Genomic DNA, 280,523 nt, shown 5'->3' on the forward strand with positions numbered 1-280,523 from the left:
ATTGGGCAAACAAGCTCTTTCTCATACTACGATCGTTAGTTAAACTAGCTTTTCTCTATACCCTCTTCTATTTTCTTTCCGTCCTCTATTCCCCCTTTTTTCATACGGAGATAACATTCAACTCGTGTTTCTTTCTCTGTATCTGATATTATACAAGGGCAAAGCTTCTCCACCTTTGTTAAACAAAACTATTTCCTTTGGTGGGTTGGCCACCTGGAACATACAAAGGAAAGCTGTTAGCAGGAACTAATGTTGTTTCTGGCAGGACAGTCAACAGCATCCGCATTGGCACATCCTTTAGATGGATGGTGGTGCTCAACTAAAAGGCAGGGTGAGAAGCATTCTTGAGTAACTAGAGCACTGTCATGTGGATCACAGGCTTGGATCCAGAGTACAGAAACTGGAATGTGTAAACAGTGAGTTTGGGGGAAAAAAAAAAAAAGGTGGAAATCAAAATTAAACTTTAAGTCTTTTAAATAAAGCTTTCTGAAAGGGTGTCTCAGTGCAAGATTGGCTTTACTGAACCTTTCTTTGCCACTCTTTTACCCAGTGACTTAACCATATATTTAATAAAAGACTTTATGTATCCTAATGGTAGCAACCTAATATTTGTGAGCCTTAATGTGTTCTCAGTAACTACATCACAGCTAGTCTTAGCAATGCTACCACAATTACTCAACAGGACTAGACTGCAGGGTGTCATGCCCTTCTTGTGCCAGCTACTACTGCCCAGCTAGACACCGTAATGGACGCTGTTTACACTCAGTAGGAGCGGACCCCAGCGCCAAGGGCAGCTTCCAGCTTTGTGCCTGATCACACCCGACTGAGAAGGGGCTCATGTACCACTCCTAGTATATATGTCTCTGCACTTCTGAAGTTTATTCATGATCACAATTGTTGCAAAAGGAAAAAAGAGGCTTTTGCTCTGGTTCCATATAAAACTAAACAGGAAAATTAAATGACAGACAAACCAAAAGTTGGGATTTTTCTTCAGCCATAATGCAAAGAAATCTGGATTTCTACATGATAAATCACATCATGGTAGCCTCAGCAGTATAGCTATAAATATCTCAAAGCAGCAGAAGCAGGGGCAGCGCAAGATTTTTGTTTGTTGTAGAAAAGGGCAACGTGCTTGAAATGAATGTCTGAAATCAGAAAAAGATATTAATACTGGACCAGCATTTTTTTAGAAAACAGTAAAGTTTTAACTGAGAATTAGAATTACAGAAGAAACATGAGTCCAAACCCAGAAGAGACATACAAAGAAGCAGATGGCTTTCAATGACGGGTATCTGGGGGGCTTAGCAGGACCTGAACAAACAACTTTTCTGCACTCGGACTAAAAGGCTTACCGAAAAGTTGCTGTATTTTTCACAAAGGTGTCAAAGTAGAAAGGTGAACCCTCAGCCTTAACTAAATGTCATGCTGCAGTGGGTAAGGATAGAACAAACACAGACTTACAAATGCAGAGTTTGTTCTTTGTATCATGAAAGCCTGGCAGAACTCCAGCACTGGAGTGATGCCAAACCAGTGCACCAGTGCCTTTGAACTTCTAAAGCTCGTTTTTTTCTTTACTGTTTAACAACTAATTTAAACTCGGTGTACAAATGGATTTCAGAAATAAACGTAAGTAGCCAAAGTTTCAACATTTCATAACCCCTTAGGTCATGGACAACTGCCGCTGGCAAAGCACGGAAAGCTGCGGACACTGGGCTAAGGTGACATTTCCAATCCCCCGGTGGCTGTGTGCCTGCTCGCACGTGGCCCAACAGCCGCGTTCCCCGTGTAGAGGATTTCGAGGTTTTCCACCTCAAAACTGACTTGTCTGGGCCAGGTACCCGTGTCCGGCACCAACACACTGTGCTGCTACTGTCAAGGCAGGGGCTGGACTCAGAGCGCGGCCCCCGAGGGATCTCCGCAGGCTCTCTTGCAGCTTCCAGCGGTCAACCACCAACCTCCTCTCTGCCTTTTTGTTCCGCTTAGCTCATGCTTCACCTCATTCTCATGGCATCTGTCATCGCTCCGTCCCGGCACTCGTGTTCCCACCAGAGCCGTCCCTTTCCCTCGCGTTCTGCTCTGGGGCAGATCCCCCCGGGGACGCGCCCGCGGCTCCGCCTCAGCCGCCTCTGAGCGCGCCCGGCCCCGCCCCGCCCGGCCCCGCCCTGCGAGGCCCCGCCCCGCGGCAGCTCGGCGAGGCCCGGCCGGGCGGGGCGGGGCCCAGCGCGCGCCCCCTCTCAGGGGCCCCGCGCGCCGCCGTGACCCCGCCCCGCGCGCTCGTCTGATGCAATTCCCTTCACCCCCCGGCTCCCGCCGCGGCCAATCACGGGCCGCCCCTGGCTCATCGTCACGGCGCCCCGGCCAATGAGGAAGAGCCACGGCGGTAGAAATGCGGGCGGGGCGGCGCGGGGCACAGACCGCCGCGAGCCGTGGCGCTGGGCAGCGCCTCCCGGCCCGTCCCCGCCCGCCATGGCAGCGCTGCCCGGAGCCGCGGCCCCGCGGCTGCTCCTCATCCCCGGCCGAGCGGCCGACCCCCGCGGCCCCGGCGCCGCCCAGCAGCAGCTCTCCGTCGTCCTGCCGGGCGGAGCCGCCCCGGGCCCGGAGGCCCCGCAGCAGGCCCGCAAGCGGCAGCGGCTCACCCATCTGAGCCCGGAGGAGAAGGCGCTGCGCAGGTGAGGGGGGCCCTGGCCGGCCGCCGGAGGGAGGGCGGGAGGGAGCCGCTGCGCTGACGGCCGCGCTGCCCCGCAGGAAGCTGAAGAACCGCGTGGCGGCCCAGAGCGCCCGGGACAGGAAAAAGGCGCGGATGACGGAGCTGGAGACGCAGGTGGTGGAGCTGGAGGAGGAGGTAAGGGGCTGGGTGGGCCCGCGGCGGGGCGGCCGTGGCCGGCGCTGTGGCCCCCCCCGCCTCACAGCTCTCTGCAGAACCAGAAGCTGCTGCTGGAGAACCGGCTCCTGCGGGAGAGGACGTGTAACCTGGCTCTGGAGAACCAGGAGCTTCGCTGCCGCCTGGGTTTAGATGCGGTGAAGACGGAGGAGGAGGAGGAGCAGGAGGAGGAGAAGCCCCAGGTGAGCTCCGCCACGTTGGCGGCGCGTCTCCCTCTTCCCGGGCAGAACCGGCCGGGCTCCCGGAGGTAACTGCGTGGCAGTGGGCGGGGAGGAGGAACCCTGGCGCCGGGAGCTTTCGGGCGGAAACTGCCCTGCTGCGAGCAGGGAGAGAGACTTCATGTGCCAGAAACATTCGTGCCTTCCCCATGGAGGCTCCACCACCGGGTCTGACCTGGGTGCCCTGGTCGTGTGGAGGATTGCGAGCCGACTACTTCCAACTTGTTCTAAGACTTTCATCTGTTCTTCTACATTGTGACCTAGAGCAAAGTATTAACTGTTAGAGTGTAACGTATGCCCATCTCAAAAGAACCGGGGGTATAGTGGGGGGGACATTTAAGTAGCAAACAAAATAAATGGGCAGATGTATGGAAGTTTGAGCCAGCCTTGGAAGTGGTTTTACCTTCATGTTCCTGCAGCACAAGCAAGTGGAGAATCTAATGTTAGAAGCCTCTGCAGGAAGAGCATGATCCCCAGGATTACGTACTGTCTGACAGAACATTTGTGGTGACACTGTGTTTTTTCCCTTGGTGCAGGTTGTGAAGGAATCGCAGGTGGAGGAGATGAGATTGGTGACCGGGTCCGCTGAGTCCGCAGCACTCAGACTACGTGTTCCTCTGCAGCAGGTGCAGGCCCAGCAGTCACCATTTCTGATAACTTCCACATGGATTCTGATGGCAGTGACTCTTCAGATGCAGAGGTGAGCATCTGCTCCGATCCCCAATACTGGAAACTTACAACCACTGTGGATTTCACACACTAGTGTGGTAACTTCTTGATGTAAAGTCACTTGATGACTTTCCATAGTTGCCTGGATTTCCAAGTCTTGGAAAGCTGTACCTTGTGGCTCAAAACAGCTGTGTTGAGCTGTATCCAGTGAGTACAGGAGTTCATGGAACTTGAACAAGTCCAGTTTCCATAAAATCTTGAGAGTATTGCTTGAAACAAGTCTCTTAGCTCTTAACAACAAAAGTGTACAGATCTAAAAGCAGACTGTGCTTTTACTGTTGAAAACAAACTTGATCGTTTTGCTGATGTGCTGGCACTTAGCAAAGCTCTTTGAACTTAAAGCCCTTACGGCTTAAAGTCTCTTACGGCTTCCTCAAAGGTAAGGGACGGGCATCTTTCACCTCTAAAAACCCCAAAACAAAATCCCTGACTTTGGTCATGGGCAGGCCTGCTAAGCCAGGTGGAGTCTGCAGGTAGGGTGGGCTCTGTACCTAAGGGGTCCAAGATCTTGAGTTTTGAATAGAGACTGTGAATATCAAATGTGTGTAGAGTTGTATGGGGATTGCCAGTACTCTTACAAAAAAGTTACTTACCTTTTGGAAATTTGTCTGTTAATTTCTCTAACTGTTCTGATGTTCTTGGTAAAACTCCCAGTTCTGTGAGCATACTTTAACTCAGAGGTGAGGGTTAATAGATGCCACAACTGATGTCTTGCTCTAACAGCCGTAGGCTGTCTTTCTAAAACAGTATTTTGTTCTGCAGTCTGATCTACTGTTGGGCTTTCTGGACAGTCTGGACCCAGACATGTTTCTCAAATACACTGATTCAGCGTCAGTGTGCCTGGAAAAGCTGGAGGAAGAGATGTGTGGAGAAACAAGTTCCATACCAACCTCCCCCTCTCCCTCTTTGGGGTCCCCATCAGCAAAGCTGGAGGCCATTAATGAACTGATAAGGTTTGATCATGTGTACACAAAGCCCCTAATACTGGAGATTCCTGTTAAAGTGGGCAACCAAACCAATATGCTAGTGAAAGTTGAGGAAGTATCTCTCCCTCCATCTGAAGACAAAGCTACCCCTGAGGTCTCAGTATCTGTGAAAGAGGAACGTGTAGACAGCTTCATGCCCGAGCTGGGCATCTCTGACCTGCTTCCCTCTCACTGTAGCCTTGCTGCCTCAAGCTATCTGTTGGATGCCTGTAGTGACTCTGGGTATGAAGGATCCCCGTCACCCTTCAGTGACCTGCCCTCTCCGCTTGACACTGGCCATGCTTGGGAGGATAACTTTGCCAATGAACTCTTTCCCCAACTGATCAGTGTCTAACTCGGTAGCGTTGACCCTCTTGGGTGATGATCCTGGCAGGGTAACAGGATAAGCCCCTTTGGGGGGTGGGGGGAAATGAAGTGTACTCAGTGTTGCTCACTCCTGCCCCCGCTAGTAGACAGAGCCATGGCCAGTGCGTCTCTCCTGGTGTGAAAAAGCCTAGGGTGTGCTGTCCTGCCCCCCTCCGTCAGCACTGGCTGATGAGGACGGAAAGTCTTTCTCAGTAACTTGCCAGTTCTATGTCAACCTGAAAATGTTCATTTTGTTTTCCATTTAAGGTAATCTTAACACCAAGAACTGCAGTGGGATAGTCATGTATAGACAGCTGGGTTAAAACTAAATAGTCTGTAGAACTACAGATTTACTATGTAAATGCTTGTTTTCCATTTGCTATGTAGAGTTGCTTTCTCCATTTAATATTTAACTGTATTGGTGCAATTAAAGTGCAGTGCAGCTCACAAACCCTTTTTTGCCTTGGATCTCAATGGGGAGGGGAGTCTGGGCCTTGCAGAACTTGAAACAGCTTTTCAGAGATGGGGTGTCTGTCTCATCTCTGTACCACCCAGCAGCCCCTCTTGTGTGTGAGCTGCTCCTTCAGCAGTGTCTTTCTGGAAGCACTTGGTGCTGCAAGCTCTGTTCAAGGTAGGTGGGTTTGTACGAGGGCCAGAGCTGCCAGACCAAAATCTGCACCTGGGTAGAGAATGTGGTTGGTGGTAGCTTGGTGTCTGAATGGAATTACTGCAGTATCTTCCTGTTGGCAGCATGTTTGTGAAGCAGTGAGACACACATGGGGTGAAAAAGGGGCGGATTCTGTGTTACCACAGGAATCCCTGAAGCAAAATTTGTAGGAGCTAATTTCAAACACCACAGTAGGACTCCGTTATCCTCATCCATTTGTTTCCACATCACGCTATTAAAGACACTTGAACTGGGGTGATGGAGATGAAACTGAAATTTTACACTGAAAGCATGAGAGCTGTTCCAGGTATTGGACAGACTGTTCTTGGTTTCGGTGCTATTTCAGGTCTTGCATTCAGTTTTGACAAAAATAACTTGAGGTGGGGGAAGGAAGGAAATGGGGCATGGGACAGGAAAGTATTGGTCACTGCCACTCAAGGGGACAGGACTGCTCTGGATTACAAGCAGCTTGGTTATTCAGGCTTGTAATAAAGCATTTCTGTCTGAATATTGGATAGCAGTAACAACTACAGCTGTGCAATATAGTAGACACTTAGATTAAAAATTTAAGCTTTTAAGTAGTCTGAGAGTAAGTTGCTTTACTTTGAAGCTGGAAAACAGGGATGACTGCAAGAGGACCCTTTAGTACCTAATTACATTGTCCTGCATCCAAAAAGCAAATGAACAAATGTGAATTTGATCCACAGTTCTGCATTACTTCTCAGTGAAACTGCATATTAAATTTAAAAAATGAATATAAGTACAAGAGAAATAATGTAAGGAGGAAGTTTCATTTCTTCATGACTCAGCTCTGCATTTTGTAGCCTAGAAGTCAAAGACACAGTTTACAGGCATATTGTGGTAGTTGAAAGTAGCACCTGTAAGAGGAGTGATATGTCATGTACTCCCCTCAGGGCTGGGGGAGGCTCAGCCCAGCACACCAAAGGTGGTGGGACTGCTCCTCCTGTTCACACAGCAGCACCTGCCCTCTACAAGGTCGCTCAACAGACTGAACAGGAATTGATGGTGCTGCAGGATTTTGAGTGAGTCGCGGCAGACCTAACCTGTGCCTCTAAGAGGCTTTTCCTATTTTTGCCTCCTCCGGAGCTGATCCCAATTGTAGAGGAAGTGGAATTTTTGGTGATGTTATCTCCCTTAAGATATATCAGGTTATCAAAGATGTTTCTCAGCCCAGTTTCATGGGGGACTCCAGAAAAGGGGGGAGGGACTCTTGATTGGGGGGTAGGGATAGGATTGAGGGGTGATGGTCTTAAACTGACAGAGGGGAGATTTAGATGAGATCTGAGGCAGAAATTCTCCCCTGTGAGGGGGGTGAGGCCCTGGCACAGGCTGCCCAGAGAAGCTGTGGCTGCCCCCTCCCTGGAAGGGTTCAAGGCCAGGTTGGACGGGGCTTTGGGCAACCTGCGTTGGTGGAAGGTGGCCCTGCCCGGGGCAGGGGGTAGGAATGGATGGGCTTTGTGGTTCATTCCAATCCAAACCATTCTGTGATAACCACCAGAAAATCCAACATTGCAAAGAGCTGCTTCAGCCAACATTCAGAATAAAAAAATTTCTACCTCTCCTGCATAGGAGTTTGTTGTTCGTAAGCCAAACCAACTACACTTCTCAGCTGCTAGGCAAGCTTCTGCTCCAGTAGTTGTCCTGAGCCAGTGCTATGAGATCCATGCTTGCAACTTTGAGATTTTAAACTGCTTTGATTAAGGTAGGTAGTGGTGGTTTGAACCAGCATCCTGAGTAAAGAACAGTTGGACAGCTGCACATGTAGGCTTTCTGCATTCTGCTCACGCGCCTGCCCCAGAGCAGCCACGTGCTGTGAAGCAGAGGCTCTGCCCCAGCAGGAAGGAAGCAGTGGTGGGTACATTCCCCTTCCTCTGCTGCAGCAGCTGCCAACTGTCCCTGGAGCAGCACTGCAGCCCTCATCAGCTGGGCACTACCTCAGAGAGAGCAAGGGAAGAGGGTGCACGGTGAGGGTGAGCAGCAGAACGCCACCGTGGCTGGCGCATGAGGAGCTCTGCTGCCCTGGGCTCATCCCGAACCTGATAGCCCTCACTGTGGGGGCTGCAGTGCCCACCGTGCTGCCTCTGTCCTCTCCTGCAGAGGCTGCTCTGGAAGCTCCCAAGAGCTGTCCTGCTGCCCCTCGCCTTCCTCCCCAGCTGCCTGTGTGGCACCTCGTAGCGGGGCCGTGGCCACCCCCAGCCCCGTCCATCTCGGGGGCTCAGGCTGGTGCTGTTCAGCTGCCGCAGCACCACCTGTGAACGTGCTTCGGACGAGCTCTGAAGGTGATGCCAAAGGAAGCAAACTAGATAATCCTCAACGCTGCCTACGGAAAGTCGGTGCCGCACCCCCACTGCTGGGGGAGCGCTGCCACCCCTCACCCCGCGGGGCTGCAGGGCCGCTGGCACGCACGGCTCTGCCCGCTGCCGTCGTGCATCCCTTCGCTTCCTCACAGCTGAACACGCTGTGCCCGCGTCAGCAACCAATTCTTAAGGTCTAAAAAGCTCAAGCACAATTCTGTTCTGGTCACATTTCCATCGTATTTGGAAATGGACTCTGTTCAGTAGGCTCACACCCAAACCTTCTTAAGCACAGTAGACAAAAATGTTGAATGAAGTAGCATTTACACTGTTTTGCTTCCCTTTTTCAACTTTACAGCTACAGAGTTCCTGGCAATACTTTGTCCTAACTGGCAGCATTATGTTCCAAGAAAAGCTGCTAAGAGTTACTGAGATCTCTTCCACAAAAAGCACACCGCTAGTTCTCGTTGGGCATCTGGAAGCCTAGTAGTATCCATAATTTCTATTACCACTAGTATTTTTTACTAGAATCAAGTCCACTTAAGTGCTACCAAGGCAGGATGAGGGGTTTGGGTTGTTTAAAATATATATATTTATCTAGTACATCAACATCCACAGATTAAAGTGTGAGAATTTGATCTGTCAAGAGAGGATCTTTATCGGAGATTTTCCTGCGGATGAGAAAAGCCAAGTTAAACTAAACCCAGGCAAAGCTGGGGCAGCAGGGGGAGGAGTCCCGGAGGCACAGAGCGGCTGATCTCAGGCTGATCCCACCGCTGCCCTGCGCTCCCTGACTGCTCTGGCCTCTGCTCGGGAGTCCTGCTCGCCTCACCAGCACAGACCCAGACCCAGTGCTCACGGGTGTGTTGCATCTGCACTTGATTAACTAAATCATCTGCGTTGGCAGCCAGGCAGCTGCTCTAGCTCAGTGATAGACGACACAGGCTCTGGAACAATGACAAGTCCAGGTCTGAGCCCGTGCCGAAATAAACTCTGTCCCTCTCCCCAGGGCTGCCTCAGTACCGAGATCCTCCTCCCATCTCCGCAGCCTCCCAGCCAGCCCCCAGAGCCTGACACAATCCTAAATGGGTTGGGCTTTGCACGGTTCTTTTCCTCTCTCCAGCTCTGCACTGGAAGAGTATTTAAATATTGCCTAAATCCACACTACAATTTAGGCGAGTCAGTGTTTGACTCAGCCTAAAAACCTCAGGGCGTTTTATTATTATTTGTGAATATAAATCTGAAGTGCAATTTTTCCCTCATTTTGAAAGCAGAGGTAATACTGGTCTAGCACACCCATCTTTATCCTTCAGCTGCTTGAAAAACTCTTGAACAGAAGATGGTAAACAAGAGCAATTCCAAACTCTTCTCAAATATTTCTTGATTTTACACAGAACTAAGCGAGCTAGGCATTCTTAATTTTAGTCTGAAGTAAAAGGAAAGATCTGAAAACACAAGCTACAGCAACACCTTCTGGTGCCCCTTTGCTCTGTTAGAGGCCTTTGGGTCATGACAGATGTACAGCAACGCTTCCTTTCTCCCAGATTCAGGTTTATTCTACCCTGCTGTTGTCCCTGCCCTATCCTGTTGAACACCCTGGAGGAAAGAAGTGACATGCCCTTGGGACTACATAGTTAAATTAAAAATCTTCCTAGGCCAGAAGAATATTCTACCCTCCAGCTAAAGGGCTGGACATAAGCTCTCAAGGTTTTCACTTTTATTAGGAATGAAACACAGCCATCTAAAAAATATTTTATAAAATTTATTGAAAACTGACATACAAAGGGTGATTTGGTCCCAAGAGAAGACAGACCAGAATCAGATCTTCCATATTTCAAAATAAAGTTTTTCCTAATACTGCATCACATGTGCCATCCCGCTGGTAAACAGCATTAATAGGGAGTCTTTCAAGGAAGCCAACAACAAACAAAACTGTTACAAATACAGAAGTTTGAAAACACCCAGTAGCTTTGTTCTCTCTTACCCTCTCCAAATGACTGCTATAGCAAGAATCCCGCACAGCCCTCCTAGATACTAGATTCCTGCTCTCCCCACTCCTCCCTCATCAATCCAAGCAATTCAACCCTGTTCTCTCCCATCACAAGGGCAGAAATTAATTATGAAAAAATTATAGTAAATATTTTCTACCAAAGCAAATTTCTTGGACGCAGTCTTTTCCCATCTTGTGGTCTTTGTCAACAGTCCACCACTATATTCTTGTTTCAGATGGCAGGATAACAGAGATCAGTAATGCCATATTAGCATCGAATGTAAGGGGAAAGTCAACCTTTGGTACAGACACAGCAGGAAAACCACGTGCTTAAAAGCCATCTACAAAAATTTCTTCCTCTGCAAATTTGATATGCAATTTGTCATTTTTAGGAGGAAAAAAAATCTGCATCTATTTAGGCTTCCCAGTTTTCTTCATGCTCTGCTGCAAATTTAGTGTTGCTGAGATGGTTTCAGCAATTATTTTTTTTTTTATCCTTTTTTTTTTCAGTTTATTTAGGATTCAGAGCTATCAGCTAAAACAGTTCCAACCTTGAACTTTCACTATAATCCTGCAAGCTTAAAGCCAGGTAATTATTTGGAGGCACCACATTTTCTACTCGCAGTGACTACAGCCTTCTCCAATCCACACTGCTTTACTTTATTCTCAAGCAATGTAGCATGTCAAAGGCTGCAGATTTTAAGCAGGCTCAAGAACTTAATAATACATGAGAAATTTTACACAGTACATACAAGAGATTTATAGCAGACCCTGAAATGAAATTAGACATGATAGCAAGATAAAGCTGCACACGTTCTCCAATTTAATAAAAGTTCCAGAATGGTAAAGTTATACACTGGTTTCCAGAGTAATACCTATTCAAATGTTGGAATGTTTTTAGGGAAGCTCTGAAATGTTTTAGCAAGAGGCAGCAAATTTCACACAACCTTCGACAAGAGCAGCAAGATAGACAGGATTTAACAAATAGGGCTATCTTTTGAACTAAGCTTCTGCTGTCAGCCAAAAGAAAAAGAAAGGATGACTGCAAAAAGAGAAGCTTGATTTTAAACTATTGACTATGGGTTACTCAACAGGGAAAAATATCATCACAAGGTTTATCAATTAGCTGTGCAAAGGAAGAGTAAATTTTTCTTAAGCAAACAGCTGCATTACTGTGTACTTGCTCCTTTATGTTAGCAAGATGTCAAAAACAGGCTGGGATGCTAAGAGTAGAACAGAACCTATTACGTAGAAAGGAATTTCTTACAAAAAGCCTCAATACAGCTATCTCTGAGAAAGCTCAAGACTCAAGAACAGAAGATTCTCTGCCTTAAGGGTTTTAAGCATAATGGAACTGCTGTGCACTGAGGAAAGGTACAAGCAGTAACTCACTGAGGATTCCTCTCTTTAACACACTAAGCAGGGGAGAAACTTCTTTTGGCATATGTCTGTATCAACTACGTGACGTTATGTTAATGGCACATGGTCTGGCTTAAATTTTAAGCCTAGATTTCCTCAGTAAGATGGCAAGCATCTTTACCTCACCACCAATGCCAGCAGTCCCAAAGTTTGGGACTTGTTTCAGGCGATAATCAGCATTTGACCCTCTTTACGCAAGAAAATCATCTCCCTGTTATCTGATTTACTTACCATGTTTTCAAAACTAAAAGGATGCGATTTATTTAATCAAAAATTACACTGTCTTCAACTGACTTTCCAACTCGATGCACACAAAGAATCACAGCACAATTTAAAATGTGAATCAACTGGCTGAGAACCACTTTCCTTCAGGCTTCATGTCCTTTGGGGAGAGGGGCATCAAACCCCACAAACACCATTTAGGAGCCAATGAACCAAAGGTGACCAAAGTTAGTAGGTATCTTGCAAGTCAGTAGCCGGTTTCACTTTCTACAAAGCAAGAGGCTTATGCTCAGCTATCACATTCCTTCCCTACCACGCTGCAGAAGGTGTAATTTCTACAGTTGAGTTTACATCAAGTACAAACCAGCCACAGATGAAATAGTGTGAAAAGCTGTACTTCCCTAGGGATTGCTTTTCTATCTGTGACTAGACCCAAAAGTATTTCTTCCTTTCCATACCTTTTTGTAATTCGAGTTAAACTGACTACACATAGTATGTGCACTGAAGTCTTAATGGCTCAGTAAGTGAAAGATGTGGCTTAAGCCACAGTTACATTCAGTATTTGTATTTTATACTTCACCAAGGACAATTAAGAGGCTATTTCACCATTAAGCAAGATGGAAAGCTACTTCCTTGTTCCAAAGGCTTCTGGATTACCCTCTCAGTAAGAACAAGAATATTTAACAGACCGGAGTACGGAAATCTTGAGGTTTTTTTCAGTTCCCTTAAGTTGTATCTGGCCAATCCACATTGTTATGATTGTTAGTAGGAAAAACAAAAACAAATAATAAAACTTCAGATTCACACATCAAACCAGAAAGAAAGAGGGAATCAAAAAACAGCAACAAAAAACATCAGAAGCTCACCACTTCCAGACTCAAATCTGGCATCTACAACTCCATTTCTTCTTCGGCACACCCAGAGATTCCCAGACTAGCGTAGGGGTCTGGAGACATGGCAGTCTGTTGTGATTCAAGGAATGTGTCAGTCTGTGGGTCAAAAGCAGCTCTTGATGTTGACTGCTTAGCCTGACACCCTTCCGTACTCTGCTGCTTGAAGTTCTTAACAGAAACAGACTTCAGTTTATCTGTGAGAAATTCAGGAAGAGGTTTCCAAAGCACCAGCTCCATAGAAGGACGGCTCCTAGAAGGGATGGAGTCCCAGTTAAATTTAAGTTCTCTGACCACAACTATTAAATGCAGAAGACCAGTGAGCATCTTCTGTGCTAGCCTGGAACTACATTCCAGAATTCACAGACTGGGGTTTTTTTTTTTGGTGGTGGTGGTTTGTTTTGGGTTTTTTTCCTCCCCTCTATTTCCTCTCCCTTAACTAGTTCCATTACTTCTAGTTCTAACCCTGTATTTTCTTCCTTTTCTTTTGCACCAAACTTGATGACCACTGTCGGTCACACTTTAGGACCTCCTTCTTTTGAAACTCACATACATAAAAATCAAGATATAATGGTTTATTCAACAAATCTCACTCTGTATAAATGAGAAGTACAAAACAGACAGCTTGATGACCACTACATTTACACTTCTCTTTTACACCAGGATAATTTTTCCTATTTTTGACCAAATAGATGGTCTGTTACACAACATTGGCTGGGTCATGCAGTAATTAAGGACATCTCCACAAATACGAGACTGGGTCTCTCTTTTCATTTGCATGTGTTAGCTACATAGCATCATGATTTCCTCCAGAACTTACATAGATTCTATTATTTTCTTTGTCAGGACTTCACCAAAATCCCTCTTCATCCCTTTTTTAAGGGTATCTGACAGGATAAGAGTGGGCAGATTGCTAACATTTCCATCAGCATGAACTTCCTCATCTTCATCAATTATCCTAGGAACGGAGGGGGAAGAGGGAGATAAACACTATTGAGCATAGTTAACAGGCACATCCACTGCAGACTACAGTCAATCCACGTGCAGGCATCTGACCGAGGCCGGGTACCAGAAGCAGCGGGGCCACGTTAACACGAGTCCCTGGGGCCAGCACACCCTAGGAATGACTGTTGCCACAGAAGCCGCTCGAGCAGCCGTGCCACTTCTGGTACCTGCGCTCCCTGTCACCCCGCACCGCCCAGCGGTGCGCAGCGAGACACACGCTGAGAGGAAGAGACAAGTTCACTTGCAGGGACACCATGATTGGGTCACAAGAGCGAGTCTCAGTTGTGCGGCAGCTTCGCCCGCTCAACTCCCTGCATCTTAACTTTGAGAATTGTTGAAAAGCTACTGAATACAGTTCTTAACCTTTAACGACACTGCACCAACTTCTCAGAGGTTAAAACGGCACAAAAAGTTGAAGTGTTTAGAAGAAACTGGAGGTCTCTCCTTTGTTTTTGTAAACCTCTTAAAGAAAATTTAGCAGGGTAGCTGAGAAGGGCGGGGAGCAATCCTCTGAGAGGTCCAAAGCAGACTTTGTAACACAGATATAGCTAGATAATAAAGATGTATCACTACTCTGATTTACCCATGAAAAAATAAAATAATCTAACAGTACCTTCCTTCCCTTCATGCATCATCTATGGAGTAATCATCTAAAAAATAATCTGGTTTTATAATTTATATAACTTTTGGCTTTTCTAATAACTGTCTGCAGTGGTCATTTTAGATATTTTGGAATACTATCTCAACTGCAATCGACTGATAAATACACGTGACATTCCCAGAAATCTTTCAAAGGCAAGAAGGCACAGCACATTTATTAAACGATGGCAACAGACTGCCCATAGCCACCCCGTTACCCCAGTATCAACCTGGTACTTAACAGTATCTGGTATTTAACATCAAGATGAACCTCAGTCTTACTGCATATGTGCAGAGAGCTTGCTCCGGTTCGTGCCATTCTCTGCACTGGCAAATTCACATCTATCTTGAGCATTTAGAAGTATCAATCACAGAACAAGCTGCAGTTGGTTGAAAAACACCGAGCTCATCTGACAGATACCGTCAGTTAAAATCTGAGCTCTGGATACTCACAAAGGAGCATAAAACCCCATTAGGGTATACTGATGCTGCATAACGATCGTGAAAAGTTGGTTATTTATTCAGCATCTCTTGCTCTAGCACCCTCAATTTCAGATCATCGTATCAGCCCTGAGACTCACAGGACCACAGGCAGCCTAAAAACAAATCACTTGAACAGAAGGTTCATCTCAGGCTTACAGCAGCGTTATCACGCTGCTAAGTGCTAGATTTACCCCTTAATGCCCACCAAAAAGGGAAAGCTCAGCAAAGCCAGTCTACTCGATCCCTGCATTTACCTGTCCTCAATTTCCTGAAGCTTCCTGCGAGCAACCTCGCATTGCTGTTCCCCCATTGTCTGATCCATTTCTTCACAGGGAATTTCTAACATGGCAGTTTCAGGACCGCTGCCACCATACTGACTTGCTACCTCCCCAGCTGCCTGCTGACCTGCACAGAGAATCCATTCTTCAGGGCTGGGGTTCAAAGGACAATTTTTGGCTCCTGTCAGTCTCTTCTTCCGCACAGGACAACTAGGAAACAAAATAAGTTTACAATTGTCAAGAGAGTAGTGTGCCACTCTACAGGAAAAAAACGTTATAAAGTCACGTGCATTTCAACAGATTTGACATACTATGGAAACATAACCTTCACAAAGAAAATAAATCCACACTGATCTTATTAAAATGTGGGTACCACGCAAGAATATCAGTGCTACACAATTAATGAGGTAGCTGAAATGGATTTGAGCTCATGTGCACTTCGGGGGAGGAGTTCCAAATGGAAACCATGATAGAAGTGCCCTCCCTGTGTATGTTGTAGGCGAGATGTGCTCGAATCTTTACAGAAAACAAAAAGAACATTAAGATTTTTCAGGCTATAAAATTAATTACAAATTAATTTACCCTTCTGCCTCTTCTTCTAGCTTATGCTTCTTTCCACAGCGAACAGAGACACTGCAGAAAAAACCAAAATGGTTATTTAGCGTCTTTCAGTGAAGTTGAGATTTTTCAGACAGTATTTTCCTCCCTTTTAAAATTTCACTTGCAGCTAAGAGCAACAGTTGTAGTATGTCACCAGCTGTGAAGGGCGTGGGAAGTTTGGACAATAATGACCAGTTTGTTCCAATGAAAGTCAAAGGCGGCTGTAATTACCCGGTTCTCCAAGCAGAATTCCACACCAATTTCTCCTCCTTTATGTTTTGCCTTTCTTCCACAAGAGGCAAGACCAATTTTTGCTAAAATTCAAGTGCTTTAAAAAGCAACACATGATCCAGCTTCAGAGCCTTAACACACTGTCTCACAGTGACATACTCTACATATGACCAAACACAACATCTTATGGAATAACTTAAAGTTTTTGTGCTCACATGTGAGAAAGGGCAAGTTCAAAAAAGAAAAAAAAAAAAGTTTAGAAAGGCAGATGCGCTTCAAAGCATGCCGAGATGTCGGTAAACTTATTCCCCTTCTTCCCCGTGAGGCTCTTCCGTCCCCCCAGCGAACTCCGGGCCGCAGGGCGAGCGCGGGGCAGTCCCGATGTGGAACGGGCGAGGCGCGGCGGAGAGGCCGAGCTCCCGCCGCCCGGGACAGACAAGGGACGCGGCCGCGCCGGGCAAGGCGCCGCCCGCCCCGCTCCGCTCCGCTCCCGTCCGCCCCGCTCCGCACTTACTGGCCGTGGTGGAGGCCTCTCGGCCGCGCTCCGCGCGTGGCGGGGCCCCCCGGGCGCTCGCCGAACCCCCCGGGCGCAGCCGGGGAGGCCGCGCCGAAGCCGCTCCGCAGGTACAGCCCGGCGGGGCCGCCGCCGTCGCTTCCGTTCCCCGCCGTCACCGTCAGGGGCGGCTGGAGGCGGCCGTGCCCGACGGCCCCGGGCTGCGGGTCCTCCCGCGCGGCTGCCGGCGGGCCGCGGCGGTCCGGGGCCGGGGGGAACTCGCCGGCAGGGCCCGCGGGGATGCCCGGGCAGGATCTGCCCAGCGCGGCCATTTCCTGCTGCCGGGGAGAAAGAGGACATCAACGCCGCCCGCGCCGCCGAGCGGGGCGGCCCGGGGCCGGCGCTGGCTCCCGCCGGGCGCGACGGCACGCCGCCGGCCCGAGGCCGCCCGCACGCCGCCGGCCCGCTCCCGCCGGAGCCCCGCGCTGCGCGGCTGAGGGCGGGAGGCGCCGCCGCGGCGCGGCAGCAGCCAGCCGCCCGCCCGCCCGCGCCGCGGAGCGCTCACCGCCGGGCCGGGCCCGAAGCTGCCGGCAGAGCCCGGGGCCCTTCCAGGCCTTCCGCCGCGCCGGGCGGGGGCGCGCGCGGGCGCTGTGGGTGCTGTAGTCCGGCGGAGGGAGCCGCGGGGCGCGGCGGGAGCTGTAGTCCCGGCCCGCGGGGCGCGGCGGGCGCGGCAGTGCGGCCCGCGCAGGGATCTGTAGTCCCGGGCGGCGGCGGGGCCGTGCGGGCATGGCGGGCCGCGGCAGGCCTGCGCCGGCGCGTGGGGCAGCGCCGGGACAGAGCCGCTTTTGTCCGCGGCTTGGCCTGGTTCCCGCGGCCGGCAGCCAGCGCCGTCGGGCCGGGGGGCGGCAGCCAAATCCTGGTCAGATGGGGAGCTCGGCCCTTCCCCCGGCCCCCGGGCGGCGGCAGGGGCCGGCGGCGGGCGGGCGCTGCGGCCGGAGCGATGTCACCGGAGCGGAAGGTAACGGCGCGGGCGGGCGGGGGGCGCTGCGCGCTGGCGGGGGGCGGCGGGGCCCTCGCGGCCCTCTGGGGCCTCACGGACGTTGGACGTTTCTGTCCTAAAAAAAAGGCAACCGTTGGGAAGAATCCCCGTGGCTGGAAATGGAAGAGCCTGTGTTTTAATACAAATTAACTTCATTTCTTTGGCGCCTTTTATTCCTGTAGTGTAGTTTACTAAATTTTTGCCAAGGAAAGCAAAGCCAGCCCGTACTCGGGATGGAGCACCGGCCCCTGCTCGGAGGCTCTGGCGCGCACGCCAAGGTAAGCGGAGCTGTCTCGGCCTCTGCGGGCCGTGTGGAGCCCGGCGGAGTTCGTAGCTTTAAGTGATGCACAGATGTGGAAGTTTCCAATTGTTTCCTGCTTACTTCAAAAAGACAGACGATCAGGCTTGTGAAGTTCTGTGTTTTCCTTAGACGCCCAGCCGTGTTCTAAAATGGTGACTGTAAACACACATTTTCTGATTCTTGTGTTTCACATTCAATATAAACTGAATCTGGTTTGTGGCATGGTTCTAAAATGAGGTGAAAGTGCTTATAAGCTGCCAGGAGTTAAGTAACTCACAGAACAGATAAGGCTGTTGTCCACACTCTAAGAAAACTGGGCCCAAACTCCACTGTAACACGTTACTGTAATGAGCTGACTGATTTGGGCAGGAGGAACAGAGCTGTCGTAACAAAACATAAATTATGTGATGTATGTTAATGATTCTGGGAGTTTTTGTTTCTCTTCTGTCTGTTCTAGATTCCAGGTTGTAGCCATTCGACACACAAAACACACTGACTGACAGTATTTGGTTAATAGAAAGGTCAGAGTGTGCAGCGTCTTTATTTACCACCTCTAGTTTTTTTCTACCATACTCACTGCAGCACTTATTTATTACTCTTCAGAGAAATTCGTTCAGAGAAACAGTTTATTCTCAGGAAACCATAAGAAAATATTAAATGCGTTTTACTGTAATAAGATCAATTTTGACTTCTGAATGGGGAAGCTTTGAGGAAGTATCTCCACAAAAGACACAGCTCTTTCAGGGTACAGTGGAGCATCTGGAATAACTCACCATTTCTGGGAACTGGACCAAGAATGAGAACGATGAACTAGTCTGCATACCTTACAATGAGAAATTTAGGGAGTACAAGGTTATAAAAAAAAAAAAATTATGTACAGTCTTCATCTGTGAAGGAAGATGGAATGCGATCACAGAAATGCCTTTAATATAGGAGACATTATTGGGTGCAGCTGAAGTTAGGCAAAAAAGATGCTATGTGATGAAACTAGGACTTGATTTTTACTGAGAGGGTTGTGAAACATTTGAACTGGCTGCTATTTTTAGTACTGTCATATTCAATAAACAGTAGAGCCGGGAAGCATCCCATCAGAAAGCCAGACACTGTATAAACCTCTAGAGATTTTCTCTGGCCCAGAGGCCTCATCCTGAGTGTAATGTTTTATGACCAGTTAGACTCTCTTGAGATTGAATGTATCATAATAGTGGTTTCTGTTGACCGTAAAACGTCTGAGTTGGAGTCTATTAATTTTAGTTCCTAAATACCGATTTAGGGACGTAACTGGTTAATCAGTATTGGAAAATTGAAAAATACATGCTAATAAAGTTTAGATTGAATACTGTTATTATTTCTCACATCTTAGATGAAATGTGAGCCAGAAACTGGGATTTGGTTAATTCTTACACTGAGCCACTGGACCTTTAAAATCAAACATAACCACTCATAACGTTCTTTCATAGAAAATAGACGCCGTGAGCAGCGTGGTTCACACAAAAAGCATTGACAGGTCAGTGAGTTGCTGTCGGCAGTGCTGTGGTTGTGTCGCCTGCGCTTAGTCTGGATGCTTGTCATTGTTGCATCTCTCACAGACCTTAGTGATTGTGGCCAAAGTCAGTGTGAAATGTTTCTCCTGCTGCAGGTGTTGGAGAGTTTATGTAGTTTTCTCAACAAATACTTTCAGTGTTCAAAGCTAAAATCATGATATATTTCACTGTGATTTTCTCCTAGATAATATATGCACGTGGGTTCAAGGCCCTCTCTCTCTCTTCAAGCCTGTTCTCTCTTCTGTTCTCTAGTTCCCCAGCTGGACCTTGTTTCTGGCTGTTTGTGCTGTTGGAATTGGAGGGACCTTCCAGTATGGGTATAATGTTTCCATTATCAATGCACCCACCCAGGTAAAATACTGTCTCTTGTTTGCAGGTTGTTTTGGGGTGGTGTAGGTATCCTGGCTGGCTGGCCGGCCGAGGGGCCAGAGGCACTTGTATTGCGATTGCAGTGGAACCAAAGCAGGATTGCTCTCCTGTGGTTGATTTTCAAAATGGTTTAATGTGGATTTGTTTGTGAGTACCTCCCATTAGAGGTATTCTATGTCAGATATGCAACATAAATACCTGGTAAAGTGGTTTAGAAGGATTAAATGAATGAATGGATAAGTAATCTCTTCCAGTTACACCTTTGACTACCATAGCCCAGAACATTAAGACCGGAACAGAACATTTTCAGTTGGAAGGGGCCTACAGCGATCATCTAGTCTGGCTGCCCCACCACGTCAGGGCTGGCCACAAGTCAGAGCAAATTATTAAGGGCATTGTCCAAATGCCTCTTATGAACGCAGACAGGCTGGGGGCATTGGCCACTTATCTAGGAAGCCTGTTGAGGGTTTGATCACCGTCTCTGTAAGGTGTCACCACTGTTTCTCCTAATGTCAGTTTTAAACCTCCCTGACGCAGCCTTGAACCATTCCCTTGCGTCCTCTTGCTGGGTAACGGGGAGAAAGGAGGGTTACAGTTGTCCATCACAAGGCAGCTTACTGAGGAAGACCTTAGAGAGTCAGAAAGTTGCATCTGTAGTGTCTGAGTGTCTTGTAGGTATCTTCACCTACTTGTTACTTTTTTTATCCATTGCCATGGCCTTGAGGATTCTGCATATTTTGTGGATGACTCGAGGATCTAAGCAGATGGTCTTGTGAAAGTGGTGGGTATAATTTTCTGCTGTCAGCTGATTTATTTTCTTGTGAAACTGTGAAGGCTGAATTTGCTACAACATTGTATGATTTTTACAACGTTTAAAATGAGCTGTTTGTGAAAGAACATGTAATATGCTAGAAGTAGAGGGAGAGTCCAGCAAGTTTGTTCTTCTGTTAAGTCTTTGTTTGCTGGCTGAGAATGGGAGCCTCTCATTACAGCTACATGTCAGTTCAAGGGTTTCGCAAGACAAATGTTAGGAAACAAAGCATCTGAAATGACAGTTTAAAAGTTTTGACGCATTTATACGGTAAGAAAGGCAGAGGAATATTAGAGTTGCAGAAAGCGATTTTACTATGGGTTGTTGGATGGCACTAAGTCAGGAAGATTTAAATCGAGCACCAGAATGAGTCTTCTGACAGTAAAATTTTTTTAGGTTATGTGAGACCTCTGTGCTCTGAGATGTTCCTAAAAAAACAGTAGGACCTACCCATCCACCTTGTCCCCCCCTTCATTTAGAAGGACCTCAGTGCTCTTCTGGAGCAGTGTGGGCAGGTTGTGTTTCCCCTCTAGTGGAACACAGCCTCTCCAGGGGTAGGATATGAAAGCAAAGCTGCTCGGCGGTCTGAGATGTATGGGGCGTAGGAAATGGTAATACAAAACCAAAACACCAGCTAAAATGGTATTGTGTTAGCTCCCAGTATTGGTTTTCAGGTTGAGGTGAAAGTTATTTATAGTGCTACGCTGTCGGGCCATGTGTAATGCTACACATTCATCATTTTCTACTGCAGCATATACACAGGTTCTTAAATGAAACCTGGACCAGTCGTTATCACAAGGAACTAAGTCCAGACTTGCTGACTTTTCTTTGGTCTGTCATTGCTTCTGTATTTTCACTTGGAGGCCTGTGTGGAGCCTTTATTGGAGGCAGCATGGCGATTCGGCTAGGCAGGTGAGTTATAGCAGCATGTTTTCTTTTCCTACTTTCTCACTGGAATATAAAGTAAATAAGGGGAAAAAGAGCAGAAGAAAATGTACCTTTGGTGAATATAGATGTTTTTCACTTCAAAGCAGAATTCTGGTAGAATTTTACAGTTTGTTCCAATGTGACTTTAAAAGATGAACCCTGAATTACAGCCTTCCAGTCTGTCCATTACATTTGTTGAAATCTAAGCAGGCATGTGCAGATGCTGTATGGTGGGAAACACAGGTCCCCCATACACGTTTGCAGCCTTCTTGCCAGTGAGGATGTGCTGCATAATCTGTAACAGTTCGTGCACATTCTGTGTAGATAAAGCATAAAGGAACGAAACCCCACTCCTGCCTTGTCAGGCACTTCTGTCGTATTTATGCGTTATCCTTATGTTTAGACCTTTTTAAAATATAAGGAATAGCTGTATCCAATATCTGGATTTCCAGTGAATAGCATGTTTCTTCAGCAGAAAGCATGTCTTTTTTCCATATTACCAGAAAGGAAAACTTAAAAAAACGTGTTACTGCAGATTTTCTTAATGATGTTGGTGTTTGTTTTTCCCCCTCCTCTTTAGGAAAGGAGCTCTTTTGATGAATAATATTGTAGCAATACTGGCCTCCATTTTAATGGGGATCAGTTTTCCTACAGGATTGTTTGAGTTACTGATTGTTGGAAGATTTTTGATTGGCATAAATTCAGGTGAATGATTTCCTATTCCTACTTTCAGTAAACTGTGGTGACTGATAAATTACTGTTACTGCTGATTCTTTAGGTGGTCTGATATGTGTTTGCTGCTTTGTAGATATGATGACAAAAATGTTCTGTAATCTAACTTGGAATCTGAAGGCAGCTAAATTAATAAGAAGTTAACTAAGTCTGATTTCCTACATGTTTTGGTTCAGTAACTCTTTTCAAAGCAAAATCTATTAATAGGAAAATGTTTTTCTACTTACTTGTAGGTATTGGGATCTGTGTGCAGCCTCTGTATATTGGTGAGGTAGCCCCAAAACATCTTAGAGGTGGCATGGCCATGGGGACTTCCATCTTTCTGACCGGAGGGATTCTGACAGGACAAATAATTGGTTTGAGGTTAGAAATGCATTTTTTTTTTCCTGCCTTACATTACTTGCATGTAAAGAATTCCAGTTCCCTTCCGCTCCCTGCAAAACTTTGAGGCCATTGTAGCATTAGTGAATCAGCTTCACACAGGTCTACCTGTAAGAAGAAAACCCTGCTTTTGTCACCTTATTCCTACACCTACGTCTGTGCTGTCTCCCCAGAGAAGTGCTTAGATGGGGCAGCCAGAACACCATCAGTAAAATGGGCACATTTATGCTGAGTTCCTATTTCCTGCCGGTTTCTTGCTGGAGACAGTGGACATTCGTAAGACAGGATTTGAGAGCAAAGGACTCATAAATTCTGTATTGTAGCACTACTGCTGGTTTTGTCCCTTGTGAGATCAGATGAAGTTGCTAGGGACTTTATCCAGTTGGATCTTAAAGAGGTCCAGGAACAGAGACTGCACAACCTCAGGATGAAAAGCTTCTCTCATTGAAGTCTGCTAGAAGCTTTCCACTGCCGTAAGAGCAACTGCTCGTACCCCAAGTAACAGCACATTATCTATTTTTCCCCTGTCCCTATACTAAAAGCACTTAGACTTCTCTTTTCTTTTTCCATGTTACTAGCTTCTGAATTAACTGATTTTGCTAGGTAATTCAGGTGTGAAGTGCTACAAAATAAAATATAAACTTCGGACTTCATAATTAGGGTCATTTAAAGTGCAATACACTATTGTGACAGGTTTGCACACAACATCTCATCGTGCGGGTTCTAACTGTACCAGTTTTAATGATTCCTTTCTATGTAATAGAATTACATAAATGCTGTTAGATCAGCTTTGAATGGGAGGTGGAATCATGACTTCCCGAGTTCTTTTCTAGCCTAAATTACCGAATGATTCTCAAAAGCAAATGCTGCTGCCAGCCTTAAGGTGAAGTCCATGTGCTTTTCCTTTCCTGCACTGGTAGAAAATGCAGCTTTGGCAAACCTGGCAATAGTGCTTGGGACCAACACAGCGATAAGCTGCAGTACCGTGGTGTTGCTTGTCTCTTCCTGAATGGAACCCGATTTCAGAGTGGCTGGAAAATACTTTCCCAGCCTCTTTCTGCTGATGTGCACAGGACGTGGGTAACTGTTCACAAGGGAACTTTCCTCAAAGGACAAACATCTTTCTCCCAAAAGTCTTCCGAATAGTTAACAATAGCTAATTACTACTTTTTTTTTTTTCCCACACCTTTCCCAGGGAATTCTTAGGTGGAGAAACCTACTGGCCTCTGTTGCTATCTAGCAGCTGTTTCCCAGCATTTGCCCAACTTTTATTCCTCCCGTGGTTTCCTGAAAGTCCCAGATATCTTCTTATTGACAGAGGAGATGAGCTGAGCTGTGCCAAAGGTAATTTACAGTATTTATACTTTGAGTCTTCAGGAGGGTACAGTGAGTATATCAGGTTCCAGATTCTCCTTTTATCTTTACCAGCACAGCACAGGTATATCACCTGGTGCTTTTCAGCCCTTGTTTTTCCTTCAGTGAGCTTATATGGCAAAAGGGATTGTGGAACTTGGGAGTCTGTAATGGATTGTGAACAAAACTGTCTTAGGTCATTTCAAATATACTCATGTTTTGTTACTCTTTCATAGTTTTTCTCTTGGATGAAGTAACATACCTGAACTATTTCACCTGTTCATTTCTCAGGTCATGTCACAGATTAAGTATAAGTTATATCAAATATTTTCTTTCATTCAGTGTTAACTGTTGTACTTTTCCTGTAAGAAATAATAAAAATAATGTATTAAAAAGGAGACAGCATAAGTAGCTGAAAACTTAGAGAACTTTTTATTGAAAGAGAAGTGATGTTAGAGATTCATTGCCTATTTGAGCAGAAAACTCATCTTCCATTTTCAAAATATATAGTTATCTTTTGAATATTATTTTTTCTCCCTGTTGTATCATGTGGGAGAACTATGACAGCTTAAACTTTTCACTTTATTTTATCTTTGAGATCTAGGATTGTTCTCCTGTTATTCAAAGCCTACTCAAGGAATAACTGTAATGTTATAGCTGTGCATAGCTGTGCCTAGATGAGCAAGTGAAGCCCACACACTACAAGAAGAACTTGAAAGATAAAATTTCAAATTAGTTGTGATTTCCTTTATCCTGAAACCACACAGTTCTCTTTATACTGCAAGAAGAACCCAAATATCACAAGTGTTTTTCTCACAATGGCATGCCAAAGGAAGACACAGAGGTAGCTCTTTGTATCCTCATACACCGTGGATAGTATTTTACTTCCCAGAGAGACCCAGTGGAATAATACTCCAAAGAGTAAAGTATTAGTCCGTATAAGTAAGCAGGTCTGATTAATTTGATTTGAAAGTCTGTTAAAAGTGAAAAGACCCTCTCTAAAATAATAACTAATTAGTGAAATTGAAAGGACAGAAAATAATGGGAACCTGGTGTACAAATCTGGCCAATAAAATAGTCATGTCTTTTTCAGAAACGTGCTACCTGGTGTGATAATTCTGATACAGTTCACAGTGACATAAAATGACACTTGTGATCCCTGGATCCTCCATCTAAAATGCTGAATAAATGAGAGAAATGAACAAAGGAAATTTACTTTGTTAACATTTGGTAGGGCTGTATTTAATTCAATTTTCATTGTATCCATAAATAAAGGAAAAACACTTCTTCATTTGCTTTTCTTCTATTACTTCTTTTGAAGTGCTGTTGATGAGCATATGAATCTTTACCTGTCTAGAAAAGGTATTTGTAGGTAGAACAGCGTATCTTAGAAAGATCTTCAACAGAGGAAGTTAAAGAGGCTTAATTCATGGAAGCATTTAGGTCAAGGTAAAATTTGTTAGGAGTTGTGAAAGAGATTGGGTTTACGGGAAGAGGTGAGATCTTGCAATATACTGGGTAATTAAAAAACAACCAAGCAAAAAAGTTATGTTTTTAGATAAAGCCATCTGCCTGTAGGCCTGTCTCCTTCCTTCCCCCCCTCTGCAAGTTTGTCAGCTGATGTAATAAAAATATCTCGCTCTCTCTGCTTGCCTTGGCCAAAGACTCTCGTAGGCCATCACAAGTGCAAAAGCACAGTAACTACAGATGACCTGTTAGGGTTAATTCTGTCTAATTTGGAAGCCATGGACAAGATGACCATAATGTCCCTTTTAGATGATGATCTAGTTTGGGCTTCATTAAATATGATTTTTTTTTTTTTTTTTTCTAATGTAAGTGAAACTTGCAATCTCTGTATCATATTCAAGTCTTTCTCCCTCAGATTTGTTTGGGTTTTTTAAACAACATAGTCATGGAATTTTTTTTTCCCAAGAATTGCGATTGCTCCTGGACTGACACTGAAGAGTGACTAGAGCTTCAAGCTGCCTCTGCTGGTGGTGATAACAGTAGCGTTGGAAAGCTTGCTTTCAGGATCATCAAAAGTTCTGTTGTGGCCCTCAACAAGAAAATTGTCACTTACGATAGATTTAATCGTGAAGATTTTAGAGGCACTGATGTTACATACTTTTCGGACCATTAGTAAAGATTTTAGTCTTGCATCCAAATCCCTTCTGATAATACTTGCCTTAGAATTACTTACCATCTTTACTCCAGCTCACTAAATGCGTTCCACTGGCAAAATTAAAGACAGGGACATAACAAAAGACTTCACACCTGCCTAGAATTTAAGCAAAAGACTTCAAACTGGTTAGTGTCCTTTAACAAAAAGACTATTTGGAAGTCTGTGGTTCAGATACAAACCACTTTGAAATACTCACCAAGAAAAAATATTTCCAAGTCAGATATTCATCTAAAAAAAAAAAAAGCAAAGTAATGCCACTGAAATCTCCAAATACACCATAGCAAAAAATGTTGGAAAACAAGCAAGCAAAAAACAAGTCAGAAAGCAAATTACTTAATTCCCAGCTTTCTAGAGCAGAAATTTTTAATATTCTACCAAAAGCCGTGTCATTATGGAAGGAGATTATTTTCCAGGAGTTGTGGTCAATGGGTAAACAAAAGAGAGTTTATTTTCTTCTTTTTTAGCTTTGAAGCGATTTCATGGTTCTTCAGAGTATGGAAAGGAGATGGAAGACATCCAGCGGGAGCGTTCTGCCTTAGATGGGGAGGAACCCAAGAAGCCCTGGCAGTTGTTCTCTGACCGTGGTGTGCGATGGCAGCTCATTACTGTGATTGTGATGACTATGGGCCAACAGCTCAGTGGGATAAACGCTGTAAGATTTCATGTGTACAAACAGCTGAAATAATTAATTAATTTCCATCTGTTTTTCAGCCTTTTATTAACACAAAAACTCCACACGACTCGGAGAAATGGGATAAGTGGGAAAGGATATCTTTGTATTACTTCTGTTTCTTTTTTTCAGTTTTTTGTTGTTTTTGTGTTTCTGGCATGTAAATTTATTTTTAAAATGACCTAATACTTACATTTACATTCTTCTGAAAAAGTAAATAACGGTGGATTAGCTTATCCTATTGTGTGTGGTTTAGGAATGTGAAGTGGTATTTTCAGTAAGTTGAATAATTATATTTGCTTTTATGATAGTGGTATATTTACCTAGACATGTATTTAATGGATTTTTCTTGCTGTTCATGTCAAATTAATAACTCCCAATACAAAGTACATTGAGCTGTGTGTTTAGTATGAACTTGACCTGGTTTCCAGCCGACGATTTAACTGCAAGGAATGCTCCGTTATTTTTCTTTTTTTCTGTTGCAGATTTACTTCTATGCGACTTACATTTTTGAACAAGCTGGGATCTCAGCTGAAAAAATCCCGTATGTGACACTTGGCACTGGAGCTTGTGAGTGCCTCACAGCCCTCACCTGTGTAAGTAAGAGTTTATTCTACCTCCTGGTATAGAGTAATGCTGCTTCTTGAAGAGCACGGGTAAATACAAGATCAGTATAGTGACATTATGTCTTGTCCACAGGGTTTACTGATAGACTACGTGGGACGAAGATACCTCATCATTGGGGGTTATCTCCTTATGACCCTTTGGAGCATTGTTTTAACCTTCTCTCTGACTTACCAGGTGTACAGAAGGACTCATTTGTATTACATGATATGACTATAGGGAGTGAAAATGTGTGACACTCAAAAGAAGCTGGAAGATAAGAACTGCATAAACAGCAGCATAAAAAATGACGGAAATTGGAAGATGTGATCAGTTCTGCAGCTGGATTTCCCTAAAATAAGAGAATGCCCTCAGCTAAGATTTGATCGTGTATTTGTCTTAAAGCTGCAGCTGCATTTAATTCTGACAGAACTTAAGTAATGACAAAACACCATTTATTCTAGCTTTTAAAGTAATTTTAGGATGAAATACTACATAGCAGTGATATTAAGCATCAGAGTCCACTTAAAGGCAAACAGTCAAACAAGAAGTACAGTAAAGATGCTGAAATTCGAAAGACGCTTAAATCCATTAAGTGTAAATTGACAAAAACTGTTGGAAACTCACTAGAAATACTGACAGTGCTGTAAATTTATCATGTGAAGACAACATCCTGCCTCGCTTTTTGATGTAGTACAGAGAGATGGATTGTAAATGGTTCTGTGTACCACATCAGCTCAAACGGGGCAGCCCCACGGACCTCAGATCTGTCTCTGGGTTTGCAGGCTGCACCACGCTAAGTATTTATCATCACCTCTGGGTAATCCGAGCAAGAGGATGTAGGTGTAGCTCCAGCAGCAAGCAGCTCGACTTAAGTCAGTGTCTGGGTGCCCACAGACCCTTCGTGGCGCAGGTGGGGTCCCAGGTCCCGCGGCAGGGCTGGAGGGCAGAGCTGGCGCTGGCTTGGCGGGAGCGTCTGGCCGGAGCAGAGCGAGCTGCTGGGCCGGGCGAGGAGTTGAGTGAGCCAGCTGTTAGGTGGAGGCCTAGGTTTAATTATTTTATTACAACTTCTGTAAATGTCTTGGTTTGCTTTTAAATAATGGGATTTCAAGCTTAGGCTTGGTCTTACTATGCACCTAGTTCCACATGGGTCTAGCAGTCCTGATGTTTCTTCGATGCACTACTGCAATTTATGCACACATAAATACTGTGATGAGAAGTCTGTTCATGCTGTGAAAGTCCTTAATGACAGCTAACTCATGGGCTCAGTGTAAAAACTCCAAAATCAGCTCAGGCAAACTAGTAAAACCACATAATTATGTTCAATATTGGTGTAGATTTTTAGCCTCGGAGGACTAATTATAAATCTTGACAGAAGTACTAGACCCCATTTAGTATAAATTATTAAATGAGAATATCTAATTTCTCTGAAGCAGTACTGTAAATAAATCAGCAGTAAACAAACAGCCGCAAATGACTATTGGTCTTAGTTGCAATAAAATAGCAAAAGGAGATGTAGCTGTTAAACCAGACTTGTAAAACTGGATTATCAAAATCTGAACCAAATCTCCTTGTTCTCTTCTGTTCCAGGATCTGTACTCGTGGGTGCCTTACGTGAGCATGGCATCTATATTTGCCTTCATCTTGAGCTTTGGGCTGGGACCAGGTAGTGCACAGCAGGGAGGTTGTGGGCGCCGTGATGTCCCTGGGTGGCCGCTGCGCTGCCTGAGGAGGCCCTGAGCCCGTCCATGGAACGGGGGCTCACCTGCCCCTTCCCCGGGGCCAGCGACGCGAGAGGGGGCTCGGTTCTGGCCTTGGGGCTGGTCCAGTGATACAAGAAGCAAGAAAAATCCCGTCCGGCCTTTAAAGGCGCCCTTGCTCCTGGGCAGCGCTGCTGAAATAGGGCTGCTTGGCAGAAGGACACTTACTAGTGGGCAGCAGATTCAAAACTGTGCCAGTGTTCGTTGGGGTTTTTTTATAGCATCAGATCAGCTAGTGGCCTATTCAAAAGCAACTCTTTTTTTTCTGGAAATAGTGCAAATGGACACTGAGCACAATAATCTACTCTGTTTCTGACCTTCCCCAGGTGGCATAACAAACACCCTGACAGCTGAGTTATTTGTACAGTCTTCACGGCCTGCTGCCTACATGATAGGAGGGACTATTAGTTGGATTAGTTTCTTCACAATTGGAATGCTCTTTCCCTTTATAGTGGTAAGTACATGTAACACTTTGCCGATTGCCTCACCTCCCATTTAATATTCTACTCGGGTTCCATCAGATCGTTTTTTCTTGCGCAGTAACACTTAAACATAGGAGGCACGCTACCCCTCAGCCCAGTGTAACAAGATTCAGTCCCTCTTAAAATACTTTCTAAACACCAACAAAAAATAATAAAACATGGTAAGTGAAAATTGTAAGGAATGCTTGGGGGTAACTTTCATGTTCAGATGAAAGAAAATGGAGAGGGTATCAAAACTAGAAAAACTTAGGTCAGCTATTGAGATTGAACTAGCAAATTTCTTAACAGTGCCTTGTGCTTTTATGTCAAAGTAAAGTAGTAGTAGTACCTGGGGGTAGTGGTTCACGCCCCTGAGCTCGCTGACCTTACCTACAGGGGTTCTGTGATCAGGAAATTATTAGAAAAAGCAGGGCTTTCATTTCTAGCTTCGTATTTTCAGTTTTAGCACTTTGAGAGCAAAACAGACAGTGACAGCCCTTTCTTGTTGAACTCCGCTTCTCAACAAGATAGTTGGGTTTTTTCAATGTATAGCATTGAAAAATATTAACAAACATTCAGAAAAAGATAAATCGTATCTTAAGATATGCAACAGTTAAGTAGCAAATGCTGACTTGCCATTACATTGTGAATTGTTTAGTGTGTTTAAAGGTTTGGGTGTTTTGTGGTTTTGGTGGGTTTTTTAGTAAAAGGCTCCCAAGTGTATAACATGGCACTTGATAGCCTTTTATCTAAAAGAAAAAAATTAGAAAAGAGTTACATGTAAAATAAGGATAGGTTGAATGTCTTTTTATTAAAAACATCTGAGCAGCAGTGTTAGGTGTGAATGGAGAGAAAAAGCTCTTTATCTTCCAAAACCCACTGTTATACCTGAAATATGTTGCAATCAAATAAACTTTGTTTTCAGAATGGACTGAAGCATTATTGTTTCCTGGTGTTCTTACTGGAGTGCTCCTTAGTTGCTGCCTTTGTCTTCCTTGTAATTCCTGAGACCAAAAACAAATCTTTTCTGGAAATCAAAAAGGAATTTCACAAGCTTAATTTTGGAAGAAACACCAAAAAAAATGAAACAGATCTTTCTGAAAGAAGACAACTGTATGATGAACTTAAAAACAAAAATCTGTGTAATTTCACAGCTGTAACAAAACTTCAATGAGAATGATGAGCAGCATCTCCTAAATCAGCAGTGTAATACCATGAGCAAGTAGCTTATTAAATCTTCCTGTGTATTTAGTGGAGGTTTCATTAAAGGCAAGTTAATCTTTCTGAAATGCTGTTAAAACATATATTGCTGAAATGCAGTTAACAACATATTATACCTAGAAGGTTTGATGTTTAGATACGCTTGATGTAGAGACGCAGAAATGCCAGGAGAGGGTGTTCAAGGAATTCCTCCCCCTGGCAGCTTTGTAATTCAGTAGCTCTTCTTCAGATATGAGTAATCAAGCAAATGTTAAAGCTTTACTGAATAAAATACTCTGGGGCGTTAAAAGCCAAACAAGAACCGGCCTACTGAGAAACCGATTTTATACTTTATGTTTTTATACGTATTGGGGTATTGAGTTGCCATTTTTCACTTAAATAACCTTTCAAAGGTTTAAGGATATTCCTCATCTACTCCTACCACTGTGACTGTACACAGACAGTACAGCACCTCTCTGAATTACTGTTATTTGTAGTAAACTTTATTATAAAGACTTGTTTCCCAAAAGGGTACTAATAAAGCAGTTTCTGGGGTTTGAGTTTTGTTTTTTTTTTTGTCCTAACCTGTCATCTTAACATTTCAAACTGTGCAACAGGGTAAAACTACTTCTCGTTCTGAAGGGCACTTCCCCGCAGACAGATCACAAAAAGCACCAAGCAGCAGAGAAGATGGACGATGGGAATGAAATACTTTTCACCTTTACAGGCTTTTCTAGCTGGTCTGACAGGTCCTTCAGGCTCTCTGCAGTCTCCTTGGGCATGGTCTACTGAAGGAGCTTTCTGCTTCGTCCCCAGCATTTTGGCCAGGACTCTCAACTGAAAATAAGTTCTTCATAGCTTAGTAGTCAAAAAGTAAGAAATATTAATTACACACGGTGCTTGTGTGCCCCTCTGGTAGTGGTTTCCGTACCCGCAGCTCCCAGAGCAGCTGTCCTGCCTCACTACGCCTCTGTTCCTCTTGCCGGCATTTCCCAGTTCCATCTGTCACACAGTAAGTGCCACGGTGAGCACTGGTTTATCTTCCTTCTCTCAGAATTAAAGCTTTTAATGAAAAGGTGGGAAGCAAACACCATTTTTTGGTAACTAAATCAGCTGTTTAATTGAAAATAACATTAACTCTTAGCGGTAAAGGAAGCAGTATCAGGAAGGGATCTTCTTGTGCTTCACTTTATCCTCTAAGTTTGCAAAATACTTCATTTTGGCTAGAAACTTCTTAGCTTCCTGAAGATCACCTGAAATGAAATAAACCAGTAGTAGTTTATGGAGGGAATGCTGAATTTCATTTTCAAAACGAATCTCAAGATTTCAATGACATCACCCATTTCTCTACCAAGAACTGCAAGTTTTGAGGACCCATACGCTACTAAAACCATCTTGCCTGTGTTCATCTCAGATGGTTTTGGAACACCTCATTGAGTGCACATGTAAAAATGAACAATTTAGGAATAAATGTGACACGAATGCCCTGTAACGACTTTTCTGTGAAGTGGCTATAGTATTGATGTAACCACGGGGGATTTTTGAGTATCTAGACAAGAAATTTTTTTTTTTCTTTAACTTATGTAATTAGACCAACTGCCACCACTGAAAAATGCAAAAGGTTTGTAGGACTCTGGTCCAGACAGTGTCAGTTCCTAAAGCCTGAGGCCGTGGGGGGCACGGGGCCCTTCCTGCTGTGCAGCCCCGGGGCAGAGCAGAACTGCTGCTGTATTGACTTCTGCTCTGCTGACAGCTTCAAGTCTCAGCACAGGTGGCAAGTTTGATTAAGCGGCAGTCTGGGAAACAAACAAAAAATTTCTTAGCATCTGCATTCCCACTGGAAGCGATCATTTTGATGCAAACTGAATTAACTGGAACTTTCATACTGGATTTTTTTAATGTGAGGTCCTGAATTGCCTGAATCAGCAGAAAGGGCAGCTTAGAAGTATTTGTTGTAAGTACCAAACAAAGAACACTTGTTCATGCAGTATTTCTGTCCTGAAGATCAGGAAACATTTGTCAATAAAAGAATGTGGGGTTTTGAAGCATTTGTAACTGCTGTGTGTGGCAGCTAAGCATTGAATTGAAACAGCTACCTCTTTCAAAGGCTGCAGTCACCTCTCTGGTCAGTTCTTCCTGTTTAACTGTAAAACAAATAATTTAATTCACTTTTTGTTACATACTTAGTGTAGTCAGTACCACTGCATTCTGACTGTCTGTGGTGAGAAACTCAAGTACATCTCGATCTTCTGGGAGCTGAGAGAACTTTCCATAGTAATGTTGTCAATTTTTTAAATTACAGTTTCAAACGGAGAGATTTCTTCATTTAGACAGGTTTACAGACAGCAATTCCAATGCAAATGAGTGGTCACTAACTTCCCAGAAATCTAACTTAATTTTAGTGTTCACCCTGCTGCAGGTAATTTCCTTCTGTTCTACTTAGTTTTTATTCCAGTTATTCTAATTGCTTTTGGCACACCGCTGTTATTGCAAATAATTAAATATACCAGTAAACTAAATGTAAACTCAGTAAACCAACAATACAAACAAGAAAGCTGCTTGTATAGGGATAGTAATCACTTAATGGTTGCTAAGCTGAAGAAGGTGCAAGGAATAGTGTCTGTATAAATGAAATTATTTAACATGGTCAGTTATTCAACTTTGAGTGGCTCTTTCTTTGAGAACAGTCTACTTGCCCTGATCTGCTGAAGGGTCAGTAAGTTCCTTTTTACAGTCAATATAAATACCTTATTTTTGCCTTCAGAACAGCAACTGTTTTATACAGAGTTTCTCAAGCCAGATTTGATGTTTAGGTGGCATAAATTGGTAAAGACAGCATTTGGGCAGGGGCAAGCTCTTGCAGTGAGTCAGTTCAAGAGTAATGCAAGTTAGAGATACTACAAGAAATACACTGAAAAAATTAAAGAGTCTTCAGAAAGACTCATATTACATGAGATACAGTAACTTATTTCTGTCCAAAACCCTGAAGTCATAACCTACCTTTAATTAAAGTTTCAATTTCTTCAAGGGTACCCTCATTTTTAGGGTCTGCTAATTTCTCATTAATTTCCATGATTTCTGTGAGAAACACTGGGTCTGCATCACAGTCTGTCTCTTGTGCCGGCTCTACTCCGTTCAGCTCCAGCTGGTGAAGAGAACGGGAATTTGGAAATACACATTCTTATATCTTTTAAAATGTGAATAGTTTTCTTGACTATCTGATAAATCTTCCAGTTTACTTCCATGAAATGTGCATAAACAGAGTAACATCTTAAAGTGAGCTCCACAGGTAGATCATAAAGATGAGAAGTTAACCAAAGCAGAAAAGTGTCACAAAGACTGCCAGGGGACAGACAGGGTGTGTGCTGCAGGAAACAAATCAGTGTAACCTGAGCAGCAAAGGAGATGGCAATAATCAGTAAAGTGTTTAGTGGAAAAGCTGATTAATTTTCAGCCAAGCTTGGTTTTGCTCTCCCTGCAGTGCCCGGGAATCCTCTTCTGCAGAGGAACATGAGCGTGTCGGTGATGGAGTCAAAGGCCTGACAGCCCCAGCCCTGTCACAGAGCCCTGACCAAAGGGGTGACAGACGCCTTACGAGATAGAGGCCTCGGCTCAGGGGGTTCAGCAGGGTCTGGTAGGCCTTGTTGATGAGGGATGAGTGTTGCTCGGAGTAGCACTGTTCTTTCTGGGAATGGATGATAAATAAAAGTAAGTGGCAGAATCGTTACGCTTTATTACCTGTGGAGAAACAGTGTTGAATATTTTTAGCTGGCAGGAAGAGCAGGGAGTGGGCTCGCTGGGCTGGGAAACTCTTATCTGGGGCAACTAAGGCTTCAGGGACCACAGCAGCTGCTCACACCGTCCCCGCCGTGGATCTGCCAGCAGCGCTCTGAGCACCAGGACCCCAAACGCGGCCGGTGCCCGTAACCCCACGCGGGCGGGCGGCAGCGGCTCCAGTCACCGCGGAGCCCTGCGGGACGCGACGGGGGAGGCGGCCAAGCCCGTGTCCGTGTTCCCTCCGTGCCCCCCCCCCCCCCCGGACACCGCACCGGGGACCAGACCGAGCGCGCCCAGCCCCGCCCGGCGCGGCGCTCACCGGCGGCCTCTGCCCGAAGCGGTCGGGGTGAACGGCGCGCTGCAGGCTCCGGAACCGCCGCCGCAGCTGCTGCGCATCGACGCGGAAGGAGCGGTCACTGCGGGCGACAGAAGGCGGCGTGAGCCCGCGGCCGGCCCGGCCCCCGCCGCCCCGCCGGCACTCACCAGCCCATCAGGCGGAAGAGGTCGGGCCGCCGCCCCGGCGGCTGCAGCGCCCGGCAGCCGGCGCAGAAGCGGGGCGGCCCCTCGACGCCGGGGACGGGGCGGCCGCAGCTCCAGCACCGCGGGGCCGGGGCAGGGCCCGTCCCGCCGCAGCTCCGGCACCGCGGCGCCGCCCGGCCGAGGCGCAGCGCCGCCCGCATCGCGCGGGCCCGGCTCCCGGCAGCCCCCGCGCGGCCGCCCGCGCCCCGATTGGCTCCGCTGCGGCGCGAGGCGCGTGCGGGCTGCGCGGTGAGCGGCGCGCGCTCCCTCCGTGAGTTCGGGTCCCCCCGCGCCCCCCCCCGGTCTCTGCTCCCGCCCCGCCCCGCCGGTGCCGTCCGCCGCGGCCCCTCCCGGGGGCTGTGCTGCGCGGGGTGCGTCGGCTCAGCTCCGCCGGCCGGCAGGGGCGCTGCGCGGGGGGGCGGGGCGCGGGGTCCCTCCCGCCTGCCCCGGGCCCGCTCGGTGGCCGCTCCCGGTGCCGGTGGGGCGGGCGCTGGCGGGAGGGGCCGCCCGGGGCTCCGCGGCTCGGGACTTCCCGGCGCTCCCCGCGGGTGCGGAGCGGCCGCCGCCGCCTGAGCGCCCCGGGGCCGCCGCGCCCGCGTACCGGCCGCTCCGCGGAGCACGTGGCGCCGCCGCGTCCGTGCGGGGGATGGTGGGAGGCGGCGGGGCCGCCCGGCCGGGCCTGTGAGTCCTGAGAAAACCCAGGGCAGCGGGCGGGGGGGGCCCGGGGCGCGGCTGCTGGAGGGGACGAGCGGGCCGGGGGGTCCCGAGCGGGCGGCGGGGCCGGTGCCGCGGAGGGTTCCCGCCCCGCGGGGCACGGCGGGGCCCTTTGTCGCCGCCTCCCACAGCGGCTGCCGCGGGCGTGAGGCGCGTCTCCGAGTCCGGCAGTTTTGCACGTTAGCTGCTGCGGGCGCGGCGCCGCTGGGGTCGAACGGCAGGATTGCCCCCGCGCGGCAGAGGGACGGGGGTTCGCGGGTTGTAACCGCTGCTCAGGGAACGTTCGGCCGACACACGGAATTGTTTTGCTGCGCGATAAATCTGCGGGGCTTCAGCATCAAGAAAACGTACTTCATTTTATCGTTCTTATTTTTCCGTTTTCGGTTTCTCCCTTCGTGTTCAGGAAGCCGCAGTGGTCGCTGCGCTGTCGGGGGACGCTGCTCCCGTCTCTGTGAAATGACGTGTGAGCCCTGAGGAACTGGAGTGAAAATCCGGGAATAAGGTTTCGCGGTGGTGTCAGAACCAGCAGTGGGAGCACCACATTCTTTGTTTAAAACACAAAACATCACGGTTTGCAAAATTCCTGGGGATTTACATGTAATACACACACACTGAGTTTTACTTTGTTGAAGGCTGAGAACAGACTTGGACATTAACGGTGCGGCCTGTGAATGTTTGCCAGTTTTACTTTCCTGTAGTAATTATTTTTTTAAATGTTCTCTTTGAGGCCACCATGTCTCGAGAGACTGGAAGCGAAGCGCAGCAGTCTCAAGGTGCCCGGCAGTCCCAGAGTGGGGCCGGTTCCTCTTCCAGTGGGTCTCAGAGCACCAGCCAGTCTTCCTCCAGTTCTGGGACCGTCAGTTCCTTGGACACAGTTCCCACGCAGGAGCTTCCGTCGATCCCTGAGGACCAGGAGTCTGAAGAGCTTGTTCCTCAGCCTTGGGGTCGTCTTTTTGCACTTGGAAAAGGTTTCAGCAATTATGGTATGTGCCTCTTGGTTCGATTGTGGCACCTCTGAAAAGTTCTGAGGGCCTTGGTGGAGAGCAGTGTCTTTTCATGTTCAAATTCAGTACAAGCCGATCTCAGCTCAGGCTTGCAACTTCTGCAGTAATGTTTTATTCCGTGCTACACCCCAGTGTTTGTACTGGGTGCCCTGGTGTGCAGCTTCCATAGGCTTAGAGGAATTGTGGGGTATTCACATTCCTTACCACTTGCTTCATTTTTCCATTTCATAATTTATTTTGTTGATATATCATCTAAGTCTCTCTGTATTGCTGAAGTCGAAGTGAAAACTGTGTTACTAAAGAGGTTAAAATTATTAAAATTTTGTGTAGGGTGTTGATAATTCAAAGCACCATGCACTAAGACAAATAAACTTGATCTTATAGGAAGATTCTTGTCTTTGTTATCCCACTCACTGCCACTTGGCATCATTCTGCAGTGCCGCAGTTAGTAACTCCCTGCAATTCTGTGTTCTCTCTCTGCTTTACTTCCCCCCGCTCTACAGACTGTGTGAATGATGAATACTGGTTTGGAAGAGACAAAAGCTGTGACTATAGTTTTTCTAAGCTAGGATTGTCTGAGACTGGCTTCTACCAAAACTACAGCAAGAAGCATTTCCGAATTTTCAGGGTAGGTGATAAAAAGGTTAACTTTCTTTTTATATCTTGTCATAATCGAAGAAGATTGACTTTGGCGGGGGCGGATCCTCAAGAAATCTCAGTTTTCATTAGCTTCAGTGTTGACTCCCTTAACGAGACTCTTGGCAATGCTCCATTAAGCTGGTTTATGGAATAACCTCAGTAGTATGATTTTCTGAGCCAACAATAGTAAATTGCTATAGACTGTCATGTCTTTACAGTAAAGTTTCTTTTTCCCCACCGTTATCTTTCCCCTTTTGTTTTTCTCTTTGAGGAAACGGGTCCAAAAAATTCCTATGTTGCCTACATTGAAGACCACAGTGCAAATGGAACTTTTGTTAATAGAGAGCTCGTTGGAAGAGGGAAGAGGCTTCCCCTGACTCACAACTCTGAAATTGCACTGTCTGTACAGACTAATAAGGGTAAAACATACCGTAACATAAGTAGGTTCTTCATGTGCTGGCCAAGAGGTCCTTTCCACACTGATCTGAATGGTTTTTGCAAGTTGTGCTACTTCACGAGGGCTGTTAAAATACAGCTGTGATTTGATGTTTTAGTACTCACATAAAAATTACCTGTATCCACCTCAACCCTAGGAAAAAAACTGAAAAAAGAAAACTTATAAGAAGCTGCATCAGGAACCAACTTACTAGACTATAAACTTTTACAGTTGTTTCCCTATTTTTAAAACACTTTTGTGCTTCAGTAGCCGTGTATGTGGTGGTGGGAACAGAAGAAACAGACTATTCAAGGGAGGTTGAAAAACCCCAGGAACTTACCAGGTGCTGCATAATAATTAAAAAAACCCTCTTAAATATTAGCAGGTTGGAGGCTTCTTTCTTTGCTTTTGTTTTTCCAGTAAGATGCTGCCTTCCCAGCTGTCACTTCTTCTCTGCTGTGACACTGAAATTCTTGCTGATTTTGTCCCTAACTAGTGTTAATTGATGAAGCCTTGTTGTAAAATTAATAGTGATGATGTCACTTTTAAGTAATGAGATCACCTTGCTAACCCATAGCTGATGTCATTTATAGCATCAACTAACTTTTTAATATAATGATCTTTCTTCTAGCAGGCAGCCTTGTCTTACTTACGCTGTTGACTATAAAAGCTCAAGAAGCATAGTTAGTTGTTGTAACAAAATTTTAAAGTTAATAACAGGAAAATAATCTCCACTTATTTTCCTAGTGTTTGTATTTTCTGATCTTACGGTGGATGATCAGTTAGTGTTTCCTAGAGAACTCAGAGAGAAATATATCATGTCGAAGACTTTGGGAAGGTAAGCATCCTTCTTTCTGTTGTATTAAGCATTGGTTTTTGTTACCATTTTCAGTATCTTGTGCTGGAATGACTACCAGTGTTACCTGAGCTGCTGTTTTTTTTTTTAAAAAAAGAAAGAAAGAAAGAATGGCAACACCTGAGTAAACTTCTTCTTTACAACAGGAGTTTTGGCTTTATTCCTCTAGTTGGCTTGGGTTTTGTAACCCACCATTAACTGTGAAACTGGGGTTTAGAGAAAAAAGTCTGCAGGTTCTTAATAAGTTTTAAAATTTTGTATATTGGTTTACTCAGTTATTGGAAGTAGAAGGAAGAGCTTTATGTCAGAATATGGCTTTCTACAACATTGCTGTTGAGGCCTTCAGACAGAAAGGGAAAGAACTGCTTTCAGGAAAAAGGAGAGAGGCTATTTTTTTATCTTTTGGAAAAAGATGGTCAGTGAAGAATTTGGAGAATGGTTAAGTGGAAACAAATCCGACGCAAAATACAAGGATTTGTTCCTGTAATGTAATTGCTACTTCGTAAAAATAAAAGTATTGTCATATCTGGCTTCAGATTTGTGCAGCGTGGTGTTGAGAGAACTCTTCACTAGGTTCTCTTCTCTTAAATGCATTTGTGTGATGGAAATGCTGACAGAGCTTGTTCTTGATGCTCATGGGCACCCACCGTACAGACCAATTAGTTGCTTTACACATTTACTCTGCATTTTTGAATGGGTGGCTCTTGACATCTCTTGGTGTTTGAATAGATTTCCCAAGGATTGAATGCTTTCTGAAAAGGTTTTGACAACATGCCATGTTCAGGAAGTTAGAAAGCAGCAGCCTCAGATTGTGTGTAACCCAATGCTTTCGTTTCAGTTGTCTGTACTTGTTTCGCAGATTTTTGAGAAGTGTTTGTAAGGGTTAACATAGCTGTGCTTTCCTGCTAGTGGTGCCTGTGGAGAAGTCAAACTGGCCTTTGAGAAGAGCACTTGTAACAAGGTTGCGGTGAAGATAATCAATAAACGGAAGTTCATGGCAAGTGGAATTAGAGAGGCAGTAAGTATTTTTGTTTGCCTGTCTTCTGGTCATCTCCCAGTGGTCCTGGAATAGTTGGTCACCTCTCTGACTTCCCAGCTCACTTCAGCTAAAGAGGATTTTCTCACTTAGTGTCCTCTGTATGTGATTTCAAAATGCCTTTTGATCTTACAGAATCTGTCGAATTCTGTAGAAAATGCTTGCTTTTATTGTTTGACCACATGTTGTTATGTTTGTCATTTAGGACCTTTTGCTAATGTGGTACATACAGAGGGTGGTGGGGAGTCTTGGGGGGTTTATCCCCTAAAATGCATCAGATGGGCACATCATAACCAGCAGAGTCTGACCAAAAATTTACAAACTCTGCTAATTTTGTTGTATTCTCCATCATAATACTTTTTAACAAATTCATATGTAGCCTTTTGGGAAGGGATTTCCGTGTGTCCAGTCTTGTAGCAGAAGCTGAATTGGCAGGAGATCAAGGCAAGTGGCTTTACTCCAACACGAGAAAGAGATCCAAGCAACTTCCTATCTATTACTCTAATCTTATAGAAGGGTATAGGATAAACTTGGAAGAAAAGTACAGTTAGAGGCAAAAGTGCACGGAAGGAGTTCTGTAAATTGTGCTGCTGTGGATTTACTGAAGTTAAGTTGGATTAACCGTATTAATTTATTTAATGAGAAAATGGACTTGAGAGCACAGATCCAGACTTACAGAATCTGTTCAAACTGACAAAATATTTCATCAGTGCATCAGTATGGGAAACTACTGCCTGTGTTGGAAAATATTTTTGTAAAGGCAAAAATGTTAAGGTGGAGAGGTAGCTGGCTGAGGAAGGGATGACAGGAGGCTTCAGTGGGAGCCAAATTAATTACTGGTGGAATTTCTGATAATTTGTCTTCTGTACTATTACATTTAGAGATCATGGCACAAAAAGCAGGAATACACTAGTTCAGCTCTCTGGCACTGACCCAAATCTCTGTTGATGGAAAGGAAGATTGCAGTATCATGTATGAAGACCTTTGAATGCTGGAGAAACAGAAGTGAGATAATGTTTAATAGTGCAGGATTGTATACCTCAAGATCAGTGACAATTTCTGCTATAATCTACACCTTTCCTAGGTCAGAGGAGGGGGTAGGTACAGTTTTTTGCAGATGAATATGTGACATCAGTGCAATGGAAAATTGCAAAATGCAGTTTTGGAACATGTCTAATAAAGATCAAGAAATGCTGTTAGGAATTATGATTGTGAAGAAATGCCCCTCTACAAAACAGAGGCAGGACTGCACCTGGCACGTTGTGTACAGATTTGACAGTGTGTGTTCAGGGGCGACTGACTTCGATGGGAAGGAGAGCAAAAACCACTGCTGGGCTGGTTTCAGGAGTTGAGCCTAAGCCACAGATTAAAAGCATCTGTTTATGTTATCTTGCAAAATAAAAGCTAGGAGAGAGTAGCATTTAATTTTAGAGTTAGCCCATACGGAAAGGATCTTTGAGGGAGGGAAGCTGTTTAAAGGACAGCAGCGATACATACTTGACAAGATTTTTTTTTTTTTTTTTTTTTTGGTAGATTGGAAATTTAGGGGAGATTTCTAACCTGCAGTGACGTGTCTGGAGCAATATCTTGCTACAGATAGTTGAGAGCAGACTGTTCATTTAGTTCACTGAAGGCACCTGATTGGTTATGGAAAAAGACTGCATGTTATGGTCACTTCAAGTACCAAGGGGCATGAAACAATGTTTTTTCTGGTATTGTCTGTTATTTCTGATGTGTCTTATTCCAGAACAGCACTCTTATCCAATATGATATTTTATTCTCTTAATAGAACCCAGCTTTTAATATCAATACAGAAATTGAAATTTTGAAGAAAATAGATCATGTGAGTGTTACTGTACATTTTTATTCATTTTTGCTGCCTACTATACTTCTGTAGTTCACTGACCTTAATGTAAGAAAGACCAGTTTTCCTGTTTAGAAAATATGTTAAAGGGTGTATATAATCTTTCTTGTAAATAAGTCTATTGAACACTTTTTAAAAAAATTTTTTAAAGTATACTCTGTCTTTACAAATTTGAGGTTTTAAAGTCTTAAATAACTGAGATGTAAATCTGAGGAGAAACTTCACAGGAGAAGTTTCAATCTGAATTGCTGTTGTAGAAATCTTTCCTTGATGCATGTTTTTGTAAATACTGCCAGATAACAAAATATAAAGATTAGATTCCACTGGCAATCTTTAGAATTTGTATCCTATTTCCTCTGCATCCCCTCCTCCTTGCCCCCCTGCCCTGCAAAAGGCATTTCTTTGACTTTTGTTCAGTAGAAGGTTTGCCTAGCTCCATGAACATTCCCTTGTTTCCCAGTGTGCTGTTGCATATGAAGCAAATACCCAGGGTATGGTAACTCACAGCTGGAAAAAATAAGGATACTTGTTGAGCTGTAGTCACCACAAGGGCTGAACGTTTGTGTGTGTGTAGGTTTGGGGGAGAAGACAACAGACTAGAATATTAAGTGTTTGCCAAAGCCTGGGGCACGGGTCAGCTGTGTTGTTAGTTTAACTGGCATGGTTGAAATCATACTGAAACAGGAACTTCAGGATGATAAACTTTGATAATGTTCGTTTCTACAAATGATTCTACTTTTCTGTCTGTGTCCTTTTGTGTTCCTCCTTTTATTAGCCTTGCTTAATCAAGATCAAAAACTTCTTTGAAGCAGAGGATTACTACATTGTTTTGGAACTGTAAGTAACTTGATGGAAAGTAAATGCATAAAATGAAATGTTTTTCATAGCCACAAAGAACATGTATAATTCTGAACTCTGGGGGTTTGGTTGGTTGGTTTTGTTTTGTTTTGTTTTTCTTTTGCTGGCCCCCACTGTTCTCTGAAACCTCATAAAATTAGGAACTAGGATAACCAGGAGAGTAATCTTTCTATGCTTTGAAGGCACTTAGTGCCTGGAGAGTTGCCCACTATGCTGCTGTTGTGGATTGCAGCTACTTTTTTGATTTTTTTTGAGCTTGTAAGAGGAGGCTGATCAAAAATACTGTGACAAGTCTCGTCAAGACTCAGGAGATTAGGGCCTAATTCAGCAGTGTGTGTGCTGCGTTTAGGACGTTACTCACTCATTTTCAGAAATACATTCCTTCTTTGTAGCCAAAATTGCCAGAAGTTTTGGTCTCAGTCTTGCCTAATGAGATGACTCTTTGGGGAGCAATATATTAACTTCTTACCTGCATTTGTTCTAGGATGGAGGGCGGAGAATTGTATGACAGAGTGTCAAGGCCAGTCAAGATGAAAGAAGCTACCTGCAAGTTGTATTTTTATCAGATGCTGCTGGCTGTAAAGGTACGTAATCATGAATTCTACCAAGGAAAATATGATTATGCATATGGATATCAGTCAGATGAATTTTTCTGTCATTTGTCACTTCTGAAACCCGTGCAAGCGATCAGCGCAGTGCTCTTAACAAGTTGATTTAACAAGATCCTTTATCTGACTGCAGCCAAAGAACACTCAAACTCTTGCTTGTTAAAAGCAGGGACTAAAGCCATAATACAGGCTGTGCTCATTGGTGGCAGGATTATCATGGGAGACTCAGTACTGTGTGGACAGCGTCATCAGTGTAGTAGCCTTCAAAAAAAAAATTAGTGATCGGATGCATTACTGTGCACTCCTGAAGAAGCATTTCAGTTCAGCAGACAATGGATTAAGAGTACTTTAACAGATCTCAGATACCGAATAATGAGTCCTTAGAGAAATTCCTTATAACTGCATGAATGCTAAGCGTATTTCATTCGTAATTTCTGCAAGACTATTTTCTACCTCGGACTTAATTGTCTGGACCTGCTTTCAGATCGATTATTTTCCTTTTTTCTTTTGACTCAATTTTAATACCTCACAACTGCCAAAACCAGAAACTTAATAGTTGTTCTGTAGTAGGTATTAATAAATAATAAACCTAGAATTATTTTCGTCATTAGTGAATAAACTATTGTATTTCCCCCCAGTTCTCATTTTTGGGACAGCTGCCCATATAATGAAAGTGGTGTTATTACCTTCTACTTTGTAATGGTACTATGTCTTCAGATATAATAAAGACAAACTATTACTTCTACTTCATAGTGATACTGTGTCTTCAGATACCATAAATAAAAGCTTCCCTTCAGTGTAAATGTGGAGACAACTCTAGTTGGTATTTTGTACTACTAGTTAGACTCAGTGTAACACAGACTTCATTGTATCTTAATATATCAGTCATTTATGACTGAATTGTGATTCTTGCTTGCTGTCCGATGTTCTTCTAATGACACTAGACATCTGTTCTCCAGTTTGGAGCCAGTAGAAAACTGGATGGTAGACTTGCACATAGACTTCAGAACTACAGATAAGGGAACAATTCTATGCTTGCCTCAAGTAACTTTTTCCAGAATCTTTTGTGTATTTAACCTGATCTTGATCTTCTGTCTGCTTCTTACTCAGTTTCCCTAAGTATATCACCAGGTTTTTGAACGGTGTTTCAGCCTCCAGCTCTTTGACCGAGGTGTTTTTTAAACGTGTCTGCTGTCACTCACCGGTGTGAGGACTGTTGTGGCATGGCGAATGTAACTGTCTTTGCAAACCGAAACATGGACTTGTATTTAAGAGGGTACGCTCATACAACAATAATGACTAAAAGGAGAGAGAGAGATGGAAAACCAGAATTCCTGCAAAGGCAACGCAGAACTCTCTCTCCCTTGGTTCTGATACTTTGAGATGCAGGAAGGAGTACAGCTTTCCAGTGGAGGGGAGGACAGAACACCTTGCCAGGCCTATGTGCTGTGCTTGCGCTGAGATCTGACATTTGAACCATAATCGTTTCTAAGGTTGTTTTTTGTTTCTGTTTTGTTTTTTTTAAGAAGAGTCAAGCATAATATATAAATGTGTGCATGTCTCTTAAACAGTCATTTCAGTTATCCTGCCATTGCTATATGAAAAATTGGGAAGCTTACATTTTAAAAAAAAGTTGTTAGTCTGTTTTTCTTTGATTTTATATCTGTATATATCCAGTATCTTCATGACAATGGAATTATACACCGAGATCTGAAGCCAGAGAATGTGTTACTTTCATCTTCTGAAGAAATATGTCTTATAAAGGTAAGGAAGCTTATATTTCTTCTTGATCATTTAGAAATTTGGGAGTATTCCTTCCCATTCTTCTCTATTTATTTAAACACAGAAAGAAAAATATGGAATTAGTCATACAAACTATGAAGTAACTTAAAGCATTGAGGGGTTTTTTGTAATTTTAATTTTACTTTTGTGGATATTTCAACCCGTACACTTACCTAAGAACAACTGAGAAATGTGCTTGTTTAGCACTTAACTGAGGACACAACTTCAAATGTTGCTACTTTTTTTTTCAATAAAATCTAAATTCTTGAATTACAGAGAGATTTTCACAAATAGCCAGGCTGTATGATGACAGGGAGTTTTTTGTTGTTTTGGGTTTTTTTGGGGGGGGTTAGGGTTGGGGATTTTTGGTGGGTGTTTGTGTTTTGTTTTGTTTTTTCCCCCAGATAAAGCATTGAATAGATTTGCATGCTAAACTGCTTATTTTTCAAGTAATCTCTTCTAATAAAATACAGTCCTTTTATTCTGTGGTTGTCCATTTACATCCAAATCTGGGAGCACTTTTTGCTAGTGTAAAGTGTGATCCTCTGTCCTATTTCTCCCTCTCCCTTTCTCAGTTGTTGTTTATTGCATACTTAATACTGATTGGGGTAGATTTTGTTCATAGTTGTACTGGAACTGACTTGGAAGGAAGAAGCTTAATGTTACCTCCTGATGTATGTTGACGATATGATATGTTCTAGTACAGTCAATCCTAATATGTAATGTGGTGTTACCGTTTTTAAACACAAGATTACAGATTTTGGACAATCCAAGATTCTTGGAGAAACTTCTCTTATGAAAACTTTATGTGGTACTCCCACGTATCTTGCTCCTGAGGTTCTAAATTCACTTGGGACTGCTGGATACAGCCGAGCTGTGGACTGCTGGAGTTTAGGAGTTATTCTTTTTGTATGGTAAGATATTGTGTAGATGCTGCCTTCACTGGGCAGTCGTTGACATACATGGCTCGAGACTTGGCAACTTCAGTATCTTTATTAGGAAGTGAAAGTGTGTTTAAAACTATACACATGTAAAAGATGCTAATGACAGCAGATGCTTTAAAATGTGTGATTTTTAGTGTTTCATTCGCTACAACAAAATCTGTGTTGTTTAACTTGCTTTGTTCCTTTATATAGCTTGTGTGGATATCCACCATTTAATGAGCAAAATACTCAACTACCTCTGAAAGATCAAATCACTCGTGGAGAATACACGTTCATTTCAAAAGAATGGAAGCACGTATCAGACATGGGTATGACTCCATTACAGTGGGCAGCAGAGTATCTGGCTCCTTGCTTGTAGTTTTTGTTTAACTTTCTGCCAGCTGTATGGCACATTGCATGGTGAAATATTTAGTTTTTAAAGTAGTCTCTTAAAATTTTTTGTTTTTTTTTTTTAAGTTCAAAGTTGAAGCATTAGAAAGAGGACATGTTTTCATTTAAAAGATTTCTGAGTAACATTTACCTTTATTATAGCTACAGAAGTATAGAATTCGTTGGCACATATGTTTGTTTTTCCTCTTTTCACTCCTTCTGACTTTATCAAGCTGGTCTACAAACTTTGCCTTGAAATGCCAGGAATTTGAGGGATATAAGTTAGAATTCTGTGAGAGAAATGTTAAGAATAATTTTATGGTGAAAGTCTTTGAGCTTAAAGTATCAGCCACGTTTCTGGAATCAGCTATTAAATTTGGCCCACTCTAAGCTAAGTAGTATGCAAAACTATTTTAGTTTTTGCATAGCAAACTAAAATGACAGTTACTGTTTGCATGCTTTTCCTCTTCAGGACATTTTATATGCACAAAATAACGGTAGTATTTGCGTTGGATACTCCTTTGAATGTGCAGAGGAAGTTCTAATAAATGATGTGATCATTCTTTTTCTAATAAACCGGCCAAATGTAACTCCTTCCTGAATTATTTCAAACTTATTCAGTAATAAGCCATATATGAGAATGAAAATGATGTTAAGGTCATGCATAGTCATAATGGTATGTATAACAGAATAATCAGATACAATGAAAAGTGAATCTTGCCAAAATTCCTTTATGGGAGACTTGGAGTCATAAAATGTGACATAAATGCCATATTTTTTACAGTGTCTATGAAGCAGTTTTCTAAGAACAAAATTTATGTGATTGTGTTGAGCATACATGTCTCTTCCTTCTCATCTTCCCAGATGGATAATCTGCTTTCCAAGACACTGTAAACCAGGAAACTGATTTAAGCTGTCTTTGCTTGTCCACAGTAATAATGAAGCTTTCGGGAAAGTCTGAACTTTCTGTGCATGTTCAGAATGTAAATTGTGGACATGCTCAGTCTATCTGCTGGTAACTTTGGTATACTTTTGGCATACTGCAAAGTGTTGCATGTGAAGGAAAAATGGTTACAGCCTACAGCCCTCCCTGTGCATAGAAGAAAGAAAAGTGATCTGCCCAGGCAGTATTTTGGGACATTGTTCTCAAGTGTTACAAGACACATGGTTGCATGTAGCTTTGGTGTGTGCAGATTGCAGAACTTATTTTCAGGTACTGAATTTACTGATCATATGCCAACCAACTCTCGTTATTACCTCAGCTCTGGATCTTGTGAAGAAGCTGTTAGTGGTGGATCCAAGCAAACGTCTTACAACAGAAGCAGCCTTGGAGCATCCTTGGCTCCAGGTAGGAATTGAGCTTTAACTGAAGTACAGCAAAGCTGGGTGGTTCTGGGGATAACTTCTCGAGTAAACGCGAAGGCCGTTCAGTAGCGTGGGTGTCACGAGGTTTTGTTGGTGCAGTATGATCTGCTTCTGCAGGGAGGCAGGGGAACACTGCTCTGGGCACCAGAGGTGTAATGTGTGCCGGACCCTGCTTCTCTGGAGAACACCGTGAGAGGGATGCAGGGGTGGGCGAGGAGAGCTTCGGTTCTTTAGCCTGACAGGAGTAACAGCTGTTGCCTGAAGTCAGAGCTTAACTCTGCGGGTCTGTAGGCTGTCTCTGACAGTGCCAGCAGAAGAACAGCTGCCATCTGGTGCCTCTCATGGGCCTGCCAGCTGCCCTTTACAGTTCCTGCTGGCTGCTGCAGGACCAGAGAGAGCCTGCTGCCTACTTACAGAGAGAGAGAGAAAGATATATGTTTAGGAGTTGTTTGTTTTACTGGCATTTTCAATGACATGGAGGAGGAGGAGCCATCAGGTCCCAACCTGTAGGATATTATCCCTTAGCCTGGATACTGTAGTCACCGTGTTGGTGCTGGACAACTCTAAACCAGAGTGAGCATCTTGAACAGACTGCTTCCGTGACTTTCTGCTGGAAGCAAGATGGTCTTGCAGCACCTTGTTGTGTCTCAAAGCCTTTGGGGGATGGAGCCTTCTCTGTCTTGCAGCATACAGAACAGACCTGCTCCTTTGCTCTCCCAACAAGCAAATGCTGTCTCCGCAGCACACAGATTTTCTTCTTTTCCTTTTCTCCTTGTCTTTTCCTCTTGCAGTAGCTGCCATTGCATTTTTCAATGTGTTTATTTTCTTGGCCCCTGTCCTTGGCAAAGCTTTCTTTAGCTCTTCCCCCTTCCTACTGCTGCTTTTACAGCAGGGTCTGCTTTCTTGGTTCTTCAGTTCCGTGGTCCTTTTCAACTGCTGTTACTGCTATTTGTAGTCTTGTAGCCTTGCCTGATGTGGTTCAGTGCCTTTTCCCAGCCTAAATACTACTTTGCTTGATTTCCTTTTCAATTTGACTTCTCCTTGTCACGAGGTCCCCATTTTACCTTGCCACATCACGTACTCTTCTGCCAGAGAGAGAAGGGAATCAGTAACTTCTTCATCTCTTCTCCACGGCAGCCACACTATCCTTAATTTTATGTCTGTTGCCTTTTCTCTTCATTAGCTGGATAATGCATCCTCATTGTGGCTTAACTGACAGCACTGCAGTTCACATGACTTCGGATGCTCTCTCTGCAGGCTGAGGGCATTTCTCAGCTGTGATCACTCCGATTACCCCCGATGCAGCCTGACCCAGGCTAGAATGTGTCTTACTGCTATGTCGGGACCCCTGGTGACAGGTTAAGAACTTGTGTAGGAGAGCTTGTTGTTCTCTTGGTCTCATGATCTTTATTATATCATCATATAATAAAGGTGGCTCAGAGCAGCTTGGGTCCTTGCCAAGTAGTGTAATTCTCTTGGACTAAATCTGCAGTATCTCCTGGTTGATGCATCTTCAGTAACCTGTGTTCAGGTGAGGGAGAAGGGCTCACAGACTATAAATTGTCCAGCTGGAAGAAGATGTTTCACAGTTTGTGTTCACCGTTCTGTGGTTATCCCGTGGATGTTTTGACTCCAGATCATGTTTTATAGGCATTGCAGAGTACTGAAGAGCTCTGCCCTGTTCCAGCCTATCACCTTTAGCTGAGCAGTGTGTCAGGACTCCTGCAGTCCTGTCATTTCTGGCCTTTCCATCAAAACAGCTGTGTTTTCTTTGTGGGAGGAAGATGAAACTGATTCTGATGTTAAGAGAATCAGGGTTCAGTGGTCCCGATGGTAAATACCAACAATGAGCTCCTTGTGGTCTCTGCTCGGGAAGACTTGGAATAGGTAGAGCTTGCAAATACCTGCCTGGGTCAACACTGTAGGTCAGTGGTTGAGCACAAGTGACAGGTACAGTTCTTCCTACTTCTGTGCCATGCCACCCAGCAAGTTGCAAGTCTGTTCTGTTTAATGCCAGCTTTTCTGTCACTAATTCTTTCCCTCTGGCCACTTAGCTTCTGTTGGAAGATGTGGTGCCAGCTCAACAGCAGAGGTTGATGGGCCTCTCTATTTTTGTTGAAGGATACTTGTATTAAGTTGGTCCTGCTTCAACACTCTTTGTATGCTGCCATGACCCAGTCTGAATTTAATGGAAAATCCTGGATCTCTGGAATTTTTTTCTCAGAAAATAAAGCCCAGTCTGCATCTGTAGCTAGTCTATAGCTCAGATTTTTAGTACCTGCAGAGAGTACTGCAAAAAAAGCATGGAGTATTCTGCTGAATACCTTCTTTCAGTATAACCATCAGCTTCTGCATCCTTCCTGAGACACCTCTTCTGAGAACTCTTTAACATCTGAGAATCAAGATGTGGGGTTTTTTTAGAGGCCAGGTCTGATTGCAGTTCTGATAGGATGGACCCCCTTCTTTGAGCACTGTAACAGAGTCCCACTTCCTCATCTTGTTTGTGTGGGCAGGCAGTGCAGAATCCTGCAGAGCGTGATCCTGGCAAGTGTCCAGGACTGCTATGTTGTTACTATGATGAGAATGAGTAAGTGTCACTGGTTTGGGAACCCTCTGAGTAGGAGGTGATGGTTTCCCTGCCTCCCATTACAGTCTAGTTAGGTTAGTGAGAGGTAATCTTTAGGTGGTCACCTATTAATTTTGGCACTGCAGAGGTGACTGCTGGGCCTGTGAGCTTTCCTGGATATTTTAGCTAGAGGAGGCTGAAGAAAGTCACCCAGCCTACCTCTGAGCCACACAATGGGTTCTATTTACTCACGCTGAGCATAATGCTATTCACAACCCCACTGGGAACTGTGTCTTAGGTGAACTCTTAGGTGAAGAGCATAAGAAACAGAGCGGAGGCAAGAGAGTATGAGTCGGTGCTCAACAGCTGGCAGCTTCCTGAGACAGAGAATGCATTTGGATGACTTTTTAAGGTATTAGCTTGTCCTGATTATACTGCTGGGCATCAAAAAATTCTTCCTGCCATTCCTGGCTTTTACTACTGTAGTTTTGTGTGTAACTTCTACAGTGAGTTGATTGCATGTAGATTATTAAAATTCTCAGCAGGAACTGTTATTGATGAACCATGCTACACTGATTTTAAAAATCACTGGTATGCATAATGGGAAAGAGGAAATACGTGACAGTGGTTTAGACAAGTTAAGAATTTGAGGTATTTCAGTACATAAATTCAAGTTATTAGCATCTTGATTGTATATTCCCTTTAGGGACACCTCTTACTGTTACATTTAATTTTGAAGACTGGACAAAAAGTTTCAGAAAACATCATACCCGCAATTCCAAAGGTCACTGAGCGTTCAGGTGCCATTTTTTACAGTGTTTCCCTTCATGGGCTGTTGCTAAGAGTATCAGTTGTTTATGGTGATGTGCGCTGCCTGCTTGGAAGGCCAACATCCAGTATGTTCAGTTCTAGATATCACACACGTTGAATACTACCAGCAAAAGAGCTCCCTGAGTCCTGTTACTGTGAGTAGTGAGAAGGAGTTACTGGCTCCCCACTCCCTCTTGTGTTGTCTGTAAGTATTACCTTTAAAAGTTAGTATGGAAAAAACCACAGCAGTGGCATAGTTTCTGTGCACAGCTAATGCCTGCTAGCTCTCTCGAGTGACTTTGGGTCCACCAGGGGATTTTTCAGATATTAAAAGTAAACACGTTCTCCAAATAAAACTTAATTTCTACAGCTTTATTTGAAGCAGTAGTGCTTTCAAATCAGTGTTTTAAATACCTATGCTGTTTACTCCATTCTTTGATTAAAACTTTAAAATTTAGTGGGCTGCTTAAACCTAAGTACTCCTCAGTGGACATGTCTTACCTGTATTTACCAGGGACTTAATAAAAAATTTTCTAAAGGCATATAAACAACTAATTGCTGTTTCTGCCTCTGAAAACTTAATTGGGATCTTTTTAATGGGACAGAATTAGTTTGGCTGCACGCTGAAGAAAAACTCAGGTGTTTGTTATATAAATGGAAAAATAATTATCCATCAACTCAAATGTAACCACAGTCAAAACACGTCACACTGGAAAAGACAGATAAGTCCCAGTTCTACATAAAATAAATTGGATGTTCCCATCAAAGTCTTTGTAGTGCTTAAGAACATATTTAATCCACAAAAGGAGATACTGTAATATACTCCATAGTTTAGAAAAAGAACCCTCCCTCTCTGCCTTCACCCAGCAATCACAGGTAGCGTTTGAAATCCTTAGGAGCTAAATGATCCTTATTTCTAACTGTCTCCAGCAGCAAATGTTCAATTTGATTCTCTTTTGAGTTTTCCAATTTTTGCTGTGATAAAGGAACACAACCTGTTAGCTTCAGTCAGTTGTTTAGTATGAATGTCTGGGTCGGGTTCGAGATCAGTTATTTGTTTGGTGAACACACAGTCACTGTTCACATCTCAGCCAAAGGAAACGATCTGTATTAAACTGCTGTGAGCAGCATACTGCATTTAGTCCTGGGAGAGGTTTAAAGACCTGATTTTGGGTATGGAAGTCTGATTTAGGGTTTCCAGCAACCCATTCTAATAAAATTCCCAAAAGAGATTGTCTTTTGAAAACTGGGAGTATGCTGTGTTGTCCAGAGGCCTTGTTAGTGCAGACTGCCCGTTCCTGCGGTTGCCCAGCCTGTGCCAGGAGCACCCCGCTCCCTGGCAGCTGAACCACAGTGAGGTTACACGCCAGCTTTTTCTCTTGAAACATGCCTGATGTTCTGCTAGAGTAGCTTCTCTTAACAAAGAATCTCTGCTGCCCTCCCGTCCCCTGTGCTGTCCTTCCGTCCTCTTACTGCGGCTGCAGCCCAGCCTGTGCACGCGCGCTGGGGACCGCTGGGGACCGGGGACTCACCTGCTCTGCAGTGTGTCCCCCAGCACTCCCCCTCCGCCCATGGCAGCCTCTGGCTTACTGCCTCGGGTGGAGTGTCCTGCCCGGTCAACTTCTGTGTGAATAGTCTAACATATGCTCATAATAATTTGGGTTTTCAAAAGGGAAACTTAACTTCAGTGACATCCTTCCCAAATTCTGAATATTTGCTTTCCAAATGTTTCCATTTACAACCTTTAATATGTTCTGTGGATGTGAAGGATAACTCTGGGATGCTTTCTAAGATAATGATTTGCTTAAAAGTTCAGTGTGTGTGGTGTTTTTTTTTGTTTGTTTGTTGGGTTTTTAGGGTATGGCTGTTTTAGCTGGTTCTTCTCTATCTACTGTGTACAACAGGCTTGCTTGGCAGGGGTGGAATGAAAACTACCCAAATGTGGGATACTGATGAAGCTGAGCTAGTGGAAATGAAAACATACAGTTAGGAAGGGAAGTCATTATGAGAACAGAATGTAAGACTATAAGGAAAAAATTTGTTTTTCAAGAGTGATTAACTCTGGTCCTGATGAGGCCTCTTCTGATAATGAATTACCTGCACAAGCTCCTACCCTGTATGTTCTGTTCTCTCAATGTTGTTGTACATTGTTGACTGATAGTGCAAGTTTGGTTCTAGCTTGAGCAGTACTAACAAGTTACTGAGGGAAAACTCCTTCTTTGTAGAATGAAATAGAAGTATTTTTTCTTACCAGCACTGTACATAAGCCACCTGCTCAACATTCTGCTGTGGAGCATATTAGAATCACGGAACTGGTTTTGGGTTGGAAGGGACCATAAAGCCCATCCAGTGCCATCACCTTCCACTAGCCCAGGTTGCCCAAAGCCCCGTCCAACCTGGCCTTGAGCCCTTCCAGGGAGGGGGCAGCCACAGCTTCTCTGGGCAGCCTGTGCCAGGGCCTCACCCCCCTCACAGGGGAGAATTTCTGCCTCAGATCTCATCTAAATCTCCCCTCTCTCAGTTTAAAACCATCACCCCTCATCCTATCCCTGCACCCCCTGATCGAGAGTCCCTCTCCATCCCCTCCTGGCGCAGCCTGGGTTTGTGCTTGGGAGTGCCCTGGCCCATGGGCAGGACCTTGCCCTTGGCCTTGTTGAACCTCACACGGGCCAGGCCCACTTCTCGAGCTTGTGCCGGCCCCTCTGGATGGCACATCCCTCCCCTCAGCCTGTTGGCCACACCACACAGCTTGATGTCATCTGCACACTTGCTGAGGGTGCCTCCATCCCACTGTCCATGTCACTGAGGACAGTAAAGAGCACTGGTCCCAGTTTGGAGCCCTGAGGGACACCACTTGCCACTGATCTCCATGTGGACATCGAGGTGTTGACCGTGATGCTCTGGATGAGACCATCCAGCCAATTCCTCATCCACAGAACAGTCCATCCATCTCTCGCCAATTTAGAGAGAAGGATGTAGTGGGGACCATGTCAGAGGCCTTACAGAAGTCCAGGCAGATGACATCCGTGGCTCTTGTCCACTGATGCAGTCACTCCATCATAGAAGGCCACTAGGCTGGTCAGGCAAAACTTGCCCTTGGTGAAGCCGTATTAGGAAGGTGTTTATTTGGGCAGAAGTGGGGGAACTTCTTTTTCTCCTTCATTCATTCTTTAATTGCTCATCCATTTAATTGGCAAAAATGTAGGCTTTTCCCTTAAATATTCCATATACTACCTAGAGTTACTGCTTTTTTTCCACAGGACGAGGATATGAAGAATACATTTCAACACGTACTTGCTCAGACACGTGCCAATATGAATCCACCACAAACATCAAAAATGGTATGTGAGACAGATTATTTTAAGATTAATACTTGATGCATAGAGAAACTAGATTTTGAAGTAATTCATAGTAAGAAAATCAATTTGTTTTGAGAACTTAGAGGAACATGCAGTTTGGGTGTGTGTAGCAGTCTGCTGCCTACCTGCTTTCTGAATAGAAGCAGTGGACTTTGGCAGGATGCTTTGTTTAAACGTATAGAAACAGTCTCCTAGGCTTTAAATGGTTATTCATATATTTAAAACTAAATGGTTGGACATGTATGTTTTGATGGGTCCAAGTCATGAATGTTTAGTATTCAAATAAAAATTCTCCTGTTTGTGAAAGTTTAGAATGGTATTGTGACATTCATTACCAGATGCCAATTGAGAGAATTTTAATCAGTAGTGAAAGATGAAGCTGGGGGCAGTGTCTTATACGAGAAGGATCAAATATAATTAGATAAATCTTGGTAGAGAAACATTTGTTAGTCATGCTGCTTTTTTGGTCACAGAAAGGAGAGTTTATCTAACATCTGTAATTCTGTAGCAAGAACAGTTAGGCTCTGTCTTACCTGATTTCATGTAGCCATCCTGCTGTATCTTTTCTTTTAGCCAACTACAACAAGGAAGCGTCTCCATGAAAATGAGGAAGAATCTGGCTCTTCTAAGCGTGCTATTCCTTCTACATCATTTCAGAAAATGAGGTGAAAAGAAAGAGAGAAAGTGACTTTTGTTAATTATAGCTTTCTATGGAAAGCAGAATTTTTATTTTAGAAAAAACTTAATGGAATAACTGTTGAAAATGCAAAATAAAAATAACTTTGTAAGACTGAAGGGACTGCTGTGTATGCATGAGAATCTACACAAATAGCCATATTCCATTTCATCCATCTGTCTGACTTAAGGAGAGTATCAGAAAAACTCATTAATAAAAATTTTTAGGCTAGCTTCATCACCATCTACACTCTGTTTCTTCTGTTCCACTTTCTAGCTTAGGCATGGAAATAATTCTTAGTCCTCACAGATGAAAAAGGAGTACTAAGTTTGCTGAGCTTTTGCCTCAGACATAGTATATTACCTGACACAAACGCTGCCCACAGACTTCTGAGGACACAATATCCAGTTCTGATGTAAAACTACTGATGGAGCTTGAGGTGCTCTGGACTTCAGGTAAAGCTTAAATACTAAATACTGGGCTGGCAGGCTCAGCAGTGTTGTGATCTGTGAAGTGGCCGAAAGGCTTTCAAAGCAGAAGCTCCCATCTGCATGTAGTTTCTAACAAGTCTCTTCTTGAAAAGTGTGTACTGTGTTTACTTCCCTTAGGATGACTAAGAAGAAACCCAGTAACAAGTGATGTAAGGAAGTTCCTGCTCTAGAAGAACTAGGAATTTAACTGAGATAAACAATTTTTAATTTGCTTGTCTGTTAAGTGAAAATTTTGGACTGTGTGCCTCTTACTAAAGGATATTATTTTCATTATTGACTAAGAGGGAGCAATTTATTAACTGTGTTCTAAAACATGCATCTTCTGGTTAAACGCATTTACTGCGAATTGATTTGGAAAGAATAAAGCCTAATGCATTAAAAAATAAGCCAATGTCAAGTGAGAATTAAGGTATTCATTTCCCATATGTCCCTATTGCTGACATCTTGTGTGGTTTGAGCTATTTGATATTAACCACTTTAATGATAAAATGGCAACTTTTGTACATTCATGTCTTACGGGCCACTGGGTGAAGAGGTTATCCCTGGTTCAAATCCACTCCCAGTGCAGGGGGTGGCAGAACAAGAAACACACGTCCATCCTCTACCGCCCTTCCCTCGAGCGCCGGCTGCGACGTACTGGCCCGTCCTCAGAGTTCTGGCACCTCCTGCAGCTCATCTGGACTCAGCGGGAACGCTCGGCTGCCCTTTGCTAGATAAAAGACTGGTAAAGGACGCGGTGTGTTTGGGCTGGGTCTGTGATGTGGTGTCACTGCAGAATCCGAGACCTTTGGGCTTTGGTTACCAGGGATTTTAGCAAGACCTGCATCATCATGGATGAGCAGATAATTCACTAGCCACTACTCAGACTGTGAATTGGCTGTAATTGGTCTTTAGATGGAAACAGATGACTTCTATAATTTATTCTTCTGTCTTTTTTACATCCCACTATTGTTATTTGTTTTAACGGCTTTGCTTGGATGCTTTCCCTGACTGAGACCTGCTTTCCAATGAGATCTTCCTTTTGATCTCACTCCCCTGAAGCCTGGCCGTGGGCTGATGGCTGTGCGCTCACCATTTTACTGCAGAAAGCTTTCTGAAGCTTCAGCCTCTTTCATGGAAGAGGTGTAAGTTTGAGAGGTGCTATTAAATTCCAGAAGGTAAAGTGGCGTCCGATTTTCACTTAGACGATACACTTTTATTTCTTTTTCGCGTATTCTTCACAGCACTGGAGCCTTCAGCGTCGCCTGCTTGCCCGTTCCCTTCCGCGGGCGGGGCCGACAGCCTCTGCAGGGCTTCCCTGGGGCCGGGGCTCTGCAGCTGCCGCCCGGAGGGGAAGGCCGACCCCAGCCGCGCCCGGTGAGAGCAGAGCCCCAGCGCCGGTGTCCCCGCCCGGGCTCTGCCGGGCCACGCCGTGGAGCCCCACTTACCCTGGCGCAGCCGCTGCCGGGGCTGCTGCGGCCTTGGGGCGGGCGGCGGCCTCCCACCTTCACGGCCGGACAACGGCCGCGGAGCTGGGGCCGGCGGGACCCGGCAGGCCCTGGCCCGCCCGGGCCCCCCCCGGCCCCCGAGGGCGCGGGCCGTCCCGGCGGGAGCTGGGCGCGGCGGAGCGGCCCTCCCGCCGCAGGACGTCCGGAGCGGGCCTGGCGCCGTCGGGCGGGGGGTGCCCGGGGTCCGGCCGGAGCCCAGCCCCGGGGGCGGGGCCGGGGCCGTGCGGTTCCCTCCGAGCCGGGCCCGGAACGTGGCGCCGGGCGGCCGGAGCGGATCGGCCCGGCGGGGGGCGGCGGCCCTTGAGGAGGAGGAGCCGGAGCGCGATGGAGCAACAGGCGCCGCCGCCCGCCCCGCCGGGGGCCGCGGCGGGGGGCCGGGCTCGGCGGCGGCGGGAGCGGGACGCGGAGCCTCCCCGGGTGAGTTGACGCCGGGCTGGGCGGGAGCGGCCCCGCGGCCCGGCCGGGGAGGCGGGAAGGAGCCGCCGGGCCGGGCCGGGCGCAGCCCCAGCCCGCGGGGAAGTTGCGGGGCGCGGGCGGGCCGCTGTCCCAGCCCGGAGCGGGGGCCCGCGGGGCGGGCGCAGGCCCCGCGGCGGGCCGGAGCGCGGCCGGCGGCGGGGCGAGGGGCAGGGCGGCGGCGGGGCGGCTCCCCCGGCGGGGCCGCCAGGCCTCGGGGCAGCCGCGGTCGCGGGGCCGAGCGCTCGGCTCTCCTCGGCCCGGACGGGGCCCCGGGGGCGCCTCGGCCGGGCCGGGCCAGCGGGCGGGAGCGCGGCGGCCGTCGGTGCTGCGCGGGGGGCGGCGGCGGGCGGCGCCGAGGGGTGCGCGGCCGCGGGGGGCAGCGCTGGGACCCGACGGCGCCTCGGACCGTTGTTTCCACGGACGCGAGTTATCCGGCCGGCGGCTCGCTGGGGCGGAGGGAGGGCGCGGGTGTCGGCGTGGAAATCGTGCTCGCCCTGGGCTCCCCGGTGAGCGAAGAGTGTGCGGGGCTTGTTCAGGTCCGGAACCTTTCCCGGTACGTGTGCCGGGTGCCCCTGGTCGCGCCGCAGGGGTTGTGACCCTGCTGGAAGGAGCGGTACCGACACCCGCTCTGGGGCAGGCGGTGCCTCGGCGGGACACGCCGGGTGTTGAAAAAGCAGTAGGTAACCGGTTATAAGAACGTCGTTACTGACAGAATTTGGAATCTGCAGAGCGGATTCAATCCGTGCGGCTTGGGCAGCAGCACATGTCAGCAGCGCGGTTCGGTTCCTTCGCTGGAAGCGGGCTGGCGATGGGGGATGAGCTGTGTGACCGGTGTCCCTGGTGGTCCCCAGTAGATGGGGAGTTGAAGTGCCTGGGGCCCTGTGCCTCCTTGCCTTTCCTCCTCTTTCCTTGGAGCTGTTCGTCTTTAATTTTGGATGTCTTTCATTTTTCTTGGAGGTTTGCGCAATCTTAGATGCTGTCATTCCTCTTGTTCTTTCTTCTGGTATTGAACGAGAGCTCTTCAGGTGCTCATGAAACCCTTCGCAGGTTCTTTGAAAATAGTTTTTTGATAAGCAGATGAGTGGGTATGCCTTGAACATTTAATGACTTTTGTCAGTGGTAGGGCTGGAAATCTTCCCTTTTTCGGGGTGGGGTGGGGTGGGGTGTGGTGTGGTGTGTGATCTGAACACAGAGTCGTGTGTCTTGAAGTCCTAGGTCATACTGGTGTATAAGACTACTGATTATTGTTAGTGATAATGTCATTAATGATTATTATTACTGATATGCTGTACTATCCCAATCTTAGTTTTCAAGAGGTGAAATCCTGCTGCAACAGCATCAGTCTGTGTGTACGTTTCTGCTGAACACTGGCCAAGTCTTGTTTTCTGTCTGCGTCACTGTTTCCCACTATTGCCCTCCTGACCGAGGTCAAACACCTCTTCCTCGTCCATTGCATATTTCCCCTCGCCTGGGTACCAGTTGCTCCCATCCCTGCTGGGCGGGTCACGCGAGATGGGATGTTGTAGGGAGAGGTTGCAGGTGAAGAACTTACCCCGTGTGTCGGGGACGGGGTGATGGCGGCGGCGCTCCCGGGCGGCACAGGGCCCCCCGGAGCAGGCAGCCTCTACTGCAGCACCCAGCGCTTTGCTGCGGGCGACAAAATCCAGGGAGTGCGCACACCTCCTGCCCCGACGGGTCTTCCTCAAGTGACTCCCTGCTCAGAGCTGGCTCTCACTGTACCCTGCTTTGTCTGCCTGTGGCAAACTGACGGTTTGGAGGAAGAGGTCAGATTCCTCACTAATAATTTATCATTTAATTATTGTTCATAGTAACTAAATTCAAGATTTTGTGCTCCCTTTAGCTTATGATAGATCTTTTTTTTTATGTTAACGATCTGTTGGATGGCAGTGGGAGCAAATGGCTCTTTAGACTTAGGCGGTCAACTTTTATTTCTTTTCTGTGTCTCAGTGTCATACTAACCATCTCTTACTGAGAAAATGAACTCGTTTCTGCTTTAATTTCTCATTCTTCATCTCCATTTTTGTATTACTTTCTACTTCTCTACCATGTTTTCTTCTGTAGTCTGTTTCTCCCATCCTTTAAGAATTTTGACTTTCATATTCTTCCTTTGAAACGATTGACAGTAACATACTTTGTGTCAGTGCTGAGGGACTGTTCCTCGGCTATAAGGGCACTCTTAATGGGATTAGCAGGGACCTGGAAAACTTGAACTTTTGAGTTTGAGCATGCTGAAAGCCTGAAACAGACACAAACTTGAATTTTCATTCATTAATTTACTTTTGAAGGTTATCTCTGAGACTGGTGAAGCTAGATTTTTGTTTTTCTGAGAAAAGGGAAAAGCGAGGTGTCCCCCATTCAGTCCGAGTCTGTTTTTCAGGCCACATAAATGCATCGTGCAAGGCCCACGTGGCCTGTGGCCTGTACGTTGGGCATTGCTGTGCTAAAGTTTTGGTAAGTGCGTGCTGACTTCCAGCTGCTCTTACAGTGGAAGCATTCTGAATACACAAAAGTAAATAATCTATTTATATATATATAAAAATTATGTTATACAATATATATTACGTACAGTTCTTCTAATTTCCAACTAACCGACTGTCAGTGCTGTATGAGGTTGGGTCTGTTTTAGGCATCTGTAACACGTCTGTTACTGTGGGTCCTAGCCATAGGCAGAATTTTGTCTCTGTTTAAAAATTAAAATCCGAAGAACTGAGGGGTATATTGTGTTTGCTTTCATTTGCCGTTAAATTATGATGAAAGCACTGTTCTTTATTTCAGTTTTTTTAACTATTCTTTACAATATTTGAGAATTCAGTTAGAATTTACTGGACATTCAAGATGTATGTATAATTTCAATTTCATGTTCAACAGACTTGGAATTTCTTTATTGTTTTTAATTATTCTTTTTAATCCATTATTACTATTGTATTTGTAACACCTGGGATAATTATGCATTTTAACTATGCTGCATGTGTAAGGTTACTTCAGTTGGTTTTCTTTTATCTTCTGCCTGTTTGATGCCCCTCTGTTTCTGGGAAATGGTGAATAATTGTTCTCTTTACCTTCCTTGTGCTTTTCTCAATTTCATAGACCTTTGACTTACTCCATTCAATTATTTTCTAACTTTCACAGTCAATCTTAGTCTCTCTTTGGATATAGAGATTGATCCATATCTGGTTATCTGTTACCCACTTCTTACCTTTTCTACTTAGGTATCTTTATGTGCTTGTGTGGTGGTAGTGGGAACAAAACTGAATGTGATATTTAAAATGCACTTCCTATTGTAGGTTTTTAGAATGGCATAATTGTTTCCTGTTCCTCCTTTCCCAAAGATTATAATTCTTTTACTTGTCTCTTTGACTGTTGATGAGTACAGAGACAGTGTTTCCAGGAGAATTTCTCCAAGGGCTCTAAAATGTCTTTTGTGAGGGGTAAGGGTGTGTTTGGGGCCAGTTATTGTGATAACGACTAAGGATTTGTTTTTCTCCAATCACTTTGCATTTACTGACACTGAGTGTCATCTGCTGTGTATTTCCCAGAATATACCCCATATTCTCCTGTGCTCCGGGCAGTCAGGTTTGCGTTTGGCTACCCCTTGCTTCGCTGGTGTACAGTTTCAGTAGCTCATCTGTGTCCTGCACACAGCAGTTTGGGTTAGATCTCTGAGAAGCCCAGAAGGTTGTATGCCACAGTCGGAAAAGGAGGAAGACAAATGTGTTGCCAGTGTCTTGAACTCATTAGGCAAATTTGCCCAGAAATTTGTGAGTGACGCCCACGCTCCTGCAGCGCCCTGGCTTCTCTCTTGTAATGTCCTTGCCAGCGCAACTTTGGTACGTTGCCTGTGAGCAAGACACACCAGCAGACACCTGAGAGAGAGGCTGCAGGATACCACTTTGGTTTAGATAAATTGTCTCCAGCTATTTGGTGGTTAATCCTTCAGAATAAGGTAAAACCCATCCTTTACCCTGAACGTGCCGGACCAGTTGTGTGCTGGGGAAAATCCCTTAGCAAGCCCTACAAGTAACTGAAGCTCTGAAACATTAACCTGTTTCCAGTTTTCTCAGAAGTTCACAAAGAAGGATTTAATTCTATATAATCAGTAGTATATGTACTGGAAGATAAAATAACCCTGTGTTGACAGACTGCTTGCCTTTTAAAAAGGACCATGCTTTTCATTATCTTTGAGTACAGTGTGGTCTGGAAGCATGGGGGACTGCATGGACTCAGTCACCAAGTCTCAGTGAGCTCCAGTTTGATTTCAGATGCAGTGTAGCCAATAGTAATCAGAAAATCAGGAGAGGGAGAGCAACAATAGCATAGACTGAAGAGCTGCTGTAAAAAGTTACATGTAGAAAGATAATCCTGGTGCCTTTTGGCTGTCTCCTTATTCATCACAAGTTGGTGTGACGCCATGCCTTGAGATGCTGCTTAAGGAAGGACTGAGAAGAGCTCTGAGCTCACCAATTTGAGGAAAGGGGGAATAAAGAATTTGCAATAACTTGATGCGTATTGCTCATAGCTTTTCAATTATTGTAAATATTGCATTTGGCACTGGGTATATGAAAATACCGTGTTACATACATGACCCAAAAAGTATTTTGCAGCATGTTTGCAGTAAAATCAGGTTAGTTTCTCAATGGTATTTAAAAATAGCATTTGCACAGTTTAGTTCTTTCTTGGTTTTGAAGTATTTACTTTAAAATAGAATTTTGTTTCTTAACTGAAGTGTTTTGAAAAGTGTGAGGGCGTATTTGGTTTGCATAACCTGTACTTTTTAAAATTAGGTATGAACCAAAAAGTACTGTTTAAATTTAGCTATGGATTGCATAGTTGTTATTACAATTTTTTGCAGCATGTAGCATAGCTCAAATTAGGTGGATCTAACTGATGTTACAATTGCAGATCTCTCCAAGTTCAGAATTGGAAGCTCAGAGTTGCTTCTCATTTTTAGAAAAGACATCTTTTCTTTAGGAAATTTTGTACAAGGTCCAGTTTAAAAAAAAAAAAAAATCAGTTTCCTTCCTAGCTTCCTTCCTATTGATAAGTTTGTATGTAAAATATTTTTGTCTTTAATTGCAATGAAAAACCAAAGTAGTAAAATATTGGCAGACCAATATGCTCCAGAAGCCTAGACATATATTCCACTAGGAGATTTACTAAAATGTGGTTGTTCTTTTAATAGAATAGAGCTGTCAGTTGTGATTTTATGTTCAAGGTATTAATTCCTTTTGATTTATTTATGCCTTTAGATAAGTTACAGCTTTTTTATGATCTAAAAATAGATTTTCATGAACGTCTAAAAATCCCTTCTAGAATTTTTTTTTTAAATATGGAAATTTGACTTTTATTTTACCTATTACTTTGGGAAAATCTATCTTGGTGGTGTGGTTTGTTTTTTTTTTTTCCCTGTAATGCAGATTTGCCAGAGGAAATTAAAACCCCACCTGTCAGAATAATGTTTACTGACACTTGCAAGAGTACTCCAGAGTAAAGCAGGTATCAGGGTAGATACCCTGATCATTAACACAGAATAGATGCTCGACTTCAAAAACCGCAGGACGCTGAACATGACAGAAGCATCAGAAGTTTGTAGGATTTCCTTCGCCTTGTTTCAGGTAGACGGGAGGTACCGTCAGCCTGTTGGGTGGTGGCGGCGGTGGTTTCCATCGAGGCAGCAGAACCGCAGAGGCGTGTTGGGGCCAGCAGCCCCCGGAGCGGGGGTGTGACTGCCCTGGGCAGCGCGGGGGGCTCTGGCTCCAACGGGGGGACAGGCGGAGCCAGTGCCCCTTTACGGATGTCCCGTTCTTGGCGTGTATATATTATGTTGCTGAGATTTGAGGAAGTGTTCCTTGTGTCTGTGGAGATGTACTCCCAGCAATATTTCATGACAATTTGTGAACACAAAATCCAGCTTAGAAGAATCTAGGAGCCTGGATAGCTGTTGTGCACATCCTGCGGTCGTTTAAACGTTCAGTTTCAGTGGTCTTTAATTTCTTTCCACACTATTTCTGTTAAAATTCTGTTCCGATTGGGTGAAGGTTGCATGTGGCTTGGCAAGGTTTCATGTCTGTGCAGAAGCGTAGCACAGACGAGCTGAAGTGCTAGCTGCTAGGAGCACGGAGCTTATGGGGAGAAACTTCATATTCTTTATCTGTTCTTGGACTCTTGTTGAAGACAGCTTCTATTACAGACAAACAATAATACCCCAGAAGAGGGAGTGAAAAAAACATAAAGCCATTTTACAGATTAAAATACGAGATGTCGTATAGATGTTTTCATAGAAAGGGAAGTTTGGTTACAGATTGAAGCTGATTTTGGAAACCTGTATTTAGAATAAGTAATTGTCACTTTTGTTTCACAATCCATTTGCAAGGTAAATTTTTCTGCTTGCCTCTTTGTTTTTATTTTTTCCTCTTTCTGATGCCTCATTGATTATGTTGAGCTATTTAGGCAGTTTAAAATATAAAAATACTAATATAGCCCTTAAAGTATTTTTTGGAAAGTTATAAAGGATTTATTTTAAAAAGGTGTCTTAATTATGAGCTTGCCATCCAAGACATCATCTATATAAGGCATATTTATTTGAATGGCATATAATTAAACAAGATGGATTACATACAAACAAGCTCTGAGGTGTAAGATTCATTCTTCTTTGATCAAGCATTCCCTTCATGCTGTTCTACCACATTGTTTTCCCTTGTCCTCTTGTCTCGGAGCAGAATTTGGATTTGCTGTTACCTCTTCTCACTCACCGTGTTGGAACTCAATGGGAATCTACTCCCTACTGTTTTCTGGATAGCAATGTGCTGTTCAGACAGTCAGATCCTTCAGCGTGTATGGGCTCTTACTCTTTCGATTTGCTAAATGTTCTGTCTCTATAGAGGACTAAGTTTAGCAAGATTGATCTTGGAAGATAAACATTCTTTAATGCAGGTTTTTCTGTGTGCTCAACTTACTGTTTGCTTTGGGGGGTTGGGAGTTCATTTGTTCTGGAGAAGAAAAAGACTGAAGAAAATTGTGTATGTTTTTAACACTCACCTTGAATGATCAGTAAGGTTGAATCTTGAGCACCTTCTGCAAGAGGAGGGGGCTTTTTCACCAGCAGAGAGAATTAATTGCTGAGTCTAGTCTGAAGCGGGTATTGTGGGAGTGTCTGTCTACCTTTGTAGTAGGAGCTGGTTTCAGGTGCCCTGTGCTGGTTTGGAGAACTGATGCTGAGAAGCTTGTGTCATCTTTTTAAGAAATGCATGAGCTCCTACCTTAAATTGTCCCTGCTAGATCCTCTTCTGCGCTTCATTAGAACCCTTTTTGTTCCACTGCGCTAAGGAACTTCTGCTTCTTCTTTAGCCTTGGTTTAGTTTGTACAGTACCTTCTCTACCAGAGAGTTGGACAGCCTAAGTATGTGCATTGCCATCACCTTCCACCACATTAGTAGAAGAGCAGTCGTGACTGGAAGGCCGGGCTGGCTTTTTAATGAGTACTTTTGTGTGTGGGTACCATCATAATCATCTTTTTTTATTTGTGGTTTGAGTGCCAGAGTGACTCAGTTTTGTTCTGTGGTTCTTTCTTTCACCTAATGATGTTTTACTGCCCTATGCAGTTCTCATGATAGCAGGAATAAAATAATAACATATTCCAGAAATTACCATCATAGTTTCCTTTAAAACAGTTTCCTTTTTTTCATGAGGTTATTTAGCTTCACGGGATATTAGAGGCAGAAGCCACTTTATTTGGAGTGAGAGGGTGTCTCCTCATGGATTCTTCTCCTCCTTGCAGACTCACAGTATGACTCTGGGAAGATCATGAACAGCTTTGTGTTTTCATTTGTTCACGCGTAACAAACGGACAGAAAAGACAGCTATTGTTCGACTTGGGCATTCTTTGCTCTCGCCAGTGCTCCCTGAGATGTTCCTGATGAGACGTGCCCTCGCGGAGGCCTCTCTACCTAGTAACTCTGGGAAGGCAGCTTCCAGCCAGCGGCTCCCGCGGCCCGGGGGAGGCGAGGGGCAGGCGGGTGCTCCCGCGGCACCGAGCCCAGCTGGGCTCTTCGGCGTGGTGCGAGTTGAGCCTTCCCTGCGGGGTGAACCTCCAGCTGGGGCAGCTACAGCCGTAGCTGTTATGGAATCTATTTTTTGAAGTATTTATCTTCTAAATAACATCAGTTTGTGACTAGTTCTGGTACTCCTGCGTCTGGAAGCTGCAGTCATTTGCTCTGAATATGATAAAAGAAACTACACAACATTTGATATTTTTTGTTGTCCCTGATGCGGGCCAATCGCTGGGAAATACAATGGGAAGAGACAGATGCCACCTGTAAAAAGACATCTGAGGAACGGCAGTAGTTTATTTGATATGTTGTACCCTTAAACTTGGCATTGGTTAACAAAAGAACTGATGTAGGAACATGATCGGTGTTTGAACTAGAGATCACCTTCACTGAATCTGTTGTGTACTGTAGGCTGAGCTCAGTGGTTCAAAGCAGCAAGCTTTGGGAGCAAAATTGTTTCCTTGGCACTCTGCTCTAGACACTGTAAGAAAGGAGGAACCTGAAGAAAATATTTGGGCTTTCTGCTGAGAGATTCATGTTTTCTAATCTGGTGATGTTTGTGACTGATCTGATTAATTTATTCCAGTTTGTGCCCTGCCTATTTCACTCTTAATGTTGATGGGAATTGGATGTATTTAACACATCACAATGAATTAAGTCAGTTGGTGGTCAGTGCAGCCAGTTTTGTTAAGGGAAGTTATAGTTGCAGTTCGTTATCTAAATTAAGGTAGCTTTATTGGTTTTAAGAATTTTAAACATGTTCTCTGCCAAGATATCACCTATCTGTCTTAATACCAGTTCTTACAGAGTTCAGATATTCTCAGTGGAGCCCTTTCACCTTTAGAGCTGACAAAAATTTCTATGATGACTATGAAAAAACATTTTTTCATGACCAATGTACTTATAAATGAATGCTGTATGGTATGGCCACCTGTGAGGAAGTCCCAGTGACAATGTAGGTCTCATGAGGAGAACAAAACAAATACTTTTCTTCATCCTGTAATCATGGCACAAACAAAATATCGCATAGTTTGGAGACCAGGGAGAGAATCTTGCTTCAGTTCTACCTGTGGAAGATGTCAAGAGAGAAGATACCTCTTTTTCTTAGTGTGCTGTTCTGTTCCTTCTGATGGACTGACTTGGTCCTGGTGATCAGTCAAGCGCATCATAGAAATATTATCCATATTAGCTGTGCCAGAAATTTGAATTGTGATGCCTGAAATAACTGTACTTAATTGAGTTTGCACTGCAGAAGTTTATTTTGCTCATGAAAATCTCAGGTTTTGTCAGAATTGCAGCAGGAAGCTATTGATTGAAGCTAAGAACATAGCAGGATTCAAAAAAGTTCCTGTAAATGTGTATAGATTAGAGCAACATCTGCTGTGATGATAGCTGACAGCTTTGAAAGGGGTGGCGTTTTAAATTGCGTGGGGCTGAGCATGTGTTTGTGGGGTTGTTTGCTTGCTTGCTAACACAGTTTCCAAGGATCGTGGGTCAGGATGATCTCCTGACCAAGGCGTCATGAACAGTATCCCTGGAGTCCTTGCACTGAGTCTGTTGTTCCCTCTCATTCACTCTGTGCTCGCCCTTTAATACTTTTCTTAATTTATGATTGTTCATTTCCTCAGATCCTCCTGAAAAATGTTGTATGAGAGTTCTTTAGACTGTTAGCCATGCGTTTCCTTGAGTATTGCATGGAAGCTCAGCTCCTGTCAGAAACTTTTGACATATTTGAACTCTTTTTAGGCCCCGGGTAAAGGTTATACTTTTTTTCCGAGGGGAATATTGCTCAGGATAAAATATTCCACAGTCCTTACATACAATGAGCATTTCTGTAAGACTGCATTGGATGTTCTTGCCTGTAGTGACTCTGAAGCTGTATAAAATCGAGTTTTCCACTCTTCTGGTAATTTTCAGGAACAAAGGCTAGTGTAGAAATTAGAACAGTGTGAAAATTCGTTAGTTACTCTTACTTTAATGGTTGCAGAACCATTAAAGAGTAAGTAAGAGTACTTACTTTAAGTAATTAAGAGTAGTTTTTAGGTTTGCCCACTGACAAGAATGTTGGTGGTGTGTTTGTTAACTTGAGTGGGTTTCAGGAGTAGGCAGAAATGTGACTTGTTGGAATTAAAGAAGCTGCTGAATCTACAGAGGAAAAAAGTGAAGAAATGTGAGGAGAATGGTGTTTCCTTTGGCTTCTTTTGTTTTCCTACAGCAAATCAGCTGTACATGAGACTCAGGGTATCCCTGGGTAGTTACCTCCGCTGTCCCTGGCACACGGGCACTCGCCAGCCCCGTTTCCCTACAGTACCTCCAGCCGTCTGTGGCTTCTGGTGACTGATGACCCCGTCAGGGTTTCCTGGTCTTTGAGCATCTGCTCCTCTCCTGCTGCTGAACCTTCCTATTCTGTTCTTGCAACTTCTTAGGTCACAGCAAACAGACCACACGATGAGGTTTATGGTCAAGTACAAGCAAATGTGTGAGTTATCGCACTGCTGGCATAAAGCAACATGTTCAGCTCTAATGTTTGGGCTATTACTCAAAGTAGAGCAATTTTCCTGTCAGTGCTTGAGAACAGATGAAGTTGTTGTTTGTAAATTTGATTGAAGTAGCAAAGGAGCATGCCAGCACATTTAAAGATGTACTGCATACAGAATGGATTTTCAAGGATGGAGAAATTTGCTTTTTATAGTGCTGTTAATAATAATGTCAGGCTACATATTAGCTTATATTAGCAGGAGTATTATATAAAGGGCAACTACACAGATGAAAGGAACAAAGTTTTTTGTTTGCTGTACTGTAGGCAGGGCAAGAAGCAGTACATTTACTGATAGAAAGGAGATCTGGCATTCCTCAGGGCCGGGCTGGGACCGGCGCTGCGTAAGGTCTTTGTTGGGGACAGGGACAGTGGGATGGGGGCACCCTCAGCGAGTTCCCCCCGACACCGAGCTGAGTGTGTGGGGACACGCTGAGGGCAGGGATGGGCCATCCCGAGGGGCCTGGGCAGGCTGGGGAGGGGGCACGGGCAAACCCCATGGAGTTCAACAAGGCCAAGGGCAAGGTCCTGCCCACGGCACAAACCCAGGCTGGGCCAGGAGGGGCTGGAGAGGGACTCTTGATCGGGGGGAGGGATAGGGTGAGGGGTGATGGTTTTAAACTGACAGAGGGGAGATGTGGGTGAGATCTGAGGCAGAAATTCTCCCCTGTGAGGGGGGTGAGGCCCTGGCACAGGCTGCCCAGAGAAGCTGTGGCTGCCCCCTCCCTGGCAGGGCTCAAGGCCAGGCTGGACGGGGCTTTGGGCAACCTGGGCTGGTGGAAGGTGGCCCTGCCCGGGGCAGGGGGTGGCACTGGATGGGATTTAAGGGCCCTCCCAACCCAAACCAGTTGGGTTCCTATTATTCTGTGATATTAGGAAAAATATTATAATTATGAAAAACATGAAGCAGTGTAATGAGATTGCCTGTGTAAAACATGGAGTCTCCTTCAGTAGAGAAGTTTAGAAGTAGTTTGGACAAACACCTGTCAGAAAAAATTGGGTATAATCATAAGGAAAGGAAGAGATCAGTAGTTTCTAATTTGGTGCCTTTCTATTGTTGCTGTTTGACTTCAGAAAAAAACAAAGTCTATAGACCATTTTGATGCTTGAGACAGGATGTCAGTTTGCAGCTTGCTTCCCTTTTCACCTAAAAAAATGCCTCAGCTTGCTCTGGTAATGTATTTAAGCACTGAAGTTGTTGTGTTGTGGTAACAATATATGATATTCTTAACCTTTTTTGGGCTGCAGGATAAAAAATGGGTGACACTAATCTCAAGTATATTAGTCTAAACCTTTAATGAATATTTCCAAGTATTTTGTATATTACCGTATGTACATGTTGTCTGTCACTGAATAGAACTGTTGCAGAATTCACAACTGTCTTGTGATCAGAGTTGTACAGAGATACTCTTGCTGAGTTTTTGAGGGCCCTTGGGATAGAGTAGGGTATTATATACCTGACAAAAGCAGTTAGTGACTGCAGATGACTGACTGGGGAAAATAAGGAGCATCGAAAGTTAAATGGGGAGAAAGGGTGTACCATAATGATGCAACTGGGACTTTCTACAGCTGACTTTAAATAATAACCATTTTTATAATTAGAAGGCTTAAACCTGTTTTCTTTGTTATTGCCCGAAGTTGACAATCCAGGAAGGTGGCCTGCCAGTGATCACTGTTCTGTTGCTAAAATAAACTGGTGCCTCACTAATCTCTGTGAGTATACCCAGTTCCAAAGGCTCATCCTTCCCTTCCCATTTATGAACAGTTTGCAGCCTTCAGGTAGCAGGATATAGCTGTTTGTGAGCAGATGTACCAGTGCAAGTTCTTTGGTTTGAAGAGAATTTGTACATTCTTCCACTGTCTGTGATTCTGTGTGACCTGTGTATTCAGCTTTCGATGTCTGGGCATCATCTTCATGTCCACACCTGCCACCCATTCAGATAAACTTCCTCACCTGGCCACAATGCTTCGTGTTGTAGAGTCAAATAATATGGCTGAGAAGGGAAAGCTTGTGAATATGTGGAGTGGACATACTAAAATAGACTGCAACTGGTCTTATGCCTGAAGAAGGCAATATGTCTTCTAGGAGACCCTTCATAGGGAATGATATGTTTTATAAGGCTCTTTTCTGTTACTTCTGTACCACCAAAAAAGTCAGTAGATAAACAATTTACTTCATGAATTCAGAATCAGATCCTTAAAAATTTGTTCTGCAATAATGCTGATGACTTTAATTTCTGCTGTATATTTTCTAATTTTTTTTTCCTTTGATGAGTAGCATTTTGTAACACTAATATATGATTTCTCTCCCCTGCCCCCCAGATTTCTTTCTTTGGATCAAAATCTTTTGGAAGAAGAAGTCCTGACAGTCCCATGTTGAGCAAAGCTGAATTTGTTGAGAAAGTTCGCCAGAGCAACCAGGCTTGCCATGATGGCGATTTTCATACCGCAATCGTGTTGTACAATGAGGCTCTGGGAGTTGATCCTCAGAACTGCATTCTCTACAGTAATCGTTCGGCAGCCTACATGAAAATCCAGCAGTATGACAAGGCCCTGGATGATGCCATCAAAGCACGACTTCTAAATCCCAAATGGCCAAAGGTAAGAAAGTTCATTTGTCCTCTGGGAAAGGAGTACCTCCTTTGGGATTGTTATTCACATATGTAACACCTAATGTAAACACGTGCATATATTTCTGTACTAAAGTCTGGTTTTGCTAGAAGCTCCAGATAATAATATCTTTTGTGTTTAAAAGTTATCTGACTTGAAATTCCTGTTGGGTATTAAACTGTTTTCTGTGTAAATATACTTTTCCCCAAGGGGGGTGTGATGCTGTATTACTGTTTTGAACCAACACGGTTTCTGGGTTGTGCAGACCAGACATCTCTCAGTGTTAAACGTCGTCAGCGTTCAGTAGCATCCAGGAATGTTTTGTTGCAAAACTTCTTGAGAGGTAGCATGGAAATACTTATTAGTGATGGAACAATAAGGCCTTTCAAAACAGTGTTCAAACAGTGTTTATGTGTAATATATTTTGGATAAACATTTGAAGAAATGTGTATCAGCATTCTGAGTGAGATCTGACTGTGCAAGGAGACAGTCTGTAAAGGGTAAATGGTGTTGGTTGCATGTTCCTGCCCATGAACTGCAATCGATTGCTTCAGCGACTGACACCCCTTGGCTAGCACAGAGCCAGCCCTTACATGCTAATCAATTTTAATAGCATCTGCTCCACATGCTATTTCTCCTGTCAATCCCTCACACAGTCTTACCCGCCGCTTTGGCTAAAGATGCAGTTTTAAGAGTGGGTTCATCTCCCAGGTTCCTCTCCTCAGAAATTTTGGCAGGTTGCAAGCATAATGCTCTCCATCAGCTGGGTTCCAGACTACTGAAGTTAAGTTTCTTTTTATTTCAAAGCAGATCACTATGAAACTTGTATTCTGTTTTTCAGTTATTAGCTTCTAGAAAAGCCTTGTCATATGCTTCTTAAGACTGATAATTACTTTACCCTTACTCTAAGCACAAATCCAAACCCTGCTTGTTACAAGCTCCATGTGTTGCATACCTTTAAAATGCTGCCTGCTCTCCCTTTGTTCATCTGTCATTGCCTGTATCTTGTCTGGATATTTAGTAGTCCATTAACTAAAACCAGGAGTGTTAGTCTAGTGGCCAACTGCTTAGCAGTTACATTGCCAGACTCCCCATCAGTTCATTTGCTGTGCTGCAGTAAGTAGACACGCTGTTTTTTCGGGCCTCCATAGTATATTTCCATATGGCAAGTGGAAGCTGTTGCATAAAAAATATATATAAAATAGTGTTCCTTCCACTGAGAACACAGGATGTTTTTGCTAGATACATGTATATGGTTTGAAGATTCAGTGCTGTGAAAACTTCTGTTCCTGCAGCTCCTGAGATGACATCTTGCTAACTGAGGTACGTGTCTGCTGCTTTCACCTCAGGAGGGGTGAAGGGGTCACAACATCTGAGTGCGTTTGAGGGCGAAAGGCTGCTGGTATCTCTCCATCAGTACAGTCTGTGTGCACAGGGTCACTTTTGTCTCAGCCTTCAGTCCTTGCAGGCTGTCACAGCTAGTCTCCTGGACTGTAGGCACGTCGTCCTTCGGCAATTCTCTCGGTCTCTCACCAGGAGAGAGAACATCCTGCAGGTATTTTAATTTGATGCATCTTTCTGAAAGAAAAGAGCCTGACTTTTCTTCTCCACCCCAGCCTCCGTCAAAATTTAGTATCTTAACCCTGGAGTCAAGGAACTGCAATTTTATACAAACTTTCTTACACGAAGTTTCTCTCTTCAGTGAGACCAGAAAACTGCTTTAGAAGGTTGTTGCTGAACGTGTTTTCTAAAGCTCTGTCCACTCATAGTCACAACAAGAAGACCATGGGCCAGGGGAGATTCTTCCCTTTTTTGATCCTGTTTTTGGGAGTTGCCATCTTGAATTGCAGCACTTTATTTTGTTGTTTTATTTTCGCACGTAACTTTTGTACTTTCTTTTTCTTTTCACTTTTATACTGCTGTTTAATCTTTCTTAAAGAGCTTTAATGTGTTCTCCCTGTTATTTTTACTAAGCCTGTCTGCAATTTACTCTTTGAATCAGTCCATATTAGAGAGAAACTCCTGCTTTGGCAGGGAGATGATTTATAAGCTTGTAAATTTTTAAGTTTTTGCCTTTTTTGTTTTTTTGCCATTAACTTCTGTCTTGTATTACTAAATGTCATAAAAGATTTTGCATAGATTTGTAGGAAGGACTGTGTTTAAAAAAAGGGGATTGAATTACTGTCATTAAACTCTAGATTTCCAGGTCAGTTGTCTGAATGGAGGGAGCTAGAAAGTATAAAAGCAAGGGTGCTTTTGCTTAGTTTTGTATTCCGTTTCTAAGAAGTCTGGTAGGGATTTACTACAGAGCTCACTTAGATGAAAAGATTTCATAAAAGAATACTTTCAAAATGCCAGTCACAGAAGTATAACAAAACGTTTGAAATGAATCATTGGAATAGATTTGTGGATCAAAATAGAAAATAAGATGGAATATAAGATTTACTAGCTCAAAGGCTGTCTGTGTTAAATGAAGGCATTATTATCAGTCTGTTAAATACAGAAATAATAGACTAAGGTGGAATAGAACAACAAAAACCATTTTTAGTAATGAAAAATGAGACTTTTTTTCAGGTAGACTGTATTATTGAGTTAAAAACTTGAAGTAACTCTGTTTTAATTCTAGTACTGCTATTAAATGCCCACCTGACCTTGAGCAAGCTTTATTTTTTTGTTTATTTTTTTTTTTACAAGAAGGTAAGGAGTCACTTTTACAGGACATTTTGGACCTTATGGGTAGAAAAAGTAGCGGAAAACCTAAATGATGTTATGATATTTGACCTGAAGTGAAAAATGTTATAACAACTGCTGTTGTTACAAACTTGTGCCTTAAAGCAGTACAGACGTGGTTCGTGATCCTTGCTGGTCCTGGGGCATTTTGTTAGATGACTTGTGTACTGATTCCACCACTTTTCTTTCTGTTCCAGCTCAGAGTTGGCTGGTTGTATCTGTTTAACCCTTTCCGTGGCCATCAGCCAATAACCGTCCCGCAGGTCCACTGCCAGCCGAACGCGAAGCTTGGTCCGTCCCTGACGGCAGAGCTCTGAAGTGGATTTGCCCCTTGTGCCTGACCAGTGGAACAGGAGCGTTCCCACAGCGCAGGGCCAGCGAGCTGCCTTTGCCTTGGAGCCCCCACCTCGTGGCTTTGACGCCAAGCTCTTAGCAGAGTGGAGGAATCAATCATATGAGTACAAGTAAAGTAATTAGAATTGTTGGGTTTAAGGCTAATGAGTTTTGCAAGGGTTATATAATCAAGTCCGCAATGGCAGCAGCTAGTGTTTCAGAGGCTGTAATGAGATTTGACGTGAATCATCACACCATCCTGCATCCTTTTCATGCGGAGTCTGTCTCAGCCATGCCCTCTGAGACAGTAGGTGTATTTCAGGTCTGATCTGCAATGAGATCTGATCTTTTACTGTCACGGTTCTCTTAAGCTTTTGTATGTAGAAACAGATTTTTGATTTCACTTGGACTGAAGGTACAGTAATGGCATAAACATGAAATTAATTTCCCTTCAAGGCCTTTCGTTAGCTGGAGGTCAATAAGGTGTTGAACAGGAAGTGATTTGCAGAGGTCAGAGTTGGGCTGCACTGTTGGCCTTCATTTACACAGTTATGGTAGAAGTCTCATAAAAATGGCTTGGCAGGGAATGTGTCTTGCCTTTCAGAAAGGAGCCATCGTGCTACTACAGTAATTGAGATAATGAAAACCCAAAGCTGAGTGAAATGTTTTTTTTATCCTCTGTGTGTTGATTCCATCTGGAATTGTGATTTTCACACTCCTCCTGCATAGTACTTCCTTTTTGCTTTGAATTGTTGTTTCCCCACAAGTCAGCTGCAGTGACTTAGGTTTTAGAAGAAAACGAGAAATTTTGCCAGTCTCTGTTTGTCATTAATTTGGCTGCTTCACAGTGAGGGTGACTGTTGGCTTAAGACATCTGTAACTACAAATTGAGGCCAGTCGCTGCCACTACATCTTCAATGTGTCTCGTGTGTTTGTGTTAGTTTGGTGAGGATGAGTTGCTTTAGCTGCACGTCCCATCCCAGGAGGAGTTCCCCATCAAATGTTCCTTCAGCCCTCTCCATCTTGTCTCCTCCATTGTGGATTTGTTAATTTCTCTTCATGTGCCCTTTCTTGTTCTTGGTGAGTGTCCATTTTTTTCCTAGTCTTCCTGGTTCTCCAAATAATTTATTTAATAAATCAGCTTTTTTTTCTTAAATCTTTCTTTTGTGTATCTATGACAAGTAAGGGCATATTGGGAGCCAGAGCTAGTGAAAGTATCTGTCTTAAGATAGAGTGGGAATTGAATCTTATTTTTAGGATTTTTTGGTATGGTTTTTATTCTGAATGTCATTAGAAAGTTTACCTTTAATTCCTGACAATGCCATGATAGTTCTCAGCAGGATGTTTTGTAAGAGGACAACACTGTACAGCTATGCTGATGAGAACCCCTTTGGTGATAAAAGGCTTGGTGAACAGGCTTAACATACCTACTGGTGACAGAACAGAGCTTACTGCTAAAATAAATTCTGCCTCTGCATTTGCAGTTATTTAAGTGTAACTAAATTGACAATTTCAGTTGAATTATTAGCTAGGATGAATGGAACTGAAATACTGAAGTCTCTTGGTGGTACTTTCCTGTTTAAAAATAATACATGTTAATTCTGTTTCCATAAAATATCAGCAAGGGCAAAGAAAGGGAAAGCTCATTTGAACGTCCAGTTAAAAGTCCAAGCCTATTAGCTTGGAAAGACACAGCTATTAGCTAAGCCCTACTAATTTTTGGAGCTGTGAACAGACAGTGAAATTCTTTCTGCTTTCAAGATACAAGCTATAGCAACTGTCCTAGTGTGATTAACCTAAGTGAGTGCGTAAGATAAATGCTAATTACTTGTAATTGTTTTGCTGTTATGAGATGGATATTTATCTGCTTGTGGGGGGTGGTGCATCTCTCTAGACTGAACTGTATTTTACAATATTATTTTGGCATTTCCATGAAACAGTGACAGAAAACAGTGCTGCAGAGGGATTTTAGAGCTCGCAGTGGCTGGAGCTCTTGGGTTGCTCCTCTTCCTTTATGGAAAAAGCACAGAGGAGTCTTTGTTTCTTTTTTATTTAGTCGAGGGACAGAAATATAGATGAGCTTTCTGACTGAACTGGAAAATAATTTTTGGTCAGATGAGGCGGAGGCAGTTAGACACTATCCTGGCTGGTTTTTTTGTCCCTCTTCCCATTTTACTGACAGATAAGTAGGATGGTTACCCACCCACCCCCGGTGATGCTGGGAAATGCCAGTCCCCTTTGGGTGGTAACAGCGGGATTGCTACGCAGTGTACACGTGCTCCTCAACTGCCCCTGGTTACTGGGAGCCGTGCTGATCCAACACAAAGGCTTGGGAAGTAGCAGCAGAGATGGGACATCCTGGAAGGGAGGCTGATAAGTTTTTGTGGTATGTTTTCCTCATTTTCAACACTTACGTTTTCTGAAAAGTGCATTTGTATTTCTATTACACAATTCTGATTTTAGCTAGAACAAGGAAAGGTGTGCTTTGGGGACTAATTGGCCAGTCTGTTTTGAACACAGGAATTTCAAGATGGATTGGACATCTGATATCAGAAAATATGCAGTGGTGTTTATAAACTTGCTACAGGCCTAGGTGGTTGGTTGTTGGTTAAGCTTGGTCTGCAGAACTATCCCTACATAGTACTGAAGTGCTGGGGTTTCAACCCCAAGCCCCAAATTAAAGTTGACATGTGGGTGATTCCCCCAGCCCTTCCCGAAGGGGGGGTGAGTTTCCCTTTAAACTTCCCTCTGGCCTGGCAGACAGAGCCATTGGGTAAATGTGCCCCTGGGGTCCCGCACTGAGTAAGGAAAGGTCAGGTGTCCCATCAGGGGATAACAGCTGGGACCATTGCAGGAGGGGCAGTGTCTGTGTGTGAGGGGGATGCCCTGGGCAGAGTTCCCTGTTGGGGAAGGACCTCCCGCCTCCCTGGGACTGGGCTCCAGTCAGCTCTGGCTTTTGTAAACGTGGGCTCTGTAGAGATTCAGGATGGGGCTTCCTTGGTCTCATGTGTTTGGCTTGTTGACCTGGTTGTCTCCCGTCCCTTCTGTGGGAGACTGCGTTTCACCATTTATTCCACCCACTGCTGGTCGTGCGGTGTCGTTGTTGGGGTCAGTGGGATTGATGTCAATTATGTATAACCTGACTGACTTGTTTGTACCCCCAGTGCTCACCCGTGGACTGACCCTTTTTATTGGTTCATCTTTATGCTGGCTGTGTCCTTTATGCTAGGCCTGATAACTGGCAAAACAAGTACATGGATTTTTCTTTTTTTGTGTACGTGCAACTTGTCAGTGTGAGACAACAGGAGGGTGCTGTCTGAAGTCAAACACTTATGTTGCATATTTTAATATCAAAGCTGCTCTATGGATTATTTTTTTTATAGTTATTTGACTTTTAGTGATAGAACATAACTGGGAAAAATGAAACTTGTGCATACAAAATCTAAGCAATTTTATTAATTAGCCAGAAGAGGGAGCTTAACAGGTATAGCTGCTATTTTATTTAAAAGGCCTGAGTTTCAAATACAGAACACAGTTTCCTTTTATTTGGGAAGCTGAAACGTTAATCTGAATCCAGCTTTTCTGAGATTTAAGCTACGTAATGTAAATTTATTTTTTTCCGCCTTTATCTTCAGAATGCAATCTTATTTTTAAAAAAAATTTGCATTGACAGTGCTAATGGGGATTATCACTATCTTACATGCGTTTGAAATAAATGTATTTTCACACTAACCAGGCCAATGCATAAACTGATCCTTTGTTCAGAGGATGCCAAATAAAAACAAAACAAAAATTGTTGTGAAATAAAGCTGTGAAATGAGATAGTGTAGAAAATGAGGAAGTGGTTGTTACTGCTTTCATGCTTTCAAACACAATTGTCTACAACTTTTTGAATTTTCATACAGCTTATATTTCCAGTTAGGGTCTTGAGTTACTTTACATTTCGATCCCCCATCCTCCGCCCTCCAGCCCAGTTCTCTCAAGATACTTTTTTTCATCTTTTTTTGATTGTTTTTTTTTTTGTTTGTTTGTTTGTTTTTGTTTGGTTTTTTTTTGTTTGGGTTTTTTTTTTTTTTACTTTTGAATCCTGAAAATTCTGACCAATGTTTCTTTAAAGTAACATAACTTTGTTTTTCTCCTTTCTGCACTGGATCTCACTCGTGTACTGTGTCCCCAAATGAACTCCTCTTAGAGGGGTGTGCTCTCACTACAGTTATCGTCTTGTGAATTTAATTTAGAAAAAATAAAGGCTACATTCTGAAAATCTGTGGCTGAAAGACATCCTCTTAATACGGCTCCTCTTCCCACCCCAAAGTCTGTCTTTAAAGCATTAATTAATGTAGAGTAATAAGCAAGTGTATTTATTTATACAAATACATCAGGTTATCTGCTGCAGCTTTAAACCAAACATGAACAATGAGAAAGCGACTGAAGTAAGAAATGTTCTGATGTGCTGCAGATCAGAATAACTTACTGTGGGTGTTGTGTTGTGTGACTGTAGTGTGTTTATTACAACAGCACATAAAACTGTAGTGTTTGTCTGAGGGGGCTGGCTTGTCACTCCTGCTATTTTAGATATTTTGTGTACATATCACTGAGAAATGCAAAGGTAACAGAATATTTTGGGAATACCCTACAGGAGAATCAGATCAGGCTCATCTTGTTCTTTGATCTCCCACCAAACAGGTTTTTTTGTTTTGCTGTTGATCAGGCTCTAGAAGATTTTGTCTTCACAGCTGTGCAGCTTGAGTACCTTAGGCATGGTAGATGAAAATGGAGGGATATATTCTGTGACTCTGACACCTGAACAGTCTCTTCTTAGTTTTTGCTGATTTTGTGATACGGGCTTCTTAATCCTCACATTATAGAAAAAATATGAAGATTTTTTTCCAAAATATTCAAAGAAAAGCTTGAATGATAGATTTTTTTCTGATATTCAATGTGGTGATATTCTGTATGGTAAGAAGACCCATTATCATCAAAGATCTGTGTTCTGGCCTTCAAATGGACAAGCTTTTGGAAATCCACTTCTCAATTCAGTTACACTCCAAATGTCTGGGTTTGCACCTGTCAAAAATTCTTCAGATCCAACAGTTGCTTGGGTGTATTTGTTATATTTTACTGACTGGGCTTGACTGTGTCAGTCCAAGTGTGCAAAGTACTTCAAGTGTACACACTTAACGTGTGTCTTGTGTTCATTGCTTTTGCTTTGCTGGACCCAGCTACATAAATTAGTGTTTATTTTATCTGTGGTCTCTGTTTAAATGAAAGATGCAGATCTGTGCAGTATGTTCTGCTATACTTCTCAAATATTTTTATGTAAATCTTTATAATATAAAATAGATATATTAAATACTGCAGGGTTGGTTGTTTCGTTTTTTTTTTTTTTGGTAGAGCAACATTTTGATGTTTATGTCTTGATATTTAAAGAAAAAAAAAAGGAAAAAGGAATTTTTCATTAAAATCCTCCAAATCTTCCTTTCCCTAGCTGCTGTTTCTAATAACCCCTGTGGGAGGCTGGTTTCAATCTTCACATTCTCTAAGATTTTATGAAGCATTTTCTGAGTTTCTTTGGGGGATGGGGAATGACAGCGTCTTAGAGAAAAAAAACTTTCCAGGATTACAGAATCACAGCAGTGCCGAGGTTGGAAGGGGCCTCTGGAGATGGACTGGTCCTGCACCCCCTGCTCAAAGCAGGGCCAGCTAGAGCAGGCTGTCCAGGACGTTGTAGCAAGGTACCGAAATTCTACAGAACAGCTCATTCCTGTAATACAATAGTAAAGAGGTATCTGAACAAATTAAAAGGTGACTATTTAAAATGGGTGCAAAGAAATGTTATTTTCAGACAGTCTGTTCCTGGTCCGTGGGAGCTGTTTATCGCAGTGTATTACTGAAAGCATTAGTGGACAGGACTGGAGTCTCCCAGAGGATGAGCCTATCAGAATTACAAAAGTTCAGGATGGGGTAGATGGACAAGAAATAAACTTTAATTTCTGGGGACACGAGTCACTCATTAGTGCAGATTTGTTGGAGGAGGAGGAGGAGGGAGAAGGCTGACTTGTATCTTCAGATTTTCCTTTCCTGTGGCATCCTCTGGAGCATCCGCGGCCGGCAGCTCTCGGCAGGGACCGGCCGGGCTGGAGCGCCCTGAGCTCCTAACGGTGTGTTTCTCTCTGTGCTGGGATGGCAGCATTCAGTATCTGTAAGGTGAGGAGCAAACATCTGATATATTAGGATGTGGTGGCTGAGATGCACTTTGTCTGAATCACATTTATTTTCCTCAGGCTTATAAGAACCAGCATTTTGGGTGTTTTACCTTTGTGTGTGTGTGTGTGTCTTTTATTCTTTTACACTGAAGTCTGAATTTGGTCATCTTGACAAAGAGCTCGGGGGTTTGTCATTGCCTCGGCCAAAGGTGCGGAAGGAGCCGGAGCCCGGGGAGCGGCCGGCGGGCGCCTGGCCCGCAGGGTCCCCTCGCTCCTGCACCGGCACCTGCGCTCTGCGGTGGCACCGCCGCGCCTGTGTGCTGACCTGGCACCGCTCAGGAACTGCGGCAAGTTTAAGCACCGTGACTGCTGCCGTAGCAATCAATACAGGGCTTTCCTGGCCCTCTGCTTGGGCAGTGCTTGATTTCCACAGTCTGAGTCACACAGTGATGGTTTTGTCTTTAGAATTTGTCATCTTTAACTTTCTGCTTGCTTGTTGTGTTGGCAACAATAAGCCAAGTTTACCAAACAAACCAACCAAACATTTTTGTCTAGTATTCACTTTGCAAACCTCCAGATGTACACAGTCTAGAAGATATTCATACCCAAAGAATCATTCTGTAAAGTAACTTTAAAACAAAAACACCACCATCAACGAATCTACGGCTGGCAGAGAGTTTAACAGTAAATGCTATTGCAGCATTGTCTAAGTGTCGTGGAACTTTCTAACTGCAGAAGCGTGTTCTGCCTTTGACCAGCTGGGAAAGGAGATGTTCCAAAGCTGTTCTGTGATAGGAAAGGAGCAGCTCTGGAGGCATGTGTGGGCACTGATTAAGGTAATCTGTGTCCAGGTGTCAGCACAGGAGGGAAGATAACAGAGTGGCGAGAGTACTTTTTCCTTTGGTTTTCAAAGCGCTGAACAGGGACGAAAAGCTGGCTTTATTTAACATAAACGTCTGAGCATTTGCATCATTCCAATTCTCAGGCTACTGGAAAAAATTACGAGCATGTGGCAGAATAAGAATAAATTCGTATGTGTCTTTATACTTAATTGAGGAGAACAGAAGGAGGTTTTAACGATAACATTGCATGTAATACTGGGGGAGGATTATGCTCTTAACTTCTGTTACCAATTGATTTCCCTCTGTGACTCCAGTTCTTCAGAAGCACAGAAAAGTTTTAAGTTTCCAATATTTCACATAGTGCAAAAAGTAATTTAAGACACTTATTCTATCTTTACCATATTATTGTGTGAACTTCTTAGTACTGAAAAAGTGAGTAATTAATCATTGAACTTATTATGATAACTTGTTTTCTTGGAGAATAAGTATTTTGTCTTGACTGACAAGGTTTGAGCATATTTTTGAAATGTCAGTGAACACCTTGTTTGTCTTATTTCTGGGGAGAAATCAATTTTACTAATTCACAAAAATAACTATAAGAGAAGAATTTATAAAAGAGAAGCTACCAAATATGTAGCTGTCATAAGAGAAGAACTGGTTTTGGAGCTTAGTTTCTGAATACTGAGTGACATAGTTGTTACAAGACTGAAAAGAAGCACATCAAATAATATAATCCAGTCCCATGTAGACAATTATCATACAGTCCCTTTCGTAAACTGATAAAGCTCTATTTTAACGCAAGGTGGGTTTTCTAATTCCTATTCGTGGAATTGGAGGTTGCTTTAGTATTTTAGTGCTCTAATGGAAGTAGGTTGTTAGACAGCTATAGACGGTATACAGACATACTTGTTTTACAGGGTTTCAAGTGTTGTCTGTATACAAGTTAATTAGAAATCCCTCATTATGGAACTTGTAAAATCATAATTTCTGTTAAACAGGTGATGTTTAATTTATTTTAAGTTTACTGGAGAGATTGCACCGTGAAAGAAAGCAGGTGATGCAGATAGTAAGCAGCCTCCTCTGGTTAATGTAAGGTCTTTTTACATACAAAAGGAAAGCCAAATGTGATCTGAGCAAACTCTATCACATTCAATTTAAAGTATTTGCATAGCAAGGTAACTCGTTTAGCAGTAATTAGATAATAGTTTTGATTGCATGGGAAAACAGACCCCTTCACAAGAAGAAAGACTTTGACAGAGCCCTTAACAAAAGTTCTAGTGATTTTAAAAAACAACCAAACCATACAAAACCCCCCCAAATTCTTTCTGAGCCTCGTGCAAAAACCAGGAGTTATTCAAACCTTGACCAAATTAAGAAATGTATTGGATTTCCTTAATTCTAATAACCATGCCGATTTGCTTCTTTGTGTAGCCTGTAGTGGCTGTGTTTGTCTTGTTACTTACCATGGTTAACTTCTATATTACCTGGAGGTGTCTGGCAAACAATTTGTACTGTTTGAGCTCAAAAATATTGAGACTATGCTTCCTAGCTCACCTCCTGGTATTGTGAGGAGAAAAATTTCTGGTCTTGAGTGATAATCCACAAATATGAATGTAAACGTGAACCCTAGTGGGATTCTATCTAAGAACAAAGTGACCTCTTTTAATCTAAGATTAGGTATTTGAGAAAAAGCGGGCAGGGTTTGGGTGAGAATAATTAACTGGGTTTTGTCATTGATTTATGATTTTAATCTCCCAACAGAAAAGTTGTTCATTAACAGGAGATGAAATAGCTTTGTGCGACCTGAATGCATTTGGCTAATAGGACATTCACAACCAAAGTCTAACGTGGAAGCAAGAACCACAAAAATGAAATTTTTCAGCATTCTCAGGTTTTTATTTGATTTTATTTTATTTTTTGTGAGTAGAAGGATGTTGACTGAACGGTTTACTAACGCTGTGCTATTTGAAGACCCGGGCGCTGGTGATGAGGAGCAGTGTTCCCTGAAAAGCATGACAGGTTACGGAGTGAGAGGAGCCGAGCTGTCTGATGGATTTGAAGACTCGGGTTCACCAATAGTCTGTGATTGTGTGCAACTGTTTAAGCCGTAGAGCAGGTAAAAATGTTATTTGCTAAAGCAGGGACACTTTCAACTCAACCTGGTTTTGAGCTGCAGCGCCTTTTAGAGAAAAGGTGGATAGTTTGGAGAAGTTAGTTGATGCAAGAGGAATGCCCTGTGCGTATGTAATCTAAACGTAACTAGAACAAATTATTGCCGCTTTTCATCAGGTGCAAATCGCTCTTACGATCTTTGTCTAATGCTTCCACTTCATGTAAAAATGTGGCTTTGTACGTGTCACATAAGTCTGTGAGAACAGAAAGAAGGGGGATTTCGAGCCATGAGGCCTTTGGGTATTTGAAATGCAGGATGGTTTTAGATCTTGTCATGTAACTGTAGGGGAATTCAACAAAATAGCTTGTACTGGTATTTTGTTAAGTGACTCCAGCTGTTAGTCATGTGACCAGTCCTTTTAAAATTACAAGGGACATTTGCTTGTCCCTTGTACTTCTACTGACTGCTTGTATATCTTTATAAATGACCCTTGTGTGCTGCAGCAATCCATAGTAACCTAAAAGTTTCTCAATGAATTGCGAGTGCCCACCCTCAGTTGCATGTAAAACTTTGGAGCAAAGAATGTGACTTGACCACATAATTTTTTTCATGAATAGGCCTCTTGTTTTTAATCTGATGAGCAAGGAACTTTCCAGTTCTGTCCTCTGGCTCACAATCTGTCTTTAATTTGCAGAAAGATGCATTCCAGTTTTTCAGGCATTAAACTGTTTAACGGATTTTTTTTTGGCTTTGGTAGAACTCGCCGTGTTATGTTATCTTGAGGTTCGTGCATTTGTTTCTGTCTTTTCATCTTGCAGACTCACAGCGTAGCTGAAGTTGGATGGGACTTCTGGAGATCATGTAGTGCAGCCCTGGCTGCTGAACTCAGGGTCAGCTAGAGCAGGCTGTCCAGGACGTTGTCTAGGCGGGTTTTGGATATCTCCAAGGATGGAGATTCCACGACCTCTCTGGGCAGCCTGTTCCAGTGTTTAACCACCTGTGTTTGTTCTGGCTGGGGCAGAGTTAATTTTCTTCATAGTAGCTGGTATGGGGCTGTGTTTTGGATCTGTGCTGGAACCAGTGTTGATAATCGAGGGGTGTTTTTGTCATTGCTGAGCCGTGCTTACACACAGTCGGGGCTTTTCTGCTCCTCACCCCACCCCACCAGCGAGGGGGCTGGGAGTGCCCAAGGATCTGGGGGGGACCCAGCTGGGAGCTGACCCCAGCTGACCTGAGGGACACCCCAGCCCTATGGCATCATGCTCAGCACCTACAGCTGGGGGAGAGGGAAGAGGGGACGTTGGGAGTGATGGTGTTTGTCACCAAGTCACCGTGACGCGTGATGGAGCCCGGCTGTCCTGGAGATGGCTGAGCCCCTGCCTGCCACGGGAAGGGGGGAATGAATCCCTTGTTTTGCTTTGCTTGGGCGTGGCTTTTGCTTTACCTATTGAACTGTCTTTATGTCAAACCGTGAGTTTTCTCACTTTTACAATTCTCTCCCCATCCCAATGTGGGGGGGAGTGAGCAAGTGGATGTGTGGTTCTTAGTTGCTGGCTGGGGTTAAACCATGACACCGCCGTCACCAAAACATCTTTTCTTATGTTTAAATGGAATTTCTTGTTGCAGTTTGTGCCCATTGCCTCTTGTCTGTTCACTGATACCATTCTCTTACTGTCCCCCATCAGGCAGTCCTGCACATCAGTAAGACCCCGCTCCGCTGAAACCTTCCCTTCTCCGGGTTAAACATCTGAAGGTGTCTCAGCCTCTGCTCACATGACTGATGCTTCAATCCCTCAGTCATCTTTGTGACTTTTTCCTTGACTTGGTCCAGTCTGTCTGTCTCGTATTGGGGAGCCCAGAACTGGCCACAGCACTCCAGATGTGTTTTTAGCTTATGTTCTCATTATGTATACATTCACCTCTTAGGGGTTTTCTGTTGCTGTTGTATTCAGTGCTTTCTTCCCATCCCTTCTGTTTTCTCCTCTTTGAGTAACTCTTTTTTTCCTTAACTCTTTTTTTCCTTTTTTTTTGGTGTCTGGTAGAATGAAGCTGGACCATGTACCAAAGTGAGCATCACTAATCCAGTGGCGGAATAATGCTCTGTATCTTTCTCTATTATATGAAGATGCTTTTACTTTTTTCCTTCTTTTTGGTCTGTGTTTGGGGTGGATCTCCAAATTAATAGTGTGTTGTTTATTGTGATTAAGGGAGTGCAGTTGTCTCAGCTTTCTGCACCCTTTCTCTTTCTTAGTGCTGCTTTCTGATAATACTCTTGAATAGAATGGCAGGTTTGTGTACCCTTTATAGTAGGATGTGTACATAATTTTTTCCCTGCATTTCATATAACATGTTGTTACTGCCTGTAAAGTGGGTGGGGTAGTTCTGTTCTCATTTTGCCAGTTGGGAGTAGAGAGAGGGAGAGTGTTGGTTCTGTTGTTTAGTGATAACTTGTGTTAGTGCCAAGCCAGGCTGTTGCGTCCACGTAACGTGGTCCCGGCGCAGCTGCGTGACTGCAGCGCGGTAACCTGAGCTGGTGGTCTGGCCTCCGGTGTTACATCAGACTGACGTGGCTCTGCTGCTCTTGGTTCTGGACCTAGGATACAGCTGGACACACTTTAAATAGTTTTTCAAAGGCCAGGCAGGGAGTCTGTGAAGTACTAAGTTTAAACCAGATCCTAATCACAGGATCATCTTTTGTCAGGTTTTTTTCTAATTAGATATTTAAATAATGAGCAGCATGTGGTATTTTGACAGCTTTACAGAATTAACATTTTTCCTAACAGTTAAGTTTACTGGAGAAGTATTCCGTTACCTTCTTGGCACCACAAGGGATGGTTATGGTATTGCTAGGGGAAGGCTGTTGTGCAGATAAGCTGTATAGGTGCTCGTCTCTCTAAGTTCTTACACAGGAGCAGGGGAAAGGGGTGTGGCATGTGTGATGAACAGATGGCATTATAGTTATGTCATCCTAAAAAATTTTTTTCCCACGTAATGGCTGTCTTTCTGAGATGAATATACAGGAAAAATTCCTCCTTTCTGAGAAATCACTTTACTGAATTTGAAAAGCTTATATAGATACTTGAGTCTCAGCATGACACAAATCAGCACAAAACCTTCAAGCATTTACTGTAGGGTTTCATTACCCTTTTCTGCATTCCCAGGTAGCCTGGGAGGGACACAGAGAAACTGTCTGAGCAGCCAGGGATCGGGTCGGGAAGGCCAAAGCCCTGACAGAATTAAATCTGGCCGGGGACATCAAGAACAAGAAGGAAAGCTTCTGTAGGTATGTCGGTGATAAAAGGAAGGCTGGGGGAAATGTGAGCCCTCTCCAGAGGGAAACAGGAGACCTGGTTACCTGGGACATGAGGAAGGTGCTCTTTTTGCCTCAGTCTTCACTGGCAAGTGCTCCAGCCACACCGCCCAAGGGGCAGGAGACAAAGGGGGGGCCTGGGAGAATGAAGAACCACCCATTGCAGGAGAAGGTTTGAGACCATCTCAGGAACCTGAAGGTGCACAAGTCCACGGGACCTGATGAGATGCATCTGCAGGTCCTGAGGGAACTGGCGGATGAAGTGGCTCAGCCACCGCCCGTCGTATTTAAGAAGCCGTGTCAGTCCAGTGAAGTTCCCACCGACTGGAGAAGGGGAAACACAACCCCCGTGTTTAAAAGGGAAAAAAGGAAAAGCCAGGGAAGCGCAGGCCAGTCAGTCTCACCTCCGTGCCCGGCAAGATCACGGAGCGGATCCTCCTGGAAGCTGCGCTGGGGCACATGGAGAATAAGGAGGGGGTTGGTGTTGGCCAGCACGGCTTCACTGAGGGAAATGCTGCCTGAGGAATTTGGTGGCCTTGTGCAGCGGGGTCACAGCGCTGGTGGGTACGGGAAGAGCAGCTGGTGTCATCTGCTGACTTGTGCAAAGCACCTGACAGTGCCCCACACAGCATCCTTGTCTCTGGCTGGAGAGACGCGGCTCTGAGGGACGGAGCTGGGGGATCAGGAACTGCCTGGACGGTCGCGCTCGGAGTTGGGTCAGCAGCTCCGTGTGCGAGCGCAGAGCGGGGACGAGCGGCGTCCTCAGGGCCGGGCTGGGACCGGCGCTGCGTAAGGTCTTTGTTGGGGACAGGGACAGTGGGATGGGGGCACCCTCAGCGAGTTCCCCCCGACACCGAGCTGAGTGTGGTGGTTGATATTCTGGAGTGGCTTCACCCCTTTTTTTCACCTCCCCAAACCCTGAGGTGTTAGTTGCCGGATGACTTTTCTGATCAGCTTTCAGATTTTCCATGCTTTCTTTTTTCAATTTGCTTAATCATTTATACCTTTTTTCTTTTTTTTTTTCTTTTTTTTTTTTTTTCTCAGCATACAAGGAGTTTCCTCATCTTGGAGATTAATTTCTTTCTTAATATCACAATGGTGACTCACAGTCTGGAGTTGAGGAACTGTGAAGAGTTACAATGAGCAAGGCACACATGAGAGGGCGCTCTGTGCTCAGATATTTCAGAAGTGGTGACTGGGATCTAATTTAAATTGTATGTAGTTATTTGCATTTTTTAGATATTTCGAAGAGGTATTTAATTATTTTTTTTCCCAAAGTCCATACTGTTCATACTGCTTTTTATTTTTCTTTGACACCAAACTGGCTGGCACGAGAGTGCCAATAAATCAGGCTCCCTGAGATTGTAACATGTATTGCTGATGTGGAGCAGTGGAAGGAGAGCAGCTGTGTCTTACACCTGGTTTCTAGAATGCTTTGCTTTAAAACTTACATTATACATACACGTTTGTTTTTCTTTGTATTTTTATAGTTTGCTCCATTTTTTTGTTAACGTAGTGTCTGTAAGCCCCTCATTCCCAATTGTTGTTCCTTTTGCCACACTGATGTTACTTGCTGCTTTGATTAATCAGATCACAAACTACTGTGCCTCAGATTCTTTTGGTTTTGTTCTGCAGCAAATAGTTCTATTTTGGTTAGGTGTTTAGCATCCTGGATTTATACCGATTCTCCAAATCTGTGATGTGGTTCTGGCTGCCCAAGGATTAGAATTTGAAGACAGACTGTTGTAGGCACTGTGGGGTAAAAGGGCTGCAGTGAGACTTTTGAGCGCTACCAATAGGTGGCTCTGTGGCAGTGAAGAACAGGAGGAGACTCTAAGATGCTGAACCTGGATTCCTCTGTAATAGGAATAGAAGAGAATGCCCTTGGAAAGCTGCATTTCTTGTTTGGGTATACAGTCTGATCCATCATGGCGTGCCTGCACATGGATCCTCATCACAGACCTGCAGCCTCAACCAGTCTCTGAGGAAGTTCAGTGAACTGGAGAGCTTGGGAGAACAAGTAGACAAAAGAAAATACTAAAAATGGAGTAAGCAGAAAACTGCCTTGACTAACAAGACAGCAGGAAAACTGAAGTGTACCATTTACACAGTATACTGCACTGTGCCAAGGTCAGGAAAACCCAACTAATTAGTGTTGGGGCTTGCTGAGAGCTACGAGGTTTGTGCACGGCTTGGCAGTTTTGCCTTACTGGCCTTTCAGCAGCACCAGGGGTTTATTCTGGTAACGTTATTCCCCCCCTCTCACCTCCCTGTAGCCAGGTAGGTTATGAAGTGTATGTACTAATGCAAAGGTAGGAAAGGCAGCACAGGAATAACTGCTGCATTAAGCACAGACATTTTCCAAGTCAAAAGCATGATGACAGTTCAGAGTAATGAAAGCAGGGGAGAAATTTGTAGCAATTCTTCTAATTTCTACAACCATTGTCGCTGCTCTCCCTTTGTTTCTGAGAGTACTAAGGTCTCAGCCCCTCACCTGAACTTTTAGACAAAGCAGGTGACATATCCCTTTTGCCACAACCATCTTTGCACACAAACTGCCCTTTGGAGCAAAGGAGAAATCATAAAGCCTCTTCTGTTGTATGGAACAACAGCAATACATTACTAGTAGTTTGGCTGTTACCAACTAATGGAGAATTTACCCCTGAAGTTTAAAATAAAAGGTTAGGGCATGCTGTCATTTCTGTCATATAATGAATAGACACTAGTTTTGATTTTATTTTCTGGATTTAAGTTAGTTTTGAACTCTTTCCTTCTCTCCTTCACTTTGGAATGTCAAGTTTGCATCCTGAAAGTCAAATAACTGAATTTCTCTAGAAGTTATTAGAAGTCTATCATAAGATCCCGAACATGAAATACAAGATTTGTGAGCTCTTCAGTGCAGTTATTTTTATAATTTCTGATGACTTTTCCAGAAGTTGGCAGTGGTATGCAAATTCCTGCATTGCTTTCTTTCATTCTAAAGTTGTTGAGGAGCCAGCTCATAGAAATAATAGATCATATGAATATTGATGTATATAAAAAAGTATAATAAAGGCATCCTTTTTGTTAGTGTTCCAGGATTTGAGAATATTCTCACCACACTGTTTATCTGATGGATTTTTAGTCTTGCACTAGGCATTGCTAAGAGCCCTGTTCAATGTGCTTGCTAGGCCTGTAATTGAAAGCTATTCCTTTAGTTTTTCTTGTGTTAGAACTAATACAGTGCAGTCATGTGTTAGGCAGACCTCTGCTCACTTCTCCTAGTGGAAACCCTATTTTTTATTTGGACAAATGTTAAACTTATGGTTTTATGATGCATTTTTAATGGTCTTTGTCAAAAACGCATACCAAGCCCTCGTTACTCTGGATGCTAACAGAGAGAAAATGTACTTTGATGGATCCTTTGTTAATAGAAGCTCATGTCATATGTGAAGTGGAAAGGAACCTTCTTGAAGCACTGATTAAAGACATACTTTGGGCATAATTTTCCATCCCTTTTCACTCTGAAAAAGGAGATTTAATTTTTGCCCTGGGTTATGTAGTCTGTATTTTACTCATTGTGGCTATCTGCTTGCAGGCTTTTGTCCTTCACAAACAAAACATGAAAACCAGTGCAAGTTCTAGCAGAAAGGGGAATGTAAGTTGTTATACAAAATATTTAAGCAAGATAATTTTATAAACCCACATACTCAGGAGCACTAGGACACAAGTATCCACGTAGCCTGTCCAGCATCACTTTTGTGCAACAGGGAGGACAAAGGATGCTGACTGTCTAGTCCTTACCGTGTCTCCTGGGTTCCTCTCAATTGGCAGCAACGAACAAGTCTTTGGACAGATCTCTTTATATCCCCTAGAAGTCAGTAGTTGTTTTGGTGTGGTCCTTTGTTTCAAACTTGCTTAATTTTCTGTAAATCTTAGACAAAATTGCTTTTCACTGTCTGGTTTCCATGTTTGTTTAAAATATATGTCTGATTCCCTGGGGGGCTAGTATGAAAAGAAATGGCATATGTGATGTGCTGCAGATTTCTTGTTATCCTCGTGCTGTTAAAGTACAGGGTCTTGGGCTGATAATTCATCTGTGCTGTGGTCTGGTTACAGTACCGACCTTGTGACCACAACGTAATACAACACATTCCTTAATGTTACTGCTAGGAGAAGGAGCAGAGAATGTTCTCCCTTATGTTCTTTTACCTCTTGTTCTGCTGTTTCTCCCAAAGCTTTTGTGTATGTACATTCCCATTCATATCAATTTCCTGCTCATCTTAATATCTTTGCTACAAACCTCTGCCATGAGTGGTTATGGCTGTATCTTTATGTAAAATTGTTGTATAGCATGAAATGCCCAATATGTTTCAGCTTACTGAATATTTGTAACTGCTTTGTTGACTGGGCTTGTGCTGCTGTTTGATGGTTAGCTGAAGTTATGCTGTGTCTTCAGGTGCAAGCAGAGATCCAGAATGAGGGTCATAAAACAAAGCAGAAAGAAACAAGACCATTTCCTTTTCTAGCACACACAGAGGGTGTCTGTCTCCAAAGCTGGCCCATGATTATTCTGACCGCAGAGCAGCAGGCCTTCGTGTGACCATAGCAAGACTAGGCACACCTACAGAGTTAAAGTCCTGCGGGGAGCATGGCTGTCAGCGCCGTCATCAGTTCCATCTAAACGCCTCTTTATAGGATTTATTTTGTCATCCTTAATTTTTATTCTGTTTACAAAAGAACAAATAATGTTAATAAGACAGACAACTTCTACAGTATAGCATAGGGTGGTCAGTGAAGAGTGGAAAGAGCCCTCTCAGTCTCTGAATGCTCTGTTCCCTTCGGCTCATGGAATATCAACTCCTCTTCCATAAGAGCTGCCGTGCAGGATCAGACCGCAGGTCCATTCAACACGTGGAGTTTGAACACTGGTGGGTGTGAGATATTTAAGGGAACAGGACACGCAGGGTCAGCATTGTCCTAGCAAACATTTCTACCTGATAGCTGTCAGAGAGGTTCAGGGGCTTTCTGACACAGAGCTTGCATCTGAGCTCTTGTACTTGCGTGATCACTGAGGACCTTCTCCTCCAGAGCGTAATGATTTCTGAGCCCATTTGTCCTATAGAACCGTAACACTTAGTAGAATTTCGTTTCGTAATTTTTCTAAGGGTTGTGTGAAAAATCTAATGAGAGGGGGTGTTATTTCTGTTACCATGGTGCTTTCAGATTGAGTGTTGCTGGACAGCTCCCCCGTGGGTTGGGCAGAGGATCGCGGGGTCCTGCCTGCATCGCTCCACTGGACTTCTGGAATATTTCAGGACAGGAATTCTGGACAGATTCTCTTATTTTTACTTTCTTGTTACTGTTACTAGGATCATTATTCAGTCTTCATTGGTCCGAATCAAAAAATAATGGTCCTCCTTTGTTTCTTTTACCAGGGGGGTAGGAACTGGCAAACAATCTGATATTAGATTCCAGTGTAAATGTAACCTTTTGCCTCCCTCAGTTATCTCGCAGGAATACCCATAAGCTTCTTGATTATCTTTTGTTTTTCATTGCTTGGGCATCTTGGTTTTGCCTCTGATGGTTCTTCTGCAGTGAGCCATAGTATTATTGGAGGTTTGTAGTCACTAATAGCAATTTATTTAAATGACAGTTTCCCTGAATCCTCTCCCATGCCTTTAGAGATACATGTCAAGCTTCGAGGCCCCTTACTTATTTAAATCTTTGCTAGGAACATGGACTAGTAGTTTCTCTCTGGAGAATTCAGATGTGCTACACACTCATGTTTATTTTATGTCGATACATTTCGTTAAGTTACCATTGTTACCAGTGTGTTCAAGGAAATTACTTTTTATCATGAGTATGGTGGATATGAAATGCATGCAACTGTATTTCAGGGAGTAAATTTTTCATGATTATAGCCCATGGGTACTAAATAAAAAATGTCAGCTTCTTGGATTTGGTTGCACTATAAAAGTGTACCTAGAAATAATGGATTCTGTGACTGTTTGGGAAAGGGCAGCTACAGCGCTGAACCCTCCTAGGTTTGAAAGCAGAAAATACGTGCACTTAACTGCAGAGGGAAATGTTGGGTATTGCAGTGTACGATCATTAAGGCTTTGGAAAGCTGTAACAGAATAGGGAATGCAGCAGAAAAGGAATGTGAATAAGAGGAGTGTGTATAGTAAACATAGCTTTTAAAAGAGCCTAAATTAATATTCCAGAGAATAAAAAAGAAATCATTTGCCTGTATGATTTCATGCCCTCCCACATTTGTTCTGCTTTGCCTCACACTTGGGCTATGTTAGGAATGATACTGATTCTGAAGTCTGTGTGGAGGAGGAGTAGTAAGCATCAGAGCTGGTAGTTAACGATCCAAACCAGCAACTCAGTGCTGGCTCAGAAACATCCATTGTCTCATGCTCTCACACAGTTTCTCCTCCTAAATACTAATGCTTGTTTTTTTTTTTTTTTCCCCTCCTGTCTCCCCATACAAAATTGTGCTTAAACTAGACAAAAAAATCGCTGAAAAGTAATTTTTATTGTTGGTAATTTAGAGCGCTCAGTAGTGTTGAGTAAAGTGATAAATAATTTCTGGAGCTATAAATATTTTTATGCATTTGTAAATATGTTGTGCATTGCGTTGGTTTTGGTGCTTAATAAAACAGGGGAATTTAAAATTTTTATGAAAATAACCATTGCTGTTTCACTAAAAATTTACTGTAGCTTCTGTGAATTCATGTTTTATAAAATCACGCTGTAGAACAAAGAAGCAACTTGAATGTAGCAGATCTACAAATCTTCATTCTATTAATCTGAGAAATGAAGACAGTTTTTCCAGAAGGGTAAGGGTGGTGAGCTAGCAGTTCTTTGAAATGCTGAGACCTCTGAAGGGGTTTTTAAGTTCGTTTAGCTTAATTTTTTGCATTTTGTCACAGTAAAGATAAAGAAGGTGGTGTTTATGTTTTACTTTAAGTGCCTCTGAGAATGTCTACATATTGCTACAAAGCCCCAGATCCTAACAGTACATCATACAGAAAGTTTGTTACCTAATTATTTTCCTTGCTTTGGCGAACACCCTGGTCCCTCAATGTCTGAATGAAACCCTAGGCTCTTCAGCTGGACTGAGAAAAAATTGTAATTGGGTAGCAGTACACTTGTTAGGTCTAGAAGTGAACAGCAGCATTGTTCAGATATTCACAATTCAGGTATCATGTAGCCTTCAGGTTCAGTCTAAGACTGTATTTGAGAAACCTGCTCCAAAGATGAGGTAATTCAAAAGATGAGGCACCTCCACTTGCATGGGAACTTCATCTACTGTCCTTTAATGAGGTGGCAGTAATAAAGATGGAAAAACACATACCCTTTGTGAACAAGAGGTACAAGGACTTTATTGCTGGTAACACACAGGAACCAGGCACAAGAAAATTTTGTTAGTCTTGGAACACTTCCCAACTGCTAAATATCTAAAAAATGTTTGAACAATATCTAGCAGGTTTTTATTTGAAAACAAATACAGGATATGAATATTTCTCTAGTAACATAGAAAAAGTTAAGTTTGCAGTCAAGAATTGGAGTAGATGTCCAAAACAACTGCCTTTTGAAAACTAAAGTACCTCAAATCACTTGCACCAACTAAAGTTGTTTTGTTTTTTATTCTTCCCTCACAAAAATTAACCATCTGCTCATTAGATGTGTTACAAGTGGAAGAGCTGAAACGGAGCTGGTGTGGCTTGCAGCTTTTTGGCAGACGCTGAGAGATGCAAGTAGGGCTTAGTAGTACTTTTCAGTAATAGTAAGTGGTATAGACAGGCCTATATCAGAAATAACAGAACCATGTGAGAACTATTTACATTCCGGCAATGCCTACACTGCACGCACAGCAAGTTTAATAGCCAGCAAGGAGGCCTCTACCACATGTTGCAGGCGTGCTGAATACTGAGAACCATTGGAGGGCTATTATGGAATGTCTGTTCTCGCCAGAACAAAACTCGGCCATCTGCGAGCTTCCAGTCTATGTTCCACGCTTACGGTAACGCAGGATCCCAGACTGGAAGGCTTGGCAGGGACCTCTGAAGACCCTCATGTCCAAACATATACTACCAAAAGCAAGTATGTAGAGTAGATGCTTTGCGTCTGTACGAGGTGTATAATTTTTAGACCAGGGTAGTCTGCCTGAGATATGGAGGAGATTTTATAACTGCAGACTTTCCATTGGGGTGCTGCCTGGGGAGCGGGCCGGGCCCCGCGCGTTCCCAGCGCGGTGGCTGGCTGTGAGGGTTGAGGAGCACATGGGCAGTGTGTGCTGGTGCCTGACGTTTGTGGCTAAACCCTCGTTAGGGGCATCTTAAAACCACAGAAGGGGAAAGCTCTCAAGATACTGCCAATAAACTTTAGGCAGCTGTAGGTTAACCTGCAGTCTGCTTTCCAAATATGCTTCAGTTATCTTTTATAGTCAAATATCTCTTCAAGATGTTCTGAAAAGTAAAAATCAAGGAAATATATTTTCGACTCTGGATTTCGACTCTGTAACTGCGAGTGAACTGAGGGGAACCGGCTGATGCGTTTCAAAAGATTAATTGAGATAATTTTTTAATTAGTTGGATCGAACAGGATAATAAACTTAGCTGGGAAATAAGAATCCTGTGAAGATTGCAGTTTTTATGTACCTACATAGTAGTTGATGCTGAATAACCAGTAGTACTTGGAACATTGACACGATTCGGAAAGATAAATACACTAAATAAAACTGACCTTGATTTTGAAATGAACAAGGGTAATTGCTAATAGAGACAATGATTAATTATCTTCTATTGAGCTGGTACCTACACTGTCCATAGGTGTCACAGTGATAGTCAAGCACTCGGTGAAGGACAACACCTCTTCAGGCATGTGGAGAAAAGTGGGTAGACACAGCTTTTAAATGATGGCCTTGTTAGCCCCCTCTACTTTGCTGAAGCCATTCCAACAGGGAAATTAATTGTGCTGGGCTATGTCTCAGCCTGGGGTTGCTGCATTGCATTCTAATTAAACACATCAGTGCTCCATCTCTAAGATCACAGGATAACTTTTCTTTAAGCCTTCTATAAAGACTGTCGGGAGTAACTTGCTATGAAAACAGACACAGAAGTGAAATACAGGAAGACATATTCCCTTCCTCTGACACATACTACTCTTTTCCTTGAATTGCTAGTACAAATGAGGAAGGACCAGAAATACTCAGAACTCCCCAAAGTGTTGTTAAACACCCTGTAATAGGAAGTCTGGGAGTGCAAGGTTGACCCTTAGAAAATCTCTTCCTTGTTTCAGTGTCTTTTAAATCTGGTCTTTCTAAAGTCTTTTACTTTATCTGCAATTGGGATACTCTTTGTATAATGTGTGTGTTTCCCCACCAAAAGTAAAATAGAAAGTACATAGTCACTGGAGTTATCACATGTGACAATTAATCTGAGATTTTTCTGTCTGAAGTGGCAGTATAAACAAACCATCTGTATTTCAGTGTGGAAAGCACTACACAGTTGTAAAGAAATAGCATATCTTAAAGCAAATTATCTAAAGCAAATTATTTAGTTGAAATACTGGTCATTACTGGAAAAAAATACTAAAATAATCATCCATTATGTGGCATAGTGCCCAGAAAAGGAACTTTGCAAGGTAGAATAGTAGGGTCAGAATAAATTGTAAGATGATCACTGGATAGTGGATCCATTCAAAGTAGTTATTACAGGTGCATATAAATCTGTTTCGTCTGAATGCTCTGTCATTTCCAAACAACCCAAAGAAACCATTTACTCTTTCATAATGTTACTGTGGGTGTTCCTCAGTACATGGCAAGATTTGGTGCCTAGAGGGAACCTCAGCAGAGAGCTCTTGGTAAAAGAGCTTCTGCACGGTATGGCTTCCAATTGAAAAGAAATTTCAGAAGAAGCAGAAATTATTGTTTCTTCCCATTTTTAATTCCTTAAACACGAACCAAGCAAGGTGTTTAAGAAGCAGTTGAACAAACTTCTGTTAATTACAGTTGAGGCCTTGGTGATGATACCTGTGTGCAACAGGATTAGATAGGTGTCCTCTTGAAATTACTTTCAGAAATATTTTTCTATTATTTTTACTTTTTCTACATGTTCTGTATTCAGACAATCTTTTTATGTTATGTTTCTCAAAATTATGTCTTTTTTATCTTCTATCAGGTTTGCTTTAACTGCACAAAACCTGATTGACTACTGTAGCCAGTAGGCTCTCCACTGCTTGGCGGAATGGAATAATTACTCTGTGCCTTGAATTTCTACTTATATAAATACATCCTATGAGGAGATTTGCCCTCTTTTGCTGTGTCATCATTGTTAATAATCAATCTGCTATATTTTCTTGTTTTAAATTTTCCGTCAGTACTACTGCATAGTCAGTTGTTTATTTACATATTTTTTTTCTTTATGGAAATGGTTTATCTTTTATTAAATTCTGGTTTTGTTTTTAATAGCAGTTTATAATTTCACTTAAAATACCCTTTATTCTGATCTTGTCTCTGGTACTGTTTTTAGCATTACCTAGCTTGGCATAATTTGCAAATGAATAAAAACATACCCTCCGTTTTATCACGTAAGCTGTTTAAGTATGTATTGATTAATTACTGATCGACACCTCTCACTGGTATCGTTTCCAGTTTGCTGGTGAACCGTTTCTGGATAACTGCCTGCAGTTTACCACCCTCCTCCTCATTGTGCGGCGTGACCGTGTGTCTCTTGACGCACGTGCAGCGTGTCCCACAGTCCGGCACCTTCGCCTTACCCGCAGTGCAGCTGCCATGTTAAAGGGAGGAATTAGTTTAGATTGAGATTTGTTCTGGATGAAAAATACAAACACTTGTGAGCTATTGGTTAAGCTGGTCACAGTGTTTTCCAATTCCTTACAGACAATTTGTAAGATTACTTGTTCCAGTGTTTTTCCATGAATTAATGTTAATCTCACCGGCTTTCAGGAGCACTTAAAATTATCTGCAGGTTGCTCTTAGGCTGTTTGTCTGTTTTCTCTACACTGCTGACTTGGATTTCGTCAGGCCCGACTAATCTGGAAACAATGGATTTAACTAATTGCTCTTAGACCTGGTTTTTTGCCTATTTTAGCCAGTGTTGTTGGCATTAACTCTGTCTGTAGTTGGTCTTTTAAAGAGTAGTCTGAAGCAACCGTCAGTAGCTACAATAAATTAGTACAATTGACTGCTGCCAAATGCAGCAGTTGAAGCTTGGAAGCCTTTAGTTAGGGTAGGAAATAGGAAAAAATTGCTTTTTCATTTAGAAACGGAGTGACTTGAAATCATTCAAGTGCCTTCATTTTTCTGTTCTGGAACATTAGACTGATATCTGGAAACACTTTGGTGGCAAGCAAAGGCGATTTCAACAGAATCACTATATCTAGAAATGCAAGTAGTATCTTGGGAAAAATGGATTTATGGGCTGCCGTTGCCTTGAGCCAACGTGCCTGTTAATTTGTGATAGATCTAGCTTTTGTCGTGTTTCTGTGGGTAACCTTTGAGTGACCCTTGACTGATGAGTGAGTTGGCTCTGTTGCACATGGAACCATTTTTCGTGAGAGGATGAATTTTTCATTTTGAAACCTCAATCAGTTGTAATTTTTTGTCCACCTTCTGAGCTGCTTTAGAGTTGGCAATTAAGTCTATTTGAGTGGAATCAGACCTGGAAACTGTTTTTCACCTCTGTTAGAGAAATTATTGCAGGGAAATCTTATAACTTTGCTTATCTCTCATCCTTATTTTGTTACCAGTTGCAGTATCTGTATATGTATTTCCTTCTGACTGACTTTTTTTTTGCTTGATAAAGGAGATGAAGCAGAGAGCTAGTTTTGGTAAGTTCCAGAATTTCAGTGGTAGTGGGAGATGGTACGTATATACAGAGACAGACAAACACAGATCATTCATGATCTGAGACTGGTATCAGTTCTTACCTGATAAAAAGTACTGATATGAGAGATACAGCTAGTGAAACAGTTGGAGGTGGTCCATGTTGCCTCTGTTGCTGTCCTGGCAACTCAGTGTCCCACAAGGAGTGGTAAGTCCCTGCTAGTTTCTTCCACTTACCTGAGAGGAAAACAAGAAAGTTGGAGTGGCACCGCACGGCTGAGCACGGAAAGTGCAGTGTTCTGCGTCTACAGCACCCCAGACCTTGTCGTTCAAGCAAGTGGTTTCCAGCTGCTTCTTGTCCTTTGGTCTCAGATTTGTCTTGAGTCATCAGCTCAAGTGCTGTTATTAGAACACTTGGCTGTTCTTTTCAGAAATTTCTGGCTCATATCAAACTTCCCTCAGTTACCTCGAGCAGTTACCTATCTTCATTTCATGACAGTCTAGGACATGATGACTGTCGACTTCTCCCTGTCAGGCTGAGTGCCCTAGCAGGGGAAGGAATTGCCTTTTTGAGATAAAGCAGCAAATTTGAAGATTGCTCAAGTTTCTCAAATCTTTTGGCTGGTACCATTGTTCTTGTGAGCTACAGGTGATGAGAAGTGGGCAGTAGCCAGCATAAATTTCTGTGATCCTGAATTGGGTTCCCCATGGAAATTGTGCAGATTCATAGTGGCTCCATCTGACACTTTGCTAAAAGGGAAAATAAGAGACGTAAGAAGAAAACTTGAGAAGGACTGACTCTATAAACCGTCAGCAGTTAGAGTACACACCACTGATTATAAAGGTGTATTTACTGAGAGGTAGACTGAGTCTTACAGCCTTCTGATTAAGACCTTTGCCAGAGAAGTTGGAGATGCATTTTTCAACTTATTTCTCCTCATTTCTTCTCCCAGTTTTCTAGGTGAACTATTTAAACATCGGGTTATTGGATCTATTGGTACCTTTTTGTCTTCTTTCATCTTCCCAAATGTGAAAAAATTATTTTATTAATTTTGCGTTGAAACAGCAATTCCCATGAAAAACTAAATTGCGTAAGGCAGTGTTTTCAATCTGTAACACCTTCAGTCAAAAATGCTCTTGACTGGCTCTATTACCCATCTATTTCAAGGGTTAAAAGAACAAAGTCTTGAACAGTGCACAGGGCTTATACTCAGGATGTGACTATTAAAAAGGTACTCTAATAGTGACAGAATGCAGTATCCTTGCAGTTAGAATAAACAAAAATTGATCACTGTGATGAACGTAGAAGAAGAAAACAATGTCAAAACAAGCAGGCTTGTGGACAGACAATTTAATGAATGACTGGGTGGTAAAATTTTAGGGTATTGAATGCTGGCAAGTGCAGAGTAATGCTCGTGGGGGGAAGAAAGCCAACCCGGACTGTACAGACATTATGATGGACTTTCAGGTTGGCTGTGGCCATGTCTGTCAGGTGGCAGATGCGCTTGAAGTCCATGTGGATGGTTCCCTGAAAATCCAGCCCATGCCTGACCAGCAGTTAGCCCGCTTCCTTGCCCTCCCCACCTCCCTGCCCCGAGGTGGAATATCAGGAATAACTGGGAAAAAAGAGAGGACAAAATTTTGAATTTTCTGTCTTCTTGAATGCTTTGAATGCTATATCTGTCTTTTTTTTTTTTTTTTTTTTTTAAAGAGATATTACAGCTGGAAAGTAAGAGTGGGAAGTATATCAAGAGTATAGAAAGGCTTTCATATAGGGAGATGCTAAATAAACTTGGGCTGTTCAGCTGAGGAAAAAAGGTAATGGATAATCTGAAAAAGGTCTATAAACTCTTCAGTGTTTGGAGAATAAAAATAAGAAATTATTATTTAGAGCTTTTCATAATACAAGAAAAACAGGACACCCAATGAAATGATTAAGCAGTAGGTTAAAACAAATGACATCTAATTCTATCACAGCATTCTAGATCTTTTTCTGATAAGCTATTCAAAGTCAGAGCCTGGAGGACAGCTAGTTAGAGGAAGCGAGGGTTCAAAGTCGGGACAGCTCAACTAGCAAATGAAAGAAAATGTCTCTTTCAATTACCTGCATATGGTCAGTGATGTAATGTCTGGATCTCAGTGCTGTAATTAGCTTTCAGGTTGCATATGTGGAAAATACGGTGGGTTTTCCACACACAACTTCATTGCGTGGTGGGATATGCTAACAAAGGGTGTTGTAGAAGCCTGTGGAAGTATTTGGGTTCCAGTGTTAATTAGATCAATTCATAGATCAGAAGACTATTGAAGAGCATGGTACCTAATTGTCCAGATGTATCTTAGGAAGTCTGGGAAACAGGAGGTTGCCAGGAGCTGGCTGAGTGTGTTGCATAGGCTTGCTTTTGTCATGCCCGTATTACCCACAGCAAAGAAAAACAAGTACAGGGGGTTTTGGGAAGTACAGATTTTCCAGTTTTCAGGTGGTTAAGGAGTTAAAACCCCACTGTGAATAAAAGGAAAAAGGTGCATTCAGTTCAGAGAAGTTTAAGGCCTTGTGCAAAGAGAAAATGTTTACAGGCAGGATAAAATATAAGCAATTTAGGAATGATCTGAAAACTGTTCTCGAGTAGATGGAAAGTAGAATGGGTGTGAGCAGGAGAGAACAAAGCACCACAGACGAAGCATTAAATGAAGTTTTTTGCAAGGGGAAAACCGTTTGGGTTGGAAGTTAGCCCTTTCTCCCCGCGGGGATTCTGGGCTCTGTTTTGGTGGTCCGTACAGTAGAGACCGAGCTCTGGCAAGCTGAAGGCACATGATGTCACTGGATGCATAACACATGCACGGAGAGCAGCGAACGCTGTTCACACCGCGCTGCGCTGCCAGATGGGCGTGCTGGGACGCGCTCTGAGAAATGGAAAAGCCATCTTTCTAAAGAAATGCTGTCAGAACGTCCCGCACGGAGCCTGGCCTCAGCCACGGGATCTGCTGAGTGCAGACGGGCTCTGGGGGGCTCCTGCTCCTGCGCCCCAGGCTCAGCCCTCGGGAGCAGCCCTGTGAAAGGCCGTACTCAGCGTTTCTCTGTGCAGAGATGAGCTCTGAGCAGCTCCTGTTCTATCCAGAAAATATATCTAGAGCTTCGTAGTAGGAACTGTTTGCAGCAGATGAGAACCAAAGGAATCCGCTCGCTCCATTTTCCACTTCTCTTTACTTCCTACTATGAACTGTCACACCATCCTTAGAGCCGAGGCTCCTGGTGCCAGGCGCTGTTCTCCACTGACGCGCGGCTCTCCCTGCAGAGTAACGTGTTGCCAGGTGTTGTCTGAATCTCTAACTCAACAGTGCTTCACATGCAATAAAACTAAAGGTGGGTTTACGCTTTTCTGAACTTCAGGATGAAAATACATTTTCGTTCAAATTTTGAGGTCAACTAAGAACGTCTGTGTTCAGTTCAGGGTTTGTTGCCTGGTCGTTGGTATGCAGAGAGTTAAATTCAGCTTTGCTTCTCCTTCCTTGTGCACAGGCTCTGAGCAGTAAAGGGAGGAGGGGAGCTGCTGGAAGGCAGAATGCCTACAGAAAGTCAGGAATTCCTTATCCAAATGGGATAGCATTTCAATCTTGAGAGATTTTTTCTCTTTTGTATATCTACTATTTTTTATGTTTACTGATGATTTGTCCTGCTAGAAGGATTAGTGCTAACTAACAGTACTGTAATCTTGCTGGTCTGTGTACAAGACTGCAAACAAGTCTCCTGCAACAGTTACACAGATAAATTGCCACTCTGGAATCCCTGGAATGGTGCCGCTTTTGAAAGGTCTGTTTCAGACGTACTCTGATCATTGCCTCAGAGGAATGTGAAATCTCTGACTTGCTGGGAGAGTCATATTTTATACTCGTTGAGTAGAAATCATTCTTCTGCTCAGTTTTGAGACCACGCAGCACCAAAGGGATCCGCTCCCTTCTGTTTGGGATGCCTGAGCATTTCTGCCATGCAAATGATAACCAGCAGCAGACAGAGGTGTCAGCAGGATGTGCTGGTGCTTCTCAAGCTTGATAACTAAGGAGGCAAATTATGTTCTGTGCCATTTTAATAAGGAAGAGCACAGTCCTGTAAATATCACTTTGCTTGGATAGACATGAAAAATGCTCTCAGACTCCGAGGCATGAACTTTTAACAAGTGGCACCAGAAAGGAGTTTTCTTCCTCATACATAAGATAACCCGATTTGCTCTAGTCTTCGTTCTGTAGAAGGAAGATCTACAAGAGGTATGTTTCCAGACTGGTTGGACTGATTTTTGTCTGTTATGTCAGAAGTATCAAGACCAAGCAAACTAAATGACCGATTTAAGAGGCCAGGCTATCAGATTTAGGGAACAACTTGTTTAATCTGGTGAGTGGTTCCGGCAGCAGACTGGTTCAGTCCAGCAACAAGAACTTGATTTCTTAATTTTTTTAAAAAATTGATTTGGAATAAACCATGGTAAAACTCTTCTAGTTTTAGGACTTTGAAGTTGTGTACAGGCTTAGGCCTAACAAGCATAAGTTAATTAGAAGGGATTTTTAACCAGGAGGATAAGAGTAAGCTTTTCTGAAGGGCAAAAATGAGCTGATTGGCACCACTGTACCTAAATGATGATACTCGCAGAATGACAATTGGGTAGTGATGTGGAAAACCGAGTCGCTCCATTCCTGAAAGCCTGCTACGTTGTGTGGAACAGAGGGAAGTCTGTGACCAGGCAGAGAGACTATAGCAAGCTAATTTCTCTCTCGTCTGTCACCGCTTGGATACACAACACATAAAGGCACTGCATGTAACAGTGAAGTTCAGGATCTACACAGCCTTTTCCACCTCTTCTAGATCTTAGCTGCTCGCAAAGTTTTTGGTTAATTCTTGCTCTTTTGTATTTTAGCTTATACCAGTCAAGTAATTCCTTCGCATACTTGCTCTTTTAGTATTTGACACACATCCGATACCTGCTGTCAGAGCTATTGCATGGCAGGTTAAAGGTACTCGCCACAATCTTTTTTCCATATATAATTTCTTCATTACATTTTCAGTTCTAATTGTGTTTTCTGGGCTGCTTCTGCATTACCAGTAACTTGCTGGTGAAGTGATCAGAAACGAGTGCAATAGTAGAAGGAGAGCAGAGGTGCTTTAGAACCAGAATAAAACGTTATCGTATCCTATCCATGGTAGAATCTATGTGGCAAAAGACTTAACGAGCTTGTTTTGAAGCCTTGCTGCATTCACACACAGGGTTGGTTAACTTTTGGTTATAATTCTTACCTCTTGCTCTGCAGTTGGTTGTGCCACTGAATATCAAGGTTTCATTGGTTTGCATTAGCAGAATTTTTGATGCTAAACTGCTGATGAACTGGTTTACACATGGCCAGAAAATAATATTTTCAGAAGAGGCCAAGAAGGTCATTATATTATTTCCATTTTTATTCCTTTATTACTTTTTAATTTGCTCATACTGGCTGTGTTCAGCAGTTGTTTGAACTGGATAAAGCCGTGGTTTCTGTGCATACTGATGCTGAGGACACGTGGGCCTGGAACTGCCCCGTCATCAAAACAGTTGTGTCTGTCTAACTGTATGGTTGTGTGAATTGAAGAAAGGAAACAGTATAAGAAATTTTACCATTAATATGCTTGCTCAAAGCTGACTCTGGAAATATGGCCATGTTTTCCCCCACTGATAATACTGTCTTCAAAAGGAAAAAAATTCTTTGCCTTGAGTTAGTCATAGTTGTATAAAGTCCAGGAGGCTAAGCCAGATCTGTTTTTAATGACTGGATTTATTTTAAAGGTCAGCCTGTAAACGTAGCAAATATAGCAAATTATTGATCCCTTCAAGTCTAATGGCTGCATTTTCCTTGTAATGGCATGGTTTGAAAAGACCACTTCCAACTACTCATCAGTGTGACGGTGTTCTCTGTATTATCATGGTGCAAGCTCAGTGTGATTTGCTTAAAGATTAAAAAAAAGAAGTTTCACGTTGGTTGGATGTCTGAGGGGATTGGTAATATATAAGTTTAGACTCACAGGTCGTGGGTTTGAAACAGTGTCAGTTTGTGAAAAATTGCTGGTTGCTTGGTGGGCTGGATGTTCTGCTCTGGTCAGATAGCATTTGCATGAGAGAAACTGCGCCTTTGGTTGGCCTCGAGCGGTTCTGGCTGATGGTCCCAGCTGGCTGATAGTCACAGCAGAGGTCACACACGGAATGGCCTGTGGAGCCTGGGTGTTGGATTCTGCTGAGGATGCAAGAAGTAGCCCTTATTCTGAGGATTTTAGGCACGTCAGCAATGATGTTTTGGGGAGGCATGTAACATTACTCCCTCTTTTCTGTCTGCTCTGTGCATGTGCAAAGAGTCTCTGTTCCAGGGGTATCCACCGATAATCTCACTTTTCTAAATGGCGAAATCTGTGCTGGAGCGGAAGGAAGGTAAAATGAGTGCGGGTGATGCTTCAAGGCTGAGTTTGTGCTTTTGAGTCTGCTGTGTGATCACCCCTTGTAATAAATCTTCAGTAAGAAAGGAAGCTAATTGCCAAAATGGGTTATGGAGTAAACTTTTGTTTACATAATCTTTTAATTGGATGGTTTAATTTTTTTTTTCCTCTAAAAAGTATTTAAAATTAATATTTTATAATCAGTAACCACTTATGTAGATGCAGATAGAATATTTTCATATTTTTGGTTCTGGCCAATAGCTCACCCCTCAGCTTTCCTGAAAGGCTTGGATGGAAGTTGCTGCATGGTTGGGTCCTTCTGTTTCTTGATGTAGAAAAATTTTAGTACCTCTCTAAGCCTTATGTTCTTTCAGTGTTGGATGCTGTAACACACAAAGTTAAATGAGGCAGCTGTGTTCTTCTGTATTGTCAGACTGGAGCCATGGCTGGAGCCAACAGCTGTCCTAGTTATTCTTAAATACTCTCACAACTGTACGCTGGAAAATATCATTGCAGGTCAGGTTCTGAGCAAGTGTTTTTGTGATGTAGCAGTGTGCTGGCCTCTCCACTGCAGAACAAAGCTGACTGGGACTTGCCCTGGTCACTGGCAGGTTCTTAAGTTCCTATTTTGATGAGCTCTCCCAAGCTTACTGCACAAAGTAGCAAAGCTAAATAAACTGCATCATCGTGGTGGTGAAGTGTACTAGCCTACTTCTGCATCTACTCATCCCCCCTTTTGGAATGAACAGGCTCCGTGAGGGTTGAGTGTGCAGCACCCCACAGGACTGGGCACGTCTGCTCCCTGCGCGCAGACCGTGAAGAGCTCTGGGCTGGCAGCAGTGTCAGCAGCGAGGATGATGCAAGTTAAACCTTCTGGGTATGCTTCTCCAACACAGGTTGGACTGGATGACTGTTGTAGGTCTCCTCCAACGGGAACTATGCTATTCTGTTGTAAGAATCTTAGATGTAATGCCTCAGAGAGTCCAGATTGTCTCTGCTCCGATGACTTCAGTGATGCTGTGTGGTTTTACAGCACCTCAAGGTTGTTTCCCACTTTTAAAATTGTTATCTCTGACATGGCAATGACAAGTTATTCTTCACATTAAGTGTAGCCTAAAGAAAGAACTGCTCTTTGAACATCTTCCTGAAGAAGATTTATTGAATTTTGGGGGTTTTTTGAGAGCTTGTTGGCTGTGTATCTGTAGACACTTTTTCAATGTTCAGAAGTTCAGTTTGTACCTTTCTTCTGTTCTTGCAATGCTGTGAAAAGGGCTGCTGTATAACTGCAGCATGCTGTGGTTTGGGGAAAAGATGATACTGCATATGGATGAATTGTGTCACATCTCTTATTCATATAGTCCCAACTGAATATGTGAACAGACACAAACGGAATTCCTGTTCTACATTTTACAAGAAAGTTCAGCAGTAGAACTGTCTATCATTGTAAATCAGTAAGAGAAGACTCCTTAGAGAATTTCAAGTGCTGTTTCTGACTGTTACAGGATCTTTTGTTGAGTATCTCAGGGCTCAGGAGTAGGGTAGTTGGTGTAACACACCTACATTTCCATTGAGTAGAAGAGAAATTTTGAATAGACAAAACAGATCTTTTACAAGACAATGGTTTTATTGTGTAGCCTTTTCAGAGGAAACTAAAAAATAATTTTAAATTAAACCTTGTATTTCTTTTAATTTAGAAAGTATGTTCTGTGTCCTGAAAAGCAGGACAAATTTGGTATGACACAAAATTCTACCTTCCTCCCCCTATTTCCTCTTCCAAAGAAACCCGTGAGCTCCAGAAATGGTATTTGTTAAAGCAGTTTGGTTTTTTCTTTTTTGATAAGTACTGTAGATTTCTGATTGATAGACTGTCTTAAGAAGGAAGACTGTCTTAATTAGGAAGAATCACCACCACTTAGCATGACTTGACTTTGCTTCTTGGGGCTCTTGTCAGATGAGACAATTAATCTCACTAGGCAGCTAGTTTCATTTCTTACGTGAAATTAATTAGCACAGTTTGTCTTTCTCCCCCACCTCTATTTTTGTGATTAGTCTCTTTGAATTATCCCCTTATTGTCCTTCATAGTTTTTTGTACTTCATACACTTTTTTTCAAGCTTCTTCTGTTCTGAAATGCTGATAAGACAAATTTTTTCTGTTTTGGAGTGTTGCTTCTTTTTGTATGTCTCAGTAACCTGCCGGGATTCAATATTTGGCATTATGTGCTGGCAGTTTGACTCATCTATCCTTCAGTTTCTTCACATCATTTTAAGGTGTGTCTGGAGTTCACCTCTCTGGGACCAGTGTCTGTGTGACAATGTGATTTCAAACTGTAATTGAACGTTTTCACATTTAGAATGCTACCGGGGCTTGGGAAATTGTTCTGATTCTTCTAGTACATGGATGGATCTGTTTCCACAATGCAGGTGTTTCTTTAAAGGTACCACAGCTGTCTACTTTCCTTTCCTGATTTCTTTTTCTAGCGATCAGAAGATAACCATGTTCTGTAAAATTCCCAGACATTGCACAAGAATTCTTCTGCAGCGTGGAACAGAGGTAAATTCACAACAATTAGGTGCCTGCAGTACTCTGGAATAAACAGGCAGCAGTGACGAAAGTGTCTGCCCAAAACAAGGTCTAATTAAGCTTTTCTTGGTAGGACAAGAGACCCTAAAGTTTAAACAACTCCCTTTTCCCCAAGAACCCCCAAACCAAGACTCATAGTCCCCATGGATGTCTCTTTCTGACACGTTACAGAGGCATGTCCCTTTTGTCCATGGCCTGTGATCTACTGGGCACCATCCACTTGTGTGCAACGGTCATGGAATCAATAAACAGGCTATTTCTAAACAATTTGAATTCTTTGCGGTAGTCATCAAATTAAGCAACGTTTCTGTTTTTCCCTTGTGGTATTAAAAAAATTACCGATCAATACTAGCATTTACACACTACCTGTGTAGTTAGCAATTACTGTTTGTCTTGTGGGTCAGTTGTGCTTAGCATTGGTCACTATTTTATTATTTAAGTGCTAAGAGCATGCTTTTACTGAAGTGGTTCAGTTGTGTGGTGAGAACCTTAAAGCTTCCTCCTCGAGGAGAAAGGTTAGGTGATGTGTGTCACGGAAATACAAAGCAGACTAAACTGGATTTCAAAAGCTCTGTATTCTTTGTGTGGTCTTGCTGACATCTTACAAAAGGCACCAGGGCAAAGCGCAGCTTATTGATCTGGCTTGTGAGTTTATTGGAAATACCAGCGCTTAAAGTGGTCCACAAATTGTAGTATTTCTACAGGTAATAGAATGCAGACCCAATCTGTAAATGCATTCACAGTGTTTTCTGGACATGAAGTCACGGGCCAGCCGGCGTTCTTTTGGGTGACTCATGTGCAGATGGTTCTGTCAGCAGTGCCTGAAGCTAACCTGTTCTTCTTATTTTTAAGGTGCATTTTATTGCTGGGTGCTGCTGTTTGATTAGAAGTAGCAGGGGTGACCTACTGAGGTTTGCAAGGAAGTTTTTTTAAAGCGCTAGAAAATGTTTTTGAAGTGCTCTGAACACTTGCTAGTTTTGGTAATCTATAAATACCCGAAGGGAGGGTGCAAAGGGGACGGAGCCAGGCTCTTCCCCACGGTGCCAGGGACAGGACCAGGGGCCACGGGGACACACCGACACTCAGGAGGGTCCCTTGGAACATCAGGAAACACCTTTTCACTGGGAAGCGTGACGGAGCGCTGGCACAGGTCGCCCAGGGAGGTGGTGGCGTCTGTCTCCCTCCCTCCCCAGAGACAGTCAGAAGCCGCCTGGCCGCGGCCCTGGCAGCCTGGCCCTGCCGGAGCAGGGTGGGCCGAGGTGACCTCCGGAGGGGCCGAGTCCCACCTCAGCCTCCAGGGACTCGGCGGTTTATTGCCAGCGGACAAACTGCAACTCCCGCGTTCCTCAAAGTCATCCAAGCGCTAAAGGAAAGGATGCTTTTCTGTTTTAGCCGTGTCTGTTTTCATTCTTGAATTTGTATTTTTCAGTAAATGGTATTGGTTTAAGCTGCGGGTGGTTAAAAGCAGGTCCTGCAGAATGGCTGGAGTTGCTTGGCAACGGGCAGGAGCAGGGAGGGAGGCGCGGAGGAAAGAGCAGCTTCCGAATATATGGGCAGCAGCATCCCCTCGGAAATCACTGACGTGAAACAGGAGAGTTTCCTCGGAGACCTACAGCATTTGGGAACACTTCTTGGGGACGCGAGGGAATATTGTGAATATTGGAACACGGACTGAAATTGTGGTTGCCTTTGAATTCTACTACTTACAGTCAAAAATACTTATTTCTGAATTCCCCATTCATGAGGTCCCCTTGCCCTCTCAGACTGACAGTGCTCCCTGTGTGTTCCTCGGTCTCATCCTTGTTCTCGGCCCCACAGCATTGCTGCCAGCTCTACGGAGGCCCCTGGCGCTGCCGTTTCACGGGGCAGAGGGTGTTGTGGAGTGCCGTGAGGCACGGGTGCGGGGACAGACCCGCACGCACATGAGCATGCACAGCCACCCCCCACGCTTGGGCACCTCCTCGTCGCTCCCCCTCCGACATCTTGATCCCCTTCTGTGCCTGCTCTTCCTCTCCCCTTCCTTACTCCTCCTCCTCCTGTTTCTGTGTTTCTGGCAGGAGAAGCAAGAGAAGGACCCTGTGAGTTGAACCTTGCTTTTTTCATGGAGTTGTTTACACGTGCACAGTAGGAAGGATCCCACGGAGCTGAACTACGTAGGGACGGGACACTTCTGCCTTTTCCAGTGAGGGAAAGTCCCCTGTGCCTGTGTCTGCTCTGGAACAGCAATGCAGATTTCACTAGAAGTCTCACCTCTGTGTGAGGTCAAGCTCTATTTGTCAAGTTTTCTGATCAAATTAGCAGCGTCACTAAAGAAAGAACGTATTTCCTTGACAGTTTACTACCAGACTCCCCCTCTCAGGTGTCTTTTCTGTGCTAAAAGCCACTTGCCAGTACTTTTAGCGTAACCAGCTAGAAGTAGACCTGTGTAACTTGCAGGTGTCAGGATTAAAAAAAGATAAAAACTGAAGTCAACAAGAATCTCTGCTCTAAGGGCAGAAAGACAAAAGCCCTTAAAGCTGGGTGGCTCTTTTCACCTGCAGTTTTATCAGATTACCCATGTATCCCCAGCATTAGAAAATGTGCGCTCAGGAAGCATGGAAAAAACCCTAAACTGATTACAAGTCTCAGAGCATCCTTGTAAATAATGACCCAAGGTGAGAAAGTCCAAAGGGTCCGGGGAAACCAGTTGTGTTTACTACAATGAATAGTGACAGACATTTCCATCAGTTTATATTCTTGGGATAAAGATGGGTGAGGAAAAAGATGGAGATGATCCTGCTGGGATGAATGCACAGTCTGGGCTGCCTGGATTTTCTCCTTGCTTAGAAAGAATCTAAATGGAACAACTTCAGTCATGAAATGTCCTGCTTTGGTATTAACGGCTTGGCTGGAATTACAGCAGTGACTGAGTGTCACTCCATGCCTGTTATGAGCATGCATAGGGCCATTCTGTACTAGTTACGCTCAACTCATTTCCAGCATGCCCAGGTAATAATACTTTAATCCCTTTATGTCTCTTCTTGGCTGTCTGTGTAGTTTTGTGGATTCTATGGAAAAAGTGCTATTCTTAAAGATTTGGAAAGTGCCTGTCACATAGTTAGTTCTACCACTAATAATAAATAATGTGCCCTGAAAAATAAGGCTCAGGTTTAGTGCTCTGAGGTAGAAGGGGGTTTCTCCCCTCAACCTCCAGCTACTTTTTTTTAGGATCTGGAGGAACGTGCTTGCAGAGGGGGTGACTGAGCCTGCGCTTTGGAGGACGCCAGTCCCTCCGTCTGCAGGGGTGGCCCCGCTGTGGCACGTGCAGGTCCCCCACTGTCACCGCCCTTGTGAGAGGGGCAGGTCAGATCGTCCTGGTGCCATGCCTGGAGATGTCACGGGTGATTTATGTGGCTCTTTGAATGTCTCATTTGAGACAGCAAATGGTGATGGAAGTCAGCAGGGGAAGACTGGGAGAAAACCCTTCTCCAGGAGAGGACAGCAAAAAGGATACTTTTTGCTAAATCTTTCTCTTAGGTATTGCTTTGACTCACATCTTGACTGCATTACACTTGTCTCCATAGCAGCAGTAATTGTGCTTCCTATGGAAAAAGGGAGGGGGAAGTCATAATTAGAAGCAGGTCCCAAACACGATGTGCTCTGCTCAGAATCATGTAATGAAACAGCTGAAGCTTCTTAAGCCAGTAACAGGGTCACAATCAACAGTTTGAAAGCACCTTCCTTGGTAAGATACGGTTGACATTCAGGATATATTTCTTATCCAGTGAACTACAGAAATACACATTTTGCCATAAGACTATCACATAAACATTTCACAGGCACAACATTACATTTAATTAATGATGAATACAGTCACTAGCCAAAAAATGTCTATTTGTGACTGACACTTTCACCCTTAGGCTGCTTGATCTGGAAGTTTCCCATCTCTGTCTTGCCAGGTGATCTATATAATTTGCTTTTCCCTTGCAAATAAAGATAGAATTTCCCCCCCATATTGATTTCTGAATATTTCAGAGTATCAACACAAGCATGTGCCCATGAAGAATCAGAGTGCCATCTCTGTGGGTTCAGTTACTTCTGCCCTGTTTCGTCGCTGTTTGTCCCTGCTGCAGATGAGTTTGGATGGTTTTTCTGTTAGTGTGTCTGTTGTTAGTTGCCTGTGTGTGGACAGGATACTGTCTAGTTCCTCACGTGGAGACCTGGAAAGTATTTATGCGTTCTATATGCATCTCCCTTGTTGAAGTGCTGGACACTGGGTGTGCTGGGTTTGGCAGGGATGTAGGTGATTTCTTCATAGCAGTGTATGGTGCTTTGTTCCAGATTTGTGACCAAACCAGTGTTGATAACACACAAATGTTTTGGCTGTGGCTGAACTGTGACTACACAGCACCAAGGCCACGTCTGCTTCTCTCTCTGTGGTAGCACTGGTTTCGTTGCACCTGTTCTGTGTTACATGTATAAATGTGCATGCAGAAATACTTAATCACAATTAAGGTGCCTACAGAGGCTCTCTTGCTATGCTGTGAATGGAGAGATGATGAAACGGGGCAGTATGCTGTTCTCTTTTTTTCTTATCTTCTACAAGGCAGGGAGTAGGGCTCTCCTTTGGAATACCAAAGGGTGGCATAGGGAACGATGCAGCGTTTCACTGTTTATTTCCCAAAGGCTGTGAAATGGATGGAGTTTTATCACAAGACTTTGCCTGTTAATTAAAAGAGGACTGCCTAATTTTAGGGCAAAAGCCTCAAATGAGGTAGAAAAGGTGGATGTGCATTTGTGTGCCCTCCGAGGATGAGTGGGTTTTGGGGGCTTTATTCTCCATACCCATTCCTGGCTCCACACCCATCTCTGCACCGCGGGCAATCTTTGGTGGGAATGCCTCGGCCTCCTGTGCTGCTGCCCCACAGAGCCACAGAATCGTAGAGTGGTTTGGGTCGGAAGGGACCTTTGAAGGTCATCTAGCCCATCCCCCTGGTATCAGGCAAATACCACTCCAAGCTAGATTTGCTTTCTGAGGAAAATATTTACAAATGCTTGCCTGGAAGCCAGGGTGATGAATCACCACGAGCGAAACGTGCAGTGCAGCGTCCTGTGTTCCCTGTGACCGGCGTGGAAGAGCGCGTGGTGCAAAAGTCTGTTCCTTAAGTCCTAGCTCAGTTATTGGGACTCTCTATCACAACAAGATCAGTTCTAATCTTGTATTAGCCTATTTGATCATTTCATGGTACCGCTGAATAATTTGTAATTAGTAGCAGCCACCTACAGTCCTCAGATAATTTAGCCTCTGTGACCATCTCCCTCCCTTGCTCCTCCAGCTTCACGAATCCAGTAGTAAATGCTGTAGGCTTTTTCCTTATCTTCAGTTCTGCGTCTCTTTGAACTAAAAATCATGCTACAACCCTCTAATTAGTCTTAAGCAACCAGTTTTTCTCAGCTGCTTCTCCTGTCAGAAGTGGTATTTTCCAGATAAGTATATCCTCATTTTTCAAAGCCCTCTCCTTGGTTTTCCAGCCTGGATTATACCCCTGTGAAAAGAGCTTTTTCTGCTTGACTAAACAAAGTATTTTCTGAAGTGATTTTCAGTCTTTTGAAGAGAGTCAGCTGCCGAGATGTGAACCCCAGGTAACCTAATAATGAAAATAATCTGTGCTACTGCTATACAGCATAGAACAATCAATCTTTATTATCAAGAGAACAGGGTGAAATGCTATAGTCTAGTAGCAAAAGGCAACAGGAACCAAAGGTAGATGGACCAAAAGACCAGCATAATATGCAAAAACTTTGTAGGACCTTGAATTGCTTTCCTAGCCTACTGTATTCTTGCCCTTTACTGCCACTCTCTCTCCTGCATGTACTGTGACAGTGGTGACCCCAGCACCTCGAGTTGAACTTCGTACTTCCCTCTTCCTACATGAGAGAGACATGGCAGATTGTGTGCCCCAAGCACCTGTAGTGTGGAGGCTGGAAGTAGGTTCCACGAGAACTTGCCACAAATTTGTAGAGATGAATTAGCATTTGCTGATTCCTGGTAATCTAGAGAAGTGAGATTCTTCTCAGAGCTGCAGTACACCAATAACTCCACTGCAAGGGAGTTCTGTCTCCCAGACCAGGCAAATTTTCTGAAATGCTTTCTCCCTTTCGTCGTCCGTGCTTGCTTAGCAGCTGCAGTAGGTCAGATCAAGTGTGCTGTTCCTGATCTTTGAACAGTTGCAAGGTGCCATGTTTGCGTTCAGTGTGCTGGTTTGAGGCAGACAAAGCAATAGACACAGAATCATTGTAATGAATTGAAAGCTGCTTTAATAAATTCAGAAATAAAAGGATTTGATTTTATTAAACTTCAGGAATTTGCCAAGGGACTTGGCTATTAGGAGCTTGATCTACATCCCTCTTGCTGTGTTGGTGTGTTAACTGTTGAAGCGCCAGCATCTTTCAGGCCAGCAGTCTGCTGAGTTCACAGGAAAGCGTACGTTGTGAGATCAAGCTGTTACTCTAAATCTTTATGTACCTGCTGAATACTGACCAGTTTAGCTGCTTGCTAGGCTGTAGAATGGCACAACAAATTGAATTCTCATACACTTTGGATAGCCTAACTTGCAGTCTGCTCACTAAGCCATCTCCAACGGGGCTTTTTTCTGCTTGGAGTATGTGTGATTGCTCCTAGGTGATGCACTTCATTTGAGGAGGGAATTTCAAGGTGTAACAAAGGTATTGGAACCTGGAAGTTATTAAAAATGAAGGGTTATGCAAGAGAGAGTACATGAAATAGTTCTAGGTTCTTGCCAAGGATTAATTTAAAATGATGAGTTGTAAAATTGAGGTCTAATATTAGATATGTCTTAATAGCACACAGCTTGCTTCTGTGTTAGTCAACATCTTTAGGAGAAAAGGAACAGGTATTTGGCACAATATACTGGGCTCTCAGATCCACAGTCTGAATTTTAAAAATGCCAGTAAATTGTAGAAAGGGGGGGAAAAAAGAAAAGGTATTGGTTATTTTGCTGGATGGTGTTGTCAATCAGCCCAAACGCTGACCATTATTCACTCATAAATACTGGAAGAAATAAAATGTGTTTATTCCTCATTGATCTATGTTTGGAAGAGAAAACTCTGTTCCCTGGGCGCTCTCGTCACAGTGTCCAGCAGCTTGGCCCGTTCCCTCGGCGGGATACATGATGCTGTTTCTCAGGGAGGTGTCAGCAGTGACAGGCTCTGCGTGGGGCATGGTGTCTCTCCCGCCCCAGGCAGGGTTTGGAGGCAGGATACTGGAGAGGGGAGCTGGTGATTCCTTTGCAGCCATTTCGCCTTTAATGAACTGAGGGGCCTTTAACTTTGGTGGATCAACATTATCTTCTACTTCGTATTCATAGTAATATTAAACAACTTGTCCACTGAGTCAGACAACTCTACCAAGCACTAGCACCTGAATTGTCTTGGCTTTGCTGATTCTGTGAGAAAATGAATTGGTTCACTTTGAAATGGACACGAGGATTCTGTTCTCACGATGGAGGAGATGGAAGCTGCCAGCATAAGAGGATGGTTTCAGCATGGTCTGGCAATTGAATCGCTACATACTGAGTGGCTTCCAACCTGGGAAGAGAAACTAGGACCCTAAAAACAAAACCAAAATATCATACTGCATCTTCTTGAATCTTAAAGAAGTCATATAACTCTCTGACTTTGAAAGAGTGAAGAATGTGTGCCATTTCCTTCAGATACCAGGCATTTATACTGCCTTTATTCTGGGTATTTTCTATGGCTTTGAAAGTAGTGCCAACGTTATCTCTTCTTTTTTTTCAAAAGCAGAAAAAAAAAAAGTTGTTTAAATATAGCAGAAATGCCAATCACTGGAGTAAGAATTAAGATTAGGAGCGAACCAGCTCGCTCCCTTTTGTGACAGGTGTATACGCACAGCTCCTGCTTTCCATCCTGTTAATTATCTTTACTCAGGAAGCATTTCAAAAATCTCTTGTTGATCATGTCAAAACAACACATTTTGCAATCTGTCCGTGAATTAAATTAAGCTTCTTTCTGACAGCATCATGGTAAATGGCATTGTCTGATTCTGAGCGTTTATTTTCTTTACTTGAGTCCCGACTGCCATTTACAGAACTCTTCAGAATTGTCAGTGCTAGTTTTTAAATTTATGGAAATCAGTGTTTCAGGGCACACTGACTCTACTGTTAGTATAATAGAAGGGCACAGCTCGGTGGTACGCTAGCTCTGATGAGTAAAACCAGATGGAGTTCCTTTTCTGCGCTGCTACACCTGTTCTTTTCTGTCCCTGCTGCTTTTCAAAGCTTTGTTTCTCACTTGTATCTTCTTGGCGATGTGATGTCTAGCACGCTGCCACAAGTGCTGCCAGTAATCCAGTGGTGGGTGTGTGAGCAGAAACACAGACGGGGGGGTGTTTGAGGGTGGTGCAGGACAAGATGGGAACTACTGAGGGTGGCTTTGCGACCCAGGCCGACATGCTCCGGACCTGCTGCCCGAACGCTGGTGCATCGCTGCGGCAGGGATCTGCTGCCCAGAGGCTCTGAGCTGGAGCACCCCGGGTGAGTTAGCTGTGCTTGCCCCCTGGGATCTGCAGCACACCACCCCCCGGGACTGCAGAACTGCAACAGAAAGCAGCTGACCCTTGTATTTCCAAGGGACCCAGCAGTGTATCTGTTGATCGATGATTTGATACTGCATTTGCCGTTCCATTTATTGTTTACCTCTGAGATGCTGCACTGTTGGTCATTAATCATATTAAGGAAAACTGTGACTCTGCACCATTTCAATAATATAAAACACCGTTAAATGGAGTTGTGTTCCTGTACTGAGGATTTTTAACTCTCCTGAGACTCTCTGTTCCTTTTTTTAGAGAACTGTCTCAGAGGAGTACCCAGAGCTCAGGCTCAAGCTTTGCAGTTTCAGCATAACCTGTTCTGGGAGATGGCCAGGATGGTTCAGCTGCCCAGCTTTACCTTCTGTCTGCAGCACTGTTAGCAGTGAGGGAAGCACAGCAGAACAATTACTACAACCACAATATAAAGCTGAAAACACACAGATATTCCAGTCATAAACTGGTTGAATTTCTTAAACAAGCAAATGGGAGATGAGATGCTGCTCCTCTCTGGGGTTCTTGTGTCCTCAGTCCTTCAGGACGAGCACTGTGTACGTTTACTGCGTTTCACCTGTGACCTCCCTGCTGCCCCCTCCGACCGACCCCGACCCAGAGGAGGGTCAGCCTGTTACATCAGACACCTCACACCTGGCCCCCGTGAAGCAAATGAACAGGACAGTGACATGGACCTTCTTCTCTGGGATCTTCTTACCAGAATGAATAGCTCCCTTTTTTTTGCAGGTCTTGGCCACTTTCTTGGAATACTACTAATGAGAGAGTAGAACATTAGATTGCAGATTTCAGCAAGTGGGAATTTTTTGGTGATCCACTTTGATGGTAAGAAGAAATTTATTATGTTTTATTTACTGGGGAAGGAAAAAACAGAACAGATTTCTCTTTGAGTAGAGAAAAAAATTACACTTCAGTAAAATAAATAATGCTATTACCAGGGAGAAGAGCCAGAGCTTCTTAGAATCAAATCAGATCTTGCATCCTCCAGCAGGATGTTGGTTAGAATGGACTTTATGGACCACATTTTGAATCTTGGTACTTTTTTATCAAGATAAACAAATCTCAGTATTGAGATATTGTCTGGATTGTTTTCAGTCTAAACAAGTTTTACAGGTCCGGTACAACAGCAGTACATTGGAACAGGAGTGTATGGCAGTTCAGGAGCTTAGTTTCTCAGTTTGATGGATATGAAAGGTGTGTTAAGAATTTTGCATCAGGCTGCAGGGAATTCTGCACCGGTGCTGGCGCTGGTATGTCTCCTTTGGTTTTCTTCGACTGTAACAATCCAGGTGCCGAACACAGGGAGGTGAAGTTGTGATTCCCCTCAATGCACGTGAGCCAAGCCAGGAGGAGCGGAAGAAGCAGATGCATCAGGTGGGAAATTACATGGGAAAATCCAGTTTGATCCTAGTTTGTTCATCCCTTTCCCCTGGCACTGAGCTCAAAGAACAGAACAGGTTCTTCTCCCCAAAATATCCTCTGCTCTCCGCTCTGTAGATCGTGTATCACGTTCAGACACCCCAGCAGGGGTGGCTTTGGCCTCGTCGTTGCTTTGTTCAGAGTTGATTCATGGTGGGACTTTGGGCCGTTCTGCCGATGATCTCGGCCCCTAGAGCATTGCCTCAGAATACTTCCAAGGGCCAAAGCACTTTCGTAGGGTGCGTCCTGAGCTTTTGCATTTCGGAGCATCACGAGTAAAGCAATTCTGGGCTCTTTCACCCACCATTTTGGGCTGTTCTCCGGGAAGAAGCCGTCCCGGAGGCAGAGCGGGGCTTTGCTGCCTCTCGTGCCTGCCCCGCGCCTGGGGGCGAGGCCGCGCCCCTCGACCCGGGTGTTGTCCGCAGTTTTGATTGTGGCGAAAAAATGATAATTCTGAGCAGGAGCCCCCTGGCCTCGCGCCCCGCTCCAGCTAACTCTCCTTTCCCCCGGAGGGTGCGCGCCGGCCCACGCCGCCCGCCCGGGGCTGGCGGCGCCCCCGTTCCCTTCAGCTCCTCCCCGGCTCCGCCGCCCCGTCCCAGCCCGGGGCCGCACGGACCCGCCGGCCGGGGCGCGGCCCTGGCGGGAGCGGGACCGGCCGCGGGGGGGCGGCACCCGCGTCTCCGAGCGCCGCGGCGGGCGGGCGGGGCGGGGCCGCCGGGCGGCGGGGGGGGCTCTGCCCGCGCCCCTCTCAGGCTCCGGGAGCGGCGGAGCGGCGGGCGGCGCCGGGCCGGGCCGGGTCTCGCCGCGCACGATGCGCCGGGGAGCTGCGGCCGCCCGCGGGCCGCGGGCGTGAGGCGGGGCCGCCCGCCGCCGCTGAGGAGAGCCCCGCTGCTATGGCCCGCGCGGCGGGGCCGGCCCTTCCCCCGCGGGCGCGGCGGCGGGGCCGGGCGGCATGACGGCGGGCTGCCGCCCCGCTGCGCTCGCCGCCGGCACCCGGGCGCGACCTTGATGCTCCGCGTCCCCGCTCTACAAATATGATGAAATGGCAGCCCCGGAAGAAGGTGGGTGGCGAGGAGGGGCCGCGTCCCCGTCCCGGGGCCGGCCGGGCCGCGCTCCCCCCCCGGTCCGTGCGTCCGTCCGTGTGTCGCGTCCCCGCGTCCCCGCGCGGCGGGACCCGCCTCAGGCGCCGCCAACTTCTCCCGTCCCCCGGCGGCAGCGGCGCCGCGCCCCGCCCGGGACGCCGAGGGGCCGCGGGTCCGGGCTGCGGGCGCTCAGCCGGGCCGTCGGGCCGCGGCCTAACATGGCTGCGGGGGCCCGGGCCGGGGCCCGCGGCGGGGCTGGGCCGCCCTCGGGGGACGCTGCCCCGCGGGTGCCCGGCGGCGGCCCCGGGGCGCGGAGCCGGTGCGGGGGCTCCGGGCCCGGCCGCGGGACCTCCCCCCGCCGCGCCTGGCAGGACTTTTTATTGACATTCTTCTGGGGGAGAACCTCGCAAACCGAGTGCGCTGGGCTGCCCCTCCTCAGCAGTGACCCCTTGCTCCTGGCAGCTGTGGACTATTAGACTTTTCATTTTCTTCTTTTTTGGTTTGTTGGTTTTTTTTTTTTTCCTGTTGGAAAAACCTGCTTGAACCAGCAGGGCTCCTTCTTTCTTTGTAGCATGATGTGCGATACTGTGTTTTACATCAGGGAAGAAATAGAAATCATATGTGAAATGCATGAGAGCGTCTCGCGCTCGGCCGCTGAAATCAACGGTGCTGGGGGCGTCCTGATGGGAGTGCGCGGTGCCACCGCATCCCCGGGTAATCCGTCAGGCTTTGTGTCACCCCTACCTCATCTCAGCCCTCCGAAGCGGTTCCTTTCATTTTTTTCAAGCAGGCAATTGCTTCTAGGGAGAGGAGTTCTCATTTCAAATCATTGTGTCTTCAGCAAGATGAACAGATGATGGGCAAGCACGATGGGAGCGTCTGTGCATTTTTCAAGCTCCTCTGTGCCTCTTTTCGAGCTGGTTTTAAGATGTCTACAAGCTATAGATTTTTAAGTGTCTGTTTTTACTATTTTCAACTGACTGTGCAGTCACTCCTGTGGTTATGGCTATGGAAACCCCTCCAGGCCATGGTTACAGCAGTATCGACTGAACCACTGAAATATTATTCTTGGCTGCTGGTTGGACTCCTCAGCTCTGGAAGATTCCGTTTCGAGTGTCAGGATTCACTCTGCAGTATTGGCTCACCCGCTTATGCTTAAATCACAATGTCAGATGGTTATTTTTTTTTCTCTGCATTACTGGCTGTGTCCAAATAGAGTTGTCGTTGGGCAACCAAATTTGACTGTGTAGCGGGTGCAGAAGAGAGCTGAACTCATCTGAACTGTCAAGTATCTTACTAGTCTGAGCAAAAAATAATTCCTGCTCCTGCTATGATGTGATGGAAACTATGTTCATGTTGGAATAAGTTCTGTTTTCAACTAGTACCAGTAAAATCTCAGCAGAGGTTATTTTGTCAGCGTTGCCAGCATACTCACGTGAGTCTAGCCAGGATTTCTGCGGGCCTGGCCCGAGTGCCTTTGTAGTGTTGCAGTCATGTGCTTTACAGAGCAGTTTAAGAAAATGACTCATGCAAACTGCTCGAGAAAGCAGGGCTGCTCCAGTTCTTAATAGGACACAAAACGAGAAAGACAGTGTAGTAGCCAGGGTTCCTGTAGCCCCTGGTCGTTTATAGCTGTCGGTCATTTCTGAAAGTGACTTCAGAGAAGTGATTTCCCTGCCTCTTCCCTGGTAAAATACCCAAATGTGAGCGCTGTCAGTGCAGAAGCTGAACATGTGTGCTGCTGTACTGAATTTGGAGTCTTGCTTGATTTAGTGTATTTGTACTTGTGTTCTTTTGCTTTGCCCATTGTTTTTATTATTAAATGTTTAAGATGTTTTGTTCATTGGTGGATTTTTGCCTTTACAACTCTTAAACTGTGCAGCATAGAAGTGCGTGCAGTCTTTAGTCCTGTGTGTAAACCTGGAGTAAGCAGGCTCCTTTGTTTGGTAATGTTAAGATACAGATATTGCCTATAGTGCATAAGGCATTATCCTGTCTTCAGCTAATGAAAAAAAGAGTTTGCATGCGACTGAAATAATTTTTGTCTGTTGTAAGCCACATATATTTTTCTAAGTTTAGAAAATTGCCATTGTTTACTAAATTCTTCCACAAGCACCAGAACGAAGAAAGACTCTTTTCCTGTGGACTTTGGCGACTTGCCTCTGACTCCATGTCCCTTTGGGTTCCCGTGTCTCAGTCCAGCAGGTGGCTGGTTCAGGGCAGGGTTCCTGCTGGGCGGCCTCTGCTGCTGGAATATGTTCCCCTGGCCGGCGGGCAGTGGGCCCGAAGCAGTTGGAGCCGGCCTGGGGGCAGGTGGGCTGCTGGCACCGAGTGGCAGCCGGTTTCCTTGGGAGGCCGGGCTGGAGGTCCCCAGCTGCCTGGGGCGTTAAGGTGAGCACAGCTGTCCTGATGAGCTTGCGGGAGGCTGGTAACGAAATCACACGTGATCTGGGTACTGAAGCGGCCGATGCCTTATACCCGTTATATTCCTTGAAAAGCATAAAATTAGCCATGTTAATACACTGAGCGGCTGAGGCTGCAGGAACGACATCTTCCTGTCCAGCCCGTCCCTTATCACAACCTCTTTCAAAGCTTCCTTGGGCTGGGGGGGTGAGTGCACTGCTCATCCTGCCCTGGGGGAGCTCGTCCTGCCCCGGGGGGGCTCACCCTGCCTCTGCCCCTGGTGCTTCTTGCTGGCTTATGTCCCCCCGGACTCGCCTTCGGCTGCTCGGACCCATCGCTAACCAGGATTTGCTGCAGGGTCTCGGCCGAGGGAATGAGAGGATGCCTTGTATGGTGCCATGTTCTTGGGTGCTGATGCAGATGCTTTTATCTGTGAATAATAATAATAATAAAAAAGCCATTGTACTTGTGATGGTATAACAGGATACTGGAGTTCAGGTGAGAGAGCACTCCTTTCAGCATTATTAAAGCCAGTAAATTGAACAAAGTAGCGTTTCAAGTTTATTGAGTGTACCTGGTTTGTTGTGCAGGAGCAGTGTGGTAAATTTTGCAGGCTTAAGAAACCTGGTAACAGAAACTGGTTTAGATACTAAAAAAATTGGCATATAAGAGTCATCTGCTACTTGGTTATGATGACTGACTGCTGGACAAAACATGAAATCACTGTGTCAGGTGCAGATTACATGAAGGATTCAATAAATCGTTAATAAATGCACAGTGATGAACTGCAATATCCCTTTGTTACTGACATGACAAAGTTAGGCATATTTACCCAGAGCATTTCAGTAAGAGGATTCATTCATGTATACGAACTCTGGTAGAAAGAAATAGCTTTTTCGGTTTTCCTGCTGTACAGAAAAAATGTGCTCTTAGTAAATTCATGCAGATCTCATTACATTTCTGCCGTAACTTAATCTCTTTGAGATCTGTTGGGGTTTTTTTTGGAAGTTTGGATCCATAGTAGTGTGATATGTCTAAGTTCTCTGTTAGGATTTTAAATACATGCTCAAGACTGTAACTGTGCATTTACATCTTGGTCACTGTCACTTTTAAAAAGCATAACAGTAGGATCCAAAATCTTAGACGTTTTTAAATATATTTTTTTAGGTTTCTTTTTAGCCTGTAGCTGTGACCCACAATGCATGGCTCCATCTGTCCCTGCATGCTGCTCACTCTGGATGTGCATGTCCACTTCTGCATGGATGGGGAGGATCCGTTTTCTCCCTGTGCCATTTAGAGTCGACATGGAGTCTGGATAGAAGGTGTTTGGGTTCACGAGACAGTCTCTATTAATTTCATTAGAAACAGCAGAACATCTTTCCGTGACCTTACTCCTGTTGGCAGCGGTGTGTGCTGGCGTGATGCGCAGGAGTACTGATGGGAAAACACAGTGAGTGCAACGTGTGCTGTGTCACTTGTGATCGCCGGTGACATGCCGCGGGCTGTGGAGCTCAGCTCCGGAGGGAGCCGAGGGGCTGATTCCGGGGTGGGCTGCCTCTGTAAAAGTAACCTTTTCCCTCTCGAGTCGCAGGGTGAAATGAGTTGTGTAACGGAACAGAAAAGGACTGAGAAATACTTGTAAGACAATGATAATTTCTGCAAAGGAGCACAAGTTTATTTGACCCTTGGGTTCCTTTCTCTACAGATTAGTAGGTTACGGAGCAATAGTGGGGTTGGTTGCATCAGTATTTATCCGTGTGACAAGTGCTCTGATTTTTCCTAGCTGAAAAATCAAACTTGTTTTGCAGAATTCTGCTCATACTGGGTGAAAATAAGAAATTTTTAAAAAATTATTTTATCTCTGTTTTTTCCCTTTTTTCTCTTCCTTCCCCACCCATTTCTTCCTCCCAGTTTTATAAGTAGCAGTTATCAGAGAGCACTTAAACTTAGAAGCATTCACAGTAAGCTTCCCTATCTCATATTTCTTAAGAGGCTTTAAAATCTAAATCTACCCTCTTATATGCTTAAATAAACAAAAAAGGATAGTATTCCTGACCTCTTAAATATTGTAGATCTTTTCCATTTAAGGCCATACAGTACTTGGCTCTGGAATGATGTTATGCCTGAATTCATAGCAATCTGAGTTGGTAATCCCTCTTCCTGCAGAGCGGTAGACGGCTGTCCTGCTTTCCTCTGACAGCGACCTGGAATGGAGAAGCTTCCTCAGAGCTGTCGGGTCTAAGGGGATGTGGGCTCTGGAACTAGTTGCCAGTCACAGGGCTTTGCTTTGGGGACTTCGCAGGCAAGCGTTGGCGCCAAACCTTGCCAGGCTTTGACTGTGGGAGCTCTGCTTGCTAAAGGTTTTTGAAGGTTGTTGGTGGGTTAGTTGTTTGTAGTTTTGAAGGAGGAAGCCTTGAGAAGAAAGAGGTTCACCTAAGAGGAGATCTTGCTGCTGTATGAGCAGGAGGAGGCACCCACCGAGAGGGTGGAGAGGAAGTTGAGAGACTCCTCGGAGGTGCATGGGGCAGATGAGAGGCAGTGAATGCAACTCTGAATATAGGAAATTCTCACTAGGTACAGGGAGAAAATGTTTTACTCTGAAGGTTGTCAAACACTGGAACGAGGTTATATCTAACTTCAACACATTACCAGCAAAGTTTACATTTTTGTTCATTATACCATTTAGTGGATTATTGACTTCACGTCTGTGAATATTTGGGGTCTTTCAACACGGTGGAGGTTGGCCCGTTGGTAACACTGTTTAACTCTTGGATAGAGCATGAGCTCTAATAAGCTCCATTTGAAAACTGATGTTGTAAAATGCTAGGAAGATGCTGTGCTGTGACCAAGCTCAGTCCATCACTGAGCTGTCAAGCACTGCGGAAGTTTAGTGATCCCTGTGCTGCCTCTTGGCGTGGGCTTGGAGCAGGGTCCCTTCTGCTGTTCTGCTGGAGTCCCAGTCTGTGCCCTGCAGCACAGGGTTAGGAGTGAAGTGCCAACGGGGATGTTACATGGCCACAGAGGCGTGCAGAGGCAGCAGCATCCCAGCACACTCTGTTCCCACCGTTGGTTACAAGATATGTGGGATTGTACATGTTTGCTTATGAAAAATAGTGAATAAGTGACATTACATTTTCCCGACATATATTTCCCATATGCACAAGAAGAACAAATGCAAAGCTTAGTTTCTTGTAACCCCTGATAATTTTGGTTTTTTACAGCTTATACTGCAGCAGCTGTTGCCATACTTGTCCTTATTGTCTGAAAAGAATGTGCATCAAAATGCTGTCTTCGAGCCTTTGATTTACTCTGCAGAAAAGAACTGCATTGTGCAGTGCTGTGAATGATCTTTCTTTGACTTAATCTCTGGATGTGCTTTATTCCTCCTCTTCTCTGCGTGCACTTTTAAGTCTGTATCTTTTAGGCTTTCATAATAACCTAATGATAGAGTCATCAGATGAGGATTGGTGATGATTCTTGTTATTATCAAAGATAGATGCATGTTCTGGCAGAGCAGACCTATGGGTTAATCCATGTGATGACAACACAATTCACCAAGAAACAATTCCTCCTATATTTCCTAAATAGAGCATTTGATAGGAATACTCTTTGCAGTAAGTGCTGTACTGGAGAATTTCAGAGTAGAAGATAATTACTTGTAATTATAGAAATTTCTGCGAGGGAAATTGTTAATTTGTTCCTGTTAAGAAACGGAATTGCTCTAGTTGCAGCATTTGAATCCTTTTAGGAGATTAATGCAATCTTCCTTCATTACTGTGAATGGGCTTTGTAACCTGGTATATGTAAAATCACCCTTTTAATCCTGCTCATCTGTTAGAATTTCTACTAAAACGTAGTTTTGTTTAGAAGAAAAATCAATAACATGCACAAAGCTTCTCTTAAACTGGGTCTGTTATTTCAAGCGCTGACAAAGGAGGTTAAAAATGAGCACACAGAAGTACAAGAAGAAAGTTAGATGTGGGGGAAGGTGAAAGAAGAGTTTGTCATACTTGGCAAAGGTAAGAACTTTCTCCTTATAGCAGAGGTGTGGGATGTGCACGTGTCCATGCGTGTTCTGGTGATCGTGGGTGCCAGGTCAAAGGGAAGCTCCAGGTGTGGTTTGTGTGCAGCCTCTTCAGTGCGGGGACACCGGGGAAGACCATAACAAAGGAAACAAGTGGGGCGAGGACCTGGATAGGACGAGCCAGTCCTTCCTGGATGGGCGCAGCATGTTCCTCCTGCCCGTGGGGAGGTGTGAACCCGCTGTGCCTGCCCTGGCGTCAGGAGCGGCCCCGGTGCAGTCGGGTGCTGCCTGCGGCCTGCCCTCGGTCGGGCGCTGCCTGGCAGAGCTCCCTGCCCTGAAGTGATGTCTCTGTCCCCTGCTGCAGAGCCACACCTGTGGCTTTGTAGCACTGCTCTGCGTGGCTTATTGTCTTGCTGTATTGGTATATGTTTATCAGATGGATTTCTGTATTTGAACTGAACCTGGAAAAGAATTTAATGATTTGGATTCTTTCTGACAAGTTTGAATGTCACTTCTCAATGTTAGATGGGAAAACTAAGACTCCTCAGCTGCCAAATGAAATTAGTGCTTTTTAGCATATATGTAATATTTTTCTGTATTTAAGCAGAAGTTTATCTACTGCTCTGGTTAATGGACCCTCATAATAGGAATTCCTGAGTTAATTTGTAGGAACAGCAGCAGCTTGTATTGTTAAATATATTTAACTGGAAACTTGGAATATTGGTTTGACAGGAATAGCTAAGCATACAAATCTGACAAAATACAGGCAAAGTGAAATTGTACAGTTTATGGCCAAACCAGTCCATCCAACCCATGTCAGTACAGTAGCTGTGAAGGAGAGAATGTGTGTGGAGGAGTGGGAAAGGATTGCTTACACAAGGTGAACAAGACAGCCCCAAACCAGGCTAGAGAAATACCTAGTGTGGGATAACAGCAGAGCCCAGGATGGAGGGGATTTGTTGCTGGGATGCTGGCTTAAAAAGGTTTGGAGAGATGAACAGGGAAATCTTCTCTGATGGCTTTCTCCTGTGCTGAGGAAACCAGGACGCTATAAATAATAAAATACCTGTGTCATTGGTTTGAACCGTCTCCGAGACCTCTCTTCTTTGGCTGGCTGCAGTTAGAAATGGTGGCAGCCTTTCTCCTGGGTGTTTCCTGAAGCTGTACGGACTGTGCCGTCAGCAGAGCTCAGGCCGGTCCCCCGAAGCAGGGCTGTGAGGTTTGAGCTGGCCTAGGCGGACGCGTGGTCCTGCTGGGGCTGGCCGGGGAGCAGAGCTGTGGGGAGCGAGCTTGGTTCTGGGGGTTCAGCTCCGTCGGCAGCTCCCCACGCTCTGGTGGGGCCGTGCTGCTTGGAGGCCCGAGCCTTGGTGTTACTGTTGTGATGATTTTTTTTTTTTTTTTTTTCTTGACAAGGAGTAAGTCATGTTTTCAGAAACATTTTTTTCCTATTATATGGGAATGGCACTCTTCCTATCAAAGTTGCTTGTTGTTTCTTGTATTCTTATTTTTATTATTTACTAGCTTTCTACATTTAATGGAGTAAATAGGGATTGTGAGATGAAATTACGTGTGACATCTTATTGCAAACTATGTTTACATGCCTTTCCTGGGAGCATGAACAATTCAGTCACTTCAGCTGTTTTAATAACCCAGATCTAGGCTTGTTTAGTTTCTTGCCTGATGTACAATAGATGAGATGGAAATGTTTATGGGATAGCCTCATCTGAAACTCTGGAATCAGAATTAAGTTTTGTGGCTTTAGTTGCAAATAATTTTTGTCCTTTTAATGGAAAACAGTTTGTAAAAGCACTCTTTGCAGTTAGTATACAAATTGGTTGAATCTTTCCTGGACAGAAGCTGTTGTCTGGGCAGCCACTGACTCGATAGAGCGCAGGGCTGTTATCGTAGTGAGCCTAGCTGAGCTGGAGCTGAGCCTAGCTGAGCTGGAGCTGAGCCTGGAGCTGGGTGGGTGTCTGCCACTGGGGCCTGGGGAGGCCGGGTGCCCGGGTTGCAGTGTTGTGTCTACACAGGCTGTTTGCATCGTCCCCATAAGCCAAAGATGTTAAGGGAGAGACACCCGGACACAAGCCAGCTTGTGTTAGGCTTGGTGCTAGCCAGTGGGCTAGCCAGGGGCGACCTGGCTGCCTTGGGGTGCTGCTCTCGGCGGCTTTGCTGGTACACGACCCAAATAAAACCGTGCTGTTCTGGAACTGCTGCCGCCTCAAATCCATTCAGGTTTGTAAACAAGCATGCCAGAATGTATTCTGAGCTAGATTGCCATCAGAGTGATAAAACGACCGTCTAATCTCATGGTAAACTGTGCTGGTTCTCCTTCAGCATTTTTTGTGTTTTTCTTTTTACCTTGTCATTATTATTTTCTTTTGTGTTATGATTATCTTGTAACCTGCCAGGCAATGATATCAGCTCATCTACTTTGAAACCCAAGTCTGGAATGGAAGGAAAAGTAATTCCATTTATATTCTGCCAAGTATCCACATTTCCCTGACAAACCGGCTGTTCTGGAGCTTCCTTCAGCAAACCACTAAGGCAGAGTATCCACACCCCTCCTGGATGGATGACTGCAAGGGGCTATCCATTCTGCCTTCTCCTAAAGTGGAATCACACCTAAGCAACCATGAATTAACCTTCATAAAACATTCTACTATTTTTACTCTTAAGTGGCAGGAAGGAGTGACTTAGAAGGCTGATATGTAAAATATCCAGCTGTGTTATTCATGTTAATTAGGACTTTACAGAGACTGTTATGACTTGGCACCATCCCATTTTCCATAGAAATGTTAATCTGTTATGGTTGGAGAGCCCTTTTGTGAATTTCTGGTTCTAAATTGGGGCTCTTGCTCAGATGCAGACCCATACCTGGTGTATCTGGGTAGAGGAACCCCACTGCCAGTCTCCTGCAGCATGGAGTGCATACCCCAGGGTCTTCTCTCCCCAGACTCCCTAGGTCCTTGTCATGTCCCTGGTGCCTTCCTGGTTTCCTGATTGCACCTGAGAAGTACCAAGGGGCCAGAAAGCCATGAGTTTTGGTATAGCGGGGACTTTCTTAGCCACAAGTCCTGTTACCATAAAAGACACTAGAGTTACAGAGCTCTGCAGAGCAACAGACTTTGGAACACAGCTTCCATCCTTAGATCTTACCACGCCAGTGAGCTTTGGTTGGTTGGAATCCTGCGGCCAGCCAGCCAGACCTCTCATAACCAAATCGGTTCTGTGTTTATAATGTTTTCTTTTAAAACTCTGCCTCTGTTCTTGCTATTATCTTCTAGATAGGAAGCTTTGCAAAATAAATGGCCACTGTTAGAGCCAGCTATTGTTGAATTAGATTAGGCTCTTTTTTGGTAGTGGTCCTCTTGGCCCTGCCATGGGCTTCTAGGCCTGCAGAAGGTGTCAGGCTTTTGCTATAAAATGGATGCTGTAGGCAACAGTTGCCATCGAGGTTGATGTTCATAGCGTAAAATGAGATTCATAATTAGACTCAGACCCAATGACTGTTGCATGGACAGAAAAGAGCAAATAGCTTTTTGTAGACTTAAGGATGGGTAAAGGATGACTAGTAGGCTTCCAGGCACGTTAGCAAGAAGGTTCAGTGCCACCCTGTCCACCTTGAACAGTAAGCTCTGTGACCAGAGCAGAGTCTAGCAGCTGAACTCAGCCTTTGTGGGGCAGATGGAGCTTCGCATGTCAGCCAGCAGGAAAGGAGGGAGAATCTTCTGTACCAGACTTGTCATTTTATGAGATTCTGTTAAAGTTTAACCTGTTTCTTCAACAGAATCACTTAAATGTATTAGAGGAAATTCCTTGCTGTCTCCAAAAAGAGGCACATCTCAGTTCGCTGTGGATGACCATAACAAATTATGTTGTCAGAGAAATTCCTCACTCTCCTAGGGAGGCTTTAAGAATGTTCTATCAATCAGGAGTCGTGTTGGAGGATTCAGAGCCATTCTCCCTCCGGCTGCATCTCCATCATGAGGGTGAGGCTTATCAGCTGCGGGTTTTTGTTGCTGTTGTATTTAAAGAACTGGGCTGCACCCAGAGCAGGGTGGGCACAGGGTGGGGGGGGGATTCTCCCCCTCTGCTCCGCTCTGGGAGACCCCCCTGCAGGGCTGGGTCCAGCTCTGGGGCACCAAGAGCAGAAGGACATGGACCTGCTGGAGCGGGGCCAGAGGAGGCCACAGAGATGCTGGGGGGGCTGGAGCCCCCCCTGTAAGGACAGGCTGGGAGAGTTGGGGGGTTCAGCTGGAGAAGAGAAGGCTCCGGGGAGACCTTGGAGTGGCCCCTCAGGGCTGAAAGGGGCTGCGGGAAAGGGGGGAGGGATAGGATGAGGGGTGATGGTTTTAACCTGGCAGAGGGCAGATTTAGGTGAGATCTGAGGCAGAAATTCTCCCCTGTGAGGGGGGTGAGGCCCTGGCACAGGCTGCCCAGAGCAGCTGTGGCTGCCCCCTCCCTGGAAGGGTTCAAGGCCAGGTTCGACGGGGCTTTGGGTAACCTGGGCTGGTGGAAGGTGGCCCTGCCCGGGGCAGGGGGTGGCACTAGATGGGCTTTAAGGTCCCTCCCAGCCCAAACCAGCCTATCAACAGTTTCCTTCATGTGTAAGAATGTGGTCCCTCTGCCCAGGAAGGTTTTACCTCTGACTCTTGGAGCACTAGCTTCTTGTTAGCATTGCTGCTCTTCTTGAAAAGTCTGGGGGCAAACTGTTTGATGTAGAAAGAGTGGAGAAATTATTTTTAAGTAATGTTTAACTTCTGTCTGGGATTTTCTGAGATCAGATCAATGCAGCTAAAATTAAAGAAAGGAAGAAAACATCTTTCTTTCAGGAAGTAAAGCAGCTCCCTCGGTAGGTATTCCTATCCAGCTCCTGTTTTCTCCAGTATGCCACCAGTTATTAGCAACACAATGAAGAATAGGTTTCTTAAGTTGTATGAAAAGCCGATTGAGCTATAGGGTATTTTGCAGTGAAGAAACGTGCTTGAAAGTGAGCCAAAAGCTGTCATTTCCCTTTTCATCCATTAAAAAGTGCATTAACACTGTCAATCAGCAGGCTTCAGAGGTTAGGAAAATACAGTCAGCATCTGCCAATAAAACCAGAGATTTAACACATCTCAGTATCAAAGTTACATTAAAGAGAGAAATTTGCCATATAAGCATAAGCCCCAGCTGTGCTTCAGCTCTGCCGGCTCTGAGCGAGTACCTGATACTCTGCAGTCTGCAGCGTTCCCTCTGGTGACAGCGGCGTGAGCTGCTCCCCGTGCTGGGGAGGGACTCCACCGCCCCGTCGGGGCACTTGGCTGTCGCAGTGAGGGCTGTTAGGGGCCGGCTAGTAGAGTGAGCAAACTCTCAGCGTTGGGTCACAGCGTGTCGCGCACCTGAATGCAGCTGGTTTTATGATGATGAGGTTTCTGAGTACAGGTGTCACTTTTGTGTGGTTTTGTTAAACTTTTACTCTATACTTTGTGTAGCTGGCAGGAATGAAAAGCCCTTTGTGGACTCTGTGTGTTGCTTTCCTTGTTAACTGACATTATCTTCTGAGCAATTAGTAGCAGCAATTTCAGCCCAGCAGCCCAATCTAAAACTCATCTGAGTTAGTGGAGGAATTCCTGCCATCTTCAATAGCTGTTGGGTCTGTGGCTGCCCTACCGTTTTTATGCCAGGGCTGCTGAAGACATCAGTGTTGAGTATGTTCTCTTTCAGACACTGTAGCTTAAGCTTAGGACCTTGTCATACCTTGCCTTTATTGTCTGTTAAGAAAGAAGCAGCGTATTTTGTGTGTGTGGTTTTTGTTTGTTGGGAATTTTTTGTTTGTTCTTAAATAGACCTCTGTAGAAGTCTTCAGTCTACAGAAATGTCCCTTTTCCCTCCCCTTTCCCCCTGTCCTTGCCCCCCCCCCTCCCCCCCCCTTTCCCCCCAAATGCTTTTTAAAAGGCTAGTGTCTTGTGAGACTTTTAGGATAATGGAGATTTTGTGTAAGTTAGAGATTCAAAAGAGCTCACTTTGATGTTCTGTTACGGAATAATACCCGAACTTGGGGAAGATGGCATTCTGACAATTACAATGTAGAGAGTTAAGGCAGAAGGAATAGACTCTTCACACTGTAAGTTAATTTCAAGGATTGTTACTGTCTCGATTGTTGTGTCCTGTTTGGTATCTGTTTCAGTGCCGAGGAAGTAGACAACATTTCAAGCCCTTTTAAACAATTTAACAGCAGTTGCTTTTCTCTCTCTGCCAGCTGACTGGATATTGCATCAAGAATGTTGAAGCGCTTGCACCCTTGTTTGTATGCAAAGGTGTTTTCTGAACCTGGTGGTCTCCATATTGTCTATTACTCAAATTTCCTATGAGCTAAGCAAGAACTTACGGGGTAATTGTGATTCTTTAGTGGTTCTGAATTTTCACGGTGACGCTGGGGGTTCAGGATGGCAGGTATTGCTGCCTACGTCAGGATTTCTGGAGAGCTGTGCCTTCTTTGGAGTCTTTTCCCATTTTGGCTTTGAAGCGGGATTGTTTCATTTGTCCTGCTCAGGGGACAAGACATCTAGATCTTAGGAAATAAAATTGTAAACATGCTACGGCACTTTGAGTTATAAGCAATTCAGCTGTTTTAAATGTAAATGGTGTAGGATTATATACTTGATTTGTTATAGCTTCCTAATTCTGCCTGCCTCAGCACTTTCTGGGCAGTTAATTGCATCATGGCTTAGAGAAGCATTCCATAAGCTGCTGAAGACAGCTTTGCTCAAGTCCCACGTGCTTTCTTCCTTGGTTACATAGCAAGTGGGCACTCTGGGATAGTGAGCAAGGAGGAGCTCCTGCAGCCTTTCCCCTACAAAGTTCTCTCCCCAAAGTTTGAAGGCCTGTTGTATTGGACGTGGATATGTGCAGTAGTTAGAATGAGCAGACCTGTATTTTGCTGGGTAAAGGAATGTGGGGAAATACTTAATGTTTTGCCCAGGCACTCAGTGAGAAAGATGTAAAGTTCCCCGAGCCACAGTTGTTCCTGGACTTCTGTTTCATCCCAAAGGGCGACCTTTGACGCTTACACTGTGTGCTCTGATGCGCTCGGTAGAGTGTAAGTTCACTGCCTGTGTTTGACTGTACTTAACTGCACAGATACCCAGTAGTAGGCTGATGGTAAAGCCATTCACATCCTAAATGATCTACAGAAATTCAGGGCATCATGTCAGATTCATTCGTAGTTGGCACAAGTAAACTAACTGGGTGTCTGTGTTTTTGGTTTGGTTTCTGATGTACGTGTTCCTGCTGCGGTGCTCGGTGAGCCTCGTGCCGAGGAGGATTGTCAGTGTGGTTGTGTCAGTTTAGCACAGGGCTGTGGAATATGGTGCTGGTTTGGATTTGTGATCAGGATGGTGCTGGTAACACACCAGTGTTTGTGCAGCATCAAGGCTGCCTCTGTTTCTCACTTTGCCCCCGGGGTGGACTGGGGGTTGGGAGGGCACACGGCTGACCCCGATGGACTGCAGGGATGTTCCGTGCCGTGTGATGACATGCTTGGCAATGGAAACTGAGGGGAAGGCTTCTTTGGGAAGGGAGCCATTGCTCGGAGACTGCCCAGGGATTGTTCTTCTTGTGGGAGGTGGTGAGTCATTGCCTCTGCATCAGTTATTTTTCTTTGTTTTCTTTCTCTTTCCTTTGCTTATTGAGCTATTCTTATCTTGACCTACAAGTCTTCTTGCCTTTGCTCTTCCCTCTCCTGTCCCACTTGTGGGACAAATGGGTGAGTGTCTGTGCTGCGCTTAGCTGCTGGCCAGGGACAACCCGCTGCAGGTTGTCAGTGGTTTCTTGGGGAACGCAGGTAGCGCAGGCTCTGTGGATGCCCAGTGCCATGCAGCTTGTCATAAGCAGGGAGTTACTCCCTCCTTTTGATTCATGACTTCTCCTGCCATGACATGATCAAGCAAATGAGAACTGACAGTGTGGATTACAAGGCATGATCCTTGTTGGAGCAGTTATTCGGAGCAGGGATCTCGCCTGCTAGGATGTTTCGGTTGGTGTCAGACTTACAGCATTGTGCATGACTCTTGACCTACAGTTGGGTAGAGCTGACAGGATTATGTGGAGGGACAGTGTGAACAGAAGCTGTTCTGGGCTGAAGACAGTGCCCTGGTGGTGCTTACAGCTCCTGTCTCGGTGTTTGGCACTTGTGCTGACTCCACAGGGAGGGCTCCAGATGTGCGAGTTGGGCTCTATGCTTGGATGCAGGACTTTGTGAAGGCACTTGCCACCTGTTTTCCTGAGATAAGGCAGAGCAAGGGCTCGTGGCTGAAAGTTTCATTTCAAATCGAAAGATGTACAGCTTTATCCATAAAGAAGTATTTGAGCGAGTTCCGTAGGGATGTGGCGTGTTCTGCGCTCGGTGGCTTTGTGTCCAGCGCCTTTCTAGGAGGCACGTGGGAGCCGAGCAGGGGGTGGTGGCGTTGGCAGGTGGTTCTGCCCCGTGTCGCGCGGGGGTCAGGCTCGCTGCCGGAACCAGCCCTTCTGGCGCAGCAGGCAGAGCTCGCTGGAGCTTCGTGTCAGCCTTCCAGGGCAGTGTGACAGGCTGTGCCTGGCACCCAGGGGTGAGCGGGAAGCAGACCGTCATCCGGCCTCCAGCAGCGTGGAGGAGCCCTCCCGGGGAGGGAACGGTGGCAGCATCAAAGTGCCCTGAGCAGAGGAGCCAGCTGGGTGGGGAAGCACCTTACTGAGGACAGCTGGGTGCTTCGTTAGCCTGGTGACTAATAAGCAGTTTTTGTAAGAAGAGAATCTAGTATGTGATACATAAGTGAAGAAGGGAGGCAGGGTAAATTCTTTACAACTCTGCTAAAGAGCAATCCAGTGCTCTTCCTATTACAGATTTCCCCAGAAATTACTGTAGCCTTTCCCCAGTTTGCTTCAGTGCAGTGGGAGAGTAGGAATGCTTTTTGGTTCCCACTGTTACAAAACAAGGGTCTTGGCAGCAAAAATACATCTGTTCAGTTTCATCTGAGACAAGGTCTTGGTGCCATTGTGACTGTGACTGGCCAGCTACAGTCAGGCTTAAGTTCAGGACTCCTGGATACATGTTGAACCGCTGTCATCTTATTCTCCATTTTTCCACAGTCCAAACCACAGAAGCATTGGCAACTGTTGTGTCTTCTGGATGGTTCTGTCTGTAAGATACCTGGCAGTCCTACTGAAAAGTGGGTGCAGAATAAGTTGCAGGGGCTACCTGGTCAGGACTGTCAGCTCTTTAGCTTGCTTTCCTGTTAGTTGGTCATATTCTAGTTCTACTGGTGAGGGAAACTATCTGTGGTAAGTCTTGAAGTAAATACTTAAAGCTGAGCCTTTTTTTTTCCTTACACCTCAAAATCCAGCAGGCATGACAACCTCTGGTTACTTATGAAGAGTGCAAGGCACTGTATTACTATTTGATGCCAGTTATCCAACCATATTTGTACATGATAATCTCATAATTGGGCATTCTTATCAGTGTCAGGGTGTAGATTATGATGGAATTTCATGTATGGGTTGTGCATTGAGCTGCCTTCTTTGTCAAGGTGACAATGTCCCTGATATTCCTAAATCTGTGTTTTGAAAGTACTGGACCCCTGGCACCTTCAGCATTTCTCTTCTCATTTCTGTGGTTCAGCACCCCTCTGAACAGGTCATCCGGGCTCTCTCAATCCTGACTGGCTCTATACGTGGCTTTAAAAAGTAGGAAGTGATAAAACACCAAACTTAATAACAAATCAGCGCAGTCTGGAGAGTTGCTCTGTGTAGTAGGTTGTCTGATGTGAAATAATGCATTAGAGAGGAATTTTCCTAAGGGAAATTAGACTGAAGGCTGCAGGTAGACCATATGTCTCTGTCTCCTTGAGAAGATGTGTCTTCTGAGACATAATTAAAATTCTTTCCAATTACAACACACAGTGAATGGGTGTGACAGTTGAATGACAAGCATATATGCAGACTAGAACAGGCAGACTGGGTGAATTTAGTTTTCTGACTAAAATTTCTGTTACGAGATGAATGAATAGTTGTTATGATACAGACATGAAGTTGAATCTGCCATTCCAGATACTGGTTTCTTTTTTTCCCCCTTCCTGTTGTATGTAGCAACCTCTCACTAGCGCAGGCTTTCCTCCCAAGTCCCACCCTGTGCAAGGGTCGTGGTACGTCGTATCTGTGCAGCTGAAGCTAACGCGATGGTCTGTGGCTCCCCCTTCGTTTAGGGAGAAGGGATACAGCACTTGACGTGACAGGACAGTAGCGGTGTGGTTTGGCTTCGCACAGGCTTCAGCTGCCCCAGTCTGTCTCCTGTTTGCTTAGAGCATCTAAACCCTTGAGGCTTAAAAGACTGATGACCTGCCAGGTACAACATTTATTTCTTAAATAGGTTAATAGATTTTCTAGTTTTAATCTTAATCTTATCCCGTTAATCATCTCAGCATTGACTGATTAATGTTTTTGTTCCAATAAGCAGGTAAAACTAGGATTCACCCCATTATAGATGTTCATGTTGGCAACATTAACCTGTACTCTCTTTGTAGACTTGTGTTTCACTGCAGTGTAAGTGATCCCAGATCTTGCAGGTATCTCCAGGGACATTATTAGCAAGACTGTTCGAATCTTTATGGTCCTGCTGGTGGTTGACCTATCCACTTCGGTGAAAAATCTGTGGCTTCTGTAGTAAATCCTAGAAAACCTGGACCCCACCACAAGGTAATCAATGCTGTGTGCACAGATGCACTAGTTCATCCCTCTGGAGCCAGAATATGTGTAGTGCCATTTGTACCTGGTGTCGAAACAATAATTATCTTAATTTCAAGCTGTATCCCAAGTCTGTCTGGGTCTTTGGTGATCAGCGAAGGTGTACGAGGAGGTGTCCCCTCTCACCTCTGTTTGCTGCTCTTTGACTCGCCGTGTCCAGCTGAATCCGTTTGGCAAACGCAGGTTCCAGCATCGTACCCGAGCACTTCCCTACCTGATGCTCACTTCCACTGGGCAATAAAGTTCTCATCTGAGCAGCATTGAATCCTCTGAGGCGTTCAGCCCAGAGCTGTTGGACAGTTTGGATGCAGACAGCACTGAAGCTCTTGACTTGTGAAAAGTTCACTTAAAGCCGCATTAAAATCACTTGTCCCTGAATCACCTGAACCTGTGTAAGGGGTTCTCACCCTGGGCTTTTACAGTACAGCCCTGCACCTGGTGTTCCTCCACTGTGCCTCCAGCTGAAGGGAGAGGTCTGAGCTGCTGAGGCTGACGAACTGGCTTTGTTATGGACCGAGTTCCAGAAGGGTTTTAATTTCCATTTGTCTCAGGTCTCTCATCTATAAATACAGAAGGGAGAGGGCCGGGCTGCTGCAGCGGGAGCGTTTGCTGCTCGGTCTCCCAGTGCTCCCGTGATCAGCCCGTCCCTTCTCAGGCAGCAGCTTCACTGCAGACTTTGCTGCCATGGAGACGCATCACCAGTGGCCATTAAACTGGCGCTGAGATGGCGTCTCCTGCTGCTGCGATTCCTATCGTTGTGCTTCCATCAGCATTTTTCTGGTTTGAATCCTGCTTTGATGAATTCCATCTCCTCTGTGCTCATAGCACAGTACCTGGTACCCTTCCAGGCATGTAGCTGTTGGATATAATGCTTTGTGGTCCAACAGGAGCTGACTCTTGTCTTCCTCCAGTACCTTTTCATTATTGAAATGCAGCATTTTGAGCTGTTTCTGCTGTCTGTTTTTTGCATAAGGCTTCTCCTGGCTTTCACATGATGTGTGAGGAGGCAGGAGATCTGCATATCCTGCCCAGAGGAGAACTGGTGGTGTGCACGTGGGATCCAGCCATGAGAGGGTCACTGATCAGATTGGAGTGTGTGGAATTCCAGTACAGTTAGGGACCCGGTGTAATCCCTGTGCTTAAAGTGGGAAGTTTTCTGCAGTGGGCAGAGCCCTGTGGATTCTGACAAAGGTACCTTCCTTTGTCAGAAATTTCTCTCTTAACTGTGGTGAAGAATACACTAATCAGGCAGCACATCTGTGGAAAGAATTTAAAGGGTATTTACTTACTGTTTGTCAAATTAGAGTCAATTTGTCATAGTTTATTTATGTGCTCACTAGAAAATGCTCTAAGGGAAATAGTCTAAAATATCGAGGACTGCTGCTGTGTAGCAAAAAGTATACAAGGACTTAGAGGGAGTGGCAGAGGAGTTGTGTAAACGCTTAGACTCATGTAAAAGCTGGGAGAGGATTGTGTTCTTTTGAGCCTCATGAATAGTGAACTCTGAATATGGAAAGTATCACCAAGAGAGGCTCTTCATAAATTTTTATTAAGTTCATTTTGTTCTTCAGTGGCCACAGAGGCTCAGGACTTAGTTTACTTACCATAGAATGATAGAATTATAGAATAGTTTGGGTTGGAAGGGACCTTTAAAGGTTATCTAGTCCAACGCCCCCCTGTGCAGGGCCTGTGGCTTGGCTGTGTTAGTTAACCAGCCACTGGTTACCTGACCACTGGCTGGTTATTGGCTGGGCTGCACGAAGCACGGGTGGTTTGTTGTGTCCTGTCTGATGAAGAGGATGGAGTCTCAGAGCCATCCCTGTCTAGTTCTGAAATGTTGGTGGCGATGCCAGAGGCTGTGTTTTCTGCGGTGCCTTGGGATGCCTCGTCCGCAGCCTGCAGCACTGCCTCTGCGGGCACCGACTCAGGGGAGTTTCTGAAGGCTGTGAGTAAGCCACTTCTAGTGTGGCCGTGATGAGGCAATTGAACTAATTTGCAGGTCTGATATCTGGGGACGTGGAAATGCTTGTGCACCAGCTGAACACACTCCCATGTAGACGTGAGATACCCTGGCAGGGCTAAAATGGTTTAGTGGGGGATTATCTGGTGGTGGTAAGGATAGAAGGAGCTCAGATTTTGCTTTAGTTCACATGGATACGGGACCCGTGCTGATGGATTTTTAACCGGGCAGAGATAAATGTAGAATAGTTAGAAGAATCCTTAAAGCAGACATGCGGTGCAAAGTTAGAGTCCTTTGTTTGATGGCTTAGAGTTGTCTTGTGTTTTGTACTGGCATGTAAGTGACAAGCATTGGTGTTCTTGTGCAGTATGAAAACTTGTTCAGTGCTCAGATACCTGTCCTGATGTGCGGCAGGTTTGGAACAGTCTGCTCTGGTCAGCACTTAGAGCCGTGGAGCGTGCTCAGAGGCTGCCGGCCTCCTTAGCGGCTGTAGGCTCAGGCTAAGCGGGTATATGCTGCTGGCACTCGTGGGGTGTTTGTTACTCAGGGGTGGTTTCTGTACTGCTGGTGAATTCAGTGAACCAGACACAGATGCTGTGCATGTGCTTGGTGTATTTGCGTTCATGTGACCCGGTTCGTGTGTCCCTGTAAGGCAGCAGAGCAGGAGTGCCTTGCTGTTGAACTCTTCATTGCACTGAAGTGTGCCTTGTGTCACCTGGAAACACGCTCTGTGCCTCTCCATTCGTTACTCATCTGTCCATTTGAATTAGGCTGTGGGAATTGTTCCGAGCTCAGCTGGGCAGCCCGGCGCTGAAATGTGGGAAGCTGCGTGCCCTTGGGCTGGGCCTGGCCGCACTGTCCCCAGGACACCTGCTGGTTTCTACATAGGTCTTCCCTTACCATCAGATTCCCTGCATCAGGATTAATTTATTAGCAGTCTTCACTCTCTCGGGGACGGGAACAAGTGCAGCCACCTCTGAAGCGGGCAGTGCTGACAGCCTGCTGCTTTGTTCTGCACTCGAGGTGAGTTGTGCTGAAGGGAGACAAAAGCACCCACGACTTCATCTGGTTCTGTTGTTTAATGTATTTCATTCCTTTCCTCCACATCCCAAATTTGCCCATGCAGCGTCTTTGATGTTACTCCTCCATCTCCTTTGCAGCCTGCCTGGTAGACCAAGGAGTGACTGTGACAAACACGAGGGCGGCCGGGGAGCTCCTGTCCCTGCTCCAGTCTGCACCGGGTGGGGAGAAAAGGCAGGAGGAGCTGGAGCTGTTGTCGCATTGCTGCCGTGTGGTTAGAGTGAAAGTAGCATGTGGAACATAAACTTGTTGTTAATTTGTGCAAAGAAGTTGTGTCCAGGTCCCTTCCGCTTGTCTCCTACATGGTGGAGGAAGAAACTTATAACAAAAGGAGGAAAATGCAAAAAATCTAAAACTCACAGCATGATGATGTGCTGCTACTGACTGCAGTCAGCCAGCGAACTACTAATTAAAGCAGTATCTTAACAGTGTTTAAAGTTTTTAAAAAAAGATAACTGTTAAAATACAAAGATCAGAAATAGACATCATGAAAATAACTTTTAAAAATGAGGTTGCTGTGGTTTTGGGGAGAGATTTAACATTTTTTTCCAGCTTGAGGGCAGTTTCCAAACTGTAACAGGTAAAGTTAGAACTTGTTACTTAACTGTCTTTTAGACTTTATTGAACCGACTTTACCAAGTTGTGTGTATAGCGTCTCTAGTTTCTTTTCTTCATGGTTATGTGATACTTGCTACTTGTCCCTTGTGTTTGTGTTCTCTCTGGAGCCACATACAAGAGGTGTTTTCAGAAGGGCAGTGGTAGGCTTCCTTCTTTCTCAGCTATACCAGGTAGTATATGCTAATACATGGTTTTGACATATACCCTATTGTAAATATATATTTAAGTGTGGCTTTAACTCAGCAAGAAATCTGTAAATTTGGAAACTCTTCAAAACTGGACGTGACTGCCGGCGCTGGTAGGCTGTGCCTGGCCTCTGGAGGGGCTCCGGTGGAGACCTGTGGGCACTCCCTGGTACAAGCAGGGTTTGTCTCAGCCGCCGTGGCCGTGCAGCTGTGGGCCATGGCCTGGGGTGGTTGTGAAACAGCTCTCGGGCGCTGCGGGCAGGACCCCGGGGCTCTGTACACCCTTCACCTGGTGTATTTACCATGAAGCTGCTATGTGAGCTGCTGTTCTGTAAGGTCCTGGCTTCTTGAAAGCATCCAGCAGACAACTGTGCCCGTCTCCTAAATGTGGCTTTTACTCATGCGGAGTCCTGATGACTGTATAAAGTGCTGATCAGTTCATCATTTTAATTTTCATTGTGTTTTCTTTCAGCTTTTGGCATCTCTAGTGTTCATGAGACAATTCCATCTTTGTTTCAGTGTCAGGGTTTAATGCTTGGCGGCTGGTGACAGTACTACGCACGGAGCTTATGAAGTCTCTCTGAATTAGTTTGCTCGCATCTGTGTGAAGAACTGAAGCCAAAAGCCTCTCCTTTCAGAGGATTAGAATCACATCATTACTGGAGGGAGTTCAGAGAAGAGTGAAAAAAGTGATTAGGGGCCTGGAGGGACTGATGTATGAGGAGAGATCAAAGGGGCTAAATTTGTATCGTTTGGATAACTGACAGTGAACGGGGAACATGAAAGTCTGTGATTATTGAACATGTATAAACAGGGAAGGGTTGGGGAGAGATTATTCAGGGTGGGATGATGAGGAAATGGGATTACATTAGTAAGGGGGAAACAGCTGTTAAATAAGGAAATTTCCCAACAATAAGTGAGGTTATTTAGTTGTCTCTTGTGGTAAATCCAATGACTTGGGCTACTGCTTTTTAATTTACTGATGAACACACATAAAATCTTCCAGAGAGAGGTAGAAGTACAAAGCTGAGATTGCTGCAAAAATGACTCTATGGTTATATTTCTTTGGCTGTGGTGGAACTTGCTGGACAGAGCAGCAGGTAGGACATGGAGGAACAGGCTTTTCTGGCTTTTGCATCAGGACTGTGGTAATCCGGCTGATGGGGGTCACCTGTCTGTACCCTTCTCCTTCTGCATAGTCTGGGATTTCAAAAAAAGTGCTACTGCACAGGGTCAGTAGTTGTGTCGCTTTGATTCAGAAATTAGGACTAGAGCCTAGGTATTAAAGTGGGATCTAGGACGTTCAGAATTAGCAATTGCAGGAATTAGTGATATTTTAGGTGATGTTTCCAGGACACCACTTTAAAATCCTGCCTTCTGCCAGGCATCCCATGTTCTTGCATCTCACGGCAGTTATGTTCATCCCTCTCCCACTGAATTACGTTCTTAACAGAAATCTTTAAATGAGTCTGGGCTTCTGTATGAGCTGATTGGTTATCTATTCCACTGATGTTAATAATAGCTTAATAAGTGCAAGGCTCTTCTTGGGAATTCCAGCTGAATCTTTGCCTTTAAGATAAAATATATTTTTACTGAACTGGTGGGGCCTTTGGGGCTGGCTTCAAAGTTTTCTTTCCTAGCTGGTTATAGTACTAAAGCTTGGGATCAGGGTTGTGCATCATCACTAACTGCATTTTGTATCCCATTGTTAAATTAAAGCAAATCTTTTACATTACTATGGCATGTCTTTGCCAGTGTGAATGATCATAGCACTCTTAATTTTTCCCATCTAGCTGGGAATAATAAATCTCTAGTTTGAGATTACAACTGCTCTGGACAAGTCTGTTTTGTGTAACTGGTAAAATGGGATTAAACCTGTGAGGAGTTAGTGAAACACGGGCTGATTATTATCAGGCTGCAGGTAGAGGTTTGCGAGCGCCGGCCAGGAGGAGCTGGGCATGGCGGGGCAGGTGGAGCGAGGGCAGCGCAGCGAGGATCGGTGCCTGTAGGTGGGGACGTGTGGGGACAGTGTATTCCCTTGCTGTTGCGTATTTCAGAGCAGAGGCTTATTGATTCAGGTGCACGAAACAGTGATGCTCTGAAGCAGAATTTTCTTTGGGAATAGTCTTGTGAAAGGGCAAGGGGGAGATGATTCAAATTTAAACCTTCAGATCCTGCTGAGTTACTTTCTCATTTTTTTAAAAATGAGACTGTATTGCTGAAGGAACAAACATTCAGAGCTACCCAAATCTATTTACCTGTTGCATCCCCACCTAGGAGAGGTCAGTGGTGGGAGGTTGCCGGGTTAAGTGGCAATGCCTGCCCTTGGGTGGCTGCTGTTTGTTGTGCACCGAGCAGATGTTCTTGAGGATGTGGTGCTGCTGGCTGCTTTTCCACTGGCTTACTGTACCACATCTCCCAGTTCATGAAATGCACAGCCACCAAATCACGTGTCAGTGTCATTATTTGAGATGCCACTTTTCTAAGATTTCCATCTCCTCAAAGGAAGATCTGTTGTGTGAGAAGCCAGCCTAGTAACTGACTTGGCATTTGCTGGTATTAATGTAGGACAGCAGTCGGTGTTTGACTACCAAGAAGACCGTCTTTTCATGCTGAGGAGGTTTTTCCAGACAGTGAATTTTTCAGGTTTTCTGTTAAAAGTTTTGTGGTTTGTGGTTTTGTGGGTTTTTTCCCCCATGCAGAGACTTCTAACACACTGTCAGGATGCAGATACCGAGATGATCCTCAGAATAATTTTGTCCTAGTCAGGCTTAGGAGGTTCCATGTTCAAAGTTCTTGTCCTGAGGAGGTTGTTGGAGGATTTCCTGATCTACTAATGTACGTTTGACTTATTTTTTGATTGCAAACTCGCTTGTCTGGAAACTATCATATGGCCCACTTTTCAAAGATTGGCTGTGTGATTGCAGTTTTTCTGCAGTAGCATAAACATGTGCAGAATCTGTGTATTCGGTCCCACTGAGGAATGACTCTAGCACATTTCTTATCAAATGATAATGATATTTTTTGTGTTACATACAAAATTAGAACATGTGATAGCAAATGTCCTATAAGATATTTATAACGACTCTCTATATTATTTTAAGTCTGCAGGGATCTCTGTTAATTCCTTACAGATCCTGTGTCTTCCCTGTATTCTGTGCACAGAGATGGATCAGGAAAAGCTTGCAGAATGGTGCAGTCCTGAATACATTGTTATCTTGTGGCAGTGTATCATTTCTAATGCTGCCATGGTGCTGCAGACCTCATTGTGCAATGTCATTAATAGTCAAAGTCCTTTAAAACCGAGCAAAGATTTTACAAGAAGAATGGTTCTGATCACTGTTACTCTGTTAATTATGTTGTACTTGCTAACACACTATTGTGCCTGCTTTCTTCTGTGGAGTAAAAGGAATAGCGATGAAGAGTAGGTTGTTATCCTTGCCTGTGCCACGAAGGTGAGCGCTGCAGCGCTGACGGGGATGCTGATGTCTGAGCACAGAGCAGTTTAGTGCGGGGGCCTTCTGCTACCCGGTCCTTGCATTGCAGTTCCAGCTGGGGATTCAAATCTGATGAGCCTCTGGCAGATCTCACTTCCAGCAACACACAGGCGCTTCATCTTCTTGACAAGAGGGAGCACCTTTGAGCTGTTTCTCCTGCATGAGTCAGTGCTGCACTTCCAGTCCATGTCTTTGTCTGTAAAAAGATAGAAAATGGAGGGGAAAAGGAGGCGTTGCAGGCAGAGTGCAGCGTCCTGAGCGGGCTCTCCGCGCCGCAGCGGGCAGGACGCGGAGCGCAGCTCTCTGCTCTCCAGCGACACTGGTGTGCTGGCACGTCCCCCAGGCACAGGCATGTCCTGCCTGCTGTCTCTTCTGCAGATGAACCTCACCGAGCTCTGTTAATTGGCTCTTGGTGCTATGCGGCCGTGGCTGTTCAGGTTTTTCCCAGCTTACAAACCAGAAAGGCCAAGCGCTTGCTACCTGCCGCGTGCAGTGTGAACGCGCTGGTGAGGACACAGCTCGTGGGTGGGTGATTTGTTACCCGTTCACCTCTGATTACACAGTCGGTGCTGGGTGACATACGGAGCCTGATGTGCCTAAAATCTGGCTCAAAAGCGTAGAAGACCAGCAGGATCGATAGAAGGGAATTGGAAACAAACTGAAGAGTGTGTAAAACCTGCAGGCTGCTGGGTCAAACAGCCCTTCACGTAATAGGAAATGCCAGAGTTTATTTATAATGGTGGGGGCGGGTTGCCCTGGCTGGATGCCGGGTGCCCACCAAAGCCACTCCATCACGGCCCTCCTCAACCCGACGGCGGAGAGAAAATGCAACAGAAAGCTCGTGGGTCAGGATAAGAAGAGGGAGAGATCACTTGCCAGTTTCCATCATGGACAAACCAGACTTGACTTGGGGAAATTAATTTAATTTATTACCAGTCAAATCAGAGTAGGATAATGAGAAATAAAACCAAGTCTTAAAAACAACTGCCCCCACCCTTCTCTTCTCCCCAGGCTCAGCTTTGCTCCCAATTTCTCTACCCCCTCCTTCTTCACTGCCCTTGGTGGCTGCAGAGTTATTTCTCTCACGGATTCTTGCTCCTCTCTCCAGCTGCAATTGCTGTTGTGCAGCAACTTCTTCCCCTTCTTAAACACGTTTTCCCAGAGATGCTCCCACTGTCCCTGGGGGGCTTGGCCTTGGCCAGCAGTGGGTCTGTCTTGGAGCTGGCTGCCATTGGCTCCATCAGACGTGGGGGAGGCTTCAGGCAGCCACCCCACTGCCAAAACCTTGCCACGCAAACCCTGTAGAAGTGCTTTGTTGGGATGATTTGGATGGGTTTGGGTTTGTTTCTGGTTTGGGGTTTTTTTAGAGTTGACTGGAGAAGGGGATGTGTTGATATTACCAGGGAAGGAGACAACGTATACACAGAAGGCTTGAATTCTTGTTGCCCATGCACCTTCATTTTTGCCATTTTTGCCATTTTAAATTTTATTTTTTAAAAAAGTATTTTAATATTGCTTCAATTTGCTTTGTTAGTGTAACTCAAAAGATGTGTTTTTTTAAAAAAAAAAAAACAACAAAAAAAGGCAAAACCCACCCAAAACCAAACAACGTCACCCCCTCCTCCCCCCACTACATCTTGCAGCACTGAGGTGAAAAAATACCCGTAAGGGACTTGGATGGTTGGGTAACTGCAGAACTGCAGCAAGACTCTCTTGAGTATAAGATCTGCAAGTTGGCTGAATTTATTTCTGACATCCTTGCTTATATTTGGATTCTGGATTTGATTTTGGATTTGATCTGGATGATGCAGAGGGAAAATAAATAGCTGGGTGTTTAATTTTTTTTTAAACTTGAAGGAAAAAAATCCCCCCAGTCCAGCTCAGAGAAGTGGCTGTAGCATTTAGCAGGTTTTTTTAGGTAATTAGTCTCATGTCAATAACCAGTATGGGAAATTTTAACTGTAGCCGTTTGGCAAAATTTTGTAGGTGACAGGAAGCGGACTGTGTGTAATTGAAGATGTCTGGTGGTCGTCTTAACTCTGCTGTCTGCTCTGCCTGCCACACAGCTCTGCCTTCGCCCCTTGCTGCTGGCCTTGGGAAAGGTGCTTTTGACAGACACTAATTTTCACTTGCATGTGAGCGCGGCAGGCTGGGCTTCCCAGTACCCTAGCTGGTAGTTTGATTTCTTCAGTGGTTTTGTTCCATTTGTTTCCATTCCAAAATGGGTGTTTCAGGTGGACTTCTACAGTGGCCCTTTGAGGAGTGGAAACGTGTATGCTCAGGGTCCGGGCTGAGAGATACCAACCGGTTCACAGGTCCATCAGCTTCTGCACAGTCTGGATTCCAACAGGAGCAAAAGCATGTATAATTTTTTAATTTTTTTTTAAATGGATGCTTAGTCACCCCATCTCTTACCTGTTTAATTACAGGAGAAAAATCATCCCTTTGAATCGTGGAATGCGATTGTCTCTTTTGCCCATGAGGCTGTTAAAGTGGAAGGAGCAGAGCATGGCTGAAATTTATAACCTGTGACTCTCCTCACTGAAAACTGTAATTTTCAAAGCAAATCTCTGTAAGGGGACTGAGTTACTGTGATTTCTCATGCTGTATAAATAGCGTTCCTTTCAGTTTACATCAAACAGAGCTGCCATTGCTTACTGATCTAATGGAAGCTATGGTAATTGCTTTTGTAGGTTCCATTTATAGATCAGACTTCTATGACTAAATTTAATTACTTACAGCTGAATCCAGTCAAAGTAATAAGTTCAAAATAACCTCTGTCATGCTGCAGTGGAAGCAGCGTGTTCCCAGAAAAAGGCACTTCCTAATTGTTTCATTTTTCAATTAAGAGAGGAAATTTTAGCTTTCGTGTATTTATTGTCTTGTTAAATGAAGAATGTATGTCTGCAGAACTCTCCCACCTAATGCCACGAGGTGTGATGAGCCTCCTGTCTCTCACTTAATGGCCCTCAAAGCATTTCCTTACGCATGGGTCATGCATTATTTGCAAAGAATGCAGATATTCCTCTCTGCAGATGTGCTCAGCTGCAGTATGGAGGGAAGTGGCTTGGCTGAGATCACACCAAGCCAGTAGCCTGTGAGATCCAACACTGCTGTCCAGTAAGCAAATCGTGTGGTGTTTCCTGTGCTTGACACTTGCTTTGTTGTCTGGGTCCCTGATTGTGAAATCCGGTTGCCTAATGTGACAGGGAGACATCTCCAGCTACTGAGGTGTGGGGTCCTGCTGTGCCTCTGTTAAAGCAGCTCTCGTCCTGGAGGACTCTTGCTTTCTATCTCCCTTGAGTTCCCAGGCATCACTGGTACACCCAGGCTCCAGCAGCTGTTGTGGCATATGAGTGTGGACAGTGGCACCACAGAGGAAACCTACAGCTTTCAAACTTCAAAAAGAGTTAAAGATACAAGAAAGAAATAATGTAGTGCATGTTCTTGTTTCCAGGTGGTACTGAGTCACCAGTAGGAGTGTGGGGAAGTGCTTTGAGGACAGTTGCTCCTGTGGAATCCACTGCTGGCTGCTGCCAGGAGCACGGGCAGGTCTGGAGGGGCCTTTTGTCAGACCCCTTGTGGTTGGTGTGATCCCGTGTCGTGATTTCCTTGTTGACACTTGGCACCCAGACTGGGAGTACATGTGAAGATGTGTGATGAGAGAGAATAGATGCCTTGAAAGATTGCCATACGAACAGTGAAGAGCTTACTGAAGTATTTAACTGAGACCTAAAGAATTATGTTCTTGTTTTTCACTCCTTTATGCAAGAATTAAATGAAAGACTGCTTAACTGACCTGCAGAAAAATCTGCTGCAGGACAGCGCTGGGACATGGGGACCCTGGTGCAGTTGTGGAAATTATACCTTTCCTTATGTCTCTGTTTGTATGCTGGTGTACACACACTAACACAAAGCTGATTCTTCTGATGTTAATATGATGTTAGCATGATTGATCTGTGGCTGGATGTCTTTTTCTGTTCCATATGCATGAGTGCACCCACGTGCACACTTTAGTGAATTTGATTTCTTCATTCCTTATCTTTTGTGTTTGTCTGACACGTCATTTAAATGACCAGATCTTTCCAGACTCTTAATTCTTCCTTTACATTTCTTTAAAAAAGTTTCATCTCCCTTTTCAGCACCCAGGCACCATTTGAATCCTCCTTGTATTGAGTTGCTGAAGAGCACTGGGGCACAGTCCCACCTCATCAGCGATGGCATCTAGGAGCCTGTGAAGGGAGTGCAGGTGGCCGGGGGTCAGGGCCGCGCAGTGCGCGTGGGCATCCCCGGGCACGGCCGGGGTTTGGGCCTCACAGAGGGATTTCTGGTTACTCTCCAGCTGTAGGTGTTGGGGCACTTGATGCTTTCCCCAGAATTACTGTAACTGTCTAGATGATCATAAGTAACGCAGTTGTTGAGTGTTGTCGGGTGCAGCTTACAGACCTCGTGGTCGCTGGGAGCCGGAGCTTAAAGCAGCGGGGAGTGCAGAACGTCATGTGTAACTCCCGTTTCTGAAGGCAACCTGCCAAGAATCAGTCCTGGACGTGCGTGACATCCTCCGCGGGGTGGCTGTGCTGCGGTGCAGCCATGTTCAGTTGCTTTGTCTTTAGCAGCAAAGAGCAGAGCTGGGCTGTGTGCGAGTCTGTGAAAGCATTCTGGGTGAAAGAAAAGGAGCTTCTGCTAAAAGGTGGTGCAGAATGGGTGATGTCAGGTAGTGTAGCATACCGAGAGGTCTCGTATGGAAGAAGCCATATCTTACAAATGAATGGATATAACTAATACCTCACGAAATTTCCTGCAAATCTCTAGATTTTTTGACTTGAATGATAGAGATTTTGAAGAGAAACAGTAGAAAGCTGTTATTATCATTAAAGGCAAAAGAAAGTGTGCACAGTGTAGTTGTAGTACTTTATTTTTTCCCCTCAATTAATCTGATTCTTCATAAAACTAATGTAAGCATAGATGGAAAGGGGAATTCATTAGTGAGCGCTTGCGTTTTCTTCAGGGAAAGCTACAGGCACACAGCTCTGCTTCTGATACGCTGCCCTTTCCTCCCAGGGAGGTGCTCAGGGGAATAGCTCGGCTGAGAAGAATTCTTCTGTCATTTAAAGGATGAACTGGGAGGTAATTACTCATGCCACCAGGTCAGTTAGTATTGATGGGGGCGGCTTCAGGACTGTTATATGTGGATAAGTCCTTGGCGGCCGAGAATTGACTTAAATCCTGCAAGCTTTGTTGTGTGTGTGAGGTGCCTGTGTATTCATATTATCTAAAGCAGATTTCTAAGAAAGCAGATTTCCAGGACAGATTGAGCTGTGCTCTTTGATCCGAACACGGGTGGTTGGGTGTGGTAATTGTGCTATTTCCCTTGGCAGTACAGGGATTTGTACCTGCTGCCGAACGGTTATTGGGTAAACGGGCCAGCTATGGAGTGCTGCACGTGTGAATGCTGCCCATCAGTGAATGCTAGAAATGGCAAGAAATTATAACGAAACCAATAAAATCAGCTGTTAAGATCTGAGTGCAGGTAAATACCTGGCAAGTTCCAGATGATGACTAGACAAAGGCTGTGCAGTGCTAATTGTACTAGAATTAATATTTCATTGGGGTCTCTGTCCTTATTCACACTTTCTTCTTGACTTGATATATTCCCTGGTTTTTCACGTACAATTAGGTACCAAGTTCTGCCATGCTGGACACTGCCTATTCTGCTAAGTGAGTGGTATTTAATGTCGTAGGGCTATGACTGGGGACTTCTAGATACTACAGACAGTAACAGGTTTTCTGCTATTGTTCATTTTGGATGCTGAGAAAAACAAGTGTAATTAAATGAAGTGGGCCTCTGCCAGAGCTGCTAACGCTGTCCTTGAGGCAGTTGCAGCAGAACTGGGAAATGGATGTGGAATTCTAATAAAACTGCATGGATGAGTTTGTTCTCACAACTGTTTGTCTGTCAGGCCACAGCGCTCTGTGCAGCGTTTCTGTTTGTCAGCACTTGGCATGGGAATGCAGCGAGGCTGCGGAAGGTTTGTTCCGTCTCCTCGTGCCACTGTGCAGCGGAAGGATGGGCTCAGATACAGGACAGCAGACACTGCTTTGTGAAGCCAGGAGCCTGCAGGAAGGATTCCAAATTAAAAGAAGCAGATTTGTAGTTCATATTGTCAGTCGTGTTTATTTTTCCCCAGGTGTACTTACCTTCCTACTCAGCAAGGCCATGAAGTCAGGTTCCTGGGGCGAGTGTCTCTGTTAGTGGTGTGGGAGAGAGTGCTTTAGAGCACAAGGATGGGGCTGACTCCTTTGGCTTGATTTTTCTGCCCCATACCGTGGCCGACGCAGCGGGTAGGGTGCCGTAACTGGGGTGAGCTCTGGGTTTGCGTTGGATGCGCGTGGCCGTGGGTGACGGGGCGGTAAGTGCCGGCCTGGAGGCAGCCCGGCGTGGGATGGCCTCCTGCTCCCTCGGTGCCGTTGGGTGGCACCCACGCAGGTTCAGAACCTGTGGGGCTGCACGCACAGGGCATGGCTGCTGGCTTGGCACGTTTTTATCTGAGCTTAGCATTTGGAAGGGTGAATGGGTTGAGCTTTCATCACCTCTTCCCTCTGGACCCTGCTCATTAATCTGTTCAGAGCCATTCAAGTGTCTTGAAGCGTGTTGGACCATCGTTAGATGTGAGTGAACAGCTGCTGACCCAGTATTGACACAGGGATAAATTATTCAGTGTGTCTTATTTGGGAATTCAAAGGCTTTGTGATGAAACCTACAAAACTGTACTATGGCTCTGACATTCTGAGGTTTCATTATTGTGTCTTCAATTATTCACTAAGCCTGCTCGTTCACCTGCTGGCACCCTGATGGAGCTGCAGGCTGGTGGCAAGCAGCAGACAGTGCTTTCTGCTCTTTGTTCTTGTGGCTTTTTCTTAGTACCTTGTGGAGGAAATTTGTCCGTTGCTTATTGTCTTAAACCTCTTGCCCAAGGTTATTCAAATTTGTCTGTTGTCTGGAGATTTCCTCAGCAAACCCTAATTATTACCAACTTTCTCCTTCCCTAGAGATACATTTTAGTTTTCACCATGGCTGCATTTATCCTGCAAGAATGCTGCAGTGCAAGAGCAACGTACTGTTCTTCAGAAAATCTCCTGTGGAAATACCAAAATAGAGGCCAGTGGAAGAGGAAGCTGGAAGAAGTCATTAATGAAGGGTTTCTCCGGGGGAGCACTGCTGAGGAGGCCTGCAGGTGGTGTGTGCCTTGTGCCTGGGGGCCGCTTGGCTTCTGCCTGTCCCGAGGGGCTCCCGGCTGAGCGAGACCTGCCCGTGCAGTCCCTCACCGACGGCGTTCAGCTGCCGAATGCTGGACGGATCCTTGGCACCGAAAACCTCAAGCTGTTGGTTCCCAAGGGGCAGTTGCTGCTGTGTCTGTTAGTCGGGAGAGAGTGAACACTTGAGACCGTTCTGCTGTTGAGCAGCTTTGGTAAACTGGGGCTTACGGTCCTTGGGCCCGGCTCTGACCCTGGGGCAGGGCAGCACGGGGCTTTCTCCTCTGGCGTTCCCCAGCCCTGCCTCTGGGGTCTGGGACCTCTCTTCGCTGGGTGTTTGTGCGTAAGGACGCTTTTCTGCCACCTGGCCCCTGCCTGCATCAGAGTCCAAATGTAATGAATTCCTGTTAGCTGGAGGGAACTGCAACACGTGAATGTTCCTCTTTGGCTTTGGTGTATTCGTAGCTGTGCGAGTGATTTGTGTTTTCTGTACAGCCCTGGCATTACGAGCAGCTATGACAAGACAGGCGCTTCCTTGACTCTCTGCACCTTTTGGACATCTCACAAAAGGCGACTATGTTTTGCTCCTTCCTCTTCCTGCCATGAGCCCCTCATTCTGGGACGAGACCATTTGTTAATAGAAAGAACCAAGCATGCACTTTGTCCTGCTGACAAACTTCCAGCCAGGCACCCCGTACTCGAGCCCATCCCTTGGGCTGTTGCCTGTCTCGGGTTGGCTGATGATGTTTTGTTGCAGACTGGGAGTGAAGTGGTGCCAGTCGTGAAGGAGAAGAGATGTGTGTAGGGCACACCTCGTGCCCTTGAGCTGTGCAGGGAACTTACTGTCTTCAAGGGACAGAGCAGTTGTGAGACTCCTGTTAAAATTGCTAGGCTTCATTTGACAGTGTTGTTCTTCAAAGAATGTCACGCAGGTTGCCGGGGGATCTGCTTTCCAAAGAGATTCCAGCCTGTGATTGCAAATTTTAAATGAGAGAATGATAACACAAGAATTAGAGTGTGTGTGCTCAGGGATAGAGGCCTCATCTGAACAGACTCATCCACTGGTAATTTTCTCAGGAGTCCGGACTTAGGCTCTGCAAGCAGGAGAGTCTCTGCACTGTGAGAGGCACCAGTCCTCACCAGTCCTCACCATTCCTGCCTGAGGCTGTGGCAGTGGCCATGGCAAAGAGTTCATTCCTGCTCTTCTGCTGAGTGTGTCCCTGCAGAGCAGTGCTAAGGTATGGGCTATCTTCTGCTGTCTGGTGGATAATTTTAGAAAAAAGAACCACCATTAATATTACGAACTCACTGCCTGAGGAAGGCAGAATTTTTCCCGTGGATGTACAGAGAAATGCCTTCGTTTCTCCCCGGGGTTCCTTGGGATGGAAAGTCTGAATAAGGGCTGGAGTCTCCATCCCAAGGTGTGCCAAATGCCTCAGAGTTTAGAATATTTTCTTCCAACCCAGGACTTTACAGAAGTAACAGAGTTCACAGGATAGGTGAGGAAGACCAGAACTTCTCTACACAGATGTAGCTTTTCCTTTCTTTGTCATCACTTGGATAATTTCGGCCAAATGAAGAATGGAGAGAACGTATGTGGAAGGGACAGAGCCTGCCCTTTCCTGGCTTGCCCTGGGCAGAGAGCTTGGCCGTGGCTGTCACGGAGAGCGCAGCCTCTTAAATTCAGGCATGTCCTTAATAAAATGTTCTCTCTGGCCCACCCCAGTTATCTGTATTAAGTACGGTTTTAACTTGAAGGTAAAAGATGTTGAGATAAGGTTTTCCAGGTGATGCTGCCTAGGGCAGCTTTCTGTCCGTGGAAGAGAAGCGGGAGTGCCTCCACACTGGAGAACTGTTTGCATCCTCCACAGAGGAAGCCTTGCTCCTACACGCCTTTTACATTCTGCTGATGCTTTCGGGTACATTAGACACACATTCAGGAAATGGAGATAGTAAGGAATTTTGGAAGCAAGGCACTTTGTGGGACCGAAACAAATCCAGAGTTCAGTAGCAAAGTTGGGAATGCAGCCAGTACCCTTGCTGTTCTCCTTGCCTGTTGGAATAGATGCTGCTAACTGGCATTTGTAATTTCAGGTGTGATGAGTAGAGGAAGGTAGATGATGTTGTTTTCTGGTAGCCCAGTGCAGGCAATGTGGTGTTTTGTGTTCCTAGAGCACAGACCTGTGCTGGCAAGGGAGACCGTCCTGTCTCAGGGTTCCGGAGCTGGGATGGGTGCTCTCCTGCTGCTGTTTTGTCCCTTCTCCAGAGGCACAGGCGGAGCAGTCTGGTAGGTTGTTCATTCCATGGCTCTTGTAAGCAACAGTGGGAAACCTCTGGGGATCACAGTGAAAAATAACTCTTCATGCTAGTTCCCGCTCTCTCAGGTCTGTGCTGATGTCTGGGAGGAGTAGTCCATGGTTCCTTAGCCATTCTGCCCTCAGTACGGCTCCTCTGAATGAAGGATTACCTGTTGCAGCCCCACTGAAGAGTGACACCTATTCTGGAGTCACTCCAAATACTGTTCTATGGAGAAGTGGTAGGGCAACTAAAATGAAGCAGATGTTTAGCAGGGAAATAATTTACCATTGGCCAGTTTGATGGTACCTCTTGACCCTTTCAGGGCTGTTCAATAAAACTAGCAGTTTCCATAGCAACTACTAAATTACTTGGTGCTTCAGAGATCTGTGATAAAGGAGGCGAGTCATTATAAGGAAACATGGTGTTGCTGTTTCTCCCCTTTACATTACAAGAGTAATGATCTGGCAAAACTTGCTAAATGTGACGCCCCTCCTGAAGAATTTTTCCCACGTTCACCTTGGCCAAAGAGATTTATATGTTTAGTACTTTAACAAATTTGATTTTTCCCCTTTCCCCCATCATCAGCTTTGTCCTTCTTGGCAGGCGGTGCTGACTGAGCGCAGCCGGGTGGGCGGGATGGGGACTGAGAGCCAAGAGGCAGGAGCCCGTGTCTGCAGTAGAGGAGTGCTGGGCTTCTCTGTCACAGCCCCCCCGAGCACGAGGTGCTTCTGGGGGCAGCAGACCAGCCCCGTCCTGCCGAGTACCCTGCAGCCACCACAGCTCACTGCTTCCCTGCGCCTTTCCTACCATGTAATTCATCTTACTTTTGTCTTCTATTTTGATGGCCTTGGAAATTGTGCTGTTCTGGTTTTTTTTCTTTCTTTCTTTCTTCTTCATTCGTTTCTATTCTGAGATGGGGATGTAGCTCAAGATCAGGGCAGTCTTTAGAATGGGCCCATGGAGATGTGTGCTAGGGAGATGGCTTCAGGGCTTGCTAGCGCAAAGCCCGGCACAATTCGGGAGGATCTCGAGGTGTGTTCCAGCACACTCACACCTCTGCGAATATTTGGTTGTGTGCAGAGCTGTTGTTTTAGTGGAACGTGTCACATATGTTGGGAAAACCATCGGTGTTAAAATCCTGACATGCCTGTTTTAAATACTGCAGGGAACTAATTCTTCTGACATTCAAATTGCTGTTTACATTTGATGCTGATCAAAGTTTATCTGACTTTCAGCAGTTATAGAAGTTTTGAGTCATTTGGATGAAATATATTGGTAAGGTAAGAGACCCGACTCTAAACCCCACCCCCCCACCCCCACCCCCTTTTTATACAAACGTAGAACTGTGGCGGCTTTAATGAAATCTCAGAGGATTTCTGCTGGATCTTTTCACTGTACCGTTGGCTGCTACACCTAATATCCATCCATCCATCTCTCTTTTAACAAACCTGAGGCAAATGCTTCAGGTGAAAATGAGGAGCGAACTTGCTGTATGACCCCAGAAGTCCCCTGTGCTCCTTCGGTGATTGCGTGGAGACTGTAACTTGGCAGGAGGTCGGAAGGAGTCTGCGCTTTGGGGACATCAGTGAACGCATGCTTCATGGAAATGCTGAGCTGTCACCTCTCCTTCTCCTCTGATTCAGATTTCCAGATGGGATGCTTCAGGAAGATGACATTTGAATTCCCAGTGTTCATTTAAGCCACAGAGTTGTGGTGTTGAAACCATAACGTGATCGCAGCATATGTAATTCGTAATCTTAATTTTCTTACTAGTCAGCTTTGAACAGATCATCTTTTCCATGTCTGAGTTACGTTTGTAAGAGCAGTGACAGAGAACCACGTGCTGGGTGACGTGGCCAGGCTGGGTCATGCAGTTGAAAGGAAGGCCGAGCTGCTGCCGTGTTAGTTTGTGCAGGTGGCTCAGTGTCCTGGCCTAATGTGAGCCCTGTCCTTTTGTCAGACAAAGGAAAACTACAAAGCCGTGGAGATCAGCTGTGCTACTTTCCCACAGCCCATCTACTCAGTCTTATGTTTTGTCTTACCAACATTTTTAATCTACTTCCTGTTGTTTGTCTTTTGCCTGACCTTTCCCACGTGAGGTGCTATGGTACTTCTGGAAAGTCTGCTCTTACAGTCTAAATGCACTTTCACAAAATTACAGATTTCATCGCTTAGGCAGAAACAAAACCTCATGATCTTGAACAAATCTGTTGCTGGAGGAGCTGCCTGGCTGAAGAAGCTCGGTGCAGAGATAACCCCTGTTAGGAGAAGTCCCTTCGTGTGCTCCAGAGGGACCCAGCAGCGCTGAAGCCGTGCCCGGGCTGTCGCTCCCCTCCAGCCTTCCCGGGCCCCGAGCACGTAATCGTGTGTGACCGCGTGTGCCCCCGCGGGGCCGCCTCCGCGCCGCTCCTGCCCGTGGGCAACAGCAGCCTCCGCCTTGACCGGTGAACAGATCCTGGCTGGGCGCAGACACTACCCTGCTGTGTTCTTGAGCAGGTGGTGTTAGCCGAGCCACTAATTGTCTGGTCACTCAGAAGTGATTATTTCGAGTAGTGCTGATGGGCCCAGTGAAATGAAGACTTTGGAGCCAAAGCTCGTGGTTTTGCTCCGAGCCTTTGAAGAGCTGCCTGTTGCTGCCTCCAGACTCCGGCGTCCTTTGTGCAGCGCTGCCCGTTCGCATTGTGCAGTCTGGTTCTGTTGCTTCCCTGGCCATAAGTTGCTTGTTCTTTCTTTGAATTGAAATCAAAATACCTGAAATGCGTTCCTGGTTGGGCTTGAATCTAGATAGTAGAGCATGTAAGAAGGAAGGTAAGGGACACTGGCTGATCTTCCTTCGAAAGGTATATTCCCAGGGACCTTTCTCTGCTGTGTCTAGTGATTAGTTTTAGTACTTGTTTCTCATTTCTCCTAATTTTGACCTGCTAAATAGTTTAGATCTGACTGCAGGCATTAAAAGAAGCAAGGACAGAATTAGATCTTGTTTTCTCTGGGTTAAGGAAAATAGGCATTGTCTTAAGGTTGTGCTTATCCTCTTCCTAATTCATCATTAATGATAACCTAAATATAAGGAAAACATTCTGTGCTGAGACTTGGCTGTTCCTGGGCATTTCCTCCAGAATCTGTATCTCCCATTCGCTTCTCTGTTCTGGGGAGATGGAGGTTTGTGTGCCCTAGCTGGAGTTAACCAGTTGGACTTGCCACCTGAATTCACTAATAACTGTTGTGCATCTTTGTTCGAGTTCAGGTCTCTTGTATCAGAGTGACTCAGCGAGAGAAACAAGAATCCCCGGGTATTAAGTTTGAGATTCAGAGAAGAGCCAGGAGTCTGCTAGAAACATTACAAAATTCAAGCAACTCTCTTCCCTGCCTGTGGCTTTTAACTGCCATTAAATGGAGTGGAAGACTATCCACAGTGTCGGTTTTATGGCCAGCGTAAGATTCATAGGGAGGAATTGCATTAAATATGTGTGTTTTGTTTTCTTTGTCAGAAGTACTTGTTATTAAAACCACTCCAGGTGAGCAGATGTGGTTTTTAAAGGGACTTTAGTTACCTCTGCTGTAATGCTGAAAAGGAAGTAGAAAGAAATTTCACTGTAACTGGACCTTCTCTCTCTAAGATTTTCTTTATAGCTAAGAACAAAGTCACTTGTCTTTTTATCACACTGAATCTTGCCAGACTAGCTAGTCTTTGCAATGGCTTCAGTACTTTCCCTTTATAGTTACTGGATTTTGGCCATCTGAAATCTGGCAAGATTCCGTACTCAGCTTGGTTAAGCGCCTCTCTATAAATGGGCAAAGTCGCCACATACCTGCTGATGGGACTAAGCAATCTGTACCTGAGGAGGCCTCCTCTTCCCATCTGTCCTGGAATGGCCGGTCACTACGGCTGTTAGACATAAGCATGATGGGGCTCAGAGACTACAGCTGGAATCACGGAACAGAAGAAAGCTGACCGAAAACAAATGTTTTACTGATTATTGGTCTCAAAATTGGAGATGGCACTTTCTAGCTCTGCATTGCTGGTATGTAAGTCACTGTCTCTGCCTTCCAGCTGTCTTGATTTTGGCAAACCGCATTTTGTCTCAGTTTACTTCGGTAAGGACAAGTGCAGCATTTCCAAAACAACCCTAAATGGTTTTCAGAATGGCGGCAATCAGGCAGCAGCTGGAATCGGGCTGATGCACCGTGGATAACAGAGAAGTGCAAGATGTGGAGGGGTTTTACCGCAGAGTGTGAAGCCAAGAGGGTCCAGTCTTCTGGGCAGAGGAAGAGTACCTGGATTTGGAGAAAACCAAGAGTGTGGAGGTAGTTTTGAGAGACCAAACTGCCAGAACCCCCCAGCTGTGCAGAAGAGGAGCAGGGGATAGCAGGACGTGTCCTGCTGCGGTGTGGGGATGTGGAAGGAAGCTGGTGGCAAAGCAGTTGGCTGTGGTTTTGGGTAAGATGGGCTGCTGGTGGCTTCCACCTTGGCAGCCTGGGCACCGCCTCCGTGGCGACGGGTTGTGATAAACCTGCCTCTCTCCTGGTAATGTAGGTACCATTTGCCTGCAGGTGCCTGGTGCCTGCACCCCGTGAGACTGGAAGGAGGCTTTGCTGCCAGGCGCTTGCCCGTGTTTCCCCACTCGAGTGCCACGCGAGGGTGTTGTCCGTGGTTCGGGGGTGCCGGAGCCCAGCGCTCCCCTGGCCAGGCGGCACCTCACTGGGCACGCAGGGGTGCCGGAGCCTGTCTGACAGGGTGCTGGCCTCGGAAGAGCAGTAACACTGACAACAGTCACCGTAGCATTATTTATTCTTGTGTCCAGATGTCAGGATTTGGGTCGTCCTCTGCAGGCTCACCAGGCTGGCAATTGCACGCCGCTGCACAGCGCTAGGGAAAGGCCTGTTGTGTTCACTGAGTGCAGGTCCCGGTGGCGGGGACGTCTGTCCAGCCCGTGGGCGCCCGCTGGGTCACCTGGATCTTCCAAACCCCCCTCCGGGACCTGCTGTGGACTCCAGGCCTCGTGACTGGGGGCTGACCAGATGCTCTAACGTCTCATTTCTGTATTTTATTGCGGGTTTTCCCTAAACTTGCACAGCCTGCCAGTGTGCAGATTGGAGAGATGCTGGGGGGGGGCAGTCATTTGAGCTGCTACTCAGATGAGTAATTTGAAGTGAGACAATGAAACTCTGTGCTGGAACACTCACGCTGAATAGCAAAAAGAGTTCTTGTGGTGGATGTCTTCCAGTTTAGGACATGATTTTTATTATTCCCTCTTTTCCCTTTGTACTGCTTTTTCATTTGTTTTTGCTTTTAAGGGTATAAGAACAAATAGTAGCATATGCTTGTGTATTCTCGAGCTCTGCAAAGGTTCTCAACACTTTAAGGATTGTTAGAATTGGGAGAATTGTGTGCAGATGTACACTGGCAGTTAAATATCAAATGCTGTTATAATTTAAATCGTGGTACAGTGCTGAAACTAAACAAAGCACTACAATGTGATGTTAAAAACAGTCCTACCACTGTTAGATACAGAATTTGTGTAATTCTGTATCTAATAAATCTCTAATATCTTACCAGAATTGGTGTTACTTTTAAGTAGGGTGAAAGGTGGCTTATCTTTTCTTCTGTAATTTCTGAAATAAGTTCTTTAGCCAGAAACTGGGCAAGCCTTTGGCCCTGTTGGCTCGCGGAGGAATTCTAGAAGATGCTGTACTTGCATCTGTGCCTGTCAGCCTTAAACACAAGATGCCGGTTGTGCTTTCCCTGTGCTGTATTTGGGCATCAGCAGGTTGGCTGTTAGTTGCGTAGAGCACTTTTCTCCACTCCTGGCTAGTTCCTGCTGTTAAATAACGCGCAAAAGTTGTAGCTGACAAAGAGAGGAAGGTTGTGAAGGTGGGAGGTGCTGTCTGAAGAGGGGATCTGGACTGTAGCTGCTCTTTCTAGAGCGCACCTGAAGCAAGCAAGAATGGAACAACAGTAAGCTGTGGGGAAAACCAAGCTGTTAACTTTAACTAAATAAGCAAAGATTTGATTCTGTTACTGCTGATTCCATTTAATTCATGTGAGAAGTGATCTGTTCTGCTGCTGGAGGTGGTGGAAGCACAATTAACAAGAATAATTAAATGCTCTTTGGATAAAACAAGGTGTGATATTTTACACTTCCCCCTCCTGTTTTTCTGTATAGGCTCAATGGGGCTTAGAGGAAATTTCCATTTCCGAGTGGTGCAGTTCCTGTAAGAGACACCTGGGAAGCGGGTTGAAGATGAAAAAGCTCTGCTCTAGAGACAGGAACTTTGTCAGACCTCTGCTTGTTCTTCAGGGCCGGTACCGGTAGTGGTTCAGGTGCCAGCCGAGCGAGCGGATCTGAAGGAGAATTGTTACCTTAACTTTGTGAAAGCGGGGGTTCAGTTTGGATGGATAGCAAGAAGTATTTATGCATGTGCTGCATGTGTTCTGAATTAAAGCACATTCTTCCCTCTCCTCACATTCCTGAAATCCCACAGCAGAGATTTGTCCTGTATTTTTCTCTAAAATTTGGCTGTAAAGCAGTTACAAGGGGAGAGGAAAGATTCAACCTGGTGCTTGGCCCCAAGCAGCCGTGGTGGCTGTTCCCACTTTCTCCCCCTCGGTCGGTTGCACGGGCTGTGCTCGGCAGCCGCTGCCCGGCTCGCCCGGATGGCAGCGAGGGGCTGGCGGCTGGGCCCGAGCCAGCTGCGGGCCCGTCTGCCCGGGAGGCCTTCTGCTGCCCAGAGCAGGCCGGGTAAATGCATCAGAGATTATTTGTGCTATTTTTGGCATCATCTCCTGATCTGGCAGACCAAGGGAGCATTGTGGAAAAAGCGTTTTCTATGTGTTTGCCTTTCCTGTCCAGATAGCTGGTTGTCCAGGGTCTGAAGCCGACATGAGTATAAAGGTGTTTTGAATTTCCTCCCCTGTGTACAATGGGAGTCTTTGTCTAAGGCTGAGGCTTTTTTCTCAAGTTTTCTGTGTTTGTTTGACAGTAATTTGCTGCTCCAAGTTCTTCTGATGCCGTTCCAGTTTCATTCTTCTGTCTCCACTATCCAGTTACAAATTGGCCAGCAATTCATTATGTAAATGAGTCTCTGAGTGTGCAGCTTGATGACAGAATGGTCAGGTGAGCCCCAGCAAGGCGGTGCGGGCGCAGGAAGGCAGCGGGGTGTTGCTGCGGAGGGACGGGGCTGTGCAGGAGCCCCGGGGAGCAGGGAGGGCCCAACCTTCTGCAGATGGAGATCCCAAAGCCGGGGTAGTCTTCGTGGCTGTGTTCCTTGGGGCAGCCAGCAGGATCTCTGCCGGAGTGCTCGGAGAGGATCAGCCGTGCACATGTCCTCTGCTGTGTGTAAAACCCTTGAGGGGGTTACCCGACTTCAGAGAGAAAGGTCAGGCTCCTGGTTTTCCACCTGGCTACCTCAGCATGTCCTGAGGCAGCCGGGTGACCGTGTGCTCTCAGAGGGCTCCTACGTGCCACTTAATCCCACAGTTCTAGCTGGTTTTGAATATTTATAAACAGTATACCATCCTGCCCAGTAAAGAGTATAATATGGGCTACTGTTAGAAAAGTGCTTGTATCCTGGTATTATATAATATTGCAGAAACATGAGCTCATGCTTCAGACTTACAAGAGGCCACGGTAAGACGGGACTGAACTCCTGTGGCTGCTGCTTCCCTCTACCTCTTGCAGGCGTCGCATATGAGGTGTGCTAAGGATCTGAACAATCTATTGCCATGGATTCTACTGGAAAAAATGGTACAAGCTCATGGAGTTGTACTACAGCCTGCTACTGATGCCAGTGCAGCAGGAATATTTGCCTAGATCCCTGATCCAAAAAACTAAAGTTTATTTTGATATTTATCTGGTAAGAAAAGCATTGCGTTGTCTTGGGCTTCCTTTACTGGGCTTGTTTTTATTTAGTAGAACCCTGGGAAACGTAGAGGTCCCATTCATATTCATATATGCCCTTTCTTTGTACTGTGTTTTTATCTTCGTTGCATGTTTCATATTACTTATAAACCAATTACCATTGCTCTGCCTAAAACAGTTCTTGCATATTGATACTAGAAGGGTTAATAAAAATTTCAGAACTCCCCTTGATATTGGCCATTTCAATGATGGCATTTACATTCTAATCCTGTTTCAGATTGCATGTGAAAATCTAACATTCAGGATCTCGACAGTTATCTGGATGGGCTCTCAGACGATGAGGATCAAAGAACTAACAAGCATGTTTGTGTTTGCATTGCCTGGACGGCGGGAGTCAGCCCACTGCCAGCTCCTAATAGGACAGAGAAATTCTCCTTGTGCATTAAATGGGCTGTAATAAACACAGATGAGAAATACGAGCCTGTACAGAAACTATGCTGGTCGATAAATTGAGCAGAACAAAGAGGACTCGTGCTTGGGACTGTGGGGCGATGATGCCTGGCTGGGCAGACACTGGCTGCTGCAGCCCAGCCCGCGGCCGCCTCCAGGAACTGCAGTGTCCCCGCAGGAAGGTGTCTTTTGCGTTCCTCTCTTGTTCGTGCAATTTTTGTAAAATTCAGTTGAGGGTAGAGAAGAGCACTAAAAACTATATTCTTGCCATGAAAACATGGCACATTCTGAAAAGCATGGGGCAAAAATGCAAGTCTGAAAAAATGGAGGTGGGGGACAAAATCTGGATGAGTCAGGAGAATCCGTTCCCGTGCGGACGGGGCCTGTGCCGGCGTAGTGCAGCTTGCTGCCTCAGCAGCCGCTGCGGCAGGGCCGCCACTTTCTGCATGGCTTTGAAGTCTCAAGCGCCAAATATATTTTTCAAGTTAATTAATTAGAATAACTTCTTTCTGCTTCCAGAATATCAAGAGTGCTTTCAGCGGTATTATGGGTAAAAAGCACTAACTATTGCCTGTGCTCCTTCCCAAGCCATCTCCACTGGGCCATGTGAGATCCGTGCGCTGGGAAGCCACCGCCTGCGCGAGCCCGCGCTCTGGTCTGGGTTACAGAGCTAGAGGTCTGTAGGTGTGTGGGATTACTTGCTGACCACCTCTCTAGTTTAGTATCAGTGACTTGATAAGACTGGCTGTTTGGTAGAGCTGCCTTTTACTTTTTAATGCTCTTCCCTCCCCAGAAGGCTGCTGCCGGTAGTGACACGTCCTGGCGGCGCTCCCTGGTCTTGTTCCAGGGCCGGCAGCAGAGACGAGGGCAGACGGTGGGCTGTGGGCGACGATGGGCTCTGGGCACATGGGCTGCGCGGAGCCCGAGGCACGCTCCGGTATCTGGAGCTGGGAACAGCACGTGGTCGATCGTGCTGACACGAGGAGAGGAGAAAGTCGTTCCTATTGAGGAAGGTGCATCTAGTGCCAAATGTCAGCTGAGGGTGAGACTTTCTTTTTACACAGTGCCTTGTTCCTGGAGAGTATAATGCAGTGACTGAAAAAATGAGAGGTGGTTCCATCTCTTTGTATTACATCGAGGATGCAAAGAGCCACGGGTTTGAAAACAAACACCTGCTGTTCATTTGTCTTGTCTTTAGCAAAACATCATTCTCATGTTGCTTTAATCTTCTTGAAAGGAATCAATAGTTTTTCCTTACCTGGGATCACTGGGAAATTAATGTAACTTTTACTGTAGAGTGAGTACTCTTCTGTCTTCACATAGTGTGATTAAACATGTAAAGTTTGCTGAAGCGTGGGAAGACTCGCTCTGTGTCGGGACTGGAAAGCCACTCCTTGTCTCATTTCTTCAGCTGCAGCTGCTGGCTTCCTGCCTTTCCTCTTCCTCTCCTCTTCCAAAGGGTGATTTTCACAATTTCCTCTTTGCAGATTTTTTCCCTTGATAGGATGTCTTTATTCCAATGCTAAACTACCTTGTGAATGCCTCTTGGGAAGGAAATAGGTGATGTGAATGCTTTTTATTTATTTTGTTAAAGATCTCTGGGGAACACAATGTGTGGAGAGCGTTCTGTATATGCTGGAAACTGGAGGCGAAAGGAAGGAAGGAAGGGGTTTTTGCAGGAGAAAAATTGGCCAGAATCTTTCAGTTACAATTATTAGGTTTTTCTTTTGGGCTCTGAATGCTGTGTTTGTATTCAAATTAAGTGGTGTGGAGGGGGGGCTTCCAGGAATAGAGGTGGGGAGCGGATAAAAACACTCTCCAGGCAGGACGTTGGCAATGCCAGGTGCTGCACTGCATGCCCTTTGTGAGGGTCGTCCCTGGCTCCTTTCCTTCTGCCATCTGGAGCCCGTGATGTTTGCAGAGCTTGGGGGCGAGGACTCTTTTCTCGGGCTGGAGATGTGCTCAGTGCCTGCGGCAGCGACAGGCTTGGACGGGCCCGTGCTGGAAGCCGCCGTCCCGCGGCAGCCACTGCAGCCCAGCCGGGCAGGGCCTGCTCTGGCAGCAGCAGTGGAGTCCTTGGGCAGGCAGTGGCGAGCGGAACAGGCCTGTCACTCCTCTGCAAAGTGCTAAGACCCGTGTTTTTTTTCCTTTTTTTTTTTCCTTTGGGTTTTTTTCCCCTTTTGTGCTATTGCACCTGTGTGATGTTTTCTCCCGTTGGGAACTGATGTTCACTTGGATTGCTGTATGAGAACTGGAAGTAGGGCAGAGGCTTCACCTGGGTTTTGTTAGCTTGCTTTTTCTCCATTTTCCTCACAGGGGCCATTTTTCTTCATGGGAGACAGGAAAGCTAGTTGTTGCCCTACCTATAGTTGAAGAGGGTGTTACCTCCTGTCCTACAGCCCGGCGTGTGTAGGATGGGATGCGAGAGGACAGCACTGTGTGGTCCCTTCTGAACCTTGGAGACAGAAGCCCCAGCCTTCTGTCTTCTGCAGGCTGTGGGAGGGGTCTGTGCATTGCCTGTAGCATCTGTGTCCCTCCTGCCTTTCCTGTGAAACCCTGTATGCAAGTGGATTTGGGGGTTCTGGGCTTAGCTGGCCTTCTGCAGTGATGGGGAAGCCGTGTGTTCCCTGATGTACCGTCTGTCCTGGTGGTGTGCGTTTTGAGAGAGGAGAGGCAGGCTCCTGCCTCCCTGGGAAGCCCGAGGTGTTGGGACGCCGACACGCGACACGAAGGTCCGTTGCCGGCTGCCGCGCGTTTGCACCCTCACCCTTGAGAACTGAACCAGGCGAGCAGGTTGGTCCTGGGCCAGCCTTGCTGGCTGGAACGGTCCCTGTCAGAGACATGCTGCATCAAACTGCCTCTGTCATCGGGTGGTAAAGAAAGTAATTAAATGATAATCCTGGGGGAAAAAGGACTTAAAAGTGTATGCCATGGTTTGGGCGACAGCTCGCTGCTCTGAGGACTCACGCTCGATGGCCACTGCACACTGTTAGTTCTTTGTGTTTGATTTAAAGCTTCATGCGAGTAATCTAATTAACATTGAATTGGGTTTCCAGTACAGTAGCTTGTTTGGTTCAATAAGAACACGTTTATACTAAAGGTTAATGAAAAGAATTTTGCTTTCATTGAATTCATTAAAAGTGGTTCTACAATCAAGGCTTACTAATGGAAAAGAGATTAAATATTCATGTCTATAAATTCCTCATGTCATTTCTGATTTTCCTTAAACTCTGCCTCCCTGGATTGGATTCCAAAAGTGTCTGAAAGCTCTAATGAAATACCAGTTTGGATATTAATTGGAGATTTATCCTGTTTAAGTAAAAAGACTTCCACAGATGTATACTTAATGAATCTTGAGCACAGGTTTCTATTACAGATGGAGAGAAATCATGATGAGGTCTTATCCATAAAAGCAATATAGGAGCCAATCTCAAGGAGCAGTATTATGTTCTTAATACAGTTTTTAAGAAATGCAAATAGTGTTTTATCTTCTGTTCTCACAGCTTTATTTGTGCTATTGAAATAGCTTTGAATGAAGCAGAAGTGCAGCAAAATTTGCATCAGAAATGTATTAGCCAGGCATGATGATAAAACCTGAATAATGGGCATCAGAGGTGCTTAAAGATTGAAGACATTTTATAACAATCCAGACGTATGTGCCTCAAATATACCTGAGTACTTTGAGTTTGTTGGATTGTGGTTTCTGTAATCTCTTACCCAGCAGCTCTCAAGTCCTGGATACCCGTTGAGCTGGGGCTTTGCTGTTGCTTTACGTGTGAGGAGGAGTTTCTGCAGTTGTTGCTTTGTGTGTAGGTTCCTGATATCCCAATTTGAGGAGATGCTCTGGGAGTGCTTTGCAGCTGCGTATTGATGTCATTGCTGGTGTAGAAACAGAAATGCATGGTGACAAGAGGTTTAAGTTACTTTGGATGCTCCCATGAATGGTTTCCTTGGAAAGAAAGAAAAAAGATAAAGCTCTTGTAAACACCTTCAAAATGGTGAATGTCTTGCCTCAATATAGTATGCGTGTTATGTATATGTGCTGGGCATATATATATGTCCAGCAAGCGGGACAGTGCTGGGCAGTGTCTGCATCAGGGGGCGTGTGTGGAGAGAGAAGGTTTGGCTCCTGTCTGGATCTTTACATCGTGGTTTGTTGCAGCTTGAGCTTTCAGTACATTTTGGTCTCTACCAGTGGTGGATGTTTATATTGGACTCATTGGCAAGGAGTGAAGAGAAAGAAAGCAAGTTATCTGTGTGATGTGTGAGCCAAGAGAACAGAAATGGAGGTCTCAAGAATGAGCATTTGGTTATAAGTAGTTAAGCATAAGTAATTGGCCAAGTCCAAGGGGGAAGTGTTGCCTTAATAGTAATTACCACCCGTGGTTTCCAGAACAGCTCAGAGGCCTTGCAAAGGCTGAGAAGGTCATCACACCGAGCGGGTGGGCGACTGGGTGCCGGTCACAAACCAGACTCTGGTGTTGGATTCTTCTGACCGCAGCCAGTGTGACCAGAGAAGCCAGGATGTGATCGTGTAGCCCAGTGTCCACCAGCAGGAGGTCACAGGCAGATTTGTTATTTGTGACTTCTGGGAATTAAGTAACTGGCATTTTTTCTGTTCTTTGGCTTTTCAGGCATACTTCCGACAGGGTGTGGCCCTTCAGTACCTTGGACGTCATGCGGATGCACTGGCAGCCTTTGCGTCGGGGCTGGCTCAAGATCCCAAGAGTCTGCAGCTTCTGGTTGGCATGGTCGAGGCCGCCATGAAATCCCCCATGCGAGGTAAGTGAGCACCAGGAGGTGATGGGTGATCTCAGGGGGGTGATCTGCTGCTGCCGTACTTGCAGGCGATAGTTTCAGTGCACGGGGGGCTGCCAGCACCTGAGACAGAGAGAAACTGGAGGGCTGAAGGGAAGAATTTCAGGATTTGGCTTCTCTGCTGACTCGGCAGGTGCTGAGAAAGGAGCCTGAAATTGGAGGAGGAGTGAAAACATGTTCTTCTGATTCAGTGGGACAGCGAGATGGTGATCCCCAGTTGGAGAGGTACTGGAGGTGAATCACACTGTGGTGCACAGCAGTTCCAGTGAAGTCCTTGCTTGCCTGTCTCCTGTCCTGTCAGTGCAGATCGAGGTGCACGTTACCGGGGCCTGGCTTTAGTGTTACTTGGAGCAACTTCCCCCAGTGCTCTGATGCTCGGGCATTGGGAACGGGCAGTCTTAAGTCTCAGGGCCAGTGTCTGCCCAGAAGAGCTCAGCAGCAGCTTTTCCATGGTACTAATGTGTCTCAAAACACAGTGTTCCAGAAGCAAAAAAGGCTGCTCTGCGAATTCACTTATATATTCCGGAGGAGTGTTGAAATCACACGGACCTTGGGGCCGTATTAGCTGTATGAGCGTTTTGTCTCTCTTTCCTAATGTCCCCATTTCTAGGATTCTCCTCTTTAGAGGAAAGAGGTAGTCTCCTCTTTGCACTGTTTCTCTTGCAAGCTCTGTGTTGCAGTGTCCTAATGGTATTTCCCAGGAGGAAACATGGCAGTTCTCATCCTCAGCAGATGCTGCTGGGGGCCCCAGGGCTTAGGGACCAAGAAGCACTGAAATGAAAAAACATCCCCGTTGGTGTTTCCTTTTTTACAGTGTTTTTCTCTATTCTCCAAAATGAATTCATCTGGAAGTTTCTGCCCTATATAGCAGTTACCTTGTGAAGCTAATTTCATTTGGTATCCAGAGGTACTGTGGCTGCTGCTTAGAATGCAGGTGATGTGGTATTTCTGCGCGAGCAGCCCCAGGTTTGTCTGGGTGATCTCACCGTCCGGCTGCACTGCAGCTGTCTGTTCACGCTGCTGCTCCCTGCTGTGCTTCTCAGTGTTGATGCTTTCCAGTTGTTATCCTTCCACTGGCTGGCATGGCAGATTCTAGATCAGCCTTGCTCATAGAGGGCTAGTTTTACTTTGAGAGTGTGTGTGTACCGTACGAGTGTAATGATTGTTCAGTGTCTCGGTCCCGCTGTGCCAGGCACTCTGCAGGCCCTTCAGCAGTTGTTACCTGTTGTTCTGGTCCCCTTTCCAAGAGCTCGCTCTCTAGGAGAGACACAGAAGATCTCTCCAGGTATTTTCTGTGGTGTAAGGCCAGTTCCTTGTAACTCGGTTCCACCAGGATGATAGATTGTGTGAAGACACGGACAGACTGCTGTGAGCAGCAGCATCCAGGGTGCTTGCACTCAGAGAGGGAAGAGGAGCAAGGAAAGGCCAAAGGGCTGTAAGTGTCAGTGGACCCTAACGATCTTTAAATGCGGTCACCGAGGGATTCAGGGAGTGTGGGTCCGCAGCACGTGGAGATGAACTCCCTTCCCCAGTGACTCAGTCGCTGTTGCTGCATCTCTCACCTGCGTGTGGCTGTTTCTTCCCGTTTGCTGTTGTACTGGAGCAGCCATGAACTCTGTTTCTGCCCTTCTATTACCATACTGGTTCTCCCTTTCCTACCAGACTTTAGGGCTACCAGGAGCACTTCCCTTGTGTTTTCCCTTTTTTCCTTTGTCCTTGTTTGCACCCCCCTCTCCCTGTGCCTGCCTGGGTTACCTGGCGAGGGTCTGAGTAAGCTTCTTAAGACAGGAGCCGAGTTCCTACCTGCTCGTGCAGTGATAAGCATGGTAAGCAGGGGCTTGTTACAGAAACTGTTTCTGTCCTCTTACATCTGCATTTAATTCCAGGATCGAATTGGATGTCAGTAACTGGCATCGTGTTCACGCTGTTTGCCTCTTCAGGGAACTGTTAAAATCCTCTTTTGTCATTGTTTATACACTCAGTGATTGTAGACAGGCAAAAATGATGAAAACAGAGCAAGTGGCTTTCTGAGGTTGCTGTGGTGGTGTTGATTCAGGTGAGAGCATCGAATCAAGCAACGCCACTTGGCCAGCGAATTCTGGAGACCTGTTGTATTGATGTCCCTATGGAAACGTGCAGCCAGGACCCTTCGTCTGCATGGTGGAAGCAGTTACCAGTCTGGCGGGTCCAGTGCTGTCGTTCTGCAGCAGTACCTTCTGCAGAAGGAGCAACTTCTCTGCAGTTCTTGTCACCTCTCTGGGTGCGCATTGTGGGCTGTGGTGTCTGGGCAGGCACAGGTTTTGCAGACATTCAGCTGAAAGTCTGTGCTGAAGGAGCAGAAGCCGCAGTGCTCTTAGGCACTGCCGCGGGCCCGTTTCCCGCTTCCTACAAAACCGCACCGGTGTTTCCTGTATTCCTGCTGCCATTAAGCCAGTCTTCAGAGCTCGGTATGAGACTGCTCTGTGTGCTCCTGCTGTCCTCCTGAAGTGCTTTCTGCAAGGAAAATATCGGCTTGCTGGTTGATCTCTTTTGATGTACTGGATATCAGATGATGCATTTGAGCCCTGAGTTCCCATAATAAATCTTGGTTTGATTTGGGCAGTCTGGCCCTTAGCACACCTGTCATTTGGTAACCAAAAACCGAAGATGAGTGATGTAGGTGATTTCTAGATGCAAATTACTTGGTTTGTGGAGTAACTCTGCCTTTTTGTATTTCAGAGTCTCTGGAGCCCACCTATCAACAACTGCAGAAGATGAAGCTGGACAAGAGCCCCTTCGTTGTGGTGTCTGTGATTGGCCAGGAACTTCTGACTGCGGGCCACCACGGGGCCTCTGTGGTGGTGCTGGAGGCTGCCCTGAAGATCGGCACTTGCAGCCTCAAGCTGCGGGGATCGGTGTTCTCTGCGCTGAGCAGCGCGTACTGGTCACTGGGGAACTCGGAGAAAAGCACTGGATACATGCAGCAGGACTTGGATGTGGCCAAGACTTTAGGTGAGGGTTCTCCTTTCACTTGCTTGAGTGCTGGATTGGTACAGATGGAACAAATTAATTGCTGTGTTAATGGTCAGCCTCTCTCTATAACGCTCAGGTTTCTGTGGGATTTCATGAGCTGCTAAATCAAATCTGAAATTTCTGAAGTGTGCAGACTGCAGGCTTGTGCAGCCCTGTTCACCTGTGTGCGGGAGGGGGACGGTGATCAGTGAATGTGCTACGGTTTTACAGGGTCCTCTAGTTTTCTGGTGTCATGTATGTGGGAACTGGTCTTGTGTAGACTTGGGCTGAAAACCTTAAATGAGTCTTTGAAGCAATCTGTTTTTTCAAGAATTCGATGGAAAAAGTTACTCAGTCTGAGCTTCTGAGGCAGTTGCCAGGGAAGGAACAAATCAGGAGTGAGACAGTGGATGAACAAGAGGGTTTAAAAAATAAACAAATAGGAAAATCCCTCTTGTGTACTGTACATCCTGCACAACACCAAGGGCTTTCAAGCTTTCAGGGTGCTGCAGGAGACAGAAAGACGTCACCTTGCCGGGGTGCAGAAGATGGTGCCCGAGGGCTCACCGACAGTGCTGTGCTGTGTGTCTGGGCTGACTGGAGAATGCTGGTGTGGTCTTTACTTGTTTTAAGCCCGGGCTATTGGCTGACTTTCACAAACAAATCACTAATGTCGAGCAAGGAATAAACATGGAAGAATGGGAAATTGCCAAGTGTTAGGCCAAAGCAGAAATTAAAACAACTCTAAAAATAAGGTTGATGGCTACTGTAGAAGTTTCTGAAGGCCCACAAAGAGGAGGGTTTTGGCTGGGTGTTAAAGACAAGGATGAGTTTGTTCTGGTGCTGGCTCTCACGCCGGAGCATCACTCGTACAGCGAGGTGCAGGCTGTCTGCTGGGCGCTCCCACGACGCCGCTGTCAGCTAACTGCTGTTCTGTTTGCATGTGACTCAGGTGACCAGACGGGAGAATGCCGAGCTCATGGAAATCTGGGCTCCGCATTCTTCTCCAAAGGAAATTACCGGGAGGCCCTGACTAACCACAGACATCAGCTGGTGCTCGCCATGAAACTCAAGGACAGAGAGGTAGGAAGCTTGTTAAATAGACCGAACTGGGAGTCAGCACTGCGTGGTTTTCTGGAGAGGTACAAGCATGTCAGAAAGCCTTGTCTGTCTGCCCTGTGTTATTCTGAGAATTTGGAAGCTATGTGATTTCTCTTCCCAACTATTCACTTGCCTTTTCTTAAGGAAACTGTTTGTACCAGCAGATAAAGTGTGTGAGTGCAAGCGTCAGGCTGCTTGGTTTGTCCTTTGCCTCCCTGTCCCTGGTCGGCTGCTCCCTCTGCCTTCCCGGCGTCGTGCCCACAGAGAGTGGGCTCTGGGGGCAGAGGGAGAAGCTACTGCTGAGCAGGTGTCAGTACATCATCTTGCAGCTGAGCCCTGGCTGTCACCAGCTCTTGTTTTCCCTGTGGTAAAGGTCCTACTGACTCGAATTCTCTTAGGGTGCATCCTACGTTGTGCCTTTTCCAGCCAAGCGATGAGCTAGCTCCCTGCCCCGATTGTTCACATAAAATACGCTTTGTTTAAAAAGTAGTGAGAAGAAAAACAATCCATGTAAACCTGAAAATACGGTGTTGTGTGAAGTGTAGGGGTTGGTTGGGCTGGGTCTGACTTGCCTTGGCCTCACACCATGGAGCTCTCGACGCGTTATGCTGAGCCCTCTGCCAGGCCAGGGCAGCGTGCTGCAGGGTCTGAGGAGCCTGTCCCGAGAGATTTTACTGAAAGGTACCTGTAAGGACAGGATCATAATTTTAGTGCCAGTTACAGATACGAAAGCCGTTTCTTACTGCTGCCACCAGTGGATTCCCCTCTGCGGTGACTGGGAAAACAGGGGGCTGGGGTGGGCTTGTGGGCTGCACGGCGGCGAAGGGCATGAACTCATGTAAATACAGGTACTTGTGGGGAGACCTAAAAACTGGGGGAGATCAGTTTCTCACTGATAAGTTGTTGGAAAGATCCCTTTGAATTAGGTAAGTGCTTTACTGGAGTGTTACTGTGGTAGTTAAATATCAAGTAAGCCTTGGAGAGATGCATCCTCCAGTAGGTTGGGGGAGGGCTGTGGCTGGGGGAGGGACCTGCTAGACATTTTCACGATTATTTTACCAGCTGGAAAACCTCCTCAATCACTCCTGATTTCCTTGTTTCTGTTCATGCAAAGCAGAAAAGCTGTTACTCACCATTGTTTTTATAGTTTTCCTGATTAGTGGTCCCTGTTCCTGCTAAGAGTCTGATGTGTGTAGCTGCTGCTCCTCCTCGGTGTATCTCTAAGCAGCAGAGCCCAGCGGCGGGTGGGGGCCGAGGGGGTGGCAGGAGCCCAGCGGTGGCAGGAGCACAGCAGCCTCTGCCCCAGAGCCCCGGGCTGGCCTGTGGGCACAGCCAGGGCGTTTCACCGACGCCAGGCTGCTGATCTAAACGGATCCCAACGGCTGATCTGGGGGTAATCCTGGGAGTGAAGGCTAATCATGATAGTTCTTAGTTTATGACACATCTGGGCACATAATTAACAGTTATTGACAACAAATGACTACTTGGTTTAGCAGGAAAGCTGAGCTGCTTGGATTTCCTGTAGGATGTAACCACAGGAAATTAATTTGGCGCTTTCTGATGACATCATCTTGACCACAGAGCTTCCTCTGAACAAAAAGCTGTTTTTCTTGGCCTCCTTTGCAGACATTTTTATAATGCAAATGTTATAAAGTTGCAGTAGTGCTGATGTGAATCCCACCAGAAGGGAATGTGGTGTGCGACTGTATGAGGTAATTGTTTTACCTCCAACTGCACAGAGAGTTGGCGTAGAAGGTAAAAAGTGCTCTTCTGTGGGGGATACTGCTGCCCTCGGAGCACGGGGTTCTGAGGCTGCTGAAGCACGTGTTTGTACCAGGGCTTCTGCTGGATTGTGTCACCCATAAAGTGAGGAGGAGGTTGCAGAGGGTCTGGCTGTGGCATTCAGCTCTGTCCTCCCCTGCGCCGGCCTGGCAGAGGGAGATTGTGTCAGCTGCGTGGGGAGACGTGTGAGCTGCTCAGATGAACGGTGGATTTCAAACATTCTTCCCTCCCTGGCGCAGGGGGTCTGCAGCGCCTGTTACAAGTGCCGTGTCGTGTCGAGCACAGCCCGTATGCCCAGACAGACCCTCTGCTCTTTGCAGGCACAGTGGGGAGACGTTCGGGCTGTTCTGTGATACTTGTGTCCAGAGAGGGAATGGAGCAGAAGTAGCTGGATTGGGCACACCTCTGGCGTCTCCAAAAGAGACCGTGGGGTGCTGAACACACGTGTGGTTTTGGTCCGTGCAGACGGGTAAGAAGACTGGTTCTTGGCGAGACACTGTAATGGGCACCATGAAGTTGCCATCTACAGTGTCATTTCAGTGTTTCCATCACACCTAAGTGTTGGGTTGAGTTTTTTGATCAACTGCATTGGCTGGCCAGGAAATTCAGATGAGCTAATTCTGTGAGATTGTTTCTGAAGGAATTAGCAGACTTTAAAGTACAGTTGATTCAGGAAACTAGAAATCATAAGGGACTCGGTCTGTCTTTCTGTGCATTCTCTGGTTCCTGTGGAGCTTGGCAGATGATCACTGTGGTCGGTAGGATCCCACGCTGAAAGGGGTAACAACAGAAGTGGGGTGCAGGAGGAGGGGGGAAGGTAGGCAGGACCACTAGAAGGACAGTTGCTTCTCTCTGGTGGAGGTGAGTGTGGCAGTTGGGCTCCGAGATTTGTTTGGATGCAGCTACAGAGGAAATAGCAGCGCAGCTTGGTAGTCTGTCACTTCGCAGTGAAGAGTAAGCAGAGCAGATTTCAGCGTGGGCTGCCTGGGGCTGCTGCAGACCCTGGGAACGTGCTCAGTTGAGAACTCCAATGAAGTCTACGCTGCTGCTCTTCTCACCACGACGTCTCCTGTGCTGGCTGAGCGAGGCCGGGGCAGATGTGCCTGTCGGTGCTCAGCCGTGCCGCCGGCGCCGGGGGGCAGCACGAATCTGCCCTACCCCCGGAGTGAGTGGGTGCTGCCAGCTCGCTGGGACAGAGCGACGCAGCCACCGGTGGCTGGCAGGACCACGGCTCTGTGCGCTGGGGAGCTTGCCTTTGGGCAGCTCCCTTTGCACCGGCTCCCACTGAGGCCCACTTAATTCACACACAGAGGTGGAAATAAAACACTCCGGGCTAGTGGAGCCCATAGGTACAGGCTTGTCTTTTCCTGGCTTGTTCAGAGCCGGCCACAGGCTTATTTTAACCAATCCTGCCCCAAAATAATGGCGTGGTGTCTGGCACGGGGGTTAGTGCTTCTGAACAGGGACGGGGGAGGATACAGTCTCTGAGCCAACCTGGCTGCGGTGAAGTGAAATGTTGACTTTGTTTCATTGCTGCTTGATGGTGCACGGATAAAGAGTTACAGCCCTGTAATGATCTTGTGATGAATTCCGTGCTTGCTGTTACTAAAATGTGAATGCATGTTGTCTGTTGGTTAATGTGCTGAGGAAAATACATGCTGGTAGCTTGGGCTGCTGCTCTTTTTTCCAGTTTTTACATAGTGTCCATGAAAGGTCTGGAAGTTTTACAAAGAGAGGTTCCCTAAACCAGCAGCCAGGGTACTCGCGATGTGCCAGGAGAATAAGACAGATTGTGTTAAGAGGGAAGACTGGGGTTACGTTATTTTAGCTCATTGTCTTCTGCCTGTCACAGAAGCTGGCTCTGATGAGCATCAGAAGCTTGCAGTCAGTGAGTTTTTCCTGAGAGAGAACGAAGGCCTGCAGTGAACTCTTCTATCAGGAATCCTGTACTAGTGTATTTTTCTGCCAGCCAATGGAGTTGCAATAGGGAGGTCACCTCTACCAAGTGAAAAAATACTCAAGAGTAAATATACAGAACAGGGCTCACTTGTGACAGACTGGAGATATCTTCACTCAAAACAGGGAATAAATCAAACAGATGCTTTGAGAGAAAGATGGTGGAACAGAAGATCAGATTCAGTAATTATTTCAAGTCTGGATAGAAGATAAACTTGGATTAATTCCTGTGCCTTCCTATAAAAGACTTCGTACATATGAGAAGGATGGAGCAGGGTTGCAAGGCAAGGTTTCACTTAAAAGATCAAGTTAACCTTTAGTGTAACTCGCTGACTTGAACCTGACACTGAAGTTAAAATATGTGTCCCGTGATCACCTTCTAGGAAAGCAGGTGGTGAATTTAATGTCCTAGACTGCCTGGTACCTGATCAATGCAAGACATTATTACATCTTAGAAGTAGTACTACAAGGTAATTTGTCTTCAGTGAACCTGATGATGCCAGAGAAGCCATGCCCTCCAAGCCATAAATTGCAGAAGTTACAAGTTCATGTTCCAGATTCATTGGCCTGGTTCCTTAATGGTAGGCTTCAAGGTGTGATGGCTAAATACTCCGTCTGACCCTGTGTTTGCTGTGAGAAACCAGCCAGGTGATACTGAGGTTGGAGTCAGGTGCTGGCTCTCGTGCAGCTTTGGCTCTTATGGGCACATCTGCAGGACTGCAGAGGCAGAAGGAAGATCAGGAGTTCACTGCCTCCAGGCAAAAGCAGTTTGTGTCTCGCCTCTGATGGGGTTTAATGAGACAGCTAATGCATGTTAGTTGTTTTGCAGTACAAAGCTATCCATTCTTAGTAACAGAGATGCAGAATGCTGTGTCTCTACTATTATTTTTGAAGGTAACCTGATCTTTTGAAAGCCATCGGGTAATTCATGTAGCGTGTGTTGATGCCACATCGCTGGCTGTGGTTTAAATAAGGGTGATGTGACCAGTGAGCCACACCAGGGTTAGAGGAAAGAATGGAGTCAGAAAGTAAATGTGAAAGCTTTCAATGCCTCTAGTGCTAGTCTCCCATGCCCCTACTCCTCTTCATCTCCAGCTGCTCCGCAGGCGTGCAGAACTGTCTTGTGTTAGGAATTCTGCAAGGCCAGAGTGCCAAGGTGGAGCTAACGGTGGGTGATCTTTTAGGCCGGGTTGGAGTGGCCCTTTCTGATGACCATCTGTCAGGACCTGTGTTCCATCCAAAGCATTTCATTTGGAAAAGTACAACGTGAGGGAGTGTTTTGAAGCTGTGAGGACTGACAAGCAGAAATGGAAAAGCTGTGGAGCCTCTGCTCAGGTTCAGTGTCCAAACCCTCATGTAGGCTGTGCTTGCAGAGGCCGCCGACACCGCAGGCCTCCGCAGCGTAACGGCTCCCCTCTGTCCTGGGCCGTCAGACGCCTTCTATTACAGCCTCGCGTTCAAAAATAGCAGAGCAGTAAGGCAAAATCACAAACTAACCATAATAAAATTAATGCTTGTGTGGAAGCGCGTTGCCAGCACCGAGCTCTTGGGAAGGGTGACGCAGCCAGAAAGCCACCGGGTGCTGGCAGCTCCTGTCTGCTGGCGGAGCTGGGCTCGGCCCTCCCTTCGCTAGGAGCAGGCGGCCTGGGGTGAGGAAGGGGATTGTTTGTGCCCCTGAACTCTCCCTGGAGCGGGACTGAGGGTGCAGCTGAACAACACGAGCCTGTCTCCTGCTGCCCCTTCTCTCGGGGAGTGGGAGTGCGGGAGGTGGGGGCCAGGGGAGCTCGGAGGACAGACTGACGGACTGGTCAGTGCCAGCCTGCCCGTGTTGGCTCAGGATGCCCAACAGCTTGCAGCCATTGTTCTTGGCCCAGTTCTGAAGGGATTTCCCTCCCTCCCCTCTAGAAGCAGCTGTTTCTGGAAGGAATAGGTGTAGAACTGGCTGGGGCTCAGTGCCCTCCTCGTCCTGGTCCTGTGGCCACTGGCTGCTGCCCTTGGGTATCTCCATGAGAGTACGTGGCTCTGGGAGCCGTCTGCAGCAGGTGGGTGTGCTCAGTAACAAGGCTGATGAATCAAGGTTTTACTGTCTCAAGATTTTTTTTTATAACTATTGCAAGCATAAGGCAGAGTTCACGTTTGCAACTTCAGCAGATTTTTTTTCAGAAAGGTTGACTATTTGCAGGAAAAGGGGATGATGAAGATGATAATTAGAACCGGGTGGTTAAGTGGCGTAGAAGAAGGGTGTTCATTAAGCAGGCTTTCTTGGGTTTTCTGTGTCAACTTGCTCTTGCATATCTGTGAAAGTTCTTGTGTTCTACGGGAAACATCAGAATGCAGAAATTCCCGTTACAAAGAGAAACCATGGGCTCGAAGCCCAGGTAGGCACTACACTCTGCTGCAGGGAGAGCACTGCCATGGAGCTGAGTGCGATGAGGGGCCTTTGCTGGCAGGGGACGACTGTCTCCATGGAAGGTTGTCAGGGATAACAGGCTGCTGTGCATCTCTGGAGTGAAATATGTTCGCTGTGACAGACATAATCAGTGTCTGGATTCAGTTGGGAATTTGCAGATTCTGCAACTGTCTGAACATATTTTGTGTGCAGCTCAGCCACTGGTGGTTATTTAGGTCTGCAATTCTAGTAGTTTTTCCCAGTCCCTTTTAAAGCATGCCTGAGCCAGCAATGGAACACAGCACAAACCTCCTACATTTTGTAGCCTACAGCTACTTACTGTCAGGCTGTACAAGTCAAAGATCAAATTTCACTTTCTTATTTCCAGAAGCAGATGCAGAAGGAAAGATAGATCATTCTTTTCTACGGAAATCTGTAAATTCTGTAAAGCCAAGTTTTTCTGCCCCTTCCTGAAGGGAAGGGGAAATGTTTTCCAGGTGTCCTTCCTGCTGTGCTTTGTCTGTACAAGCCACATCTTCAGTAAATAGCAAAGCTGTAAGTGTTTAGCCTTTTGCCTTGAACTCCTTGGGTGCATTACGGTACAGGGTAAAACAACATTTTTTTCAGGTTCCTTGCCAATCATTTTAGAAACATCTATTCTGCTGAGTTAGATAAGGAAAAAGGCTGGACCACAGTCTGAGTTGGAAGTGGCACAGCTGTCCTTCAGGAGCAGCCCTGTCTTCGTTCTTCCTAAAAGCACGACCTGTGGAGCCCTCCGGTGAGCTCTGAGCCTGGCCTGCGGGGCTCCAGGCTGCCCTGCTCTGGTGGCTGTGCCGGGGCCCGGGTGCTGCCCATGCCCTGGGCACTGCCAGCTGAAGGGCTCCAAGCAGACGTGTCAGGGTGGTGTGAGCTCTGGCTGGTGCTTGAGCAGGGTGTGCGTGCCCCTGGCTGAACTTCTGTCAGAACGAGTGGCACGAGAGCTTGTCCGAAGCGCGGAGTGCCTCCCTGGCTGCTTGCCCACGCCCCTTCCTGGCCCAGAACAATTTCTGGGTTTGGACTGTGCTGGCAGCCACAGGGCTCCTGCCAGGGATGAAATACAAGTGTCTGTGCTTCGATGGTGAGGGTCCCTGTGCTTGCAGTTGTGCTGCAGATTTGGCTGGAAGCATGAACCTGTGCAGCCCTTCCTCTCTGGAGCAGCCATCGCAGGGCACGTCAGTGCGGAGTGAGCTCATCCAACACGTGCAGCTGATTAGCTGCGGGCCAGGTTCCCCTCCTGGTTATCTTGTCAGGTGTCCAGAGTCCTTCCGCAGCTGTGGAGCCTTCCCCAGGTTCGCTGCCACAGGCGGTGGCTGGGATGGAGCTGAATGAAGCTGACGCTCAGCAGCGAGCGCAGCTTTGCCTCTCGGCGGTGCCGGGCTCTGCCGCGCCCCTGGGGTCAGTGGTGCCGCTGCTCTCAGCCAGCGCCAGCGCCACGGTTCTCCAGGCATGCCAAGTCTCTTATGGGGAGTTGTTCTTCCAGCTGTGAACAGCTTCCTCAGTCCCCCTGCGAGCGGGGCCTGTACGGAGCATCTCTGGAGTGGGCAGGGCTCTGCCCCTTCCCCTCAGGGCAGGCACAGCTGGCGTCCTGCGATGGCCAGGCCCCAGGAGACTGGCTGCTGCGGGCACGTGTGCTGAGCAGGAACTGTTCAGACTGTGTGATCAGGTTCTGGAAAAAGTAGTTTTGTGAATTGATACTGGTAACAGCTTCAGTGCCTGTTCCAAAACCCTGGCCTAGCTAGCACACAGCAAAGAGAAGCACACTTGTCTCTGTACTGCTGTGTATGTTCAGGAAGCAGAGGATGATATTTCTGTGTTATGGAATGTTTTCTCAATTAATTTGTTCTTCAGTGTCCATACTGCTTGCCATCCAGCCATTTTTAACATAAATGTTCAGTTATGTGATGAACAGCTCTTAAGTGTGGGTTGGGGCTGATTCAGACTCGGCTCATGAGTTACGTGGCACGTCTGTCTCTGTAGCTGTGTGATGTGGCCAACGGTTGACAAAAGGGTCGTTACATGCGATACATCCTGTATTTGTGTGGAGACGGCCAGGAGGACATCTGGAAAAGAGCATAATCCACTGAAAAGGGGCTGTGAGGACAATAAAGCAGCCAGAAACACTGGCCCTTTGCTTCCAGAGAGGGTGGTGAGCCTCCCCGTCCCCACCTGTGCAGGGGAGATGTCCTGTAGAAGATGGTGGAAGGCTGGTTGTCGTTACGGGTTTAGTCCCTGCCGCCACATCCGAGCTCCCTGGCTCTGCTGCGTGGCAGCACCCCGTGCTGGGCCTTCTCTCGCCTTGGGTGGTTCCGGCCATCCTGGAAGCTTCAGGAGATACCAGCTCGTTGCCTGCCTTTCCTGCCCATCGTGGGATGGGATGGGCTGTTACTACCCCATCCCACTTCCCAGTCACAGCTTAATGTGAATGAAGGTTTGTGTGCATCTGTGATTTTTCCTACAAATGTTGATAGTTTTTAAGAGAATTTGAGAAATGCATGCAGTGCGGTAAAGACTCTTGGGGTTAGCTGACATATGCTTGCAAAATGTCATTTATATTAGGCTCTGATTGCTGTAGCACGTCTTTGGGAAAATAGAAGGCGTGCCCAGACCTTCCACACTGCCCAGTGAAACAGCGCTTGCTGTGTCTGCCTGTCCTTCCTCAGCAGTATCTTAACTGCTGCCAGGAAACCCCTCCTGTTTACCCTTCTGCTCATGTGTTGTTACTTACTTGGGCGTGCAGCAGTGGGCTGGGTGCTGCTCCTATTCTGTACAGAATTCAGCTTTGCATGGGTTATCATTATAGCAGTGATCCTTTTCCATTCCATTCAAGTGGCTTTCAGGTGTTTCAAAATATACTTTCTTACAGGGCCAACTTTGTCTCTTTCTCGCAGAAAATCCTGAAGTGATCATCACTGGTCACTTCCTCATTTGTGCTTCATTATCATCAGTCTCAGATGGAATGCTAAGAAGGAAATTCATTCATTAACTGCAGCTTGAGGGAGCCCACAGCAGCTCCTCTGCCCGTGGCATTGGTGTGGAGCTCAGCCATGTGAAGAGGTGGCCTGTCCCTGGGGCTGCCAAATTTTTAAGAAAGAAAAAATCTGAAAATCTTACTTTGTTATGTTTGCAAACAGTCTGGAAAATGAGGACAGGATATAAATACCTCACAAATGAGAACTGGAAAGAGTCTTCAGGCTAAAGCAATTTGTCATGCATGAAAACATTGACTAAGATGTCAGAAACAGGCTGTGGAGGCAGAAGTAGGAAAGTCGTACTCGCTGCAGTAAGCGACAGAGCTGTGCAGAAAACGAGCAGAGAAGGTATTTGTTCCTCTGCTTTTCTATTTTCTGTCCCTTCTCCTCTTCTGTGGTGAAGCCACTGCTTCAAAATAATTTATTACATAGTTATCTGCCAGAAGTGGATTATCTGCTGCCTGAAGCAACATGAACAGGAAGGACTAAGAGGAGAATATACCTTATTTGTTACAGCTTTATCTCATCTGACTGGAGTTCCAGAATTAAGGAACAGGCTGAGGAGGGCTTTGCTAATTGATAACTGATATTAGTGGTTAATGCAGCTGCTGCTAATAGAGGCTCAGGAATGACAAGTTTAGGGTGTGACCACTGCTACTGTAGTAAACAGCAAGGAGCTTTCGTTTTTGAACTTTTTTAAGAGAAGAGGTTGGAAACAACATGAGAGCTGTTGTTAAGAAATTAGTGTCTCTTTGTTACTGATACCACAGGAACATCAAGAGACTGCAGCCCCTTGCACAAGCACTGTGCCTCTGTATTGCAGATAGTAACTTTGCAAGTGTCCTCCTATTCTTGTGTCAAAACTCACCCAGTATCTTATCAGAAAGGTCAAGGAGCAAGAAGATAAGTGGGTGACTGGTGCATCTGTAGTCATAAACATTTTTAGTGCATGGGATTACCTCTTCACTCTTGTTTCTCCGTTATGCCTTCTGTTTTTCTCTGGGGTTCTTTTAGGGGATCTTTTGAGTCCTGGAGGTACTTTGGAGAAATTGAAACAAGCTGGATTTTGATTCAGCCTCTGCGTGAGAAATGGCTTTCCAAATCCCCTGACACTTTACACAGGATTTACAAACAACAAAATGGTTGATCAGGCTGCTAACGGCTCAGGCGAAAGAAAAAGACTGCTCCCAGTCTCTGCTCTCCAAAGAGGTGAGAGACCAGCGTCAGTTCCTAGAAACTCAGTGGAAAATTCCCCACAGAAACCGGAAACTGGTAAAAAGATCAGGCCCTGGCAGTTCATGGACAGGATACTTGCAGAAAGAAAGGGTCACTTTTCCTTTGGAAGCTGTTGTCTGATCTGAGCTCTTGCGGGAAGCCCAGCAGCACAGGGCTGCCTTGCTGATCTCGAGCTGGTTTTATATGTATTTCTGTATTACTGTGGGGGAGGCTGCCGAGGGTCACTCGCTGCCCGGTGTGCAGGTTCGGCCACAGTCCCCCGGCACCGTGTCCTCAGGGGTGGGCGAGGGAGGTGCCCAGCAGGATTTCCAGGGATCAGCAGGAGGCTGAGCTGGAGGAGGAGGGGGCTCCACAGGGCATCCCAGCCTGGTCGTTACTGTGTTGGGACTTGGCTGTGGCTTGAGTTGTTTTTTGTTCTATAAGACACGTGCCCTTTACACCAAAAGGAGTGTTGTCATCTGCAGGACTGAGTAGGTCCAAGGAGACTGCTGCCTTTATCAGGAGGCCAGCACTAATAACTTTCCTGGCTTTTTGAGGAGGTGTTTGCAGATCCTGGTCCATGTCTTCTGGAATCATTGCTGATTTTGTACTAGACTTCAGGGTGATCTGATTTGTAGAACCAAGACCTCAATACTGGCCACTTGCTAGGAGGACCTGGCTGAGCAGATCAGGGTAGCACTGCCGTGCTGAACCCCTCTGCAGGAGGCTGCTAAAGGGGGGTGAAGCAGACAGTACAGATTTAGGTAACAGTGGGGCAGATTGGTTTTCCAGATTTCCTAACAGGACAGAAGCTTTAATTTTACCCCTACTGCCCTTGAAGTCTCAGATTCTGCAGGTGTTATGACTTCAGCTTAATGAGAACTTGTGAGAGATTTGACTCAGTCTGCAGAATGTTTTCCTGGACACTTTTTGCATCATTGTTTGGTTCACTGAAGTTCAGTCTTTGTCTGGCCCAGACGTTTGGCTCTGCTGTTGGGTGTACAAAGTTTACAGACATACACTTTCCAGTTTCCAGTTCATGTTGTTCCCGTGTAGACTTACGCTTCAAACAGCTGGTCTTTGAGGGGCCTCTGATTAGCCACTGGGGCTCCAAACTCTGACCTGTGGTGTGGGTGTACTTGCCTCACTGATGTCAGCCACTCGTTGCAGCTGGTGGCCGTGCTTCATTAGGCATGTGTTGCAGACTCCCTCGTAGCCAGAGGAAGGCTTGCTTTCTTGGAGAAAGTCTGAGTACGTAGTGCTAGGAAGGCACTTGCCGTATGAGTTCATTTGAGGATTCCGGGTCTCCTAGGGCACTAGTGGTCCATTGTATCTTAGACTAAATTACCGGCGTGGCTGAGAGGATGAGTGGTGATGTGAGCTAGCTTAGTGCTTGAGCATCAAGCAGTTGGTTTTGTATAAGAGGGCATTTCCTTGCCTTTCTGTCTTTAGCAGCCCTTTTTAGAGAAAGTCAGGTTGGCTGGATTCATACAGGTTTGTCCGGTTCAAATGTGATAGGATTAAGCAGAATGAAGGGAAATCTGACCAGTGCAGGAAATTTGGGAATGCACTAAAAGGCCATATGCTTTGTTTTGTTTGGACTTGTGGCTCAGAAGGGAAATGTAATACTTCCTGAGGATCTCCTTTAAATGTCCCCACTTGACCTCCATAACACACAGATTTTAGCTGAAAGAAATGCAGTCTTCTGGTTTTACTTACCTTTCACAATATCTGCAAAACCGAGCGCTCTACTGAGGCTTGTACCTGGTGGCAGTAAAAGAAATGAAGCAGAAAACTTGTGCAAGAGCTGCAGCTCGGGGAGCAGCACTCTTTGGGGTTTTCAGAAGGCCCACCTCAGCCAAGACTTTCCCCTGTTGAGTTTGCAGTGAAGTGGATCCAGCGTTATGAGCGGGACTGCAGGACTGCAGTTAGGCTTGGCACGTGTCAGCAGGCCGCTGGAGGAGTTACAGATTTCTTTGCCGCACAAAGAGCTTCTCTGGGTCCTGTGAGATACGAGTTTGTGATGTGCTGACTTACTCTTCCAGGACTGAATTTGACCAGGGCATGAGTCACCCCTCAGCGTCACCATCTCAGAGGAGCTTGTGGTTTTCAATGAGGACTTCTTCTCTTACATCATCACTAAAAATGTCAAGTCAGCCATCCTCCCTGAAGTGATTTCACACAGGAGCCTTTTAGGAGACTATGTCCAGAAAGCCACCACATTTTGGCTACTTGTGATAAAGATATGTGAGCCCCAGGTGACGCTTAGGCTCAATGCTGAGGTCTGCTATTTGGTGTGATTTCCTTTTCTTTGTGGCATGAGAATCCAGTGCTGCAGAGTCCACCCCAGAAGAGAAGCGGCTCCTCCTGGGCATCCAGCCTTTGCACACTGAGTGCTGATGTACCAGCTGGCACAGCGCACCTGAACGGCCTTCTCAGTGTGAGGAGAGCAGTGCCACTCAGGAAATGGGTACTGGTGTGGACTGGTTGCTGCTTCTGCTTTCTAGCAGAACCCTGCTACCTTGGTCAGAAATATTTGCAGTTCTGTTAAAGGGGTGTCTCCGGTTTGGTTTTACAAGTTTTCCAGGCAGAACTGGACACCTGGCTCCTAAAGGATAGTGCAGGAGACAGAGTAAATGGATTTCCCACCGGAGCAGTGTTACTTTGGTCTCCAAATGAGCAACTGAATGTCAGTGTTGCTTTGAAACCTTTGGTTTCGGGAAGATGACCGACTGTGAATATCTGACAGTCAGGCCATGGTGCTGTTTGGGTTTGCCTGGATTCACATAATTTGCGTGATTCTTTTGCTGTGAAAACAGGAAGAATGATCAGTCCCCTAGAACACTGTCATTTCCCTGAACAAGTAAGGAGAGAAAGGGCTGAGAGTGGATTGTAAGCACAACCCATGGCAACCTCTGACATGAGCAGCAAGTCCTTGACACCTGCAGAGCTGGGGATTTCATCCATTAATCAAAAAGGGACTGAAGCCATCTCTTCCTGCTACATATTTTGAGTTTTTCTGTTGTGTCATTAATTCCTGGTTATTCCCTTTCAGTAGCAGTAGCTGCAAAGTTCCCTCCAGACATTCACATACTAGTACTTCTGTTCCATGGCTTTGGCTTCTTTGCGGTTTGCTTTTTGGTAGTTTCTATGTAAAAGACTGAGACCTTTTACACATAAATTAGATTTGACAGGAATATTGATTCCAGTCTATTTTTTTTCCCCAGGAAATAATTGCCTAAAAGCAAATCCATTCCTCCTTTCTGCGTACAGATAACGTACAGGAGGAGAATATTGCCTGCTGCTTCCATTCTTGTTTTCAACAGCATGCCACCCCAGGAGAAAGCTGGATGTGGTGCTGGCACATCAGCCTCCCCTGTGAGGGAGGAGGGAAGGGCAACTTTGAATGTTGGTGGGGCACCGACTGTATTGGGGTTTGAAACTTGCACTGGTGTGTACATCGGTACAGCTCCAAGCCGAGGTGTGGAATACTGGTGGATTCTGAGGAAATGATAAAGGGGTTTAACAGAAGTGGGGATGAAGTTTACAGCCACTGGGTCATTTTGACAGGTCCTGAAGTATTCATCCCCTGTTAGCCACGGTCCTGCCTGTGGGTGCAGCAGCTGCACAGACCCTGCCTATAAAACGAGCAGAGCTTACGTACAGAAAGAGCTTAAATGCTTCCCCAGTGCAAGCGAACCTCTGTACTTCCCACACAGAGGAGCCACGCTGGTGTAAGATACGGTGAGATTTTATGGTGAAGCCAGAACTCACCCTGTGAATGCTTTCAGACTTAAGTACTCCTTTGTGTGTCTGTGTTCAGAAACAACCTGTTGAAGCTGCCTTCCCCTCACCACCCCCAAAATACACCCAGTGAACCAGGAAACCTTGCGTGCATGCAAGAGCAGGAGCGTGCACTGAGCAGGGATGTGGGGATGCTGGTTCTCAAAAAGAGCGTGCTGCTGGCTGTCCTGATGCAGGTGTTAGAATATGCATGGCTGACCTTCTGGATACAGCTCTGCTGCATCGTGTAGGATCAGGACTGCTGTTAGCCCTGCTCAGAGGGAGGAGGGAAGTGGAGAGGAATAGCATGCAAGAGCTGCAGTCAGGCTTTTGAATTTCACCCACCTTGACTGTAAAAGCTCGGTCTGTGACCAGTCCCAGTTGGTGTCTGTGTGTGGGCATTAAGGCTGCTTTATAGTGGGATACCCGGCAGAGCATTTTCACTTTGCCCATTTTAGAATCTTTATACTGTGCAGTCAGTTAAAGAATTGTTTAAATGTAACATCATTGGGAAATGACCATTCTTTGGCAAGGGTGAAATATCTAAGAAACACAGCTTTCCAAGTCACCAGGTCCCTATTAGTTGTCATTCTGTGATGAACATCTGCTTAACATCAGACTCTTTACCTTATTCAGCTGAAAAACCTAAGCTGGCTGTTGCTCCCAAGAAAAAGAGAGCAATTAGAAACGTTTTTCAGAACTCCGTTCTGTGCCTCAGCTCAGTGGCAGAAGAATCTGCTTTCTATTAAAGTGATAAATTGCGTAATTGGAGGTGTAGGCAACCCCCACTGTAAAATTTGTCTTTGTCAGATATATAAAGCATTGATTTTCTTTGTTTGCTGATGCAAAACCCCCCTGGTATGAAGCTGTAGTCTCCCATCACCCCGCTACCAAACAGAGGTTTGTGCTGGCAGGGCTGGAGCCTGTTTCCCCTGTGTCAGCCCTGTGCTCGCTGCAGCGTCTTGCCTCTTCTGCCAGCGCAGTGGGAGTGCCCCTGCCCCTCGGCCCCGTGTGAGCCGCTTCAGAGTTCCCGGTGCATCCTGTTATGCGGAGGATTTTACTAAGTATACAGTGATGAATTTATCTTCTGGAATCCTATTACTAACCCTCTGAAGTGAGTCATTGGTGTCCCCCAGCAGATGTAATCACAAATTGTCCCTAACATGGCTTCAATGTCAGGCTCCACAGCCTTCCCAGTGATTGCCCCCACGAGCACCCGCAGAGGGCTGGTTGTTGTCTTGCTGGAGAGGAGCTGCTGCACGCAGCCAGCCCCGGGGAAGCCACAAGTGCCATCAGCTCTGCTCATGCACCCTCCCCTGTGATTGAGAAGTGCCTCTCGGAGCACTCGGATCAGTTAACAGTGGAAGCTGCTGCAGAATAAAACACGTGAAGACCACGTCAGAGGGCTGAGGCGGCCTTCCTGCCTTTGTCTGTCTGAGAGCAGCAGCCGAGCCTCTGGAAACAGCCGCCTCTTTCTCATCAAGTAAGGCTATTTCTTGTCAGCACCCTACCCTTCATTTTCCATTTCTCTTTTTGTTGTCTTCTGCTTATTTTTGTTTTCTGCTTCTCTTGTCTCCCTCCCACATCCTGGTTTGGACAATCCAAACCTTGGGCACTCAAGTCTTTTTACATGCCTTAAGAATGGTTGCCAAGCTTATACCTGCCATTCTAGGTCTTTACTGTGAGCCTGGAAATGCTGTTGGGCAAGGGGATTAGGAGCCCTGAGAATAAACATCTCCAGCCATACAAATTTAACTTCCTACGATCTGCTTCCCAGTCTAGGAGACCTGCTAAAGATTTCTTCCCATGTACCATATCAGCAGTCTCTGCATTTATCAAGTTTCTCTTGTGCACAGAAAGTCTGAGATCTGCTGCTTTCCATTTCTGCCTCTTTTCCCTAGCCGTGGTCCATTAACATCATTTGAGTCTTTGTCTGTATGGCTCTTTGCCATAGCTCATCTGATTCAGCAATCTGCACTCATAAATGTCCACTTTTTTTTTTAAGCAGCCCCAAGAGACATCAGTTTTCACTGACTCCTTGTTTTCCAGAAAGACAGTTCCAATCTCTTCCCAGTTACATCAGAAGTGCTGGTGGTGGCCTGTCTTTGAGAACGGATTGAGGCTGCTGAACCAGTTCTGCTGATCATGTTGGGCTGGGTTCTGTCTTTGCCCAAACTGGGCAATGGTCTGTTCCGTGCAGCAGTGAGTGTTGCTCACCAGCAAGACCGAGGGAGCTCCGATGCCTCTTGAAGCCCGTAATGGGCCCCACGCAGTATTTTGGTCTGGGCTTGTGCAAGATATCTGCATGTGTCTATTTTTTCCTTTTTTTCTGAGTGAGATTGCAAATCACTCAATACTACGTATATCATGAAGATTTGTGTAAAAATTGATTAAAATTCAGAGAAAAAAAGTTCATGTTGGGTTGTAGCAGCCTCAAAACAGGCCCCCTCCGACCCCCTTTTAGATAAGAACCTTTCCTCACTGGCGTCAGCCAAGAAGTTATTTCACTGCGCTGCTCGGGAGCCTGTCGGGGCCGAACCACCCTGACGCCGTGTGTGACCCAGAGGGAGCCGGGGCCCCGGGACCCCCGCCCGTGGCTGCCCCCGGCGCCGGGGTTGCGGCCCCTCAGCCCCAGGCCCTGCTGGGGGGCCGCGGGCCAGCCGGGCGCTGCCCCGGGGGGTTCTGGCGGGAGGTGGGAGCGGAGTGAAGGCAGCGGCTCTGCAGCGCGTCCTGCAGAGCTGATTCTTGGAGTGAACAGGGCTTTGGTCCCTGATACTCTGAGCTGAGTGCCTGTCCTTCTGCAGAGGCTGTAAATCATTTCTGTCCGGGGCTGGTTTCACACCACCTGTGGCACTTGCTGTTGGAGAGACCCTTCCCAAGCCCACGAAACCATCTGGCCACGTGGCAGCGGGTTCAGTAGCTTTGTCCCCGGCCTCGCACTGTCACTGACGAGCTGCTGCTAGCTGCTCCCCTCTCTGCTCTGTGGTAATTACAGCAACAAAAGCGACTTATTTCTGGTTCATTATAGCCTGTATTGGCAGCGCGAAATCCAGGGCTGCTCTCCCCATCTGTGGGACAGCCCGAGGCTTTCCCGTCCCGCGGTCTGCGGGGATGCCGCAGGGCTCCCCCACGGGGCTGCTGCTCTGCCACTGCTGCCCCTCCATTGTCCCCTGCGTTGAACGAAGTTCATCTGCAACACTAAGTGAAAAAAATTCAGATATTTTGCATTCTGACAGTTCTTCCGTTATAATTAAGCTGCCTGAAAGGATGCCTCAGAGAGAGCAAATGCAGCTCAGCTGTTTATGGAGCTGGGCAAGGGAGAGCTTCCTTATAAATTCTTGATCTTGTGATCTATAAATTGTGTTTAATAGCTAACCTGTCACCTCAGGTTCTTGTATCAGAAAAGATGGTTTCCCTGTTAATTTGAATCAGCACAGCATATTTACAGTTTCTCAGTGTGAAAATACTACTCTGTTAATGCTGCTGATCACAAAAATAATTTATCACCTGTCCTCTCTGCCTCTTGCTCTGGCCCATAAATCTTCCTGACTTAACATTACTCTTCCAATCGTGATATAATTAGTTAAAATAATCTTTGGGAAGGTTTCCATGGTGTTCGGATTGGGGATAGCTGGTTGGCACAGCCTGTGACGCCTTGCACTTACCAAGTGGAACCCGATTTCCTGGGAGAGGGAGCTCTTGGTGTTGTGCCTAGGAGTATTGCACCCAGAGCACAAAGTGTGCTTGCTCCTTAAACAAAAAGCACCAGTATCAGCTGTATTAGGCCTCCCAGGTCATAGCAAAATAAAATAGTGTGCCACACAGGTGCCTCCAGTGGCGGAGCTCAGAAGGCGAGAGCAGAGGGAACACACCTGCCTTCTGCCACTGCAAGGCCTGAAGGGGCTGCACCTGCTTGGAGCCTGGTGGAGAGGTCGAGCTGCTTTTCCCCCGTCATGCCGCTCAGTGCAGAGATCTTCCTGTTAGGAAACAGGAAATTTGAACGGGCCTGGGGAGCTGAGGATCTGCTGCATGAACAGGAACACTTGCCTGAGGGTGCACGGGGAGTGCACAGCCAAGGGCAGGAAAAGGGTGAGGCTGCCCCTTGGCTGGTAGCATGGGGTTATGGGGTTACGCCATTTCGAATCGCAGGGACGTGTGTCCTGAGATGCTGTGTCACTGTCTCGGGTGGAAGGGTGGACTGGATATTCCCTGAGCTAGAGCACTGGAGAGGGCTGAGAGCGATCTCTGTGCAGTCACCCTGACTGCTCCTTTCTGGAGGGTTGGAGAGATGGCTGCTGTGGAACTGGGTCACGGCAGCAGCTGGGTAGCAAAGGAAACGCACATGCGGGACCACGGGGGACTCGGGGTCAGGGCTTTGGAGTGAACAGCCCTCCTGAGGCAGCAGATGTGCATGAGGCAGAAGGAACACATCCCTGCTCTTGGCTCCGTGCCCTGGCTGGCTCTGTGTGCTCTGGCTCTGCCAGGTGGAGGAAAGGCCTGTGTCCTGCTGAATGCAGTGGGCACAGGAATCTGATTCTCCAGATAATTTGTCTTGTTAAGTACAGCTGTTTCTCAGTGGTAAGAACTCAGGTTTTCAAATAGCTATATTTATTTAAGATGTCCCCAGGGGACAGAGGCTCCAGCTGGTCCTTGCTGCAGTCCCAGGGTTGTTTGGGGCTCAGTAAGAAACAATGTTGTGCCTGAAGGACCCTAGTGCTGCACAGCAAGAACGCTTTTTGGAGCGCGGGGCAATTGGCCACGCGCCGGTACGTGAGGGTGTCGTGGCCGTACGCTGGTATTGCAAGGTAAGCGGCAGAGGCATCTCCCTCCTCCCAGCTGAGCTGCGAGTACATCAGTTTTCCAGCAGTAGGTATTCAATGGCTGCTCAGCCTGGAAAGAGGAGACGGTGGAGCCCTCACGGCGGCTCAGCCTGCAGCACGGTTACGTCAGGTTGCGTGTTCTGGGCTCTGGCATCAGCCTGCAGGGTCTCAGGAGCCTCTTGCTTCGACGTGAGCTTACTGGGTGGAGGGTGGGACAGAGCAAGCATTCGTGTGCAGTGTTCTCTGCAGGGGAATATTGCTATTTGTCTGGTTTCTTAGGAGCTGCCATACGCAGGGTCGTTTGCTGCGTTAGCAGGACTTGGTGTGGATGGTGAAGTACCATGAGCTGCAGGGGCAGCACTGCTCAGTGAAACAGCTCAGGTGGGTCCTGGGGTGCAGTTTTCTGCAGCGATCACTTTCTCCATTTCCTTGGTGGTCTCTTCACCCTTGCAGTGCCGTCCTTCCCTATGCCAGGTCACACACACACTGTGCACTTCAGAGGAGGAGCTCATCCCAGCCCTGGTATCCTGAGCCACCCATTCCTGCTCCGCCTGTGCTGCCGCGGGGTGTAGAAGAGCTGCAGAGAGCAGGTTTTCTAGCTGGTAGTCATGTTCTTCCTCCAGAATGGCCTTTTGTGGCTTTGATTTCTAGGGCTGGGGGTCTTGTTTCCATGAATACTTGTATTTACTTCTTGTCTGTATCCCTGCAGGCAGCGTCCTCAGCACTGAGCAGTCTGGGCCACGTGTACACAGCCATCGGGGACTACCCAAACGCGCTGGCTAGCCACAAGCAGTGCGTCCTCCTCGCCAAGCAGTCCAAAGACGAGCTCTCTGAGGCGCGGGAGCTGGGCAACATGGGCGCCGTGTACATTGCAATGGGGGATTTTGAAAATGCAGTGCAGTGCCACGAACAACATCTTAAGATAGCCAAGGAGCTGGGGAACAAGCGGGAGGAAGCTCGAGCCTACAGCAATCTAGGCAGCGCCTACCACTACCGGAGGAACTTCGACAAAGCCATGTCCTACCACAACTACGTGTTGGAGTTGGCCCAGGAGCTGGCTGAGAAGGCCATTGAGATGCGAGCCTATGCTGGCTTGGGCCATGCAGCTAGATGTATGCAGGACCTGGAGAGGGCTAAGCAGTACCACGAAGAGCAGCTCAACATCGCTGAGAGCCTGCAGGACCGCGCTGCTGAGGGCAGAGCCTCCTCCAATCTAGGTAAGGCCTGACATGGAGCAGAATTTGTCAGGGAATGCCGTGACTGTCAGAGGTGCTGCAGGATGCAGGAGGTTTGCTGTGTGTCTTCTTAGTTACCCCAGTTTCACCAAACTGGCTTCATAAATTAAACAGGCACTTGGCAGATTGTTTGCCAGTGTAATGTATCCCATGGTCAGTTATTAACCTGCCCAGAAAGGCACCAGAAAGCACAAGCTCATGGCAGAAGGGAAATGACAAGGTAAAGTGTGTTTGAAGAGCTATTCAGGTGTCAGAAATAAACCTAAGTCTTGTGCTAAGGCAAGAAGTGATGTGGTTTATTACTAGGCTGTTTCTTTGGGAGCTTGTCAACTGGGTATGTCAATGTATTGCTGCCTTGTAAGTTGGGAGACACACGGGTCAAATCCTAACCAAGTTTGGTTTTAGAATGTATACATTAAAATAGTAGTGTAGGAGTCTGCTGTTGTAAGGAGGAGCACTGGCATCCTGCTGGCAGGCTGGGAAGGAGTGAATTCCATCACTGAAGCCCATTCCTGCTGCTTCTTCACAGCGACAGATGGGGAGCAACCAAAGATGCATTTCTGTCTGCCGTGGGATGCAGCGTTTGTGCTGCTGATGTTCCAGCTGTCGCTGGGGATGCGTTCTCAGCTGGCTGGGAGTGGCAGAACAGGGCTGTTGCTGGTATAACAAAATATGTGTTTGCTGGCAGCCCCTGGATCTCAGCTCTTGCAGGCTGCCCCACGCTGTAAATTAGCTTCTGTTTCTGCTTGGCAGTTGGCACTCGGTTCATTTGTAGATGCTAATCGCACTCTGATGTTATCAACAGCAGGTAAATGAAAAGGGCTTGATGAATTACTTAATTTCTCTTAATAGCTGAGTCTTCAGGAGCTGAATGAAGAAGATAAGGTGATCAGGAGAAAGATAAACAGTCCTAGCTTTATAATTAGCGTTGCGAATCTCCTCCTTTACACAAATTAGGTCAAATGTGTGAGGCAAAATAGGTTTGTGAGGCAAAAGCACTTATGGTGTGCTTAACATTAGAGAGCAGGGAGCACTGATAACGTTTCTGTCAGCCTGAGCCAGCACCCAGCAGGCCAGAGGGGTCGGGGGGAAGCCTTGCATCTGGCTTCCTCTAGCGTTATGTAGGGCATCTGCAGAGAACATCTAGTGAAGCACAAACTGCATCCCCACCTCTGCTGCTGCGTGGGGCTGGGCCTGGGGAGATGCAGAGATGCGAGGGATCTGCTGGTCTGTGACGGGGACAGAGGCGCCCACGTGGAGCAAGAGGACCCTGCACTGTCCAGGCAGGGAGACAGCTCTGGGTCCCAGATGGGGGAGATGGAGACGTCCGTGGCTGTGCCTGGGGCGTGCACTGGCTTCCCCGCTCGTGGTCAGGTCTGAGGGAAAGTTCCTCTTGCTGTGAAGCTTAACTTGTGTTTTGTTTCCAGTGGAAGCTGAGCAGAGGGTGTGCAGGCTGTTCTGGTGGCTGGTTACTGGGAGGTGGCACGGCTGCGTTCCGCTGGGAGCACCTATGGAATAGGGGTGGACGTGCTCTGAGCAGCACTGGCAAACCTCCAGAGATCAGAACCGCTTTCGTCTGCCTCTCCTCCAAAGCATTTGCTGCTTTCTGAAGAATTGCCCGAGTTCTTTCTGAGCAAATCCAGGAAACAGAGGAAGAGCAGTCTGGTGAAATGGAAGCTGTCACTTGGTTTTGTTTTCCTTCCCTACATCAGTGCAGTGATGAGCCATCTTGGCTTTTCCGTATTGTCTCCTGGTTCTGTGACCCCTTTGCCGCTGGGCAGACCACAGCTCTTTCACTAGAGAAGAGCTTAATTCAAGGTCTGTAGTATTTCTTCTGATTGCCTGTATGTTCAGTCTCTCTGTGCTACTCAGCATCATAAAAAAACCTCAACAAACTGGTACAGAAATGTTGCTACAGGATGGGTTTAGCGGTTTGCTGCAAGTGCTGATACTCTCTGTACCTGCTTTGCCTCGTCCCAGAATGAAACAAGCACTGCGGCACAAGGAAGCAACTTGCTCTGTTCCTTGTCCTTCACGGTACTCACAGTTTAAATTCTCTCACCATTTTGTTGGCTCAGAATCAGTCAAGTTGGGACTAGAAAATTCATCTTATTATCATTATTAATCTTACAGCAGCTTTGGATTTATTGATGCTTTCAGTATGTAATTCCAGAAATTTTTGTTGAAAAAAAGAACTAAGAAAAGAGAAGAGTTTTGGTGCAGGAGAGAATGTTTTTCTTGTGTTGGATTTAAGCCTAAATATAACTTTCAGTTGGTATGCTGACTCAGCCACTCTACACTTCGTATTAGAATAGTTTTCCTAGCTTCTGAGTGCAGGATCTCACGTTTCAGCTGTTATTTGGCTATATTTTTATGTCTTCTCTGTCAGAGTTAAGTTACGCTGGAGAAAGAGAACATACAGTTCTTGTTGAGAAAGTCTATTACGGTTGTTTAAAATGCATCCAGTACCAATTAAAAAGTCAAGTCTTAATTGTCTCTTTCATCTAATCCACATGCAAAACAAAACCTCATCAAAATAACCATGCTGACAGGCAAAAAAAATGTATCTAAATGTGTGTTTCTAATCCAGAATGTTAGAGTTGGCCTCTTTGCTGAAGCAACAGAAATTTTGTGTTTGCATTTCACTGCTGTAGATGGAAAGCTCTCTTAAGTGTGCGATCTAATGCTGAGCACGACGGACACGGGATGTAACACGGCCCAGCTGCTGCAGGGCTCTGCAGGGAGGGACGGCGCGCTCCGCGGCTCCGTGAGCGGGAGGTGACAGGCTGCGGGCGAGTCACGAGTTATCCGGCCCTTCACAACAAGGAGATGTGGAGTTTAACCAGAAGTCTCAGACTGTCAACCTTTGCAAAGCAGATGGTGTTTCCAAATGCCAAGGCTCCATGTGGAGAGCTGGCTTCTCAGCCTCTGTAGCTTTTAAGGGTTCCCACTGCGATGGGGAGAGGACACTTCAGATTATTCATAGAACACAGTTCGGGGTCTCTCCTTGGTGCTTTGTGTCTCTCTGCGCCTACAAGAGAATTTCCATGCCTGTCTTCACGGGCTTGGCATGTTGTCCGGAGATGCCAGCTATTTGCTTTTGAAGCATTTTTGCAATTCGGGTCAAAACCCAGTGGTGACATTTGGCCATCCCTCCCCTTGCTGCAGTAGCTCTCCCGAGGCTGAAGGAGCAGCTAACCCACCACATGGGTGAGCTTTGGAACCGCTTTTGCTCGGTTTCAGCCTCCAGCATGTTTGTGTTCCGTTCCGAAGGCGCAGGCTCGGCTGGGCGGTGGTTCCCCGCTCTGAGCTGGGGGCCGTGGGGCAGCTGTGAGCCCGTGGCAGCGCAGCCTGTGTCTGTGCTGGCCCGTGCTGGTGGGAGCCTGGAGGTGCCTCTGGCTTCTGCTGTAACCGCCTGCCGGGCTCCAGCCCAGGGGCTGCACAGGCTGTTCCAAAGTTACTCTGACACTTTGACCTTACTAACCCGTTGCCTTAATTGGAAAAATTGGTGATTGACACAGGCAGAGTGTAACTTTTATGGTTATTTTGCTGTGTCTTATACAGGTTTCTACCCAGTTCTAACTGTATTAATCATTAAGGAAAGAAAGCCTGTGAACTGATGTAATTTGTGCCATTTTTGGTGCTTTACACTATATAAGGCCGTAAAGGCCATCTCTGGCCGTCTCCCCTCGTGTCTGCTGGGTTCTTGCCTCGGGTCTCTTCTGCTCTATCCTTCACGTGCTTTTACAGTGCAGTCCAGCTGCCTGACCAGAAGACTGTCTTTTACCTCGAAGTCAATGATTATAGCTGTAGGCCTGAGTCAGAATGCTGATGTTTTGAAGTGACAGTGTATTTCTGGATTCTTCTTCCTTAAGTGCCACAACAGATGGGTGACAGCTCGAGCGAACTAATGTGATAGCAGGCTCCGTGGTGAGGAGAGCACAGCTTTGTTTCCTGTTACACTGCTTGGTTTTGTCCTGGATATCTCCTGGTAAACATTTGCTCACTGTTTTTCTCCTTTCTTGGCAGTAAAGAGGCTGACTAAAACATTTAGAACTGTGAAGGCTTCATCTCCCATTCATCTGTGAAACTCATTTTTGTCTGTTGAGGAATACACAAAGAGAGAATGCATTTGGTAGGTGATGATCTTGGAGTCTGAGTCAGAACCTTTCCTTCCTGCCCGTCCTTTGGAATTACCCCTGGCAAATGGTGGAAACACACCAGGAGGTGCTGTGTGGAGTCTCACCAGGTTCCTCTTTTCCCAAAGGCAACCTTAATTTTTTAGATAAAATTCTAGGAATTTGGTTGAGCAGGGCTCGTGGCAGAGAGCAGCCGTTGTGGTGGGCATAGTATCCAGGGCGAAACTCTGTCCGTAGCCTCTCTGGAGAGCGGCAGCACTGGCTGTTTCAGTAACCTGTTGCCTTTATGCTTAGTGAATTTTACTTCTCTGGCTGCCGTTGGCCTTTCAGAGCCGTGCTCTGTGTCTGACCTGCCAACTTCCTCTCCCACTTCCCTTCTCCTTCATGCGGGACAGGAGAGGTTAGTATCCTGGGGCAGGAATTCCTGTTATCTCCAGCCCCAGATACGCCTCTTTTTATCCTCAAGCATAGTATGAAGTGGCAGCGAGAGAGAGTCTGGGTTGGGTCAGCATCCCCAATACTCTTCCTCTGTTGTGAGTTCCTCCATGTTGAGGGAAAGAAGTAATTAAGAGGAGCATAGGGCTTCTTACTGGCATCCTCATCCCTCATCCACCGCTCCTGTGGGCACAGCGTCTGAGCTGTCAGCGGCACTTTAGTGGTGACCACTCTGCACTGACTTTTCTTGTTCCTCACAGTGAAGTGGAGTTTCTTCAGGGTGCTTAACTTGGAGGCTGAGCATCTTGTCTGCTCACTATGGCCTCCTGAATGACCTTGGATACCGAAGGTTTTCCCTTCTCTGTCAAGTCAGCTGAGTATTTGCCAAAGAATCTTCAGTGCTACCGAAGTTGTTGATCCAAGGAGGGTAAGACAGCTGAAGTGGAAAAATAAGGAGAGGAACTTTGTGACAGGAGTAGGATTCCCATCTGAAGGCTGGTGAACCACGGGTGGCCAGAAGAACCTCAGCCTGATGGAGCATCTTGTGCTCTGCACACAGCAGCAGTCTGACCTGAGGACTGTGATGGATAACAGATACACCAGCACAGGAGCTCTTTAGAAGGACTTTTTGGGCACAAGAGAAATTGTAAGCTAAAGCATGGATTTCACACCAAGCTCCTGACATTATCTCTTAATAGTTTTTTTTAATGTACTGTGTGCTAAAAGCAGGAACTTGCATTCCATGCTGCTCCAGCACCCCTTGCAGGCAGTCAGCTTTGCAGATGTTTTTCTCACCCTAAATTTTTCCATCTCCGTGCCCTGTGGACAACAAGCACCAAGTCACAGGCCAGGCCTGTCTGGGCATCATCTTGGTTTCTAAGGTATCAGCTTGGAAACTGATCTAGATGTAGGGCAAAAGGTATTAAATAAAGTAATTATTGTTTCTTCCAGATGAGCAGAATCCCTTGCAGCCCAAAATGAGCCTCTCTCTTTTCTAAGAGGCATCTGGTCTGTTTCTTGCAGTTGTTTTGTTGCCAAAGATTGCAGCTAAGGAGTTTGCATCGTGCAGGACATGGGAAGGAATGTGAAACGGCTCACGCATGACATGGCTCGCAGATAAAGCAGACATGAAACTAGTACCAAGGTGTAGAGTCAGCATCTGCTCAGAGCAAGCCACGTGCCCGCAGTCCAGGGCCAAGGTTGTCTCTGGCTTCGACAAGAATTTATTTAAGTGTATAGCTGAGGGTGGACTGAGGCTGGGAAAGCACAGCTGCCATTTGATGGGAGGGAGACGGAGCAGGATGCTTGGATATAAGGGCAGGGAGGGCAGTTGTACAGGAGGCTGCTGGAACCCCCTGAGCAGCACAAGGCAGCAGGGGCGCGCAGCGGGCCGTGGCTCTCCTCTGCAGGCGCCGGGCAGCCAGGCTCGGTCGGTGCCTCTGCGTGGTGGGCACACGTGTCCCTGGGGTCTCTGCGGGTCGGGCTGGGTGGGAGCTGCCGGCCTTGCAGGGGGAAAGGTCTCCACGCTGTTCCGGGTTTCTCCCGGTCTCTGTCCTCCTCCTGCCCGTCCCGTTACTCTCTGTTTCAGCCTGCTCGCACCTGCAAACCTCAGCAGGTTGTGGCTGGTAGCTCCTGGCAGTGTCCTGGTGGCATCTTTCCTTCTCTGTTCTTTGAGAAGTAAGGCTGTGTTTTATTTCTCAGCGTGACACACTCGGGATTAGTGAAGCATAAGGAAATGATCTGTGAATGTGCTTTTGTAGAGAGGCTTGCTGATGAGTTCATCCACATCCTGCAGCAGCCACTCCTGCCAGGGATATTGCTGGTGACGTCGTGACTTGGTGTGTGTTTTGGGAGGGTGGGCTCGGAGGGAAGGGGCTACGTGCTGTGCAGCACCTCGGAGCGCCGGCTGCGACTCACGGAGTCGAAGAATGTGTTCCTGAGGCGGTGTGTGCTCCAGCAGCAAGGGTTGTCCCTCGTCCCGGTGTAACTCCGTGGCCCAGGAGTGGTTGTTGCTGCCCTCAGATACTCTCCCAGAAAAGCCGTAGATGCTCAGTGTTACCAGGGGAATCAACGATGAACTGAGAGAGTGGAAGATGCCTCCTGTTACTGCACGTGCCGTGTAAGACAAATACCACGATTCATAAACCAACCACGCGCCATTTTAACAGTCACGTTTTGTTTGCTTCACTATCCTACTGTGGGGCTGTCCTGGAGCCTTGGTACTCTGACGGTGAAAGTAATTTCCAGGGTTGATGCCCCTCTGTGGTTACACCAGCATTGGTCTGTAAACTGATGAACTCTTCTGTGTCCATCAGGAATCACGTTTGTCTCTGCTTGCGGGATGTGCATCAATTCACTGGGTGGCTGCTCTCTTTGTTTCCAGATGACTCCCTGCCCTTGCAGCCTTGACGTGCATGTCTTTGCGTAGTTTACTGCTGATTTTCATCACCCCCTTCTTGTTGCTCTGATACATAAGGTTGTCCAGTCATTCCTCCGTTACAATCCCACCCTCCTCTGTGTCAGCAGTGCTTCCTCACTGCGGTTCATCGGGACATCTCGATTAGCACTTGTTTCCTGTGTGCCAGTCACTGCGAAAAATTTTTCATAAGGCCTGTCCTCTTTTCTGCTTTCTAACTCTTAATTAAAAGGAATTTCATCAAAGAACAAGTTCTCTAGGCAATCAGCTGAGCTCAAATTCGCTTTTAACCTGCTTTCTGTCCTCCGTCTCCCTTTTACAGTCACTTCAAACTGAGTGGTTTCCCACACCCAGTTCCTCAGAGGAGGTGGAGAGTGGTGCTGGTGGAGGGCCACGGCATGCCTTCTCTCCTTGAGGAGTCTGTCTGCTTACAGAAAGAGAGTATTGAAAGCTTGCTCATCCCCTCCTTCTGGAAACCCTGGGGTTTTGGGGGAGTTTCAGTGAGCTGTGTGTGGGGCCCGCTGCACTGTGCCTCGCTAGGCAGGGCTGGAGCCAGAGCACCGGCGGTGCTGGCCGGGAGGGACGGTGCTGGGAGCCTGGCTCCTGGGGGCAGCGCTGGTGCTGCCTGCCTCCAGCTCAGACACCTCGCACTGCTTCCAGGGCAGAGGTTCAGCTGATTCCATCTTTTGTAGTTTCTGAAGCGACGGGACACTTTCACAGTGACTGCGTTTTGCAGTTCCTAAGTTACGTAGCTTTGTGTCCAATCCAATTCACCCCTTGTCGTTACTTTGTGTTTCATCTGCGGAGGTCGATGGTCTTTCCCGTGAGCTCTGGGCTGTGTGGCCGCGCGGCTGTCCCTGAGCCCCAGCACTGGCCGTGTCTCCAGGTACGGGACGAAGGGCAAAAATATTTGTGCAGGGTCACTTAGCTTAGTTCATCCTGCCCTTGCTGCCACCACCTTCCCTCGTCATACCAGAGGGAAACATCAGCGTGCACCAGCCAGAGGTGTGACAGCTAAATTAGAGCCATGGGCTCGTTAGAGCTGAGGAGGGACTTGGCCAGGAGCTGGGCTACGATGTCAGGGAGCCAGTCCCTCCTGCCGAGAGCCCCGGCTTTGATCACGATTGCAGTGCAGGGGGAGAGAAGAAAACTGTCAGCAGTAGCCAAGCATTTGCTGGTTTTATCCTGTTCTGCCCATGTTTTCTAAATTGCCTTCTCCCGAAGCATCACATCAGTAGGACAGTGAACAGAATTTGTGAATGATTTGCTTTGATAGAAATACAGGAAATCCAGCCAGAACACTGCATGCTGATGTAATGGAACTTGGGTTTTCAATCCTACGTGAGTTTAAAAAATCAATCTGCGAGGTCCACATTGCCTTGGGAAAGCAGATTTCAGCCTTCATGTTCCAGGCTCACTTGGAAAGCCTCTGTCTGCAAATTTCTCATTAAAAGTAAAGACCAAGAGGAGGCTGATGCGCAGCCTGATCACAGTGTGCTGCGCCTGCCGGGGACTGGGGGAGGCAGCTGCCTACTGACCTCCACGTCTCTTCCCCCTCAACACATTGGTTGTGATATGGAGGTGGAAATTGGAAGCTGTTTCCTTCTAGGGGCAGGAAAAGACCTGAAGTTGTCTTCAAGTGTCAAGTAACTGTGACAAATCTGCAGGATCTGTGTTTGCAGGGCTGCCTCCTCCTCCCCCCACAGATCTCCAGGCCTGTTCATGAGTGTTTGCAAAGGAGCCACATGTCTAATTAGCACAGTTTAATTAGTGTGTAAGTTGTATCCTCAGCAGATCCAGAGCTCCTGTTCCCCTGTCTCATAACACGTGCAAGATGACTGGACTGAAATTGAAAAGCAAATGCTTCCTCGCTCAGTGTGTCGAGAGTGCAGTCACTGGGTGAATGAGGAAAAAAAAAAAAGTGGAGGAAAAAAAAAAGGTAGCATAATCAGAAAAAAAAGAGGGCGTTTTATAAGGCCAGACTGTCCAGTTGTTGTGGTGAATATGTGCCTCGTGTAGTACAAAACCTTCTCCAGGCTTTTCCCGTTAGGAGCAGGCAGCGGTTCCCCTGGGAAGGGCCGGGCCGTGGCAGCCGAGCCCGGGGTGCTGCAGGAGGGGAGGGGGTTCCCTGGTGAGCCGGGGGTTGTGGCGAGCTCAGGAGGGTCCTGGCATGGCACGGAGCTGCAGGAGGGTGAGCGCAGGGGAGTGTTTCTGTTGAGCCCGTTTCTGTTATTTTTCAGGAATCATTCACCAGATGAAAGGCGACTACGACACTGCCCTGCGGCTGCATAAAACGCATCTGTCCATAGCTCAGGAGCTGAGCGACTACGCGGCCCAGGGCCGGGCCTATGGCAACATGGGCAACGCCTACAACGCCCTGGGCATGTACGACCAGGCTGTCAAGTACCATCGGCAGGAGCTGCAGATTTCCATGGAAGTGAATGACCGCGCCTCTCAGGCGTCTACGCACGGGAACTTAGCCGTGGCCTATCAAGCGCTGGGTGCCCATGACCGCGCTCTGCAGCACTACCAAAACCATCTCAACATCGCCCGGGAGCTGCGAGACATCCAGAGCGAAGCACGGGCCCTCAGCAATTTGGGCAACTTCCACTGCTCACGAGGAGAGTACGTGCAAGCAGCCCCTTACTACGAGCAGTACCTGCGCCTGTCCCCAGAGCTGCAGGACATGGAAGGGGAAGGGAAGGTTTGCCATAACCTTGGCTACGCCCACTACTGCCTTGGCAACTACGAGGAAGCTGTTAAGTACTACGAGCAGGATCTGGCCTTAGCAAAAGATCTTCATGACAAGCTGAGCCAAGCCAAAGCCTATTGCAACCTGGGCCTGGCCTTCAAAGCCTTGATGGACTTCAGCAAAGCAGAGGAGTGTCAGAAGTACCTGTTGTCCCTGGCCCAGTCTCTGAACAATTCCCAGGCCAAATTCCGAGCTCTGGGGAACTTGGGGGATATTTTTGTCTGTAAAAAAGACGTAAATGGTGCAATAAAATTTTATGAGCAGCAGTTGAGCTTAGCTCATCATGTTAAAGACAGGAGACTGGAAGCCAGTGCCTATGCAGCCTTGGGCTCTGCATACAGAATGATACAGAAGTGTGACAAGGCTTTAGGTTACCACACGCAGGAGCTGGAGGTGTACCAGGAGCTGGGAGATATGCCGGGTGAATGCAGAGCACATGGTCACCTTGCTGCGGTGTACATGTCGCTTGGGAAGTACACCATGGCCTTCAAGTGTTACGAAGAACAGCTGGAGCTCGGGCAGAAGTTGAAGGACCCCAGCATAGAAGCCCAAGTCTATGGTAACATGGGCATTACCAAGATGAACATGAATGTCATGGAGGAGGCTATCGGCTACTTCGAACAGCAGCTGGCCATGCTGCAGCAGCTCAGCGGAAATGAATCCGTGTTAGATCGGGGCCGAGCCTACGGAAACCTGGGAGATTGTTATGAGGCTCTGGGAGATTTTGAGGAAGCTATTAAGTATTATGAACAGTACCTGTCTGTGGCTCAGAGCTTGAACCGTATGCAAGATCAGGCAAAGGCCTACCGGGGCTTGGGCAACGGGCACAGGTAAGGAGCACTGCGTGTGCATTCTGCTGACGGGCAGCGACGTACAAGTGCCCACGGACACAGTGTGTGGCTGGTGGGGTGCGTTTATGTGGCTGTTATTCACAGGGACGCGGCACAGCAGCGAGTAACGTGGTCCTCTGGGTGCCGAGGACTGTGCTGCTGCCTCAGAGAATGAAGATGAGGTTGCTTTGCCCTGAGAGGAGAAGTTTATGGGGTGGCAGAAGAAGGAGATTGATTCAAAAATGCTGGGGATGTCTCCTGGAGGAGCATTTGTCTCTTCCTGATAGCTTCAAGCTGGCCTGTAGAGGAAATGACAAAATATCTTCTCTCAGGAAAATACTGGCAAAATAAATGCTGTTGGTTTCCTCCCTTGCAGGGCTATGGGAAGTTTGCAGCAGGCTCTGGTGTGCTTTGAGAAGAGGCTTGTGGTGGCACATGAGCTGGGGGAGGCATTTAACAAAGCCCAGGCCTACGGGGAGCTGGGCAGCCTGCACAGCCAGCTGGGCAACTACGAACAGGCCATTTCTTGCCTGGAGCGGCAGCTGAACATCGCTCGGGAGATGAAGGACCGAGCCCTGGAGAGTGACGCTGCCTGCGGCCTCGGCGGGGTCTACCAGCAGATGGGGGAGTATGACACAGCCCTGCAGTACCACCAGCTGGACCTGCAGATTGCAGAGGAGACCAACAACCCCACTTGCCAAGGCCGGGCCTACGGGAACCTGGGCCTGACCTACGAGTCCTTGGGCACCTACGAGAGGGCAGTAGTTTATCAGGAGCAGCACCTCAGTATTGCAGCGCAAATGAACGACCTTGTAGCCAAAACCGTGTCTTACAGCAGTCTGGGGAGGACTCACCACGCCTTGCAGAACTACTCTCAGGCTGTGATGTACCTGCAGGAAGGTAAGAGGCTGAATTAGGCATCACAGCATGTGGTGGTAGGTTCAGGGGGATAGGGGGGAGGCCTGGAGACCTGGAGAGAAGTGAGATACTGTGAGCGTGGTGCTGAGAGGATGTGTTTGACTGGTCTTTGATGCAAAAGGTCTTGCAGATATCCCTAGCTGCTGCTGAGCATCCGTGTGAGTAGCTGTCCAAGCGGGCTGTTGTGGTCAGCACACCCTGTCAGTCGGAGCTTCCTGCTGTCCTGTAGCCAAAGCAAAGCACAGCCTGTGCCTTCCCGGGCGTCTCGGCCAGTGCTGAGCTTGAATCCAGGCCACACCTGGCAGAGTCTCTTCATAAAGCTCGCTTGTGCCTGAGCCTGGAAGGTGTAAACCTTCTCTATAAATAGCGCTGCACAGCAGGAACTGGCTCTGGGAAAACCACATCAGGTCGTGGTGGATCTCTGTGATCCTGAGAGCAGGTCTCAGCCCGATGTGTGCTGCTGAGAGCCACCTGCTTTTCCTTCTGCGTTCGAGTGGGAGTGAGACCAGGTGGGTGAGCGTCATGAGCTGTGAGTGGAAACAAGTTGTGTTTGACAGGAGGTGAGGGAGGGTCAGCCCTCGGTGTCCGGGAGCCATCTGCTGCTGCTGAGCACCGGGGCCAGCGCTGGCTGGTGAGCTGTGCTGCTGCAGGGGGTTCCAGCATGCAGGCAGCATCTGTTCGGGGTGGTGGCTCTCTGATGAGGAGATGAGCAGCGGAGCTGCAGTGTATGAAGCTGGAAGCCGAAGGATTAATTACATCAGTTAGTTTGGTTTTCCTGAAACTGACCTTGGCAGGATTCCAGATGCTGAGGGAATTCAATTAAGTTGGAAGGGGAGAAATTAAATACAGCTCCTTCCCCTGGTGTGACACAGAATTCCTGAAAAGCCTGCAAGCACTGGCTGCTGCTGAGCTGCGTGGCCGTGGCCAGGGCCCCGCTCCCCAGCCCGTGGGAAACCTGAGGGGCCCAAGAGGAGGCGGCTCTGTTGTCGGCAGGGCCCACGGAGGCGAGAGGTTTGGAGCATGGCAAGAGGGGGAATGACACAGAAGGTGCTGCTGGAAGTGGAATGAGCTCCAGGTCGTTCTCACCAGGAGCCTGCCCTCTGCTCTGGCTCAGGACATGAACCACGCAGAGCCTGCCAGAGGCTGGGGAGGGCTGGTGGGAGACGAGCCAGCAGGGTGGCAGTGTTTGGCAGCTCAGTGTAATGTTTGTCTGTGTGGATTTTAAGGTTTGAAAGTTGAACTTCTTGGTAGGGGCTGAGTGAGTGTGTCCCTGGGGACTGCCCCTTAACCTCACTTAGGGGTGTCTGTGGAAATGTCCTGCTGAGGCACCTCTCACACTGGTGCCAGTTCAAGTGTTGACTGCAGCTGCAGGCGCTGGCGCTGCCCTGCTCGGGGTCCCCCTGCTCAATGTCCCCCTGCTTCATGTCCCCTGCTCAGCAGCTCCGGGGCTGTCCCTGCTGCAGGAGCGCCGGGGTGCCCGGCTGTGAGGCAGGAGCGCTCCGACGGGCTGCTGAAGCCCCTTCTCCCCCTTGGCCCACTCTGACTCTGACTCCTTCCCAGGACTGAGGCTGGCAGAGCAGCTGGGACGCAGAGAAGATGAAGCCAAAATCCGCCATGGCCTCGGCCTCTCCCTCTGGGCGAGTGGGAACCTGGAGGAGTCTCAGCACCAGGTACACGTGGGCTCCCTGTGCTGGCAGGCTTGTGACCTCCGAGCGCTTTGGGTCATTCCTGTCCTCAGGGGAGGAAATGTCTGTCGGGGAGGTTGTGTTATCACTCGCCTGCCCAGGGGCTGTCTGAGGCAGAGCTCCCCTGCCCCGGGGCTGTGCAGGCCCCCATCCTCCTGCTCTCCCACGCAGTGCTCTGTGCTGTGGGTGAGGAAGTCACCGTGGCTGTGTTCCCTCCCAGCTGTACCGGGCCTCCGCGCTGTTCGAAACCATCCGACACGAGGTGCAGCTGAGCACGGATTACAAGCTGTCACTCTTCGACCTGCAGACATCCTCCTACCAGGCCCTGCAGCGAGTCCTTGTCAGTCTCGGTAAGAGGTGCCATTGGATGCTGACTCTGAACTCCAAGCTCACGGCAGTTCAGCTGAAGCTGTGGGGAGGCAGTTCATCACGCCTCGTCTGTCCAGCACAGCACAGCATTTCTCTGCCAGGACAGAAACAGGGGTGTCCTGCTTTGGGTTCCAGGCACCTTTGGATCTTCTTTCTTGCTTCCTCCATTGATTTACCTTTCTGTGGCTTGTTTTCCCATATATTTCCTACAGCCAGGATGGTGTGTGGGACCGCACTCCAGCACAGAGGCTACTCTTTGCAGAAATAAGTGCTGTGACGCCACTTGCCCTGGTTTTACTTTGGGTTGGGATGGCAGCTGTCCCTGTTCTGCAGACCACCTTGGTGTCGGGTCTGAGAGACAGCTCTGTCTTTCCAGGTCACCATGATGAAGCATTGGCAGTAGCAGAGAGAGGACGAACAAGGGCATTTGCTGACCTGCTCGTGGAACGTCAGACCGGGCAGCAGGACTCTGACCCGTATTCTCCAGTGACCATTGACCAGGTCCTGGAGACAGTGAATGGCCAGAGGGGACTTGTTCTCTACTATTCCCTGGCTGCGGGTTATCTGTACAGCTGGCTGCTGGCTCCTGGGGCAGGTGAGGTCCTTTTCGGGGATGAGCCTCTGAACAGGCCTTACAAAGGGAGAACGGTACCATTTGTAGATAGGGATGAGTGGGACCAGTGGACGTATGAGGCAATACTTTCCATCTAGTACCTTAAAGCTGAATGGACTGAAACCCGTGGCACAGCCACAGCAATAATGACAGAGAAGTGCTTATTCAGGGCTTTCTTGTTCACCTGGAGATGGAAATGTTTCACGTGCTTAATATTTCCATTTTCAACCTCCAATCTGTACATATTTCCCACAGGGCAGAGCAGAGCAGTAATGAGATTCTGAGTGTGTTGGCTCTGTGAGAATCTTCTATGCATAAGAATCCCTACTCTAATTATATTTTCTGTGCTTTATCCTTCCAAAAGCTTTTGACATTTATTCACTGAAGTGGATTGCAGAAAACAGAAGGGCGTCCCCGCTTCCTGATACACCATTGAACTGCCTGATCCTCTGAATTCTCCTCATATGAATGTGGAAACACTTATCGCAGAGGAGCAAGGAGGATTAATTTGAAAAGGATTGCTTTTTGCAGGCAGCTGTTGTTCATTATCTAATAAAGCAATGAATGTAAATTTTCATGAGTTCTTTCTGGATATAATTTAATAATTGCAGCCCTTCACCATGACAAAGCTAAAGAGATAAAAAAGCACTACTGAGATTGCACCAAAAATGCTCCGAAGGGGAGCAAACATTCCTACATGCCTGACTTCAGATGGGGTGACAGTAATGGGGAGATAGGCTTTTGGGGGGCATAAGGTGGTGGTGTTTTGCTGTGCATCCAGTCACTAACTGGCTCTTCAGGCCTGTAGTTTGCACAGTAAAATGCCAGTAATTCTACAGTATTAATATCAAGCTGAGCTTATTAAAATTACGTGGATCAGAAGTGCAAGTAGGCTCCGTGAGCCGTCTCCTCCTTGCCCAGACTGGGTCTCACCGAAGAGCAGTCGCACTCTTCACGTGCCTCCTCGAAGGCTCTATCGGGTGTGAGGATGGAGAGGAACTGTGGTGCTTCAAGGCTTCTGCCTGAGCAGCTCTGCTGGGCACCCTTCAGCAGGGACTCCAGCCCAGCCGCGGTGACCTCCTCTTGTTCCGTTAGCGCTGACAGAGAGAGCAGCTTCAGTAGCAGCCCAGGATCCTCATCATCCCACCGAGATGGTACGCGCAGAGCCTCTTCACTGAGTCTGTATTTGCTGCTGTTGCTGCAGGAGTTGCTTTATTCTTTATCCCTCCACTCTTAACTGGGTTAATAATTTATGCTGTTGAGGCAAACAGGGCATCCAGAGCAGTCTTTTGCTGTTGATCACAGGCTGTGGAATTAATTATATCAGGAAGGATATCCCAGTCTGAGTGGAGGAAGATTTTATCTCCAGTAATAGTTGAATTCTTAACAAAACAGTGAGTGTCCTTTATCTGGTTCACCCATTGTGAAGTGCTATCTTTTAATATTTTACTATGTATTAATCCATCTTTTTCTTTCTTTGTATATAATGTATTTTCATGCATATGAGTGAAATGAAAAATCAGTGTGTGATGCAAGGAGGTTCTGCTGTAGTAATAACAGTCTTGTTCAGTATTTGAGCTTTGTGTGTTCAATTATATGATCAGGGGCTATTAATAGGTGTTTTTCATGTGCCTCTATTGAAATGTGAATTACTCTGGTAGATACTTGTATGAAAGATCTGGTTTATAATTTATAGGAGAGTACTGCAATAGCAAATGCCTCTGAGCGGCTCATAAAAGTGCTGCTCTGACTTTGTACCTTTGAGCCATCATCTGTGAAGCACAAACCCAGATTTAAAAAGCAGGGCTGTAATACCGACGGGCGGAAAAGCCCGTGGAGGCTCAGCACGGAGTGCCTCTCCCAGTTGTACTGGCTGTGCCGAATGCTGGGGGCTCTGCCACCTTCCTAGGCAGTTGCTGGCAGCACTTTTCCTGCCCCACAGAAGTAACCTCATCATTCTGGTGCCTTGCAGGAATTCTGAAGTTTCATGAGTATTATCTGGGTGACAGCCTGACAGAAAACGCCGGGGACTTCCACGAAGCCAACAGCGTGACCCTGCAAACAATAACGAACTCTGTGCTGGAGCAGCACATCTCCAGCGTGAGGGAAGCTCTGGGCGTGGATTCCTACTACACCCGGTAAGTTGGGGAGGGGCTCCAACATCCTGGTTCCTGCTCTCCCACCTGAAAGCGATTTCTAACAGTCTGGGATGAGCTAATTGGCCAAGAAGTCTGAGAACTGACAGTCAAATTGTAGCAAATTTTCATTACAGCAATAAAAAAATCTCATCATTTTTGTAACCACGTACCAGGCAGCTCTACCTGTGCATGCGAATAAGGTTTGAACCCACAGGTTGGGGGGTGGATCTGTAGGTTGGATGAGGAGGCAGGTGCCATGTCTGACTGTGTGTGGGCAGATTCCGTCCTACTTACAGTTTCCAGCGTAATTAATTCCCTTTCAAAGGTTTACTTATGAAAAACTGCAAATACTGTAGGAATTCCACCCCCTTCCAAATTTCATTCCCTTGTGGCTATAGCTAAGTAAATAATTTAGAGTGAATTAATCTGTCTGATGAATTTCAGCAAAGAGGAAGGAACCTTTCTCCAATCCATTACTCAGACAGGTCCCACAACTATGTTTCCTCTTTTGTTTTTATCCCATGGATTTACCACAGCTCAGGTTTTTTTGCTTATTTATACTCAGTCTCATGATCTCTTGTGGTATTTGGTTTGATTTATTGGTTGGATGAGTACCAGTATAGATTCTAAGCTGATATTTACGGGTAGTTTTTCTCTTGAGTGCTTCCGTCTGAAAAGCCGGGCTGGGGGTGTCGTGTGTTCCCTGAGAGTGAACGTACCGGGCAGGGGCCATGGCGACAGTTCAGCTCCTGCACAGGGGAGCCTTGCTGCGCGGTCACTCCTTGCTTTCCTTCGGTGGCTCATTGGCACACTGGCCCTCACAGGTCTAGTTTGCTGCTGGTGCAAAGGGGACTTAAACGTGCTGACTGCTTTGTTAACCAGTCCTCAAAATTGGTGGGAGCGGGCGCACTGGCTCTTTTAGGTTATACCTGTTTCAGTCTTTTTTTTAAACCATTTTACATTTTTCTGCAGTGCAGAGATTGCTGAATGAAGCACCTTTGAGTCCCTGTGGCTGTGGACGTGTTGTTTTGCTCACCCAGTTTGACAGTGCAGGCAGTAACGGAGCCGCCTGGGCCGTGCCCGCAGCAGCCGCCCCGCAGATCGCTCCCCGGGCGGGACCCGCCGGCTGCAGCCCGGCCTTCCGGGTGATGATGTTGGCCAAGAAGGAGGAAATGATGGCATTGGTCCTTGAATTGCTTTGTGCTCAGGGTTCTGTGGGCAGCTGGGAAGCTGCTGAGCTCCCCTAATCAATCCTTCTTCAGCCTTTTTAACAGCCACCGTAGGCAGCACATGGAGTTGTGCGTCTGGCACGGCAGCGGCGTGAGTTAGAGCAGAGCCGGGGCTCTGCTTTGTGGTCCGCTCAACACAGCAGCCCCGGCTCCCTGCCCCTGGTGCTCACACCTGGCTGGACAGGTCGGGAATTGTCCACCTGAAGTGCTGGGGTTTCAACCCCAAGCCCCAAATTAAAGTTGACATGTGGGTGATTCCCCCAGCCCTTCCCGAAGGGGGGGTGAGTTTCCCTTTAAACTTCCCTCTGGCCTGGCAGACAGAGCCATTGGGTAAATGTGCCCCTGGGGTCCCGCACTGAGTAAGGAAAGGTCAGGTGTCCCATCAGGGGATAACAGCTGGGACCATTGCAGGAGGGGCAGTGTCTGTGTGTGAGGGGGATGCCCTGGGCAGAGTTCCCTGTTGGGGAAGGACCTCCCGCCTCCCTGGGACTGGGCTCCAGTCAGCTCTGGCTTTTGTAAACGTGGGCTCTGTAGAGATTCAGGATGGGGCTTCCTTGGTCTCATGTGTTTGGCTTGTTGACCTGGTTGTCTCCCGTCCCTTCTGTGGGAGACTGCGTTTCACCATTTATTCCACCCACTGCTGGTCGTGCGGTGTCGTTGTTGGGGTCAGTGGGATTGATGTCAATTATGTATAATCTGACTGACTTGTTTGTACCCCCAGTGCTCACCCGTGGACTGACCCTTTTTGTATCAAATACAATTTGGTTATTGGTTCATCTATATGCTTGCTGTGTCCTTTAAGGTAGGCTTAATAATTGGCAAAACACCACCAAAGTGAGATAAGAACATAACCCCAGGCCTGAGGTTTCCCAGTAGGTGTTTCAGCTATACGGGCTGGTACCACATTTCCTAGGTGCTTTCCCCAAGGTTTGCTCCAGTCTCTCACAGACAGATGAATTCTCCCCTTGGCACAGGGGGAACACAACACTTGGTTGTGTCACGTCCCCAGTACCGGTGATGAACCTGTTTGCAGACCTTGCTGGGTTTGGAGCTCTGAGAGCGCCGTGGACACGAGTGCTCAGCACAGACAGCGAGTCCCTCTGTGCCCTTTCCTTCACGGGAGCGTCGGGTGCTAGAAGGGAGTTGGAAGCTATCAGAGGGTCTGGACTCAGGCCTGATAGATTGCTTTTGCCATCTTCACTGGTTTCAAAGTAAGTTAATGATTGCCTGTCAGTGCTGGGACGCTGAATGCATCCTGAAGGGTTTGCAAGGCAGGATGGACTCAGGTTGTGGTGACACATTCTCCTGGTTTTACCTTTCTTTAGGGAACTGAAGAGAAAGCTCTGTCTCAGATTTTTTATTTTTTATTCCCCTGTACCAGAAAAAATACTGGATTTGTGAAGGTTTTGGAAAAGGTGTCTCTGTTTGATAAATCGGTGTTGCACAGTGTCGGGTTTATCTTTTCTCCTCAGTGCTCTGGCTTTGCTAGTCCAGGGAATACAGGCACTGGGGCCACAGCCCAGCCGCCGGCTCCCGGAGCCTGAGTCTGGGCTCGGGCCAGCTTGAGGAATTGTTTCGAGGAGCCACTGCCAAGCTGCTGAGTATGAGCACTGGGTTGTGAGTTGGGGATCGGCGCTGCGACCGCCGCGGCCTGGCCAAGCCTTGTGCTGCGGCCCAGCCTCTCCGAGAGGCGGCAGCTCTCCTGCCTTGCGCCGCTGCCGGAGCCCGGGGCCGGTGGCGCGATGAGGCGGCGCTGCCCGCAGGGTACCTCTGTCCCCAGGAGTGCGGGGACGCCTGGGCCTGGGGCTGCCCACTGCCCTCGGGCTGGAAGCGTTGCCCTTCTGTCATAACCCGCTTCCCGGGCAGGGCTGAGAAGGCTGTGGGGCCTCTGCTTTGGGTGTGGGGGTGGGACTGGGGGTGCCGCGGCACGGGGTGGCACACGTGTGTGCAGGCACACGTGTGTACAGGCACACGTGTGTGCAAACCCCTCTGTGGCTCCTCAGGGAAGAGTCTGAGGGGGTGTAAGGGGAGCGCTGGGCTCTGCACCTGAGGAGCGCAGCCAGTGTGGCCGGGCTGGGCTGTGCCAGGGCTTGAAGAGCAGAAAGTTTGAACCAAAATAATGTTACTAGGGTTAACCTGAAGAGAGGCTTGAGAGGTGGGCCTGTGCTAACTCGTAGTGTTCAGACAGTTGGAAGCCAGAAGTAGCGACATCCGCCTCGTCCCCCAGCGATCCCCACGTCCGGGCCTGTTGGATTTACAGTCGGGTCTCGTGTGGGTGCACTTTGGGTTTGTACTTTCTGAAAAGTTGCACAACCTTTTGTGATTTTAAATGTGACTTTCTGAAAGGAAACAAATATTTTTTACGCTGATTGGATTATTCATTTCTCTGTGAGCAGTAACAAAGTGCTGGTTAGTCTAGGGTTTTTATTAAACACTCTGAGGAAGAGCAAAGGGTCTCTCAGCCATCTGAGTACTCAAAACGTTAAGGAACAGACATACACAGAGGAGTAGGTTGCTTCATGTTTTAGTCCTGAGAAGCTCCAAGCACGTAACCACTGCTATCCAAATGATCATAATCATGAAGTTACTGCTAATGTATAAGTGGTACGTTTCAGAAATGGCCTGTCTGTGGTGGTGTCTAGGGTTTTTGGGCTCTTACATAAAATCTGTTCTGAGACTTCTGCATCTGTTAGCTTCAGTCACACCTTCTGAATTACGTGTTTCAAGTCTTGCTTGAAAATGAGTTGCACGATTCCCATTAAAGGAAATGTCAGAAGTTATTCCTTCCAGCCTTCATGTTTCCTGGGTTTTGCAAATGTGTTTCGGATGTTGATGCTTCATCCAGTTCTGTCTTGTATGTGGATGTGGACTGTGAGCCCTCTGTTCTTCCTGGGAGAACAGAGTCGCTCCCTCCAAGGTGTGAATACTGACAGGAGGAACAAAAGGGGGAAAAAAAAACAACTGAATTTGTTCCATCTACCCTTCTCTTAAAGCATCAGGGTTGTGTGATTCAGGTTACATCTATCTCCATGTGCTGATGGTTGAATCTTGCCCCGTAGATCTGCATATACACAACCGAAGTCTGCAGTTGTGCCTTGTGTAACAGATTTGCAGATACGGTTTTTAGTATCTCCTCCTGGAAAAGGGAGTCCTTCAGTCTGTAGGTTCTGGGATGAGTTTTTAATTTACTGTGATGTCAGCTTCCTCCTCTCTTCATGGTGATGGTAGTGTATGTTTCTGGTTAAGGACTCTGGGTTCAATGCTTGTGTCTGAGATCATAGGGCTGGTGTGGTATGATCGCAGGCAGGAGCTCTTTCCCCACTTCAAAATTACATGCAGGGAATTAAACAAACAAATCTTGTCTGTTCTGTGTGGGTGAACGTCATGTTCTGCTTTGAAATGTTTTCCCCCCATGGATCGGGCGCTTCCCCCCAGCCCTGCTGACTGCCACCATGCTGCAGCTCGCCAGCCCCCAGCAGAAGCTGTCATCTGCAGTCCCGGGACCCGCTCTCTGCCTGCCAGCGCACAACAGAGGGTTTCAGATATGCACAGCACACATGTGAAGACTTTTGTTTGACTTCCCCGCTCAGAGCTCGCCTGAGTGCACTGTAGCTGTGTGCCGTGGCGTTCCGCTGCGGTGCCGCTGCCCTCCGTGCCGCCGTGAGCGCGGCTGGAGGTGCCCTTGTGATCCGGAGTGGCACGGCTTCCCCCTCGCTGCTCCGGACAGGAGGGATTCTGTCATGGGACGTGGGTCAGGATTTTGCTGTGGTGGTGTTCATTGCACGCTGCAGCCTTTGCTTTCTGCTGGAAGTGCTTCCTTCCAGCTGCTCTAATGAAGCCGACAATCACGCATACTTGTGAAAAAATAAAGTGTGAGGGACTTTAAAATCCGCTTGAGCTTGTGTTGGGACAGGCTCGTTGCTCTTTAGGGAGAGCATGTGGCCTGCTCTCTGGGGTTCATGAACTCAAGATTTTTGCCTCTGCAAGGAGCTCCAGATACTCACTGTGAGTATTGCTCTAAACTGTGCCAGGACTCAGAACTGAGCATGCCTGCAGCTGCAGGAAAAACACAGGAGGCAGCTGTTGACAGCGTTTTCTTTTCCCTTTCCCCCCCCCTCCCTTTTTTTTTTCCCTTGGCTGTTGTTCAGCTAGTCCCATTTCAGTATTCATTAAGTGATTGGCTTTTGTCAGGATTTACTCTTTCAGGTTATTAAATTATATTGACCTGGAAGTACACTTATGAGACAGATATTGTGTGGTCCATACAGCAACACAGGGACAGCTTGTGCCTGCACAAGTATGTGTGTTCATTTAATGTATTGTGTGTTCATTTAATTCGCGTGCTCTTTAGTGGAAAACGTGCCCTTGAGGAAAGGCTCCAAGTTGTCAGGCACCCAAAAGGAAACAGAAATGAGATGCAAGGTGGCTTCAGCAGGTGGCATAGCAGATTTAGGTTAAACATACAAATTCCAAGGTTTGCAATGTGCCGTATAGTATGAAAATTACTTACGAGATTAAAAGGAGGAATTGTTAAAAATGCATATACAATAGTTGTGTTTGCCTTCTGCTTTTAGAAAGAACAGAAAATGCTAACAATTTGACATAAAATCTATACAGAGATGATAATTTAGACATTAATGTCAGAAGGTGGAAAGTTTAGGAGTTTTGGCTTCTATTTCTCTCTGTATTGCTGCTGTCCTAGTGGCACTGATAGAGTAATTCTTTTTCTCTGTGCTTTCCCTGTTTGTACAACAGGAACAGCAGCACAGCTCCCTTTTTTTATGCTGCGCTTTGCCACTGAAGGAAGCACACAGAGCTTGGAGTTACTGTTGTGGAAACATGGAAAGGATGCACTAACACATGTTCTTAGGCAAATCGAGGGCTGAGTTGGTGTTTCCTGCAGACCTCAGCTTTTCTGTCTTGTGCTACAGCTTCCAGAGTCCATACGTGCAGTGCATGGCAGCTTGGGTCCTGTATTTCCATCAGTGTGTGCCACCCTTTGAACCTTGAGGAATACCCAGGGGAAGAGGGGATGGGTTGTGACTCTCCTGTACACCTGCCAGGAGGAGGTGACGCCATCCACGGAAAATCTGACTTTAGCATTTGGTTGAGGTTGTGTCTGAAAAACATGTTCTCTCAAACTGGCTAAGCATCTGTCACAAAGCTGTTGCTCTGTCTCGTATCAGTGAGTCCTTGACACCGCTGTTCCCCCTGCAGAGCTTGTGCCAGTAGCGAGACTGAGAGTGAAGCTGGGGACATCATGGACCAGCAGTTTGAGGAGATGAACAACAAGCTGAACTCGATGACTGATCCCACTGGCTTCCTGAGGATGGTCAGCAGGAACAACCTCCTGAACAGGTGAGAGTACAGCGCCGCGCTGTGGGGGTCAGCGAGCAGAACAAGACTCTTGGTGAGGGGCTTCTCTCTGAAATGCGGGTTCGGGGCGCGGCTGATGCCGTTCTCGTGGTCTCCCGGCTGCCCCGAGTCGTGGGGCACAGAGCAGCAAACTGAACCTGTCCCTGCTGGCTGCAGCTACCACCCGTTCTTCCCAGTGTGGGTGGACGGGGAGCGCTGCGCCTCGCTCGTAGGACCGAGGTCCCTGTGTCAGTACTGTGCAGCACCCCCCTCTGAGCCAGGGGCCCACAGGCTTTTCCCTTCTCTCCTTTTCTTTTGCGTTCGTGTGGCGCAGTGAGAATTTGTCCCTCCCTCAGGAGAGCTCTGTGTCTTGCTCCTGCTGGGATTGAGAGTCTGTTGCTGCCTCGTGTGTCACTCTGCGTCCAGCCCGGGAGCTTCAGGTGCCTCGTGGCCTCTTGGGGGCTGGTTTTGTCCTACAGACTCAAGTGCTGGATGTGAGGGACACAGAAGCCCTGCCAGGTCGTGGAAGGGCGCTGGGTGCTGTTGCTTCCTTCTTTAGAAATGGACATTTTCAGTAGGAAGGAGGCAGGGCAGGGACTGAAAGCATCCTTGTGCTACTTGTGGGAGGGGAGACCCCAGGCACAAGCAGAGACCTAGATAGGACAAGGTATTTCTCTTTAAGAACTCAGTAGCTTGGCTTGAGAGATGTAGGGGATGGCATCTTCATTGCATTTCTAGGTGGATCTGATGTGATTGCCAGCAGGGACTTGTTAACTGATAACTCTGTCCTGAGGGGCAGCCATTTCAGACTTGCTCTTCTCCCTGCCAAGCACTGGTTTTGACTACCTGAACAATTGCAGGGGAATTCTGTTTTGTCCCTGCCATCTCTGAGGTGTGGAGCTTGGAGCTCTCTACTACACAATTACTAACAAAATACTTGTTTTTGTTGATCTTAACTGTTGTACTAATAATCTGGGAATATGCTTCATTTCCAGAGTTACAGGACTGCGTGCTAGCTGCACAGTCTCCACTCATTTTCTGCCTCTTACAACTTGCTCAGGTCTCAGTCTTTCACATTACTGAGCTGATCAGGGCAAGCATTCAAAACAAAAATTGAAGACAGAAATTTTCCAGTGTTCCCGCTCCCCCAGTGGAGAGGGGCTGCATGATGCAACCCAGGGTTTCTGGCTAGATCTGTGCTCCAGCAAGGACTGTGAGCAGAGGATACCCCAGGCCTTTCTCAGCTGGAAAAGAAAATGTGATCAGCCTGCAGTGCTGTGAGCCATCACTGGAGCTTGTGAGCTGTAACAGCATCCCCGTGGAACTGGGAGCTGCCTGTTGGCACCAACCACTGGCCTGTTTTTCTTTCCAGAATCCACACGCGTATCTGTTCACGCTGCTGCATTGGTGATGAACTATGTGTACTTACTAGATTTGGATCACATGGGCAGATCCCCAGAATTGCTGAGATGTTTTGCTAGTTCATCAGGCTTAGAAGGACAGGACGCCCCTCTGATTACAGGGGGGAAACGTGATCCAGTTCTGCTCTAGGGAACACTAATCCTCAGGAGCACTGTAGGGACCAACAGTGCAGTGTCTGTGTCTTTCTGCTCCATGGCAGCCAAGTGCATCACCTTGAACCTGCATCCAGGAGCTTACCTCAGGGAACTAGTTTGTAGCTGTCAGGGAAGCTCAGGGATGGGGCAGCTTGGGCACTTAATTAAGAGCACTGGGAGAAGCACTGGAGCCATGTCTTCGATGTTCTTGCTGCGAGTGCTGGGCTGAAGAGCATGAGAAGACACTGTGCATGGCCGGCCTGCCTGCCCACCTTCTGCCTGCGGGTGGGGGCAGAGCTAATGCTGCCACATCTGGTTTGTGCCTGGCTTGCTGAGCCCTGAATTCAGGGTAGATGCTGTGGTCCTGCCTGAGCCTCCTGTGCTTCATGTCTGCTCCAGTCCCATGGGTGATCACATTGGAGGCTGAGTCTAGTAGGGCTCTGTGGAAAGCGTTAGCTGGTCTCTTGCTACACTGTGTGGTTCTTTATAATTAAGCTGTGTAGACAGTGGTGTGGCTCGTGGCATGCAGCACACTGAGCCTGGGACAACAAGGAGACATCCTTGCAAGAGCCCTGAAACTTCAGGAAGGAACCAGATTAAAATCTCCATGGAAGAGAGCAGATTAAGAAATAAAATGGGAGCAGACAGCATTTCTGTGCACTGGCCTAGAGTAACAAAGAACTGTGAGCTCTTGGACTCTGGTTAAGCAGCAGAACTGAGCGATTCGGTAGAGCACGAGCTGTGATCTCGCAGTCCAGACTCCAGCTCAGCTCCTCTCTGCAATGGATTTTCTGCCACCCAGTGCTGAGTGAGTCCAGGTGGCTGGAGGTCACTGCGAGTGCACTGTTGCTGCTTCAGAGGATGGTCAGGTTGTGGGTCACAAGCAGCGGCGAAGGTTTGGTGTCTGTTTGATTTGACTTCTGCACTGCAGGGGACAAAGGGAAGTCGGGCTGCTTGGAGCTGAGAGTAAGAGCTTGTGTTCCCTACTGCCAAGGCAGGCCCTGCATTCCTCATGTGGGGCCTGAATGCGTGTTCACATCTTGTGCTTGAATGTTGGAGACCCTCAAGGGAGTTTGCATGGCTTGGGGCCAGTGCAAGTTCCCTCACGCACAGGAATTGCACATGCTGTTAAGGTCCCATGTTAGCAAATGAGGCCCTGGAGATGCTGGGACTGTGTGGAGCCATCCAGGCTCCTGTCTGGCGAGAAGCGGGCGACAGAAGGGGAGCCCTTGGCTTGGGACGGGTGCCCTCTGGCTGCTGTCATCAGGTAACCTGGCTTTTGAGCAGAATAGTACGATTTTTTTGGCAGTTCTGCCTAGAGAAGCAAAAATTAGGGGGTCTGGCATTTAACTTAAGGAACTTCTGAGAAGAAATGGACTTTGGAGGAGAAAGAAGTACCGAAGGGATGCTGCAGTGATCTCTGTACCGGGCAGTAGCAGTCTGAGCTGTGGATGACACTGATACAGCCCCCAGGATAGTCCCAGTTGCTCATATCTTATGCAGCTTCTGTTTTCTCTGCTCTTTAAGGGCTCTTAGGCTTTTGGTGGGTTTCCAGATTAACGTCTGATTTCCTCCCTTCTAGTCATCTTATGCTCCAGCGAGGGACTTGGTCACTGCCTGTACCTGAGTACAGCTCCCCCACCTTTTCTTTAGCCTCTCATAGGGATGCAGTTTGTCCTCCTCCTGTGTGCCTGCAGAACACATGAGGATCAGCCCTGACACTGCTCAGAGGGTAGAATACACTTCCTTGAGGGCAATTTTTGCGATGCAGCATGGTGAGAATTTGTAGAAGGCAGACTGGGAGGTAAGGAGCAATAGGACTTTAGATGTGAATTCACTTCTGCCAAGGCCATTGCCATCTCCCAGCTCCTCTTATGATCACAGAGAGCTTGTTTTTTTCCAGTGAGTCAGCATGCTCAGGATCCGTGGCCAGGCCTACAAACATAGTTGGAGATTTCCAGAGCAAGCTCAGTGTAAGCTGAGTAAGAGTCAAGTCTCTGTGAATCCGGCCAGAGGCATTTAGCGGAGGTGGCTGCGATTCACACGGAGCCTCAGCAGCAGTGAAAACGTGGCTATGGCCAGGATAGGTTCCATCTCATTTGCTCGGGGTTTCATCCTGGTGACCATTGTGTAATGTCCGAGCACATCTCCCCTCTGCTCTGCTGTGGGACCCTGCTGTTGTGCTAGCTTGGGCCCCGCTGGCCGTGCTGTTGCCATCACACGGCGAAGACCAGCTGCTCCCTAATGGTGGGGGAGCCGGGGCAGGGCCGCTGCGGCAGGACCCATCGTCGGAGGAGCCTGGTGGTGCGGCGGGTCCGCGGTGCTGCCCACTGTGCCCCGGCCGGGCCGGCGCCAGGGCTCCATCCGCCCGTGGGAGCGGGCGGCCTGCGGTACGCCAGCTGCCGGGCCGGGCTCTGGGCCCGCGGCCTCCGTGGGCTGGGCTGTGGCGGAGCTGAGGCCCAGACTGAAGGCCCAGACCCGGCTGAAGTGGAGCCCCTGGGCCCGCGGGCAGGGCCTGCTGGTGGAGGCCCCGGTGCAGCTGCTCAGCGTCGTTAAAGCCTGTCAGTGCCCTCGGGGGCTGGCAGCTTGCCCGGGGGCTGCGTCGCTGAACCCCTCTGGAGCAGAGGGGTGGGGGTACGGGGGTGCTGGCGGGCCCGGCGCGAAGCGGGGGCTGTGGGAGGCAGAGGCGAGGCGGGGCTGGGGCGTCTCCCTGCCTGGTTCTCTGCCCTGCGGGGCGCGCGGCAGCTGCCCGGGCGCAGACCACACAGGCAGGGAGTGCTGGGTGGTCTGTGGGTTTGTGCAACCACTGGTGGGTTCTGGAGATAATTGTGGGTCCTTAAAAGGATCCACAGGGAGCTCATATCTGAATGCTTTCCGGAGCTTCCCACAGCTCGGTATTGTGAGCCTGTCCGGGCGCCGACGTGGGTTCGGGGCTGCAGCTCCAGGAAGGGTCTGTGAGGCAGGATTGCAGAACACAGGCCTGATGGAGGTGTGTTGTCCTGAGGCTGTCAGACCCCTGCAGCAGGAGGTCCCTCCCAGCCCCCCAAATGTCTGAGCTTGGTCACAACTAGCATTTGGCTTGTCCGGAGCCCTAAAGAGTAGCTTTACTACTGAGTGAGGCAAGAGCAGCTCTGGGCTGGTTCGGGTATGAACCCTCCTTCTGCCCCAGCCCAGCCACGCTCACCCTCGGCAAGCAGAGCCAGGCTCTGTGAGGCTGCTGGTAGGCCAGATCAGTCTGAGCTCAATGACACGGGCTTTCAGTCCCTTTCTCTAAGGCTGCCATGGGATCCTTGCTTTGTTCTCACACCTCCAGGACAAAGGGGGAAGGGAGTTAACGCCGATACGTGCAGGCGGCCCTCAGCCCCTGTTTGTGCCGTTCCCTCTGTTCGCTGCAGGTCAGGCTGCCTTACACAAAGGGTTATAAATAAGCAGCGCTGTGGAGTCTGTGCAGAGGCTTCCAAATGAGAGATGTCACTGTTCCAGAAATCAGGGAGTCCTTCCACATTGCAAGAGCAAGGTAGACATGATAAGTGCAGCATTGCAGAATCAGTGCTGACGCTCTGTAGAAGGGGCGTTTGGCCAAAAGATTCGAGTCTCCCTCTTGTCATGTTGAAATCACCTGGGCTCAGGTGCCTGACAGGCCACCTGGGGAACGGACAGTGTGCACTGGCTTGGGAGGAAGGGGGGTTGGCTGGCCAGGGCTCCAGACCTGCTCTGCCTGCTGCAAAAGATCTCTGTCCATCCTCCACCTATGGATTTTCTCACTCTTCTTTGTGTACACAAACACACAGGCAGGAGATGTGACAGATTTATGATACTCCCTTGGTTTTGTTCTAATAAAAAGCAATCTGAGTGGTGAAGGAATAAATCTAGAGCTGCTTGGCTGTGAAACCAAGATGAAGGAGGCTCTGCTGATTAGAGTAATCAAGCCCCTATTCCCTGCAATAAATTAGTGTGTTAAAATCGCTTGGTGCCGAAGGTGAGGCTGGCGAGTGCCACCTGCTGACAAAGAGCTGCTGCTTGGGAGGGTCGGGGCTGCTGGGCTTGGGCTGAAGCTCTGCACCGTGGCTGGGGCCTAGGCGAGCCCTGGGATGGCCCTGCCCTTCGAGGCTGGGGTATCAGGATGTGCTGGAGGGATGTGCCCTGAGCACAGGGGTCCGGGCACTGGCAACGGGTGAGAATGGGAAAGCACAGGTTTTGTTTCCAGGTCTGATTTTAGAATCTGTGCTACGTAAGCACGGAAACGACTGAGCACTGCACAGGGTGTTTGGCTCGGTCGGCTGTGGCAGGGGGCCAGAGGGGAGCCGACGGTGCTGAGCCCGTGCTGATCCTGCAGGGAACTGGTATCACACAGGTCACCTCGGCAGTTCCCAGCATCGCTCAGCACCAGCAGCAGCAACGCACTTGTACTTCCACCAGGATCCCTGTGCCAGAGAACGTGTGCAGGTGGACACGAGGCTTCCGTTTGTGTTCTTCGATTACTCCTGTTGGCCCGTAAGGTGTAAACTCCCTGTTAGTGAGGAGCATCAGTGGTAGCACCGTTTTTTCTTTAGGGAACAGGTTTTAGACACCATGTGAGCTGGATCTGAAGACTGGTTGCAGCAACTGAGGAGAGGAAGAAAGGGGAGAAAGAAATTTTCTGAACTTGTCTTGGTACATGTCAGAAAAGGTCAGGGGTATGTCAGGGGTCTGTCTCAGGCCTGTCAGTGGTAGGAGTGCACTTGAGTGCAGTATCTTTGCTCCTGTCTTTCCTTGCTTGTTGGCTTTATCTGGTAGTATGAAGAGTGTGTGGCTGTACGTGTGTGTGTATGTGTCTGCTATAGGCCTATAGCAAGTACAATCAACTATTAATATCTCATTGATGAAAAGATCTGTTGGATGCTGAGTTTTCTTTTGATTTCCTGGCTGTGCAAATGCTTTTTGCTTTTATTTTTCTGTGTTGATAGCCAAAAATTGACCCAGGCAAGAGGTAAAACTAAGGAACAGAGACAAGGCATTTCTTCAGAGTAAACGTACTTAAAAAAAGGACACTGCAGACTAGTGTCCTGATAAAGCATGTGGGTTTGGTCCTGATTCAGGAAACTGTAGCTGCTTTCCTGTTGTGTAAATTGGCAAAGGCATGTGGCATTGGGAGGTGTCTGAGAGGCAGAGCAGCGCTGTGCTGCAGAGACTAAGAACGGAGGGAGGCTTTATCTGCGCAGCAGCGTCTATGATCTGGACGGGGATTTCGTGGAACCCTCCATTGAATGCACGTGGCACCTTGAGGACAGCGGACCGTGTGTTGCCTCAGGGGTGGCCTTTTACACCTGAGACTGTTGTATTCGTTACTGGATGGCCCCAGCAGTGACTGGTTTCACTTCAGGCCCTGCACTACGATTGCTGTTCAAGGTCTCATTTCCCTCCCCACCTTTTCTTTAAGGCCCACCTGTTAAAACTTTCTGGAAAGTTATCCTTTTCACATAAAATGGTTGTTCATGGCACTAAGCCAAGGACAACCTTTCTGGGGAGCACAGGTGCTGGATTAGCAAGACCAGAAAGGGGCAACATCATTTCCTCACCAGGGCAGTAACTTCTTGTAGCCGTGCCATCGCAGCCTCAGCGCGACGGTGTGTGGTGACTGGCGATGCCAGAAGAGCACGTGCAGAGCTCTGGGGGACGTCAGAAAGGGACTCCGGGTCGGCTCTCGCATCTGACTTCAGAGGAACGGCAGCAAAGTGCAGGCATGGTCCTCATGTCTTCTTGTTTGCCTGTTGTCATATTTCCTTTTGGTACCGTGTTACACTAATTGGTGCAAAACCCAAGTGCAGATCTTCCTGTGATAATGGTCAGTTGTTAGCAGGTCTCGTGTTTGCCTGCACACAGCCACTATACCTATGTATGCAGGAAACACCATGAGCAGCACTTGAGGCACTTGTTTGTAGAGAAGCCCCACAGCAGTGTAATAGCTGTCTGCAGCTGCTTCACCCTGCCACTAGTGTCGTTGTTCGTGGTGGTGTGAAGCTGAGTGGGTGAATAAAGCTGTGCCATGAAGCGTCTTACAGAACAGAGCCCTCTGGATGGGCAGGGGCTGGCTCATCGTCAGCGTGGAGCTCAGATGTCTGCAGCTAACCTCTCGCTTGCCTTTCGCCCGCAGGAGCTGCCAGAGCATGACCAGCCTGTTCAGCAGCACCGTGTCTCCTGTTAAGGACGGGACATCATCTCTTCCGAGGAGGCAGACTTCCTTCACCAAGCCCCCACTCCGTGCGCTCTACGACTTACTGATAGGACCTATGGAAGGAGTAAGTCTTTGCACGGGAAGATGTAGAGATTCACGTAGCAAAATCCCCTGTCAGTGTGGAAAAGCGAGCACAGGCAGCCTGGGGATTGTATCTAAGCGTGGTGGTTCTCACTTGCCCTTCCCAGATGATGAGGCTGGGTGTGCTGGGAGGCAGAAACAAGGGATGTTGCTGGTGGTACCACGCCCAGTCAGCTGCCAAAATACCAGTGTGGGTGCCACGTCCAGGCGCACCCGCCCGCAAGGGGTGGAGGGCGCAGGGCTGGGGGTCCCGGGGTGAATGCAGAGAGGAGCTGTCTGGGGGGTGTCCTGCACCAGCCCTGGCTGCCCCGTGCGGGGCCAGCAGCGGCAGTGCTGCCCCTGGTTCCAGTCTGGCTGAACAGGGGCAGGATAAATTGAAAAGTCCTGTCTCTGTCACACAGTGTCTCTAGCTAGAAGAGGTAAAGTCACTCAGTCGAGAGTCAGTCTTTTCTCAAGTTGTGTCCAGCTGAACAAACAGATAGACATGTCTTGATTCTGTTATGTGAGGGGGAAAACCAGGTCTACCATAGGCTACTTTAAAGGCTGTTTAGACACTTTAATTTCGTCTGCAGAAGTCACCTCCGCTGCAGAGGCATGACCTGTGTTAGCTCTGCCAGCCTGCTGTCCAGGGGCCTTGGAGAGCAGGGCCTTCTGCTCTGGGGGTGGCACATGCGTCCGCTTGGCAGAGCGAGGAGGTCAGCCCTGCTTAGGGGTGTTCTCTGTCATCTGCTACAACACTGTTGAGAAAGCTTCACCTGGGAGTTTGCCTGCCTACACCTAGTATAAATCGGTATACAGGCTGGGAGGAAATCCTGGGGTTCTGCAGGAGGGGCCTGCGTCTCCTTCCCGGAGAGGAGGCGCTGTGGTTGGGCACGGCTTGGCAGGTTTGGGTGTCAGGCCCGAAGTGGGCTCCAGTGAGGCACTGTAGGGCTTGGCCGGGCTTCCAGAGAGCACAGAACCAGCAGACACAGCAGCCTGACCAGCCACTTCCTGCGAAGATGCAGGTCAGGCCCTGTGTGTGGTTTGGCAGTCCCATGGTAACGGAAACTTCCAAGTACAGTGACACCCGCTGCAGGTGAGGGACCCATCCAAGGCAGCAGCTGTGAGCCGGCCTCACCCTGCCAGCGATGGGACAGAGACATTTCCACTCTCGTGACAAATAGCCAGTGTAGCCGGTATCATCACTGTGATGTAGAGCCCATGTTGCTGTGCTTGACAGTTCATGCTTTTCTCCTTTTTCTCACTGAAGAGATTCTTTTTTGTTAGAACTCACCCTAAAATTAATTCTTGGAGACATACGAAACACAAATGATCCTCATCATTTTATTTCTGTTTCTATAATGCACATGCAGCCATCATGAGGGAAAAAAATACTAAACTCTAGGGGTTTTACATACAAATTAAAAATTCTGCTAGGCACATGTTGCTATGGCTCAAATGCTCTGATTGTGTTGCTGACAGCTAAAGCTTCTGGAGCAGTAAGTAAAATTGAATATGTATTAAAAAACAAACAGAAAAGCCCCAAAAAACCTTTCTGGAAAGCAACAGCTGCCCTGGTGGGAAGCTGCTGCTTGTCAGCTGCAGAAGGAGGCCCAGCGGGCTGGAGGCTGGTGGTCGCCGCAGAGCTGCCCCGGGCAGGGGGTGCCGTGGGGGCTCCCTCGGGCTGCTGGGGCTGGGGCCAGCGTGCCAGGACGGAGCAGGGTGGCTCAGCCCTGCGCCTCCGTCTGCAGGTGGGCAGGGCGAGCTCGGAGCCGGAGAGAGGACAGGAAGAACTGCAAGAAGTCAGCAGCTACTTTTAACTCCTTTAAAATGAAAATTATCTTATCCTTGAGCAGTTTCATTCCCACTTCAAACGGCAAGAAGCCTTTAAAAGCACCTCGCTGTCTCTTCGGCTCTCTACTGTTTGACATTCTCCCTCACAGCTGGCCTGGTTTCTGGTATTTCTGATTTGCTCCAGACTCCCTGTGGAGGAGACCGCTGGACTGATTTTTCTGTTTCTTTAGTAATGTTGATTCATCTTTGCTGCTGCCTGAATACTAAAGCCTGAGACTAACTTCAAATTCCTGTTATTCTTTGATTGCTGGTGTGATGGGGTCAGTGTATCTCAAATTAATCGTCAGCGGCCAGTGCATCACAGGGCAGTGGGCAAGTCTGTGCCAGACAGACCCTGAGCAAGGTGGAGAGGAAGAATTGTGTGTCGGGACCAGGGTGCGTTTGTCTGAGCTCTACATATAAAACATCACACAAGCAGTAATATTCACCTTCAAAATGCACGACAGCCTTTTCTGTTGCACTGTTGGTTTATCCGACACGTCCGTGCTTCAGGATTTTCTGACGCTTCTGCACCCCTCTTGTTTCAGAAGTCTGTGCTTCCATTGGACATTTCACAGTAGCAGTTCACTGTTGGCAAGGAAAGAAAAGAAGATTCTCCCTCCCCTGTTAAACGGGGACTCAACTGAAATAAGCCTGCTCTAAAGCAGCGATGTTCCCAGCTGAAATAGGCGTGCTCTGAGGGGGGTGTTAAAGAGGGTGATGTTTGATAAAGAATGGAAGAGAGGTAGAACGTGGATGTTCTTTCTTCCAAGAAGAACGTATCTAGCTAACACCTCAGAGGCTTTGGTGGTTATTGTCTATGAAATGTAAGCCATGTGTTTGAAAAATATACTTCCTCTACTGCTGTTCTGTTGAAGCCCTGACATTTGCATCAGGAAGAGGTGATGTTTGGAGGCATTGGAAGCAGGTTCAGAAATCCACAGGCAGTTTTGTCTGCATTTGCTGAGCAGCCTGCGTGGCTGTTTTTTTCCTGTCAAAACAGATGTTTGCTGCATCTGATGGCAATTAAAATGGCTTAAAATGAAAATTCTCAAAAGAATTGAGGATCCGGAGACAAGGATCTAGTCCTGCATCCTGGATCCTTGTCTCCGTCCTGCAGTGAGCACTGCAGAGTTAGCTTGCCTGTGGGAACATTGAGCAGTCCAGACAGAAATAAAACTACACGAGTTTGAGCTGGTTGTCTCCAAAACTATGTCAAGTTGAGGACCTGGTCTCATCCAAGCTAAAATTTGGTCTTCAAATGAATGGTTTATTACTAGGCCAAGTTATGGCTGCTTAAAGATGTAGAATGGCTTAGAAATGTACTGCTGTTTTGCATGAGGGTCCTTTAGACTCTCTGTGCTGCAAGTGTTTAAGCTGGGGCAAATTTCAGTGCTTTGAAGTTACTCTTTCCAGGGGTGATAACTAGTTATTTTTACAATATACTAGATGAATAAGAGTGCAGTTACATGGGACCAGGAGCAGCTGCCACTTTTTGTGCCCAGCTGTGTGGTATTAGTCTCTCTGCCTCACCTCTCCGGCCGTAAGATACTTCCTGTTCAGACCTGTTTGTGCCTCTGGGTTGATCACGGTGTCAAGTGTCTTGAAGCGCAGGGCACAGGCACAACCTGTCTGTGGATTGTTTGCTCTCATATAGGTAAATACCTGTTTTGAAATTCAGTATCAGAAAGAATAATCTCTTTCAAAGGATAAGGGGATAATAATATTGACAAGATGTAGGTGGTTGGGGTTAGCAAAGGTTCAGTGCTGGAGCGGGAGGAGTCGCTGAGGCCGGGTGTGACAGCGGGGCCTGTCCAGTGTGTCCGTGGGCTCAAGGCTCCTTCATCTCCGCAGGGTTGTCTGTGCATGGGGGAGCAACAGTCCCCATGTGTCAGGGTGATTCACCCGACACGGGGTGTAATTCTCACATGGGTATTTCCCAGCCTGGCCTGGGGTCAGCCTAGAGCCTGGGCCGTGCCAAGGGCAGGCTGGGGCACTGATGGGGTGAAAGGGCCGAACCGATTCTCTCTCTTTGCTTTTCAGGGTTTGATGCATTCCAGCGGGCCTGTCGGCCGCCACCGCCAGCTGATCCTGGTCCTGGAGGGAGAACTGTACCTCATCCCTTTCGCTCTCCTGAAGGGCAGTTCCTCCAACGAGTACCTCTACGAGCGCTTCAGCCTCATTGCGGTGCCATCCATCCAGTCGCTGAATCCCAGCTCTAAGGTCTGGCCCTTCCTCGTGAGCCCTCTCTGCCAGCCCCTCCGTGGTGGGGGCGGGTTCCCGTGCGTGCCCGAGGGCAGCGGCTCTGTCCTGCCACACCAGACACAGGAATAGAAACCATTGTGGTGCCCGCTGCCGAGGCACCCCTGTCCGCTGAGCACGGCAGCCGTGGGCTCGGTGCCGGGGCCGTTCCTGCAGCGCAGACTCGCGGCCCCAGGCGTGCCGGCGGGATGAGGGGGGTGGCTCACTGGGTACCCCTGTCTGAAGGGTGGCGTGTCCTGGGGCGTGCGACCACACAGCAAGTCGCAGAGATGTAGGTGTTTGTGTCTGTACTGCGCTTCTGCGGCAAGCTCACTTCCACCGCGTTTCTGGGACATTTACCCACATTTTGGCTTTCTGTGGGGAGGCCACTCATGTCTCCTGGCACTGAAGCTGTAAGGGAAGCAAATACCACAGGCAGAGCCTGAGCAGCAGATTCATGCTGGTGTTTGGTGGCAGCATTTCTAAGGCCCAGCTCTCCAGGGAAAATGCCCTAAGTCCCGTTCTGCTGCACTGGGTTAAACACAGCAAAAGGGTCTGAACCTCGTCAGCGTTACCGCCGTCGGAATTAGGCTTTTCTGTTCAGCATTAGGCCCAATGAGCAGCGGCACCACGCCGCTGGCAGTCGGGATACTGCTCCTTGAAGTACAGGTGAGAGAAGGCAGGTAGGTAGTGAGTGGTTACGAGTCTTCCCATAAGGGAGGAGGCTGGGATCTTCATGCTTTTAGCTCTGCTACAGCCTTCAGAGGGAGCTGGGCTAAGTCTGTTGCTTTCTGTTCTTACCTACCTGTTCCCTCAAGATGTGGGGATAGAAATTCTGGCTAGACTCAAGTGGAAGATGTTCCTTGGAATAATTAAGTGGAAGAAACTAAAGAGATGCAAAGTGTTTTTGCAATTCTGACAACCAGACTTCTGTTTAGAGCCAAAACAGGCTGTTTTATTACCAGCACCATAACAAACAGATCTTTGAACGCCCTTTTCTCTTTCTCTCTGTAGTCCCATGTGAGGAAGAACACTCCTGCTTACTCCAGCTCTACCTCAATGGCAGCTGTCATAGGGAATCCCAAGCTCCCTTCAGCAGTTATGGACAGGTGGCTGTGGGGACCTATGCCCTCTGCAGAAGAGGAAGCCTATATGGTATCTGAGTTACTTGGCTGCCAGCCCCTAGTTGGCACTGCAGCAACAAAGGAGAGGGTCATGAGTGCCCTCACTCAGGCAGAATGTGTCCATTTTGCAACCCACGTCTCTTGGAAACTGGCTGCTTTGGTCCTGACACCCAACACTGACAGCAATCCAGGCAGCAGCAAGAGCTCTTTTGGGAACCCCTACACAATCCCAGAATCCCTTCGGATGCAGGATGATGCCAGTGATGTGGAGAGCATCTCCGACTGCCCTCCTCTTCAGGAGTTCCTGCTTACAGCAGCTGATGTCCTGGATCTGCGGCTGCCGGTCAAATTAGTGGTTCTTGGCTCGTACCAAGAGTCCAACAGCAAGGTCACTGCTGATGGAGTCATTGGCTTGACGAGAGCGTTCCTGGCTGCTGGGGCTCAGTGTGTCCTTGTGTCGCTCTGGCCTGTTCCCGTGGCTGCTTCCAAAATGTTTGTGCATGCCTTCTATTCCTCCCTCTTAAACGGGATGAAGGCCAGTGCAGCCCTTGGAGAAGCGATGAAAACTGTGCAGAGCAGCAAGCAGTTCTCCCATCCATCCAACTGGGCAGGTAGGAAGAATCTGCTTTTGGACAAATAAGACGGGTTTTCTACGAAGTGCTCTTACACCAGGTGGTTTGAGTTGAGCGAGGAGCAGTGCTGGGGGGTGGTGGGGAGCAGCAAGTGCCTTGTGCTCTCCCAGAATTCAGCCCCCCGTGTGTCAGACCCTGATTCACCTGAGTGTGGCTGAATGGCAGCGTCATGGAAAACATCAGTATTTCACTGTGTCTAGTAAGTGGGTGGTGGATTTGATATAATTTAAAGGAATTGTGAGGTGAAGTGTGTTCCATTGCTGTTTTCACGCCTGGAAAGAAATAATGTGCAATACAGTAACTCATCCCCTGTGTCTGAAATCTGTAGGGTCACGTTTCCCTGTGTGCTTGGGATGGAGTTAGCTGGAGCAAATTTACACAGAATCACGGAGTCAGCTAGGTTGGAAAGGACCTTGAAGATCATCTAGTCCAACCGTTAACCTTGCACTGACAGTTCCCAACTACAGCATATCCCTAAGCTCTTTACAGAACCTTCTCACTGAGAATTTAGTGAAACTCTAACAAGGAGGCAAGAGTGGTACTTCTGGAAGTTGCAGCAGCTACCAGTAGCTGATTTCTGGGACATAAACCTTGCAGGGCTTATGCCTTTGGTCCTGCTAGGAGAAATGTTTCCCTCTCCTCCACTGGAGATTTCTCAGCAGCATGAGCTCCGTGCTGCAGGGCTGGTGCTTGCTCCCTCTCAATTAGATGAGTGAGTTGAGATTCAGACAGAGTGCTGGAGTTCAACAGTGTTGTTACAAGGATATCTACAAATAACCTGCATTTTTTTTCCCAGCACAAGTCCTTGGTTTTGAAAGCCACAGGCATTCCTCAAATGGGTTTTTTTGCACAGGCAGCAATACTATGGTTTTTAGATCAGGAAACTGTTGTGAATATGGCTTTGGTGTAAACTCTGTGTATCTGGAGGAGCAGGAAACTCACTAGAACTTCTGAAAGTGAGCTCTGGGAGTTCTCTGACAGATGATTTCAGGCATGTTGAGTCCAGCGTTAGGACGTGACTCAGACACCACCAGATGGGAGCTGAGTTTAGGTTACAGTCCACAGTTCAGTTTGTATTTTATTTTCCTTCCAAGATTTTTCTTCCTCAAAAGGAAAGACCATTAAAAAAAAAAAAAACCACCCAAAAACAAACAACTGACCACTTCCTAGACAGATGCATGTGGACATGGTGCTTGGCATCGCCACCGAGGAGAAGCTTCCAGCTGCTCAGGCTGGCTCAGTAGCACCCCTTCCGCGGTGTGTGAGCAAGTTACACACAGGCCTGACTTTCACCTTTGGCTCTTGACGGTGAGGCCCGGATGGAGCAGGCGAGCACGGGCAGCCGCACGCCTCGCTGCAGAGGCTGGGCAGGGGCAGGCAGGGCTCCCTGCGCTGCATCTGGAGAGTCTCACGTTTGGATGGGGCACGAGCCAAGGCTGGTTTCTCTGTTTCTGCGAGCTCTGTTTCTGCGAGCTCTGTTTCTGCGAGCTCTGTTTCTGCGAGCTCTGTTTCTGCGAGCTCTGTTTCTGCGAGCTCTGTTTCTGCGAGCTCTGTTTCTGCGAGCTCTGTTTCTGCGAGCTCTGTTTCTGCGAGCTCTGTTTCTGCGAGCTCTGTTTCTGCGAGCTCTGTTTCTGCGAGCTCTGTTTCTGCGAGCTCTGTTTCTGCGAGCTCTGTTTCTGCGAGCTCTGTTTCTGCGAGCTCTGTTTCTGCGAGCTCTGTTTCTGCGAGCTCTGTTTCTGCGAGCTCTGTTTCTGCGAGCTCTGTTTCTGCGAGCTCTGTTTCTGCGAGCTCTGTTTCTGCGAGCTCTGTTTCTGCGAGCTCTGTTTCTGCGAGCTCTGTTTCTGCGAGCTCTGTTTCTGCGAGCTCTGTTTCTGCGAGCTCTGTTTCTGCGAGCTCTGTTTCTGCGAGCTCTGTTTCTGCGAGCTCTGTTTCTGCGAGCTCTGTTTCTGCGAGCTCTGTTTCTGCGAGCTCTGTTAGCCGCTATTGATTTCTGCTGCTGTAAAGGAGACATGGAGCATGCTAGAACAAGTTTAGCTGCAATACAGTGTTTTTCCACTTGCTTGAACAGGAAAACACTATTGATTTAATAGAGGAGAACAGTAAGAAGCATCTAGAAGCTTTATGGAAGCTTGGTTTGAGGGACTGGGCAGGGAGCAGGCAGCTGCTCTGGGAAAAGAACATCACCCTGCAGGGCACAGTAAATGGTCACTCTGAGGGGGCAGAGGATATCTGCTTCTGGTTTGAACATTTTCTATAACAGAAGGACATTGAGTCTCTTACTCTGAATCCTGCAGGCTTCATGCTTATTGGGAGCGATATGAAGCTGAACAGCCCTTCTTCGCTGGTAGGACAGGCCCTGACTGAGATTCTGCAGCACCCTGAAAGGGCACGAGATGCTCTGCGTGTCCTGCTACATCTGGTAAGAGAAGGGAAGCACTGCCTCACCCTGCGGGCACGGGGGGGCACTGCAGCCCCTGGGTTGTGGGATCACCTTACCTGGGGGTCGCATCTGTAAATGGTGAGTGGGAAGAGAAACGTCCCGATGTGTGGCCGCTCCCACTTGAAGCCCAGGTCTCTCTCCCCCAGTCCTCTCCCTTACCATGAAGTGTCTCTTGTGAAAACTCTGGGTTGGTGTGAAAAGACCAGAACACCTGATCAAGTGTCCAGAGCAAAAAGGCAAAGTAAGCAAAGCCATACATTGTGTTGTGACAAAATCCTCCCCAGACCCACCTGGTTTGCATTAGCTGTTGAATTGGGTCTGTGGTTTAAAAATGAGATAATCATTGGGGTTAGTTGTTTCTACAAGAAAATAGCTGTAAACGTTGCAGTCACGGAGATGCAGAGCAGAGTGACTGCTGACTCTTTGCATACTTGGAAGATAAGAGGCACTTTTGTCCCCAGATGTGCCAGTAGCCTGTTGCAGGGAGCAGCCGAGCTGAGGCCAAACCGCCAGATGGCCTGAATAATCTCTCATAACTTTTAATACTTTTCTTTCCAGTGTGTCTTCTGTGGTCCCACAGGAATGTGGAGTATTCACAGGATGATGGAAACCTGTGAATATTGCCAGTCATCCCAGTTGCTGGGTTTTGAGGACACATGTCTCTCTTTACTCTTTGCCATATAGCTGCAGACTCACGCCTGGTAATAAGAGACTGGAACCTGAACGTGAGCTGTCTCTGGGGGAGAAATGCAGCTGCCAGGCTTATAGGAAACTATCCCAAAATCAAACTGGTACTTAGTTCCCCAGCGTCCCAGAGAATACTGACACTCATCACAGTGACTTTACAGCTGTGAGTGCTGAGTTGCTGGAGCCTGTTTTCGAGGGCACTGACACCCTTCTGTGTAAAAAGAGGCGGTTAGTAAAAATCTCTTACAAAATAAGCTAATACTGCCTTTTCCCCAAAGGTGGAGAAATCACTGCAGCGAATCCAGAACGGGCAGCACAACTCCATGTACACCTCCCAGCAAAGCGTGGAGAATAAAGTGGGCGGCATCCCGGGCTGGCAGGCGCTGCTGACGGCGGTGGGGTTCCGGCTGGACCCCCCGGCCAGCGGCCTCCCGGCAGCAGTCTTCTTCCCCACCGCCGACCCCGGGGACCGCCTGCAGCAGTGCAGCACCACCATACAGTCCCTCCTCGGTAAGAGCGGCCCCGGGCTCCAGCCGGGCAGAGCTCAGCCCCTCCCCGCCTTGCTCGGGGCAGGCCTGGGGAACAGTCACGTTTTACATCAACAGAAGAAAAGTATTTAACAGGATAGAAGTTCTAGGAGTAAATGTTTACCGAAAATTTTGTCATAGCTGGAGTCTTTACCGTTTACCACTGGGTCTGGTATCTGAGAAACATGATGTGACTATTCCTTTCTCCCAGCTCTCAGTCAGAAAATGTAATAATAATCAAATGTAAAGTGGAAAAACCTTTTGCTTTTTGGAAATTGCTACTGCTTCCAGAACTCGCTGCTGCTTCAGCGGTGTGGGGCGAGGTTTTAGGAATTGACTGAGTTTGTGTTCTGTTCAGGTTGTTGCATTGTTAGCATTCAAGAAGCAGATACTGAACAGACCCTGTTTCTGCTAATGTTTTTCAGGTTTGCCTAACCCTGCACTTCAGGCACTTTGTAAACTTATCACAGCCTCAGAAACAGGAGAACAGCTTATCAACAGGGTGAGTTGGGAGGTTTTCCTCCAGTACCAGTTTCCAAGTCGTTCTTCCCAGGTCAGTAAATTCAGGAATACACAGATGCCCTGGTTTATCAACCCAGAGCTTGCTAGGAGACTTCAGGGTTGAAATTCTGAACTTGCCTGTTTGTGTGAATGAAAAGTATGTGTCCAGAAGAGAAGAATGCAGGTATGTTACTGGCCTGCATGGCCTTGGGTCTCCCTCTTCAGTGACAGAAGTGAAAACACGATCCCTGCTGCGGTGAGGGGGCAGCAAAATGCGGGAAATGAGTGGCAGAACCACTAATTGCTATTTGGCCGTCCTGTCCAGGTCTCTGTCCATTGTAATTACCAGAGTCCCAAGGTATAATTGACTTTGGACAATGCAAGGTCTATCAAAAGTTTACTGAGCCTCTGTTTCTCCTGGGGTGTGCTGGTAGCTCTGCCAGGGGGTTCACAGCCTGTGGGAGAAAGGCTGTGGACTCCTCCCTGCTCCTCCCACTCCCCTTCACATTCCTCCCTCTCCCGGTCTCTCTAGCATGCCCAGCCTAACCTTTCTCTGTGCCACCAGCCTGGCTGGCTTTCCGTTACATGTTTCTTGCTGTCCTGATCGCTCCTCCAGCGAGGTTTATCTCGGTCATTTGCCTGCTTTAGTAAATGAGCACGCTGCACAGTGAACGGGCACACAGCTCACTTTCTTCTCCCCTTTCCCCCTGCAGAAGTGCTCCAGGGAAGCACTATGGTGGGCAGCTGGGATTGCCTGTGTGTAGCTTCAGAGGGCTCCCTTCATTCCGTCACACCACGTCTCTGCACAAAATGCAGAACAAGAGCCCCAGCTTTGCAGCTGCCCGCAGAGCAGCCTGCTGAGTCAGTCTGTCAGACCGAGCCCGCTTCAGGGAGAGGGCTCCTTGTAACCATCCGCAGCAGCACATGAGATATTTCTAGTGGCTTGTCCGTTAGGGCATGTTGCTCTCTTGTCTTGGCTCTTTTGTCAGTGCCTGAGACTTCCATGGTTTATGGTTAAGAGCAGGATTATTTTTTCCTCATTGCCACCAGAGGGAGGCCCAGAGTTGAAGGGATGTGATGAGCAGAAGACAGCGTTCCCATAGATCAGAGCGGGTTACAGTGTCCATGAGATTGCTTCACGACTGTCTTCTTGTCTCAGATAATTAAATCACCCAAGGGAAAACATTGAGATGACAGCTAGCAAAAGATGCACTCGCCATTTCCCCAGCTGCCCCGTGCAATAAATACTGACAGAGGTATCGCATTGTTTTTGCAAATCTTCCATAGCCAAACCCTGGGCAGAATTTCCTTTTGCACAAGAGTCTGTCCAGCTACAAGTTAGGGTCTTTCAACTCCCCTGCTCTGCAGTTCCTTGCTCTTGTCCCCTCGTTCCTCTCGGCAGTCCCGTGGTGAGCAGCTTGGGCTCTGCCTGTCGCAGCCTTTGGTCCAGCCTGAAGGGCCTGACTGGCAGGTCAGGCCGTGTGCTGCCCACCGCCCTTCCCGGGGGGTGACGAGCGCCCGGGGGGGCAGGTGCCCTTGGCAGGAGTCGAGCAGCAAGGCAGGGAGCCTCATCTTTTGCTCTGGATAGAAAATGCTTATTTTTAGTGCAAGACAAGGCAGGAACCACAAAAGAGAACTTCAGTATTCCTGCATGTGCAAGGAGGAGTTAGGAACTGCTGACTATTAAGTGCCCATAATGTATCCCAGAGACAAGAAGAGAAGGGCTGGTTTTATTTCAGCCTTCTGTCAGAACTGGTTGGCCTGAGTATCCGCCTGCTAAGTGTCTGATTGTAATGAGCTGGGCACTCCCAGATTCCAGCTGCCTGTTCCCACGCCGCTGGGCTCCCGATTCACGGCTCAGGCTGTTTCCACTGCTCCCTTCTTTCTCTGGACAGAGCATCTTGCACTCAGGTTGCTGGTTTGCATGTGGATGTGTCACTGCAGGGCTCCCGATCACAGGCGTTTTGTAGCACAGAATAACCTGTGTTCTTTCTTTCTTTTCTCCTCTCTTCTCCTTTCTTGTTATCTGCTGCCCGAAGGCTGTTAAAAATATGGTGGGAATGGTGAGTATTACACGCACTGGGAATGACGCTGCTGTGCAGGATCAAATGCCTGGGTCACTGCAGACCCATTTCCCTGTGCCACGTAGTGTCTCCAGCCCCGCTTTCAGGCCTGGCGTTTGCTCCATGGTGCCACTTGGAAAAGGCTCTGTAAGCTTTTGTGGGTTGTGAGAGATGGGTGGTCCTGAGGTCAGCCGGGCCCTGATTAATGACTTTCCATCCTTCCTGCCCTGGCTGTGTTTTTGAATTACATGGGATCCTGGCACCTTAATCTGTGTCAGATCTTCATAAACACATTTTTTTCTCTACTTTGCTACTCCTGTCCCTGGGGCACAGTTGAGAAACTTCTTTCCTGGAGGCCATGGAGAGGTATTAGGAAAGTCTTCCATGGTTTCATATGACTTGTTCTGCCTAGTTAAGTGCTGAGAATGAGTTTCCTGGGATTTGCCTGAGGAGCATGGCTCAGTCATGGAATGGGCTTTACTATATTGCTGTGAGCAGCCTCAAAGTAGCTTTTTTCTGTTCTTTCACTTCACAGATTTTCCTGCTGTGCTTCCTTCTTGTTCCATTTCCACTGTCCACACCACCCAGCCTCACCCCAGTTCTGTCCCTGCCTTTGCTGCTGTTGGAGTTTGTCTGTTGTTGCTGCCCTGAGCTGTCCCTCTGCCCAGACCTCTTCATCTCCCTGTCGTGTTCAGGAGCAGCAGCTGAAATTTGGGTGTACTGGGAAGGGGATGTTGGCAGTGTGCTTCCTTAGCTGCGGCTGTCGGACGAGCAGGATGTGATCTGTAAGGAATGGCTAATGTTTTTATTGTTGTCTTCAGCTGCATCAAGTCCTGGTTCAACTTCAGGCAGGCGAGAAGGAGCAAGATTTCTCCTCTGCACCAATCCAGGTTTCCATCAGTGTCCAGCTCTGGAGGCTACCTGGCTGTCATGAGTTTCTGGCAGCTCTAGGTAGGAAAACACTTCTTTCCATCTCTTTCTAACACTATTGCTGGCGTCCTGTGCGGTGGCCTGAAGGAGTGATGGGACTCGCAGCTTTAGGTTTGCGTGTCTGGGCAGTGTTTGGCCCTGGTGTCTCTGGCCGAGATCCCTGAGTGCCCAGTACCTCTCCGCCCGTTCGCACCCACATCGCTCCTTGCCTCGCTTGTTGGCCAGTGGGAAGGTGCGTTTTTGTCTCGTGCACCAAAACATCTCCTGAGTCAGCAGAACATGGATTTCAGGGTTTGACAGCAGCTTGGTACTATCAGGTTGGTTTAATCCCAGTTTTTATTTCAGAATCCTATTGCCCTCTTGTTCAAAATAGATACTTCAGGGTTTGCTTCTGGCCTCCTGCCTGAAGTGAACCGATCATTGCTTTGGCAGGGAAACCTGTGAACGGGGAAGGGTAGGACATACCAGGGTAATAGTATGTACCAGGGTCTGCATCCTACAGAGAAGACAGAACTAAATACCAAAGTGGATTTTATTCCAGCTTGAACCTTGCTTACATTTAGTAAAAAGGCATTGCAGGGATGAGGCAGTGCTGCAAAAAGAAGCATCCGAGAAGACTGCTTCAAGAGCTCATAAAAGCCAGACATAGTTTCTCACACACAGTCGTGCCTCCTGCAGCCCAGCCCTCCTCTGTTAAATTCCAACATCTGTGCTCTCAGTCAGACCCGTTTCTGTGAGAAAACTTTGGATTAATGAATGGTTGGGCCGTGTGGGACACTGTCCCTGAGATGTCTTTTAGTATATTGTTCCCCAACAATTCCAAATAATTTGCAACTAAAAAAGTACTGACTGTCAGTTTGGACAGGAGTGGTTTGTTTCTGTGTATGTGTTCACAGTCCAGCACCATGGAGCTCCCAGCACCTGCTGGAGATGTGCTAAATAGTGCTGAAAACAAACCAACCAACTGTACGCTGTAGGTGAAGAGTCATCATTCCAGGACACTGCAGGATCTCATCTCTGTTCTAAATGTTGTGTTATAAATGAGATCACACTTGATTAAGACACTGGATCATTCTATGAGGTGTAATTCTCTGCTCTGTGTTCCGCTACAGGTTTTGACCTTTGTGAAGTTGGCCAAGAGGAGGTGATACTGAAAACTGGGAAACAAGCTAATAGGAGGACCATGCACTTTGCTCTACAATCCTTGCTGGCACTTTTTGGTAAAGCTGCTTAGAGTACTTTTTGATCCCGTATCTCATGATTTGATCAGAATGGCTTGTATTGAAATCCCACACTCTTTCGCAAAGATCGTCCATACATAGAAACACAAAATAATAGACTGGTTTGGGCTGGAAGGGACCTTAAAGCCCGTCCAGTGCCACCCCCTGCCCCGGGCAGGGCCACCTTCCACCAGCCCAGGTTGCCCAAAGCCCCGTCCAACCTGGCCTTGAGCCCTGCCAGGGAGGGGGCAGCCACAGCTTCTCTGGGCAGCCTGTGCCAGGGCCTCACCCCCCTCACAGGGGAGAATTTCTGCCTCAGATCTCATCTAAATCTCCCCTCTGTCAGTTTAAACTTGTTCCCTCTCGTCCTATCCCTCCCCCCTGATGACGAGTCCCTCCCCCCTTTCCCGCAGCCCCTTTCAGCCCTGGGGGGCCGCTCTAAGGTCTCCCCGGAGCCTTCTCTGCTCCAGCTGAACCCCCCAACTCTCCCAGCCTGTCCTCACAGGGGGGCTCCAGCCCCCCCAGCATCTCCGTGGCCTCCTCTGGCCCCGCTCCAGCAGGTCCGTGTCCTTCTGCTCTTGGTGCCCCCGAGCTGGACCCAGCCCTGCAGGGGGGTCTCCCAGAGCGGAGCAGAGGGGGAGAATCCCCCCCTCGCCCTGTGCCCCCCCTGCTCTGGGTGCAGCCCAGCACACGGGGCCCTTTCTGGGCTGCCAGTGCACGGTGCTGCCTCACCGGCAGTTTTCCACCCCCAGGACCCCAGGTCCTTCTCCTGGGGGCTGCTCTCCAGCCCCTCCTGGCCCAGCCTGGGTTTGTGCCGTGGGCAGGACCTTGCCCTTGGCCTTGTTGAACTCCATGGGGTTTGCCCGTGCCCCCTCCCCAGCCTGCCCAGGCCCCTCGGGATGGCCCATCCCTGCCCTCAGCGTGTCCCCGCACACTCAGCTCGGTGTCGGGGGGAACTCGCTGAGGGTGCCCCCATCCCACTGTCCCTGTCCCCAACAAAGACCTTACCCAGCGCCGGTCCCAGCCCGGCCCTGAGGACGCCGCTCGTCCCCGCTCTGCGCTCGCACACGGAGCTGCTGACCCAACTCCGAGCGCGACCGTCCAGGCAGTTCCTGATCCCCCAGCTCCGTCCCTCAGAGCCGCGTCTCTCCAGCCAGAGACAAGGATGCTGTGTGGGGCACTGTCAGGTGCTTTGCACAAGTCAGCAGATGACACCAGCTGCTCTTCCCGTACCCACCAGCGCTGTGACCCCGCTGCACAAGGCCACCAAATTCCTCAGGCAGCATTTCCCTCAGTGAAGCCGTGCTGGCCAACACCAACCCCCTCCTTATTCTCCATGTGCCCCAGCGCAGCTTCCAGGAGGATCCGCTCCGTGATCTTGCCGGGCACGGAGGTGAGACTGACTGGCCTGCGCTTCCCTGGCTTTTCCTTTTTTCCCTTTTAAACACGGGGGTTGTGTTTCCCCTTCTCCAGTCGGTGGGAACTTCACTGGACTGACACGGCTTCTTAAATACGACGGGCGGTGGCTGAGCCACTTCATCCGCCAGTTCCCTCAGGACCTGCAGATGCATCTCATCAGGTCCCGTGGACTTGTGCACCTTCAGGTTCCTGAGATGGTCTCAAACCTTCTCCTGCAATGGGTGGTTCTTCATTCTCCCAGGCCCCCCCTTTGTCTCCTGCCCCTTGGGCGGTGTGGCTGGAGCACTTGCCAGTGAAGACTGAGGCAAAAAGAGCACCTTCCTCATGTCCCAGGTAACCAGGTCTCCTGTTTCCCTCTGGAGAGGGCTCACATTTCCCCCAGCCTTCCTTTTATCACCGACATACCTACAGAAGCTTTCCTTCTTGTTCTTGATGTCCCCGGCCAGATTTAATTCTGTCAGGGCTTTGGCCTTCCCAGCCCGATCCCTGGCTGCTCAGACAGTTTCTCTGTATTTCTTCCAGGCTGCCTGTCCTTGCTTCCACCCTCTGTGGGCTCCTTTTTGTGTTTGAGCTTGTCCAGGAGCTCCTTGTCCATCCCTGCAGCCTCCTGGCTTTTTTACCCGACTTCCTCTTTGTCGGGATGTGTCACTCCTGAGCTTGGACATGATCCTTGACTATTAACCAGCCTTCTTGGGCCCCTCTTCCCTCCAGGGCTTTACCCCACGCCGCTCTGCCAGGCAGACCCCTGCAGAGCCCAAGGCTGCTCTCCTGAAGCCCGGGGCAGTGAGCTTGCTGCGCGCCCCCCTCACTGCCCTCAGGACCTTGAACTGCACCATCCCGTGGTCACGGCAGCCAGGGCTGCCCCTGAGCCTCACGCTGCCCCTCCTTGTTGGCGAGAACACGGTCCAGCAGAGCCTCTCTGCTCCTTGGCTCCTCTGTCACTTGGAGAAGGCACATCAAGGCACTGCAGGAGCTCCTGGGTTGCTCGTGCCCTGCCACCGTCACACACGTGTCACACACACCATGCATCCTACGGCAGGTGCAGCAAATGTTATTTTTCCAGGGAAAACAAACACTGAGACTTGGCTGAGGCCGAAGCTGGGAATAGAGCCCAGCAACTGGAGGATGTATAACTCCTGGGTTTGAGATACAAAATGATAACGTATTGACAGGTTTCACCTGGGGTACCTGGACTGAGGCTCCTGCCTGTGTGTTTCCTGGGCTGTGCACGTTTATTTTCTCACCTAAGTACTGGTTGGGGTTTTTAAAGTAATGTAGAGTCTGAGTGCATGTTTTGTAGCATTTCCTCTTAATTCTGATAGAACATTACCTGGTTTTGTTTGATTTTACTGTGTATCTAGGGACGTGTTTATACATTTTTTTTTTCTTTTTTAGATTCTACAGAGCTGCCTAAGCGCCTTAGCCTGGACAGTTCCTCATCACTAGAGTCCCTGGCTTCTGCTCAGTCTATTTCTAACCCTGTACCCCAGTACCAAAACCCTCCATTCTCCCCTACCTGTCCAGACAGCATTGCGTCAGATGCCATTTCTGTGTACAGCCTGAGCTCCATTGCTTCCTCCATGAGTTTTGTTTCCAAGCAAGAGAGCGTGGCAGATGGTGTGGGACACAGAGGACGCCAGGACTATGAAAGGCCCAAGAACATCTATCCGCAGAGATCTGCGGTACAGAGCCAGTTGTCACCACAAACCAGCACTGTAGCCAGCAAAGATGAGGAAGAGTATGAAGGTTTTTCTATAATCAGCAACGAGCCTTTGGCCAGTTACCAAGAAAACGTAAAACCAAGGTTTTCCCCTGATCACAAACAGCCCAAAACTGGTCAGACTGGAAGCATTAAAGAGTCTGTCAACTCCAAAGGGAGCCTAAGTACCCCAAATTCTCCTGTTAAAATGACTCTTATTCCCAGTCCAAATTCACCTTTCCAAAAAGTTGGGAAACTTGCAAGTTCTGATACTGGGGAATCTGACCAGTCTAGCACTGAGACTGACAGCACTGTCAAATCCCAGGAGGACAGCAATCCAAAGCTTGACCCACAAGAGTTGGCCCAGAAAATTCTGGAGGAAACTCAGAGTCACCTCATTGCTGTTGAACGTCTTCAGAGAAGCAGCAGCCAAATAAGCAAGAGCAACACTTCCGAGGATGGGGCCTCCACCCCCGCGGGTGTGTCTGCATTCAGATGCTCGGAGACCAGCGCGTTCAGCCGGCCAGTCAGCAAGAACCAGTCTTCACCTCTCGCAATGAAACCAAAGCCTCCAACGAGGAGTTCATCCCTTCAGAAAGTGAGCTCTGGCTATAACAGCCCTACGACGTCGGAGATGTCAAACAAAGAAGGCACAGGCCAATACAGCGGGCAGCCATCTCCAAGTTGTGAGTCGCATGGGTCCTTAACTGAGCAGCCTCACTTCAAACTCAAGTACCCCAGCTCTCCCTACAGTGCTCATATTTCTAAATCACCCAGAAATATCTCTCCAAGCTCAGGGCATCAGTCTCCTGGTGGCAGCACTCCATCTCCTGCTCTTTCCTATTCCTCAGCTGGTTCTGCTCGCTCAAGTCCAGCTGATGCCCCAGACATAGACAAGTTAAAGATGGCTGCCATCGATGAAAAAGTGCAAGCAATTCACAACTTAAAGATGTTCTGGCAAAGCACTCCCCATCACTCCACTGGCCCAATAAAGATTCTCCGAGGAGCTCCTGGAACAATGACTTCTAAGAAAGATGTCCTCAGCTTGCTCAATCTATCTCCACGGCACAGCAAAGAAGAAAGCGCAGATAAGCTGGAACTCAAGGACCTGTCTATTGAGCAACGCCTTGCTTCTCCACAGAAGAACCCCCCAAATGGACACAGGCGCCCTGAAACTACAAACGCAGTGACGTCAGCTCATTCCCCTTCCAGTAGCACTCCAGGAACCGCGCGCCCCGTGAGGCTGCCGTCCGGGAACGGTTATAAATTTTTGTCACCGGGAAGATTTTTTCCTTCCTCCAAATGTTGAAATGTCTCAAGTACCAGCTGATGACTTACAATCTTGTTACAGTATTTGCTTCTGCCCACTTGCCTTTATCAGTACAGAACCATTATCTAAGCAGGAGTGGTCACACCCACAGTTGGCAGTCCCAGGTGACAGACTGGCCCTGTCGCTGCGCAGGACACGGCCCTCACAGAGGGGTTTTAGTCCCTTACCAGGACCTTGCCCAGACTCCCCTGATAACAGGTTCTCTGTCGTGTTCAGTGTTTGCAGCAACAGGTCCGATGAATCCAGTTGTTCATCAGATACTAGCTTTTAAGCCACCTACTTGTATTTCTTAACCTAACAGGCAGTTTTACAGCTGGCTTTTCATACAGAAATTAGACATATCAGGGATTGAAGAGGGAAGCGAGGGGAGGCAGAACTTTCATGTGTGCCACAAAGAAAGTATGCACAAGTTTCTGCCTGGAGAAGTACAAGCCATTTATCTGATTGCTTTCACAGGCTGACAGAGGGGACAGGGTGACACACCTCCAGATATCTGCCAAGTTACCCAAACACAAGAGATTGCTGGCAATAAAACTCCATAGCAGCATGATACTGGCAGTTCTCTTGCATCATTTAGAGGCTGGTGAAACAAAGACAAGAGGATAGAGGTGCCCCATTCTAAAACCTGCATCTCGGGTAGCTCTTTCCTGGAGGGAGGAGACCTTTCAGGTGATATTTTGCTGCTTGGTTTCCTCAGAAAGAATGTTTGGGGCATAACGAGCACAGTGAGCTTCAGCGTGAGGTAGTGAGCGTGTGTCAGAGAGACAAGTTCTGGTTTTATTGAGTGCTCTGATCTTTCTGGCACACAGCGTTATGAAGGTGAAATTTTCATCTTGGCAAGTATTTGGGCAGCACAGATGTCTTCTGCTAAGTGCACAGAAAAGAGTTACAGACACTGAAGCTCAGAACATTATTTTACAGTAGGCAGGACTGTGACATCGGTGTATGATTTAGAAATCACCTGACCAAACCAACCCTTCACTGCTCCTGCCGAATCATTCCAGTGCTTAGCACGGGCAGGTCCGCACACCCCCCCTGCTCTGGAAGCAGGTTTCTCGTGGAGCCCGTGTCCAGCCCGAGGAGCTGTCAGTGCAGGCAGAGCAGCTGGGTGCCGAGCCTGGTCGGAGGAGAAGAGAGGACCAAGAGCACCCCAGGGGTGATGTGTAGAGTAAGCTTTCCTAGGCTGGAAGGTGTTAGGGTGTTAGGCATCAAGTTGGAGATTATTTCTTTCAAGCAGCTGTTGAACGCAGTGATGTAATCAGAATTGAAATTATAATCTACATGCACTGAAAACTGTGGGCATGTGGTAGCATTAACCTGGCCACACTGCACACTGAGATCGAGCAAAGTATTTCCCAGGCCACGTGCTATGAAGTCGGAGCACTGGATCACCAAGGCTTTTGGTTTCTATCCTGCACTCCCAAAATTTGCTGAGTGACTGAAGGCTAATCACTTCACCTCTCCGTGCCTCGTCTTCCCTTTCTATCTAAATGGGGATAGTAATGCTTACCTACCTACCTCACAGAGGTGTTGTGAGGCTTAATTAATTAGGCCCTGAGTTTTAGCTGGATCTTAAGTCAACTTCCAGTCTTGCAGCTGACCACCTGAATGGTGAGTGTGGTCAGCCCTGGAAGCGTGATGGGGCACATTGCTGATGCAGATAATTGTTGCACTTATCGTGTCTGGATGCTCTTCTTGAAAATGCGGATCTGATAGTTTGTGATTTTCTTAGGGATCTTGGAGGAGAAGCAGGAGAGCAAGACAGATGATTCTGATACCAGAATATAAAATTACTTAGGCTCAGCTTACTCATGGTGCATATATCAGATGCTTGCTTTCAGTATATTCTAGAATCCACTGGTTTGGGGAGAATGTTTTTGCCATCGCAAGAAATAAACACAAGCACTAAAGGCAAAGACTATAGGGCTGTGTTGTTACAGTCAGCTAACAAGGGATGGTTAATCACAAAAGTTTCGGTGCAGAAAGACAAAAAAGAGTAGTTATTCGTCTACTCATATTATGCAATGTAGCAAAACAGTTGAGTAAATTGTCCAACTCATATGATGCAAGTTATTGTCTGTACAGTACATCTTTCTGTGATGGTTTGGTGCTAGATATCATCTTCTCATCATTTGGCAGGAAAAAACAGAATAGTGGGCCAAAATGAGTCAGTACAGTGTCTGCCCGTGGTGTAGACGGTGATATTGCTGAACATGCAACTTGCTGTGGTCACAAGACTGAGGAGAGACTTCATGTGACCTACTCTGTTTCTAACCAGCATAACTGTTTTAAAACGACATCCCAGGAACATCCAGGATGGAAGTGGGCAGCTTTTTTTTATAGCAACAGCAAATACTCCCTGTAGTGCTGCATAACATGCCAGAAATAAGCCTCTTTACTTGTAGTTTACTTCCATAACTGAAGGTTCTTTTAATCTGTAGAGATTATATATTGCCATTTTGGTACAACCCCTTTTCACGCTGCCAGTAGGTTTCATACTGGCTTAAAGTTTTCAGAAAGAGCTAAATTGGGGCGGGAGGGTGGTTCTTTTGTTTTTTTAAGGAGGGGGGGGAGCATTAGAAACAGGGAAGGGTTCAGATGTAGAGGAAGTTCAGTATTTGGGAGATTGGTGTTGTATAAATATGGAAGGTGGGTGTCACTAGAACAAGTCCGTTGGGAAATGTGTTTCCGTTGACTTGGCACAGGGCACTTCCATTGGCTTACCGAGAGCCATGAAGATGCATGCTTACTCATGGCGGAGACACTTCACACACCTTGTGCCTCACTCCTCCACCCCTGAATGAGAAAGAACCCCTTTGTGAGGAAAAAAGAGTTTTATCAGGTTTGCCCATTATGTGGAGAAATTCAGGAAATGAAAATAACATGTTCTCCGTTTGATATTAGAAACCCTTCTGTGGAGTTGAAATGCATTTGTCGTTGTTGTATTTGTGCATGGTACAAGTGACAACACTGCTGAATACAGTGAGCAATAAGAGGTATTATCCACTTTCACACTAAACCTGCCACATGCAACCATTCCCCAAGGCCACAGAATGTACTCTAGGTTGGTTTTGCCCAGTACGTTTTATTGTGTGAATTTACAGATTTTTTTATTGACTGTCTTTAGCTCCAACTAAATGGGAACAGTAAACAGTCTCTCTGATCAAAATCCAGTTTAATTTGATTTTGTTGGTTAGCCTGTACTCTGGCCTGGTACTGATTTTTTTTTTTTTTTAATCATACCTTACTTAAACAAGGAAAAAGCATTGAAGGGATGCTACACCCACGTGTATCACTCTAGGCCATATTCCCTTTCATTAGGTCAAGCTCGTTCTGTGAACATCTCTTTCAAGTTGCAGAATAGATCCAGGTGCACAGGAATCTCTGTGAATCTGTTAAGAAACACTGGTAGTTTCAGGCTAGACGGTAATAATGGGTTTGAGCAGTTTCATGTTCATTGCATCGCCGTGCCGTCCGGAAAGGCTGCAAAGTGTGTGGGGAACGTGGCCCCTCGGTTGCAGAACTTCAAAAGAGCGTTGAAGATGGTAACTCGGAGAGGACTGTCAGCAAAGACTCTTCCAAGCAGCAGCCCGTTAGCACTTGCTCTCCTTGTATGCAGTGTTAGCCATGTTTGGCCTATATGGACTTTCTTTGTAAATTAAAACTCTGTTTCCAGACAGCATTAAACTTTTTATATTATGAAATTTACCATGTAAAAAGATTTTCATATTTTTATTGAAATTGCTAAGGCATTTGGCCTTCTTTCTTTGTGATTTCAGTGTCTATTAAAGCATGAGTTCTCTCAGTACTGCAGTCTCTTGGTCTAGGATGATGTTGGGCAAGAACTGGTCAGCACGCTGCTGCCTGTGCTGCCACTCGGTGCCTTTGGGCAGCTCCGCGGCCGCGGAGGGGCAGCGTGGGGACCCGCGGAGGGGCAGCGTGGGGACCCGCGGTCTCTGGCGGCACCTGTCCTGGGCTTCCCCTGTGGAAGTGAGGGCGCCCTGAGAGCCGCTGCCCCGCTCCGTGGCAGGGTGCAGCATTCCTGTTACACATGGTGTCTGGAAGTTGCTTTTCCCCTTCCTAGCAGGTGCTGGGAGGATCGGTGTTTGCTCGCTGTCTGTCTGTCTGTCGGCGGCGGCAAAAGGACACGTAGGGTTGGGGGGAGCTCCGGGGATCGCCCGGTCCCAGCCCCGCACGGGAAGCGCCGGGTGCCGCAGGTAGGGTGTATTTTCCCCATCCCGTGCCAGCTGGAACTGGCCGACTTAAACGTCCCTTCTGTCCCCGTGTGAAAGGTGCCCCTGTGCTTAGGGGAACTGTTGGTGACCAGATGAAACTAAACAGAGTTTGACTTTTTTTCAGAAGTTCCCGCTGACGCCAGCCCCCAGCTGTGGAAACGCAGCCCCTGGCCGTGTTGGTGACCACACAACCCGTGTCCCCGGGCAGGGCACAGCAGGCGCTGCCGGCCTCTGGCCCCCAGGTCTCTGACTGCTGAGGATGAGGGGATCTGCGCCGCAGAAATCCCCGTCACCTCCCTGGCCTGAACTCCCGTAGGGCCCTTTCCTGGCCTGTCTGAAGTACCCGATTCTCTGTATTTGAAGGGTGGTGCAGCCCCAGCGGAGGGGCTGCGTGCGGCCGCTGAGGCGCTGCCCTGTGCTGCGGAGTGCGAGGCAGTCCTGTCCCCCAGAGCCCTGCTCCTGGAGCAGCACGTGTGGCACGGGGGCACCTCAGCACTGCGGAAACAAGTCGGGGGGTGGCTTAAAGCCTGACCTTCAGCATTCTTGTACCGGACGCTTGAAATGCGAATACACCTCCGGGGCAGCGGGAGCCGTTCTGGGTGTCGGGGGGCTCACCCCGAGCGCTGACGCGCGCCCAGCAGTGTGTGCCCACAGGGGCCTCCCGCAGCCCCGGGAGCCCCCCGGCTGGGAGCAGCCTTCACCTCGCACTGCGCGTGGCTGAGGACTTCCTCACAAGCCTCCACCTCTAGTTCTGTCGTGTTACTTTCCCCAGATGGCCTCGCTTTCTCGTTATTTTTTAATGTACTCTCCAAAGACAACTTTTTTATCCCTGTCAGAGTACCAGCCGCCTTCTATTACATGATGACAAGATTTGCCTGAGGTTTTATGGGTAAATGACTGTGGCTGGTATTTCAGTGGACTCCAGGAAAGCTGTTCCACGAGGAGCTGCAGCAGTTTCCACATGTACGAACCAGAGGCGTACAGGGGATTGCGTTCTCCTTAGCAAGTCTCTCCCCTACGTCCTCCTCTGTGAGAAGCCCTTGGAGACGGACGTTTGTTTTCCAGTGGCTGGCAGCAACACAAACATCTTTTCTGCTTTTGGATGGTCCTCAGACTTCCAGTGCTTTGTGGCTGAGAGGGAGCTGGTGGAGGAGCATGTGCATTGCTACTCCCACATGTGGCCGGGACGTGCAGGTGTACCTCGGGGATACTCCGGGGTGCAAGGGGAGACAGGCCAGCTCTTGGGGTTGGGCATGTGGGCACTGGCTCTGCGCAGGGCAGATCAGATGGGAGAGTCCAGTTGTCCTGGAGGTGTCAGAGCTGGGGTGCACTGACCTCACCTCGCTGTTCTCGATCACACAGCAACGCAACCTGTGTGCTGAAGTGCACAACTTTGATCTTTTAGCATAAAAGAGGGAGCGTTTAAATATTTTTTAAAATCCTCCCATTTTCAGTTCATTACGTGGAAATGTTTGCCACGGTTACAAATCCCACTTCTGTCTCAGAAGGAGGAATGGGGGCCTGGGAACGCGAAGGCAGAGGAGTTTTGTGCCGGGAGCAGCGAGGGCTCCCGCAGCACTGCCGCCCTCTCGCCCCGGCTGGGTGCAGGTCACCCCGCCAGGCCAGCGGGAGACCAGAGCGGGTCAGAGGAACGCCAGAAGCGGGCACGTTCCCCAGGTCCCGCACAGCCCTGGAGCAGCCTCCTGCCGGCGGTACGGACGCTCGGTCAGGGGAGCGGGGACGCGCCCCGGTTCCCTCGTGCTGTGACGGCCCCGTGTGCCCCCCCGCTGGTCCCTTGCAGGGCTCCGGAATCCGCTCTCGTGTTCCAGTGCCACCATCCCGCCCCCGTGCACCCAGGCCTGCGCTCGGGCCCCGGGACCTCCTGGCAGGCTCAGCCCCTGAGCCGCTGGTGGGCCACTGCACTGGCCGTGTTAGCTGCCCACAGAGGGGAGCCGAGCCTGGGGGCGCAGCCCCTCCGCAGCACGGGGGAGCTCTGGGGGCTGCTCCGAGGCGGTGTGTGTGTGCGCAGGGTCTGGAATCAGCAGGATGCAGCTACTCGGACGGTGTTGTCGTGTGTGGTAGGATCTGGATCTAAACAAAGAGAAGGGTTCTGGGGAGAGCACAGACTGCAGCTGCCGGCTGCGTAAACAAAGGACAAATGTTGTCCATATGGGGAAGGAGCAGCAGCAGGGGACTGCACTCAGCCAGGATTTTGAAAAACCAAATAAAGGAAAATACTCAATGCTTGAGAACTTCGGGAAGCAGACACTTAAAGCCCCACCACTGTGCCCTGGCACAGCCCTTTGCAATTTCTTTGCCTTTTAGACGAAGCCAGCGCAGGCATAAGTCTGAGCAGCAGTTTCCATAGCATCTGTCTTTCACATTGCAAGAGACTTGAATGAAAATATGTTTTCATAGGCAGAGCCTATTGAGGATTTTCTTTAAAGCATTTATCTGTGGGAGGGTCGTTTGGCAACATTTAATTTTCCTGTCTGAATTTCTGCTCCCCTTTAGTGGAGTGGATGCGGTAAATGCTACTGGCAAACGGGACCCGGGGAAGAGGGGAGCAAGGGTGAGCCTGAACTGGGGTCAGTAGTTGCTTCTGGGAAGAGGATGCAATTGAGAGCCACCAGAACACAGGCGTTGTGCTGAGACTGGTGCTAACACAGGAAACTGCGATTCGACAAGGTGCAAAAATCCTTAGCCAGTTTTGGACAGCAACAGTTATCCCACAGAAGAACTAAAATGCAGTGGCTACCCAGGAATTAAAGTTGTGCAGTTAATAGCAACCCGTGAGGGTTGAGAGCTGACACAAATGTGCATTTACCATGATGCCTTTCTCTTGGCAGCAGTAGGGCAGCACTAGTCACAGTGAAAATCTCGGCAAATGTAAATGCTGTTCCACAGCCAGACATATTTCCATTTTTTTGAGGCGGAATCCTTTCCCTTCTTAGGGCCAAACTGCCAAGTTTCACCCTCCCCTTTGTCAGACCTTGAAATGTTGCGGGGGGCGGGGGGGAGGGTGTGTGTTGGGTTTTTTTCTTTCCAGTTTACCTGGTCTTACATTTGTGTGAGCATTTCAGAGTAAAGCAAAAGCGTCCTCTTTGCATAGCTATGAGGAAAAATCTGAAAAGAATAAAAGCTAATGCTTAGAAACTAGAAAGCAAATAAAGCATTTAGAATACATTATTTTAAGTAAATCCTGTAGCTTTACCTGGATTATGATTTTTGAGCACCCCGAAGAGGAAATATTGTTACCCAGCTGCTTTGTTCTTAGGGCATCATTTTGCCACAAGACAACTTTAATCACTATGGAAACACGATGGAGCTGAACACAACACACAGAAGCAACCTGGGGAAACTTGACCCACGTTGTCCTTCCTACGCCCTGCACTGAGGAGCTGGGTATGTGCTTTGAGACCAAGCAGGGCTGGGTCCTCGTGCCCGGGGTGAAGTCTTCCTGCAAGACACAGGCCCACATTCTCTTAATTCTACTGTGCTCCAGCTTTGAACAGCCAAGTTATAAACAGTTTTTATCATTTGCTCCTCATTCCAGGTCTCTAAGCTTCACCATTCCTTTATATTTATAAAAACTTCCAGCTAGTTTACCTTCATCACTCGCTGGCACCTGTGTTTCCTCCCTGTCTCCTTAATTTTCCTGTTTTCGCCTTGGAATTCAGTCCTGCATGTAGTACCTGAGACACTCCTACGTAAAGATTTGTTCCTACGAGAGAATTCCCTGTTTGAACTCGCAGCAACTCTGCCTATTTCCCTTTCTGGATTAAATGCTTAAAGGTTTAGTTAGCTTGTTCCTCTGGCCCCCACTCTGCTGTTTGATTGTTGTATTCATAGAAATGTGTTGGATAAAAAGGGAGCTGGGAGACCTAACACTCTGTCACCCCATAGTGAAGTGTGTCCCACCCCTCTGCTGCAGCCAGGCACCTCAGCAGGACTCATCTCCTGCCACACGTGGAGTAGTGCCAGGTGCACGACGCAGAGGGACTCGGCCCCAGCCCCCCCGAGATACGAAGGCAATTTGTCTCCTCCAGGACTAGTCTTCCAGGTCCTTCGCAGCCTCGAGGAGCTTCACTGGGTATTCTACTCTCAGGGCTGAGTTCAGCCTTCTTTCAATGCCGCTGAGGTCTAAGACTTGTAGGCTCTCTCTTTTCACTTTTTTGCTTTTAATGCAAGCTGGTGGTCTAATGTCACCCATCAGCAGGTCTGGGGGGGCAGAGGGTGCAGGTGGGTGTGAGCCCAGCGACAGCCGAGTCTTGTTCTTCATTGTGTGTCAGTCTGATTAATTTCTGATGTCCTTGTTATTTGTGAATGGGATAAAGGAAATTCTCTCACAAGAGGGCAGCATTGGACACAGTAACCGTGGCTCCTTGAGTTACGCCCTTTAATGAAACAGTCTTTCCCTTCGTGGAGGCACTAGCAATTGTTGCTCATTTATTGTGTTTTCATTTCTGTGGCAGAACAGGGGCCGTCCAGAGGTAATTTGGCAGCAATCCACAAGAAAATTATTTTGCCTGAAACACACCGCATAAGAAAATTTTAGCTTCCCCCCCCCAAAAAAAAAAAAAAATAAAAAAATGTATCTGGTAGCATCGCTGGTGCAGGTGCCCGGCAGCAAAAGGAGAGTGCTGCCGTCAGGTCAGCGATGGTGTCAGAAAGGCGGGGACGCAGAGGGACTCTGCGAGGGGCGGGCGCGGCCCATGTCCCTGTCACCTGGCCTCCCTGCTGGCCAGGATTTCTGCTGCATTTTTAAATGAAATGAATAAACATTTCAAATCCTCATTTCCCAAACGCTGGGCTCCTTTGCTGGAAGCACTTTCACTTGGGCAGAAGCTTCCTTCAGCAAGAGGCTACTCGGAGAAACCAGCAAATGCGGTTACACTTCATTGCGGGATTCGGAAAACGAGTATTTTCTAGCACCCTGCGCCGGTCTGGGGCGGTCGCGGGGCCGCGCGTAACGGCGCTCTCTGGCTGCAGGCACAGGCCGAGTGCGTTAACCGTGGCCAAGGCGGGACCCTGCTCCGCTTGTTCCGGGGCCGCAGGAGGTTCCAGAGGAGGAGCGCGCCGGCAGCCGACCGGCCCGGCCACGCCGCGGCGGACACGGACCGACCGGGGCCCGGGGCTGCGCGGGGAGCGCCGAGCGATGCCGTCGCCGAGAAATGACGTCATCACGCGGGGCGGGGGCGGTACCGGGACGGAGCCGGGCTGAGGGCGCGCTCTCATTGGCTATCTGCGGGAGAGGCGGGGCGCTCGCTGGAGCTGCGCGCCCTCCGATTGGTGGCAGCCGGCGCAGGCGCGCCGGGGTGCGCTGAGGTCAGGAGCGGGCGCGGGGACGCACGGCGCGGCAGGATTGGCCGCGCTGGCCCGCGGGGGCGGGGCCCACCCCGGAAGCGCGCAGTGCAGCATGGGCAGGCGGTGCCGGCCGCGCGTGCGCAGTGCGGCCTGCGGGGGGAAGATGGTGCTGATCAAGGAATTGTGAGTCGGGGCCGGGGCCGGGGCCGGGGCCGGGGCCGGGGCCGGGCGGCGGCGGGTCCTCCCTGGCGGGCCCAGGTGCCGCCGGGCGGGGCAGGGCCCGCTCCGGCCCGCGCCCCGCTGGGCCTCTCCCGCGGCTCCGCTGCGCGGGGCGCCGGCAGCGCCTGGGCCGCCGCCTCGGCCGCTCCCTTCGTGCGGGCGGGCCCTGGCGCGGGGCCTGCAGGGACCGCGGCGTCCGGCGGGCGCGTCCCGGGACGCCGCGTCCCTCCGGGCCGGCCCCGGACGCTGCCGCCGCTGGGCTGAGAGAGCGGCCGGGCGCGGGGCTGCCCTGTCCCTCTGCCGGTTCCGCGCCCCGTGCTCCCGCCTTCAGCTGCTGCTTGCTACCGAATGAACGTGCCGGCGGCTCCACGCGCGCCCGAGCTTGTGCTTGCGGTCGAGGGGATCCCGACTGGTCGCCCCAGCCCCCAGCACGGGGCTTGTGTCCCTGCACAATGAGTTTCTCCAGCCCGTTCCCTCGGGTCTAGTGTTTTACCAGGGCGGTGGCGTCCCTGCTGGGCTGGCAGGCGTTGCGGGGAGTGCCGTACCTCGTACTTGTGATCCGGGACCCCTCCTGCTTGGAAGGCAGCGCCGGTGGCAGTGGTGACAGTCCTGGAGCGGTGGCAGTGTCCTTCATCGCTCCGCAGTTACCCGTTCTGGTGGTGCCGGGAGCTTTGTGCTGTTGGATAGATCCTTCAGGTCTCTGTCACTAGCTGGTTTGTTCCTCCCTGCCACCCCTTTGACTTCGAGGTACCTCGAAGTCTAGTAATACATAGCTCCTGCTGTGGTGGTAAGGGTGATGAGTAGGTTCAAAGTCATAGATTGTAGTAAATGTGTTTAAGTTCCAGACAGACTTCCGAGGATAATTCAAAGATTTACCTAAACCTGTAGACGCAGACCAACAGGGCTGAGCAGTGTGGCACGCAGGACCAAGTGTCCCGCTATTCTTGTGTTTTAGTGAGAGTTTGCACCAGTCCTGCTTGGAGAAGCTGTCTGTCTGTCTTGCATTTCCTATGAGATAATGGTGGGCTGTGTCCTTAGAAATAAGTTCTCATTGGATTTCTTTGCTACTCAGCTCTTTTGAATTATTGCACTGTTTGTCTGTCATCATTCTTAAGTTTAAAAGAAACCTGTTCCTTACCATTCTTTCCTTTAATTCCTCACCTTTCCTTGTACCTGTACATCTGCTGTGTTTTCCTGAGTATGCTCCTGTTTTACATACTGTCGTGTTAAAGACTAAAGTGGAAGTTGCCCAAAAATCTTCTTGCAAGCCCCAAATGTGTCCTCTCTAGGTACTGAGATCTGCTGATGCCAGGACAGGTGTCTTCTGTCTCTGTTGGTCTTGCTACCTAGCTTTAAAAACGGTTTAAGGACTTTTTTATCAAATGAAACAAGATGTAACAGGGCTCCCGTGAGAATTTTATTTTGATTGCCATTTGGCCATTCTGTGTTTGAGTGAAAGCTCTGCTTTGAGCTTGACACTTGCCAGCATTTGCAGTTGATTCTGTTTTTATCAATTGCTGAAGTTTTCACAGTTTAAATCTATTCCAGTGAGGCACATAGTAGACTAAAATAGGAAAATCTTTATCCCTTAAGGTATAGAGGAGAAGTTGCAAGACTGATCTGTGGGGATGATCGTTTCTGTCTTCTCAAGGTTGCTGCATGTTCTGCTGTGCGGGGGGTGCAGAGCACTCAGGCTGCTGAAGTAATTTTCCTGGTAGTCCCTGAACAAAAACATATCAGGCTCGCTGTTCACGAAGTGTGGGCACAGCAGGGGGTAGCAAGAGTTGAATCAACTCACTACAACTTTCTTTCCCTAGAACAGTGGACAGACTTAATTTATACTCATGTTTTCAGGATGATTGTGCTGCATTGAATCTTAATGGCGATAAGGTTGTCAGTAAAGGAGGTACATCTCTTAAAGGCCCTAGGAACAATGCAGGTGTTCTGTGCAACAGTAATGATTTGCATTTGCATTGTCTTTGTCCATTTTATCCTGTAAGGTGAAACTGAAAAATACTGTCTGTGCAGTGTACTGTCGCTTTGAAAAACCAACTTCTGCATCCCCAGACCTTGCTGTTAACTGTACAGAGTATTGTATTAGCACTAAACTATTGGCCTCAAATGCTCTTGCTTCTGCCACCTAAACGGGATACGAGTTGTGGTTGCTTTTGAAGTGATTAATAACTGCTGTAATTGCCAAAATTCACTTGTAGGCTCTGAGGGCCTGTGCATTTGTCCTTTTAAATTGTATAGACGGAACTGCTTACTGTGTAACATGAAAAAACCTCACACCTCAAAGGTTAAATAAATTCAGCACAATGCAAAGTTATGGCAGAGCTGGAAGTAGATTTCCTGGCTCTTCTATGTAGCTTCTAATGTTCTTAAACCCTTCTTTTTTATTTTTCCTTTTGTGGCATATCTGTCACTGAACTTTACTTGGCTTTGTTGCATTATATCCATGCAACCTGCTGTCACAGAGCATATCTAAAAAGAAAACTTGGATTAACTCATTTTGACACTTCTTTCTTGAATGTCTTTAAGTTATCTGCAGATTAAGCCTAATTATTAATTTTGTTGAACTTGCTCTTTTCCTCTTTCAGCCGAGTGGTTTTACCTTGCTCAGTGCAAGAGGTACGTCCTCATCCAACCTGCTTTTGTTTTGGGGTGATGGGTGGGAAGAAGTTAGTGTCTTATTTCAATCTGACTAGCCTGGATCTGAAGGTTTCCTGCGCTGTGGCCCGCAGTCTGCCAGGGTAAGTTCCCACATGCGTAACCAGCAGCCAAGCAGAGTTAACCTCTTGCAGAGCAGTGGATTTCAAAGGAGGCATGTGCCTGCAGGCAACGAACCTTGAGTTGTTTCTGAGCCACTCCACAGCTCACTAGCAAGAAAATAAAGTTGTGCAATTCTGCACTGCAGCAGAATTTGCCTGCTGATCAAGGCATTGAGTGACTCCAAGGCTTTTCCTAAAGGCAAAGGTAGGAATCATTGTCCAGGGTCTGAAGCCAGCAATTTAAATGGCGCTGAGATACATTTAATGGCAAGCCACGACAGGGTGCCTGAACGTCCCTCTGGGGGAGAGTGTTAAGCTTGTGTTCTCCTGCAGGTCCCATTTTATGGGTGCTGCGAGGGCAGTGTCTAGCTGGTTAAAAGTCTGAATTTGGGAGGCTCAGAGCTGGGAATCAGTAATTTAAAAATCTGTAAACTGAAAATTACATTTTTTATGCAATTAAGAACAACATATATACTTTGCTTTTAGACTGGGAAAAGTGAAGAATAATATATTTGGTATGCTATACCAACGTGTTGCATTAATGTGAAACAAGCTGGTTATAGAGCTGATGCTTGTGAACTACAGATAAATTTTGCCAGCAGATTGTCATACTTAATAATTTTATATGTACATTACTTTCCTGGTAATTTTGCTTGTTCTACTAAATTGTCACAGGAAACAGCTATATTTTTTTATTCATTGAAAGTTTTGGCTGACTTTAATATTGAAACTCTATTTCTCTTTTCAGTATCAAGTTGGGCAACTTTATTCTGTGGCAGAAGCTAGCAAAAATGAAACAGGAGGTGGTGAAGGAATTCAAGTCTTAAAAAATGAGCCTTATGAAAAGGACGGCGAGAAGGGACAATATACTCACAAAATTTATCATTTAAAGAGGTGAGAAAAACATTGGTACATATTGTGGTCACTTGATGTTGAGTGAGGAATGTTTAAAAGTGAGGGCAGCCTTCTGCTCTTTACTATTCTGGGCTACTTCCTTGTATTTTTCTGCCACACTGTAATTTGCTGAATTGCGCACGAGTGTTCTGGTGAGTGGGAAAACATGTGAAATACAGTGGATTTTAAATATGTGGGCTAGCGTAATGGAGAACCATGCAAAATGTCCCATCTGTGAACAGGCAAGTACATCTCTAAGTAGGAATAATTTCAATTCTTGGTATATAGCCAGAACAATGGGCTCGGTATCACAGGTGCTTTGTAGGGCAGCCCAGAGAACAGGACTGTTGATGCACAAGGATAAAGGAAAGGAGAATGGTTATTGCATTATTAATGAAGAATGTTTTTATGTGATCTGGCATTTAAGAAAGAGTTTTTATTGCCTGAATGTTCTTTAAAAATACTCTATACGGCATCACACAAGTTCTTGTAGTGTGGTAGTGTAATGTTTTTTTGAAAGAGAATGAGTAAGGTAAATAATATTTTTGGAAGTTATGTGCCTTTCGGAGTGGGTAAAACCTGGGTTATTTGGAAAACTCACCCCAGTGGGTTCTGAACCTCTAGGGGTGAACAGTCGGTGTTACTCCAGAAGGCTGCAGTACCGTAAATGCAGCCATATCCTTAGGATCTGTAATATGTTGTCAAGTTGTGAGGATTAGTATTCCAAATGTTTATAATTGGGGAAAAAAAAAATCTAAAAAGTTGGAGAACTGAATACGTTTATAGTTGGGGGGGCACAAAGACAAGGTGGAGATAAACGCTGAAGAGCAGCACGCTCAGGAGCTGAACGCTGCGTGCCTCGGCCATGTGAAAGTAAACCCAGGGCAGAGTGTCCTCAGGGCTGCGTTGTGTAGGACTGTGCATGCAGGGTTATGGGTCGTGGTTCCTTCTGGTTGGCTTTGGGCGTTGGACTTTCAGATGTGCACAGACTAGAGGGTAGAAAGAAGTGTGGGCAGCATGACTCGTGTGGAAGGGCTGAAGGAATTGTCTTTGCCTGTTCTGGGAAAAGGGAACTCCCAGATGAGTGGGCCATGAGGTTTCTGCAATGTAAAAAAGGAACCGTCAGTTGGCTTTTTTCCTTGGATCTAAAAGAAAAAAGGACAGGAAGTTATTCACCATCCTTGGAGAAAAGTTGAGAATGGAACGCTTACACAGATTGAACTCAGCCCCTTGTGCGTGTGTACGTGCAGTTTGTTTAAACTCACCTCCATAAGGGCTCAAGTATTCTCTTAGGTAATACCAAATTTCTCTTGTATCAGATTTTGTTGCTTTTTTTCCCAAGTTTCTGGCAACTGCCATGGGCACTCCGTTGGACTAGAGAGGGCGGTTGTTGTCAGAGATGGTAATTCTGCTGCCTGAGGGGAGCGGCAGTTCTCCTCTCGCCGAGGCTCGGGGACCTCCCGGGCGGTGCAGGCGGAGGTGGCTCGGGGACCTCCCGGGCGGTGCAGGCGGAGGTGGCTCGGGGACCTCCCGGGCGGTGCAGGCGGAGGTGGCTCGGGGACCTCCCGGGCGGTGCAGGCGGAGGTGGCTCAGGGACCTCCCGGGCGGGCGGTGCAGGCGCCGTGGGCGCTGCCCGAGGCCATTCTGGGTTGCTCGGGACTGAGATCTGCTGGGCAGTGCTCTCCCTCCACAGGTGTCCTTGCTGTTCTAGAAAAGAAAAGAAACCATAGCTTTCATCGTGATCATAATGCTTCCTAATTAATTTCTAACTCATTCTCAATTATCTTATTATTCCATTCCCCATTTTTTTCTTAACTATTTTGTGATCAGTAACGTTGTTGGGGTTCCTGCATATTTAACTGTGGATGACCTGTACATCGTAACTTAAAAGTGCTTAGGCAGAATGTGCATTTCTTATTAGCATGGAAGAAATCAACGAGGAATTTCAGCTGGCAAAAATTTTTAAAATGTCAATGTTTGTTTTTCACAGTAAAGTTCCTGGTTTTGTAAGGATGTTTGCTCCAGAAGGCTCCCTGGTGTTCCACGAGAAGGCTTGGAATGCCTACCCCTACTGTAGAACAAGTAGGTCTCCCCTTGTGTGTTTTGCTGTCAGGGTTCAGTTGAGGGGTGTTCTTAATTGGTTTAGGAGAAAAGAGGGTGCTATCAAGTGGAAAATAAATTCTCAATTTAATGTTGCATTCGTAAGGTCTCCCCTTTTGAAAAGGAGAGGTGCTTCTGGAGAGCAGCCTCAGTGTGCCAGGTTACTGCTTCCTACGGTCGTAGTATCCAGTGTCCCTGGGGCAAGACCAAAGAGGTGTTTCTCTTAAGGTCTAGAACGGAACCTGTGAAAAGAATTTAATTCTTCGTAGTCTGTTAGAATAAGGTGACTGCTTTATTTTAATACTTTCAGTTGCTTAAGTTCTGAGAGTAGGCTCTGTTTGGCTTGTGTTTCCGTTGAATAGCGTGAAGTATCCTACAACAAACTTCTACGGTTAAGGCTAGCAAGCCAGTCTGCTGAGCTCTGGCTTGGTGCACACAAATCCTGTTAGTCTAATTTTGAATGTTCCTTATACTGTGAAGCAAACATTATGTGTGAGGCTTTTCAGAAACAATTGTGTCTAATAACACTTTGTGTTGCCTTTTCATTTTCCTTGCATGTGTTTCCAATGACCAGTTGTGACGGTGAGTATCTGAATTACTATCACTCCTACTGGGGTTTTTTTGAACTATATTTTGTTTGCTATTACTGCTGCAACTGATTCTGACTCTAGCAAGCTAGCTCGAGCCTTTTATCTGTGCCTTGCCAGGGTTTCTGGCATAGATCTCCATGTTACTTTATTTGTCTGCACATGGCTATAATTAGAAAGAGCTGTAATTTTTCAGAGAAATGCTTTCAGTTTTTACATCTTCTTTTATGCCTTTACCATTACAGCTGCATAATGTCTGTCCTGCTGTCCTGGCAACACATCATGCTAAAAAAGAAGCGGGGGAGGGAGGAGAAAAGCCAGATCAGAGGTTTCTACACTCTTGAATGCAGGAAGGGCAATGAAACAAAATGAGTCCCTAGCTGTCTGAAGTCCCATTTCTGTAAAGTATAATAAAATCCTGCCTTGGTTAAAATGGGTTAACTGAGAATCTAAATGGATCATCATAGATGGGGGTTTGGGGTGTTTTGGTTTTTTGTTTAAGGTGCATGGACAAGAGATCAAGACTTTATTTCCCTGTGTGTTTATGTTGGTGACCTATTTAAGGAAGCTTCTGAGTTTAATGTTAACCTGCTTTATCCAGCCCGTGGAAAGGCCCCGTGCGCTGGGCTGCACCCAGAGCAGGGTGGGCACAGGGCGAGGGGGGGATTCTCCCCTCTGCTCCGCTCTGGGAGACCCCCCTGCAGGGCTGGGTCCAGCTCTGGGGCACCAACAGCAGAAGGACACGGACCTGCTGGAGCGGGGCCAGAGGAGGCCACGGAGATGCTGGGGGGGCTGGAGCCCCCCTGTGAGGACAGGCTGGGAGAGTTGGGGGGTTCAGCTGGAGGAGAGAAGGCTCCGGGGAGACCTTAGAGCGGCCCCCCAGGGCTGAAGGAAAGGGGGGAGGGACTCGTCATCGGGGGGTAGGGATAGGGTGAGGGGTGATGGTTTTAAACTGACAGAGGGGAGATTTAGGTGAGATCTGAGGCAGAAATTCTCCCCTGTGAGGGGGGTGAGGCCCTGGCACAGGCTGCCCAGAGCAGCTGTGGCTGCCCCCTCCCTGGCAGGGCTCAAGGCCAGGTTGGACGGGGCTTTGGGCAACCTGGGCTGGTGGAAGGTGGCCCTGCCCGGGGCAGGGGGTGGCACTGGATGGGCTTTGTGGTTCATTCTAACACCCCCACCACCCCCAAAAAAAAAGAGGGGGGTGCGAGGGAAAAGGATAATAAATGACAGTATTATTTATATTTGTGTGCACAGAGTTAGAGTTGGGTTTCTCAAATGTGACTCATTTTAGTGTAGTCCTTACTGCTGTAGCTGATACTTAAGTTTCAGATATTAGTTATCTCATTATACCTATTTGTGTAGGTAAGGGGCCTGTTTCTTTTATAATTTAAATAGAATGTGTTCCTAGTTAAGGCTTAGTAGTGACTTATTTGTAAATACCATTTATCTAAACTTCAAGCAGAGAGGTAATAATCAGACTCATGCTTTTTGATTTTAATTCTTACAGAATGAATACATGAAAGATGACTTCTTCATAAAAATTGAGACCTGGCATAAACCAGATTTGGGGACAACAGAGAACGTGAGTTGGGATTTGGGATACCAAGCATTAGTAATTTTTTCAACACATAGTCATCCAGATAAAGTATTCTGTGCCTGGTAATGGTGGATGATTACTGCATAAAGTCAAAGCCCTACAAGTGATTAATGTAAAACAAAAAATGTATTATTCAGATCCTTTTAAGGTGCTTAAGCTGTCTTGTCTAACAAGATGGAAGAACGTGAAAAGTCTTTTGTTTATGTTGAGGTCAGTGCAGGTGCTTGATTCTCACTCAAATATTTAAATAGATTTTCCGTAAATTCTTCATAGTTTCATGTTCTTTTACCTTAGACATGCTAGTGCTACTCAGGCTGACAGGTTTGGAAACAGGTTTCACAGAGCTGTTGCAGTTTATCTGTGTTCACTTCTGTAGAGTTTCATATTGAAGCTGCTTCTGTAAATGTTCCAGGCTGGCGATACTCTTGCTTTCCTCCCTAGACAGTTGATTTGGTTCACAGGCCTCTTCAGGAGACTTTTTTTTTTTTTTATCTCTAGTGACAAACATATTTATAAACCATCCACAAAGGAATAGTTGTCAGTATATTTTCGGTGCTTGGGTGAACTGTGGCAGTGGATGTGCTACAGAGGAGGAGGGTGTTTCTCGGAGAGCTCTGCCTGCTGTCGCTGTAGGTTCAGGTGTGCCAGGCAGACTGGGCGTGGAGCTGAGCACATCTTCAGACCCTTCTGTACCGTCACACCACGCACGCTTCCTCTGCTCTGTGCTATGATTTAGGGAACCTACTAGGTTTAGTCAGGCTACTGAAACCTGCCACATTTACACTCTGGAATTTGTGCAGCTTCTTTCTAGATCGAAAAGCTCGTGCAGATTACTGAATGGGTAATGCTTCTAATTAGGGCTTCATTTCATTAGCACTAACGAATGTGACAGAAGAATACAGCTTAATCTTTAATCCAAGTTTTCTGAATGCACAAGAAATGAAGGCTTTGTGCTGGTTTAAAATTGGTTAGTGAGTGAATTAAACTGTAACTGTGGAGACTGTTCGCTTTTAGAAAGTCAGAGGAAGAAGGGAGAGGTTTTGAGGACTTTTATGAAATACAGAAACAAATCCATGGCACACGTTCGTTCTGCATAAGGTGCAGCACTGTGTAGGGTGTCAGCATGGCAATGATTCCTTTTTCTCTTTTTGCAGGTGCACAATTTAGATCCAAACACATGGAAGAGTGTTGAAGTTGTCCATATTGACATTGCAGATAGAACTCAAGTAGAACCAGGAGTAAGTAAATGCTCCGCTATTGGGATGTGGATGTAGCATGCAGCTGATTCCATTGATGCTTTGTGTTGATTGTGAATGAACTAAAATGGTATGGATTTTACCCAGCAGATAAGTGAAATTTGTTTGGAGTAGAGTCACTCATTCCAAAGTTCCACACTTAGTAAATGCATTTACAGTTCAGTCTACTGAATCTGACTTCCAGTTGCACAACTAAGACGTGAAGGGCAACAGACTTTTGGTACAAATGTCGTTTTGACTTTTAGTTGTAGATAAAGTAATTGATTTGGTCAAGCACGCATTTACGTGCTTATCTTGGTGTATGAGACCAAGGGCAAGAATCCATCCCAGCTGTCCTGCATGACAGAGCACAGGGTCTCCACCGAGCTACTCCTGTGCTTCTGCTGCTACTTCTTGGTTACAGATTTTTCAAAAATTCTGTCCCTCCAAACATCCTTCACTCAGGGGTTATGGCAATCTCAAGAGGATCAGTCAGGCTTTGCCGCTGAAATCTAGACCTGTTTTTTTTTGATATTTTTAAACTTTGTTCATCACAGTAGTTCTCAAGACATGAACTGCTCATCTCTTCTGAAAGCTGTGGAATTACTTTTTCAGTTTCATCTTTAGTGGTTGGTTTGACAAATGTAAGTGTCCTAGATGCACCCAGGAGTCTGTGGTCTTTTCCCTAAGAACTTGAAGCTTAATATCTTCATAGAAGAAGCAAAAATGTACAAGGATGGATTTTATTAGTAAGAGCACATGATTACTCAGTGAATTTGTATGCAGAGCATAGGTATAAATTTGGGAGGAGTGTTTACCAGGATTGCCTGCAGTCTGCGTTAGCTTGCGTACATGTGATGGAAGGAGATGGCTGGATGAAGAAGTGAGTGTGGCAGAGTTAGTGCTGGGCTTGCATGCTTTCAGCTTGCCTTTTCAACAGCACTTTGCACAAAAAAGACACTGGTACCCTGAATGTGATTGGATGGAGTTCTACTGAAATAAATACATGAAGGGATTTCCAATTAAGCTTTTTCTGTTGTGTTGAGATTTTGCTAACAGGAGAACACAATATATAATGGCTCCCATTCTTTTTCCCTCTATTGTCAGTGTTTTGTTAACCAGTGCATCGGCATATGTTTGGGTTGAAAAGGAACTTAAAGATCATCTCGTTCCACCCCCCTGCCCCGGGCAGGGCCACCTTCCACCAGCCCAGGTTGCCCAAAGCCCCGTCCAACCTGGCCTTGAACCCTTCCAGGGAGGGGGCAGCCACAGCTGCTCTGGGCAGCCTGTGCCAGGGCCTCACCCCCCTCACAGGGGAGAATTTCTGCCTCAGATCTCATCTAAATCTCCCCTCTGTCAGTTTAAAACTGTTGCCTCTTGTCCTGTCACTACAGCCCTTGGTAAAAAGTCTCTCTCCATCTTTCTTGTAAACCCCCTCTGTATACTGAAAGGCTGTGGCAGGGTCTCCCTGGAGCCTTCTCTGCTCCAGCTGAACCCCCCAACTCTCCCAGCCTGTCCTCACAGGGGGGCTCCAGCCCCCCCAGCATCTCCGTGGCTCCTCTGGCCCCGCTCCAGCAGGTCCGTGTCCTTCTGCTGTTGGTGCCCCAGAGCTGGACCCAGCCCTGCAGGGGGGTCTCCCAGAGCGGAGCAGAGGGGAGAATCCCCCCCTGGCCCTGTGCCCCCCCTGCTCTGGGTGCAGCCCAGCACACGGGGCCTTTCTGGGCTGTGAGTGCATGTTGCTGGCTGATACCCGATTCTTCAAAGGCTGTGTGATTAATCTGCAGAAGAAGGTGGCCTGTGTTAATTCTAGATGCCAGTTTGTGGAACTTAAGAGGGCAGCTTCATCATACTTATTTATGGCCTGCCTTTTTTTTAATTTAATTTAATTTAATTTGTGTCTACTGGGGTTCTTGTCTGGTTTGTTTAATTGTAACAGCTGGACTGTTCTATGTGTAATCATTAATTTTGGGTTAGTAGGAAAATGGTATGCACTAATATCGACACCAATTTGTGTTTACATAATTTGATTGTCTCAGTTTTGTGCAAGGAGGTATTCTTTATTTAATTGTTATTTTCTGAAAATAAATACTTGGATATGGTGGGGAGAGAATTCCTTCGCAGGAAGGTGGGGAAAGGCTGTGTTGTGTGAGGGGGAAAGGTTTCTGCTTCATAAATTTCCATTTGTATTCCCAACATAGGTGTATAATCTGTGCTCTTGCTTGGCTGGTGTTTAAAAGATGATCTGTGGGTTTACACGTGTGAAAATACATTGTTTGGAGAACCTCCAACCTGGTAACCCAAATTAGATGTGTCTTGCCTATTCTAACGCAGCGAGGAATGGTTTTGCTGCCCCTTGTTCTTTCAGACGTTCCAAATGACCTTAGAGCTGAACCGGCAGGTGAATGTCTGTTGTGCCTCCCCTGTTCCACGCCTGGAATTGTGGCAGGCAGCTACAGTGCTGTTGTCTGTCTGAGTGCTTGCTTGATCACAGTCTGGGTAAACAAAGGGTTGTGCTTACTCCTGTGTGTGCCCTGAAGTGTTTGTCGGTTGGCAGGACAAACCAGTCCGGGACCCGGCGGCTCCGTGGGGCTGGGCTGGCGCACGGCGCTGTGCCCAAGGGACTTGTGTTCGTGGGGCAGGACCAAGATCTGTCTAAGCACCTGTCCTGTTATGGCTGGTAGCAGCTACTCGTGGAAGGATAGGAAACGTGGGAGACGGGAAATGTGTATCCCTGAAAGATCAATCTGTATTTAAAGGACTTCCAGAGCTAGTGGTTTTCTCTGGCCTGTTGTGTTTATTTGCCACTTGTATGCCCATGAGCACATCTAATCCATTTTTTAACCCATTTATACTTTTGACCTTTATGGCATCATGAACTCTGTAGAGTGTTAGATGATAGGGAGAAAAAGTACTTCCTTTTTGCCTGACTGATAATATAATTCATGGCGGGAGGGGGGGGAAATGTTTTCTGTTTATATTTTCTGTACAATTTCTTACAGATTTTGATCATGTTTTCTTATCCTTCCCCTACCTTCTCTTTACTACACTGAGGACCCTTACTTTTAAGCCCATCTTCATGTAGAAGCCCCTTCATGTGTGGAAGTCCTTGGAACTATTTTCAGTACCATTATCCTCTTTTTTCTTTTTTTTTCTTTTTTTCTTTTGTATATCTGACCTACAGAGTATCGAAACTGAGTGGAGAGTGGTTTAATCCAGAGTCTTAAGTCTCTTCAGATGTTTCTGCATTCTCTTTCTTAGCAGCTTCTAACACCACTTGTACTTTTAGCAAATATTTTGAACGGATTTTCAAGCTCAACTCACAGTATAGCCCATCATTGTGTAGGAATACTTGGAACTAATTTTCACCATGTGATTCAAATTTTCATTTCCATTTCATCTTGCAGGAATTCAGTTTTGCAAAGTCCTGACTTCACTAAACAAAGAGTGACTTTGTACTGAAACTCTTATGCAGACTTCGATAACTGGGTTATCTGTAGGCTGCCACCCTTTCCTCTCCACTCGTTTGCCCCCTTTCCTAGGCGGTTAAGGATTAGTTAGCAGAAATTCTCTGGGAGCCACACTTGTAGTCTCTTCTGTTACAAAAATTTGCAGGCCTTTGTTTTCTCTTTCTTTACTGCTTATGACTCCATGAGAGACTTTCCATTTATGCTAATATCTTTATGAAGTTTAGGTAATGGAACTTGAGGAATTTTTTTTTGGAAGTTCAGCTACATCGTAGTAACAAAATTACCCCGATCTTCATGCTTTGTAGAGAAAGCTGCTGGGTTTGGAAACCAGACATCCCCTATGAAGGCACTAGCTGTTTTCCATGTATTCTGTCTGTCCAGAGATTTTTTTCCTACACTTTCTTCCTGATACTTGTTAGTGATATTAGAGCAGTCACTCTGTCGGGTAGTTTCTGACATCATGTGTGCAGTATAGCATTCTTTTTTGTCATGATGCTTGCCATTTGGGAATTACCATCCTCAGTGGCTCTGTGGGTGTTCTGCTGTACTCACTTTTTTAGGGAAAAGGAATAGTCAGTGTTGCCAAAGGAAAGTTTTACTTGTACACTTATTTTCTCAGTCATAGTTTTGCTGGGAAAATGTACTGTGTTTGGATAACGGTGTGACTGAAAGAATGGAACTGCATTTATAAGATCCAGCAATTTTGATAAAAGCTTTCATATATTCAAGACTTATCCTTTTGTTCAGTGAATGAACCTTGTCCAACCCATTGTAGTGTAGCGGTTACTTTAGTTTCAGAACTACAGTCAGCATAAATATAAAAATAGTACTTTTCTTTAAGATACTAATGTCATGCATATGCTAACTCATGCTCATTTAAGTATGTATAGAAATAATTTGGCTGCCATCTGTGGCTTTCTTTAGATATAAATTTAACCTTGTCCTCCCTTAATCATCTCCAGCATACAATCTATGTAACTTTATGTGATTTGTATATAAAAGTCACTTCCCAGGAGACTAAGACTTTTCAAAGAGTAAGCAGAAGTGAGCACTCAATTAACATCAGAAGAGGCTACATTTTTGGAAACAATTTGTAAGAAAGTAGAGTGTAGTGAAAACAAAGACATTGAAATCAGGTTTATAGCTATTTTTGTACAATGAAGAAAGTAAGTGTCTTGTTCTAGGTCATAGTGAGTATTTATTATATTACTTGAGACAAAGTTCTAAAAATACAATTTTATACAAATCAGTCAAATTAATGCCTGCCTTAAGAGAGGATTTCTATGTGCTGGGCAGTAAGTACCATCCTTTGTTTTACTGTTTGAAGAAATATAATGGAACATAGGAAATGCTCTTGATTCGTAGTCTGTAAAAGGGTGTTAAAAGATTCTTCAGTGAAAGAGCTGTTTTTCTGATAGGTGGACCTCTCCCATTTTGGACTTAATTTCTCATGTGATAGGCATTTAAAAGTCCATATTATTAGTCCAGAAGCTTAGTATCATCATGTGTTTTATTGGTAACATCTTGGAACATCTTATCTAGGTCATACAGTGGACTCTGTATTAGCAAAAGGATCAGAATACACCTCTTAGTTTCTTTTAAAAAAATCAAGAATGTTTCTTTTTGAAGAAGCATGAGAAAGCCCTATTGACTTAAACCAGGTTTTTGTTGGACTTCAGTTTTCTGCTTTGCCTTGGACTTATCGAAAGTGCATTATCAAAAAAGGCTTGTCTGAATTACTGTGTTTGGAACGGTTCAGTCTCCGTCAGTGCTTCTTTAGAATAAAGATACAAATGATTAAGTGTTTGCCCCAGTGATTGTTGGATGACCTTGTTACTTCCTCCCAGTCTTCAGCCTGCTTACAGAAATGGCCTTTCTTCATACTGGGATGTTATTTTCTGGTTTAGAAAATAGAGAACTTGTATACGCTTGGAATTTCGCTTGACTCCTTCAGTAGTGCCCGTGGCTGGCTGTTCTCAGTATGCATCTTAAACTGCACAGCCCAGGGAACAACCTCTGTGTGTATAAATAGGACATACCTGGTTTCCTCCCCTCTTTGTTTTCTATCTCCTAACTAAGGCTTTATTCATGCTGTCCTGGGTGCTTATAAATCTTGCTATCTTCCATCTGTCTTATAAAACAGTCTCTGTCGTGGAGACCTTTAACTCCTGGTACGCAGCACCTGTCTTATGCAACTCTGTGTTCAGGAAGCTTTTTTTCAGGAATTTGCAGATAAGACATCAGACATTCATAATTTTTATGTTAAGGTCTAAAAATGTTCTTAAAATCATTCTGTCCTGTATGTATGCTTTGATAGAGTGAACGATGAGCTATCAGGAGTATGGGTATTACTTTTAGTGAGTCTTATAAATGAGAATGAAAATTGTAAAGGAGCACCGGGATTCTGTTTTTGTTGTGATTATTACTTTATTGTGTGTGGTTCACAGTATCTCTAAATAATTCTTTATAACGGTTTGTTGCATCCATGCATATTGTATTGCGATTTTGTGCAGGAACTGCCTAGGAAAGGATATTTGTGTATTTCTTTGAAATGGTTTTTCGCTCCTCTATATTGTTATGCTGCTGCATAATGATGTTTTGCCTGTCTAACTTTCAAGAGGGCTTCAGGGTTTTTTAGCTGTGATATTTGTTCTAACAGCTGCCTGTTTTTCTTCCTAAGAAGGACTTGTTTCTGTCAGGAGTTAAGCTCTTGCTGAACAGATATTTTCCTTAAACTCTGCAAGGAACTGTTGTTTATTTGTACTTTGGCTGTAGTCCAGTCTTCTTCCTTGCATGCTGGTGAGGTTTGTGTATTGAGAAGAGTTCCTACAATGCTCTCTTGTCCATCTGAACTTTAATCTAGACAGGGCTTTTTTTCTGTCCTTAACTGAGTCCTGAAAGTTCTTGGTTCAGAGCTTCTGTATGTGGTCTCTAGTGTAGAAAGCTTTGCTGTGACTCATCTATTTTCTTTGAATTTTTGTTTTCACTCCTACATTTCACTTGTACATAACCATATGTTTTTTTCCCCCCAGTGTTTCTATCTGTGCTTCTGTGTGAGTCCTAAATGCAAGAGCACAGCTACCTGTGTCCCTGTGCAGTGAGGGGTGGGGTGGCAGATAACACAGTATCGGGCGGTATCCACTCCAACAATTCCACCGTGTAAAACAGGCACATCAGGGTTGCCTGCGTAGGTGAGTTTAAATGCCAAATCAGCGATTGCATGTGTGAGGAAAGTTCTTACCTTAGCAAGTTTTCTGATCGTTGCATATTTGAAAAATTGCATCCTACAGTGTATTTCTATGAACTTGTGTGATATATGCCATAATATACAGGTATGAAGTACTTAGGGTACGAGTTTTGTTAGTGAATGCGATTTTTAATATTAAAGTTTGGGAGGATTTTGGGTGAACAGTCTGTTACTTGGAAACAGTGATGTTTGATATTTTTGTTTTATTATTTTTTCAGGAACAAGGTGGCAGTGTAAATGTAGAAAATCACCGAGCATATTTCACTTTAATCATGTGGCAAGACCATTTGTACTTCTGCATTGTATGGAATGTGCTGTCTTTCTGGTGGAGAAAAAGTCTTGTTTTCTGACGTTGCCTTAGCTTTCTTCAAGCAAGGATGCCGACTTCTTCAGTTCTGGGGTTTTTAATTAATATTTTATGTAGATTTCACATTGTAGTGCTTACAAAGGAAAGATCAGTTAAATTTCTGTAATTATAAGCATGCTTGGAACCATTTTATTGCAGGTCTTTGTCAGTGCCTTATGGCAACTGAGTTGAGGCCTTTCGTCTTTGGTGTGTGCTGAACCCTGGCTGTCTTGCTGCTGTTGAGGTGTGTATCAGTCCCCTCTAAGCTTCTCAGAGTATGTTGATTCTTCCTGTCTGCTCCAGTTGCTGGGACTACAGGACTGTAAAGAGTGATGGCAATTACTTTGATGACAAGTTTAGAGTGAAGGGGTTTTGGTCTTTGAAACAGATTTTGTCCTGAGTGTTATAAGCTAGTACAAAGGTAGCCCAGTTACAAGTAATGTTACCTAGCCAAAATACGTGCACATTATAATCTTATGCAGAGTAATTCATCCAGCCTTCTGTGGACTTTTCTTACTGGCACCGACGTTTTCAGACTGGACCACAACAGTGTGCTTTTTCCAGTAGTGATCAACACTGGATGTTAAGGAAGGTTATTTATTTGAATGGAATTGGTTCCGTAGTTAATCATTCTTGCTGTCTTCTGTATCTCTTCCCCTTCTAAAGTATTGTTCTACAGAAAAGGGTACCAAAAATTAACGTAATACTCAAAATACAGATGTATTTTAGTATTTAAATTCTATTTTTTAATATCATAGAATTTTAGTGTCAGAAGATATTTTGTGTTACGTTCTCTCCTGATCTCCTATATCCCAGTATATTACAAATGCTGACCTCATCTTGGTGTGTCCTTCTGTTGCATTTAGGTTTGGTTTGTTGTGGTCTGTAGTGATCTGTGGAAGCACGACAGCAATCTCTTTATAATTATTGCACTTTCTTCTTGTTCCCTCTAAAGAAAGCAGAGAGATGCTCTGAGAACATCCCAGCTACAATGTTGTCCTACAGTGCTGCGCGAGGGTGCTGGGACACCAGGCCCAGCAGCATCCTCCGGTGTCCGTGTGCCCGCACCACCATGCTCTGAACTCTACCTCCTGGGGGTATTCAGACAGTCTGACTAAGAAATTCAGGGTTGTCTCAGTGCAGTGCCTAGTTTTATTTACAAAACTGGCACTAAAATATGGAAGCTCTTGTATCTTGTGGTTCTGTTTAGGGCATTGCTACCCAGAAACAGCAGAAATACTCGTGCCAGGAATTGCTTATCTAGAACAAAACATTAACTGGAAATTTGTTTGATCCTTTTCTCAGTGTCTTCTGTCTAGTATTTGAGTGAAATTGTTAAAAAGCAGTCATAATCAGTAATTTAAAAGATTAAAAGATTAAATACATTTCTGTAAAAATATTGTGCTGTAGTATTTACATTAATATTTCTTAAAAGTGATTTAGTTGTAAAGAAAATGCTGGGGGGGTTTTTTCCACCCAAGGATTGCTAAAAAAAAAAAAAGAAGTGTCTATCCCATTCAGTCTCCAGAATATGCAGGACCTGAGGACTTGAGTAGGTTGCAGCTGTCTTCACCCACAGTATTTGGAAATAACTAATGAGATGAGGGGTCCACAGCTGGTGGCGAGCACTGTAAATTGTGTGCCCTCAGCTCGCCTCCCTGTTGGTTTCCTGGAGGAGACAGAGTGAACAAAGCCAGCAGGCCGCCGTGCTCGGAGCGCCGCTCACGTGCACCAGGAGCTGAGGGCTCGGGCTGTGTGCTCCGCGCTGACGCGGCGTACGTGATACCTGCTCTCATGGATGTCTGTGAAAAGGACATGTGGTTTATTCCAGTAAAATCATAAATAAGTCGGTTTTTACTAAGCTTCAGATGACAAATATTGCCGTTAGTCTTTCTGCAATTGTAATAGTTTGACTGGACTTCGATTTCAGTGTTGCTGAATTTAAATGTTAATGTACAGTGCTTATGCTGATTCCTCAAATTGTCCCCAGGAGGTAGATAAAGTATTATCTGAGCACCCTTGGGAGTGCCCTGCTAAAGTTGGCTGGCTCTTATATGGGTTCTTTAAATAAAACCACTATTTCAGTTTAGAGGGGGAAATAGAGGAAAACACTATTTTGTGCAAGTTCATAAAACATATTGATTAGCAATGTGATTGAATGTCTTGACTCAAATGTTTCTAGGAAAAATTTGCTCGATTCTCAAAGTATGTATTTGAATGTTTAATGTGGAAGTTTATCTGACTACCTGTTAATGCTTTTTAGATATATTAATTACAGAATGGCTGGGAAAAATCTATTAAAAGGTTTCTTCAGCCTATTGTACTACATAGCATAGGTAGGTACATTAAAAGAACTGGGAACAATAAGCAAAAAATGGGGAGAAGAAAGTACCAGAGAATAACAGCTGATTTTCTGTAAGTGAAACCAGATTCCTCTGAGAGGGTCTCCTGGATTTTCTGGTTCCATCTAGCTCGCAAAAAGTGCATTGTAAATGTCAAAATGGTTATGAAAGCCTTAATAACTAATTTGTGTAGTCTTGCTCTGTGAAATTGGGATTTCAGTCTAGAAGTAGCCTCTGTTCCTCCGTGCTAATGGAAGAATGTGGATTTGAAAACTGGCGTGTTACACGTGATCTTCAGTATTTGTGTGTAATGGCTCCGCAGTTGTATGTGCGCTGGTACCCTCTGTTGAATTCAGGTTACGTGAGTTAAACATGAAAAATAGGGAAATGGAGCTGCGGAAAACTGACTGGAATTCTTTCGTGTGGATTGTTTTTTCCCGGGTTTGTTTGGGATTTTTCTGGTGAGTAAATATGGAAAATAAATGTGAAATCCCTTCAGAACAATAAGAGAGGAAAATAATTTTGCACAGTTCATAATTCATTGGTCACTAATTACCACAGGGTGTAACTGAGGCCAAGAATAAAAGTGGAGAGGAATACCCAGTTATATGATCCTAAACAGAAGAGTTTATCTCCTTTCCAGAAAAACCCCACAGAACAGGGAAGACCAAACTGTTGGCTGCTTGGAGCGATAGCTCTGTCTTGGGTTTCCTGCGTCCTCCGTGAAGTGTCTGTTACTGCCACTAAGACAGAATATTAGATTAGCCTGGTCTCCGCATAACTCTGACAACTCCTGCTCTATAATGTTACAGTCTTTGGGTTTATTTTACATGTTCATGCCTTTGTCCACAAGAACTTTGTAACTCCGTTGTCTAGGAAAACCAGTTCTCCAAAGCACTCTACTCCTGCAGCGGAGACGGGTGGTTGCAGTGTGCCTCAGAAGAGATGTCGATGCTTCAGTTCTAATATTCAGACAGCCAACTCTTTAATATTTCTGTCTTGCTGCTGGCAGTACTTACTTTTGAATATAGAGGAATGCAATGGAAAGGTGAAGGTTTAAGTTTAATCCGTTTTTAGAAACAGTTTACGCATGTGATTCCTTGTAACAACTCTGATGCAGGAGCTGGGGGGGGTGCCAGTAGCTATTTTTCCGGTGGTATTTCTTTCACTCTGTGTTACGCAAATTTCATCCTTGTTAAAATTTGTTTTTAAAAATGAGACCTTAAACTCTGCTAAACTGCTTAGGCTTTTCTGTAGCACCCACCAAGCATTTGTTCTGCTCTAAAGTGACTTAAACTTTTACAGCTCTCCTTGGTTGCATGGGTGTAATGGTATTTTTAGGTTGATGTTTTTCATACGTTGCATAAACCTTATGTGCCCTCAGTTGCTGAGGTCAGAGTTTTTAATTCTTTCCTAATTCCACAGTAGCATCTTTATCAAATAATCATTTTCATACCCCTCACCAGTAAAATGAAGTAAACCTGTATGTTGGCAGCATTTGTCATTTCCAACTTTCCCACTGTGTGTGACCTGGTGAGCAGTGCTCTCTGTTGTAAAGCTCTGGACTGCTGCCTCCTGTGATTTCTCACAGACTGAGATTACGCAGTTTCTGATTTTACAAGTTAGCTCCCTTGTGCCTTCTGCCTGTTCTGCTCTGCCTTCTCAGGAACAGACATGTTGTGGCTTGGAAAACGTTAGCACACTAGTTGATGTATTAGTGCTTTCTCTTCCCCACAAAAGTCTACAAAGCCAGTAGGATAGTGCTTATGTCACACAGCGTGCAGCACAAGGAGATTCTGACCTGGAAGGCAGCCCTGGCCTGCTGCCGTAGCGTGAGCAGGTAACACAGCACTGGTGGTGTGCAGGGAGTGAGTGGGTGTGATGGAGTGGTCAACATGAACTGAAGTCAGCCTCACAGATGTGCTCCACCTGTCCTGCTCCAGACCACGCAGGAGAATTGGTCTGGCAGTCTTGAACAGAAGCTTAATACAGTGGGATATTGAATCTCTTCTTTTTTTCTTTTTTCTGACTCTCAGGTGTTTTTTTATATTGTAGGACTACAAAGCTGACGAAGACCCTGCATTATTCCAGTCAGTTAAGACGAAGAGAGGACCTTTGGGACCAAATTGGAAGGTACTAGGAAGTGATGTTACAACCTTATGAAGTCTTTATCAGGAGAAAAAAAAGTTCATGGTTCCTTAGAGACTAGCACTAGCAATGTTAGTCTTAAAACAGAGGGCAGAAGTTGAATACTTTTCTTTTTTGTATTTAGTTAAAATGCCGAATATGTTAGTAAGCAAAGGTACTGTCTGCTACTTTTGTCATTACTGTAAATGAAATTTTTCATCGACAGTAGCATAATTTTATTTCTTATGTTTAGTGTGTACTGTGATGAATTATGCTTAAGCAAATGCTGAGGGTTTTTTGAATGTGTTGCAAATGATGCCCCAGTTTCTTAAATTTTCTTGCAAAAGCATTCAGTCTTTCATTACCCAGAAAAGTTCTGAACACAGCAGGAACGTTTCTTTCAAAATACAGTGTGAAGGACTTGCTCTGAGAGGTGCAAATTTTCTTCTAGTTCATTACTCTAGATGTCACCATGAGTCATTTTACCACTGGTTTTTGCAAAGCAGGAAGATAAGCGTCAGATATTATAGCAGGATACATTGGACCAGCAAGCTCTCGGTCTCTGATTTCCCATCCTCAGGCGTGGTTGTGGGAGCAGTAGCAGGAGGTACACGACCTTTCTGCTGTCAGCAGCTTAACCTGTGTCTTAAGTGTCAGTAGCTGACCGCGTGTCTGCCAGAGTCCCCGTTTCCCACGTCGTGTGTGTTTGGAGATGGCGATGAGGGAAGGCATGTATTCCAACTCCCATTATTGTCATACTCTTTCTACCTGGGCTGGGTATTCTTGCCAGCAGGGTGAAATTGTCACAGGGGTTATTTTTGTAAACTGTGCTGAAAATGTGCATCCTGCCTTAGCTGTTTGTTGTTCCTTCCTGCTCAGGAAGGAAGCAAGAGGCTGGTGCAGAATGGCCTGTTTGGGCCTGTGCGACCCAAAGAAAGTGGGGAGTTACTGTTTTGTTTTCCAAAAACAGCTGTAAAATGAGAAGGAGAACTTTGAACGCCTGGAGCTGGCAGCACTGAATTTGTATGTTCCATTTAGTTCTGTCCTTTTACTAATGCCTGGACATAGACTTGTGCTGTTTGGGAACACCAAACAACAGCAGCACTTTGTTTTTTTTCCTTGTGATTAGAACATCAGTCTTCTGAGGATAATTGGTTTTCATTTAAATGCTCTCTGGTGATGAGTATTTGTGATAAAAATTCTGTGTTAAATAGGCATTGTTCACCGAGATTTTTGTATGTTAGATATATATCACTGTACATCTTTTTACTGTGTGCATGACCAACAGGAGGAGTCCATTCCATGGTTAAAAGAAATCTAGCTTTAAAATGCCATAAAGTATTTCTACCTGGAAGTTTGTTGCAGATATAAAGAATAAAAATCTGTGGACTTCTTAGAGTAATTGCTTGTTATTCAAGCCAAACACACAGATATTAATTTTTTTTTAAGCTACTATCAGCTTCCTTTTTTGGTTTGTGTTTCTTTTGGGTTTTTTTCTTCCTTATTTTTCTTTCCTCTTTTACAAGGCTTGAAGTAACCTACCATGCTCTGTTTAACTAAAAACATCTTATGATCTCTTGTACTACATAAATTTGACTGCATGAATTGTAGGAAAATCACTGTGTATGATGTTATAGGTACTTCAAAATTGTTTGGATGTAGGAACTATAACAGAAACCTAGGAATTGTAGGAAATGGTGGTGGGTGTCTCCTGAATTTCCCTTGGTTCATTCTTCTGGGGATCCTTCTTTTGCACAGAGTCCTTCAGCCAGGGCTGGTTCCAAGCGGTCTTTGAAGTGGAGCTTCAGTTGGTCTTAGGGCCACCTCTTGCCAGTGATGATAAAGAACTTCCGTCTCAATTTTTCTCATAGTGTTAGTCAGAAGGTCTGCAATTCATTCTGTAAAAATGAGTATGTAAATTGTGCCCCACAACTGGAAGCTGCCTCTACTCTGGGGTGAAGACATACCCCTCTGGCACTGCCTGCAGGGGGGGGACATGAGGAAGAGGGGGGAGCGTGGCAGTGTCTGTGTGGGCAGACCAGAACTGCAAGAAGCTGCAGTTTTAGGCTGTTGTGGCAGCAGACTTGAGGGGTGGTTACGTGCTTTCTGTGAGCTGAATCTTTTCTAGTACATGTGTTTTCTACCATTGTCCCCAGCAACCTGGTACAACTCAGATTATAATTGCCTTTGCACAATAGACCCAGAAGTGAAAAATAATTTGGTGCTAGCTATTGTCATCAAGCTTCATTGTCCTTTGAAACGTCAGAAAGTATATTACAGTGGAAATCATGAAAATGAAAACCACGTTAAGACTAAGATTTATAGTACATGTTTGCAGAATGGATGGAATTGTTTTACAGATTTAACCTGATTGATTGTTAATCCCTGTTACCCTGTGTTCCGAGTATGGTGCTAAGTAGTTACTAATACTTAGAATTCTAAGTAGTATTCTAATTCTAATCATGCTTAGAATTATAATTTGTAATTATAATTTACTATGAATTAATAATAGACTTTATAATTTTAATATAGTGTTTAGAATTATAATTTCTAATAATTATATTAATTTGACTGAAGTAAATTTTTGAAAAATTAAACATTCCTTCCCATTATCCATAAACAGAAAGAGCTAGCCACTGACGAAGAGTGCCCTAAAATGTGTGCTTACAAGTTGGTGACTATCAAATTTAAATGGTGGGGACTGCAGAACAAAGTTGAAAACTTTATACAGAAGGTGAGTGCTTCTGCCTTGCTGGGATGTTGCTGGGGAGGTGGGATTGGAGGGGGCAGGCGGGGGGGGGTAGTGTTTGGGAAGGAGTTACCCATCACACGTCACAAACTGAACACTCTTAGGGAATAAGCTGAGCAGGAGAGCCGGGACTGTTTCTGTGGTCTGATGAGGAGTATTTGAAGATACGACTTTTTTCTTTCTTTAACCTTGCTTTACCTGAAGCTGGTTCTTTAGAGGAGGTTATCTCTGTCTGCTCGTGGTCACGAACTGTGTGTCAGATCTGATCCACATCGGTTTTGAGGCCAGTCAGCAGCTTGGGCGATGCAAAACCTGAAAGCAGGTGAACAAGATGTGAACTTTAGGTGGCAGCCTGGGTAGCTGAATACACGCAGAAGTCTGAGTTCCGGCAGTAAAATAGATTTCTGTGTTGTATATACATGACTACTTTTGTCAGAGCAGTCGGAAGCAGTACTGGTAATTCTGAAAACTTGGATGGTTTATGTGACACATCTTTCATCATCCACATCCCCATTATAAGAGTTGAGATTCTGGGGCGCTAGAGATGGACTGAGCAGTTTTTCAGCATAACAGAGTGAGGTTTGGGGGATGGCAGGTGGTCTGAAATGTGAAACCTACCGATTGCAGTAGAAGAGGTGCAAGGAAAATACTCTTACTGTGATCAATTCAGAGCACACGTATTCGTACCTTAACGAAGGGGCTATGGAATCCATAGCTTGAATATCTACTCTCTGGGGTGTTGTACCTTTGAAACTGGATGTCAGAGATTACTGGGATGCTGACTTGGCACAAACAGCAAGTGTGCCATCCTTGGAGACAGAAGTACTTCCCTTTTTGCTTCATTCTGGCTTTAGGAATTGCCTGTTCTTGCTTTTTTAACAGCACAAAAACTGTGACAGTTCTGTCGTAGATTTTTGTACAGTTCATGCAAAATATTTCAGTTGTTGTGATGCTACGTTTATTCCATCTAGTGCTATCTTGGAGCTAGAACAGAATTTAAAAGGGTTCTTCAGCATTATCAAGTAACATGAATTGCTGAACTTTCTTGAAACTTTTTTTTTGATAGTGAAATTTGTTCATTTTTTTTTTCTGTGTTAAAGCACGTGAGAAATGAGATTACTTTAAATTGTATCCAGGAATGTGAGGGGGCTGAACCTGTAGCAGTGTGAAAAAGCACGCACCTGAAGATTACAACACTTTGAGTTGAACAGCTGCAATCGCTTCACCAGTCTTTGGTAAAATGTAGCCCTATTATCTCATGTTTGTTTATCTTCTTAAAGCAAGAAAAAAGGATATTTACCAACTTTCATCGCCAGCTGTTCTGTTGGATTGACAAGTGGATTGATCTGACTATGGAAGACATTAGGAGAATGGAAGATGAAACCCAGAAGGAGCTGGAAGCAGTAAGAATGCTTTTTTAAGGCTGATGTTTGTGTGCTATGTCCCTGTAGATTTTTCTGTTCGGGAATTGGTGCAAGTCATGTTGTGTCTGTCCCATGTGTGTGTGTGTTTGGGCAATTGCTGATGAACATTACAGCCCCTTCAGTACTTCTCCTGTGCAGAGCCATGCATGTCAAGCTTCTGCATACTGTCTTGTGTCAAGCTGGAAGTGGCTGTAAGGTCAATTTCTCATGTCACCAAACCCAGAATGTCTGCCCTGACCACCTCTTTATTTATGGCACCATACCCACTGCAGTCCTGTTCAGTGCCTTTTTACCACTTGTCAGTTAGAATTCAGAGCTGTCATCTTGCTTTTCCATCATGTGTCTTGCTTTGTTTCATTTCTAATCATCATTAGATCTGATTGCTTTTTCTCTTCAAACATGTCTTCAAGCAAGCTTCCACATGTCACATGACAGCTGTTCCACTCATCTTGATCAGCACACCAAAACTGAGAATATTACCTGCAAACAGGCTTGAGATAGCATAAAATTAGTGGGCTTGAGGACTCTCGTCCATAGGGCACTTTCTCTCCTCTTTCCTTTAAGAGGTAGAGGAACACCACGGCCTAGGCAGGAAGCTGCCTTCTGCAGTGTCTGTCCAGAGCACGACCTTTGGCATGGACCTTTCTCATTTGAGATCCTGCTGGTTTTTAAGTTCTTTGCAGTCATGGGGTTTGCAGTTCTATTTCCTTCCCGTTTTGCCAATTGTTTTATGCCCCAAACCCCTTCAGCTTGTCACTTGCCTTCCATTGTCTTGGTTCTTTCAAGACACGATGTGTCTTCAGCTGTAACTTGCTTTTCTGTGTGGTTTAACTCATCTCAGCTGCCAGACATCTTTAAACAGGTTGCTGGTGTTTAGACCTACTGTTGACAGTAGTTCTGAAGTGCGTTTTGTGGTTCGTGCCCAGCACATCTTTCCTTTTAGTAGGTAGTAGGGTTTGTCTGCTTTGGCAGCTCCCAGGATGTGCTTTGGGAAAGGATAGTGTTCGCTCACCCTTGCAGACACTGTGCGCTCTCGCTGGCACTTGGATATTTTTGATGATGGCAGGTGTTCTCTCAAATCACGTGGATTTCTTCTCTATTTTATGCCAGAACCTGTTTCTAGAGCCACCTACTCCTAGGTGTCTGTGAGGGAGGAAGCGTAATGACTTTCCTCTCTGTAACTGACTGTGGTCAGAAGGGTTCTCTCTTGCACACCCATAGTTCTTTATTTGGAGTGAAACGGACTTCATCCAAATTCTCTGAGACAGGATAGTGGCAGTGTGAGGAGCGCATGCAAGGTATGTGTTGGAGAGACTAAGCACCACTTGACACACCTGTGTGCATGAGAAAATTTCCCTTTTGTGTCTGTGCACTGTGGATGTTTGTCTTCTTGTAGAGAAAGTTCTGTTTCACATTTCTCACTGGTAAGTAACTTCTTTTAATATTTTTTGTGAAGTATTTGCTGCTTTTTAGTTCTTACCTTAAGCAAAACCGGGATCACGTGTTTCTGGGTGTAACATTTACCCTCATTCTTAAATATCAGACATATTTATTTACTATTTTCTTGTTTTGCAAAGCAATGCAAATAGTTTATTTCAAATGGCTTGTTGTGTAAGACATTAGCATCCAGAACTTAAGTGTATGACTTGTTGAAAAAGTCAGTTTTTCCACAGGAGAATGTATTGATTAGTTACACTAACACAGATTTTCTATGTGCATTGTGAAATGTGAGAGGAGTGGGGACCTACTGTTAAAATATTTTGTTTTTTCTCAACTGTTATAATAGGGGTATCTACAAACATCTATAAACAATGCAATTTCAAGGGTTTATGGTGAAGTGCGTTACTGGAGAATAACCTAAAGGCAAAAATGCCACTACCAAATAAAATATGAATGCTAATTTTATCCCAAATAATTTGTTCTTATGTCTCGTATTCAAGTACTTCATCCGTTGTGCTAAACAGTAACTTTCATTACGTCCCAAGTACAGCACAAAGCATCTGTTTTATGGCCAGGACCTCTGGGGAGTGAGCGCTTTGGTGCATGATAAGGTGCTCAATACGACAAAGAATATCTCATGCTTCCACCCCTGCGGAGGAGTAGTCAGCTTTTTTGACAGTGTTGCACTATGCAGTTCTGTGATGCTTAAAGACAAACAACTGCAGAACATGAGCCTAATAATACTGGCAGCAGTACGTTTTCTCACATGCATTGCTTTCTGTTGCTGTTCCCTTTCTCATTAACACCCGTTCTTCTTCCTGGTTTGAGCTAATCTTTGTCTCTGGATTCTGTGCACATTTCTGTTCTTCTGTTGGTCCTGTTCTTCATCTCAGGTCGATTTTTATAGTCAGGATCTCTGCTTTTTGTTGCTTTTTTGTTACTCTCTGAGTCCTCATCAGTGTTCTTCCAGAGTTTCTCTACCCCAGCCCATCCTTTTCTCACTGTTTTTCCTTGTCTTTCACTCAGTTTTTGTATCTGACTCCTGGAGATGAGGAACACCCGTGCTTCATTAACATCAGCTAATCAGTGCATAGTCAAAAAGCGCCTGACCCTGCCAAAGCACTGTGACCGACCCACCTCCTGCCCTTGTGAGGGTGGAAGTGCCACGCTGGGTATCTTGAGCAGTGTGGCTCCGTGCCGAAGCGTCACGGGCTGTTAGAAATTTAAGAAGCATCACTTAGAGCTGCTGCACAGTTCCCAGGCTTCCTCACCAAAAAGAAATACTGTGTACCCCATCCCCAAAACCCCTCAGCTATAGCTGAGGCTGGTCCTGGTCCTGGCCAGGGAAGGGCAGTCCTGGTCGTGTAGATCGTTACTTCTCTCTTACTAACCAACAGTGCGACAGGTCCGTTATGCGGTAGCTCACGGTTTTATTTTACGTTTAGATGCGTAAGAAGGGTTCCGTTCGAGGCACTTTGGCTGCTGACGTCTAGAGGAGTTCTCTGTAGGTTCTGAGGCAAATCAAGCTGTGTAAGTCAACTGCTGGATGGAAAGGGAGAAAAGTGATTAATGTTCTGATGGATGGGATTTGATGGCAGAAATCCTCTAAATGGACACGTGACCGTTCCGGGCCGTACCTCCCTCCCGGGCCATAACCTGGTGGTCAGCAGTTGGAGATGGCCCCTGGTGTGTGCGGGTCCGCCAGCCCCTCTCCTCGGGCGGGCGCCGTGGTGGGCCGGGCCGTGCTCGGTCGGTGCCAGAACGCCCCAGGCCTCGGCCACGTGGCCTGGCTCTCCGTGCTCGCCTAGTCCAGAGAGCACAAGCGTGTGACCTGTTGTGGTCACCGCGCCGGCACTGCGCCCTGAGCCTGCAGGTAGTCGTTTGGGCACAAACCCGAGGAGTCAGGGACCATCATTTTGCTGCACACTCGGTAGCAAAGTGACACGTGGACTCGGTCCATGTAATTTAGGGCAGCTGTGGACTGTCGTCTTCAGAGCTTGAGTTCTTGAAATCCAGCTCCAAGCAGATGTTTATAAATGCTAAACTGCGTTAAAACTGTCACTGGGGGAAGCAGGTTGTCCCCGAGTGGCAAGCTGTGGAGTGTCTGTGTCCAGGGCTTCCCTGCCGGCGTCACCGCGCTAACGCTGCGGGGGGCCCAGCCCCAGCCCCCCCGAGGCCCGCGGATGGGGTGAGGCTCCGCAGAGCCCGGGCTGGCGTCGCCGGGGGGGCTCTGCTCCGGCCTGCTGGGCTCTGGCTGCCCGGCCCTGTTTTCCTGGAGATAATAGAACTGCCTGCTTGGAGCTTACTGTCTGAGGAAAATAGTAATGCTAAATTGTGTGTTTTCTTTCTCCACAGTTACGTAACCAAGGCCAAGTCAGAGGAACAAGTGCTGCCAATGATGAATGATGATGGATTTAACCGTCACATGCAGTGTTGATATACAAATGTGTGTGTGGATGCATGATTATTTGTATATAATTATATATACGCACATGCATACTGAAGGGGGTTGTTACAGTGTCTCCAGGGTACTATACCTGTCCTCAGCAAAGATTCAAAGGAAACTGCTTTCATTATGTATACCTGAAGCAAATAAAAATCAACTGAGTAGTGTCATTTAAAGGATGAATTAACTGCAGAATTATGCTAACTGGTATGTTTCATGAATGTCGATACTGGACCAATTTATTCCCTACTTGTTTTTTTCCTGTCTCGAGTCACTCTGCTATAACTTGCCCATATCTCATTGTAAAGAAACAGATTCAAATAAGTTAATTTCAGTTTTGTGTCTTCCCTGTGTGATTATTTTTGGAATAGGAACAATGAATGTATTTATAGCTATTTATTTCTGGATCGTCATTATCGTATAGTCAAATCAGAAAAAAATTTCTATTAGTGGAAATTGGAAGACTTTTACTGTTGAGTAAGTTTAACCCAAACTTTACCCATTCACTGATTTGAAAGAAAAAAAAAAATCATGTTTTCTTGGACTTTTGTACATTGAAATGCTAATGTTTTTTCTTCATTAAAATTGGCAAGATTAAGGAAAAATGGCTTGTGATTTATAAAATAATTGCAACTTTAAATTTTCCAGAAGCTGGCTTTTTAGACAAAGATACTGACAATACTTGCAGAATACTCTTAGGCCGTGCAGGGGAAGCGGAGGGTGGTGATAGCCCTTCCCTGAAGTAAAACTTCCTGGGAATGCAATGGCTGTTTTCCAGAGTTTCACTTTGGAAGCTGTGCAAATGGTCTGGATTTCACACACATTACGCAATGGAATATAATTGTGATTTTAGCTCTTTTCATGTTGAAAATACACTTTAAAAGAGATGTATACTTTCAGATATGATGAAAGTTTAAATTGTAGCATCTGACGTATTTCTCTGATACTTGTTAGGAATAGACACATAAAAGGAAAGATGGTAGAAAAAAGACCTCCTGTAGATAACTCTCAAATAGGGGAAATGTCTTCAGCATTTTTTAAGGAAATATTCAGAACGTATCATAGATATATATTATCAAAATGCTTGCTAGATCAGAAACAAATTATTTTAAAAAACACTAGTTAGATAAAGTTCTATTAACACCTGGTTTCTTCCCAGCATCCCCAGAAAACCTCAGCAGGGCAAAGCCTTGCTTAGGCTTCCATCCTTATAATCTCACATACGTCCAAGTATTTTGGAATCATTTTGGACCCACTTGGCTTACAAAAGGAGCGATCTGATTTCCTTTACGGGCAGTGACAGAATTTTCCTGAACTTCCAGGGTGGGCCAGGTCTGCTCTGCCACTGGCTGGGCCGGTGCAGCTCTGCCAGGCTGTGGCCGTTTGTCTCTTCTCTGTAATTGCACCCTCCTACCCTCTGTGCTGCAAAATTGTTTGTGTTATGGGTTTGTTTTTTTTCCTTTGGATTAGCAGTTAAATGGTTATTTGTCCTCTGTACCATCGGGAGGTTGGTTTTGTAAATACACGTAGAGACATGCAGACACACGCGTGTGATTTCAAAGCGTGTGCGGCCAGGAGGGCTGCTGCACGCCTGGAACCCAAGGGCTCAGTTCTCTTTCCAGTGCTGGACACGAGTCCCGCTGTCATTAATGTGAGTCATAACGCGAACTGAGGGCAAGGGACCTTCAACTTTCATGTTTTTGGACTAGTTGTGAAAATTCGAGAGAATCTTGTAGTGAATGTAAAATGTTTAGTTTCCTTTGGCAGTCTCTGGTGTGACCTACAGTAAAACAGTCAATGAAATTTAATTAAATAAATTTGATCATAAAATACTCTGTCTCTTGTCTTAGGTATTAGTATTTGCAGTTTGTTAATGAGCTAACTTCTAGTTTTACTGAGCTGTGTGGGAAGGTTGGAAGTCCTCTAAGGCTGCTTTCAGGTGGAGGTGAGCTCAGACCTGTGTTGAGTGTTGGTAGCGCTCGGGGGGAGGGACGGGCTTGTTTGGATTTTTGTTGTGTTCTGGGATTTCAAGCTGAGCAGCACATGCTTAGCTGGAACCTTGCCACCCTCTGGAGTAGGGAGATGTTTTGCTTTTGTTGTGTTCCTTACCGTGGCAGGCGTTCGGTGCTCGGTCTGCGGGGGCTCTGCTGCCTTGGCGCTGCTGCCCACAGCACCTCGGGGTGCCAGGACGGGCCGGTGGAGCAGGCGGCCGCCGTGCCCTGCGCAGGGGTTGGTTGCCAGAAGCGTGGCTCCCCCGCGCTGAGGTGGCGCACGGCGGCTCTCGTGGCCGGGTTGTCTGAGAGACCTTTCAGGCTGGGGTAGGATCCTACGAGCACAGAACACGCGTGTGGGCTGTGCGGGAAGCTGGGCAGCTGCAGGCCCGTCTAGTCTGGTGTCAGCGATAAGCTTCCGAACAGACTTCTGGAGAAATTATTAGAAATGGAGTAAACAATATAAAATTAGCAGAGGCAGCGGCTGGTCGGTTGCAGGGGATGGAGCTGGGTGTACCGGGGCTCTGCGGTGCCTCCGAAGAACCAAGAGATGGGAGAGGCGAAGCCGCCCCGAGCGCCCGCGGGGGGCCCTGGGCGGAGGCGGGCTGGGGGTGCCCGGGGTGGCGGGGCTCCCTCCCGCGCTGGCCCCTCGCCTGCCCGGGCAGCGCCGAGGTGCGGGTGGCAGCTGCCTCCCCCTCGCAGGCCGGTGGCTACCGGGCCTGTGCGGGGCAGGGGCGGCTGCGTGAGCCCCGGGGGCTGGCAGAGGAGTTCTGTCTCTGCCTGGTGCCAGCCAGGCCAGAAATGGACCGTGGGCCGGCAGTCTGCTGGAGCTGCTGGATTTCAGAAAGCATTTGTGGTTTGGTTTTTTTTTTTAAACACACAGCCATGGTTAGGTAGCACTGAGTCCTTTTGCTCCCCGATCAGGCCCCAGTGGTTGCTGCGGGAGCTGCAGAGTGGAACAAGAAGAGACTGTGTGCCCGGTACAGGCCGGACAAAAGCTGCCTCTCGGTACCCCGCTGGAGCCTGGGCCTGGCCGTCCCTCCCCTGGCTTCAGCTTTCTTACAGTGGCGCATCCCAGTAATGACTG

The 280,523-nt window shown here is 46.7% G+C and overlaps 7 protein-coding genes and 1 long non-coding RNA gene across 20 annotated transcripts; 5 read left to right on the forward strand and 3 right to left on the reverse strand.

Annotated features, from left to right (window-relative positions):
- The first annotated feature begins 2,377 nt into the window (after positions 1-2,377).
- XBP1 (X-box binding protein 1) lies at positions 2,378-5,610 on the forward strand. Of its 3 annotated transcripts, none has more exons than XM_074921506.1 (5): positions 2,378-2,669; positions 2,746-2,842; positions 2,920-3,063; positions 3,660-3,799; positions 4,591-4,925. In XM_074921506.1, exons 1-5 carry the CDS (start codon positions 2,467-2,469, stop codon positions 4,775-4,777), a joined length of 771 nt encoding a protein of 256 aa, XP_074777607.1. In that variant the 5' UTR covers positions 2,378-2,466; the 3' UTR covers positions 4,778-4,925. The 3 variants fall into 3 exon arrangements, with proteins under 3 accessions (XP_074777607.1, XP_074777604.1, XP_074777605.1); XM_074921503.1 differs by having other exon boundaries at positions 2,380-2,669; positions 2,920-3,088; positions 3,726-3,799; positions 4,591-5,610; XM_074921504.1 differs by having other exon boundaries at positions 2,381-2,669; positions 3,636-3,799.
- Positions 5,611-9,843: 4,233 nt separating this feature from the next.
- CCDC117 (coiled-coil domain containing 117) lies at positions 9,844-16,822 on the reverse strand. 2 transcript variants are annotated; one of them, XM_074921358.1, is made up of 5 exons: positions 16,413-16,822; positions 15,650-15,700; positions 15,044-15,277; positions 13,483-13,620; positions 9,844-12,915 (listed from the first exon to the last, which is right to left on the reverse strand). In XM_074921358.1, exons 1-5 carry the CDS (start codon positions 16,721-16,723, stop codon positions 12,663-12,665), a joined length of 987 nt encoding a protein of 328 aa, XP_074777459.1. In that variant the 5' UTR covers positions 16,724-16,822; the 3' UTR covers positions 9,844-12,662. The 2 variants fall into 2 exon arrangements, with proteins under 2 accessions (XP_074777459.1, XP_074777460.1); XM_074921359.1 differs by lacking the exon at positions 13,483-13,620.
- Positions 16,414-31,685, forward strand: LOC141967501 (solute carrier family 2, facilitated glucose transporter member 11-like). Of its 4 annotated transcripts, none has more exons than XM_074921355.1 (13): positions 16,414-16,522; positions 17,613-17,708; positions 19,528-19,626; positions 21,207-21,367; positions 21,963-22,087; positions 22,348-22,477; positions 23,691-23,839; positions 26,495-26,682; positions 27,186-27,296; positions 27,400-27,501; positions 28,894-28,969; positions 29,390-29,517; positions 30,450-31,685. In XM_074921355.1, the coding sequence occupies exons 2-13, from the start codon at positions 17,664-17,666 to the stop codon at positions 30,696-30,698; spliced, it is 1,563 nt and encodes a 520-aa protein (XP_074777456.1). In that variant the 5' UTR covers positions 16,414-16,522; positions 17,613-17,663; the 3' UTR covers positions 30,699-31,685. The 4 variants fall into 4 exon arrangements, with proteins under 4 accessions (XP_074777456.1, XP_074777455.1, XP_074777458.1 ...); XM_074921354.1 differs by lacking the exon at positions 16,414-16,522 and adding an exon at positions 17,137-17,409; XM_074921357.1 differs by lacking the exon at positions 16,414-16,522 and adding an exon at positions 17,137-17,409 and having other exon boundaries at positions 29,604-30,579.
- Positions 31,686-31,817: 132 nt separating this feature from the next.
- On the reverse strand, positions 31,818-35,196 carry HSCB (HscB mitochondrial iron-sulfur cluster cochaperone). Its single transcript, XM_074921360.1, has 6 exons — positions 34,985-35,196; positions 34,821-34,917; positions 34,320-34,409; positions 33,725-33,869; positions 32,821-32,868; positions 31,818-31,977 (listed from the first exon to the last, which is right to left on the reverse strand). The coding sequence occupies exons 1-6, from the start codon at positions 35,179-35,181 to the stop codon at positions 31,886-31,888; spliced, it is 669 nt and encodes a 222-aa protein (XP_074777461.1). The 5' UTR covers positions 35,182-35,196; the 3' UTR covers positions 31,818-31,885.
- A 568-nt stretch (positions 35,197-35,764) lies between these two features.
- On the forward strand, positions 35,765-55,913 carry CHEK2 (checkpoint kinase 2). Of its 3 annotated transcripts, XR_012634663.1 has the most exons (15): positions 35,765-36,717; positions 37,242-37,366; positions 37,649-37,796; positions 38,561-38,651; positions 39,579-39,687; positions 41,495-41,548; positions 42,345-42,406; positions 42,912-43,011; positions 44,713-44,799; positions 45,568-45,731; positions 45,954-46,069; positions 47,393-47,478; positions 50,968-51,076; positions 54,132-54,212; positions 54,804-54,833. XR_012634663.1 is itself a non-coding variant. In XM_074920688.1 (14 exons), exons 1-14 carry the CDS (start codon positions 36,468-36,470, stop codon positions 54,897-54,899), a joined length of 1,569 nt encoding a protein of 522 aa, XP_074776789.1. In that variant the 5' UTR covers positions 35,769-36,467; the 3' UTR covers positions 54,900-55,913. The 3 variants fall into 3 exon arrangements, 2 of the variants coding, with proteins under 2 accessions (XP_074776789.1, XP_074776790.1); XM_074920688.1 differs by lacking the exon at positions 50,968-51,076 and having other exon boundaries at positions 35,769-36,717; positions 54,804-55,913; XM_074920689.1 differs by lacking the exons at positions 35,765-36,717; positions 37,242-37,366; positions 37,649-37,796; positions 50,968-51,076 and adding an exon at positions 37,931-38,156 and having other exon boundaries at positions 54,804-55,913.
- On the reverse strand, positions 37,863-56,699 carry LOC141967191 (uncharacterized). Its single transcript, XR_012634664.1, has 3 exons — positions 56,470-56,699; positions 54,764-54,873; positions 37,863-37,978 (listed from the first exon to the last, which is right to left on the reverse strand). It is a non-coding gene; the product is annotated as an uncharacterized LOC141967191 (long non-coding RNA).
- A 498-nt stretch (positions 56,700-57,197) lies between these two features.
- On the forward strand, positions 57,198-242,720 carry TTC28 (tetratricopeptide repeat domain 28). Of its 4 annotated transcripts, none has more exons than XM_074921577.1 (23): positions 57,198-57,301; positions 70,265-70,543; positions 165,094-165,241; positions 167,996-168,268; positions 169,221-169,351; positions 189,032-189,539; positions 198,788-200,129; positions 200,506-201,029; positions 202,608-202,717; positions 202,953-203,082; positions 203,478-203,696; positions 205,687-205,852; positions 212,299-212,439; positions 220,126-220,270; positions 224,143-224,322; positions 225,355-226,075; positions 228,391-228,515; positions 229,502-229,733; positions 230,176-230,252; positions 232,291-232,314; positions 233,136-233,265; positions 234,357-234,464; positions 237,279-242,720. In XM_074921577.1, the coding sequence occupies exons 1-23, from the start codon at positions 57,209-57,211 to the stop codon at positions 238,889-238,891; spliced, it is 7,419 nt and encodes a 2,472-aa protein (XP_074777678.1). In that variant the 5' UTR covers positions 57,198-57,208; the 3' UTR covers positions 238,892-242,720. The 4 variants fall into 4 exon arrangements, with proteins under 4 accessions (XP_074777678.1, XP_074777681.1, XP_074777679.1 ...); XM_074921580.1 differs by having other exon boundaries at positions 235,938-237,399; XM_074921578.1 differs by lacking the exon at positions 232,291-232,314.
- Positions 242,721-248,571: 5,851 nt separating this feature from the next.
- Positions 248,572-277,788, forward strand: PITPNB (phosphatidylinositol transfer protein beta). Of its 2 annotated transcripts, XM_074920694.1 has the most exons (12): positions 248,572-248,637; positions 251,274-251,304; positions 252,193-252,338; positions 254,329-254,420; positions 255,013-255,020; positions 256,533-256,607; positions 257,777-257,860; positions 269,315-269,392; positions 272,010-272,120; positions 273,416-273,538; positions 276,445-276,529; positions 277,355-277,788. In XM_074920694.1, exons 1-11 carry the CDS (start codon positions 248,618-248,620, stop codon positions 276,490-276,492), a joined length of 816 nt encoding a protein of 271 aa, XP_074776795.1. In that variant the 5' UTR covers positions 248,572-248,617; the 3' UTR covers positions 276,493-276,529; positions 277,355-277,788. The 2 variants fall into 2 exon arrangements, with proteins under 2 accessions (XP_074776795.1, XP_074776794.1); XM_074920693.1 differs by lacking the exon at positions 276,445-276,529.
- The last annotated feature ends 2,735 nt before the right edge of the window (positions 277,789-280,523 follow it).

The sequence above is a fragment of the Athene noctua genome, chromosome 17 (assembly GCF_965140245.1).
Source record: "Athene noctua chromosome 17, bAthNoc1.hap1.1, whole genome shotgun sequence".
NCBI classification, from domain to species: domain Eukaryota; kingdom Metazoa; phylum Chordata; class Aves; order Strigiformes; family Strigidae; genus Athene; species Athene noctua.

What these genes read in the sequence shown, in the direction of transcription:
- XBP1 (XM_074921503.1), top strand. Translation starts at nt 2,467, where the DNA reads ATGGCAGCGCTGCCCGGAGCCGCGGCCCCGCGGCTGCTCCTCATCCCC. An exon ending in GAGGAGAAGGCGCTGCGCAG is followed by an intron (nt 2,670 to 2,745) that starts GTGAGGGGGGCC and finishes GCTGCCCCGCAG; the next exon opens with GAAGCTGAAGAACCGCGTGG. An exon ending in TGGTGGAGCTGGAGGAGGAG is followed by an intron (nt 2,843 to 2,919) that starts GTAAGGGGCTGG and finishes AGCTCTCTGCAG; the next exon opens with AACCAGAAGCTGCTGCTGGA.
- CCDC117 (XM_074921358.1), bottom strand. Translation starts at nt 16,723, where the DNA reads ATGGCCGCGCTGGGCAGATCCTGCCCGGGCATCCCCGCGGGCCCTGCC. An exon ending in AGAGGCCTCCACCACGGCCA is followed by an intron (nt 15,701 to 16,412) that starts GTAAGTGCGGAG and finishes TTTTTTCTGCAG; the next exon opens with TGTCTCTGTTCGCTGTGGAA. An exon ending in AAGAAAATAATAGAATCTAT is followed by an intron (nt 12,916 to 13,482) that starts GTAAGTTCTGGA and finishes CATCCCTTCTAG; the next exon opens with GAGCCGTCCTTCTATGGAGC.
- LOC141967501 (XM_074921354.1), top strand. An exon ending in TTATCAATGCACCCACCCAG is followed by an intron (nt 19,627 to 21,206) that starts GTAAAATACTGT and finishes TTTCTACTGCAG; the next exon opens with CATATACACAGGTTCTTAAA. An exon ending in GGACAAATAATTGGTTTGAG is followed by an intron (nt 22,478 to 23,690) that starts GTTAGAAATGCA and finishes CACCTTTCCCAG; the next exon opens with GGAATTCTTAGGTGGAGAAA.
- HSCB (XM_074921360.1), bottom strand. Translation starts at nt 35,181, where the DNA reads ATGCGGGCGGCGCTGCGCCTCGGCCGGGCGGCGCCGCGGTGCCGGAGC. An exon ending in TGAGCCGAGGCCTCTATCTC is followed by an intron (nt 33,870 to 34,319) that starts GTAAGGCGTCTG and finishes TCTCTTCACCAG; the next exon opens with CTGGAGCTGAACGGAGTAGA. An exon ending in AATTGAAACTTTAATTAAAG is followed by an intron (nt 32,869 to 33,724) that starts GTAGGTTATGAC and finishes TTTGTTTTACAG; the next exon opens with TTAAACAGGAAGAACTGACC.
- CHEK2 (XM_074920688.1), top strand. Translation starts at nt 36,468, where the DNA reads ATGTCTCGAGAGACTGGAAGCGAAGCGCAGCAGTCTCAAGGTGCCCGG. An exon ending in TACTACATTGTTTTGGAACT is followed by an intron (nt 42,407 to 42,911) that starts GTAAGTAACTTG and finishes CATTTGTTCTAG; the next exon opens with GATGGAGGGCGGAGAATTGT. An exon ending in GAAGCACGTATCAGACATGG is followed by an intron (nt 46,070 to 47,392) that starts GTATGACTCCAT and finishes TTATTACCTCAG; the next exon opens with CTCTGGATCTTGTGAAGAAG.
- TTC28 (XM_074921577.1), top strand. Translation starts at nt 57,209, where the DNA reads ATGGAGCAACAGGCGCCGCCGCCCGCCCCGCCGGGGGCCGCGGCGGGG. An exon ending in CGCTGAATCCCAGCTCTAAG is followed by an intron (nt 224,323 to 225,354) that starts GTCTGGCCCTTC and finishes TTCTCTCTGTAG; the next exon opens with TCCCATGTGAGGAAGAACAC. An exon ending in TGCGTGTCCTGCTACATCTG is followed by an intron (nt 228,516 to 229,501) that starts GTAAGAGAAGGG and finishes TTTTCCCCAAAG; the next exon opens with GTGGAGAAATCACTGCAGCG.
- PITPNB (XM_074920693.1), top strand. Translation starts at nt 248,618, where the DNA reads ATGGTGCTGATCAAGGAATT. An exon ending in CTTTGGGACCAAATTGGAAG is followed by an intron (nt 269,393 to 272,009) that starts GTACTAGGAAGT and finishes ATCCATAAACAG; the next exon opens with AAAGAGCTAGCCACTGACGA. An exon ending in CCCAGAAGGAGCTGGAAGCA is followed by an intron (nt 273,539 to 277,354) that starts GTAAGAATGCTT and finishes CTTTCTCCACAG; the next exon opens with TTACGTAACCAAGGCCAAGT.